General features: G+C 42.8%; 1 protein-coding gene, 1 long non-coding RNA gene and 1 other non-coding gene across 7 annotated transcripts; 1 reads left to right on the top strand and 2 right to left on the bottom strand.

The window, feature by feature from the left end:
* Positions 1-77077: 77077 nt before the first annotated feature.
* On the top strand, positions 77078-233696 carry ADAMTS18 (ADAM metallopeptidase with thrombospondin type 1 motif 18). Of its 4 annotated transcripts, XM_059043720.2 has the most exons (23): positions 77078-77238; positions 77332-77422; positions 80337-80653; positions 151105-151387; positions 154360-154553; positions 154819-154902; positions 156450-156609; positions 161278-161383; positions 164765-164902; positions 166950-167103; positions 172126-172221; positions 176248-176396; positions 182821-182993; positions 186799-186929; positions 187746-187869; positions 188606-188850; positions 206983-207124; positions 209785-209911; positions 213176-213380; positions 215747-215932; positions 221460-221672; positions 227453-227600; positions 233254-233696. In XM_059043720.2, exons 1-23 carry the CDS (start codon positions 77149-77151, stop codon positions 233367-233369), a joined length of 3672 nt encoding a protein of 1223 aa, XP_058899703.1. In that variant the 5' UTR covers positions 77078-77148; the 3' UTR covers positions 233370-233696. The 4 variants fall into 4 exon arrangements, with proteins under 4 accessions (XP_058899703.1, XP_058899702.1, XP_066876209.1 ...); XM_059043719.2 differs by having other exon boundaries at positions 77078-77422; XM_067020108.1 differs by lacking the exons at positions 154360-154553; positions 154819-154902; positions 156450-156609.
* Positions 226540-237355, bottom strand: LOC136793101 (uncharacterized). 2 transcript variants are annotated; one of them, XR_010837908.1, is made up of 7 exons: positions 237175-237355; positions 233409-233584; positions 233249-233311; positions 229643-229731; positions 229075-229237; positions 227464-227588; positions 226540-226712 (listed from the first exon to the last, which is right to left on the bottom strand). It is a non-coding gene; the product is annotated as an uncharacterized lncRNA (long non-coding RNA). The 2 variants fall into 2 exon arrangements; XR_010837909.1 differs by having other exon boundaries at positions 227464-227562.
* A 28306-nt stretch (positions 237356-265661) lies between these two features.
* On the bottom strand, positions 265662-265768 carry LOC131745661 (U6 spliceosomal RNA). The gene has a single exon (XR_009332395.1). It is a non-coding gene; the product is annotated as a U6 spliceosomal RNA (small nuclear RNA).
* Positions 265769-288358: the final 22590 nt, after the last annotated feature.

Genomic DNA, 288358 nt, shown 5'->3' with positions numbered 1-288358 from the left:
CAGGCTTAAAATGCTTATCCTCACAGCAGCATGAAACAGGCACTGCTCTTACTCCATTTTACAGATGAGGATTTTGAGACTGAGCAAAGTTAACCAACTTGTCCAGCAAGTTGGTCAAGATCAAGAGTCAGTAAGGGGCAGAATCATAATTTGATTTTAGATCCAGTTGACACCCATACTTAGCTCTTGATCTCTACCCTTCACTCCTCTTTTTGAACTCCCCCTCTTGTGTTTTCCATTCTTTGTAGAAGATCAGGCTGCACTAGTGCAAGTCAGAAGGACTGAGTTTGCTAACATGAATGTTGGTGCGACACTGTTCACTTTAATACCTATTTAATGAAGGAGAAGGGGAACGGGAACACCGCACGACTTAAAAGTATGGCGATCGCACATCACTCCACATTCTCTTGAACAAATCCGTTAACCTCTCTGAAGCCCAGGTTTCCAGATCGATCATGCTGAAATAACAGTAACACCTAATTTCCAGAGTAGTTCTAAGGATCAAAAGGATGGTCTCTTTGTGAAAGCCTTTTAGGAATTATAAGCCTATTCAGTCATAAGCTATTATTAGTATAATAAAAATTGAGGCTGTGTGATGATCAGACAAAAAATGTTAAGTAAAGCTCATCAATAGAGGAAAGTAAGCAGTAATTTTAAACAAATTATTAGGTTGTTTTCTACTTCATTTTTTGTTCTATGATCAATTGTCACATGAAAAATATGGAGGGGAAGTGTCCTTTGGCATTTCTGATGGTCACAGGCAGTGTGAGGATGGCTAAACGGGCCAAAAAAAAGTGCTGCATCTTCGCTTCCAACTCCTGGCTTCTCTCATCCCTTATCTCTCCGACTTCAATGCCTCAGGGATAAGGTTGTCTCCTCCAGCTCTGTCTTGCTGGCTTCTTCCTGCCTTGGGAAGGGCTTCTGACTCTTTGCTTTCCCGCTCCTCCTGTGTTAAAGAATTTTCGAGCTTAAGAAAGATGAGGGAAGGATAAGGGTCAGAGCTCCTGGTGTTTCTGGCACTTTTCACAAATTAAGCATTATTTGCTGAATGAATGAATAGCTCTTGTGTTTTTACTTTAAGCAGGGACTTAATTACCTCTCCCTTCCATAATTAAACAAACATATTACAGATTAAGTACATATGTGGTATGTCAAGAGCATAAAACATAGTCATTTATTTCAAGTTCAGATCTTATCTTCTAATCTATACAGAATCTATGATGAGAATGTTTCCTATACTGTCTTCAACTTGTCCTTATCCCGTCCTTTAATGGACATGGCATATGACGTGGTCAGTAGAGAAACTCTTCTCCTGGAATATTCCCCATGGTCAGTAGAGGAACTCTTCTTCTGGAATGTTCCAACTTCGCTCCCTTTTCCCTCCATGGCCAGTTGGATCATTGAGCTCCTTTGTTTCTCTTCTTACAGTCCCACTCCTAGTTGGGTTGTCCATCATTCTGTCCCACTTTGGGTAAGACTGAGTTGGGGTGGGAAGTGAGGCCTGTGGTCTTCTTCATCATATGCAGGATCCAATCAAATGCCAAGACTGACCTCCATTGACCAATCCTATGTTTACTTTTGGGGCTAGAGGAATCATTTATTTGCTTCTGTCTCAGTTCTTTGCATTCCCTGCTCTTCCACTACTCCGTGAACTTAGATTTTGTCTAATGAAAGATGCATATTGAAGCTTGAAGAAGTTTAGTAGCTAATGCCTAGTGAGTATTGGAAAACTATTTGCTGAATGAAGAAATAACAGTGTAGATAAAACTTTAGTAATAAAGGTTTAGGACATTCAGCAGTTCCCATAAAGAGGAGGCTTTTTATCCAGTGTTTCTATCCCCTAGAAGGGTCTTTCTTTATCAGCCTATTATTTCAGTCATATTTGAGTGATTTCTTATTTTGTTGAATTCAGATCATGATTGAACAAAATGAAAAAGTGATTTAAACTTTCTTAGAATGATTTACCATATCGTTCTTTTCAGAACAGATGTAATTTCTGTTAGACTTGCATAGTGTATGGTCATGGGGCATATTTAAAGATTCAAGCTCAGTTTCCTGATTCTCATCCAAAAAAGGTGACCCATCACTAGGTGGAGTTTGGCCACCATCAGAATGTTTATAGAGTCCAGAGATTGAACATCCCAGAGTGAATTGAGAAGATGGACCAAAGTGTCTTTTATACCCAGCCCTGAGATCCCTCTCACATGATTTTCCTTTGTTGTAGGAAGATAGGCCCAAGTTTTTCATCATTAAGTTTTGTTTCATATGTGTTCAAGCAGATATTTAACCACAGAACTAAATTTTTTAAAATTAAAAAAAAATTTTTAACATCTTTATTGGAGTATAATTGCTTTACAATGGTGTGTTACCACCCTCCCTATCCCACCCCTCTAGGTGGTCACAAAGCATGGAGCTGATCTCTGTGTGCTATGCGGCTGCTTCCCACTAGCTATCTATTTTACATTTGGTAGTGTATATATATCCATACCACTCTCTCACTTTGTCCCAGCTTACCCTTCCCCCTCCCTGTATCCTGAAGTCCATTCTCTAGTAGGTCTGCCTCTTTATTCCCGTCTTGCCCCCGGGTTCTTCATGACCAAATTTTTTTTTTTTTTTTTTTTAGATTCCGTATATATGTGTTAGCATACGGTATTTGTTTTTCTCTTTCTGGCTTACCTCACTCTGTATGACAGACTCTAGGTCCATCCACCTCACTACAAATAACTCAGTTTCGTTTCTTTTTATGGCTGAGTAATATGCCATTGTATATATGTGCCACATCTTCTTTATCCATTCATCTGTCAATGGACACTTAGCTTGCTTCCATGTCCTGGCTATTGTAAATAGAGCTGCAATGAACATTGTGGTACATGACTCTTTTTGAATTATGGTTTTCTTCAGGGTATATGCCCAGTAGTGGGATTGCTGGGTCGTATGGTAGTTCTATTTTTAGTTTTTTAAGGAACTTCCATACTGTTCTCCATAGTGGCTGTATCAATTTACACTCCCATCAACAGTGCAGGAGGGTTCCCTCTTCTCCACACCCTCTCCAGCATTTATTGTTTGTAGATTTTTTGATGATGGCCATTCTGGCCGGTGTGAGATGATATCTCAGTGTAGTTTAGATTTGCATTTCTCTAATGATTAATGATGTTGAGCATCCTTTCATGTGTTTGTTGGCAATCTGTATATCTTCTTTGGAGAAATGCCTATTTAGGTCTTCTGCCCATTTTTGAATTGGGTTGTTTGTTTTTTTTGATATTGAGCTGCATGAGCTGCTTGTAAATTTTGGAGATTAACCTTTGTCAGTTGTTTCATTTGCAAATATTTTCTCCCATTCTGAGGGTTGTCTTTTCGTCTTGTTTATGGTTTCCTTTGCTGTGCAGAAGCTTAAAAAATTTGTTTTTAATTGAAGTATAGTTGATTTACAATGTTGTGCTAAATTCTGCTATGCAGCTAAGTGACTCAGTTCTACACATATATACAGGATTTTGAATATAGTTCCCTGTGCTCTACAGTAGGACCTTGTTGTTTATCCATTCTACATTTAATAGTTTGCCTCGGCTAATCCCAAACTCCCACTCCATCCCTCCCCCCTCCCCCTCCCCCTGCCCCTCCCCCTTGGCAACCACAAGTCTGTCCTCTATGTCTATGAGTCTGTTTCTGTTTTGTAGATATGTTCATTTGTGCCATATTTTAGAGTCCACATATAAGTGATATCATACGGTATTTGTCTTTCTCTTTTTGACTTCCTTCACTTAGTATGATAATCTCTAGTTGCATCCATGTTGCTGCAAATGGCATTATTTCGTTCTTTTTTATGGCTGAGTAATATTCCATTGTATATATGTACTACATCTTCTTTATCCATTCATCTGTCGATGGACATTTAGGTTTCCATGTCTTGGCTCTTGTGAATAGTGCTGCTATGAACGTAGGGGTGCATGTATCTTTTTGAATTACAGTTTTGTCTGGGTATATGCTCAGGAGTGGCATTGCTGGATCCTATGGTAGTTCTATTTTTCGTTTTCTGAGGAACCTCCATACTGTTCTCCATAGTGGCTGCACCAACTTACATTCCCACCAACAGTGTAAGTGGGTTCCCTTTTCTCCACACCCTCTCCAGCATTTGTTATTTGTAGCCTTTTTAATGATGGCCGTTCTGAATGGCATGAGGTGGTACCTCATTGTAGTTTCGATTTGCATGAAATTTAAAAATTAATTTTTAGGCTTCTACCTGTTTTATTTTAACCTGAAATGCAACCCACCTCTGTGTAATTAGGAAAAATCAGATAATATCAAGGAAAGCATTTTTTTTTTTTTTACTTCTCTTATTTAGACAAACAGTTTATGGTTTAGTTAAAAAATATCATCTTCTCAGCTAAGATGTAATTGTGTCCTGAGATCTTCTGGTTAAAAAACCAGTTAAATCTTTTTATAGAGAAAGATGAGAAGATACATGGGCACCTTTAGAATAACAATGAATGAACAAAAGATTTAACAAAATGTTTCTCGAAAGCATCAAAATTGCTACCTTCTTCCCAAATTTTGAGATCTGGAAGAGTCCAGTTTTGAAAAGAAGCAGATGAACTTGACAACAGAGAAGAAGTGTATAAGAGCTACAAAAATATCTATTGAAGGTTGTTTTTTGTCCTTCAGAGTTACTTTCACAGCTGAAGCTTCAGGCAGTGTCCAGCGTGATTTCCAGGACTAACAGACAAAACTCATTGTTCCCTTTTGCAGGTTTTCCCACTCTATTTATGTATGTTTTATCATGTGTTCCAGAGATCTCCTCTGTGGCATCTCTTTCGTTTTCCTAGCTTCTGCTTCTGGCAAACAAAATAGCCAAGTGTCTCTGGTGCGCGCAGCTGCTTGGTGGTGCTTCTAGTTTCATTTGCAGCACATACTCACCCAGCTCCCTTCCTCCTGAATTAGAGCCCTACTCCTCTGTTGGGCTGTAAATCACAGATGGACTCGTTAAAGGAACACAAAGTATAACACACGACACTTCTCTCCCTCACTTCTCACTTCTCTAAGCTACCAATTTGTCTTCTCCTTTATTAGGAGGTACCGCAATGGGAAATGATCTAAGATGCTGCCGAGGTTTGGGGGAGTAGCTGCAGGAGGCTGAAAGGCCTGGCTGCCAAGAAGGGGACCAGAGACAAAAGTACAATTTTATGACTTGGCTCTGCTGAGAATTTAAAGCGGGAGGACTTTCTGAAACTCCTGCATATTTCAGCAGGTAAGAATTTGGCTTCCAGTTATGACTTAGGATCAAGGGATGCTTGGGGTCTTAGCAACCTTTGTGCCAAGGCATGGCTCTCCTTCTTTTCTTTCTTTTTTTAAAAAATTTTTATTGGAGTACAGTTGATTTATAATCCTGTGTTAGTTTCTGCTGTACAGCAAAGTGAATCAGTTATACATATACATATACATATATCCACTCTTTTTTATTCTTTTCCCACATAGGCCATTACAGAGTCTTGAGCAGAGTTCCTTGTGCTATGCAGTAGGTCCTTGTTAGTTATCTGTTATATATATAGTAGGGTGTTTATGTCAATCCCAACCTCCCAATTTATCCCTGCCCCCACCCTTCCCCCCTGGTAATCATAAGTTTGTTTTCTACATCTGTGACTCTATTTCTGTTTTGTAGATAAGTTCATTTGTACCCTTTTTTTTTTAGATTCCACATGTAAGCAATATTATGTGATATTTGTCTTTGTCTGACTTACTTCACTCAGTATGACGATCTCTAAGTCCATCCATGTTGCTGCAAATGGCATTATTTCATTATTTTTTTTATGGCTGAGCAATATTGCATTGTATATATGTACCACCTCTTCTTTATGGCTTTCTTAAGTAGTGGGTTTCCAGGTTCTGGTTAAATATGACCAATGGTGAGAGCTCACTCTTTCCCCAAACATCCTGAATGAGTATCATGCTAACTAGGCCTTGCTAATCATAAATATAGTAATAACAGCAAACAACTAACATTTACTATGTGCATTTTTAATGTGTCAGACCTATCCTAAGCTTTTTGTTTGTATTAAGTTATTTGTACACTGAGAAATGTACTAATGTCATTTCCAGTTTACAGACAAGGAAACTGAAGCTCACAGAGGTCAAGTTATTTACCCACGGTCACATAAGGTCAGATTTCTGAACGTCGTCTCTAAACTGGTTGCATGTATGACCCAAATTCCTACTCGTTCTTCCAAGTGAAGCCAAACTTCTCCTTTTCATCCTTGCACATCCCTTCTGTGTGTCTGCTCTGGGGTTACAGGGATTAAGCACATGTACCTCTTTTTTTACTTGTCTTCATCCTGAGAACATTTATAGGACACATCTATGCTCTGACCCCTTTACGTAGAGCGTCTAGTTTAACTGATATGGCTATCCTGTGAAATAGGTGCTAGTACTTTCATATTGCAGAAAAGTAACTTACAGTACTTTCTGTGGTCCCAGTCCTCTTCAGAGCTGACCAACGGCCCTTTGACTCAAGCTTGAGTTAATCTAAGGGAAGGACTATCCCTGGCACAGGAGAAAAGATCCTTTCCCATCTCTTCATTTGTTAAATATTTGATTTATTTTCTGGACAGCCTATGATAAAAAACCTTGGCTAATCATCTGAGTTGATTACTTTTTTTCATGCACTTTGGGTGTTATTCATTTGGCACTTAGTACACAGAGATATGCTTTGCCAAGAACATATGTGGAAGATATAGGCAACACCTGATTCCTTTCTCGACTATGCTTTTGTCAGATCCTGATGTGTGAAATCGTTGTAGTTCAAGGAGTACACATTAGGTTTCTAGAGGTGTCTTCGATTCGGGTGAAAAAATGAAACACCAAAATCTGTTTACCTCTGTCTCCTCTTCATCACTCTTTGAAGTTCATTTTGGATTTTGCTGCTGAATTATATTCTACCAGTTCCTCTCTCTAGCAATGAACTATCTGTACAAGTTTCAGGTCAGTGTGCAGAGGTAGTAAGTCATTTTTCCTGCTTTTCTTGGATTCCCCCAGTAGGCCAAGCGAGAGGAATTTCCCCTGAATGCATAATTTACAATCTTCTCACAGATGATGGATTTACACTTTCGTGGTGAAAATGAAGCTCTCATTCCAGCTACCAATTGTTTGGTGGTTTCACTTGTGAAAAAAGACATGTATCTTAAAAAATGTTAAGCTTATATTTAACCTAGCTTTGAGTTTCAGGAATTGTGAATTGTTTATGCTTACAGTTATAATATTGGATTAACAAACTGTTAATATTTTAAATATTTTGATAACTCCTTTACTATGGTAAAGAGAAATTGTTCAAACAGGACGAGTCTATCGGAGATTCCCTTTTCATAGGACACGGTGATTAAAAAAAAATTCCTGAGAAATGTACTTTGATCTTAAAGTTTAAAACTCTAGTATAGACATCATTTTAAATGATTTTTCCCCCATTGATGTTTCTTGTCATTAATTGACTTACGTTTATTTTTCTGTGTTCATCATGAGATCAGGAGAACAGCTCATATATTCACTAGTATATCATGGATAAACACATAGTGGATACTTTATCATTCAATATTCAAACAATATTAAGAGTAAGTGCCTTCTGAAACAAAAGTGAGCTGCAAAGTGAATTTCTGTCCGTTCCTGTTCATTTTCTTATTTATTCTCTGCGTAAAGCAGAGACTCTCTCCTAGCAAAATGCTAGGAGTACCTTCTTCCCCACCCACCGCCCAGTCCTGTAGGCAGAGCAGCTTATGAGGTTGGAAGTAGCTCACCCTACATAGTGCTGAATTATCACGTGCCAATGGGAAAAATTAGCTCTATTCCTTCCTTTTTCTTAACATCCCAAGGATAATTCTTCTACGCCAGAGTTTCTCAGCCTCAACACTGTTGACATTTGGGGCCAAATAAGTCTCTGTGGTGGGGGGGCCTGGTCTGTGTATCGTAGGATATTTAGTAGCACCCGTGGCCTCTACCCACTGAATGCCAGTAGCAACGTCCTCTCCAGCTGTGACAACAAAATGTCCTCAGACATTGCCAAGTGTTCCTTGGGGCACAAAATCACCCTTGGTCGAGAACCACTCGTCTACGCTCTTGTTTCCTTCACCATTTTGAGTTAGTCAGGGCAGCATTAAGAACCTTCTGGATTGCTGGTAAGCTGGACTTCTGTGGTTAGGGTCTGTGTGTCAGTTATTTCTCCTGGGCAGTGGCTGATGAGAGAAGGCGGTGTGGTACAGTGGAAACAGTACTGTCCTTGGAGCGGGTACCCCCATCTTTTACTTGCCAAGTCTCTAGCAGTTTTCCTAACCTTTTTGAGACTAAGTTTCTTTTTATGTAACCTGGAGATAATAATCACTGCGTTAATATGCCTGACTCATAATCCACTGTAAATATGTTATAAAATAATGCATATGAAAGGCCTTTGCAAACCCCAAAGGGTTGCATCAGTGGGTCCCTTGTCCAGCAATATAATGTTAGGTTATCAGCGCAAAAGAGGTAGTGACAGCACGTTCGTCAAGTTCAATACCGTCTCTTCTATTCTGGCAAAGCCATGTAGAAATTATTCACATGCCCAAATTACACTACAGCTTTGCTGTAGCTTCAAGACAAATGTGCACGTATGAGTGCATATAACTTGATGAATATGTAACTTGGATGACTATTTAGAAAATTGGGGGAAAAATGGTAAAACCTGAATTTAACCATTTCTAGCAACACTTCAGGGAGACCACACATGGCTTTTATATGTCCAGAAGTGGAGAAGAGAGGCTCATTTTACATCGGAATGAGCTCCCAGTGTAAATTGGTGCAGCCTCTGTGGAAAACAGTATGGAGGTTCCTCAGAAAACTAAACATGGAATTACGTTATGATCCAGCAATCCCACTCCTGGGCATATATCCAGACAAAATTATAATTCAAAAAGATCCATGCACCCCCAGTGTTCTTAGCAGCACTATTTAAAATAGCCAAGACATGGAAGCAACCTAAATGTCCATCAACAGAGGAATGGATAAAGAAGATGTGGTACATAGATGATACAGTGGAATATTACTCAGCCATAAAAAAGAATGAGATAATGCCATTTGCAGCAACATGGATGGACCTAGAGATTATCATACTAAGTGAAGCAAGTCAGACAGAGAAAGACAAATACCATATAATACCATTTGTATGTGGAATCTAAAACAGTGATACAAATGAACTTATTTACAAAATAGAAATAGACGCACAGACATAGAAAACAAACTTATGGTTACCAAAGGGGAAAGAGGAGGAGGAGGATAAGTTAGGAGTGTGGGATTAATAGATACGTACCACTATATAGAAAATAAACAACAAGGACCTACTGTATAGCACAGGGAACTATATTCAATATCTTGTAATAACCTATAATGAAAAAGGATCTGAAAAATAATATATATACATACATATATACCTGAATCACTTTGCTGTACACCTGAAACTAATACAACGTTCTATACTTCAATTTTAAAAAAGACTTTTACTCCAAAGTTAGTCTCCACTGCTGTTTTCCTAAAATAACTGCAGGGAAAATGGCTTGGATTTTGCCATCTCCAAATTATTTAAAACTGATGGAAAACTTCTTGAGAGGGAATGGTTGACATTGTGAATCCACAGTTTAAAAAAAATTCTGGGTTCAAATCTTGTCTCCTGTTAGTACTAGGAGGATATGAATATGAACAAGTCACATAAACTCTATAGCCATAAGTTTTCTCATTCATTAAATGGAGATAATAATGCATATTTTGGAGGGCTTTTGGGAGGATGAAAGGAGAAAATAGCATTAAAAAAACGGATGACTAATATAATAATAAGCTATTCCTCAGGTACCGGACTGTTGGTGTGAGAACACGATTTTGAACTCTACACAATTGTAAAGGCAAATCTGAGTGAACATTTTTTTAATCCCAGGCTTTCTTCATGTGAGTGAGAGAGCAGAGAACAGTCCACTCTAGCTGTTCATCTCTATTAACTGCAATGGTATGAAAAAATAATCACGACTCCCCCCCTTGACCGTTCCACGTCCTACGTCCATGTCCCATGTAGCACCAAAGATGAGAAGGAGCCTCCTAGATGGGAGGGCTTTGGAAGATCTTGCAGAGGAGGCTGGCTTGGTGGGGCAGGGGGGGCACAGCCCCTGAATCAGACATTTCCCATGCATCAGGTGCTTCGGGAAGCATTTCTGTGTTTTTTTTAAAAAATTAATTAATTTATTTATTTTTGGTTGCATTGGGTCTTCGTTGCTGCGCACGGGCTTTCTCTAGTTGCGGCGAGCGGGGGCTACTCTTTGTTGCGGTGCGCGGGCTTCTCACTGTGGTGGCTTCTCTTGTTGCGGAGCATGGGCTCTAGGCACGTGGGCTTCAATAGTTGTGGCACATGGGCTCGGTAGTTGTGATTTGCAGGCTCTAGAGCGCAGGCTCAGTAGTTGTGGTGCAGGGGCTTATTTGCTTCAAGGCATGTGGGATCTTCCCCAGCCAGGGCTCGAACCCATGTCCCCTGCCTTGGCAGGCGGATTCTTAACCACTGAGCCACCAAGAAAGCTCTTTTCTTGTTTTTCGCCACAAGTGGTTGTTGCATTTTCTTTGCAGAGCTCTTTGATGTAGAAAACATATGACGTGCAGGAAAAATTCATTGTGTCTATGCCTCACCTAGCCAATAGACCAGGACTCCCTTGAAGACACATATTTTCTGTGTGTGCGGGCACGCGCACCTAGTTGCTATAACGTACAGACCCTGGCGTCAGATGGCCTGGGTTCAGATGTTGACTTCACCTCTTACCAAATCTGTGTCTTGTTTTAGTTATTTCATCTTCTCCACCCTCTGTTTCCTCATCTTTACAAAGATATAATAATAGAACCTACATTATAACATTTTGGGTGAAGATTCAATGCATTAGAATATGCAGAGTATATGGCACAGAGCCCTGAATAAATGTTTGCTGTTATTATTGTTTCACGTGGCTTTGTTGTTCATGTTCCCGAAATGCCCTCCCGCCTCATATAAACCTACCAAATTCCTAATCATTCTTCCAAACCGACCTTGACTCTCACCTCCTGAGAGAGGTCATTTCCATCCCCCCCTTGTCCTTTGGCTTCTAGAACACCCCGGCTCGTTCCCCTTTACGGCTCCCTGTGTTGGATTGTGAATTTGAGGGTATTAAGCCCTCAAAAAACGCGACTGGCACAGAGTAGGGAGGTGGCCAGTAAAAGCATGGAAGAGTTGAGTGAGTGTGGAGGAAGAGCTCAGTGAATTTTGTTCAGTTGATTTCATCAAATGGGAGGAAATGGGTTGAAGCTAATGAGTGGGCAGTTACTGCAACTAACTTTGAAAGAGTTTAAGAAGTTGGCACGGAAAAGGCGTGTAATTTTTTTATGTTCATGTGCCTTTAAGAAAACTAGTCAGCTGAACCCAAAGCAACAAGGCTGCTAATTAACTCTGATTAGAGAATTTATTCTCAGTACTTTGTAGAGGGGTAGATAATTGTAATGTTTGTAGTGAACAAATTACTTATCTCTTTGAGGCATTCCCACTTGGCTAAGCGCTCTTTGATCACGGAGACATATACACACAGGCGATCATGTATTCGTTTTACATATGAAAGCCTTGGGGTTCCTTTAATCCTTATGGGACAGAAAGATTTATCAGTGAAAAACAGATCTGAACCCTCCTGACCTCACCTCGACACAGAAATCCTTAATTCGGGTATAAGGACAGGCTGGAAAGAGCAAATGCTTTTAACTAACTCAACACACTCTGGCACTCTTTGTAATTAATCAGGGCAGAAAATTTGCAGACAAGAGAGTAACATAGGCCTCTGCAAGTCATATTCCTGTCTAATCAGCAATAGCACACACTTTTTCTTCACTCCACTTGGCGTTTCAAAAGGACCATCATTTGAAAATGACAACTGCTATTGTTGGGGATGGCTGGAAACTTGGTCAGCCTTTGAAGACCTAGTGTTTATTGTTGCAGGCAAGGAATGGTAATGCACTTTGGTTTCAGTTAGTAATCCCCAATAATTCCCCCCCTAGAAAGCACTAAATCCAGGCCTCTTACTGTGACAAAGCCTGTCTCCATTAAATCTATGTATTATTTTATAACAAGAGAGTATAAAAGCATGAAAAAATGATGGCTGAGAATATAAATAAAAAACATGAACGTAAGAGTGGGAGTGTAAAAGCGAATGATTTTATTCGAGTGGGGCTTAAAGGGGGTGACTCCACATTCCCAGCACGTGTGACTGTGGTCCCCACTGTGGTGAGAAGTGGTCAGGCTCTTGCCAGGTTAGACTCCGGATGCTTTCATAGTTTTATCATGAGTTGGTACACCCATTAAAGATGACATCTTAAGAGGAGAGGGAGGTAGCATTTTTAAGTGAATTGGAGCACTTGAGAATGGTTCTGAGAAGTTATTTTTAAATGGCTTCCATTACTCAGATCAGGAAAGACAGTGAGGCATGGTAGAAAGACTCAACATGAGAGAGCCCCCGATGTTGGTTTCGAGGACATTATTTATATTTTGTACGAGCCTCAGTCTCTTAAAAAAATGAGGGCAAAAATGCCCACTCTATAGGTTTCTTTGGGGACCAGATGATATTGTGCCCATAAAGAGAAGTACTTAGTGAATGATAGTGGCTGTTATGGTTTTTTATAACCATGAGCAGCTCACTTATATTCTAGGTAAGGGGTAGTGTCTATAAGAATAGAAAAGAATACATGGGCCGGAGATGTCAAGGAAATGGGTAGTGTGAAATCAAATGTCTTCTTAAAATTTTCTGTAGAAGGTGGTGATGGTTGAAATATTTAACAACTGGTATGACATGGGCACCAATCAGAATGGATGAAGGTGACATCTCTGTGGAGTAGAAATCGGGGGGCCCACCTGTGCCAGGCTCCAAGCCTTCGGTTGCTGGATCGCATGGAGATGTTGTTTGGGGCAGCTGGGACGGCTAGAGGCTCTAGAGAGTGGGGAAAAGCCTTGGAGGAAGTGGCTGTTTACCAAAGGATTTGGTTTTCATCAGGTATAGAAGTATTCCCATACGTAAATAACCAGTGCAGACTTACCAATGCCTACCGGCTATCAGCCTTGTCTGTAGAGAAACGAATCATGAGAATACTGCTACCCAGGTGCCGTAAGGATCCTGTGACGTGTGCTCCGTTACACTGAAGTACAAGCAGAACTGCACGCGGGGCTGGTCGGGGATGGGGGCAGCTTGTGAAGGGTCGGGACCAGGTTCCCAACTTCTGCTTATAATGAGGCCAGCCTGGGACTCAGATCTGACTCAGCTGTGTTTTGCTTCACTGTCAGGCGAAGTCAGACCTCTGCTGAGTTCTGATTCCCTCACCTGTACGGGGCCCTTCCCAATCCAGAAGCTCATATGATTCGGTCTCGTGGCGGTGCCACCCTCAGGAGTGACAGTTTATCATGCACAGGCATTACTGGCATCAGCTGAAGGTCACTGAGCAGAACCCCAAATACACAGCCCACAACTATACTTACTAATACTGTTTCCTCTCCCAATCACTCTCCTTTGTACACTTCAGCATCCTTCTCTTAACTCCCCTCGCTGGGGCTCTATGTGTGTGTGTTGTGTATGTGTGTACGTGAAGGAAGGCACGCACTGTAGGGAAAGCATCCTTTTCTATCCCCAGTACGCTCAGCACTTTTTTCTTTCTAGCTCTTTCCTTTTAGCACTTTATTGTTTAACTCAAGTTAACCTCTGATGAGCAAGAAAAAGGGGAAGAGGGTCTTAGGCTGATAATCAAAATATTTTCTCTGGCTAGTGGGTTGAAAAAGGAAGACTGGGAGTGTAAAATGGCGCAACCACTTTTGAGAACTGTGTGGCAGTTTCTTGAAAAGGTGAACATTCACATACCCTACGACCCAACAGTGCTACTCCGAGATATTCACCCAGGAGAAACACGAGCACAGATTCACACAAACACCCGTATATAAATGTTCACAGAAGCTTTACTAGTTATAGCCCCCCGAATGGAATTAACTCATCAACAGACGAATGGATCAACGAAATGTGGACTGTCTATGTAATGGAATACTATTCAGAAAGGAAAAAGGGATGAAATCCCGAGACGTGCTACAACACGAGAGAAGCTCAACAACGGTATGTGAAGTGAAAGAGGTCTGATGAGAAGGGCTCCCTACTGTATAATTTCATTTAGGTGAAGTGTCCAGAACAAGTGAATTTATGTAGCGAGAAATCAGGTTGGTGATTGCCAGAACGTGGGGTTAAGAGAGTTAACTGTAAATGGAGAAGGAGGGAGGATGCTGGGGTGGTGACAATGTTGCCTGTCACGATGATAGTGATGCTTACCTGGATGAAGAACCTCATCAGACAGAGTGTTTTATGGTGTGTAAGTTATAGCTCATAAAGTTGATCTAAAACATTTGAACAGATAGTGAGGAATGAACCAAAAGTTTACTACTATAGGTTGTTAAGTGAAGCCATGTATCTGTTACCCAGAAAGTACCTGGAAAGTAGTAGGCTCTCAACTGTGTCTTTCCTTCCCTTCCTGTTCCTGCCTGCGTTCCCACCCCGGCTCCCTTTCTTTGTTCTTCCTCCTTCACCAGTGCTAATCTTTGCTAAGGGGTGAATGGCCAATAGGGTGTAAATGTGTGGTCGCTCTCCAGGGTCTCTTAGGGAGGAACTCTTGAGTTGGTCTCTCCATGGCCATTGTGAGGGATTGGTCCCTGGAGATAGAATTTTTTTGCTACATAGTAGACTTTGAAAGAGGGCTGTTATTAATTAGCCCAGTGTATTCTTGGCTGGGGAAATGTAACCATTTATTTAGTAGAAAAACAAAGATAAATCTCCAGATAGGCACTCTGCATTAATCAGACAAGTGGAATTTCAGGCTTTATTTCTCATGCTGGCTCTTTGTTGCTGTAGGAGAGGGTAGCGTTTGTGGAAAGAACATCACCTTTTAAGTCAAGCAGATCTCCGTTTGAGTCATAACACTGCTTGTTAGCTAAGTGACAGGGCGCTCTTAGCTTTAATTTCTTTCTACGAGTTGACATTTGGAAACCAGGCATGAAAGAGCGATATGGGCTAGGCTAAAAGAAGTTCACCATGAAATGGAGACGTTTCGGTCTCCCGGGTGAAACTGGAAACTCATGACTGGGGCACTAACTAGTCAGGGGACATACGGTTATACTGAAGGAATAGTATCTGAATCTGTTTGTATTTTTATTTCCTATTATATTCTAAAGTAAGTATGGTAATACAGACACAAGCAAAAGTGAATTATAGCTAGGTTAGGTAACTCTCTGGTTAGTTGCCGTGGGCTAGAACTAAAGATCCAGAATGTATGTTAAAAATTCTCAAACCTGACAGTCATAAAGTACTACTTTGTTCCTCCAAATGTGTCTTTACATATAGTATTCTGATGATCACAAAGGCTCAGTGAGGAAGGGGTCTAATGATACCACTCATCTGTGTTTTAAAGGCAAAGGAACAGGAGCCTTGGTACGTTAAGTGGTTATTCAAGATTCGTAGCTGGTTCGTAGAAAAGGCTGGCCCAGCTTCCTCGTCTTCACTGCGTGCCTTGTCGTTGAGTGACGCTGTCTGTCCCTGCATCAGTGCTGTTTTCAGCGCCATCCCTTGTTGTAGTCTCTGCCGTCCTCACCTGTGGCCCTTTGGGTAGCGTTGGACGTTTCACTTCTGAGTCGTGCGTTACACGTTAGGTCATCTTTGCTGTCAGATGCAGAAACATCTTCGTAGGGGTCACACACCAGATCTTCATGGAGGCAGCCTGGTTCAGTGAAAAGTACATGGGGCTTGGGGATAGAGAGACCTGGGTTGACCTCTCTGTCCTGATGTTCTCTATTTGGATAATTTTATGCAAGTTTCTTATCGCCACTGAGGCTTCGTTTCCGCATCCTTCAACCACATTCCCCTGAGGAATGACGTCACACATGCACAATTCCTGGCCTGTAATAACCACCCACAAATGATGACTCACCTTTTCTTCCTCCCTTCCTACGCGTTCCTAGCTGGGCTTCATCCTACAAGGAAAGTAATCATCAGGAGGAGGAGGAATGGAGCCAACAGGGAACCGAAAGGAACCTGCTCCTGCCTTCTCCTCGGGTGCTTTGAGACATCTTTGCAGTTCGCTATGGTTAATTTTCTGCAGTGTTGATAATTTTGAGGAGTTTTTTAAACCCAAGAATAGCTTTCCAAGTCTCAAAGGAGAGGCTGAGGTGGAAAATGAGACAACTAGTTTATTTTCAGTTCTCCATCGAAACAGAGCCTCTGTTCCTTCTTGCTTTGTCTGAGGAAAGATTTTGCTCTTCTCTTCACATAAAGATCAGAATTTAACCATTGATTTCTCTCCGGGGAAGACGTAGCAGAATTTCTAGAGGGTCTGGCTTGTAAGCATTCATTGTCTCATGAGCTGGAGGGAGCTTTAGAGGTTCCATGGCACAATCCTTTTACTTTACAGATGAAGAAACTGCACTTTGAGAAGGGGAAATGTCTTGTCCAAGTTCATTCAGGGAGAAGCTCGTTCCCTTTTGGTTCCCTTGAAACTTCTCCCGTAGACTTACTGACTCATTATGATGCAATAGTGAGAGTAAAAAAATCCCAGAGGTGACTCTTTACATCATTCAATAAGCCTTTTTAGCAACTTTATCAAAATGGGAACTTATCCATAAGAAACAAAACTGTTGAGAAGAAGTTTAGAGGCAGGAGTTTTACTTACTTCAAAGAGTGCTTGCTCTACACAGTTAATTTACTTAAAAAACCTTTTCTTGTTAGAGGAAGGTCCCTGGATGCACTTCCAGAGGACTACAAACCCCTGAAATTAACTACCAAACTTTCTGTGTGTTTCCTGATAAGAGGGTCAGGTAGATTCTACAGCCCCCAGATTCAGCCAAACATAACCTTCCTTCAAAGTCTGTACTACAGGGTAACAAAGGAATAATCTCTTGAGTGTCTTTGGTTTTTAATTAGAGAAACTTCTAGATGTTTTTTGTTAGATAAGCTTAAAATTGTGTGTGGTCATCAGTGGAAACTGGGAAACAGGCAGTGGAAACTCCAATAACTCATCTCCTCGCCTGAAGTTCGGTTGGGCAGCAGAGAAGAATCTAGTAGAACCTTCTGACCTTCCCCCTCCCCCGCTCGCTTTCATCCGGGCGCCTTGTCCCTAATGTTCAGCAACATATCACTTGCAAGCCCGGCAGCATGACGTTACTTCCCCTCTTACTCAGCCTTCTCTTTCCTTCCTTCTTTAGGAAGTTTTTCAACGGTAATTTTATATCACAAGTGATTTACTTACATGATGACTTAAAAAATCTTACCCTTGAATAATATGTGACTTCAGTGTGTGTGTGTATGTGTTTGTCTTACGGACCTCTCTGATGTTCAGACTTGTTCCTGTCTCCTTTCCCGGGAAAATCTTTATCCACCTTGCCCTGCTCTTTTCAACATGAGAACCAATGCAACATGATATACTTTGGGAATAGTTAAAACATAGATTCTTTTTTTTTTTTTTTTTTTTGCAGTACGCGGGCCTCTCACTGCTGTGGCCTCTCCCGTTGCGGAGCACAGGCTCCGGACGCGCAGGCTCAGCGGCCACGGCTCACGGGCCCAGCCGCTCCGCGGCACGTGGGATCTTCCCGGACCGGGGCACGAACCCGCGTCCCCTGCCTCGGCAGGCGGACTCCCAACCACCGCGCCACCTGGGAAGCCCAAATCCACAGATATTTTGGATACCTCATATTTCTATCAGCAGTGATGGGACCTGTGAAAAATAAAGACGGGCCAGACGTTTTTTTAGGCTGCCATAGGGATTTCAATTCACTTCCTGACCCGCATCATTCGCCAAGCACCCACTATGTTCAACGTGCTGGGACTACAAGGAAAAACTCCACAAGACGTGCCTTTAACCCAGTGACCACATTCTATGTATACGCGTTGCAAAACAGCCAGTTTGGATAGTTCAGGTTTCTCAAGTCTGAAAAGTAATTAACATTTCTTATTTGAAGGTTTTAAAGTGTGAGGAGCAGGGCGGCCTGTCTGCTGGTTCTGATGAAAAACCCTTGTAGGCTGGAGGTGCCAATGAGGACCCTTCCTCCTCGGGAAGCCTTGGCCTCGGAGTGTCTCCCAAGATCCGCAGAGATCGGGTCTCATAGACCTTCGCTGCGTCATCCCCGCAGCGTCACCCCAGCCCCCCAAACTGGCACGCCCATTTTCCTTCCCCAGCATCAGCCTGCCAGGAGCACCGCCTCTGTTTGCTGAGCTAGGTGTCTGGGTTCACGCAGGCTTCTGGGAAGAGGCTGGTGCTGTGTGGCTTGTCACAGGTCCTGTAGAAAGTCCAGCAGTCTTGTTCATTTTTCTTCGTTAGGTCTTTTGGCCAAAAGGCCTGGTAACCGTGGATCAACTTTACCAGGAGAGCACTTCTGTTTGCCAAAGTGTGGAAAGTCGACTTCATAGCAGCAGCCTTCACAAAGCAATGGGGCTCTTTATAACCCGTTAAGCCACTGGAGAGAGATTTTAGGGGGTCGATGGGAGAAATAGGATGTAGGAGGACGTTGAAACTTGCAAGAAGCTCTCTGACCCAGAAGGAGAGCTCTAAACGCCCCAGCCAGACACACCCCTTGGTTGCCTGGCCCCTGCCTACCTCCCATCTCACCCCTGCCTTCTCCCCTCTTTGCCCTCCAAACTTCATCCGTTCTTAACTACAGTTATCCCTGGGGAATTCATTCCAGGACCGCTCAAACCCATGAATACCCAAATCCACAGATGCTTAAGTCCCTTGTATAAAATGGCGTAATATTTTCATATAACCTACACACATCCTCCTGTATATTATAAATCATCTCTAGGTGACTTGTGACACCTAACAAATGTAAATGCTATGTAAATAGTTGTAAATACAATGTAGGTAGCTGCTAACACATGGCAAATTCAAGTTTTGCTTTTTTGGAATGTTCTGTAATTTTTCTTCCAAACCTTTTTGATCCGCAGTTCGTTGAATCTGCAGATGTGGAACTATAGATAGGAGGGTCAACTGTACGCCCATCTCGTTTGCTCTCAGTGCTAGGACTTTGCACGTGTGTTAGCTTTATCTGGACTGTTTCCCTCTTCCAATTTGGCTAACTCGTGATTCTCTTTGTATGTTTTCTGTTAGCAGGCCTTCTAGAACCTTTCAGATTAGATAAATATGCCTCCTCTGTGCTCTCGTAACCCTTTGTTCTTCCCCTTATGTAAAATGCATTCATCCCATCTAAGGTAATTGCTTATTTTTCCTTGTAAACTCAGCGGAAGAGCCTGTTCTCAGCACAGAATTCGGTACGTGCCTCTTGGATACGTATGGAAGTATGATAAGATACTAGCAAATATATTGGGATATAGACTCAGAGTTTGAACGCTTTTTTCTAGCTGTGTGGTCTCGGGTACGTTACTTAAGAAGTCTCTAAAACTGCTTCCTTGTTTTTAAAATGGTGATGGCACCACCATCCTTGTAGGACTGTTGTAAAGATTAAAAGGAAATTTTAGGACGTGATGGATATGTTAATGGCATAGACTGTGGTGACGGTTTCACGGGTATATATTTATCTCCAAACTCATCAAGCTGTACGCATTAAATACGTACAGCTTTTTTTTTTTTTTTTTGTGGTATGCGGGCCTCTCACTGTTGTGGCCTCTCCCGTTGTGGAGCACAGGTCCCGGACGCGCAGGCTCAGCAGCCATGGCTCACGGGCCCAGCCGCTCCGTGGCACGTGGGATCCTCCCGGACCGGGGCACGAACCCATGTCCCCTGCATCGGCAGGCGGATGATTCTCAACCACTGCGCCACCAGGGAAGCCCCTATACAGCTTTTTGTATGTCAATCATACCTCCATAAAGTGGTTTTAAAAAGATTAAAAGGAGATAATGGGCATAATATAATTGATAGGTATTATTCATAAATATTCAAGGTCAATTTGTATGGAATGGGCAGCAGCAGTTTTAAAGAGTGTACCTCACCTTCTACAGGGATAAAGGAAACAAGATTCTCAAATGTGGGCATTATGAAAACTCATCCTAAGTCTTAAAAAATAAGTTCTTATTTTTATAAGTATGTACTGAGCATCTTCTGAGGACCCACATATAATGTGCTTTGCTTATACTATCTTGGCACAATTACCTTGCAAGATAGGAGTTAATATCTCCATTCCATACATGAGAAAGAGTTTCAAGGAGAGTGTGTAACTTTCCCAAAGCCATGAAAACTGTAGACTAAGAATTTGGACCCGCGTTTGGCTAGCTTACTGTTTCACAATTGGGTGATGTTCACCAGCCCCCGCTCGAGGGGTCTGTGGCAGTATCTGCAGGCATTTTTGATGATCGCAGAGTGGGGGAGGAGGTGCTTCTAGTATGTGGGTGAAAGCCAGGGCTGCGGCTAAACATCCTGCAGTGTGCATGACAGCCCCCCTCCCACAAAGAATTGTCCAGCCTCTAAAGAAGACGTGGCGCATAGATACGATGGAACATTACTCAGCCATAAAAAGAAACGAAACTGAGTTATTTGTAGTGAGGTGGATGGACCTAGAGTCTGTCATACGGAGTGAAGGAAGTCAGAAAGAGAGAAAATCAAATACCGCACGCTAGCACATACATATGGAATCTAAACAAACAAACAAAAAGTTCTGAAGAACCTAGGGGCGGGACAGGAATAAAGACGCAGACGTAGAGAATGGACTTGAGGACACGGGGAGGGGGAAGGGGAAGCCGGGAGGAAGTGAGAGAGCGGCATGGACTTACATACACTACCAAATGCAAAATAGAGAGCTAGTGGGAAGCAGCCGCATAGCACAGGGAGATCAGCTCGGTGCTTCCTGACCACCTAGAGGGGTGGGATAGGGAGGGTGGGAGGGAGGGAGACGCAAGAGGGAAGAGATACGGGGATATATGTATACGTATAACTGATTGACTTTGTTATACAGCAGAAACTAACACAAAAGTGTAAAGCAATTATACTCCAATAAAGATGTTGAAAAAACAATTATCTGGCCCCAAGTTTCAGTAGTGCTGAGGTTGAGAAACTCTGGTCTGGTTTCACCACATTAAGATTTTCCTTCTTTTACCCCAGAGATAAAACGTTATTTCATTAGTATGGTTCTGATGGTATGGTGTCGTATAAGAGGGCAACACCATTTCAGAAAGTTCTCTGTGCCAATAAACTCAAATAACTCTGTGCCCTATAAAAAGGGATGGAATAAAAATGGCCCTGTAGTCATTTACACACTGAACAACCCAATTAGAACTTTGGCCTGTTGATGGTTGAAAAACTCCGCACCCAGCAGTCTTGGATATGGGAGGGATGTGGAGTGCTGGAAGGAGAGAGGATGCGGACAGAGGTTAGTCCCGCCCCCTGCTCTACTTAGTGGCTGACTGACCTTGGGAAATTGCACAGGATTCGTTTTCTACATCTGCAAAGTGGGGATATTTAATTCCTCATTCACAGAGTTGAGGGCAGGATGATGGGACTTAACGTAGTAGGGTGTTCCGCAAAGACTATGGCAGGCATATCGTAGGTGTTCCGTGGTACCGCCCAATGAATATCCTCCCTGAACATGGTTCTTCGCCCATCCCCTGCGCGTAAGTGGCAGAAACTCACTTCATACCCAATGTTGACTTTGAAGACTGAGCTCTTCTACCTCTCCTTGCACCCTTCCCAGCCCTCACCTTTGCCTGATAGGATTGGGACCTCAGGAGTTTGATGAGGTATCAAAAACCCCCAAGACAGTGGTGACAAATGATGCCTCACTTGGGTAATATTCTCTCACATTCTTTTTCCCACTTACCCCTCATACCCTCTTTTCACCAGCTGCTGAGTAGAAACTTCTCTGGTCACAGTGGCTGGGCAAAGTGGGGCACCTCTCGCGAGAAAGGATGCTGAGGACGTTTGGTCTCTCTGGTCATCGTCACACTACACCTGGTGGATCTCCTCGTTTGTGTTGTCTTCACATATTGGGTAGTCAACTGAGCAAAATACCACTTAACCTACGCCTCCGACATGTCACAAACTTTGGGAAGCACTGTATAGGCCTTATCCTATTTTATCATGGCGCCCAACAAGACATTCAATAAATGTTTGTTAAATGAATAATTTATACAATAATCTTATGAAGTCAGAGCCACACATCCGTATTATACAGCATCTCAGAGAGGCTGAGTAGCATGCTGAGGGTCACAGAGGAGCTCTGGGGAAGGACCAGTACTAGGACCCCAGCTGTCTGACTCCAAAGCCCACATTCTTCACTAGGACAGAGTATCGGTGCTTAATGTGTGAGAGATGGCACGCCGTAACCAGTGCCTGCTGGTGGTAGGAGTCCTCCCAGTGCTGGCTGTAAGTACATCCCACTTCCTCTGACTTACGAAACCATCTCCTTCATACGTTCGCTTATTTAATAGGGATTGATTGCATTTCTGCTACATCCCAGCTACTGTAAGAAAAGCAGACTAAAACCTCTGCCCACGTACGGTTTACACACCAGTGAGGTAGGAGGTGACGGTCCTTAAAGACAGACACAAATTATCGTAAAGAAATGCTGACCAGAGAGACACATGAGCTACCCAGGTAGAGAATGAAGGAGGTAGGCAGGAAAGCTTCACAGAGTAGGTGGAATTTAAACAGAGACTCTGAAGAAAAAGGGGCCACACACACACAGAGGAAAATGCCCTGTGAAGACACAGACACACCAAGAGAAGAGAACCGTGTATGATGGATCAGAGACTGGAGGTACAGAGCTGCCAGCCAAGGAGTGCCAAGGACTTCCAGCCACCACCCGAAGCTGAAAGGGAGAGTGTCGTCCTGCCGGCACCTTAGTTTTGGACTTCTGGCTCCAGAGCTGTGAGACAAGACATTTCTGTTGCTTTAACACTGAGTTGGATGTAGTTTGCTAGGTGTTAGGGCAACTCTCAGAAATAAATACAGTAACTCATTATTTGCAGTGGTTCTCACAACTGATCACGATCTATGAAAGCTAAGGACTCCTGCTGGTGAATTGACCATCTCTGAGATGGGAGGGGGCTTCCCCTGAGTCCCTGAGCTGGTGAAAGGCACCAGAGGGACCCCATATTCTTTTCCATGGTGTTTATACACATTCCACTCTTCCAGAAGGACTCCAGAGTGCTTCTTCCCGCAAGGTGACTTTGCCAGACATCTTGAAGATTGGCCATCCCTCTGTTCTAGTAGCCACATAAGCAGTGGGCAGGCCTGTCTTTGCAGCCTCAGTCCTGGCTATAGCATGAGCTGAGGGGCTGGGTTATATCTCTCGGCCCAGCAAAAGGCATTCTCAGTGCCTGAGATTATTGGGCTCATGTCTTCTTTCCCTCCAAAAGGGCCAGAAGAGGGGGAGAATTGGGGTTAATGCAGACTGCCTCCTCTCTGTGGGGAGCTTTGGATTACCCTAACGTGGACCTCAGATAATTAAGGAAAAAAATAAAGTTTCACTTGCCACAGAGTGCTTCTCTGCTTGAACAAGTGTTCCTCGTTAACTAAATAAGTTTTTTTTTTTCGCATCCTGAATGGCAACTGCTTCTTCTTATTAGCACATAGTTGCTCGTCTAAAGAATTGTTTTAAAGAATTGAAAGGGAATACGTTTCAAGAAGAGTGATGAATTACTGTTGGCAGGAAAAAAGAGTCTTCTAGGATGCTAATTGCAGGCATGGATTCAGACTGACTTGGGCACCAGCTGTGTGATCTTGGATGAGTTACTTACCTTTCTGAGAGCAATAATTGCTAATTCATAGAGTTCTTTTGAAGACTCGATGAAATAATGTGCATAAGGCTCTCCGAAGTGTCTGCCGTTCTTAAGCATTTGGTCAAGTACCCCATTGTAGATCTATGGCAGCCTAGGGAATCGTGGTGTTCGCTCAGGAACTGGGACCTGGTGGGAATGGCTTATTAGCATTCAAGATATTTCCCAGGTTGCATTGCCCAAGGATGCACGAGGTACCAGAATGCCTACTGGTGTGCCACATGGGAGCACCTGAACTCTGTTTGGGTGCCATGAGACAAGTAGGATTCGTCTGGATTTCTCTCTCCATTCCCCGCTTCTCTATGAAGCCTCCAGTCTTGTGGAGTCTGAGATATTACCCTACTTGCCAGCTAACAAGTTAGTCTGTCAAGGCTTCATGGATGTTGGCAGAAAACGTGATACCCCTGGGTCAGCGACAAAGGACTTTATGATTCCTGGCATAGCAACCAGCATGAGCTTCGTGTTTGTGTCATCTTCCCCTGCCCTGGCTCTCACGGGGCAGTGCAGAGAGGGCCACATGACACATACACGAGTTGTAGGGTATGTCACAGAAGAGGAAGCTGATTTTTGCTGCTAGATAGTAAGCAGGCTGCCCATTGCTCCCAAGGGAGATATTATCTCTATCTTCCAGATCTGTGTGCTGGGCCTCCTTTAGAAGATGGTACATAACAAAGTCAGTCGGTGCCCCTGCTGACAAGAGGTGCAGGAATGTGTAAGACTCAGGGAGAATCATCTCCCAACAGGTACTGCCTATTCCTGTTCTGTGTTAAAATGATAAAAAAAAAAAAAAAGCACTAGTAGTCGTTTAGAAACTGTCCCCATGCCACTCTGGTCTCCTCCCTTTTTCTCAGCCCCCTTCCTGCTTTTACTTCAGAGACAAGAGTGTAATGGAAAAAACACACTCCTTGGAACTTAGTGCAGCTGGGGTTACTGGTGTTCACACTCTGATCTGCTTCTCATTCACTATGGAAACTTGGGCAAGTGACTTCTAATCCCCAAGCCTCAATCTTTTCATCTGTGAAATGGGGATAAGAATGCCTACCTCACAGGGTATAGATGTCTGGCACCTAATAGGTGCTTAAAGAATACCGCCACTATTTATCACCTACACTGGCATGGAATTGCATTCTCGCCATCGGTCAGTCAAGAGAGGAGCAGACATTTTCTTGTGAGTGCCCCTGTCTCTACAAAGAGGGCTCCAGAGTGGAGGCTGGTCTGAGGATGTGTGAGATATTTTGAACAGAGTTGCACAAACAGAAGCTGGCTTTCCCCACGCTTCCCTTTGGGCTCCCTAAGGAAGAAAGCTCACATGTCATCTCGGTGAGAGGTTCATAGCTGGCCAACCTCTCCTCATCCTGAAGTAGAGCAGTTTCTTGGATTTTTATGTGGAGCTCATATCCTCTGACCTGTGTCTTCCTTTCCGTTTTCCACTTTGCCTCTATTAATCCCATGCAAAAAACACCCTCCATCCTCCCACCCTGCTTCTCCCTGGCTTACTTTCTCATCATCTACGCCTCCCTGGGGTCTGCCCCTCCGATTTTTCCCCTTCGCTGCCACCTTTACTGTGCAGGCAAGTTATAACTCACTGTCAGCACCTCTCCCACCTTCCTTCCCAGAGATGCTTTGTCTTTCTTCACTCCAAATGGGCCTTGGCCAGCCTTTGGAGGGCCGGACAGGATGGGAGGGAGGGATCCAGACATACTCCTCCATGCCTGGCTCTCAGAAAGTAGGTAGCTGAATTCCTCCACTGGCCTCATTTCTGTTTTTGCCAATTTCTATGGGTTTTGATTTCTCAGGCAGGGCAAACAGAATAAACCCTCTCTGCTCCTTGAGGGCTCCAGAGTCAAGAAGAGTTAGAGGGCTGCCGATGGCCGGGGCTCTGATTCTACCCACATCTTTAAGGAGAAGTGGACCTGTCCCATGAGTATAGCATCTGTTTCCTCAGAATCCATATTACCATCTGGCTGGTGACTGCACAAGGAGAGAATGGCACAGCTTCTCATACTGAAATCTCCTTTCTGATGTTTAGCTGGTCTGTAGCATCAGCTCCCTTTTTACGATGACTTCTGAGTACTGGTAGTCATGGAGAAGGAAAGTGTCAGTTCATTCAAACAAAACTAATCACCAGTTTATCCATCTATCCATCTATCAATTTATACACCTATCTACCTATTTATCTACCTGCCCATCCCTCCCTCCCTCCCTCCTTCCCTCTACCTATTTATCTACCTGCCCATCCCTCCCTCCCTCCCTCCTTCCCTCCAACCATCATATCTATCTGTCTATCTATCTATCTATCTCTCATCTATCTATCTACCATCTACCTACATGTCTGTCTATCTATCTATCTATTCATCTATCTGACAGTCTATTTCAGATGACCTAAATATAACTGTGGTATTGAGGATGAATGTCAGTATATTCTGTTCTTTCTTTTTTTTCTGATGAGGAGAATCTGTATGGTTCAAAGTTTTATAGACATTAATAAGTTTCCAGCTTCTAGAAAATCCTGGCATTCGCTATTTGGCCACACCTGGAATATCTGCTCTGTGGGTTTCAGATCAACACTGACAGATATTCATTGGCCATTCAGGGTTTGGGTATTAGAATATTAGGAGTCTCATTCAGAACCTTCTGTTAACTGGAAGCTTTTCTTTACCACTTAAAGAAGAAAGTTTAATTTTTTGTTTAAGGAAAAAACACAAAGCAGCTCTGAGGTCAGGGTATTTGTCCATTCTTTTGTCAATGAAAGCAGGGAACGGAGCGATGGATGCCACGTCGCTACGTGTTCTCACGAGAAGAGGTAAAACCAAGACATGCTAGGGGGTGCATGAAATCAAGTGGGAGGAGCCACTGCCCAAGGGGGTCCGGGAAAAGCAAAGGGCACGACAGCAGTCCTGAGGGGGCCATGCCTTTGTCAGAACAGTGCTAGGGAGTGGGAGCGGTGTCAGAGCGCAGGGTAGAAGGCTCGTCTTCTGAGCAGTGTCAGATTTCGTGTATTGAACTAAAGCCTCCTGCAATCCACTTTTCAGTGGCTCTGGAGTGGCCTGAGAGCCTAAGGTGAGCTCAAGTGGCCTCAGTTACACAAAGAGAAGGGGTGTGAGGGTTGGAGGTGTCTATAGGGATCTCCCCTCAGATGCTGCAAAATTGAGAAATAATTATCTACCCGTGTTCCTTGTTCTTTTTGGAATAATATAAGGAGATTTTAAGCCACAAGTGTAGAAAGAGAATGTTGACTTCTTGAGACACTTGGTTACGTAAAAACTTCCATAGGAGATGTCGAGGGGTATTTGTTTACGTTAGGCGTGTTATCTAATCCTATACAATAGCCAGGCACGGCAGTACTTGCCGAAGGAATGAATAACAGGACCAGACCGCAGGCGAAGGTCCCAGTTATTGATCTGCTCTCATCTTCAGTCCAACAGAGCTTAGTCGTCTGGGTCATTTTCTAATAGGGGATGAGGTGACCCCTTTAGTCGTCCAGGGTCCTTGGTTTGATGTCCCTCCCATTGTCTGTCCTTCTTTCCACCCCTTTTTATTGAAATCTCTCCTCAAGAAGGACACAATTGTTAGGCTCTATCTTAGTGCGGTTGTAAGTTACGGATTCTGCAGCCTCAGGTGCACTGACTCATTTATAATTGGGAACAAAAGACTTTATCCCCAAGGACTGGATGTCAGGAGACAGAATGGGATAGAAAAACTGCGGATGATCTCTGACCAACAGTCAGCTAGGAACTGAGGCCTCTTCCTGGTTCCCCCCAAATTTAGGTCTTCTCTGTCTGCCCTCAGACACTTCTTTGAGTCTAAATTTTCTCATGTACAAAGTATGTTAGTTATATCAAGGTCGGATGGTTTTAGAGAATAAAATGGCAAAAACCAAACAGATCTGTATAGAAGATACCTGGTATAGTTCTCGGCACATGATAAATGCTCAAAATGGTAGTTACTGTTAGCGATATTTTTATGATCACAATCAATATTAGGGACTAGGTTGAAATGCTAGAAATAATCATGTAGTGAGCCTTTCTAAAATACATTAAATTTTATTTTAAAGCTTTGTAAAAGACAAGTTTTCACTACACTGAAATACATTGGAGATTTCATTTAAAATATGGGTCATCGTAATGTAAGTTTGTGCTTTAAAGATTACAGAGAAACTTGGCAATAAAGCAGTTCCTTTGAGAACAGTGATAACTGAGTGAAACATCATCAGCCTGGGTGTTCAAACATAGGGAAGCAATCCTAACCAGACAGAGAAAGTCACACTATGGGAACCCGCCTTCTGAATGCGAGGATGCTGTTTTCCTCCTTGACTTTCATGTTGGAATTCAGTTCTTTTGAAGACAGATGTATCCAGTTCAGAGTGGGGTTCAAAGACCATAACATACGAAATACTCTAAGAGTCAGGGGTGTTCAGGTTTCTAATTTCTGGGTGGACATGTTGGAACTTCTCACCAACTAGAGGATGGCCGAGTACTGCAGACATTCCAGCTGAGATTCGGGCAGCCAGAAGTTCAGCTGGTATTTACATGAACCGAAAGGAAAAGTCAAGGTGAGTGGGGAATAGTTTGAGTGCTAGGGAAGGGCTTCTCTGCTCTTTTATGTGCTCTTCCCAAGTGTTTACTGACCACTGCTGGGTGGTCCCCTTGCCCTGTACTCACAGAGGAGACAGCAAGGAAGACTCACAGTCTGCCACCAAGGCACTTGCAGTTTAATAAAAGACTCATGTTCACAATGATAATACTCGCTGCACATGCTACTCAAGTTAAGTACCAAGGGTTCCAGAAGAAGCACAGTGTGTGTAGCTGCTGAAGTTTTTAGGGATTCAGAGAATGCTTCTAAAAAGGGGAGTTGTATGGACTGAATATATTTGTGTCCCCTCCAGATACATATGTTGAAGCTCTACCCCCACCCCCAGTGAGATGATATTTGGAGATGAGGACTTTAGGAGGTAATTAGATTTAGATAAGGTCATGAGGGTGGGACCCTCATGATGAGATTAGCGCCCTTCTAAGAAGAGGAAGAGACACCAGAATTTCCTCTCTCTGCCATATGAAATACAGCAAGAAGACTGGCTATCTGCAAGCCAGGAAAAGGACCCTCACCAAGAACCAAATCTGCTGGCACCTTGAGCTTGGACTTCCCAGCCTCCAGACCGTGAGGAATAAATGTGTGTTCGTTAGACCACCCAGTCTATGGTATTTTGCTGTAGCAGCCTGAACAGACCAAGACAGGGTAGCATTAGATTTAACTCTTTTAAGGATGCATACAAGCTCAACAAGCAAGAAGGAATATTTTTAGCAGAGAGAACAACACATGGACAAGCACAGCACGGACACCACATCTGACTCATTTTTCCTCATTGTGACTGGACTATATAGTGAGAAAAAAGAGGGATGAAGCAGTACCAGTTGTGAAGGGTTTTTGTGCCAAGCTGAGGAGTTTGACTTCAACTTATGGGCAGATTAGTGGGTTTCATCCAACCACGTCACATCCCTAGTTTACTACTTCTGCATCCTGCGCTTACCTCTCTCATAGTACTTGCAATAGGGTGTGCTGAGGACTAGTTATTTATTTGTCTCTTCCACTAAATAGAGAATTCCTCGAGGTTACAGATTGTGGGTTTTTTTTCCTGTTGTGGGGCAGGGTTCCAGACAATGCCTAACATGTAGTAGGAGCTCAATAAATAAGTATCCAACAGGTAAACACATAAGGACTTCAAGGAAAAATGACATCTCAGCAGGGGCCTGGGTAGAGCTGAGAGGAGAGCTTTCTAGGCAGTGAGAACAGAAGGCATGATGGCCATAAAGCTTGTAGTCATGGTGTGTTTGAAGAAGACAGAGAAGACTTATGGTCTCTCCCCATGCTCTATGGGGAGGCTGGAGAGTGGTTTAGAGATATAGGACTTGAGTGCCTGTTTGGAAATGCATTGACCTCAAATTCTTCCTCTGCTTCACGTGAGTCCCTAACAGCAGACAGTGATAGTGGCAGGTAGCCTCGTAGAGGACCCCCAGTACTCCGCACCTCCTGGTACTCACTCCCACTGAGTGTGGGCAGGACCTGTGACTTTCTTCCAACCAACACAATATGGCAAAGGTAGTGGTATGTCACTTCCAAGGTCAGGTTATGAAAGATTGTGATATGTGTCTCACATTGTCTTTCTCTGACCTGCGTCCTTGTTTTCATGCAGCAAGCTGCCATGTTGTGAGTTGACCTAGTGGTGAGGCCACATGGCAAGGTCTTGAGGATGACCTCTTGCCAACAGCCAGATAGGAACTAAGGCCATCAATCCACAATCCTCCTGAACTAAATTCTGTCAACAACCACACGAGCTTGGAAGCCAGTCCTTCTCTGGTTGAACTTTCAGATGAGATTCCAACCCTGGCTCGTGCGTTGATCGCAGCCTTATAAGTCTGAAGCAGAGGCCCCAGCTAAGCTGTGCCTGGATTCTTGATCTATACAAACTGTGAGATAATGCATGTTGTTTTAAGTCACTGAGTTGGTGGTAATTTGTTTTGTAGTAATAGATGACTAACACAGTGATGTTCCAGGGTCCACTGAGACAGAAAGGAGTGTGTGGGATGGGAGAGAAACTTCGGGGTGGCCTAGCCATTCACCAGCTGCTTCCAGGAGCATTGAGCCTGGCAAGTTTCTGGGTGTGGCTCTGTTGTGAGGTTAGCCTAGACCCACTGCAGACAGCTCTGGCTTTGTGGAACTTCGTGGAACTTGGGAAAGAAGCTTCTCCTAGAATGAGCCAATCAATCCAAATCTTTGCCCCAACTCTCACGATCTGTAACAGGAACGTCTCGTGGGATCTTCTAGCATCACAGTGAAATGGAAGCACCTACTTATATTTCAGCCAACATTAGAAAGAACAACTGCTATCAACCCAGCCTAGAGAGTTGAAGCAAGGACTTGGCAGGCCAGACAGAAGGAGAAGTTTAAGAAAAATATCATAGGGCTCATTCAGAAAATCTGTTTTTCACTGACTGTTTTCTTGGGTCAGAAGGAGTCTGAAGATAAATGTTGCAAATAGCAGAGGTCTTTTCCTCTATCGGTTCTGTTCTGTCTCTGAGGTTGAAGGAATCACTCAGGACTCAACTTGCTGTATTGTACGCACTGAACTTGAAAGAAAACCAAAAACCTAGTGCATGCCAGGTATTTCTTCTCGATTCGCCCTTAATGCACTTCTGAACTCGCCCCAAATATTGGGATTCTCTCTCCAAATCATGCTTAGTTGATATCTTAACATTTTAATCAGGGCTTATTTAGCTTTGGAGAGTTTGAATTTTGCTCCAAGTGAAGTATTTGGCTCTGAAGCTGTCTTATGGGAGTACTGCAGATGCTGGAGAGCTTTCCTCCAATAACACATACGTAATTGTTTTTATCGCTTTTATATATTGGGGTTCTAGGTAAGATTACATTTGAAAAACAAAAAGACCTCCAGTAAGAAAATGAAGAGAAAAACATTTTAAAGTGTTGCCCAAATCACGGAGTTTGAGCATTTGCAAAAGATGCTAGCCCTCTAAACCATGATAGGGTATACTTAATTTAATATTTTAAATATAATTATTAATATAATTTATTGAATGCTTATCTTATACCAGGCACCTGGGTGAATTTATTTCGGGCATCAGTGTGTCCTTTATTTCATACAAACGTATTTGAGCCCCTAACAGAGAAGAAAATGGCCTCTGACTAAGAGAAACCGAAGGCATCTTGATCCCTGCTTCTGAAGGATCTAGTGAAGGGGCAGGTGACACGGAGATCACTGTATGTAGCAGTCAGGCTCACAGCAGGCGCCAGGTGGCCAGGGGCTACCCCCGTTGACTGGAGTAATTAAAAGCACCTCCTTTCACTCTTAAAAATATCCCAGTTTGGAAGATAAATTTTATGGTCCACCCAAGCTAAGACTGATAGGCCAAAAGTCGTATGTGTGTGAAAAGCACTGCCTTTTGGTAAAATCACTCACATTTTCTGCTTTCACTTAATGTAAACAAAAGTTGATCATCAACATTTCTATATTTAACTGACTTATTGATAGACTAGGTTAAAATATAGGGGTTTTTACCCTGCCATCAATTATTGGCAATTTTCTAATTCTCTTGACAAGTATATGAAATTAGTCTTGGTTTACCCAGGTCAAGGGAAAATGCTATTTAGTTGGCTCACTTCTTCCAGCTCTGACAGTTTCCCAGTTGCCATGGATAACATTCATCCTTTGGAAAGCATGAGTATCTGCTTTTCTATATGGAGATAATGACTGTCATGGATTTCTGGGGAGGGAATCTACCACCCACACTGTACTTTCTTTTACTTGCTGCTCCTCCAGGAATAATTGTGAATCAGAGAACAGCTATATGGAAATCAGAGCTGAAATAGCCTATAAATCACACGTGTCATCGTTTCCCCAAACTGTGCTTGACTTATGATACACCCTAATGCTTCACTGCTATGGCCACACCATTCTCTTGATATGAAATCACATACGTACACCACCGGGGACCACTTAAAGACTATACAAAGGGAGAAATAAAAACAAAACAGAGTCAGAGTTGGAGATGCTGAGACACATACGGGATGCAAACACATCAGTGGAAAATCTGGGGGAAGCTGGAAATAAATGTTCACAGCATAGAGAGCAAGGGAGACAATCGTTGGGTCAACACTGGATTATCTAAGCTAATGGAGAATGGAGGGGTTTATACGAATCTTGAAATAATCAAATGCTCGTCTCTAGGTACGAAAATGCCCCCATGACTTCGTCCTCGGGCACTCTAAGCAAAGGAATCGTCAAGATTAGCTGCCAGTCAAAACTGGTAAAGGTTTCCCTTTGGCAGGAAAACGTGTTGGGGGAAAGCTAAGAGCATGGCCGGAGACAGGAAGGCTAGAGGAAGTGGGGCTGATTAAGAGTCCTCTTCCATCCTCTTCTAAGCTAGGCATTGGAGATCCGGGCCTGAACTTGGGGGACTGTCCCATACCCACGTCCACCCAGGTTAAAATCGCAGAGCTGGGATGCAGCTGCCCATATCCATCGGCATTGCCCCAAGAACACACTTCCTCTGATGAGTCGGTCTTGAGGCTTGCTATCCGTGGAACGTCCTTCATTTAAAAAAAAAAAAAAAAAAAAATCTCCAAGTCCCATGTATTCCAGAAACCTGTCTGGGATAATTTTCGAAAATACTGCAACAAAGAGAAACAGTCAGTGATGAAGTCATAAGGAAGCTAATGGGAAACCTAATTGTCCTCCTTCTGGGCTGCCATGAATTTTCTCTCCCTCCAGGGCACGTCTGGAATCAGCTAAAACCCATCAGAGCAGCTCGGGGGAATGGGCAGAGACAGAGAGAGAGAGAGCGATCTGGACGGGGCTTACCTCTGCCAGGGCAGCCGTGTCTCTTCCAGCAGCCTGTCTTCCCCAATTGTAAATGATTTCGCTGCTGATTGTTATTGGGAGCTGACTCCACGCTTGCGGGTCTTCTCCCTTCACATGTTCCGCCACTTAACTTGTTTCATTTTGCCTGGTTACTTGTCATCACTTTGGGAATTGAGCACGATGTCTTGATCGGATGGACTTGAGTTCAAGTCCTAGCTCCGTCTCTTGTAAGCTGTGATCAAGTTAGCTAATCGTTCTGAGTCTCAATTCTCTCACCAATAAAATGGAGCTAATAATATCTAGATTGTAATGTGCTTATGAGAATTGAACGGACATAAATAATCTGGCATATTGCCTGACATATAGTAGGCATGTAGTATGATGACGCGTGTGTGTGTGTGTGTGTGTGTGTGTGTGTGTGTGTGTGTATGTATTAGTCAGGGTTCTCCAGAGAAGCAGAACCAGTAGTATGTGTATATCTTCTTCCCTCCCTCCCTCCTTTCCTTCTTTCCTTCCTTCCTTCCTTCTTTCCTTCCTTCCTTCCCTCCTTCTTTTTCTTTCATCATATATCTAATCTATCTAATTCATCTATCATCTATCAATCTAATCTATCCTCTGTCTATCTTTCTACCTATCTATCAAGAGGTTTATTTTAAGGAGATAGCTCATGCAACCGGGGAAGCTGGATCAGTCAAAACCTGCAGGGTAAAAGCTGGCAGGCCGAGAACCCAGGAGGAGTTGCACTTCTGGCCCAAAGGCAGCCCTGCTGGCAGAATTCCCTCTTACCTGGGGGAAGTCAGCCTTTGTTCCATGAAGGTCTTCAGCTGACTGGATGACGCCCACTCCCATCATGGACCGTCATCTGCCTTACTCAAAGCCCATCACTTTAAATTGTTAATCTCACCTAATAAACGCCTTCACAGAAACATCCTGAATAACGCTTGACCAAATATCTGGGCACCATAGCCCAGCCCAGCCCAGCATGTACGTATTTAAAATTGGGACCTGTGTGGCTGCTTACGTGCATCCAATCATTATCTGCATCAGATAATTGTAGGCAGCCTGGACTTCCTAAAGTCTTTTGAGTAGTCACTGGCTTTCTGTGGAAAACAATTTCAGTAACTTTGGCCAGTCACTCCAGACCCCACATTTTGGACCTTTCAAAATTTATTCCGCTGTGGTTGTCCGTGCCAAATCTTGAGTTAAGCAAAACTCCTCTCTCCAGCTGAGCTGAAGCAAATCTTTTGGAGGAAAAAAAAAAAAAAAAATCCAGAAAAATGAACATGTCTAGGCAGAGATATATGCTGAAGAGAGAGTAAATCCATTCACTCTCTCCTCAGAGACATGTGATCACTCTGGCACTGTGAACTCTTCATTTTGGCTTTATTGGCATAGTGCCATGGCTTTGATGGAGAGACCACAGAGCTTTGTCAGTTCCTTGAGGTCTACAGGACTCCTCAGCGTGGGGAGTGAGCTGTCTGTTCCGTTACCAGTCTAACCAAATGAAGCATATTTTCCAATCATGGTGGTCTCTGGACCCCCTTGAAATGGGCCTTTTACATATATAAGGATGGGCTCAGTCAAAAGGACTCTTGCACCTTCAGATCAAGTCACTAACATTGCAAATCTATGGTGCAAGCCTGCGTGGCTCATGGGTCTTCTTTTTTATAAGTTCCCTCTTGGCTTTTGAGACATTAATCTGGGCTTCCTCACTTGTCTGTCTCAGATTATGGCATCTCTTGGTGTCACTAAATTATATAAGTCTTTGACCACACCCTTGAGCTGCCTCCATAAAGGAATATGTTTAAGGGAATGCTGTGCTTCCCTGGCCCTCCCCTGCTTATGGTTTTTCACTCTCTTCTTGAGGCCAGCAACCATCTTGGAAGAGCAAAGTGATATGGAATGAGATAGGGCAAGCTAGATAGACAGCTCCTTAGATATTTTAGGTTGTTTTTAGACAGTTATTCCAGATTGACCACATTTCTACGGATTCCTCTGCGTAGGAGTTTTCCTAAAGAGACCCACATCCCAAACGTTTTCCTGGGGTAGCCAGTGTTCCTACTTTTTCAGCTTTTTTCCATCTCTGTTTTCAGCATACACATGAAGGGACGGCTTTCTCTCTCATCTCCACATGGCCTCTCATATGTCTGGGCCGTTTTCCTAAATTGCCTCTGTCTTTCCTACAGGGCTACCTAAACAAACTCTTACTCTTTCCGCCAAGTTTAGGTCAGATGGATGGAAGGAGCCATGGAGATCTCAGAGGTATCCCAAAGTTTTAGTGCCGACTTTACCACCAACTTGCTGTGTGACATAGAACAATTTGCTTGCTTTCTCTGGTTTTTCTCATATGTCAAAATGAAGGTGACTTTCAGTTGATAAGCAAGTCCTTACCTGTTCAAACAATCTGTGCTTTCAGGATGCTGCTAGGTTCCTATGGGGCAGGTAGCTTCCAAGCAAAGATTCATCCCCCTTTTTTTTTTTTTTTTTTTTTACTTGTTCAGTAAGTTGATTGCTGTCTTTATCTGAAAAATCTTCATAGAAATTGTGGTTTGGTTTATTCACTCTCAGCAGCCCGTTCCTGAGCTCTAAGGAAGCTTGTCTTCTTCTGAGCTACCCAATCTTTCTTCTGGGCAAGTGACATTTGGGGACGGTTCCACCTCTTCTCTTCAACTTCTTCTTCAGGCTTCTTCTCATACACTGGATTCTCTCGCATTGCAGCATGAGCTTTCTTATCCATCTCCTCCATCATGTCTGGAGTTACTCTGTTCTTTATGTATTGAGAGAATTGTTTTTTGTAAGCATCTTCCTCTTCTTCGAGCAGGTAACGCGAGTCACCTTGACTTGGCCTTCATAAATTTTGTCCAGACCAAACCCATTAAGAAGCCCGCGTGCCAGCAGCAGCCAGTACAATATGCTTTGGCATAATTTGTCAGGCTAACCTTCACGCCATGCTTCGGGAGTTCGTGAGCATAAGCTGCACAGATTATCATATCTCCTTGTATACGGGCATAAGCGATCTGACAAATGCTAGCTCAGTTACTCGAACTATCATTCTGTATTTGAGTGTGTTGTACTTATTTTTATCTTGGATTACCAATCGTTTCCAAGCAGAGTCCTTGGTTTCGCCCTCTCATCGTCTTCTAAATTTCACTTGGTATCTCTTGAAGTAGGCCTTATTCTCGACAACTTCAACAAATCCCATCCTGTAGAACAGAGGTCCTAGCAGCCACTGAGCTGCAGAACCAGCGTGGCTCCGGAGAGGAAAAAAAGAGATTCGTCACTTTTGTATGGTCTCGGCATCCATCAACAAGCCCAGGTCATGCTGTTATACCAGCTGCGACTCAGGCAAAAGTCTAGCTCTTTCAATGACGTTTATTGCCTGATTCACTGGGATGAGAAAAAGAAACATTAAACTCTCAGAAATCCTTCTCTCTGGAATTCACATATCCTGTGAAGGCAGCTTAACAGTATGGTCAGGACCATATATACCTTGGTGACACCAGTAGACAACGTAATCTGAGAGATACAAGTGGGAAAACCAAAATCAGTGGATCAAGAGCCGAGGCAAGGCACGGAAAGTAAATGTTGAGACTCATATACATCCAATATTGGAAAAGACGGAAGGTCAATAGCTTCACCCTGGATCAGAGACATCTTTTCCCAGTGGACATTCTACACTTACTTGATTCCCCTCTGTGATGTTCAGCTCACTACATGCCAAGGCAGTCCCTGCGACTGTTGGAACACTGAGAAAGAATGATGGTCAAATTCTTCCAGAGCTGAAGCCCCCACTGTTTGAGAACAGAAACAGCTGTGATCTTAGATATTTGTATGTTCACCAGTTAGCAGTGTGTGTTCTGCATACAGTTGCCATGAGCATAATACCGAGTAAGCCACATGCTAACCACATGGCTTTGTGCAAAATATTGAACCTCTCTTAACCTCAGTTTTCTCACCTGCAAAATGGGGGTGATTATGGTACCAGACTTGCAGTATAGTTATGAGGTTTAAATGAGATGATAAATACACACTGCATAGCACAATGATTAGCGTAAACAAATCACATTTACTGAACACTTACCATGTCTTATAGCACATCAACTGCCATCCAGAGGCTTTCCATTTTCTTCTCTTCAGCAGATTAGGACAAACACCAAAACATGTAGCCACCAAATAAATGAATATCATGAAAAGGGGATTGAGTTTGGAATCCGAGTAATTCCAAGTCTCAGCTCTGCCTCTTGCACTGGCTGGTTTGCCTTGCCTTTCCTTAGTCACTCTGGGTATCAGTTTACCTGCAAACGAGAAGTTGTTACTAGGTCAACATCACCCACGTTGTAACAATCTTAAACAGCTTGATCCCTCGAACATTCCAAACAGAATAAATTGTTTGAACAACATTAAATCTAAGTAGTGAAATAATTTAAAAATCTTTCTAAGTGTTTGTGTGCGTTTTCCCCTGGGAAAATCTGATCTGTACCTTCCTATTTTCCACCCTCTCCACAATATTCATGCTCCCTGAATTTAAATCACTGTCCTAGAAGCTCTCTAAGTTTTCTTTTCCAGCCTAGAAATGTTCACACATTATGCTCATGAAGAACAACCAATGGAAGTTATTATTCAAAAAGTATTGTAGACACTTATTCATCTGTTAAAAAATTACAAGAAAACTACATCGAGGGGAACAGTGGTATAATATTTCATATGCTCTTTTGGTAGTATATTTAAAAATAAGTGAAAGTCAACATGCAGTGGAATAAAAGCATGGTGGATCACGTCTAATATTCATTATCTTACAAAACTTGTGCATGCACTGAACTATGGTAGATTCATATTATCCACCCCACAAAGAATTGAAAAATCACTACGCCCACAAATATTCCATTTGTCCATAGTCTGCCCTCACTTTTCCTTCTTCACCCATTCATCAATGGCTGCATCATTTCCTTCTTATCAGGTTCTACTTCACATCATGGCCCATCTCAGACTGGATAAAGAAAGGAGGCTTGCAAATATCTGAACAGTAGGCTCCATGAGCTGGAGGACTTCTTTCCTCCAGTCCCCTAAAGGCTGCATCTTTGCCCCACATTTCCTTGGCTTCCACCCCCCAAAGGCAGCAAAAGGAAACAACAGCTATCACTCCCACCAAACTGTGTCTTTCTGAGATGCAGCTGAATAATCAATTACCGGGTGAGTGTATCTGAATTTCCCTGGCTGCCTTCCGCATGCCTTCCAAACTTCAAAGTCTCCAGGAGCAGGTCGGCAGGGCCCTCCTCCCAGACGTTCTCACCATCCTGTCACTGATCCCGAACCTCTGAGGCAGCTCCTGCCCTCACCAGCCACACTTCTCTTCATCCATCCTTTCCACAAGGTGTCTGGAAAGAACGACCATTGTTCCCTTGACAAAAGGACCAGTTGGTAAGGAGAGACAGGGCAGACAGCAACATTTGGCAAATTCGCGGCTCAGGGCAAGGACCAGAAGCTATGAAACAGATACTTTAAACAAGTTTTCTTTTCATTTTGGTACATTAAGTGGCTATATTACAATAAAGCCAATAGATCCAAACGGTGAAGACCTTCTGTGAGAAACCAGAGCCCTGAATGCCCTCCTGTTTCCATGTACCCAGAACGCACATGGTTAGAAAGGGCAGGGCATCTGTGCTTCTGGTTGTTTGCAGAGTTTACTGTAAGAAAAGTCAGAATATCGAGCGATTGAACAGAGGTATCTTGCCAACTGCGAGAGCAAGCTGGGAAACAGTTTAAGGAACAAAAAAATTCTTGTCTGTGAAGATGTCCAGTTTTTCTGAGTGTTGGTGTGGATATTTATGTCACTTTGGGGAAAATGATGGCACAGACGGAATGCCTGATAGGAGGGTGGTTGGCGGGCAGATCAGACAGCAGGTTGTAATGGTTCAGTTGAAAAACAAATATTGTCTATGTAACCGGTCGCACACCCAGGCCAAAAGAGCCCCGTTAAGACAACATTTTCTAAGACATATGACTTAGTGGGTTTTGCGTTTTTTTGCTTGGCCAAAGCTGAGGATTCAGACAGACCTGTGTTGAGCAAATTGGGTTAACACTTCTCAGAATCAGCCAGCTCTGGAGGCGGAGCCAGACTCTAGTATTCTTATCTGTAAAATGGGAGCTACACTTGTTCCCTTCACAGAGGTCTGTGGTGGAGACAAAATGAAATAATCACCATCTACCTGATAGTGGGATTTTATTTGTTTATTCTGGGCTCCTAGGAAAAGTGGTAAAGTCCACCAAATAACAATATGTGTTTCAAAAAACCTTTGGAGAGAATCTTTAACCTGAGAAGGTATGATAGCAGCAAAAGGATTGTAACTAAGCCCGGTACATAGTTACTGAATTCCCACCATATGTGAGGCACTGGGGACTGAGATTTCTTGCTATTTCATGCACTGGAAACATAGGAAGTAGATTATTTGTTGCCTGGGTTGAAACAGTGGAGGGAAGAATGGGGAGTGATTGCTAATGGGTATGGAGTTTCTTTGGGGGTGACAAAAATACTCTAAATGGTAATGGTTGCATAATCCTCCAAATATGGTTAAATACACTGAGTTGTACACTTTCAGTGGGTGAGTCGTATGGTATGTGAAGTATATCTCAATAAGGCTGTTAAAAGCAATGTAGAGAAACTGTATAAAACTAAAAGAAAAAAGAAAACAAAAACAAGAACAAAAAACAAACATACACAAGTCTTGGGCACGAATATATCAAATTGACCTTGTCCCTATCCCCGTAGAGCTTTAAGTCTTGAGGAACAGCCATACATCTGCTAGTTGGCCAAATAAATAGAGGGTTGGATAAAGGATAACTGGGTATAAATCAACTATGTTTCAATAAAATAAATTTTTAAAAAAAGAGTAAATGGGAATAGGGCCATGTTTCTGCTCTGTCTACTGGAAATCACCCCACAGCGAGCATGTTCTTCCTTTTCATTTGAGCAGTGGTCCTCCCTGAGGTCAGAGAGTATACTTGATAGTATAGTTCCTCACAGCCAAGTTTGGCCCTGGGACTCAGTTCTGGCCAACAGGATGTGAACAGAGACCAGGTGGACACTTTTCAAGTCACATCCCTTAGAGCAAGCTCTGCTTCCTTTTCTACTCTCCCCATGGATGGGAAACCAGCTTCAACCTTGTGAACTTTGTAGATGGTAGAACATCAAGACAGAGGCCTGAGCTGCTGACTGCTGTAGATGGCCTTACTGTCTTCTTGCATCGTTTGCAATGAGAAATCTGCTTACATCCTTACCTCGGTTTTTCTGTCCATAGCATGGCCCTTTTTCTCTGACTGCTTTTAAGATTTTCTGTCTACCACTGATTTAAGCAGACTTTATTTATGAGTTTGACGATTTTAAGCAGGTTTCGATTGTGATGTGCCTTTGTCTAGTTCTCCTGTCTCTTGTGCTAGGGAAACATTGACTTTCTCAGATCTATACAGATATAGCTTTCATTAAGTTTGGGAAAAAAACACAACTGGCCATGATTGCTTCAAATATCTTCTTCCCCCATCTATCCTCTTTTTTTTTTTTTTTTACAGAATATAATCACAAATCTATTAGCCTACTTGAAATTGTCCTTCAGTTCACACTGATAATCTTTTCTTTCTCTAATTCTTTTTTTTTTTCTCTCTGAGTTTTATTTTAAAGAGTTTCTATTGCTAGAGTTCCATGATCACTAATCTTTTCTGCTATGATGTCTAATCTGGAATCAGTCTCATCCAGTGTATTTTTCATCTTATACACCATAGATGATTTTATCTCTAGAAGTTCAACGTGGGCTATAAATATAAATATATATATACATATTTATATATATATGAAGCAAGACCTTCTTGAGTACTCCCCCTGATGCCGCATGAAATATGAATTCTTACTGGGGGAAAAGACATTATTCCTGGCCCTGTGTAAGTACCAGGCAATGTTCCCTTTAATCCTTTTGGTTGGTTCTTTGCCTTATTTTGGGTCGTTTCCTTACAGGCATATAATGATTATGAGCATGCAAGAAGGACTGTCTGCTGATCTTTGGGGTTCTCGCTAAGTGCAGCTCTTTCCTCTCCAAAACTCTGCCCTGTATATGCTAGTCATGGTGGTCTGCACACTCTAGCTGCCTTGATCTCCCTGGACACTCAGCTCAGTCATCCAACTCAAAGAGTTAAAGGTTTCACCTGGGATCCCCCTTGTCAGAAACAAGCTGGGGCAATCGTAGCATTAGCTTCATTTCTCTCCCTCTTCTCAGAGATCACTCTCTTTTGTCACTTGGTGTACAATGCCTTGAAAATAATTTTTCCATGTATTTTGTCTCATTCTGTTTGTTGGTTTGTTTCAAGTGGGTGGGTAAATCTTGTTAATCCATCTTGTCTGGAACAGAAAATATGCTTTTCAGTATCTTATCCAGTCTTATCAAGGAGCCTTTGGAATAGCTAACCCCACCCCCATTTACCAGAAGAAGATGAGGTTCAGACAGGTAACATAAGTTATCTAAGCTTACACAGCTTGTAATCAGTGGGGCCCAGATTTCATCCCACATTTGTCTCTTGGAAATAGTTGTTTATACGATTTCACGTGCTCTGCGTTCCCGTCACTGAAAACGCTCTGCGGTGGTAGAAGAGGGGTTAGGCTTGAAAATAGGCCACAAAATGCTGTTTGGAACCCTGTAGGCCAGTTCCTTGCTCCTTTAGGGTGTGAAAATTAAGTCACGGTGGAAATCTGAGCACATGGTTCAGACATAGGGACTACACAAGGGACAGTCGTTTCTTCCTTTCTCATAGCAAAGAGTCTTCTAGCTCAGTGGGTCTCAAAGTTGAAAGCAAACAAACAAATGAACTCTTGACTGGGGAGGATACACAGAGTTCTGAGTTATGAAGAACGATAAAATTGAGAAAATAAAGGAAAGATTGGAAATTAATATACTTAATTCCTTGCCTGAGATTCTGGCATGTGCCCCCAGTGAGAACCATCAAGATGTAGAAATAAATTCTTCAAAGTGGAGAATTTCATACTCTGAGTGAAAGTATACAATTAGTTGTTAATTTCAGCACCCTCTTTTCTTCCACGGTTATGCTCACCTCCACTCACTGTGGTTCACCTGAGACCTGGTTGGGCATATAATGCAGACCCAGCCAACCATTAGAACCACTTTTCTCTAACTGTGGCAATTGGCTTAGTCCCATGCCCCAAGCTGAGTCATTCCAAGTTCTTCCCTGGGACTTTGTTCATCTAAGGCGGAAAGAAAAGGGGCTTTGTCTTTGGGGATACAGAATTAGAAGGCATGAATCAGAATTATCTGGGAGCCATCTCCTAAAACATGCAAAGAAAGCTTGTGTGCAGTAGGAGTGAATCTGATGAGCCACAAGAGAAAAAGAACCAAGAATTAGAGTACAGTGGGGATGGGGGCAAGACATCAGAAAAATGTAGGTCAACAGAGTTTAATCATTCGTGATCTCCACATCCCATAGCTCTGCAGCCAGTACTTGGACTTCCCAGTTGCATGATCTGATAAATCCTATCTTTTAAAATTGGTTTGAGTTGGGTTTCTGTTACTTACAACCAAGAGAGTCCTGGTGAATAAAGAGGAAGTAAATTACCCAATGTAAAGATTCTGAATTAGTAGGGGGGCTGGAATGAGAATTCTACTCATTCTATTTCAAATATATCAGGCAACAGAGAGAATCCAGGACCCTGTTTCTTTACATCACGGTGAGCAAAGCCTGCCGCATGCACAAAAACCACTGAGAACTTTTATTATTATTGACATGTGCATGTCAGAACCATAAAAGCTCAGTGTCAGGCCCATTCTAAGGGTATTATATGACCGTTCTGCAACCTATGAGGAAGATGTTGTTCTGGTCTCCCTTTGGAAGATGAGGAAATGAAGGCTTGAGGAGGTTAAGTGCCTCAAATCCAGAACTGGTTAGTGTCAGAGCCAGGATTCTCAAATGAAGGCAGCCTGACTTCCAAGCCATGCTCTTGACAGCTGTGCTGTCTTGCCCCTGAGCTTGTGTATCAAAAGCCTCCTGCTTGAGTACCAGGTGACATCAGGAAATGATCTTTGACCAGTCTCTGACAGCACAGTATGCATTTTCGCTCTACATCAGGCACTTTCCTCCAGATTTCTCCCTGAAGAATGAAAGAGCAAGAGGAAGCCGCACATCAGAGCAGAGGAGGAGGGGCACAGGATTGTTCCCCCTCTTGTCAAGCTGTCTTCTCACAGTTCTTTATCCAAATGGTTCTTCATCTGATGTTTGCTACTTTTAAGAGAGTGCTGGTCAACATTGCCGAGAGTGAATTCTGGAACACAAGGGTATATCCTTAACATACCTTTCCAAAAAGCTGCTGATCTAGTGAATCGGAAACAGATCGATGTGCTTTTCCTTCAGTGACACCAAAGCACTTATTTTACAAAATCCTCAGTTGTCCTGATCACCATATGAGAAAAGAAAAGCCCAAAGGGAAAACACTGAGGCTAGCGCCATCTTTGCAATGTTCTGTATCTGAATATATATATATATATATATATATATATATATATATATATACACACACAACGTCCATGAGTCAATAAGATACATGTCACTCGAAGTGGACCAATGCCTGTTTGGACAAGTGAGACCAGGAAATAATTTTCCTTATGGCCATTTTTCATTTGAAATTGTGGTTGCTGTTGTTGTTAAAAAGTAAGTCAGCTTTTAACCATCAGTGGGGCCAGACCTAAAGAAAATGACACAGACGCCTCTGGCATTCACCGCAATGGCTTTCGGCCTTATCAGCAGTAGGGTTTAGACAAGTCCTGCTGGGACTACCGAGGAGAGCTCGGTAGGGGCTGCATGTTTAGACAGGGTGGGGCTGGGAAGCAGTCACAGAAGGCCCACCCTGGGTCTGGGCTATGGGAACGATAAACACAGAGCGGACTCCCATGTCCTAGGGAGGAAGAGAGCGTCATCAAGCTCTTTGGAAGAGCGGAACTGCAGGGTCTCCTGTGGCTTTGCTGTCACGTCACCCCCGAGCTCATCATCACACGTGTCTTTCTCAAACACCAGATGGTCTCTGCCTCAGAGCTGGCAAGCTGAGGCTCCTCTTCTCCCAGTTGGCCAGTACCTACAGGCTAGAGTTCCCAGGAAGAAAGTGGATTTGGAACTGAGCAGAGTGGCATATTGCCCCAAACCTGCTTGGGTAGCTTTACTCAGCAGATGGTGAACAGGGAGCCATGAGTCCCCTCGTACTGGCTCTGCTGCTTAGTGTCCCTGTCAATTTGGGCAAATTCGATGACCTCTCTGAGCCCCAGGAATCGCATCTAAAAATGACTGGGTACCGCCTGAAGAAACTTTTGAGATTCTCTAATTAAAACAAGCCATGATTCTAAGAGTGAAAGGACCGTCCAAGAGACCACTCACTGTTCCTTTGCGTGTCGAACTTTCCAGAGGTTCAAAATTCCCCATGTTTGTTCTCTACCCTCGGGTTGGAAGTAAAGGGACAGAAAGTAGATGAGAGGGAAACATCAGAATCCCTCAGGACATATTCAAAGGACCCTGGGTACTAATGTTTCCTTCATATTTGTCTTTAAACCAATTCACTCTTTTTTCCACAGTAAAGGTACTCAAAAAGTAACCCTTGTATCATGTGCCATAATAAGACTTGTTAAACATTGTATTTCAGTGCCTTCTAATGAGACACTGTTGCCAGCCAAAGGTTCTAACCCCAGGCTTGTTCTTTCTTTCATGCTTGCTAATCTCTCTCTTTAATGGAGAGGTATTAAAAATCTACTAGCTCCAGGCCAAAATATTTCCCCCTGATGTAACCAGCAAGTGAGAAAGTGAGTCCCTTTTCAGTTCTTGACATTTCACTGTTATTTGGTTCGTGCACTTCTGAAAATCTTCTCCAGAACTATCAGTGGTGCCTGGTTAGCATTTTCTGCCCTCGGGAATGGGGAATGCAGGCTCTCCCAGGCCTCCCCAGAAGTCCAATTAAACAGTTTAGTCCTTGGTAGGGTGAAATCAGTCCTGGCCATGAGAGGGATTTCCTTGCAAAGGGCAGGATGCTGTACTTTTATCACTGTTTGCTTTGGTGCACATTTTATACAGGTCTTCCACAAAAATCGATTATTCTCAAACCATACCTGTCCTGGCCAATAGTTCCTGGAGAGCAACAGAACAGCAGCCTCAGTAACTAGGACCAAGATTTGGACAAGCCAGCCCTCTAAACCGTTTTGGAACGTCATCAAGCTTCTTGAGAACTGGTGACGTTTATATTCTTACATACCTACTGAAATCAGGCTCTTCCTAATCACACAAAACATCCATGAGAAAGTCCGCGTAGGCCGAAATATGACACGCAGCACTAAAACTTAAAGGCAAAGAGGTTTAATAGAAAACTCCCTGTTTTCCTGTCTAAACAGTACATTTTAATATCGGAGTGTGTTGATGAACACTTGAGAAGGAGGACACCGTTAACCGGGTGGGTATGGCAGGAAATGCTGCTGATGAGTAATGAACTTCAAGTGAACAGGGATACGGGGATCTGGGTCTTCAGGACCGTGGCTGCTTCCAGACCAGGGGCTGTCCGGCAGATCAAAGAGCTGAGGTTCCATGACGAGGCATAAGGGTCCTGGTTACGGGGGTCTGTAGTCCTCTGTGGGTCACACAGGTTTTCCATGTTCTTCATCAGGGAGGATGTCACGGTGGTGGTGGGAAGCATCACTCAGTGAAGCACCTGAGCTCGGGAGCTGTTCAGCTCATCATCTCATTTAAACCTTATCACGATCAAATGTATGTAGATCTGGTGATTCCACTTTTACATTAAAGACTGAAGCTCAAAGAAGTCAAGATGCCTGCAGGGACAGAGTAAGTTATGAGGAGGGGAGCCCAGTCCTCAGAGTCAGCCTTGCTCCGTCGTGTTTCCCGAGATCTTCAGCCCCTATTTGCCTCTATGATTGAATCTGCATTTCCCGTCCCTCCGGAAGCCCTTCATCCTCTGCCATGGGTGCTTTGGTTCTGTGGAAGCTCCAACTGGAGCATTTTCAGTACAGAAATGTTATGTTCCAAAGACACTTATATCCTTCTTACACACACACACACATACACACACACACACACACACACACACACGATCTATTTGGAGGAAAGAGGTTACTAGGGTTCCTTAATGGAACTTTGAATAAATTATATGGGACATTTTTTTACCCATAGTGGCTCACAGAAATACATGCCATTCTGAAGAAGATTTAGAGCTAAAAAAACAAAACAACAGCAACCACTAAAAAAACAAAACACAGCTATATCTTTGCTAGAGAATGCCTACTGAAGACAGAAAAAGAAAACTTACTCTAATTTGACGATTTAATGAGGGAGTTTGATGTTACATATGAAGTTCAATTGCTATACTTTGTCATGATGCCCTAGAAGAGTTAGGAGATTCTGGCTACATTTACTATTTCTGCCATTTCATAAGCTTTTATTGAGCACCTACTGTGTGCCGCACACTGTACCAGGGATACAGGTGTGAATGAGCATTAGGGAAAAAATCAAGCTGTGATGGGAGTCTTTCACAGGGAGCTTAACCTTGTCTGCAACTAGAAAGAAGACGTGATTTTTTTTTTTTTTTTCTGGTACGTGGGCCTCTCACTGTTGTGGCCTCTCCCATTGTGGAGCACAGGGTCCAGACGCACAGGTTCAGCGGCCATGGCTCATGGGCCCAGCCGCTCCGCGGCACATAGGATCTTCCCAGACTGGGGCACGAACCCGCGTCCCCTGCATCAGCAGGTGGATTCTCAACCACAGTGCCACCAGGGAAGCCCAGAAGACATGATTTTTAAGCTTGCTTCCAAGGAAGAATATATACAGGGTCAAAGGTTCCCAACTTAACAAAAATTGTATCAGTATACCTCCAAACTCATTTAGAAATAAAATTCAAGTAGGAAGAAAACCTTCTTAAATATAGCATCAGTTATGTCAACCACTTGATAATAGATGTCTAATCTGAGAGGAGATTAAGGGTGTTGCCATAAATCATTTATTCACTTGTTTTCTTTTAGTGGTAAAATATTGTAACAAAATTTGCCCTTTTAGGGCTTCCCTGGTGGCGCAGTGGTTGAGAGTCCGCCTGCCAATGCAGGGGACATGGGTTCGTGCCCCGGTCTGGGAAGATCCCACATGCTGCGGGGCGGCTGCGCCCGTGAGCCATGGCCGCTGAGCCTGCGTGTCCAGGGCCTGTGCTCTGCAACGGGAGAGGCCGCAACGGTGAGAGGCCCGCGTACCCCCCACACACACAAAAAATTGCCCTTCTAACCATTAAGTGTACAGTGGCATTGATTACATTCAGAATGTTGTGCTACCGTGACCACTATTTCTAAAACTTTTCCATCACCCCCAAACAGAAACTCTGTTATAATTAAGCAATAACTCGTTTTTTCTTCCCCTATCCCCAGAAACCTCTGAATCTATTTTCTTTCTCTATGAACTTGTCTGTTCTCGATATTTCATGTAAGTGGAATCATACAGTATCTGTCCTTTCGTGTCTGGCTTATTTCACTTAGCATAATGTTTTTAAGGTTTATCCACCTTGTAGCATGTGTCAGAACTTCACACCTTTTGATGGCTGCATAGTATTCCATTCTGTGGATCTACCACTTTTGTTTATCCGTTAATCCGTTGATAGACACGGCTTGTCTTCACCTTTTGGCTGCTGTGAATAATAATGCTGCAGTGAGCACTGGCATACAAGTATCTGTTCGAGTCTGTTTTCAACTCTTTTGAATTGTCTTTTCAATTCTTTTTGGAATTGCTGGATCTTAATTCTGTGTTTAGCTTCTTGGGAAACCACCACCATTTTCCACAGCAGCTTCAGTATTTTACAGTCCCATCAGCGATGTACGCAGGTTCCAGTTTCCCTACACCTTCACTAACGCTTATTATTTTCCATGTTTTGATTATAGCCATTGTGGTAGACACGAAGCGATATCTTTGCTTTTGATGTGTGTCTCCCTAGTGACTATGTCAAGCATCTTTCCAGGTGCTCATTGGCCGTCTGTATACCTTCTTTTGAGAAATCTCTATTCAAGTATTTTGCCCATTGTCTAATTGGGCTGTTAGTCTTTTTGTTGTTGAGTTCTAGGAGTTCTTTATATATATATATATCCTTTAGTATAGAATATATTATATATTTAATATATATTTGGATATTAAATCTTTATCCGATGTACGATCTGCACATTTCCCCCACGTTTTGCAGACTGTCTTCTCACTTTCTTAAGAATGTCCCTTGGTGCATGAAAGTTCTTAATTTTGATGACGTCCTATTTATCTATTTGTTGGTCGTGTCGCACATCCTTTTAGAGTCTGTATTAGTTTGCTAGGACTGCTGTAACAAAGCGCCTCTGGCTTTTTGTTTTGCCATAACAGAAACACCTTTGGTTTCCTTTGAGATCTCCCTCTTTGGCTTGCAGGTGGCTGCCCTCTTGCTGCCTCTTTACCTGTTTTTTTCTCTGTACACACACATCCCTGGTATCTTCGTGTGTCCAAATTTCCTCTTCTTGTAAAGACACCAGTCATATTGAATAAGGGCCCACCTGTACAACCTAATTTAGCCTCCATTACCACTTTACGGATTCGGTCTCTAAATAGGGTCACATTTTGGGGTACCACCAATCCACCCCATGAGAGAGTCATATCTAAGAATCCATTGTCAAATCCCATTCGTTGAATTTTGCTTTCAACAAATACTTATTGACTGCATAGCCTACGGCAGAGAATGTGCCAGGAACTAGATACATAAGACAGAAAGACTCCTGCCAACAAGAAGCTCGCTTTCTTGTTACAGGAGACAGAAAATAAATAAATAAATAAATGACTGACATTTTTATAAGCATTTTAATAAACATTTTTATCACGGGACTTGCAACAAGTCCTGCGATTAAAAATAAAATAAATACAAAAAAATTTAAATTAAATGCCAGAATATAATAGGATAGAGAGTGACTGGGGGAGAGAGAGGGTACTTAAACTGAAGGATCAGGGAAGCCCTCTCTGAGGAGTTGATATTTCACCTGGCACCCGAATGATTAGAAAGGACCTGTTATTGAAAGACCTAGGAGAAAATTCAATCTTAACTGCATAGAAAACCCCACTCTTACATCCAGACCACTTGCTCATAGTAGCAGAGGCAAGTTTTGCACCCATGTCTCCCAACTTCCTTTTGAAACAAATTGTATTGTGCAATTCAAGATTAATCAGTCAAGTTTGAATGACTCAGTAGTTTATCACTGGTGGGAGAAAAGGTAAAGGGTAAAAAAGGATGTGATTTCTATTTATTTATGTATCAAATTTAAAGAATCTTTGGCAGCCGCGAGAGGGTAATCAAATAACATATTAACTTGACCAGTATTTTGACAAGCTGCCCTGGAATGTAGGTTCCCAGAATTACTTAAAATCAATAAACAACATTCCTTGCTGGGGAAGGTGGCAGGCGCCCTGATCAGCTATCCTGGAAAGGAAAGCAATGCATGCATTCCAGGCTGGCCGAGGGCTGGCCACATTAGGATTTCTGGGTGGCCAAGGAGAAGCAAGAAGATGCAAACGCATGGTCTTTGGTGAACTCGCCAGATGAATATCGCAATGACAAATTGACTCTTATAGTCCCCAGTGCCTGATGGCAGAACACAGTGGGAGCTCAGTGTACAAGTCACACTGCACTCTTGCAGGATTGGGAGGAACCCAGCCCAGCTCTCAGAGTCCTTCTGGACCCCAGACCAAGCTCTCCTCCTTGAGAAAGCACCGCCCACAAAAAATCTGCCCCAACACACTGTCTTTTCTCAGAGCGCAACTCCCAGATCGTTGCATTTACCAGCACAATCTGAGCACACTACTGTCTATAAAATAGATAAACAGCAAGGACCTACTACCATATAGCACAGGGAACTCTACTCAATATACTCTAATGACCTATATGGGAAAAGAATCTCAAAAGGAACAGACATATGTATATGTGTAACTGAATCACTTTGCTGTACACCTGAAACTACCTCAGCATTGTAAATCGACTACACTCCAGTGTAAAATCAAAAAGTAAAACAAAATGAAATACAAAGAGTAAGAGAAGACCCTTCTCTAGGGAGAGAGTTTATTTCTGATTCCCTAGGAATCAGTCTTACTTGCGCTATTCTCTAACTTGAGCAGCAGAGACAATGTCTCTTTGGGGTTTTGCTGAGTCTTAATCACTATGAACTCCACCACCCCGCTTCTTGCCCCGGGCAGAGTGTTTTAATCCCAGATTCATTTCTCCAACCTTTGCGCATAGCATTGTTTTTTTTTTTTTTTGCGGTACACGGGCCTGTCACTGCTGTGGCCTCTCCCGTTGCAGAGCACAGGCCCCGGACGCGCAGGCTCAGCGGCCATGGCTCACGGGCCCGGCCGCTCGGCGGCACGTGGGATCCTCCCGGACCGGGGAACGAACCCGCGTCCCCTGCATGGGCAGGCGGACTCTCAACCACTGCACCACCAGGGAAGCCCCGCACATAGCATTTCGTACACTCAGGGCATTTTCCATATTCTGCCTCCTTTTTCTGTGGGTTTTTTTTTTTTTTTTTCCTTTATTACTCCTCCTCAATTACATGTCTCTGAATATAAGGGCCATGTCTTATTCATCTTTGCCTGTATCACCGCACCTACCATGCTTGGAACAAATGCTTTCTCCATAATTTTTTTTTTTTTTAATGGCAGACAGATTCAGTGAGTTTTGCAAGCTGTTTCACTGTTTGCCTTTACAAATTGAGAGCTGCCGTTCCGAGTTTCTGCATAGCCAACGCTCTAATTAATGCACTCGGTGGATACTATAGAAAAAACGATGTAAGGTTGCCACATCAGAAAATCTAACTGCCCTATTTCAAAAGGAGAGGAACAAAACTAGGTAGAACAATTATGTTTTTAATTTACCAACTGGGGAAATCGATACAACAAATGTCTGTCTAACTATCTACTAGCTACAAATGTTAAGACTTGATGGGACAAAGACAAAGAAAAGAGTTATTAAAACAGAGCATTAGAAAAATGAACAGTATATATAACGCAGGTGTAGTTTTAACCAACACATCTGTGTGTGAGAGGTAGCACTATAAATTATTTTAAACATAAATAGCAATATACTTTAAAAGGAGTGAGAATACTCATTTGCTTAGACCCAATTCTCTGTGTCAGGGGAATTCATATCAAGGAAAGAATTCAAATAGATAAAAGGCAATTTTTTACTAATAGAGACAAGATGTTAGACTTTCAGTATTTTAAGATCAGCATTATAATTCAGGCAGCTGACGTATCAAACTTGGCTTAACTTCTACCACTAGACTATGAAACAGCACACACTAGGGTATGTTTTGACACTAGCTGAAAAATGCAACTGTAAAGGTATGTCAGTGACTACCGAAAGCCAAAATATGCTGGTCTGAAATGAAACTTCATGGCTCTGTCTTCTCACGGCAAAGAAAAGATCAAATACATTTTTGTGGAAACTTTCCTAGATAGGAAAAACAAAAGTGGAAGCTTCCCTAGATAGGAAACAAGATAGTGATCACATGCAGCAAAGCAGGTATCTTCCCTCGGGGCTTGTGTAAACAATGCTGAGGTCTGAGAATTCATTAGCAGAATTTTCCATAACCTTTGAATTTTCTTAGAGACTAGGAAAGATGCCACTAGGTTAGAAACACCCAGTGTTCTAAGAGGGGGACTGTTGAAGTCCCTTCTAGAAACCCAGTAAATGACTTAATCTTTTGAAAGAGAAATCATCTTCTCTAAAGAGCCTAGTGCCTTTTCTTAAATTGATGAGCATTTGCAAATGTGTGTTGATATTAAAAAGCAGTTTGTTTTTGTGCCAAAATAACTCTGCATACATACGAATGGTTTTCCTACGAGGCTGGTGAGTCCGGGGCAAATGAGAACTGGTGTCAGAGAAGGATTTGATAAAGTTGCCCTGACGGTTGTGTGTGCAGGATTATGACATGGGAACTAGATGATGGGACCCCTGAACACGATCATAGATGACTGAGGAGGTTGACTGAGAACTTCTTGTCCACTTGGTGGGAGGTCTGCAGCAGCGTGACGTGGGGGTCACTCCCTGACTCTGTCCTGTTTGTCATTTTTTTACCAGTTACTTGGGTTGGAAGAATGCTTATCACATTTTCAGCTGCCACAAAGTGGGGCGGCGTTGCTAATAGCACAGATGACAGAACTGAGGCACGATGAAATCAGCAGGCGGGAACAGTATCCGAAAATGGAATGCAAAGAGGGAGAAAAGGAAATCTTGCTTTAGGGGCTAACAGTAAAATCACTAAGTCTACCATGGGAGACATGAGACCTGGTGAGAAAGCAGGGACAAGAGGTCTGAGTTTTCTTTTTCCCATGCATTTCCAAATCAAACAGCGATCTTTGACATCACGAAGACATTGACATTTAAAAAATCAGGGTGTTTATGTCATGAAGTCTGATGGTTCTACCTTCCCTTGCATCAGACTACCCCTGGAGTACTGTGTGTAGATGAGAGCCTCGCCTTTCAAGGGGTCCACGAAAAAAAATAGAGAGAAATCCGAGGAAGGTCGACAAAAGAGTGAAAGGGAACAGAAAGCCAAACGGTACTAGATTGTTATTCTGTGCCTGGCAGTGTGCTATGCTGGAAACTTAATATTTTATTTCCCCAGAGCCCTATAACATGGGCTGTGTTCATCAATTTATAGATGAGGAGACTGAGGCTTAATTTAAGGAAGTTGTTTACAGATTAAAGTGTAGCAAAGGGCCAAATTGAGATTTGAATCTAGGTCTATAAGTTGCCTAAACTTAAACTGCTTTCTCCTCCAGAGAAGCCATCCCAATTCACTGAGGACACAAGCATTGTCTACATATATTCTAAGCCTTAGCATATGGAAGAGGAAACAGACTGAATCATGTGGGTTCCCAGACACAAGAACTAAGGCATTTGGTACAATTTCGTGGAGCAACTAATTTCTGCTTAATTTAAGGAAGAAGTGTTACTGAGAATTGTCCCACCATGCAAAGATCCGTCCACATAAATCTTGAATTTCCTTTTACTGGAGCAGTTGAAGCAAAGAATAGAAGGTCATCTATCATGGATATGTGGAAAAGATTCCTCTCTCTCTGAGCTCAGAGACCTGCACCATCCTTTCCAACACAAAAAATTCTATGAGTCAATAAGCCAAGCCCACAAGAAATTCAACTATATTCAGAAAGGACCAATTTGCCAACTTCTCTGCTTTAGTACTTTTGAGCTCCTGCTGTTAAATCCCATGTAACATTCCAGATTGCTGGCATTTCGTTTCCAGCCCTACAACTCGCTGGCCCTGTGACCATAGATCAGGTCACCTAACCTTTTCAGTATTATTTTCTCCACATGCAAGTGGGGACGATAATACTGCCTTCTTCAAACAGTTGTGCAAACATCGAATAAGACATTCATTTTTTAAAAATGCTAAGCACCATTCCCAGATCATCGCAAAAGCTCAGTCAGCCTTAATGATTGATAGTAACAGCATTGGGACTGTAGTTGTGATACACAGAGTGAGTTACATTTTGTTTCCCTTTTCTATTGTTTAATTCTTCAGCGAGGATATGAAGCTGCTCAGTGAGGCAGTTTGAGGCTTAGATGGCCCAGAGTATCCGAGGGGCTGCCTTTCCTATTACACTGAACTGCACACTTTGTCTTAGAATCCAGCCAGCCCCTGGCACAGTATCAGCAGTTCTGGGGAGGGACCCAGACATTGGATTCCACTGGGTTTCAGGACATGAGTCAAGGACCAAGAACCCCTTCCATGGGCACCTTTTATCTTCTTGCTCTTTTTGTTCTTGAATGTCTTTTTGATCATTGACATTGATATGTGAAGCATGTTCATTTTAACACATTCAGCTAGTTGGGAAGTATGTAAAATACAAAATGGGAGTCCACCCTGCCATGTACTGACCCCGGACCCCCAAGTCCCAGTGCTCCCCTCCACACCTGCTCACATCCCCAAAAGGAGAGCTTGCTTGAGAACTTGAGGTGTTATCCTTCCAGATTTTTTTCTTTCCTTTTCAACGACAGAGTTCCCACTTTCCTAGTTCATTTATATGCTCACCAATCGTGAAGTGTCGCCATTTTACATATGGCCGTATTAATCAGAGCGGGCTGTTCTCCCACAGACAGTAAGTAGCCATTAGGGTTGGAACTCTGCTCTAAATCTGCTGTTTCTTGTCCCGACAAAGGCTGCCTTAAGGTTGTTTCACCCAGCCTTCTGGCTTATGGCATAAAGAATCATCAAAAAGATTATGCAAGCAAAATTGAATTCATTAGTATTTGCTTTGAAGATTTTTACATGGAAGAGACTACTAATTTATAGAACTCTGTAGAGAAATATATAACCCAAACCTTTATCATCCAAGAATGTGTCATAATTATTTTCTTTAAAATGTAAGACAGAGAATAACACTTAAATTTTTAAGAGGCGATTTAGACATTTTGATATCTTATGTTTAGAATAAAATATGATTTGAAAGACCCTCAATTTCAAGTTAGTTTACTCTTTTCCTACCACCAGCTTGTGGGAGGGGTTCAAAACACTGCAATTGGGCTTCCCTGGTGGCGCAGTGGTTGAGAGTCCGCCTGCCGATGCAGGGGACGCGGGTTCGTGCCCCGGTCCGGGAAGATCCCACATGCCGCGGAGCGGCTGGGCCCGTGAGCCGTGGCCGCTGAGCCTATGCATCCGGAGCCTGTGCTCCGCAATGGGGGAGGCCACAACAGTGAGAGGCCCGCAAACTGCAAAAAAAAAAAAAAAAAAAAAACACTGCAATTCAGGGGAAGAAAATGTTTGTCTTTTTCCATAATGCTTCCTTTTTTGAGAGTTGTTTATTTAATAATCAGAGTCAGACTCTTTTTTTTTGCCGGCTTGGCAAGTGGCTACCGGTTTCGGATCCATTCTGATTTGATTAACTGGACCGCAGAGAAGATACTGGAGCAAAACTGACTAGAAGTTTCCTTTTTTGAAACTAAACATTTGTGCTTTGCTGCATTCTTTTGCCTGTATATATGAGACCACAGTGTTATATGTTCCTACGTCCACTCTTGAATTGAGAACATTTTGGGTTTTATTTGGTGATGCCTTCTCTTCCTGATGGATAACTTTTTGAATTCTAAATTCAGTGCTCGTGGTACATGAAAATTTCAGACTCAGGATGACATGTCTGTGACAGGTCCTTGGTATAGCTGGCAGCCCTTTCATATGTCACAGGATGCCATGTGGTCAGGTTATACAGACCAGAGTTTCCCAGGCAACAAAGTCATGCCCTATGGGGATTCCTTGGGGAAGCTGAAAAAAGATGTCAGAGATGAGAGGTCTGGTGCCACCACGTCTCAAAGCCATTGTTTGCTTTCTTTTGTCTTCTTCCCCGCATTCCCCATCATTCTACCGGAGGGCATTGTGGGAGATGCATTCCATCCCTGGCACTCCAGAAGCTTCTTGGGGACACACAGAGTTTCTTTTTTTTTAATTGTATAGATTTGTGCTTTAAACTAGTAAGATATTCACACTGGATAAAATCACTTTAAAGTGAAGCATTGTAATGTGAATCAAGGTACATAAAATCATTGTAAAGTGAATCGACTTACCTAAAAATACGTAAATAGCTCAGGTGATACACAGATTTGGGGGGAAAAAAGAAAGAAAAATTTTGAGGTTGGCAGAGAACAATTAGACTCGGTTTCCAAAGCTTCTATCATTCTAGTTTTTCTTTTTCTTAGTCCTTAACGACAATGATGGATGATCTCTAACACTTTATTTTCCTTCGAATTCACAAAAGTTCCATATCTATCGATGCCTATCTGTGTAACTGTATGATCGTCCTTGACCTTTTTTTTTCAACAAGGAGAAAGAGTTATTATTTGTTGACTGGAGGGAGAGAGAGAGACCTACAAAATTGCCTCCTGGTTCATGTCAAGAGAGCTTAGTCTGGAGCCTGATAAGCCCTTTTTCTCATTCGCAGCCTCATCATTCACTAGTGAAGTGGCCCTGGGGAGTTCTTTGACCTCTCTGTGCCTCAGTTTCTTTCTCTGTACAGATTTGTTTAAAGCGATGAGCTTGTACGCAGCAACAGGCATAATCCCTTCTTACACATGTTACAGAGCAACACTTCCTTAGAGAATAGCCTCGTAACAAAGATCATCGAATCGGTCTTAAAAAACAAAACCTTGCTAGGTTGAAATCAAGCCTCAGTTTTTTGGTTTGTTTTTTTCCCCAGTTTCTTCAGAGAGGATAGAGGCTCAAAATAAATGCTCAAGGTTACTGGATGGAATGCAAAACTCAAACACTTTTTCCCCCACCCCCGACTCTATTACTACAAAGTGGATCTCGGCAAAATAGTCCTTTGAGAAAGGGGATTGATTTACTCCTGTAATCATTCCAAAGATAATATTAAGAGTCTTTTCTGTGCCGTGCTCAGGGCAACGATCACTAAGGTTTGTTGCTCGTTTGCTCATGTACGAAATGTTACATCACATAATTCTCACGATACCCATGTGAGATTTGGCCTGCTTTCTCCCTGTTTTACAGATGGGGGAACTAAGGCTTGAAAGGAATAAGTAACTTGCTCAGATGACAGAACAGCTTTACCCCAGTACAATCTGCCCTCCTCTTATCTCCTCCCCGCCTTTCCCTCCTCCTCTTCTTTCTTCTTCATGTTATTATACAAACCTTGATGGAGCCCTTGCTACACGTGAGTCACACGTATTAGAGTCCCTCCAGGATGGATCCTGAGACCTCTTGTCTTCTCATTCTAGACTCTGTGGCTTCAACCCTGAGACACACGCATGGGAGTCACTTCACGTCACTTCCCGTTTTGATTATCTCCAGCCAGGATCTTTTTCTCTGAGATCCTACTCCAGGCATGCACCAGTCAATCTCAAGGACAGGCCAAACTCAACATTTGAAAAGCTTCCTTCTTCGTGTCTCACCTCTCACCTCACCTTGTCTCAAACTAAATGCTCTTCAGAGATGACACCTCACTGAATGGTATGCCCACCCCTCTAGCTGCGAAGCCAGAAACAGCACTCGTTCCAAATGCTTTTGTCTCCCTGCCCCCAGGATCGGCTCTTACCAACGACGCCCACTTCCTTCCACGTCTCTACATCTCCACCGTCACCACCCTGGCCTCCCGACCTCATCTCTGGCCTCCACAACAGCACTGCCGTCCTAACTGTACCCCCGACCCTTGTTCCCTCCCAGTCTATCCTCCACACCTCAGCCAGAGTGGGATTTTTCCCAGTGCTGATTTCCTCATGTGGCCGCATCCCTGTCTTCAAGCTTTTCGGTGGATGCCGTGGATCTTGTAATGAAGACCAAACTTTTAACATCCTTCCAAGCCTCGTTTATGCATCCTGTCTCATCAGTCTCTGCCCTTTGATCTCTGCATGTCGGCTACCCTGATCTTTGAGTCCCTTAAATGAGCCACCTTCATCAGATGCCTTGACACGTTGCTGTTTCCTTTGCCTGAAAAGCCACCTGCATTCCAGAGTTTACCAACATAATGTCTGTATTCCCTTTATATCTCAATAAGCAGAGCTTCTTTGCTGAAGCTTTTCTTAATCTCCCATACCGGATCAGGTCTGTCGATTTCCTTCACAGCACCTTGAATAACTGATGCTTATATACTTATCTCCGCGTTTGACTAATATCAGTTCTCTTGGCTAGAAGATGAGCTTGTGAGAACAGGGACCATGTCTCTTCAATTACCATGATACCTTCCCATGCCAAGCCCAGAGCCTAGAACATAGTAGTAGCTCAATAAATATTTGAACCAATATGCTGTGAAGAGACGATTATGACGTAATTAAACTGTCTTGTGTTCTAGTTATCGGTGAAAACGCAATCTCTGTTTCTAGAGCAGGGATTCCTTCACTTTAGTGATGATCAGAACCACCTGGAGATCTTGATAAAACAGACGTGCTCGGTCCCATCCCCAGAGCTTCGGATTCAGTCGGTGTGGGTTTGTCCGAAATTTGCATTTCTGATGAGTTCCCTGGTGATGCTGCCGCTGGTCTGAGAACCAGGCTTTGAGAACCATCGTACTACCCCGCATACATTTTTAGAAAAGAGTTACTACCTCAGTGTATATTCCAAACATTTTTGAGAAATCACCCCTTCTTCATCTACTGCACTACGCACGCACAGCCTTGGATGCTCTGGGAGATGAACACGTTTGCTCCTTGCTTAGTCATTTCCAGACCTGGGAGAAGCTTCGTACTTCAACCACTGTGCCTGGCGTTGCTCAGGGATTCAATATCCAGCAGGGATTTGCTTTTTAGCAGGACTCTCCTGATTCTCAACAGGGACAAGTGCCTGCAACTGACAATAAAAAGGAGAGGGCGGTTGGGGAGGCTTAGGTTTCAAACATCTTTCAGTGAGGAATTAGTTTTAAAGAGACACACAACAATGAAGCGTACTCTGCGTCCAGACACCATCATTCACAGCAATCTTACCCTCTGCAACTGGCTGCATGCCAGCTTGGAGCCAGGTGCCTTTGTTGGATCTGAGTCAAGTGCCCTGCGGCCACCTACAGAGCACTCAGGTAGGATTCTGAAAAGCCCCTCACCTCCGTCCTCTCTGCTTGATTACTATTTCAGGTCCCACCAAAGGATTCCCAGCTGCCTGGCCAGGATCCAGCGGCTCAGACTTGCCCCTCCCATCATACGAGCTGCCCGGAGGTGGGGGGGGGGGGGGGCAGGACCCGCAGGAGAGGAATGACGATTGGACGGCCTCTTTGCTTGGAGCTCACCTCGGAGAGGTGTTGTTTATAGCCTATTATCCTGGGCTTAGTGGCTTCGGAAAGAAATAGGAGGGCCAGACAATCGAAGCAGGGATACAGGTTTTAATAGGAAGCAAAACGGCATAATAGACCCTTCCGGGGCGAGGTGGGATGGAGTGGGAGATCACCTGTACACGGAGAGGGGCAGGTATCACATGTCCTGCAAGCAGGTGAGCTCGCTGGTTCTAAGCTAGCACCACAAACAGATGCTCGAGTTCAATTCCGAGGACAGGCAGGTGACACGCTGCTTGCCCAAAGGGCATGTGTTTGAGGACATGCATGTCTAGTTGAATCGAAGACAGACTTGTGGGTGTTTTATTAGACATTTCAGAGTACCTAGCGTGGTGGTCACGAGAATGCATCTCAAAAACATTCAACTCCAGGGTAGGAAACCAACCAAGGGCCCAGCTGCTGTACACCGAATTCCCTTGCTGCCTTCACGCCAGGCCATTTCCTTGGGCTGCTTTTAACCCGTGGGTGCAGCAGTGACACTAAGCAGGTCCATTCCTCGGAAACACAAGACACCTCTGCTGGCTGGCTTTGGCTTCAGGCCTCTTCCATGGCCTTCTGGAAACTTCCTTAGATTGCACAGAAGTCTGAGGTGCTTCCACTCAACCATCCTTCCCTCTGTACTTCTCTTGGGGTCAGACCCACATCATGGGCTGATGGGCATTCAATGTTTTCTACAATCATGGCCACTTTTTAGACATCCTGTCTTCTCTCTTGACCTCAAGTGACAGTCTAGCACCTGTCAAACCACCCACCATAGCAAAAGTCATTTTCAAGCCTCTAGCCTGAAAGCCTATTATATTCATGGAGTCATTAAACACAAAAAATAAGATCACATAAATAATCTTTATAACACCCCTAGGAGGTAGGTACTATGATTCCCAATTGCTTTTTACCTGGTAGGCAACTGTGTGCGATAGTTAGGAATCAGGAAACCTGAGCCAGATCCTGTGTTGCCTTGGGAAAGTTACTTAACCTCTCTGAGCTTCTCTATCATTTGAGATAATGACGTTACAGAATTATTGTGAAGATTATAGAAGATAATATTAGATACGTGAAGAGTTAACATAGGACCCTACTCCCTTTAATGCTCAATAGGGTTCACGATTGTTATCACAAAAATAGTCACGGTAAGGAAACAGGAGCAAGTTTTCCAACCCTTAGTATAAGGTATGAAACGTAGACAGTACTTAATAGATATTTGCTAAATGAATAACCTTTAAGGTCAAGGTTTCTCAACTTTGGCACTGTTGACCTTTTGGACCGGATAACTCTTCATTGTGGGGGTTGTGTTCTGTACAGTGTAGGATGTTTAGCAACATCTTGGCCTCTGCACAGTAAATGCTAGTAGCAACCTCTAACCCAGTTGTGACAACCCCAAAAGTCTCCAGACATTGCCAAATGTCCCCTGGGTATAGGAAATGACCTCAGTTGAAAACCACCATTTAAGATAGAATTGACATAGCCCCTAGATCTCAGAGGCTCAAGTCCAATAGGGAAGCCATCCCACCTTATTTTCGTGTTTGATTTAATTCACTATGCTGTAACAGACCAAAATACTGTAACCGAGTAGGACCCTATGAGGCCTTCCCCGGAGAGACCTCACCCCCATATCCTCTGCTGTAGCTCCTCTCTGAAGTGCCTAGATAATAGTATCTGATGCACATTCCCTGAGTTGTTTTACAGATGCTAAAACCGCCAGCAAATGGAAGATTTAGCTACTTGATCACGAGCAGTAGCCCCCAGACCTACTGGCACCTAAGTTTTGATAACATTAACCCCTGTGATACCACCCTGTTACCTCACCACCAACCAATCAGAGAATTGTGCACGAGCTGGTCGCATACCCTGGGACGCCCCTCCGTCACCTGGCCTTTAAAATTACTTTAGCTGAAACCCATCAGAGTTCAGGGTTTTAGATCACAAGCCCCCCGTTCTCCTTGCTTGGCGCCCTGCAATCAACACTGCACTTTCCTTCACCACAACCTGGTGTCAGTAAGATTGGCCCTACTGCGTGCAGGCGAGCAGATCCAAGTTTGGGTCGGTGACAATACTGAGTGTTTAAAGATCAGAGAGAAGGGTCATCGACCCATTTGGAGGGGTTGGGGATAGTTTGAAAGGCGTCCCACTGAGAAATCTGAGCTCAGCCTCATGCCAATTGTGGTCTATTGGATCAACCTTTATACATGGGCCCATTTGGTCAGTCTGAACTAATGATGAGAAGATCTGGCTTGGTTTCACTCCTAGCTCCATGGTTGAGAGAATGTATTCGAGCTTTTATATTTTAAAAGTTAACAACAGGGACTTCCCTGGCGGTCCAGTGGTTAAGACTTCGCCTTCCAATGCAGGGGGCGCGGGTTCGATCCCTGGCCGGGGAGCTAGGTCCCACGTGCCTCACGGCCAAAAAAGCCAAAACATAAAACAGAAACAATATTATAACAAATTCAATAAAAAGACTTAAAAAAACGTTAAAAACAACAATAATTTTTTTTATCTTAAGCCTAAAATGATTATTTCTAGCTTCTGAGGGAAACAGCAGTCTTCAGAACCATGAGGAAATCAATCTCTTTCCAGCTTTTCTTCTTTTGTGGAGACTAGGTAAGCAGAAAGGAGATCTGAAACATCAGTGCTTTTGTTATTCTGTTCTACTGAAGAGTAAAGCAAGGCATGAACGACCTTCTAATTTTCCAGCGCCCATTAATGAGTTATTTGATATACTAAGATAGGCCTGGGCTGGGGCGGAAGCTGAATTGTCCTGCACAAAAGGTAGGGGAGAAGGAAAGGCAGGGAGACAGAAGTCTTTGGGCTTAGGGAGTTGGCACACAAGCTGGTGGGTGGCCAGGTGACTCGTAAGAAAAGACTATCTGGTATCACTTTAAACCAGCTTAGACCTCTGTGACGTTAGCCCCGCTGATGGTGGTGAGGGTTGTACAATGTTGTGGATGCACTGAACGCCACTGAAACACACACTTCCAAGCGGTTAAAATGGTAAATTGCATGTTGTGTGGACTTGTGATGCTTAATTTTCTGTGTCAACTTTTTTTTTTTTTTTAATTTATTTTAGGCTGCGTTGGGTCTTCACTGCTGCGTGTGGGCTCTTCTCTGTCTGCGGCGAGCGGGGGCTACTCTTCGCCGTGGTGCGCGGGTTTCTCGTTGCGGTGGCTTCTCTTGTTGCGGAGCGTGGGCTCTAGGCGTGCGGGCTCAGTAGTTGTGGCTCGCGGGCTCCAGAGCGCAGGCTCGGTAGTTGTGGCGCACGGGCTTAGTTGCTCCGCGGCATGTGGGATCTTCCCGGACCAGGGCTCGAACCCGTGTCCCCTGCATTGGCAGGCGGATTCTTAACCACTGAGCCACCAGCGAAGCCCTATGTGTCAGCTTGACTGGGCTAAGGATGCCCAGATAACCCATAAAACATTATTTCTGGGTGTGTCTGTGTGGGTGTTTCTGGAAGAGATTAATATTTGACTGGGTAGTCTAGGTTCAGAGATCAATACCTGTAGGCATCTTCCAGTCCACTGAGGGCCTAAATAGAACAAAAATTCCCAAAAGTGGGAGGAAGGGTAAATTCCTTCTCTGGACTTGAGCTGGGACATACCCTTTCCCTTGAGCTTGGACATCAGCACTTCCGGTTTTCTCAGGCCTTTGGACCAGGACTTAGACCACTGGCTCCCGCCTGGTTCTCAGGCCTTCAGGCTTGGACTGGAATTGTGGCACCGGCTTTCCTGGGCCTCCAGCTTGCAGATGTCAGATCATGGGGTTACAAACCGGTCGACTGGACCCGTGCCAGGGTCCTATCCCAGGCCAAGACCCCTTGTCTTGACCAGGGAGGTTCATTTTCCGCTCGGATTTGCACAGCCAATAAAGAAACCGATGCTGAGACTGGGACAGCACAAGCTTTATTCAACAGCCAAAAAGCGAGAAGCAGGAACTTAGTTTGTATACCAACTTCTCAGCCCACTTCGGGGGGAGACACCACATATATTGGAGGGTTGAAGTAAAAGGGGGGCATTGGAAAGGGTAGGAGGACTGTTCTTGACTTGTCTGAGAACCTGGCTATGGTTTGGACCCAGAACTGAAGCAATTCTCCTTTTCAGTCCTTACATGGGCTTTTCTGTTGTTGTCATGGCAATCGTCAACGTCACCTGTCATGGCGTTTGTGGGTGTGTTATCTAGCATATGCCAGTGTATCACAGTGAGCGTGTAATGAGGCTCAAGGTCGACTGGAAGTCAAATCTTCTGCCATCTTGGGCCTAGCTGGTTCTAACCAGTTCTTAGGTTTTTTTCTCTTTGCAGCTTCATCCTGAAACTTAGATAAGAGCAATTACTTTCCATGTGAGGGAGGGGCAGGGGTGTGATTCTCCGGCAACAGGCTTGGTAACAGTGGGGCTTCTCAGCCTCCATAATTGGGTGAGCCAAACCCAATCCCTCATAATAACTCTCCTGTGTATCTACATGTGTCCGATTGCTTCTGTTTCTCTGGAGACCCCTGGCCAAGATGGTATTTTTCCACAATCAAAAATAAAAAGCATTTGGGTCCCCAACGTTTAGTGACAACTGCTACACACACAAATGCCTTTCTTGAGTGGTTTTGGGCAAACAAGAGATGCTGTGTTCTGTGTCTGGGTTGATGCGGGACAGAGAAGAGGAGAGGACAGTGGAGTAGGTGAGAGCCGGGGATGTAGTGAGTTTGGGGAGAGCCAGGGGCAACACGAGAGGCAGAGTCTAGAAGTCATTCCAATTCTGGCAAAGCCACCGGGCTTCCCGTAGTATTGGGTTGGCCAAAAAGTGCGTTCGGGGTTTCCCGTAACATCTTACAGAAAAATCCGAACGCACTTTTTGGCCAACCCAATGCAAGGGAGTCGGGGATCACACCACTTGCGGTCGCATTTTAAGGGATACGGTACATCTAGTCATCATCTGGTTTAACATAAAGACGGAATTCCAAAGGTTCACAAAGACTGTAATCTACGTGCTAGCTTAGAGTTTATCAATTGCCATTTATATGAGCAAGCTCACAGGGCTGTTATAAGGGTCAAAGTTAAAACAGCTGTAAAAATCTAACACCTATACCAATTTTAACGTCGGATGCCACCTTCTCACACACTGTTTCCTCCCTTTGCACCTTTTAAGTTGTTCACTTGTCTTTACATTACATTGCATCCATTTGACAGTTATTGTCTTTGGCTTTTGTTCTCCACGTTTTTGCCCTCAATTTCCTCCTCCCTCCAGCAGGCCCCTGATTTTTGCTTCTCTTAGTGCCTTTCGCTGATCATTTGAGCATAGAAATGCCATCTTGCATCAGGCCCACGGCTTGCCAGGTGAGTATTCTGGCACCCAGGGATAATCCGGGTGAATTATGAAGGTGTTTTGCAGTGTAACTCTGAAAATTCAGGATGAATTTCAAATGCTGTCCATTCCCAGCTACGGTCTTGTCTGGCCAAGCCTTCAGGGATGGCTCCACAGACATCTGCTGCTGGATCCCAGGAGTAGAGTATCTTCCTCTGTTGAGACTCCCTGGAAACCTGAAACTCCTGCTGGCGTGATGGGGGGCGGGGGCATGTTGTACCCACTGGCCCAAGGCTTCATGCTACCCAGTAGATCAGGATGCTGAGATGAATCTGGCATCTGAAAAACAGCACACCCACTTTCAAATTCTACCCCTGACACTTACCCAAATTCAGTCAGCGAGGAATTACTTTTTTGTGCATTTGACATTCTTACTTTCATTTTCCGGATTAGGCAGCCATGCTACAGAGTACTTTAATGCTGCTTCTCTTTACGTGTTCATGTTACCAAGTCCAAGCTTGCTCTGCTCACTGCACGACAGGCCAGCAAATTGGGAGACAAGGTATTGAGGCAAGGAATAGAGACTGTTCGGAAAGCTGGCAGACCGAGAAGATGGCAGACTGGCGTCTCGAAAGAACCATCTTATCAGGGTCTGGATGCCAGTTTCTTGTATAGAACAGAGAGGGGGAGGAGGTGAGGAAGTGAAAAGGCCATAAGTCTTGCAAAATAGCTCCTGGTTTTGGCCATCCTAGGGGAGGGGATGTGTTAATTTCTTCTTTTCTGTGCCCATTCACAGGTGGGCAGGGGCAGGGTGTTTCCCTGTGGGCTGAACAAAGGCACTTTAGTTTACCATTCAGGCAGGGGGCAGGGTTCCCCAAGGGAGGCCATTATGTATGCCAATAGCTACAGACAGAACAAAAGCAATGGAAAGCAAAGGTCAAAGAAAAAGAAACAGATCCAACATGGAGTCAGATTTTGTTCTTCCCTGTTACATTCAGGGTGTTTGGCTCACCACCAAGTAAGCAATTAATTCGTGGGAGTAACTTCTATTATTTTCACTGTCGTCACTACTATTTCTTTCTCAAGCAAACTCGAGTCTCTGTCTACCACAGTGGAACTTTCTGAGACATATGTTTGCTTTGTGCTTCAGTTTTCCTAGTTCTACATTATTAACTAAACCTATGATATCCTTCATACATAAAATTAAAACTTTAATTGGAGCTCTTGGGAAAAGAATATGGCCTCGTGAGTGTAATGTTTTGTGGGGGCAACGCACAAAAGGTTTTAGGTTTGTCAGTGAGAGTACTCATGAAATTCAAAGTAGAATGAAAGGTCTTTATGAAATAGGTATTCTTTGGGCACTTAGCTTTTGCGTGGTACGCGAAACGACACTGAGGCTCCAAACTCATGCCCTTTGAGTGTGCTGCTGTGTGTCTTCAAATGGACGAGGAGGAAGAATGAAGGGAGAACCTGACATACTTGCGTCATCATCCTGGCTCTGTCTCACTAGCTCAGTAACCTTGGCCAGTGACCTTACCTATCGGTGAACCCAGTTTCCTTCTCTGTTAAAGGGGATTAGAGTAACCCCCTCGGAGTGCTGTTGGAGGATTAAATGAGGACTCCTACAGAACGTTCCCCGGCAAAACGTTTGGCCCAGTGTAACTCACAGAACATGAGCCCCCACCTCTCTTCCCCATTCTGGGGGCAATGGTGTCGACGTCCCTGCTGCTGCTACTGTTAGAGCTCAGCTGTCCTACAGCAAGAGAGCTTCCAAAGTTTTGCTAAGTGTGTTATGTTACACTCCTCTGACGGATTATGTCCCAACCATTAACAACGGTGGTGCAGGGAATTTTAATACCCGCAACATATTCCATATATAATACTAGTGAAACAAAGCCATTCACAAAAGTATATTGAATGCACTTCTCAACTATGTAAAACAGTGCTTCCAGAAGGAAGGTACCGTGATATCTGTGGTCATCTTTGAGGGGTGGATGATGACTTACACTTATTCTCTCATCATACTTTATTTTTCTGAGGTTTTCAAAAAGAGCATGTATTGGTTTTGTCATCATTAAAAAACAAATACTTATTACTGTTTTTAACTTAAGCCAGATCTGCAGACCTTCCATGCTGAGTCTACTTGTCAGCTCTATGGTGTACGGGGCAATTTATCTGCTTTTTTTTTTGGCCGAGGGGGAGGGGGGTTTGTTTTTGTCCGCATTCTCTTTCTGTGCTTTTAAACCAGAGAACGGTTTCCTAATGAGAGCAGTGTGTTCAAAGCTGCATGTCTGCGAGACATCTTTCATTTACTGTACAGTTAACTCATTGGGCAAAGCAATATTTAGGCAATTCTGAAGAAGTTTTTTTTTTTTTTTTTTTTTTTTTTGAAGGCATGAGGGAGCAAGCGGTGGGGGGTTTAATTGTGATGATTTTCCTCTGTGTCATTTAGCAGTTTTCCAGGGCTTTTCATTATGGCAGCGCTGGGCCATCTGAGGTACCTGCTTTCTAATCAGCCCTGGCTGCCTTCCAGTCAGCCTCGGCAGAAACTCACTAGGCACGGGGTTTAATTGGGGCCACCCACCATGGAAGCGCTTCCCCCCTTTGTCCGGAGAGATGGAAGCTCTTAATGTAATGCACATAAAAACGTCCAGTACTGCACAGCAGGCACCAGGGCTCTGATGTCCCAAGGCTGTTATTATGTCCCAGTTCAATGTCAGGTTTTCAGAGAGACTCCATCCAATCGCGGGGGATGCTTGAACTCTCAGAAAGAGAGCAATAGAAAATACTGGGTTGCAGTCTGGACACAACCCCTGATGTTTGGAACCTCTCTAAATAGATCCCAGACTCCTGTAAAAACTTGCAGTCACCCCCCCCCTCCCATCCCTTTTACAATGATGCCTCTGGCACGTTGGATTCCTTCAATTAATTCCTTGCAGAAGCCAGTTGAGTTCCAGTCCTTGGTTTTCAGTGATCAGCCTCTTGAAATGGTGCCTGGTAGCCTTCTGGAAACGCCAGCCTCAGGCACGGTGGGAACCAAGTCGCTACGCAGCTTCTGGAAGCAGACCGCCTGCGTAACGGGGTGCAGGCCCCACACAGCACTCCTGGTGGGCAGGTGATAGTGTAATTGGGTAGATGGGGTGTCTAGCAGCCCAGATCAGGGTGGTGGTTCAGGTGATGCAGGTTAATCAAGGGAAACAGAACTTCTTTTGTGCTTAAAATTGGAAATGTTTAATTTGGATGTGACTTTGGCATCTGCCGGCCTCCTCTTGGCTGTGCTTCCCAGGATAACACAGTTGGCATCCTAGAAATAAAGGGCGGACCTGCTTTGCCCACCCCCAACCGCAGCCGGGAGAGGGATGGAGAGAGACAGGGAGAGCGAGAGAATGAATGCTAATGAGACTGCCACTTTATCATCAAGTGCTTCCTCTAGCTCCGCACCTGATGATCACGATGAGCCCTCCTGCTCCACCCTCCATCCCTGGGAGACAGTAGTGTTCTTATCGCCATCTTGTAGGTGGGGGGACTGAGGCTTAAAGAGGGCGCGAGATTACCCAAGTTTACCCAGTGGTGTCACCAGCCTACCTGTTGGACGCTACAGCAGCCCTTCTGAAACGTTCATGTGTGTACAACCACCTGGACACCTTGGCCTCACGCAGCTTCTTGATTAGTGCAGGACGTGATTCAGGTCCGAGGCTGGGCCTGAGATGCTGCAGGGGTTGCGAAGCCGGCTGGTCTGGGGATCGTACTCTGAGTACAGAGGAAACAGGCAACAGTTGGCTGTTGACTAGCTGCATTTTACATTCACCTGGAGCCAGGGGGCTTTAAAAATACTCTTGATATGGGGGAGGGGGCTTCCCTGGTGGCGCAGTGGTTGAGAGTCGTCTGCCTGCCGATGCAGGGGACGCGGGTTCGTGCCCCGGTCCGGGAGGATCCCACACGCCGCGGAGCGGCTGGGCCCGTGAGCAGTGGCCGCTGAGCCTGCGCTGTGCAACGGGAGAGGCCACAACGGTGAGAGGCCCGCGTACCGCAAAAAAAAAAAAAACCAAAAAACTCCTGATGGACATTCAGACCCCCTAATTCAGGATCTGTGGGGTTGGGATTTGGCCAGTGTGCACCTAGGTTGAGGCCATCTGCAGAGTTGGGGAGTCCTATGGCTAAAATGATCACGGGGAGCCTCAAGGCCCTTAGGTTTACTGAGGCGGGAATAGTGAGGTTCCCTGGTTGGGACGGGCCAAGGGGGGCTGTCTCAGCAGCCTGGATTATCTTCCTTCCGGGGCAGTGAGGTTTCCATTCAACATAGTTTCACCGTGAGTGAGCCCTGTTCCTGGTACTGGAGAGAAGGATGTCGATGGCATCATCTCTGCTCTAAGCCGGCGGTGACGGTTGGGGGAGGGGTCTGGCCTCCACTGTGCTTGTCTCACTGACCAATCAGAGGCCGAGAGAATGGTAGGTTGTAGGAACACAGGGAGGGGGACTTAACCGAGCCAAACTCAGCCCAGTCCAGCCACAGTGATCAGAGGAGTCTGTCCTAGATGAGGTGCCCGTTCTCTTCGGTCTCAGGGGTGACAGATGCTGAGGGCCTGAATTAAAGCTGTCCCGGTGAGGATGAGGGACTGATCTTGAGGCATCCTGAGGTCTGATGACCAATATCTCCCGCTCCCCATCCGAAAAATACAACAAGCTAGTGAACGTAACAACAAAACCCAACCACGGGGGGAAAGCGGTGGAGCGGGGTGGGGGGGTTGGGGGGTGAATTGGGAGACTGGGATTGACATGTGTACACTCATATGGATAAAATAGGTGACTAATAAGAATCTGCTGTATAAAAAATAAAATTCAAAAAAACCACAAACAAACCTAAAAACCAGACTCACAGGTACAGAGAACAAACTAGTGACTTCCAGAGGGGGTGGGGGGCTGTAGGGTCGGGGACTGGGATGTACAAACTATTGGGTGTAAGACGGGCTGCAAGCATGCATTGTACAACACGGGGATATAGCCAGTATTTTGTAATAACTGTAAGTGGAGTGTAACCTTCAAAATTGTATAAATCATAGTAAAAAGAAATAAAAGAAGTTGATCCGTGGAAAAGAATAAATCTCCCCCTCCCGGCTTTGCCTCCCCAATTCAGGGGAGATGCCCAAACCTCCCAGCTTGGGGTTCTGGGCAGATGGCGGCAGACAGAGAGTAGCTGATGGTTCGCTCTTGGTGCCTTGTTGAATTTAGGTGCCTCTGACACAGCCAGTCAAACTGCCCCTGTAAGTGGCTAGAAATATGTGTCTAGAGCTTGGAACAGAGATTTGAGCTGGAAAAGGAGATCCGGGAGACACCAGTGCACATCAGACGGGATGTGAATATCCAGGAACGGAAGAGGTGATCTTATGAGAAAAGACAAGGGGAGGGGATGGAAGTCTGCGGAGGCCAACCTTTAAGGGACATAAACATTTTTTGATAAGTAAAAATTAAACAAGAAAGGAAAAACCAGGACAAGGTAATGGCCTGGAATCTGAGCAGGCGAGAGGTGTTTTGTTTTTTTTTTTTTTTTTTTTTTGAAGTATGCGGTCCTCACTGTTGTGGCCTCTCCCGTTGCAGAGCACAGGCTCCGGACGCGCAGGCTCAGCGGCCATGGCTCACGGGCCTGGCCGCTCTGTGGCATGTGGGATCCTCCCAGACCGGGGCACGAACCCGTGTCCCCTGCATCGGCAGGCGGATTCTCAACCACTGCGCCACCAGGGAAGCCCCAGGCGAGAGGTTTTTGAAAAGGAAGCAGTGACCATGAACTTCAAACGCTACAATTTAAAGACGATACAACTGCCAAGGGCTCAGTTTCTCTCTCAAATATTTTTAATGGTTCTCTCTGAGTGAAAGGAGCAGGGTTTACACAGTCTGATCTCTCTGTATTTTGTAATTTATTATTTTTTTATTGAAGTACAGTTGATTTTATTTCTCTGTATTTTAAAATAGCTTTTCTCATCTCATGATTACGAAATTACCCTTTGGAGTCTGGCCTTGGTGGGGACAGTTTCAGGAGACGGAGGGCAGAAGAAGTGAAGGGTGAAGGAGCAATGCATTTACCTTCACCTACACGGTGCAGCCTTTTGAAAGAGCACTCGGAGAGAGCGCGAACACACGGGAAGGAGGCTGAACACATGGGGGGAAGTGATGGACTTGGTCATTTAGAAATTGTAGTGCAGTGCTCAGCAGTGGGGAATGCTCCCACCCACTTCCCCAAGCTAAGGTAAGGAAAGGCTTAAGAGAAGATTGCAGCCCAAGCTGGGCACTGTGGATGGCTGCGTCCCGCCTGGCTTGAGTTGAAATGCAATGCAACAGGTCCTAGGCTTCTAAATCCTGCCCCCAAAGGAGTCATTAGCCCAGAGGGGCACTCTTGTCCTAATTTGCACAGCTTCCATATTTTGGCTACTTTCCTTCGACTGCTGGCTCAGAAGGGCACACCGTTTTTTTGCATTTAATTTTTACTTAATATTGGGGTACACTTGATTTACAATGTTATGTTAGTCTCAGGTATACAGCAAAGTCATTCAGTTATACATACACAGAGGAAGATAAATATCATATGATATCATACTGCACATGGAATCTAAAAAGATGATACAAATTATTTACAAACCAGAGACAGGCTCACAGACTTCGAAAACAAACTTACGGGTGCACCATTTTTGAATACACACCCAGGCACTGTGTCTAGGAGCTGCAGCCCTTAAATCTAATGGAAGATATCAGGATCCAGCCTGGAGTTTAGGTGAAAGAATATTCAGATGACATCCATCTCTAAGCAGCAGTTCACAGCCGAAGGAAGTGGAGTGGCTACAGGAATAAGGTTCAAAGAAGTTCCCCCCAAAAAGGGGAGAAGAGCTGTCAATGAACAAGCACCAGTGGTTTGGGGTTCTGCATCAGACATTTTCTGTTTTATTCAACCCACATGAAAAAAAAAAGATGTGAAATAAGGATCGTTCACCCTGTGTGACAGATGAACACATAAAGACTGCGTTCAAGGTCACATAGCAAAAATACAAGGACTACTTTGACTGAAACCCAATACAAACCAACTGAAAAGGCAAAGGAATTGGAAAGAGGTTTCTTGGCTTCAATGGCAGTGATTTCAAGGATTAAAGGAGCAGGTACAAGAATCATGGTCTCAAACTGGAGCGGGCGTATTTTCCTCTTTCTTTCCTCCTCGATGGATTTCATTTTTGCAGCTCAAGAGGATGGCTGCTGAAATATCCAGGCTTTAATCACATATCGTGACAACCACAGCTGAAACGTGGGTTTATTCTCCCAAATTGTGTAGATCAGCACCAGTAAATGATTCTAACAAGTCACACTTGAGTCCAGATCCGCCCCCCCCCACCGCCCACCGCCAACCCCGCTTTGGCCAAACATTTTTTGCCCAAAAGAAAGTGTTATTATGTTTGGGCAGGTCTAAATCATGGATTAAACCAGAAGAATGGAGATGGAAATGTTTAGAAGGCAAGTCACTCTCTCCAAAATTCAAAGATAGAATGAAATCACAAATCCTTCCTGCTCATAGCTGTATCAAGGAGCCAATCCCAAGCCCGTCCTTTATTCTTTCTATTACACTTTGCTTTCTCCACGAATAAAAAAAGAGTCAAAGGCATCTCAGAAGCTTTAAACCCTATTGGCTAGGAAGCAGTGCTGGCATTCACATGGAGGTGTAAGTACAGTGGGCCACAATTACGGGTTTGTAATATATTTAGCTACATCAGAAACACCCAGGTGTTGGTTCACAGACAGAAGTCTGGGCCTCATCCCAGACCCGCTTAATTGGAATATTCATAGGGATGCCCAGAAATGTCAGTTCTAACAACTGCCCAGGTGATTTTGATTAGCAGTAGTTGTTCCCAATCTTGGCTGTCCCGGGCTTCGGGCAGATGGGCTGGTGTTAAAGCTGTGAGTTTGGGAGTCATCAGGGCAGATGTCTAAGCCTGCGCGTGACGAGATCTGGTGGTTGAGAAGGAGAGAATACTTCATGTAGACAAGAGTCATTTCCCTTTCTCGGGCAGCCTGAGATTTTCCAGAGCTTTGGCAAAATATATGCTCCATTCTTTGCTGCACAGGGAGTGCAGAACTTGGCCTTGAGTTCGTCTGTGGGAATAGGGAGTCTAGCTGTAATGCTGCCTCTCCAGTCTGGAACAGACAAGCTACTTTTAATTGTAGGGCTTGGGAAAGGACTGAAAATAGAGCTGTGAGGCAGCACATGTGGACAGAGCAAGGGAAGCTGAGATGAATAGAGAAAGTCTTAACATAGAGACAGTCAGACAAGCGCAGGTTGCAAAGACAAGAAATTAATGCCAGTGTCCCAGGAAAGTGGCATGAAAGACTACATATAATTTGAGCTGAGAGAACAGTTGGTAGTTCCTAAATTGTGTTTGCGGATGATCTCCTGTCCCTAATGAAAACCAGTCTATGCATGTCATTTGCTTGAATTTCACTTTTTATTTTGCGTGGTGAAGGAAACACCTTTATGTTTCTGGATGGTTATCTCTAAAGAAGATGCTGCTCTGTCTTTCTTCCTCTCACCCTCCCCACTGTTTTTCAGGACGCTGTTGTAACTGTGCCTTGTTTTCTGAGACATTGGCCAGAAGGCGGCCCTTGCCTCTCAGGGCTCAAGGATGGAAATCCATTTACGTCTCTTTATTTTTCTTTTTGGCTACTGTGTTGAAATAAGTCCTGTTTACTGTTTCTAGGTTACCCTGTTCTAGGTTCAGATACTTGGCTTTGGACATCTTTCTCTCTGGACATGAACATGCCTTCTACAGGAAACCGTCAGGAACCTGTTAAATAGAACCCGACAGACCATTCAGTGCAGCTTTAAAATGCCAGAGGAGGGGCAGCATCCCTCTGTGAAAGTCAGCTATGATGGGAGAGGGGCTAAATGTTTCTTTCTTTCTGTGGAAGAGACCCTTGTATCCTCATGGAGCAGAGATCAAGGAAAAAGTGAATCAATAACAGGGATCACCATTTATTTCTTGCTCTGACCAGGAGGAGGTACGTGACTTAAAGCATATTATCTTGAAAAAGAGGTTAAACTTATGTCACTGTAAAAAGATGAGAAACCAATACCTAGAACTGTACCACTGATTTTAAAGGATGGAAAAGAGTGAAACTGTGTGATCTCTCCATTTCCATTTCCCCACCGTTCCCTCCCTGCCTCCCTCCCTCCCTCTCTCCCTCCCTCCCTTCCTTCCTCTCTTTCTCTTCCCTTCCTTCCTTCCTTCCTTCCTTCCTTCCTTCCTCCCTCCCTCCCTTCCTTCCTTCCTTCTTTCCTTCCTACAAATACTTACTGAATGTCTTCTCTGTGCCAGGCTCTGGGTTAAGTATGACAGAATACACCGTGACAGGGATTTTATTTTTCTTTTCCCCATTTGTTCATTCAATGTTTGTATCCCTCTCCCAAACTCATATATTGAAACCTAATCCACAATGTGATGGCATTTAGAAGGGAGGGCTTCGGGATGTGATTGGGTCATGAGGGCTGAGGCCTCACGAAAGGGATTAGTGCCCTTATAGGAGAGATCCCTTGCCCCTGCCACCTTGTGAGGACACAGCAAAAAGTCCATCTGTGAACCAAGAAGCAGGATCTCACCAGACACCAACCGAATCTGCTGGTGCCTTGATCTTGAACTTCCCAGCCTCCAGAACTGTAAGAAATATATTTCTGTTGTTTCTAATCCACCTAGGCTGTGGTATTCGGTTATAGCATCTCAAATGGACTGACAGATTACTATGAACTTTAGATACTCTTTATAGTGTCTTAGATTTATAGTTTTAAAATCAGCTGAGATTTAGATTTCCAAGTAATTTAGAAGCTGGTGCTCCTTTGCAGTTCACAGCTGAAAGGACCATGTGCTCCTGACTCTCTGTCACCATCTAGAGGCAATTTATACATATTGCAGGGCTAGTTCCTGGAGTATCGAGTGAGGAAAATCATCCCAGAAGTTGGGGCTTGCAGTGTTTGTGTATCAGCCCTACAGAATAAATTGGACCCAGTCATCTGCAAATGAATGGAATGGAAAGTTTTGCTCACATAGGAGTATATGAGACAGGGGTCTTGATTTCTGTAGGAAACCATGGAGGGTCAGGATCTCCTGGGTGCAAACGTTTCCGAGGGTATGGGAGAAGAGCTGTAAAATCAGTGGGGGATGGGACACTTAGATGAAGTTCAAGAGCAGGCCTCCAGTCCCTCAGCGGTGGGCCCTCAACAAATAGTTGTCCAATTGAATGAGAAGCTATGAGGCTCCAGATCAATGGAGAAAAATGCCACCGAGTAGGACTGGAGTCCACAGTATTCATCCAGGTTCTCACTAGAGGTGATTTTGTTTCCCAGGGACATCTAGTAACATCACAACATTTTATCACAATTGTGAGGGTGCTACTGGCATCTAGTGGGTAGAGACCAGGGATGCTGCTCAACATCCTACAATGCACAGGACGGCTCCCACCACAGAGAATTATCCAGCCCCCAAGGTCAATAGTGCAGAGGGTGAGAAGCACAGGTAAGAAGTGTCCTCTGAGACTCAAGCCCTGACCGTGGTGAGGAACCTCTACTCCTGGTCGCAAAAGAGCAAGACCAAAGGGGTGTGGATGACTCCATGCAAAGGTGTCTCACTGGAGAGATGCAGATCAGGGACATGGTTTCACTGGGCCAAGTGCGGGCACACCATGTACCCCTCCAGCTCCCTTTAGAAGCATAAAGCACTGGAGTTACCTGTGTCAGAGTCACCCGCAGCTGCTTGCTACAAATGCATATTTGGGCCCAACACCAAATCTACTGAATCAGAATGTCCATGGCTGGTGGCCCAGGCATCTGTATTTTAAGCCAGCATCATGGGTGATTTTGATGCACATTCAAGTGTGACATAAGATGGATAAGTAAAAGAAATTCCAGGTATCATCTGTTCTTATTTTTAAAGCCCACTTATAAAGGGCTCAGAAGAACATTCACTTGATCCTTGGGATATCCTTTTACTATATTGTGCTTACTCCTGTTTTACAGACTATAAAATGGAGGCCACAAGAACTTAAACAGATTACGTTGTGAAACCCACGTGATTTGTTTAACCTGGATTTTCTCACTGTGAGTCCTTTCCCAACAGAAGCTGTGCCACCTTCTCTGCTTTTCTAGCCCCAGCTTTAGATCTTCACTGATGCATCCAGTGAAACAGACTCTGAACACACACACACACACACACACACACACACACACACACACACACACACACACACACACACACACCTTAAATCTAAGTTTCTTACATGCTTCACCCACAGCCTACAAGGTCCTGTTGACCTGGCCATCTGCTATTTCTGTCTCTCCCTCTGGCCTGTAGGCCTTCCATCATGGCAGGTACGTTTCCTACTTCAAGACCTTCACTTACACTGTGCTCTGTCTCCTGACATGCACGACCTCACTCCTTTCTTTCTTTATAAAACTGACCCACTCTCTTCGGTCCTCTTTGAAATGTCAGCTCCTAACAGACATCTTACAGTTACACACCCCCTCTTTGACCCCCTCCAATTAAATTAGATTCTGTTGTTATTCTTTCTAATGTAGGACCCCATTCTTTTCCTGTAGAGCATTTGTGACCATTTTGGTTCTGGTAGGGTCGAGTTATCCCTTGAGGGTCTTTTCGATTAGCCTGTGAGGAGAATATATTTTGTTCGTCGCTGCAAACAGTGGGGATCAAAAGATCAAATAAATGTGGCGTGTGAATCAGGAGGCACACAGCAGAGGGGAGGCACGTTCACGGCGATGGCAGCAGTGTACGTTACGGCTCATTTCTGCAGGTTGCGGGGTCTGGGGCCAGGATTCAATCTTGAGTTGGAAGCGCGGTCACTGGAAGAGGTGAGGCCACCGCCGGCCAGCCTGGGTTTTCACACGCTGCAGCCGGTGGCAAGGCTCTTGCTTCCAGCTCTCCAGGCCGCCTGGAATTTGCGAGTTACCAGGATTACTCTTTGGGTAGCGAGGGAACTCTTGAGCCCAGGCCAGCCCAGTTTCCTCAACCTTATCAAGGGGTTAATAAGGCCCACCTTTGCGAGGAGAGGGTCCGAGGTGCGCGAGATAAAGCAGAGGAGGGCAGCTGGCCCTTTGGAGGTACTGAGGCTAAATACCTGGGCTGTCTCGCCAGGAGACTTGTAAAACAGAAGTCTGCGCCGGCAGCGAGAGAAGTCGCGCCACTCACCTGAGCTGCCGCCCTGCTCGGCTCATCCCTCCGTGCGCTTCAGTGACGTTTTCCCAGCCTGGCCCAGGGCGCTCTCCTCCCCACCCCCCCCTCGGCGGTCGCTCCCTCCCTCCCCCTTCCTCCCCTCCCCGTGCGCCCCCTCCCTCGGAGCGGGAGCGGGGAATCCCACGCCCTTGCACCAGCCCGGGGGCTCGGACGGGCCCGGGAGCCGCTGGTCGCCAATCACCGTGCGGTGGAGAGGCGGGCGCTCGGCTCCAGCGCGCTGGGGGAGCCAGCTGGCTCTGCTGGCCCCGGGAGTCTCAGACGCTCGCCCCGACACAGACAGACGCACGGACGGGAGGGCAGGCGCGAACAGAGTCCCCCGGCCGTCTGCGCTCGGAGGCGCGCGCCAGCCCTGGCCCGGGGCTCCCCGGTCCCGCCTCCGGGAGCCGCAGGCGGCGCTGTGCAGGCCGGCGCCGGCGGGAGGGAGGGCGCGCGGGCGGCCGGAGCCGGGGAGGCCCGGCGCGCCCGGCCCGCGATGTGAGCGGCGGCGGCGGCTCCCACCTGGCGCCGCACCTGGAGCGCCGCGCTCCGGGGCGGCGGGGAGGATGTGCGCCGCCCGCAGCCGCCGCGCCCGCACCTGACCATGGAGTGCGCCCTCCTGCTCGCGTGCGCCCTCCCCGCCGCCCGCTCGGGCCCGCCGTGGGGGCCGGCAGGACGGGGCCGCGTGGCCAAGGCAGGTGCCCGGCGGGGAGGCGCCGATGGCGGGTGGCCGGGGACCCCAGCCCCGCCGCGCCCCTCACGCACGGTGTCACCTTTTCTCTTGCAGGCGCTCCAGCTCTGCTGCCTTTGCTGTGCGTCGGTCGCCGCAGTCTTAGCCAGTGACAGCCGAGGCGGCGGCGGCAACGGATTAAACCACGGTTTGTATTCGTCCCCCCCAGACACCCCCCCCCCCGCAGAAGGGCCTCTCCAGGCACTTTGTCCCTTCCTTCCCCCCAAAGAGAGTAAGGGCAGACGAGGCCACCCCTCCCCCCACGTGGCAGGTGTGCGCGCGTCCTGGAAACGGTTCCTGTTTGGAGAGGGGGATGCGGCCCGGACTCTGAACTTATCGGAAGAATCAGTGCCTCAAGCTGCAAGTCACAAAAATGAGAAAACAATACTTTCCCTCGTTCACAGACGGCTGGTTTAAAAAAAAAAAAAAAAATCCGTGCTGCTGTGAGAAATTAGAAAGTGAGTGGACATTGACCAGGTAGCTGATATCAAAGGGCACCTTCCTCATCTCCTTCCTCTTCCAGGAAAGGACATGCCCCCTTCTTCCCCCATCTTTCCTCTCTCCCATCTTCCCTCCCCCCACTTCACTCCTGTCCCCCTTTTCCCTTTCCTTCCTTCCTTCTCTCTTTTCTCTTCCCTCGTATCATTGATTCCCAAAGATCACTTTCAGAGAGAGGAAAGCAGGTAGCCTCGGGCGGGGGGCGGGGGGGGGGTTTGCTTTATCTCCTTTGAAGTTCCCTAGCTTCAAACTTCCAGAACACTCTCTACTTCTGTCATTTATTAACTTCTCCCTGTGGCACCTGGAAGGAAAATCCTTGTTTCCATTGTTCCCGTCGGCTACTGGAGAACAGCTGACTCCTGATCCAAGGTTTCTACAGCAAGACCTTGATGTCTAGCTGGGGTTCTATCATTTTTTCGTCTTTCAGGGTTATCTCCTCCTCTCGGGGGACCAGGGATCATGCTGGGGAGAGGGGGGATGGCAGAGTCATGGAGAAAGGCTGTGCTGCCAGGGAGTGGGTGAGTGAGGGGACAGGGGAGAGCCAGGAATTTGCCCTTGAGAAATTCACCTTTTGTCCAACCAGAAAAGCTGGCTGCAGTTTCTAAAACAACCCCTCATTGTTTCATCGGGGCCAAATGGCTGGAGGTCCCCTCCATTCCAGCTACCACCTGTAAGGACCTCATCTTAAGGTAGCCCTTGAGCCGATTAATCAGATCGCTCGCTACGAGGGCTCTGACTACTCCTCTTCCCACCAGGGACTGAATATTACCATCAGCTTGCTTGTTCATTCTCCCCTTGGAAACAAACTAGTAGCAGGTGTCCGGGTGGGGGGCTTTGCAGGCCGATTCTGCAGACCGCTGGCTGGATAAGGCTTTTGCGTGTTCTCCCAGCTAAGAGCAGGCAGCGTTTCAGATGGCTTTGGACAAGGAGGTAAGAATCAGCTTATAGAGACTGTCTGAGCACAGGTCGGGGATGGTTTTCACAATTAGGTTTTAGTATGGGGGAGGGAGAAGGTGGTTTGTCCCTAAGAAAAAGCTGTGCTTAATCAAAAGCCACATACCAGGAAAGCAGCATAGTAGCAGTTTTTAAGAGAAGAGAAATCATGTATATCCTGCTCAGTTTTTTTTAAGGTTAAGAGGAAAAACATTTTTTTCAATTGCTTTTTAATATGCATGTCAATTAGATAGTATTTCTAGTTAAAGGAGTGAAGGAGAAAATGGGGAGGATGGCAAGAACATTGTAAGAATGAATTTCTCAAGCAATATGAGTAACAGATCATTCATACGCAGAACATAGTTGAAAATTATTGTCATATTGGGATTTGTTTTTTCAAATGTAGGACCAATTAGAATATCACTCGTTGATCCCTGCTAGCTACAGGGCTTCTGTTCATTCCTTAGCTTTTTTCTTTCTTTTCTCTTCTTTTTTTTTTTTCCTTTTTTTCCAGTTGTTGACTATTTTGGGAAAAGGGAAATTCCTCTTGCTTTTCCTCCTCCAGTAACCAAGGACCCAAGTGACTCAAAGATGCCTCTTGGTTATTCAGAATCTTTCTAAACACGGTCCAAATTAGTTTCCCGTTCTGTGCCTAGAAAGTGGAAATACAGAGCGTTTTTTAATGCACAGAGGGCATATTCCAAATCGTCTTGTGGGATGATACTTTTCAGTTTCAATGTCGTGTGATAGAAAACAGTTTGCTGGCCTCGTTTTTTTCAAGCAGCAAATTGTTGTTTAACTTCTCTTCTCTGGGACAAGCAGTAATTAGCGCTGCTCTAGGGAGCAACGGTGAAGGTATTTTTAAACACGTCTTTCCAGGTGTTCCCTGGTCTGACACGCCCCCACCAACATGTCTGAGCAAGTTTCAGCAACAGACTCTAGTGGGAAGTTCTGACAATCCCGAGGCATTTTTATGTATCCACTCTATTTCATGCTTACAATTAAATGGAATTGTCCCAGGGAAAGCTCGTTTGTAAAACGCTGAGTGATACAAGTGATGGAGTTTTATTATCACCTATAATTAATACTGGAAACATAAAACTACAGTTACTTGTTAATTGCCTGAGACTTCATCTCAAGTTACTCGGTATTGTGAGTTACATTTGAAATTTAAACTCTGTCCCCATCACCCCAATGCTCCCAATGTAGTTTAAACACAAAGGTATCGTCTTGGGAAAAAGTGTTCCTTTCTTGGCTTTGTGGTTTTTATTGTTATTAATACTGTCTCCCCCAAATCAATTTTTATATATGGATGACTCTGTGACTAATATCTAAAAAGTCCATCTCTCTCTGCAGACCATGAGAGTTGTGGCATTTTCCAGAAACATTCTTGACATTCACCAAGATGGTGCTTGACTTTTAGTTTCTGTAGGAATTGCTGTGGCAGAGCGAATTGTCAAGATCTCAAAATTCTCCTTGTCATGAGCTGCTCTGAATCATATGTAGCTGAGGTGCATGGCAATAGAACCCAGTACCTTTCGGCTGTGTGTTGCTCTTTGCCAGCCTGTTGGAAAGGGACCCTCGGGCACTGTGGGCTCTGGGTGCTGACAGCGAAACCTTTCCCATTGCAGATTACGTCTTTGTCACGCCGGTAGAAGTGGACTCGGGCGGGTCATATGTTTCACACGACATTTTGCACAACGGCAGGAAAAAGCGGTCGGCGCAGAGTGCCAGCAGCTCCCTGCATTACCGATTTTCAGCATTTGGACAGGAACTACACTTAGAACTTAAGCCCTCGGCGATCTTGAGCAGTCACTTTATTGTCCAGGTACTTGGAAAAGATGGTGCTTCAGAGACTCGGGAACCCGTGGTGCCAAGATGTTTCTATCAGGGATTTATCAGAAACGACAGCTCGTCCTCCGTCGCCGTGTCTACATGTGCCGGCTTGGTAAGCACCCCCTGCTCCCTCTTTCCTGTGTTGTGTACAACTGGAATGAACAGATGTCTGCAATCCTAAGTGCTCTTGCAGCCAAGCGCACGCATTCACACTGTCAGCTTTGATACGTATAATATTCTCAATTGAATTAATCTAATCTGCTCCCAGAAAAAAAAAATCTATCTAAAAGAACTTTAATTACCATTTAGAATGTTCTTTTGATGTTTAATGGTCTGGGCCTCTTCATTTTCCATGTTTGAGACGATCCCCCAAGGAAATTAATTTGATGGATGCCATTCGCTTTGGAAAGTCTTGAGAGACCAGGCTTTATATAAATCTAACAAGCTGCGCGCCTCTACCGTGCTTTGAAACGGGGAAAACTGTATTTAATGCAGAAGTGCACTCCCTGCCCTGGAAAGCCCAGCGTCGCCTGTGGAAGGGACGCCTCTTGTTTTCTTTCAGCGAATCTGTTCATGTTGCCCTGCTCACTCACGTAAGAGGTCCTTTTTAAGTGTGATGTGGTGTGTTCAGGGGCCGGTGGGATTAAGTGTGGCACCCAGGAAGGCAGGACACTTAAACACATTTGGGACAAGCGTTACTTCCTCTTGTGTGATCCTCAACTGTTGGGCTCGAGATCAAGAATACTGGTGTAAATGATGCTTGTCTCAGGATTCAGTCGTCTGTGAGGCAGTAAATGGTGATCTGGGTTGATTTCATCTTGTGTTGCAATTGCGAAGTGTCTGTAACTGACAGAAGAGTTTGTGTGTGTTGAGACACTCCATGGTCATGCTCTGGCATGGCCAGAAGAAGGAAAATGTGAGAAAGCCCAGCTGAGGGTATAGTTAGTAATGGACGTGATACGTCATGACTGAGCAAGAGGGAGGGGCTTAGGCGCTGGTGAATGAAGACTCCCATGTTCTTGACTAGCTGAAACTTTATCATGTAACTTTTTTGTTTTCATATTGTGACTTGACGTGTAGTTAAAATGTTTTATCAGAACCAGAGTTATGATGTTTTCTCGTATGGTCTTTAAACTTACAGAGCGAAGCAAAGACTTAACAATTCCCGGCTAAGCTGGATCTGTTAAAATGAACAATATGGCTTACTGGTGACCTACATATTCTAAGATAGTTACACACACCTAGGCAGCCCCCACACACGTGAACATGTCTTGTTTTTGTTGTTTGGTTGGTTTGGTTGTCGTAAGTCTCCTGCTCATTTGGGAGCATCCTCCTCTTTTCCCTCTCTTCTGTCTTTTCCAGTATCCTTATGTCTTCAGAAGGAGGTTAGGCCCTCCATCCCAGTGGCTTAAACTATCCCATTCCAGATAACCCAGTGGTTAAGAGTTGTCTGTCCAAGTTCATTTTTTATACCAGCCCTTTACTGGTAGGACCTTGGCAAGTTATGAATCTCTCTGTGTCTTAGTGTCTCTATCTCTACAGTGGGAATAACAAGAGGGTTTACAGCCCCGTGGGGATAAAGAGACTTCCTACATGGAAAGTGCTACAGCCGCTCTTGGAAGGAACTTAGTCTCCCCATGGTTCATGCGCTCAAGATTCCACTTTCTGTGAGTGATAGAAAATCTGACCAGTTATCCCATATTCTTAGATGTTGGGTTGTTTCTCCTAAGAAGGAGATTCACTTTTGAACAGGGAATGACCACTTAACACTTAGAGTGAGGCAAGTTGAAAAGTTCCATCTTTGGGCTGAAGGTGAAAGAAGTCATTGGCAACCACATCTGCCCGTGTATAAGGCCGATATAATTTTTTTTTCTTTGCGTGCCAATCTGATTTTTGTTTGCTTTTATATTTTTAATTCAATTTTTATTTTATATTGGACTGTAGTTGATTTACAATGTTGTGTTAGTTTCGGGTGTTCAGCAAAGTGACTGAGTTAGACATAAACATATATGCATTCTTTTTCAGATTCTTTTCCCATATAGGTTATTACTGAATATTGAGTAGAGTTCCCTGTGCTATACAGTAGGTCCTTGTTGGTTATCTATTTTATATGTAGTAACGTGTATATGTTAATCCCAAACTCCTAATTTATCCCTCCCCCCCACCTTTCGACGTTGGTAACCGTAAGTTTGTTTTCAAAGTCTGTGAGTCTGTTTCTTTTTTGTAAATAAGTTCATTTGTATCATTTTTTTTTAGATTCCACATATAAGCAAAATCATATGATATTTGTCTTTCTCTGTCTGAATTACTTCACTTAGTATGATCATCTCTAGGGCCATCCATGTTGCTGCAAATGGCATTATTTCATTCTTTTTTATAAGGCTGTTATAAATTGAAATCATGAAACTCACAATCTGTTCCTACTTTTCAACAAGCCAGCCACATATACTTAATTAACTTTAGTTCTGTAGGCCTCAGTTTCCTCTCCTGAACCACGTGAAATTATTTCTAAGACCACGGCCATCTCTAGGCATCTGACTCCAATTATTCAATTGTTTGGGCCCATGGGGTATGGGGTAGGGAGAGGATCAAGCTCACCCCCCTAGCATTACCCACCTCCCCAAGTCCCTGCTGAACAACAGCAAAATACAGACACAGCCATCCTCAATCAAAAAATAAGAAAAATAAGGAAGAGGAAAAAACCACAAATGAGAAGCTGAGACACTGCTCTGTATTAATGTCTGTAACTTCTATTGAAGTATAATGTATACACAGAAAAGTGCAAAAATGTATATACAGAAAAATGCAAAAATCGTGGAGTACAGCCTAATGAATTTTTACAAAGTTCACACTGCTGTAACCAACAACCGGATCAAACAGGACATTACCAGTGTCCCTGAAGACCCCTTCCCCACCTCCCCTTCCGGTCACTGTCCACCAGAAGTAACCACTATCCTAATGTGTAACATAGCTTAAGTTCGCCTATTTAAAAATTTTTTACCTAAGAGAGGGTCATACAATAATTCCTCTGTATGAATATTCTACATTGTTTCCATCTAATTGTTGGTGGCATTTAAATTGTTTCCAGTTTGGGGCTGTTTGGAGGAGTAACACTAAACATTCTCCTCTATGCCTTTTGGTGAGCTTATGGACACATTCTGTTGGAAACATACCAAAGACTGAAGTTGCTGGGTCATAGGTTAATATATACGTTCTCCCTAAAGCAAAATAGCGGTCAGTGTTCGTTCGTTGGTTTTGCACCTAACCCTTATACAGGCAGCGCTCACCCTAAGCAGGGACAGTGGCACCACCCAGCTCCTTCCCCAGGAACTGCACTTACCGCTGTTTCCTAGATTCTGCCCAACAGCTTTTCCGAGTGGTTGCACTAATTGACACGGCCATCATTAGCGTATAAGAGTTCCAGTTGCTCCACGTTCTCATCAACACTTGCTGTTGTCTGTCTTTTCCTTTATTGCCACGCCCATTGACGGATGTGAAGCAATATCACACAATGGGTTTAGTTTGCATTGTTCTGATGGTTAATGAAGTTGAGTATCCTTTCTTATGCCTACTGGCCACTTGTATACCCTCTTTTGTGATATCTTCTACGGACAAGAAGTATTATATAGGTTTTCCCTGTTATCTGAAGTAGAGTGTTCCTATGAAATCTTTTGTAAGCCAAAATGACAAAAGCAAAGAAGCAATTACCTTAGGACACATCTTGGCAATGCATGCACAAAATAAATTGACGTAAAGCACAAGTGCTCACAGGCGTAGTTCAGAACTACAGTGGCTTGGTGCAGAGATTCTGAGTGCAGTTCCTGGGGAAGGAGCTGGGCAGTGCCACTCTCCCTGCTTAGGGTGAGCACTGCCTGTGTAAGGGTTAGGTGCAAAACCAGCAAACACTGACCACACTGATCTCTATTTTGCTTTTTTTTTTTTTTCATAAAAATGAAAATCCTCTTCGTATTTCTTTCGGTTAGGAAAAAACAGGTGCTAATTGGGTTTTTTGTAAAAGCAAAGTGACATAAAGCAAACTTGCAAAAGTGGAGGACTCCTGTAAATGTTTTCAGCCCAAATTGTGCTTTTTCCTTTCTTTGTGAATAGAAACAAGAATTCTGAGCAAAAACACCTTTGCCAACTTAGCATCTTTGATACCATGGCTTTGCATCTCTAACAATGCATTGACCTGCATATGAAACACTCTTGAGTAGCAGTAGTGAACCCTGGGAAAGCACTTGAGGCTCCACATTGAGGAATCACTTCTCTAGGCCCATTGAGAGATGGGGATGGAGGGAAATAATCACTCCAGGAGGAAGACTTTTTCCTTCTAGCTCCCCAGAACCCATGAACACTGCTCACCTTCTTTGGTCAAACAAGGGGTTCCTAAAGTGAATTAGCAAGTGCTGTAATGCGTTCAGAATAGTGGATGATTCAAGGGTTCAGGAGATGGGCAGGTCTCTTACACGCTTATCAAAGTTCACAAGCCAGAAGAGATAAACGACTCTTCTTCCACGAATACAGAAACTGACATGAGGTGAAGGAGCCAGAGATGAATATTCTTCCACCTGAAGTGTCTACATTGGTGTTTCACCAAGAGGGGGGCTGGCAACTGGCATCAGAATGACTTTCAAGGTTCTAGCAATTTCCTAGTGTGCATCAGTGTGTATTAAAAAAGTGATAAGTCCCCTTTAGATAATGGAGTACTGACAGGAAAGCTAACCATTGTCTTGACTGCTAGGGAAACCCCAAGAGCGAGTGAGAAAGGGTGGAGGGGTTCTAATAGTGAAATATATTTGCATACATACATATTCCAGTTAGGATTTCTCCGGCAGGGAATTTAATAATTCAGAATTAAACTATACTCAAAATAGTCTCTTAAAACGTACCCCCCCCACGATGGGTCTCATTTTATTCAGGAGTTAAGTAGGCAGCTATTTACTTGGAATAATCCATCAAGCAGGAGTTGCAAACTTCCATGAGTGAATCCTGCCTACTGTTATGTCTGGAGGGCATGTTTTTTTAAAATTTTAATTGGAGTATAGTTGCTTTACAATGTTTTGTTAGCTTCTACTGCACAGCAAAATGAATCAGCCATACTTATACATATATCCCGTCCCTTTTGGATTTCCCTCCAATTTAGGACACCACAGTGCATTAAGTAGAGTTCCCTGTGCTATACAGTATGTTCCCCTCAGTTGTCTATTTTACACATAGTATCAATAGTGTATATGTGTCAATCCCAATCTCCCAATTCCTCCCACCCCTCCCCTTTCCCCCTTGGTATCCGTACGTTTGTTCTCTACGTCTGTGTCTCTATTTCTGCTTGGCAAATAAGGTCATCTATAAGATTTTTCTAGATTCCACATATATGCACTAATATACATTTGTTTTTCTCTTTCTGATTTACTTCACTCTGTATGACAGTCTCTAGATCCATCCACGTCTCTACGCATGACCCAATTTCGTTCCTTTTATATGGCTGAGTAATATTCCATTGTATATATTGCACCATATCTTCTTTATCCATTCCTCTGTTGATGGACATTTAGGTTGCCTCCATGCCCTGGTTATTGTAAATAGTGCTGGTATGAACATTTGGGTTGCATGTGTCTTTTTGAATTATGGTTTCCTCTGGGTATATGCCCAGTAGTCGGATTGCTGGGTCGTATGGTAGCTCTGTTTTTAGTTTTTTAAGGAACCTCCATACTATTTTCCATAGTGGTTGTATTAATTTACATTCCCATCAACAGTGCAGGAGGGTTCCCTTTCCTCCACACCCTCTGCAGCATTTATTGTTTGTAGGTTTTTTGATGGTGACCATTCTGACCGGTGTGAGGTGATGCCTCATGGTAGTTTTGATGTGCATTTCTCTAATGATTAGTGACGTTGAGCATCTTTTCATGTGCTTGTTGGCCATCTGTATGTCTTCTTTGGAGAAATGTTGTTTAGATCTTCTGCCCATTTTTGGATTGGTTTGTTTGTTTTTTTGATATTGAGCTGCATGAGCTGCTTGTATATTTTGGAGATTAATCCTTTGTCAGTTGCTTTGTTTGCAAATATTTTCTCCCATTCTGAGGGTTGTCTTTTTGTCTTGTTTGTGGTATCCTTTGCTGTGCAAAAGCTTTTAAGTTTTTTAAATTTTGAATGCCTTTTAACAGGAACAAGCTCTCTCCAGCTCACCACTGCCCCCTATGCCTGGCTGCCTTACACCCCGTGAAGGTTATCTAGGTTTGCAGAACTTTGTCCCAGAATCTCAGGGTTGCAGGTGAGCCCAATCTAATCACTCTCTGCCATGCACGTTCTTTTGACCATACCCAGCGTCTCCTTGACCACCATGTTGATGAAACTGTCATTACATCCAGGAAGCCTATGCCATTGTGAGGAGACCCTTCATCTTGATGTTGAACTACATACAACCTGCCTTCTTATAACTTTCACCTGTATTTCTTAATTTTGTTTTCTGGGATGCTAGGACAAACCTGTGTCTTTCTTCCTACATACTAGGAGATCTCAAAGACCCTTTTGCCCCCAATTTTTCTACCTCAGCATTCCTTTTTCAGGAAGGCGGTAATTTTCAGAGTGTGGTCAGCTGGGTTAGCTTAGCTTGAGGTGTTGAAAATGTCAGTGTCTTTACATACAACTGAGGGTCAGGGAGGCTGGGCCAGGAGTATGTATTTGTAATTCTCCAGTGATTCTAATACATATTAACATTAGAGAACCATTGGATTAAGACATTGGACATATAGGCAAGTTTTTTTCTTAATTGCTGTTGGTTTGACAGACTGACCCCATTTCTGCAACTTAGTAGAAACGTCATATTTGGAGAACTGACCGGAAAGACACATTGAATGACTCTGTCATTCACCTATTGATGGGCTTCCGTTATGTCAGGCACTGTTCAGAGCACAGGGTGGAAAAAGCTGCAAGCAAGGTGGATGCTGTATTCTGCATCACTGGATTTCATTCTAAGGAAGAAATGGAGTGGTGATATTAAACCCAGAAATGCTATTTTATTTTGAACCAGCTGTGATTCAGCAGAGCCGTGGAACAAAGGGTTCATGGAGTATGGTTTTAGATCAGGATGTTAACAACTCAGAAATGTCCTATGTTAAAGACATTTGCTTCACTCTGTTTAAAAAGTTTCACTAACTTACATGACTGTGGAAACTTTTTTTCAAGGAACCTGTCTTCATAGTCTGCTAGCAACAAGAAAATCACCAAAGCACTAATTCCCCAAAGAGGTACTATAATATTACGTATTGATTTCTAACTAAGAGGTATCCAGCCATAAAAGAGTTTTATGACCCTGTAAGTGGTACCATGGTCATATATTCCGATAAAATTTGGGAAACTTTTATTAAGCAAATGTCTTTGCTCTAATACATTTCTCACCTTTTAATGTGCTAATGCGCCTTGTGGAGCTCCAAGAGGTGGAATTTTGATACTAATTTGACTACTTCCCCATCCCCTCTTTTAAGCCATGCTTCCATCCACAGCTTGCCCAGCACTCCATGGTTCACCATGAAAGAACAATTCTTAGGTCTGAGATTATTTGTACTTTATTGGTACCAGATGAATCCAGTTACCGCGTACATCTTCCAGTTGGGAAAATGCACCTCTTGCTTAAATTCTGGACACTCGGCTCCAGTGTGAAGATCAAGGCAAGAGGCATGCAAAAACGCCACCCATATAGCATTTCTGCCCAGATCTGTGATACGTGGGTACTTTCCCTCTGATTAATCACCTCAGCGGAGGGCCCAGCTGGCGGGAGTGGTAGAGAGCTGTGCTGTTCCTTTGGCATCTTCTGTCCAGTCTCTGATTAAGATCCAGCCTCAGCATCACATCAGGGGCTCAGAGTGGAGTATGTACCACGGAATCCCTCCAGTCTTGACTGCTGATGCCCTGTCCAATTTTGTCACTTGGTTTTCCTTCCTTTCCTTTTGCTTTGTCTGCAACAATTAAACCATAAGTGGTGTTTCTCTTCCATGGCTGGCTGCCCTAATGTCTCCATTGTCTCTTTCTTAGTGGTGGCCTTTTGGGACTATGACGACAGGGACCCATTCTCCGGAGAGCCTAGGTCCCTGAAAGGAGCTTTGGAAGCAGTTGGTTTCAATAGGCAGTAGGGGAACACTTTGATCTCCTTTTTTTCAGAAGTATTTTATGACTCAGAACGCTCAGCCATTGAGTTGTCTGTTGCTGGTCGCAGGCTGCCCGGTAGTCTTTAGAAAGATTTCCATTCATAAAAGGGCTGAAGTTAAATGACCTTAGTCCAGACAGGCAGAAAGAAAGCAGGCGCTTCTGCTTTGTGGGGCCTCGTTAACCAGCAGAGGTTTGCTGTGTGACACATACCCCCTTGGAACTTTTTGGTCACTTGAGAGGATCACGTGAAGTTAAGGATTAGACTGGGTGCTATTTACAAGTTTTTGGACACAGGCTGACCCAAATCGGAGATGTTCTCTTAAGTTATGCCTTGTTTCATCAAGGCTAAAAAGATTTTTCTTTTATCCTCTTTCCTGTATGCTCCTTTCAGACATGATGTGTGAAGATGATTATTTGCTCATAACAACACTTTTAGCAAAATGCCAGCCAGTCTTTTTTTTTTTAATTGCCAAGGTGTTCTGATGATGGGATTTATGATGTACACTAAAGTGGAAATGCCTTTGAACTTAGCTTTCAGTCTCCAGTCCTAAGTTTTGTTTTTAATCATTAAAGACTTTTAAAAACAATTACAAAGAAAAATCTAAAATATCAAGATTCATCATTTTGGCAACTGTGTATAAAGAATCTTGTGAGTTTTATAGATATTTTGACTGTGTGGTGTTTCCTGAGTACCAACGTCTCTCTAGAAAAATTCAGTTCCCTGTGAAGACTAGGAAGGGTGTTGTATATTGAACTAGTTCTTTGTGTTATTTTGATATTTAAAACAAAAGTAAAGTTCTTGCATCCTAATAAGGCATATCTAGGTTTCATTGGACAAAAAACAAACCAAAAAACCCACCAAGGTTCTTGCGAGAGAGCGGGACCCCCGGGCTGATTTGAAGGGTGCGCTCATGGGAGGATGAAAGGCTGATCCCCCCCTCCCCATGCTGTCCGCCTCTTAGAGGATGGCCACGGAAGCTTCAGTCTCCCCAAGGGCCAGAATTGTGAGTCTCGGGCTCTGCACCTCAGTTTTCTCATCTGTAAAGAGATGAGAAATGGGCAGTGGTAACTCCCTCTCTCAGGATTGTGACGAGCTATGAATGAACTCTATCCTCGATTATTCTTTTCATTGTTGTTTGTTTTTTTAGTGAGTTATAGTTGGTATACAATATTATAAAGTTACAGATGTTCAGTATAGTGATTCACGATTTTTAAGGGTCACACTCCACTTATAATTGTTACAAAATATTGGCTACACTCCCCATGTTGTACAATATATCCTTGTAGCTTATTTTATATGTAATAGTTTGTACCTCTTACTGTCCTACCCTTATATTGCACCTCCTCCTTTTCTGTCCCCACTGGTAGCCACTAGTTTGTTCTCTATATCTGTGAGCCTGCTTTTTTTGTTATATTCACTAGTTCATTGTATTTTTTAGATTTCACATATAAGTGAGATCATACAGTATTTGTCTTTCTCTGTCTGACTTATTTCACTTAGCATAATACCCTCCAAGTCTATCCTTGTTGCTGCAGATGGCACAATTTCATTCTTTTTCAGTAGTATTCCATTGTGTGTGTGTGTGTGTGTGTGTGTGTGTGTGTGTGTGTGTGTGTAGATGCACACACACACATCTTCTTTATCCATTCATCTGTTGATGTACATTTAGGTTGCTTCCATATCTTGGCAACTGTAAATCATGCTGCTGTGAGTACTGGGGTTGCATGTATCTTTTTGCATGACCATTGCTGCTTTCAGATATAGACCCAGGAGTGGAATTGCTGTGTCATATGGTAGCTCGTTGATTATTCTTGACTGTGGTCTCTGAGAGGGTCTAGGAAGGAAACGGTCATTGAAGCTCCTGCCCTGCAGCCTTTTCACGCTAGTCAGAAGAGGAAGTGAGCGCTTGGATGTTGGCAGTCATCCTGGTGAGAGTCCTGGGGGTTTTGTGGGGGAGGGGTAACCACTACTTGATCACCTATGAAGACATAAAATGAGAGGAAGGTAAAGAATCCAAGAGGAAGGAGCAAAGAAACCGATGAAGATGCGGATCAAGGCACCTAAGATAAAGCAGGGCAGTGTAAGGGCTTTGAGCTCAGACTCTGAAACCCCAGCTGTGGCCTTTACTGTGTGACCCAGGTCAAATTATTTACCCTCTCTGGGCTTAATTTCTTCACTGGCCAGATGAGGATAATGGTAGTTCCTCACTCAGGTTTATGGATGCTTAATTGAAACAAAAACGGTCTGTGTACAGTGCTAAAAAAACAGTGCCTGGCACATAGTAATGACATTGACAGTGTGATAATATCTCAAGTAGTAATTGGTTATTATTGTAGCAGAATTGGCTAATGCCAATCCACCTTACCACCCACAGGCAGGAACGTTTTAGTCTAGATATTAATAACAGTTTATGTTGATTGAGCATGTATCGAATTATTAAAACTGGTGCCTTGGAGAGGAAGATTCAGCTAAGACACAGGTGGAAGCCTTAATGATATTTAATCACCAGTCCGCATATTGCTAGTCAAGGTCTAAAGTAGCAATTTTTTTTTCCCATGCACTTGAAAGAGACTTGGGCTCTTTGGAGGGGACAAAAACTACATATATTTAGGCCCCGCCTCCGAACGTTCAGTAGGTACTAGGTAGAGCCTGTGTGTCCACTTGAATAAAGGAAAGAAGAGCTTCACAGATGGTTCCGGGGGCACTGGGGACTCTGAATCGTTGTCCTAAAGAAGTCCACAAAGAACCTTCTCCGGGGAGATAGAAGACTAGTGGAACATGCTTTGGGAGAATTATTTTTGCTTTTGGAATGCATCACACCTTGTAAGTGTGGTCATCGATGCTCTGACTAGCGTTAGGCAGTGTGTTTAGTAAGGGCGGGCAGGTAGGCGTGGCTGATGTGAATCCAAATGTACAGATGGTTCTTGTTTCTATAGTATAGGACTTCTCAGTGGCAAGTATTAGAACAACTCCACCTTGAACTTGGTTCAGCATAAGAAAATATATTTTTTTGGCTCTGGGATAAACTTTCTTCTCTCTCTCTCTGTCTCTCTCCCTCCCCCTCCCTCTCCTCCAGCCCCCGTTCCTCCTCTTTCCTTCTTCCCCTCCCCCACCTCGTACTAGATGACTAGCTTTCAGCAAGGCTGGACCCAAGCTACCCAACGACATAATCACTGCCCTCTTTCTGTCCGTCTTTCAGCTCTTTTCGCTCTTCCATCTTGCCCTTCTGCATGCAGGACCACCCGAAATCCAGACATGACTCAAACGTTTCCCTGGGTGCCTGGTATCTCGCGTGACTTACCGAGCGGTAACTCCGCACTTGTAACCTATATCATGCGTGAGAACAAGTGGCTGGGGCTCTGGGCTGCATTTGCTCTCTCACCTGTCAGTAAGCCTCAGAGGGCCACAGTCAAAGCGTCTGTGTGTCCAAACAAGACTAAGTCGCGTTTTGGTTTCTGTATTGGCACGTGAATGAATGAATGAACGCACGGGAGGAGATCTGGGATCACGCACTGCAAGCCAAGAGCGCCACAGTTACCTATCAGTTTGAAGCTCTTTTTGAAACCAGAGTTGATTCTTTCTGTTGTGTGTGTGCCCTTAGAATGTACATAAATTGTATTAGCCAGTACTGTTAATGAAGCTTTTTTTTTTTTTTGGTGGAGAAGAAGTGCTTAAAAATAATGTGTATCTTGGAGTTCCTTATCACGACGTAAGCATCTATCTTATTCTTTTAACTGCTGTATATTGAATCATTCCCTTCCGGTTAATATATTTGTTTCCAGTTTTTTTTTTTTTTTTTTGCTGTTGCTGAAAGAGCATGCATATATATGGGTCTTCTTTGTGTGTGGGGGGGGTTATTTTTTTAACATCTTTATTGGAGTATAATTGCTTTACAATGTTGTATTAGTTTCTGCTGTATAACAGAGTGAATCAGCTCTATGTATACATATATCCCCATATCCTCTCCCTCTTGCGTCTCCCTCCCACCCTCTCTATCCCACCCCTCTAGGTGGTCACAAAGCATTGAGCTCATCTCCCTGTATATGGGTCTTCTTAGTTGCATGCAATTCTATATTTTATGAGAGAGAGAGAGACAGAAAGACCTACTTTGTGAAAAGCTGAGATGCCAAGCACATATGGGGTATGAGCTATGGCCAGAGATTGACTTGCTGATATTAACATTATCCACCCAATATCACTCTCACCTTGGTTGTATAACATGAAAAGTTACTGAGAACTCACTTCATTGTTTGTTTTTCATGAGCCTAAGACAGTGGCTTTAGAAAACCAGTTCTCTCCAGTGGAGCATGTGTGCTGGTAAAATTGCATGGGTTCCCACCATCAACAATAAACAATTTAAGGGAAAATGGTACTGATTAATTCCTGAAGTCCAAGTATAAACAGGCCTAATGTTAACAGTACACATGAAGGCTCTCATGACCCAAAATATTTGCCTGGGTTTCCTACACATCTCTGTCCACAAACCCAGGAGTTCCTCCTCAAGTTATTCCCATGGACGCGCGTTCCCACGGTTTTTCTATCCAGTTACAGGGCCCCGTACACTCAAATACCATAATACACGTCTGGTGCGAGTGTTCTGTCTGGACTGCATGCTCACCTCTCCTGAAGGGATGCCTTTGATGTATGGAAGGATTTCATGTTCAGCCGAATTCTTTTGATTGCTTATTCATGCCACTGAGCTTTGAAATATCTTATCTGCCCTTATTACCACCACAAGTCAAGGGGGCATGCTTTCTAATATAAATTATAAAGTGCATATCACTAATTTACTAGAAGCCAGCTATGTGCACCCCCTTCTTTAGAACCGGCACTTGAAAGGGATTGAGATAAGCTAGTCAAAGGAGATTATCTCTCTCATTATTTACTGAGTTCTCCCACCGCAGAGTGCTGTTTGAGTGTCTGTGGGTTCATTCTGTGACTTGACAATTCCTCAACTCCCTTTCATATTTTACTTTGTCACTTCGAGGAGGCGAGTGAAGAGTTACCCCAAATGAATTTCTCTGTCGATAAATAATGAACACAACTTTTATTTCTACCTTGATTGTCGGGTTGAGGTCTGTTGTAGGCAGCAGAGACGTGGCTGAAAGAAAATATTACTGAAATGCGTTCTCACTCTTTAAATATGCTAATGTATTTTCCTAAGGCTTAGTCTTATCTCAGGGTTTTCCAGTCATTGTTTTCCTGTAAAAGGCACTGAAGTAAGATGAATTCCAGTCCCTTTAAAAGACTCCTTTTGTGCATAAAGCAAATGCTAATTTCTGTTTAATATTATATATTTAGCACTGTCATTTATGATCAGATAATATCTAGATCAGTGAGTCTCAGCATATAGAGCTTTAAAAAAAATGTAGATGCCCAGAGCCTACCCCAGGCCAATGAAAGCAGAATAGCTGAGGATGAGGCCCAGGTATCTGTGTTTTTAAAAGACTCCCCAGTTGATTCTAATGTGCAGTCAAGTTTGAGGACCCCTGCTCTAGATAAATGTCCCCAGGGGCTTTAGAAATGCTGTCACCTTAGAAATGCCTTGTGCAGTAATTTAAGAAGGCAGGATGGTATGTTAAAATGCATGGGATTTTAGAAGTTCATCTCTTTCACTTAAGAGTTACGTGATCTTGGTGAACTTATTCTTTTTAAAGACATTTTTAATTAACTTATTTATTTTTGGCTGCGTCGGCTCTTTGTTGCTGCTCATGGGCTTTTCTCTAGTTGCAGCGAGTGCGGACTACTCTTCGTTGTGGTGCACCGGCTTCTCGTTGTGGTGGCTTCTCTTGTTGTGGAGCACAGGCTCTCAGTGTGTGGGCTTCAGTAGTTGTGGCATGTGGGCTCAGTAGTTGTGGTGCACGGGCTTAGCTGCTCCGCGGCATGTGGGATCTTCCTGGATCAGGGCTTGAACCCATGTGGCCTCTCCCGTTGCGGAGCATAGGCTCCGGACGCGCAGGCTCAGCGGCCATGGCTCACGGGCCCAGCCGCTCCGCAGCATGTGGTATCTTCCCAGACCGGGGCACGAACCTGTGTCCCCTGCATCGGCAGGCGGACTCCCAACCCCTGCGCCACCAGGGGAGCCCCTGGCAGGCGGATTCTTAACCGCTTCACCGCCAGGGAAGTCCAGACATTTTATTTTGAAATAGTTTTAGACTCACAAACAATTGCAAAGATAATATAGAGAGTTCCCATGTATCCTTCACCCAGCTTTGGGACATAATCAAATTATCTGAGAATCTACTTTCCCTGACTGTAAAGCAGAGAAGAAAAACAAAAATTTTTAAAAAGTGAAACCGTACACCTAAGGTTGGGACTTGAACCCAGCCAAAACCGACACTGGGACTTGAACCCACTGTCTTTTAAATAAGATCACACACCTGGTCTCGGGACTTATTGAAGCTCCCATTCTTTCTCTAATTGCAGAAAGAATTCAGTGAGACAAAGTCATAGGTAAGAAGTGGATTTATTTAGAGAGATACACATTCCATAGACAGAATGTTGTCCCTCTCAAAAGGCGAGAACGGCCCTGGGAGAAACACACTCCACAGAGTGTGAGCCATCTGAGAAGGCGAGAGTCCCAGAAATATGGATTGATTAGTTTTTATGGGCTGGGTAATTTCTTAGGCTAATGAGTGGGAGGATTATTCCAACTATCTTGAAGAAGAGGTGGAGATTTCCAGGAATTGGGCCACGCCCACTTTTGGCCTTTTATGGTCAGCCTCGGAACTGTCATGGCGCCTGTGGGTGTGTCCTTTAGCATATGCTAATGTATTACAGTGAGCACATAACGAGGCTCAATTGGAAGTCGAAACTTCTGCCATCTTGAACCTAGTTGGTTCTAACTAGTTGGTTCTAACCAGTTTATGTTGTATCCTCAAGGGCCATGTCATGCTTTTAGAGGTTGTGCCCCGCCCCCTTCCTTCCTGTTTCAAAAGGGTTACCATGAGAATTAAATGAGATAATGATAACATATACAAATTGTGGGAGTAGAATTCTAAATTGGCCCCCAAGCTTCCCAGCCCCTGGTATATGCACACCTTCTCCCAGTGATTCGATCAACTGCTAATTTAGGTGCTGCTGGGAAGGGATTTTGCAGATGTAATGAAGGCTTCAAATCACTTGACCTTAAGACAGGAAGATTGTCCAGGTAGGTTTGACCTATTCTATGATCACACAGAATCGGGAAAGGCAGAGAGTTTCATAGTTAGGGGGATTTGACATGTGCAAAATTCTCCATTGCTGGCTTTGGAAGTGGAGGGGGCCAGGTGGCAAGGAATGCAGGTGGCCTCTAGCTAATGGCCAGCAAGGAAACGGGGCCTTGGTCCTATAATTAGAAGGGACCGAGCTGTGCCAACCATCTGAATGAACTTGAAAGTGGATTCTTTCCCAGAGCAAGGAATGCAGCCTGGCTCGGGCAGAAACCCCGAGCAGAGAACCCAGTCACACTGTGCCCAGACTTCGGACTTGCAGAACTGCGGGCTAATAAATAGGGGTTCCTTTTAAGCTGCTAAACTATGTGGTCATTTGTTCTACAGCAGTAAACAACAAATGCAGAGTGCCTACTCTGCAGCTGGCTCAGGCACACGGCCCCTTCCCTTTGCAGAATCACGGTCATCTGAGATCGTCCACCAGCTCCTCATGCTTCCTCGTGGGGCAAGTGGGACAGTAGGTCCAAGGAGAGGCAGCAAGCTTCCTTCGATTGCACTGTTTACGGCTGCGTAGGAAACTGTGTTATTTAGCCCACGGTTTCTCAGGGCACCGTGGACACCATTGAGGCGGGGGAAGGGCAGTTTGCTGTGCATGGTAGGACTCTTAGCAGCACCCCAGGCCTCTACCCACTGGATGCCAGTAACACCCTCCCTGGCTGTGTCCAACAGTGTTTCCAGACATGGCCAGGTGCTCCCTGGGGACATCATCGTCCCCAGCTGAGAACAGCTGATACAACACAATCAGAGACTGGCCTCTTTAATACAATGCATTTACGTAAGTTTCCTTTTTTCAGTGTATAGTTGTTGATCTCAATGCCATGAAGAATAATGATTTTAGGTACTTCACCTGCTTTTGAGGAATTCAGCCCAGGAGAGCGACAGGAATGGTATATGGGGGCTGGCAGGTGGATTGGGTGACAGCAGGAAAACCGTCTGGAAGTATATTGAAAGATGTGTATTTGCTTTTGAATTTCACAGTATGCCAATCCAGCCTGCTGAAAATAACTGGATCTCTGAAGGCACAGGGATATATTTATGAGAAAACTGACTCTTGTATTCTTATGCGGGAGGGAGTCTGACCATGTGGATGTAGGTTAGAAATGTGGAGTCCTTTTCTGGATTTGCAGCTGAGCTTAGAGAAAAGTTAAATATCCTGTGTGTTCTCTTGATCTATAGGACTGGGGTCAGTGGGCAGTTCTGGGAATGAAGGGAGAATGTCCTCTATGTTTTGTGATTGTGTGTTCAACCCTAGGAGCCTTGTAAAGGTATTTTAGATTTTTGTATCTACTGCATGGAGTTGGGCAATTTATTATACATTAACTTCTTAGTACTTGGAGAGGCGAGGTCCTTGGGGGTGTTTGGAGAGATACGGAGCTCTGTTTTAATTGGAATGCTAGGTAAGAAACCTAATTCCCTCATGGTCATAGACTCACCAGCTGACCTGATCATTGAATCTATTTCTGTCATCCTCTCTTTGAATAGACCCTTCATCTAAGAGTGAGTAGTACATTGGTCCTGTGTAATTTGCAACATCCTTTAAATTACTCCACCTCTTTATAAATATACCAGGGAAGCAAAGTGAAGGTCCCTTTGGGGCTTGTATTCTTAGTTCTCAGTAATGAATTGCTGACATTTCTTCTTCTTTTCCTTCTATTCCTTCCTCTTTCCCACCCATCTATACTCATCCTTCTAACCCAAAGCGTTTATTCCCAGCTTACTAGGTGCCTCCGTCCTATCATAGACTATGGAAATACAAAAATGATAATATGGTTCTTAAATTTTAGGATATTCCGATGTGAGAGTAGGGAGTATTGTTGACTACCAACACATAAGGACAGTGTAACAAAATTAACATAATTGCTAAGGTGTGTTTAAGGAACCACGAGCGCACAAATAAAGTGCTGAGACTAATTTTTAATTCGATGGGCAGGCAATTTAAATGATCCCATTAGCCCATGAGGATGTATAAATACCAGGTGATCTTATGCACACGTCGGTGCAGACTCCATTGCTCACAGGTCAATTCAATACCCAATTCCAGCCACTTCTCAACCACTGTGACCGAAGCCACTCTAATCCGGATTCCCACCGCAGCTTCCAATCTGATGATTCTCTGACGTTGTGTCCCTATGAGGTATTTTTCTCAAGGAGCAAGATGATTTCACCTTCCTCTTCTCCACCAGCTAATGGGCTTTCCATTACCCATAGTATATAATCCAGATTTCTTACCATGGTCTACAAGGCCCTGTGTGATCTGCCTCCTTTGGCCTGAAGCCCTATATCTTCTCCCATCGTGAGCTCCACCCCAGCCCTTCTGATATCTGGGGAAAGAGCGAAGTGCAGCCACAGGAGTGGGGGCCTTTGCACGTCCCCAGAGCCCCCCACTCCTGTGATTGCATTTTGCCCTTCCCCCAGATATTCGCCTGGTTTCTTCTGACACTTCTTGGCACTTCGGTCCTCTGTGCAAATGTCATCGTTGCAGAAAGTTCCTCCCTGACACCCCGTTAGTCTCTATCCCCTGATCTTGCTTTATTTTTATTCCTACTCTTTACACATACTCCCTGACTGACTTGTTTCTTATCTTGCATATGCTGCCTTCTGCTCTTAAATATCTGCTCCGTGAAGACTGGAGCTTTGTCTCTGCCGTTCCACAGCTGTGCCTCCAGTGGCTAGAATAGTCCCTGGCCAACTCGCTAAACATTTGTTATGTGAATGTATGTAATGAACATGTTGGTAATTTAGAAACAGATACATCACTCCTGTGTTGGGCATACATCAGGAATTGGATATTTCTTATGCGTGCATGCGTGCATTGGAGAAACTCATCAATTGTGTATCTTTTATATGCAGGATAGATCATGGAGATTGAGAGAGCAGTGACCACCTATAATTTTCTCTCTGCCCAGCATATGTTTCCCTAGTCTTCTGGTAAAAACGTTGAAGTTTTCCTTGGGCACCTACCTGCCTTACCTGTGCCTTGGAATTGGGTAGAGGTGACCAGTCAGAACGTCAGCTATCCTTGACTACAGTGATTGGTTCAGGGGTGCACATGTAACAGGATCAGAGCCAATGAAATCAATTCTGGGACACCTGGGGGAAGCAGAGAGGATGGAAAGTAAGTCCAGACTTGCAACCATCTTGTCCCCTGATAGTAAAAGCATCACAGCCTTGATGTCCAGTTATGCCTGAAATTAAAGTGGGCTGGCCTTTTCATCTGTATGAACCATAAACCCTCACCCCCTTTTTTGGGTTAATCTAGTTTAACTTTTTTTCCCTTTGAGATGAAAGTCCTAACTGTGGTAGGAATGAGCAAGTTCTGGACACTTTCTACGAAGAGCTCCTAGACCCCCAGAGAAAATATGCTTAAGGCGGGCATTCAGCATGGAGTAGCCGACAGGTGGATGCCATGGGCAGCTTGCCTGCGCGTTTCGTAATCGGCATTTCTTGGGTGCGATGCCCACCACGCCGAGTCTGACCGCCTCTGGAATTGTCAGTACTTGTTCCTCTTACAGTGCATCTTGGATACATCCTCTGGCTGGCTGACTCACTACTTTCTCTGTCACTTGTCTCTTTACCCCCCACACCTCTCTGTGTCCGCCAACCGTGACTGCGCCAGGGTTTCCAACAGCCAGTACAAGTGAGCACGTTGTATGCCTGTCATTGAGCAGTTGGAGGGAGACGGAGCCTCCACGGTTGGCACTTCACGCTCTGAAACCCCTTTTCATTGATTTCTTGGGACGATGATATGTGGACCGTTGTTGTCAAGCAGGAATGCTTATTGATGCATTACGTGGTTCAGCGTTCATACGCCGTGCACTTGTGTCTTTGAAGACGTTTATTTTAATCAATCTACTTTTAGTCTGCAGTGGATATTTTTTTTTTTGAAATGATGACAGCAGACGTGGTTTTGTTCAGCCCGTGATTTCTTCTCTTTCTTTTTTATGATGCGTGGAATTCCATCTCCTCTTTGCTCTGGCACAGTGCTGTTCGATAGAATGTAATACGAGCCAACATGTGTAATTTCAAATTTTCTAGTGGTCATGTTAAAAAGAAAGTAAAAAAAAAAAAAAATGGGTGAGATTTGTGTTGATATTCTATTTGATTTAATCCAGTATATCAAAAATGTTACTTCAAAATATAATCAATACCAAAATTATTAATGAGATATTTTACATACAAGCCCTTAAAATCCAACGTGCATTTTACAATTACTGCACATTCATTTCAGGGCAGCTACATTTCAAGGGCCTGGTAACAGCTTCTGTATTGGACCGGATAGGTCTATTCATCTCCTATCTTGAAGTTTCCTAACATGTACAGCGAAAGCAAACAGGCGGGAAAGATCCCCTTTTCATTGACTCGTTGGCTAAAATTCCAAACAATACTTGTAGAACAGCTCCGGTTTTCATTTTTAGATACTCTCTGGTGTGGACAGGTTGATAACTTTGACTCAGAGACGCCTCACCATTACGTAGTTACATAGAGAACTGTGCAATCGGATGGCGACAAGCAGATTTAAAGTACAGATGCTGAACTAAGCATTTCTCTTGAAGAGAAGTGAAAGGTACTATGTTTTGTAAATTTTCAGAATATACACATGTGTTTTCTTCTAATGATACTTGGTCCAAACCTGCTAGTTTAATTAACGTTTGCTCTTTTTTGAATGGAAACCTCTTTATTTCCTCTCATCTTTCTAGTTTGTTTTCATTATAACTTTCTTAGCTATACTAGTTAACATATTTAGAAGCCAAAGTAAAATTGGCTTTAAAAGATTCATGGTCAGGACATTAAAAATTAAGGTTACGGTTCTTATTAGGTTCCCCCTCTTACGGAGGGTTCGGTGGCACAAGTCATCCAGATCAGTGACGATTCAAAAATCCATTGTATCTGATTTAGAATCATATTTAATGTATCATAAAATGTAGTTACCCCGTAGCATTTCTGCTCCAGTGGATATCTGAGCCCATTTCTGTGGCTGGCGGCGTGACTCCCTGAAGCCAGTGGCTCCCACAGAGAGGCGGTAGCCGTCAGCCGAGGGAAGGGTTTCTGCAGGCCCTGGTCCAGCAGTGGCTTCTCCAGCTGCAGAATTCAAGCTGCCTGACCCTGGTACTGCGGGTCTAGCCCTTGCCGAGTCCTGCCTGCCTTAGGCCAGAAAAGTAATTAATATATACTACGTTAATACATTTAATATATATAATATATTTAATTTACAGTATATTTAATACATAGAATATATTTAATATGTATTATAACGTTGTGTGTATGTATGTTTATATATGTATATGTGTATGTATATATATGGAATTGACTCTTAGATTATTATATATATGTAAGGAATTGACTCACGCATGATAAAAAGGGCTCGGAAGTCAAGATTTGGCAGTTAGGCAGCTGAGACCTCAGGGAGCCCATGGGGTGAATTCCGGTCTGAGTCTGAAAGCAGGAAACTGATGTCCCAGCTCAAAGACAGGCAGGCAAAAAGAGAGCAAGCCCTCCCTTGCTCAGCCTGCGAGAATTGACTGAGGCCTGCCCACATCGGGGAGGACCTTCTGCTTTCCTCAGTCTCCTGTAACTCACACCTTCATGTCCTCTAGAAACACCCTGGCACACCCACCCAGAATCACATTTCACCAGCTGTCTGGGACCCCATGGCCGAGACAAGTTGACACAGAAAATTTCACCGTCACGGGGTCGTTTCACTGTCCTTTGGCAAAGTTGACTTTACACCCCTTCTTCTCATAACATACACCAGCTGAGCTTTTACACTTAGTATTGTGATGATTTCAATAACGTCCGTCTCCTGGGCGAGATGGCAAGTGTCCCTGAGAGTGTGAACTGTGCCTTAAAAATCTTCTTTCTCGTCATTGTATCTCAAGGATCTGTTACAGTGGCCGGCACTCAATATATATTCAAGTATAAACATATACAAACGTTTTCCTGCATTCATAATAGAGTAATATAGTCAAATAATATTTTAAGTATTAAAAATATATCCAGGGGCTTCCCTGGTGGCATAGTGGTTAAGAATCCACCTGCCAATGCAGGGGACATGGGTTTGAGCCCTGGTCCAGGAAGATCCCACATGCCGCGGAGCAGCTAAGCCCGCGTGCCACAACTACCGAGCCGGCACTCTGGAGCCTGCTAGCCACAACTGCTGAGGCCACGCGCCACATCTACTGAAGGCTGCACGCCTAGAGCCCGTGCTCCGCAGCAAGAGAAGTCACCTCAGTGAGAAGCCCGCGCACCGCAACGAAGAGTAGCCCCCACTCGCCACAACTAGAGAAAGCCCGTGCGCAGCAACGAAGACTCAACGCAGCCAGTAAATAAATAAAATTAATTAATTAATATTAAAAATAGATATATATCCAAATGACTTCACTCACTTATCAAATATGTATTGAGTGCCAACCAGGTCCACCCAGGAGGTGTTCAGGAAGCAGTATAGCTTTGTGATCCTGAAAGGGGACGTGAGTATTAGACTGATTGCAGCGTGAATCTGAGTACATCCACATGTGAACTGAGCAACCTTAGCTCCACTGTGCTTCTCATTTTCCTAATGAACAACCTGTGGATAAGGTCACCTACCTCTTACGCTTGTGTTGTCTTACCTGCTTCATGTAGAACACATGTCAGGATGCCTTGGAGAGGGCAAGCATCTATCTCTTACTCGTTGAATGTGTAATTTTTGAGTGCCCCCTGTGTGCCAGGATGCATTCTAGGTACTGGAGATAGAGCAGTGACTAGAGAGAAGAAGTCCCTGCCTTCATGGGACAGTAAACAAACAAGTGAACACATCGTACGTCAGAAGGTCAAAGTGCTACCGAGTGGGTAAGGCAGATGGGGAATGCTGGCAGGATGGAAGGCTGGAGAAGGAAGCGTTTGTTCTTCCCTATCGGGTGGTCAGGAAAGGTCTCACCGATGAACTGAAAATTGCACGGAGACCCAAGGATGTGAAGGAGCCAGTGGTGACCGTGCTGGAGGAGAGAACCCCATGAGGAGAGGCGGTGAGTGCACGTGCCTTGGGGTGGATGGGAATAGGTGGTGTGTTTCAGGAGCCCCCGATACCGAGTGGACATCTTCCATCACCATAAATCATTGTTGCTGCCACACTCTTCTCTCCTGCACATCACCTAAAATGGGTAGGCAGTGGATATTTATGCCTCAGTGACACTTTGCAGGAAAATAGGGGTTTCAGCTGGAATAAGTGGGCCAGTTTGAAGTGATGTGAGGGTCTTCCAAAAGTTCTAGATGAACAGGGAGCATCTGAAAGGCCAGAATATTCTCTTGCTGGCCATACTCTGAGCTATGAGGGCAGTAAGGAAGGTTTTGGAAAGATTGACTATGCTGAACACATCCTGTTGCCATATTAGCTGGGAGGGAGATGATGTTCTCAGCTTCCTGTACTCAATCCTGGGTTTGGTTCTAGCTAATTCCTGAAGATGAACCTCCAGTGTTTGAGTTGCTCTTCCAACTTGCGAATGTGCAGTTTTTATTCTTCACTCTCTCAATAGGGGTTAAAATAAGGGGAAAGGTCATTGGCCACCTGCTGAGATGGTCTGGGAGCCCAGAGACTTGGTTCTAGTCTCAGGACTCTTATTACCTACCCTGTGACCTTGTGCAAATCATTTCCCTTCTCTGAGCCTGGGTTTCCTCATCTCAACCTGGAGAGATGGGATTAGAGAAGCATTTCTCAAACTTCAGTTTACTTGCATAGGCATTGTTTGCTGTACTTGTTAGAAATTGAAATTCCTAGGCCCTACTTCAGATCTATTAGAATCTCTGAGACTGGGGTCCTTGGCATCTGCACTTTCAATAATTCGCACGCTCACCACATTTTGAGAGTCGGTGAAATGAAAAAACGATAGCCTGAGTAGTTAATAATATATATCATGTTTGAATGTTGCTAAGAGTAAATCTTAAAAGATCTCATCACAAAAGAAAAAATGTAACTGTGTGTGGTGATGGAGGTTAACTAGATTTATTGTGGTGATCGTTTTGCAATATATACCTACATCATTATGTCATATACCTGAAACTAATATAATGTTATATGTCACATTTCAGTTTAGAAAAAGGTTGCCTGGCTCACACATTTGGGAAAAAAATTCTAATTCCTTGGAGGAAATATCTTTTTCACACTTGGGGTTGGGATCAGTTAGTGGGTCATGAATCGATTTAGTTATTATGAGGAACGTTAGTAAGAAAGGAAATATTACAGAGTAGCATAAAAATAGGGTAGAGTAGACAATTCCAGATTAAATGGCGTCTAGGAAGGGTAGTTTATGACATTTTGCAATGTGGGTATGTATGTGTACATTCACTGAGTCAGGTTATAAAATGTGCGGAGTGTGTATGCTAATTTTTTAGACATGGCTTTTAGTCAAAATGGTTTAAAAGACACTGTTATAGAGCATCCATATTTAATGGCTGTGACGTGGTCTGTGACATTGTCCCTCAAGAAAGTGGTATTGTGTGAGCCACTTAGATCCAACCCAGACAAACACTGAGAATCGTGCCATGGTAACATTTACAGGAACTGTGGAGCCATTGAACAAATGTCTTTTCTAGCACTGATAGGTCTTAAAGATTACGTACAGCTCTATACACTTATGCCATTTTTTCCCCCTTTACTCCCAAAGTGCAAGTGAGATTTCCATTAAGTCGTTGAACAGAAGTGGAGCATTCTTCCTCTCCTGGTAGCAAATGCTTGCCTTTCATAGCCCAGCTTTTAGCTGAGCTCAGATGCAAGACAAGGCTTGTTTGACCAAGTAAGACCCGTCGGAGTGCTTTGCCGTAAATGCCATAAACGTGTTGATTTAAGGGTTTCAGTGTATACTGTAGGTCATCAAGCCCCAAACAGAGCACACAGTTTTTGATCTGAGGATTCAGTTCTCCATTGTAAATCTGTCAGCCTTGGCTGTTGAGTCAGCTACTGAGGGCAGAATGTCTGTGGGGCTGTTTATCCTGTCATATCAGCTTAGGTGAACAGTTTTTTTTGTTACTGTCTGTGGAGTAAGCCAGTCCCCGTTAAATGTTCCTTGTGACTCCAGCATAGCTCTTATCTCCACTTTCTGCTGTTGCCTGTGTGTCAGTAGGACGGGGCTTCAGGCGATGTAGCTTTAATCTCGAGTTTTTCCCTAAATGTTCCCATTCAATTTACAAGGTGACTGTGAAATCCTGCATACCACTTCTCTCCTTTAGAGAACGTTTCTATTTCTGCTTTACAAAAAAAAATCGAAATAGCGTAACTTAGAAAGACGCACGAGTTAATGAATATGTAGATCACTTACATTTTGTGAGTGGCTGCTCATATAACTGACAACTAGATGGCATGCAGAGGATCACCAGCACCCCCGAAGCCCTTCTTATGTGTCCCTTCGTTACGTAGTTGCCTCACTGTTCAACAACCATCGTTATCATGACTCCTGTGACAGAAGATTCCTTTTGCGTGTTTTTGAACTTTGTTTAAACACAGTCTACGGAATGTTCTTATTTGACTCGGTTACTTTGTTCAGCCGCGTGTTGCGATAGCCACCTATCTTGTTGTACACAGCTGTAGTTTATTCACTTGCATTGCCCAAAGTATGCCATTACGTTAATCGCCACACTTTTCTGTGGTTGATGGACATTTAGGTTGTTTCTGCCTTTGGGCTATACAAATAAGTCCGCTGTCAGTATTTTTTTGCAGGTCCTATTGTTCAGAGATGTAGTCATTTCTGCTGGGTATCTGGAAATGGAATCTCTGGGTCATAAAGCGTGTGCAAATTCAGTTTCACTAGAAGCTGTCCATTTTTGTAGTGGGTTTACCAATTGACATTCCCATAAGCTGTATATGAGTTTCACTTGTTCCTCATCTTCGCCGGCACTTGGTGTTTGTTTGTTTTTTCCCCTTTTTCTCATTTTAACAAAACTGGAATGTGTGGAGTATATCATACTGTGATTTTGCATTTCCCTGATGACTGAAGAGTTTAATGGACCTGTGGATAACTTCTTTCATCCAGTGTCTCGGTTGGGATCTTTTTTTTTTTTGCCTTTTTTCAATTGGTTTATCTGGAGATGAGATCTCTTTGGGATAAATGTATTTTCTCCCACCCTCTGGCGCATCTTTTTACCCCATTAATGGTTTCTTTTGACAAATAACATTCTGAATTTTAATGTCTCCCAATTGATCAGTCTTTGGCATCCTCTATTAAAACCCTTTCCTACATCCAAGATCATAAAGATGTTTTCCAATGTAAAATTCTAGAAGCTTTATTTATTTAGTTACCTTCACACTTAGTCTATACTTGGATTTATTTTTGTGAATGGAATGAGGGGTGGGACAAGATACCTTTTCCCCCCATTGGATATCCAGCTGATATAGCACCATTCATTTCAAAGATGATTCTTTTAAGAGTACTGCACTGCATTGGTATCTTTCTTGTGAATCACATGATAGTATATGTGTTTTTCTGTTCCTGATTTCTCTATTTTATTCTATTTTTTAAGTCTTTCTTCAATACCACACTTTATTAGTTACTGTAGCTTTCTAGCCTGTCTTGATATCTAGTAGTGTAAGTCCTACATCTTTGTACTTCAAGATTGGCTTGGCTATGTTGGATTATCTGCATTTTTGTATGCAGTTTAGGATCAGTTTGCCAATTCCCATTAGAATGCTGCTGGGATATTTACTTGGATTACGTTGAGTTTATAGGATAATCTTTACAGTATTATTTTTCAATGCATAAATATGGTATACCTCATTTGTTTAACTCTTTAAGTTCTTTCAGTAATGGTTTGGAATTTTCATTATAGAGGTCTTGTGTTGTTAGATTATTTTTCTTGACCAATGTTTTCAGTGCTGCTTGAAATGAAATATCTGTACTTATTTCATTTTCTAAGCTTTTGCTACTGATAAGTAGAGTGAAATTGATTTTTGCATATAGAGTTTTATCTAGAAATCCTTCACGTCTCAATTTTAGAAATTTACTTATAAATTTTTTGATTTCTCTATATAAAACCTTGTCTTTGAGTGACAGTGTCTCCCAACCTTTTTGAATTTACTATTATTATTATCATCATTATTATTATTTTATTATCATTTTGCCTCTTGCAAAGTCAAGGACCTTATGTATGATGAAGAATAGAAGTGATAATATTAAACATCTTTGTTTCAGTCCTGATATTGGGGGGCAATATTTTTACTCTTTCACCATTTAGCATGATGTTAGCTGTAGATTTCTTTGTTGATTTACTTCATCAGATTGATAATGTTCCCTCTATTTGTAGTTTGCTAATAAATTTTATTTAAAACATTTTTTAGCATCTGTTGAGATCATGTGATTCTTCTACCCTTTTCAGTAAATATTGATATATTGATATTTTTTAAATGTTAAGCCAACCTTGCCTTCCTGGAATAAACTTTACTTGGCCATGATGTACTGTCACTTTCAATCATTGCTGAATGTGATCTGAAAACATTTGTTTAGGTTTTCCCATGGATGTTTGTGAGAAAAATTAGCTTGTAATATTATTTTCTTATTACATCCTTGTCAGGTTTGGGTAATGAAGTTAGGCTGGTTTCATAAAATGAATTGAAAAAAACATTTTTCCTACTGCTTTCCTTGGGTTTAATTTGCTGTTCCTTTCTCTTTTTTTAGTGTGGAGTCTTGGATCATTGCTTTTCAACCTTTTTCCTTTTCTAATATATGCCTTTAAAACTAAACATTTCCACATAAGCATTACTTTAGCTATATATAACAAATTTTAATATGTTAAATCTTTATTGTCATTTAATTAAAATATTTTATAATTTCTCTTTGGATATCTTTTTCAACTCAAGGATTATTTTGAAGTTAATTGATTAATTTGCAGATATTTGGAGGCATTCCAGTGCTTTTTGTTTTTGATTTCTAGTTTAGTTTCACAGTGATTTTAGAATATCCATCCACTCTGAAATGTATTGAGTCTTGCATTATGGTCTGGGATATGGCCATTTTTAGGTTCAAGATAAATGTTCCATATGCACTTGGAAGGAATGTGAATCTACTCATTGGTTGTACAGCGTTTTATGCACCAATTTTGTCAAGTATATTAACTGTGCAAGTCAGATCATTTTTGCCATTACTGATTTTTCTGGCTGCTTGACCTTTCAGCTTTTGAGAGATGTATATTAAAGTCTCTCATTATGATTGTGAAGGTATCTATTTTTTTTGTTAGTTTCAAAAAAGAAATTAGCTTTATCTATTTTGAATTTCTGGTATGAGCTAATACAGATTTAAAATTTTTATCTCTTCCTGGTCAGTTAAACCCTTTTAAGATATGAAATGTCTCTTTTTATCTATAGTAATGCTTCTTGCCTTAAAGTCTACTTTGATTAGTATAGCAACAGTTTTATTTTGTTTGATGTTTTTGTGGTATAACTTTGTTCAGTACATTCAGTTTCTACTTTTTTGCCCTTAGTTTTAAGGTGAGATATTAACCGATTAATTAATTTTTAAACATTAATTTATTTATTTTTGGCTGAGTTGGGTCTTTGTTGCTGCACGCGGGCTTTCTCTAGTTGTGGTGAGCAGCGGCTACTCTTCGTTGCGGTGCGCGGGCTTCTCATTGCAGTGGCTTCTCTTGTTGCAGAGCACGGGTTCTAGGCACGCGGGCTCCAGTAGTTGAGGAACGCAGGCTAAGTAGTTGTGGTGCACGGGCTTAGTTGCTCCGTGGCATGTGGGATCTTCCCGGACCAGGGATCGAACCCGTGTCCCTTGCATTGGCAGGTGGATTCTCAACCACTGTGCCACCAGGGAAGCCCCTGATTAATTAATTTTTAATTGAAGTATAATTGACTTACAATGTTATCAGTTTCATATATATAATATAGTGATTTGATTTTTTTTTTTTGCTGTACACGGGCCTCTCAGTGTTGTGGCCTCTCCTGTTGCGGAGCACAGGCTGTGGACATGCAGGCATAGCGGCCATGGTTCACGGGCCTAGCTGCTCTGTGGCATGTTGGATCTTCCCGGACTGGGGCACAAACCCCGTGTCCCCTGCATTGGCAGGCAGACTCTCAACCACTGCGCCACCAGGGAAGCCCTGATATGATATTTTTATACATTACAAAATGATCACCATGATAAGTGTAGTTACCATATGTCACCATACTGTTAATATATTATTGGCTATATTCTCTATGCTGTACATTTCATCCTGCATGATATTTATTTTATAACTAGGAGTTTGTATCTCTTAATCTAAGATGAGTCATTTATAAACAGCACATAGTGAACTTTTAAAAATCCATTCTGACATTCTTTGCATTTTAAATGGAGTATTTTGTTCATATATTCTTAATATAATTACCTGTATATTTGGTATTAAATTTACTAGCTATTTGTTTTCATATTGTCCCACATTCTCTGCTTGTTTTTTTCTCCTTTCCTGCCTTATTTTGGATTAATCATTATTTTTATCTCTACTGTTCTATTTTCCCTCTTTCACCTTATTATATGTGAATTACTTTTTAATACTTATAATGATTATCCTAAAGATTTTGACATCTATTTTTGTCTTGTTAGAGCCTAACATAAATGAATACCTTTACTACTTCTGTTATAGTAAACTTAGAACACTTGAAATCCATCTGCCCTCAGCTAGGTTATTATTGTCAAGTATTTTAATTTTATATATACTTGTGTGTGTGTGTGTGCATTTGTGTTGTAAGTGTGTGTATTCATTCATCTATGTCGTGCTGAAGAAATCTCAACATTTATTTTAGTATACATCTGATGGTGACAAATAATTCTCTCAGTGTTCATTTGACTGGAAATGTCTTTGATTTTTCTTTGTCTCCAGTGGGTTTAGAATTCTAGGTTGGCCTTTATTTTCCTTCAGCTCTTTAGAGTTGTTAATCCATTATCTCCTGGCTTCCATTGTTTCTGTCAAGTCAACTACTGTCATTCTTACTGTTGCTTTTTTTAAGGTAATATATCTTAAATTTGTTTTTTTATTCTGCTTTTAAAATATTTTTTTTACACCTTTGGTTTGCAGCAGTATTACTATGATGTGCCTAGATATATTTTTCTTTTTTATTTCAACTTCTTGGCCCTTATAATGCTTCTTGGATATGTGGCTTGAAGTCATTTTCAGTTCTGGAAAGTTCTTGATCATTATCTTTTCACATGTTTCATCTTATGTTGTCTCATCTCCTCTTCTGAGAGTCCAATTGCATATGTATTACACATAGATTTTCATAAAATATACCAATAATGTGTATATTAAATATTTTCTACTTACCTGTTTTCCAAAATGTTAATCCTCCCTTCAGCTGTATCTGAATCTTTTAAAAATCCATCTGAGTTCTTAATTTGAATTATAACTTCTAAAATTTGATTTTTAAAATAAATTTTGGTTTTCTAGTGAAATTTTCTCACTTGCTACTTATTTATTTATTTTTTGAACATGTTCACCACCACAGTTACTTTAATGTCTGTGGCTAATAACACCAATATTTGTATCACTTGTGGATCTTTTTCTAGGTTCTGGGGTTTCCCCCCCATCCTGCTTCTTTTTATGCCTTATGAGTTTAGTTAAACGGTGAATGTTATGTATGAAAAAATGTAGAGATGCTAGTTCAGCCTTTAGCTTCTTGAAACAGTTAGGTGAGGGTATATCAGTTTAATTCAAACAACAGTTTTGAGGCTGAACTGCAGTCTTTCTAAAGTCAACTCTACTTGCAGTATTCCCCTGTACCTAGCATGTTCACCTCCAGGTGTCTCAACTGAAGACTGGGAGATGTTTACCAGTTTTCTTCTTCCATGATGATTAATGAGCTTAATCTTCTTTTTATCTCTGCATGAAACTACCAAGGCCTTAGCTTAGCTCCCTCAAACTTTGAGTTGTCACTTTCTGTTTGGCTTCTCTGAATCATTACCATTTATGAGTTAGCAAATTCCGCAAAGAGAAAAGCATTACAGACTATTGCATTCACTTCTCTGTGCTCTTCTCTACGGAATGTTGGCACTTCAAGTCCTAGATGTTTTGATAGACCCAAACACAAGTTTCAGTCCTCCTAGTTTCTTGACGCAGCAGAAAATTAGGCTGAGGTTTCTGTTTCTTACCATCTGCTTTAAATTCGTCTTTTTAGCCTCTTCATTGAATGTCTTGAGGGGAAAATAATGTAGAATGCACAGATCACTTAACAGCCTTTTCCTTCCCTCTGGATTCTTTACCCTTTTGGTCCTGGGTATCTTTATAGTTATTTAAAATCCTAAAATAGGTTTTGAGGGGAGGTAGACATCTATAAAGCTTATCTAGTTGTTCTGAATGGAAAGGATGGTGTACTACAAGATAATCTCAATTTATGTCTTTATTAGTTACTGTTGAATTATTGAGGATACTGTAGAAAAGAGAGAAAAGTAAAATATGAGAATGATGAGAACAGCCAACGTTAACTCCTATTGTATACCTATTTTGTGGCTGGCTTTATGGGGAACTGAGAGACAAAGAAACCACACAGGTATTGAAAAGAGGAGTAATTATTTTGCATGTAATGCTACTTTTTAAATGAAGAGTTATACTTAAGGGAGTGGAATATTTCATTTCCTTATCAGCATTCCCTCTGTATATAGCTAGTAATTTTTAAAGTGTTTTTCTTGGTCCAGGGTCTGAGATTTTAAGCACTATACTGTACTATATTTCAATTTATAATAATGGTTTTTCCTTATTTTTAATATGTTCTAAGTGCTTTACTTAATTATTCATTTAAGTCTTATAATAACTGTGTTACAGAGATTTCATTATTATCGTCATTTTACAGGAGAAGAAGTGAAGTATTAGGTGTTAGGAACTGAATATTTGTGTCTCCCTCCATTCCCAAATTCAGATGGTGAAGCCCTAATTCCCTAAGTGATTGTGTTTGGAGACAGGAAGTAATAAAGGTTAAATGAAGTCATAAGAGTGGAGCCCTAATCTGATAGAAACGGTGCCGTTATACAAAGAGGAAGAGACACCAGAGCTCTTTTTCTACCATGCGAGGACAAAGCAAAAAGCTGATTGTCTGCAAGCCAGGAAGAGAGCTCTCACCAGGACCTGAACTGGCTGACACCTTGATCTCAGACTTCCAGCCTCCAAAACTGTGAAAACGTTAATTTCTGTTGCTGAAGCAACCCAGTCTGTTATTTTGTTATGGCAGCCTTAGCTGACTAATGTAAGAGGTTAATCACTTAAAGCCTCTCATGTGTTGAGGCAGAGGAATACTTTTTGTAGGAGTAACACTGTTTTCTTGTTAATAACACACTGGATGAATTAATTTCCTAAGCAGTATACTTGAACATTAAGTGGAGTTGAAACCTGATTATAGCCTGTCTGCTCCTTGAGAGCATTAAAATGTATCTGTTCTGTCGATGATTGAAATCAGGGCTGCATTGGACGATGGATTGGACATTGCAAGATGTTCTCCCACATGGATTGGAGAGGTGCTCAAGATATTGAAAAGAATTCCATTGTTTCAGTTTGATTTTCATTCAGGATTGAAAAGTTTTGGATGCATTTTTCCAAGAGCTGCTTGTCTGGACATGAATTTCGGTCCACTTAGCTGTCAACACAGCACTGGGGTGCCCAGATTTTCTCTCCCACTCCCAGCACAGGGGTGGCCAAATGCTGCTTCAAGACAGAGTCTTAAACTAAGTCTCTCTTTTGCATTCCCCTTGTCTGGATTTCGATGTCACTTTTAGTCAGAGCTGATCTGCCCAAAATCAGTTGGAATTTTTTCCTCACCAGTGGCTCAGACAATTAACAGCAGTGCTAAAAAACGTATTTCTGGAGGCTCTGGCCTTGCCTTTCATTAAGATTTTGTTCAAACATCCTTTTCATCAAGAAATCTCTGATGCTCCCACACTGAGTTAAGGGCTCAAGCTTTGTGCTTTGGGGGCTCACCTTGGTCATCATGCTGCATGGCAATTACCCGCTTACTTAGCCGTCTCCCTGACAGGTAACTCTTTCAGGAAAAAGACCAGATCAAAATCTTTGCAGTCTTAGAACCTGGCATAGAATCAGTCACATTAGATGCAAAGGATCACAGAGTGAACTGGGTAAGAAATACATAGAAAAGTAGACGGACAGAATGACCTGAATTGAGCTTTGGGAGTTTATAGCCTTTCATTATACAAACAGAACAAACAGAAAATCCCGGCATTATTAACTACCCCATCTCCATGTATCTGAGAGTCAAATCATGATGACTATTGTTTCCCAAATTGAATTTTTTTCTAGAGTGAGTGAGTCTTTATTTATTTTTAGTTTTACTTTTTTAACATCTTTATTGGAATATAATAGCTTTACACTGGTGTGTTAGTTTCTGCTTTATAACGAAGTGAATCAGTTATACATATACATATGTCCCCGTATCTCTTCCCTCTTGCATCTCCCTCCCTCCCAACCCAAATTGAATTTTAAACGATAGCTAGCCTTGGAGTTTACTGTAAATTTTCTATGGTTTTGTTTCTTCTCTTCTCATAATTATGTTGCTGTTATTGGTTCAGTTATTAACTTAGAAGCCCTGGATCCATATAATATAGTCAGATAGAATTGAGGTTCACCCTCAAAATCCATTTTCTCTCAAACCTAATTTTTTTGTGGCCCTGAGACGTTCTCCTCCCAATTTCTGTTCTTGTCCCTCTGAGAAGCACCTCCTTCTCCCTGGTCACAGGCATCCATTGTCTGTCTCATGGAGCTTTATGATGGTTGTAGTAGGAATGCAGAACTCAGTTCAAGCTCTTGATTCATTCCTTCATAGCCCTTTGCTCTTCTACTTCCTTCTCCTCGTCCTGCAAGGAGACAGTCTTCTTAGAGGCCAAGACTTTCAAGTCACAAGAACCAGCATCTGAAGAATCTTCAGAGGTTGTACCCTGAAGAAACCTTGCTCCAAATCTAACTCCAGTTCTCCTTCAGACCTCTCTTCCAAGTCACGCTCTTAGGAAAGCCCTCTTTCCAAACTAGGTTCGTTCACGTGCCTTTGTTTTACTTCTTTACACCTCCCTGTCTCTTCCTTCCAAAATTGTGATCTCCATTTATAATTAGTATATTCTTCATTGTGCGAGTCTTTGGTTATTGTTTCCCTCTTCTACCAGACCTCAAGGACTGTGAGGCAGGACTGTGTTTTGCTCATATTATCTGGCGGATACAAGTACCCCACATATATATTTTGAATGCAACAATTACTCCGTGTGTACCGTAATAGACAATAAACTGGCTGAGACGTGAAGATCATTTAGACATTGTTTAGAGGACCTGCTCAGATGGCAAAAGGCTGTATTCCAGGCAATGGGATCCAGATATCCAGAAGCAAAAGGACTTCTAGCCATATTTGTCCCCAAGACCTCCTAACCCCATTTCCCACCCTCATATATCATATGCAGTGTGGTGTAGTGGGTTGAAAGCGTAGACAGTCTTCAGTTCAAATCTCATCTCTGCTACTTAGGATTGTGACATTGGAAAAATGGCTTGAATCTTCATTTCTTTATATCCCGCCTCCAAATATGGATAAAATATTCCTTCTGTCTAGATATCATTATGTGGATTAAATGATGTGAGTCAAAGAAAGCATACTCAATAAATGCTTGCTTTATTATTCCCAGTAATATCAAATGTTCACCCAGGGATAAAGTCTCTCCAGACTTGTGTTTACTGTTCACCTCTTAATGGTATCAACACCTCTTTTTTTTTTTTTTTTTCCTGTAAGACAACTGAATTTATAATTAAGAAAAGTTCATTACAAGAACACTCCAGGCTCACTGGTGAATTCTATCAAAAATTTAAGGAAGAAGTAATATGAACATCATATACCCTCATTTTTTTTTTTTTTTTTAGCAACCTCAGAAGTTAGTTAGTTTATTTATTTTTTTAACATCTTTATTGGAGTATAACTGTTTTACAATAGTGTGTTAGTTTCTCCTTTGCAACAAAGTGAATCAGTTATACATATACATATGTTCCCATATCTCTTCCCTCTCGTGTCACCCTCCCTCCCACCCTCCCTATCCCACCCCTCTAGGTGGTCACAAAGCACAGAGGTGATCTCCTTGTGCTTTGCGGCAGCTTCCCACTAGCTATCTAATTTACATTTGGTAGTGTATGTATGTCCATGCCACTCTCTCACTTCGTCACATCAACACCTCTTAATGATAAGTTCCTCTACTTTCCTCTCTTTATCTATGTGATTTTGGCCAAGGTGCTTAGCCTCTTGGCTCATCGTTTCTCTTAGCTATAAAGTTGACATTACTCTTATCAATCTCACAGTTGTACTGAGCGTGAAATTGAGTTAATACATGTAGAGAGGTTTAAACAGTGCTTGGCACATAGTAAGCAGTTAAGATATTAGCTTCCTTTGTTATAACTTATAGTAATTATTAATAACATATCACCATGTGACTATTGTCCAGTGATTGCTTTATGTGTATTTGATAGAGATTGTGTTTTTATGGCATTGTGGGGCATTTTTCCATGAGGAAGCCAGATGCAGAGGTAAAGAATTCAGGGCATTCAACCATGGCTGGAGCTCTTGGTCTTGAGCCAGGCGTTTCTTAAAACTGCAGAGAGTTAGGATAATTTTGTAAGAATTAGAACTGGAAAGTTAAAGGTTTTTTTTGAGGGGGGCAGCAGTGCTAACCCAGCCTTCCTTTCTTTGTTTCATAAAAATGTATTTTCTATCTAGTCTTTAGACTAATGATCCATGTTGATCAAATGTAGATTCATATATCAAGGGGATGAGAAGACCCCCAAACATTCTTCTACTTAAGGTTGATTTTTAAAGTTGTTTACATTCTGCTTAAATCTGGGACTTCAAATTTACTCTCAGAGTTTAAAGCCCATCAGGAACCCCAGCCAGCACTCAAAAGTGGGCTCCGTTCTCTGCTTCCCATGTTCGAACGCCCCAGGTTGCACTCAGGGGGTTGTGGGAGCCTGGAAGAGCCCCCTCTGTGCTAGAATATCTCTTTAGAAAGGTGCTCTCAGGACTCTGAGGGTAATGAACCCTGCTGTCCCCTGCAGCTACCTTCAGGAAGAGGACAAGAGTGATCAGAGGTGGAGGGGCAGATATCTCCCAATAGAATAGCCCTCTCTTTGGGTGGGAAACAAGTGTTGGGTCATATTTTGTGCTGTAACAGGAAACTTAGGAAATTGAATATTTCATTAAATAACTAAAGTTCTTTTCTATCTGTGTTTTTCCAACTGTTCTAGAAGGATACAGAGCTTGTGAATTCTAGTGTCTGATGGGGACAATATAGCACAGTGATTAAGGGTCTGGAACCAGACCAGGTGCAAACCCCAGTTCCACCATTTGGTGGCAAATGACTTAAATGCTCTGTGCCTCAGTTTCCACAACCCTAAAGCAGAGTCAGGGACTTCCCCGGCAGTCCGGTTGTTAAGGCTCCACGCTCCCAGTGCAGTGGGCACAGGTTCGATCCCTAGTCAGGGAACTAGGATCCTGCGTGCTGCACGGTGCGGCTAGGAAAAAAAACAAAAACAATCTAAAGCAGAGTCAGTAATATCACCTACTTCAAAGGACTGATGAATTCATTTAAGTAAAACTGTGGTAATGGCACCTAGAACATAGTAAACATATTAGCTCTGATTATCTTGCATTATTCTGCCTTGACTGTCTTAATTTGGTCTCTTTTAAAGCAGAACCTGAGACAAGGATTTGGGTGCAGGTAGTTTATGTGGTGGGTGATCCCAGGAACCAGAAGTGAGAGAGAAGGGAGAAGGCAGTAGGGAAGGAAAAAAGATAGTATTAGGGTGCTTTCTAGAGGATTCCTCTGGGGGTACAGTGAGCTCCATTCAGCCAAGGTATCTTGAGAAGCACAGGAATGCCTCCAGGAATTCTCCCTGAAGGGTGACGTTCATTGAGTCCCATCCTCCATTACTTGAGGGTTACCCTGAGGGCCTTAACTCACTCTCTCCTCAATGCTGGGCTGGAGGATGAGTGGAATTTGGCATTGAAGAAAGCTGCGGGGCAGACATGCAAAGATACACAGTGGTGCTTTGAGGTGGGATGAGGCCAGCTGGATGTAAACCTGAGCTCACTCTGAACTGTCCATTGCAGTGGGGCTGAAATCAGAGGGGGCTCGAGAGGATGTGATGTGAGGCACTAGAGGGGTCTTCTATGAGATCCTGAATCAGAGGGCGAGTTTTTCCATTGTGCGGTGTCAGAAATTCCATTTTCAATTTTATTAGCTTACTTGAGAGATCTGACTGCAGGCATTGATTCACTGTAACCAGTGCTGCTGTACACTTCTTAGAACCAGAAAATCTTTTTGTTTATCGTAAAGAGAGATATACCTGGCCAGGTATTTGTATAAGCCACTGTTTTCTTAGAAGTAGGCCGATATAAATTTTTAGATTGTAGATAGCAAAGTTATCTGTAATTATATATGTGACAGAATTACTTAGGATAATTACAGTTGTTGTAGTAATTATTATTATTATTAGTAGTAGTAGTAATTAAGTCATGGTTGAATGCTGAATAGTAACTATTGACATGTATTAGGTATTGCGTGCTTGGTATCACCCAGGCACTATGCTCTGTATCTGGCAGTATTTTTTAAAATTAATTAATTAATTAATTTTATTTATTTTTGACTGCATTGGGTCTTCGTTGCTGCACGCGGGCTTTTCTCTAGTTGAAGCGAGCGGGGGCTGTTCTTCATTGTGGTGTGCGGGCTTATTGCTGTGTCTTCTCGTTGCAGAGCAATGGCTCTAGATGCACGGGCTTCAGTAGTTGTGGCACGTGGGCTCAGTAGTTGTGGCTCGCAGGCTCTAGAGCGCAGGCTCAGTAGTTGTGGCGCACGGGCTGAGTTGCTCCATGGCATGTGGGATCTTCGCGGACCAGGGCTCGAACCCGTGTCTCTCCTGCATTGGCAGGTGGATTCTTAACCACTGCGCCACCAGGGAAGACCTATCTGGCAGTATTAACCTACTTGCAGCCCAGGACAGCTCTATGAAACGTATAGTGTCATCTTTCCCATTGGGTGATTGAAGCAACTGAAGGTCAGAGAAATTAAGTAACTTTCCAGGGTCCTAACACCTTACTTAGAAGAAACAACGTACCACTTTATCTTTTTATAGAGGGAAAAAAATGAAAACTTTAGAACTCCTTTAGCTTCCCTGAAGCCTCCATGAGCGAAAAGCTTGACTTAACCGATCTGAGTGAAAAAAAGGAGTGTCCGGTTTGGGGCTTTTCTGGATTCAGGTGCTAAACGAGGTCATCAGGACTTGGTCTCTCTCCCTCTCTCTGGTCCGTGTCCCTCTGCGTTGTCTTCTTAATCGGGTCTCTCTGCGTGGTGGTGAGCTTGGCCAGCACAGTCCCGGTCTCATTTCCTACGAGTTTAATGATCTCCGACTAGAGACAACCTCTTCCCCATGAGATCCAGCTCCGTGCACAGGGCTGACTGTCCTCAGCTAGCATCAAGATGGGCTCATCTCTGGACCCAGGTGAAGTGGCAGCTCCCAGAGCAAGTGGTGGGTCCACCTGGCCCCTGAACCACATGGAATGGCAGGGGGGTTGGAAGGCATTTGCCCTCAAAGAGGTGTGGTTCTGGTCCAGAAGAAGGGACACCAGGCAGGTCAGAACGCTGACGGCCACTACTCGGGCTCATGTCACGTCTATCTTTACGTCCGTGCATAAATATACGCGATCATTTCGTGTACGCATCTCCCAGTGGCTTTCATCCTATGCCTGTTTTTTCTTCGTCAGACCCAAACTTCTAGATACATATTTTCAATCCTGCCCCTCTTCAGTCTTGCATTTCTGCTTAACCCTCTATCTGTTCTCTACCTGGAGCAGTTCCCAACCATGGGTGATGTTGCCCCCGCCAGGGGGCGGTGGACAGTGTCTAGAGACACTTTGGGTTGTTCCACCTGGGGAAGGGGGTGCCCCTAGGATCTAGTGGGCTGAGGCCAGAGTGTGGCTCAGCGTCTTACAGTGCACAGGACAGCCCCCCACAAGTCTGCCCTGGTCCAAAATATCAATAAGGCAGAGGCTGAGAACCCAAGATCTAGATCAGTGTCTTAACGCTATTGTGACCACGACTATGTATAAAATCAGTAACCAACCAGCACCTACTGAATAGCACAGGGAACTATGTTCAGTGTCCTGTGATGAACCATAGTGGAAAAGAATATGAAGAGGAATATGTACATTATTATATATAATACATGTATATCAATATATAAGTGAATCATTTTGCTGTACCCAGCCTTGTAAATCAACTATACTTCAATTTAAAAAAAAAGAAACCGGGGCTTCCCTGGTGGCGCAGTGGTTGAGAATCTGCCTGCTAATGCAGGGGACGTGGGTTCGAGCCCTGGCCTGGGAGGATCCCACATGCCGCGGAGCAACTGGGCCCGCGAGCCACAACTACTGAGCCTACGCGTCTGGAGCCTGTGCTCCTCGACAAGAGAGGCCGCGACGGTGAGAGGCCCGCGCACCGCGATGAAGAGTGGCCCCCGCTTGCCACAACTAGAGAAAGCCCTCGCACAGAAACGAAGACCCAACACAGCAAAAATTAATTAATTAATTAATAAACTCCTACCCCCAACGTCTTCTTTAAAAAAGAAACTACCGAGACAAAACTATAATTTGGAAAGTTACATATGCACCCCAGTGTTGATAGCGGCACTGTTTACAATAGCCGAGATATAGAAGCAACCTACATCTCCATGATGAATGGATAAAGAAGATGTGGTATATGTATACAACAGAATATTAGCCTTTAAAAAAGAATGAAATAATGCCATATGAAGCAACATAGATGGACCTAGAGATGATCCTACTAAGCAAAATAAGTCAGAAAGAGAAATACCATATGATATCACTTATATGTGGACTCTAAAATACGATAAAAATCAACATATCTACAAAACAAAAACATACTCACAGATATAGAGAACAGACTTGGGGTTGCCAAGCGGGGAGGTGGGGTGGGGGAGGGATGGAGTGGGAGTTCGGCATTAGCAGAGGCAAACTGTTATATGTAGAATGGATAAACAACAAGGTCCTACTGTAGAGCACAGGGAACTATGTTCAATATCCTGTGACAAACCATAATGGAAAAGAACGTGAAAAAGAATATACATATGGATAATTGAGTCACTTTGTTGTACAGAAGAAATGAACACAACATTGTATATCAACTATACTTCAATAAAATTTTTTTTTAAATACTTGTGACCAAAGCTATTATATCCTCTTTGTTGCTAAAGCTGGCACATTCCTCTTAGCCCTTAGATTATCCAGCCTTTCCAAAAGGTTTGGCAGTTTTGGCCATGGCTTTCTGGAAACCCTCTGTTGCCTTGGACTATGTGACTTCGGACTCAGTATGTGCCAATCTACGTTGCTTTTTAAGATACACTTTCCCAAATCTAATACTATTATTTCCACCAGTAAAGAAGAAAAAAAATAGCTTTCAAATCTGTTTGGGACACGGGAAACATGTTTTAGACATAGTTTTAAGGCATTGATTAGATCTTGGTTTCTCAGCCTCTGCGTGATTGATATTTTGAGCCAGGTTAGACGTTGTCGTGGAGGGTAGGGAGCTGGCCTGTGCATCACAGGCCGTTTAGCTGTATCCCTGGCCTCATCCCCCTAGATACTAGTAACACCCCCTCCCACTGGGTTTCCTGGTCTTCATTTGACTGCTTCTTCCTAGTTTCTTACCCTTATCATTGTTTATATCAGGTGTCCCCAATTCAAATCCTGGGCCCAGGCAGGATAAGTAAATATATAAAGCAATATCAGTGCACCGATGCGTGGAGGAGGGCACAGGGGACCTGTGGCAAAGAGGGGCTGGGCCTCAGCTAAAGAGGGAGCTACTTGTCGCCTCCTGCTTCTCAGGAATGTGGCCCAGTGTTGCCAACTTCCTTGAGTTTCCCAGACAAGCCGTGCATCTGGATAGTGTGTGAAATCTTCCCGTGTTTAATGCAGGCAGCTTATTCTGTGTTATCAGTGTGTAGCCACCCTCTGCCTTCAATATCAGAATTTCCTGGGGATTGAAAAAAAATAAGCTCTGTTGCGACTTCCCTGGTGGTTCAGTGGTGAGGACTCCACATTTCCACTGTGGGGGACACGGGTTCAGTCCGTGGTTGGGGAACTAAGATCCCGCATGCCATGCAGCACGGCCAAAAATAATGATAATCTCTATTTTCTTCTCATGCTTTGTATAGTGGCAAACTTACCCAGTTTCTTGGAGTCAATTTATATATACATATATATGTATTTTCTTCTATTTTGATGCAGACCATTTTTTAAAGTCTTTATTGAATTTGTTACAATATTGCTTCTGTTTTACGTTTTGGTTTTTTGGTCGCGAGGGCTGTGGGATCTTAGCTCCCTGACCAGGGATCGAACCCTCACCCCCTGCGTTGGAAGGTGAAATCTTAACCACTGGACCGCCAGCGAAGTCCTTCTTGGAGTCAATTAACATCAATAAACGACTCCAAATTCTACAAGGTCTGTATGTCTAGCCAAGATGATTCCGTTCAGCTTGTCAAACAAAAGGGCGCTCTTCGGAATGGAGTTAATTGTGCATTTCTGTGAATGTATTAGCTGCTGGGTGATGGTGCTGATGAAAATGATGACAGAGGAGAAGAGGTCATATGATGTATTAATATTCTAGCCACAGCATTTGGTAAGTCTGACATCCTCTTATATTTGTACTTAGGAATATTGGGAAATGAAGACTCTGCCCTCCTTCATATATATATATATGAAGTTACATATATATACTTTACTTATATAGGAATAGATAAAAGTTCCTCCTTTCCACATGGTTGATTTTTCTTCTTTCCCATGTCCAAAACAGATTTGAAAATGACTTTTTCATCTTTACTGGTGGAAATAGTAGTCGTATACTTGGTATAACGTGAGTACCGTAAACAGCAACGCAGATTGGCACAGGCTTAGTGGACAAAGCTAGGGTATCCTTTAATATGAAACTCTCTGAACGCAATCAAGTTTTTGGAATTCACCTGGTCTGTGACTTTGGTTTACAAAATGAACCAATCCCCGTTTCTGACACGCTTTCTCGGAATCCAGACTTGCCCTGTGCGCTGGATTTTAGCACTTGCTCTTTGCAGGTTTTCTCTTGACCTGTTGCCTTACCTTCAAGATTAGTTTCTCCATTACGATTTTTACCTTTGAGTAGTTCCTGCAGTTTGGGTCGAAAATGATTTTTCAACCTTGTGATTCAGATAATAACTTCCTTCAAAACTTACGCTAATCGTGTGAAACTGGTCCATAACCCACACGGCGTCTGGAAATAGTTATTTTTAAATGACTTTATGCTGAAATATAGTCATGGTTTTGTAGAGGGGCGGTGATCTGTTTCTAATTTGCAGCAGTTTGAAACCATATTGATACTTTTTTTTTTTTTTTCTGCTGATATTTCAAATTTCCCTTTACGGCAAACACAGTAAGTCGATTAACCTCTTGGCTTCCCTTGCCGTCAAGTGGCAAAGCTTTATTTACCCAATGGGGATGTCTAGAGATTAAAAATTCTTTGATTCTGTGTAAAACTCGGATGGAGCGTGTTGGAGAGTTCTAAATTGTTGTGGTTTAGTGCTCGAGCTTGCTAGTCCAACGGCTAGTGAAAGGCCTGGCTTCCCCTATCAGCTGGGTGGCCCTGGGCAAGTCAGTAAACGTTTTCTGAGGCTCGGTTTTCTCATCTACAAAATATTAATGGTATTTTTTCCCACCCGGGAGTGCTGTTAGAAGAACTAAATGAGATTAAGCACCTTGGCACCCTGCCCGGCTTGTAGTGATTAGTGCTTCATACACATTAGAAAGAACTACTACTGGGCCTGCTACCTGCAGTTACAGTGGTAGGAATAATAATTCTTTCCATCACATTTCTCTAGAGTGGATCTAAACATACCTAAAGGCTTTCCCAATTCTGATTTCTCCAGCGTCCTGTTTGTTCACTCCATCCTTGCATTAATTTTGTCATCAACTCCTACTCGCTGTCGGGGCCTTTAGGAGATGCTAGAGAGGGAGTGATTGCCTTTTTAAAAGGTAGGTTCCTGCCCTTGTGGACTGCATAGCTTATAACCTCGTCAGAGTACATATGTCCCTTCAGGAATCCTAGAGACATGCACTTGCACCTTTGGTAAGTCCTTCAGAAGAAAGGTGCCTGATGCAGTGAAGGAATGCTTGACTCGGAGGGCTTAAGAGGAGGCATCTGCCTATGACTTTCTGCTCATTGAGAGCCCAGAGCCACCCAAGTGGGAGGGCCATGGGTTTGTAACTTACGTGCACGTGGTCGTGTTATCTTGGCTGCCCACCCAAGTGGGAGGAGGACTGAGTTGTTTCACCTGTGGAGCTTATAAAAGCACAGATGCTAAAGGACCATCCCAGATATGATGAATCCCAGTTTATCATGGTGTGGCCTGTGCAGTGATATTTATCCCCAGCTCTCCCGATGATTCCAAGAGGCATATTAGAGCATCAGCTTTCTAAAGGCAGTGACTACATTTTTGTGTGTTTGGACCCTTCAGCCAGAGAGCTCTATTGTATTACCATTCCCAAAATACAAGATTGGTTTTCAATGAAAAGAGAAGAATAAGAAATACATATGCATTATTTTAAGTGTGTATGTGTGTATATCTGTGTGTACCTATTCTTTGTCACCCATTGGTGATAAAATGTCCTAATTTTTATTTTGTGAAATGATGTTGCTATATAAGATGGTAGTTTGGAGAATAAAGGTAGAAATTACATGTAAATATTAATCAGCTCCAGTTTCTATGTCCAGTCCAAGAATTCCAAAAGTCTAAGAGCTCCTTGCTTTCCATGCTATGTATTTTCTTGAAAATTTCCTTATAAATCATACTTGGGGTGGAAACATGTTTTCAGCAGCAGAATTTTGGTTTATTTTTTAATGAGGTGTAATTGATGTATAGCAGGTTAGTTTCGGGTGTACGACATAATGCTTTGATATTAGTAGCTATTGTAAAACGTTCATTCTGTAAGTCTAGTTAACATCTATCCCCACACATAGTTAACACGTGTTTTTCTTGTGATGAAGACTTCAAAGATTTACTCTCTTATCAACTTTCAAATGCAGTATAGCGTTATTGACTATAGTGGCCATGCTGTATGTTACATCCCCATGATTGATCTATTTTATAACTAGAATTTGTACCTTTTGCCCCCTTCATCCATTTCGCACCCCCCCGCTGCCCCCGGCAACCATCAATCTGTCCTCTGTATTTATGAGCTTGGTGGTTTTTGTTTTTTCTTCCAGATTCCACATATAAGTGAGATTATATATTTGTCTTCCTCTGTCTTGTTTCACTTAGCATAATGTCCTCAAGGTCCATCCATGTTGTTGCAAATGGCAGGATCTCATTCTTTTTTATGGCTGAGTAGTATTCGTGTGTGTGTGTGTGTGTGTGTGTGTGTGTGTGTGTGTGTGTGTGTGTGTGTGTGTGCATTTCTTACATTTTCTTTATTCATCTATCAGTGAACATTTAGGTTGCTTCTGTATCTTGGCTATTGTAAATAATGCTGTAATGAACACAGGGGTGCGTGTATCTTTCCAAATTAGTCTTTTTATTTTCTTCGGGTAAATACTCAGAAGTGGAAATGCTGGATCATCTGGCAGTTCTATTTTTAATTTTTTGAGGAGCCTCCATACTGTTCTCCATAGTGGCTGCACCAATTTATATTCCCACCAACAGTGCACAAGGGTTCCCTTTTCTCCACATCCTCGCCAAAATTTGTTATTTTTCATCTTGATAATAGGGGGATGTTATTTTATTCTTATTCATAAGGTAAATCAAATGTAGTTTATCTTAATCTCCAGCAGATCATTTTTCCTCCCCCTTTCTGTTTATTAAGGTATTTTAAAATATTGATCAGTTCTTTTGTCACAAATTTCTAATGCCTCTGTTACATTTGCTTTCTCCTAAAACTTTCTTCTTGAAATAACACTAATGACTAACATTTTTGTCTGTACCAGGTATTGAACAAATATCAAATTCTCAATATCAGCCCCCAGATAAAGCTATTATTTTCTCATTTTTTAGATGAGACCACTTAAGCTCAGAGAGATTAAACAACCTCTTAGCTAGTGAAAAATGTCACTTAGCTAGTGACCAGGACTTAAAACTAGGTTTAAATAACTCCTTGCCTATTCTGTGACGGTGGGCTGTCTCCACATGCAAAGCAATGAATAGTCTGTAAACAAACACTTAAATTCATAGGGCCCTATATGTGAAGTGAAAAATCTCTCCACCCAAATGACTGCTAACGTTGTATTTTTAATGTACAGTGATATCGAGTTTAATGGATACTGAGGGATAAATCTTTATACAAAGCTTTATACAAAGCTGATGGACTTGAAAAAAACAACATCATCGTCAATCTTGTGAAACCCTGTTACCTTGAATCAGATATCTTGGTAACAGTAATCCCGCTGGGCTACGTGCAGGGTTCATAGCCAGGACCAAATGGAGTGCTGCACACCTGGCCTAAATGAATCCGACTAGACGGATATGTCTCCATGTGTGGCCTACATTTGCCAGAGATACTTGAAGAAAGAATGGATCTGGAGTGAGAGTCATATGAGAGGCCACTGGACCATAACAGGCTGGGCTCATGGAGGGTTTAGTTCGGCTGTTTTATATGGCAGCTTAGGGTTTAGAGAACCGTCCACTGGGCTATGCGTGATCTCAGTACGAGCTGCCTGGCCCCTGCTGGCTCACCCCTACCCCATTCCTCGTTTTGAATGGACTGCACTTCTCCAGGCAGCCTTTCATGTTGAGACCCCTGCTTAAATTAAGCCCGTGGAGACGGTGCCGAACCAGGTGACTGTCTTGAAAGTGTGCACATTGGGTTCTAAGCACAGCTTGGCTGCTCTCCGACCTCACAAGCCACACCCTCTTCTGGACATCCGTTTTCACCTCCATGGTGGCCAGATGGTGACCAGGAGCCCCTTCAGTTTTAAAGTTAAATAGTATCCTTAAAAATACAGCTGACTTTTGGTGAAGTTGTGATCAGCACGTTACTCCTTTTCTGGTACCCACTGATTTCTTACTGTGGGTCCTTTTCCTTCTTTAATGACTGCCTTTCCCTGCTCGTTAGGTATATTCAGCTCTCTCTACTGTCTGAAAATTCCCTTTGCAAGCCCACTCATCAATCAGTATAGAAAAAGATTGGCTAGTTGCCATTTATACCTCCTGATTTAATGCCTAATTAAACGTAATCATAAATGAAATACACCATTCCTATTACATCTTCTAGTACTTCATGGTATTTTGCACAAGGATCTGCCATCTAGGATGTAAATTCCATAAAGACGGCGGCACTCGTTCATTGAACAAATATTTCTCATGCCAGGAGCTGGCTAGGCCCTGGGAATACAGCAGTGAGTCAGTAGAAGTGCCTGCCCTACCGGAGCCTAAGCTCAGTGGGAGGAAATGGACCCTACGCAAACACACTTACAACTATCAGAAGGTAAAATGTTGGGAAGGAAAGTAAAGGCAGAGGATGGGCATGGGTAGGGGTGGGGTGGGAAGTTCATACGGGGTGGTCAGGGAAGGTCTTGCTGAAATTGACGTGAGCGGGAAGGAAACAGAGGGTGCAAGCCAAGTTGGGGAGAGTGTTTTTGGCAAAATAAACAGGACTAACAAAGGCCCTACACAGGAACATTATACTTGGTGTATTTCAGGATCAGCCATCAGGCCGGTATAGCAGGTGCTCCGTTAGTGAAGGACAAGCATTAGGAAATAAAGTCAAAGAAAAATGGGTGAGCTCAGATCATGAAAATCATGAAATTAACATGACCCCCCCCCAGGTAGGCCATGATGACCACTTTGACTTTTGCTCTGAGCTGGACAGGAACCACCCAAGAGTTTTGAGCAGAGAAGGGAAGTGATGGCCCTTGACCTGGATTACCTCCTTTCCCATAACATTACCCGTTGTGCCCAGCATGTAGTACGTGCTCAGCAATTTGATTAAATGATTCTCATTAGTTTTGTTCAATTTCCTGTACCATGACTGGGTATCCTCCATGTGGAAGGGACTGCTTTTCTGGTACTGAAGTTTCCATGAACATAGGGAGTCGATGGAATTTTTTTCCTAGTTAATAGCAGCGTGAATTACATTTTTCAAAGCCAAGGCACATCGTCCAATTCACCAAGCCGCCTTCTCCCCACTTGGCTGCCCCCTGCTCGAAGAAAACAATACCTTTTCTCTCCGTTCAACTTGAAACCAAGTACAGTTGTCATAGTTTGTGTTACTGTTTTCAGATGTTATAATTCGCATTAATTCTAACCCCAGCAGACGATAGGTTGTTCATAAGGCTCTTTGCAGGTATTAAAAGGGAAACTGGTAGAATCTTCTTGCTGACTCCTCCTCTTCCCCCTTCCCCTGGTTTTGGGTATCGATACTTTATCAGGAACACCCAAAGAATGACTTGTTATTTGATGTGCCTAGGTCCCAGCTTGTTTGCAGCAAGCCTTTTCTAGTTTTCTCCAAGATGGAGGAAACATAGAGGGTTGGTTTCTAATCCTGCCACTTTTCTAAATGCACGTATGCAGTGGCATTTAATGTATGCATATAGATAGATAGAGATTCCTGTCTTTAGAAGTAGCTTGACATCTTTTAGATTAAAAAGGAAAGCAAAATATAAGTGTGTGGGATCATGGACCATCTACTGGATAAAGTTGATGTAAGGATGGTGGCGTAGTACATCCAGTACAACTTTCTGCGCTGTCCAAGGTGGTAGCCACTACTGCGTATGGTAAGTGAGCAATTAAAATGCGGCTGGTGTGACTGAGGAACTGCACTTCTGTTTCATGTTAATGAATTAAATAGCTACATGTGGCCGGTGGCTCCTGTATTGAACAGAATAGATGTGATGGGTTGTAGGAGTTGTCTACAGGAAATCAGCAGGGCGGGGTGACTCTTTAAAAATTGAGACCAAAGGCTCTTTTTACCTTTGATCTACCCAGTTGCCTGCAAAAGAGATCCGAGTGCCTTCCTTAACTACCCATTCCCAATTATTAAACCCTTGTAAGTCTACATTCCTTTTTTTTTTTTTTTTTTTTATCTTGCCTGCTTTTTTCCGTCTTTACCACCATGACTTAATTCCCGTTGCCATTTTCTCTTGCAAAACCCCAGGCAGTAGCGTCTGCTGGATTTCTTAATCTCAGTTCTTAACTTCGTTTTGATCCATCCTCCACATTGCAAGCGCATTAACTCTCCTCAGGATTAAATCCCCAATTAATCTTCATTTTTTGAAGGATAAAACTCACAGTCCTTAGCTTTAATGAGCTGAACGGCTTTTCCTCTTCGCAAGTTGTAAAATTCTGGCTATTTCTGTGTCAGCTGAATGTCAGTTTTCCTTATGTTGTTAGTTTTATTTGGAATCACACGTGGGTACGCATTATCTTTTTTTGTATTTGGGGACTTTAAAAAGTCTGCCACTTTCCACTTCCAAAACCATAAGCCTGCCAGTGCACAGGACCATTCTGTGCTTGATGTATCCAGTAGCTGCAGGAGACGGAGCCCCTCTCTCTCCCTTTCACCTTTGCTCCCTCACCTGGCTATCCTCCTCTGCCCCCTACCGCCACCTTGTTCACCTGGCCTCACTCAAGATGAAAGACTAAGCTTAGATAGCCCTTCTTCTAAGAAGCCTTTCTAAGAATTTGTGGGGTGCCCCTCCAGTGGTCTCCCAAACTCCTTGGGAGGATGGGGGTGAGGCGGAAGGAGACTGTCTTGGGATGTCTGTTTAGCGGCTGGTCTCCCTGGTCAGTATCAGAGCGCCTGAGGCAGGGACCGGAAAACTGTTCCGTTCCTTATCCCCAGGGCCTAGGTTAGCATCTAGCCCATGGTAAATACTCAATATTTGTTGAAGGAATTCATCTGACAGTCACATGCTGTCATGTGGGGAGTTTTCCAGACCCCAGCCTCCCCTGCCCCACACCCCATAAAAGAAACAAAAGAAAACCCAACTCCTCGTGTAGACTGGAATCCTATATACATTTTGTGGAGCTAGCTAATACAAGGTTTGGAATACTTCCGTTTTTATTTATTATTGAATCACATCCCGGGTTCTCCGGGAATGACTACTTACTTAGTTGACTGCCCACAGCGTCATTAATGGCTGCTGCAAAAGCATCGTTTGGACATTATTCATCCAATCAACGAATACTTACACATAATCTGCCATGTGCCAGACACTTTCTTTCACTGAAGTGTAGTTGCTGCACAATATTATATGTTACAGGTATGTAATATAGTGATTCGTAATTTTTAAAGTTTATACTCCATTTATAGTTATTGTAAACTATTGGCTATATTCCCTGTGTTCTACAGTATATCCTTGTAGCTTATTTTTTACCTAATTGCTTGTAGCCCTTACACCCCTACCCCTGTCTTGACCCTCCCTCTCCCCACTGGTAACCACTAGTTTTTCCTCTATATCTTTGAGTCTGCTTCTTTGTTATATTCACTAGTTTGTTGTGTTTCTTAGATTCGCCATGTAAGCGATATCATACAGTATTTGTCTTTCTCTGACTTAGCATAAGGTCCTCCAAGTCTATCCATGTTGCTGCAAATGGCAAAATTTCATTCTTCTTTATGGCCGTGTAGCAGTCCATGGAATATACGTACCACATCTTCTTGATCCATTCATCTGTTGACGGATGCTCAGGTTGCTTTCATACATCAGACACTAGTCTTGATGCTGGTAAGCTTAAGGATGAAAAACGGGCCAAGAACATACAAGGTCCCTCCTCTCTGCTACCCCACGTGCTAGAAGGAAAGATAAGCAGCCAGTCTATCGGGAAACACGATACTTTTAGGCAGTGAAGTAGCAACTGAAATAAGCCAGCCAGGCACTCACTGTGTGTCAGTCACTATTCCCATATTATATTAGAATATTAACATATTATTAATGCTAATGTGAATATTAATTACCTATAATTATTATTAATGATTAATATCTTTGCTCAGAGCAAGTCTATATCCTTCATTTGTCCTCAGGAAACTGAGGCACAAGGAGTCAAGCAGCTCAGCCTAGGTCACAGGTCTTACAAGTAGTGGAGCCAGAACTGAGACCCAGACCTTTGGTTCTGGTCTGTGGCGCAACCGCGATGCTGCCTGCAATGAGGACATACGACAGGTGTTTTTGATTAGATGGTCAGGCAGGACTTTCTGAGAAGGCGAATCCAGAGTTTCAGAGAGCAGGGCTTACAGTGTTCCGAGTGGGGAAAGCCCGGAAGAGGTCTGGCAAGTTGAGAGAACAGCAGAAGGACCCGGCTGCTTTAATACTTCATGAGAGGGGAGCGTGGGAGATTGGTGGGGGCGGGCAGGTGTAGTGGTGAGAGAGAAAGTCAGAAAGAATATAAGAGCAGGGCTTCCCTGGTGGCGCAGTGGTTGAGAATCCACCTGCCAGTGCGAGGGACACGGGTTCGAGCCCTGGTCCGGGAGGATCCCACATGCCGCGGAGCAACTAAGCCCGTGCGCCACAACGACTGAGCCTGCATGCTAGAGCCTGCGAGCCACAACTACTGAAGCCTGCGCGCCACAACTACTGAGCCTGCCCTCTTGAGCCTGTGAGCCACAACTACTGAGCCTGCCCTCTTGAGCCTGTGAGCCACAACTACTGAAGCCTATGTGCCACAACTACTGAAGCCTATGTGCCACAACTACTGAAGCCCACACGTCTAGAGCCCATGCTCCACAACAAGAGAAGCCACCTCAATAAGAAGCCTGGGCACCACGATGAAGAGTAGCCCCCGCTCAGCGCAACTAGAGAAAGCCGGCGTGCAGCAACGAAGCCTCAAGGCGGCCAAAAATAAAACAGATAAGATAGATAAATTTTTTGTAAAAAGAATATAAGAGCAGGCACCATCTTTCTCACTCAAGCTCTGTAGATGAGTCCACAGCACCCACATGAAGGCAGCAGCCATCAGGTAAATAAAGAAACTGCTGGAGAGCAAAGTTATAATTCTACTCATAGTCTTGGTTGTTGATGGATCAATGTAAAGATGTTAGCTGGAGTCTCAGTTCACGTTATCTTAGCTATGGTTGGAGAATCAAAACTCTTTTTGGCAGAAGTTGAAGAGCTCAGCATCCTGCTACTGATTTTCTCAGTGTGGTCGTGGTAAACCACTGATATGCAGTCTGTAATCTCTGATTAAAGGAGAGATGTGACAGCAGGAGTAGTTCACTTTAAAATGCTTTACGTTAAAATAGAAGAGTGGGTTGTGGAGTAAATTGCAGTGTGTCAGGCATGAGCCGGATAGAGCCGTCTTCGTGTGTACCCTCTTAAACAGTGCATTTTGAGACAGCTTCCAAGAACCTAGTTACCTGGTTTGTTTGTTTTTTTAATCTTATTGAAGTCTAGTTGATATACAATGTTGTGTTCATTTTTGCTGTACAGCGACGTGATTCATTTATGCATATATATGTCTTTTTCATATTCTTTTCCACTGGTTTATTACAGGATGTTGAATATAGTTTCCCATGCTATACAGTAGGACCTTGCTGTTTATCCACTCTATATATAATAGTTTGCGTCTCCTAATCTAGCCATCCGTTTTTATCAGTAATCTGGAAGCCTGTACATACTTGGTTTGTGGAAATGCAACTTATCTTAGTTCAAGAGTGGCCTGAGCTGTCTGACATTCTGAATAACTTTGTAAACTGATCCATGGCCCATGACAGACTGATATATAACTACTAGCGTTAGATGGAAGTGACCCAACGTGTGGTAAGAAAACCTCTTCCTGTCTTCCTGCTACTCCGTGCTTGTAACAGGAAGGGAACTTGCATGGAGGTTGGATAAGCCAAGGGAATCTGTGAGAGTGTGAGGAAAAACTTGGAAATCATGGCGCGCGCTCAGGTAATCCCTCAGTTATATGTTAATGGGTTAACAGCACATGCGTTTGCCTTACATCCTATGTCATTTATGTCTTTCTGAAGCTGAATGTGGATGGAGGGTATTCGCTTAATTGAAGGCAAACAGTCCTTTGCTCTTTTTGCCCCCAGAGTCCCTCCTCCATCCCCAGCATCTGTTTAGAGTCGTAATTTGGAGGCTACGGAAGGCAAGTTTGGTTCACCGAGCAGAAATGTTTACCCAGTTGCAGGCTTCTGTAGTTTGTTTCCTGCATGAAGGTACCAAGCATTTGCAAACTCACAGACCTCACAGGGTAAATAAACTAGGCTTCTGTTCCAGCCTTCTAAGAAAGCTGTGTTTATCTACCTGCCTCATGAATGTCTGTCACGAAGCAGCGTGCTTTCCAGGCGTTTCCTAATGTCATCCCAAGCAATGCTAAAAAATAGCATTCTGTTATTGTCATTTTACAGATGAGGAAGCTCAGACTAAGGTAGGTCATGCAATGTTGCACGGATTTTGTGTGTTGGGTGAGAACTTGAATCTAAGTCCAGACTCAGACTCCCAGCTCTTTTTCTTTTTTTGCTCAGTAGAGAGTCTTTGTAATCAGGTATTTTCCTCAGTTATTAGGTTTATGTGTGACAAGTTTCAGGAGTTAGCCTTGTCCTAGGTGACCTGGCAGGGTGTGAAAGAAGGATAAAGAACTGCCTTGGAAAATAAGACGTGACTCTTACACAAGCCATGCGTCAAATGTAGGTTGAATTAGGGCAGAGGTCACAAAGGCAGACGTCCGCAAGAACCAGACGAGTAGTGCTGTGAAGGACATGGGACAGTGGGGAGTGGTGGGGACTGGGATAAACTGGAAAGTATCCTATATCCTTGCGGGGCAGCCACTCCTTAGCAGTTGCCCAACAGTTGTACATACACATTAGAATTTCTGACTTCCTTGAATAATTGGATGAAATGAGAATATTGGGTTCAAATTCCTACATGGGAGAAAACGTTAACACAGAGTTGAACAACAAAACCTACTGAGGAGGAGTTATGTCAACAGGATGGTGAAGTAGAAGTTTCCAGTGCTTGTTCCCTCATAGGACATCCATCCATGCATGGAAATAGCTTCACAAAAGTGAACCGAAATGAATTAAAGACTTAAAAATAAGACCAGAAACTGTAAAACTACTAGAAGAGAATACAGGTAAAATGCTTCTTGACGTTGGTCTGGGCCATGAATTTTTGTATATAACCCCAAAAGCACAGGCAAAAAAGGCAAAAACAGATACATGAAATTGCATCAAACTAAAAAGCGTCCGTACGGCCAAGGAAACAATGGAAAAAGTGAAGAGACAATTTACAGAATGAAAGAAAATATCTGTACGACGTACATCTGATAATTGGTTAATATCCAAAATATGTTAGGAACTCAGCTCAGTAGCAAGAAAACAAATATCCTGATGAAAAAATGGGCAAAGGACCCGAAGAGACATTTCTTAGAAGAAGACATACAAATGGCCAACAGGGCTCTGAAAAAAATGCTCAACATCACCAACCAAGAAAATGCAACTCAAAACAACAATGAGGGGCTTCCCTGGTGGCGCAGTGGTTGAGAATCCGCCTGACGATGCAGGGGATACGGGTTCGTGCCCCGGTCTGGGAAGATCCCACGTGCCGCGGAGCGGCTGGGCCCGTGAGCCATGGCCGCTGAGCCTGCGCATCCGGAGCCTTTGCCCCACAAAGGGAGAGGCCACAACAGTGAGAGGCCCGCATACCACAAAAAAAAACCACAAAAAAAAAAAAAAAAAAAAAAAAAAAAAAAAAAACAACAATGAGGTATCACCTCACACCTGTTAGGATGGATATTATCAAAAAGACAAGAGATAACAAGTGTTGGCGAGGACGCGGAGAAAAAGTACACTGTTGATGGGAATGTACAGTCACTAAGGAAAACAATATGGAATTTTTTCAAAAAACAAAGTGGAGCTACCATATGACCCAGTAATTCCACTTCTGGGTATATATCTGAAGGACATGGAACAAGGATGTCAAAGAGATGTCTACACTCCCATGTTTATTGCAGAAGTATTCACAATAGCCAAGATGTGGGATCAACTGAAGTGCCCATCAATGGATGAGTGGATAAAGAACACACACACACACACACGTACGCATGCAATGGAATATTACTCAGCCATAAAAAGGAAGGAAATCCTGTCATTTGCAACCACATAGATAAACCTGGAGGACATTATGCTAAATGAAATAAGCCAGACACAGAAGGACAAACACCGTATGATGTCACTTATATGTGGAATCTAAACAAGTCACACTCATAGAATTGGAGAATAGAAGGGTGGTTGCCAAGGACAGGAGGGGAAATGCAAAGATCTTGATCAGAGGGTACTCAGGCAAGATGAATAAGTTCTGGGGACGTAATGTACTGCATGGTGACTATAGTTAATAATACTGGATTGTAAACTCAACATTTGCTAAGAGAATAAATCTTAAGTGTTCTCAGCACATACACAAAATATATGGGAACTCTGTGACATGATGGGTATGTTAGCTAGCTTGATTTTGGTAATCATCTCACAGTGTATTTGTATATCAAAACATCGTGTTGTACATCTTAAAGATAACAATTTTTATTTGTCAATTATACCTCAGTAAAGCCGGGGGAAAATAATCCTACTGAGGGCCAGGTTGGGCCTGGAGACATCAGATTGAAGTCTCTGTTCTAGAAGATTGGTTTTCAAATCCTAGGCATTCAGACTCTAGAAGGACTGAGTTGGGTACACGTGTCTGTCTTCATCTTTAAGCTGGGTGTTCAGCTGGGTTGAAGATGGGACCTCAGGGCTCTAACAGGGCTCTGCTGTTAGGCGACACAATCCACGAATAACGTTCCTTGCTATGTGTGTACCACGCTGTCAGGCGAGTTCGCTATCCTGTGCGGGAATTGTATTTGGCGTCACAGTAAGTTACCTGCGTGTCATACCAACTGGTAAAAAGAATAGAACGTCAGATGTGGAAGGGCCCTTAAATCATCAAGTCCAATCTCTTCGCTAAGTATACGAGAAACTAAACTACCTACTCTTCATCAGTTGTGAGACGTTGGGTACCTCCTTTGTTCTCCCTTGATCCCATATCTTTTTCTGTAAAATCAGGGGGACGAAATACACAATTGCCAACACCCCATAATCCTGTGATGATTTTCCTTGGTTTTACTTTAAGGCAGGGGGTGAGGAGGGAAAGGAGAAGATAAATAACTGAGGAAAATTGGGACCAGGCGTTTCCAATATGGCGTCTCTGGCTCTCACACCGAACCCCTGGGAAAACTTGGGAAGTCCAGTCAATCATCCAGCCTCTGTGTGGCTGCCCAATGGGGCGCCACCACGTGGCGGACGTCATCACATCACTAACAGCTGGTTACTGGCATGGCTTCCAGCTCCAGCTGTCTTTTGAACAAATGAATGCTGTCAGTTCCAAGGGAGGTGGGGAAAGGTGGGGTGGAGAGTTTGACATAAACCATCAGCGCTACGGCAGCAAGTGAAAACATGTGTCTTCCTGCTGCTGTGCCTCAGCAGACAGCCGCCTTGAGAATGGAGGATCATCACTTATTCCAAAAACGGTTGCTCCACTATCTTGCAAATACAGCAGACGCTATTTATACAGCTCCAGCTGAATCATAAGACCCATGTCAAGTCTTCATTGTAGGAGAATCACTATTTTCAGCAAACATGTATTAAGCACCAACTACGTAAATACTCTCCTCTCCAAACTCAGAAACCAAAGAAATTTGGATAGTGAGAATTTAAATAGCAACTGATACCAATAATGTATTAATTATTTTCAGGTAGTGAGCAGTTAGAATTTTGATAGCCAGGGATACTAACCTTATATGAAGTATGCATCTTAATTGACACTGAGAGTTTAGGTTGCAATACTTGAATACCTCTAGCTAATAATATTTAGGCTCTTTTAAAAAAAGAAACCTGAAGCCAAAGATGGTGCATAGTAAGAATTGACAAACTCAATGTCAGTTAATATATGCTCATTATGTAATTTTCTTCTCTAAATTTTTGGCATATTTCCCAGTAATGCCAGGCAGAATACGAAGTATCTAATCAGTTTATCTTTCACCGTTAACAGGAGGTAGAGAGTCCCCACAACTTGGGTCCAACCAGTTTTCTATTCCATAGGTCGATTCTTAGGGCTTTTTCCTTCAAAACCTTCAGTTGTCCCTCACTGTACAAGAGTTAGAATATTATCCTCAAGAGGTGGTGTGCCCTGACTTTGCCCTCCCACAGAATTTTGTGTATTCCCTCATTGATTGCAGGATGGTGGAGAAGCCTACTCCAGAGGCAGGCAAGTCAGATGAATCAGGAAAAAGGTACAGTATGTCTGATTGGTTGGTTATATGTTTGTCTCCTGTTGTAGAAGCATCCTTAAGTGCAGGCTTCGGTGTCTTTTTGCCTCCCTTCGTACCAAGCATGTTTCCTTGTTCCTAGCTCATTAATTAATTCCACAGATATTTACAGAGCATCTACCACGTGCCAAATGCCGACCATATGAAAATGAGCAAGAGAGAGACAAGCCCTAGGCTGTAGGGAACTAACAGGAGCAACAGACAGTAAACACATAAGCAAACAGCTACACGGTGGACCGTCAAGTAGGGATAAGGGCTGTACAGGAAAATAAAGCTGATTGAGATGGAGAGTGACAAGGTCTGCTTTATTTTTATCGGATGGTTCAGAGAGGTCACCTTTGGGCAGAAGTCTAAATGAAGTGAAGTATTTGGGAAAAGAACGTTCTAGGCACACAAAACAGCAGTCACCAAGGCCCTTGCAGGGGTTGGCTGTCCTGTTAATGGAACAGCAATGGAGCCAACGTACCTGGAGTTCAGTAAAAGAGGGTAGAAGATGGATAGAAAGGCTACCGGGGACTGGACTTCAAGGTGGTTTGACATCCACATTTCTTGTTCTGGCACTCGTCTTGTGATAATACAGCATGAATGTGGCCTGTTCAGTATAAGTGGTGCTTTTAGAAAAGTAATTTCGGAGCAGAAGAGGGTGGGAACTGCCAACAGAGAGATGAGATGGGAGGTCACTGCGTTATTCTCCACCTGGGGTGATACAGGACTGAGCTGGAGTTGAGAACACAGAAGGACAGAGTTTGGAGCTCAGAGGTCCCCCACACATCGATGTCAGCATCGTGAGCCGCGTAATGCTGCGTTCTGTAGGACACTGTTTGAAGAAGATGGGATGGTGAGGTTGGGAGCCCAAATGTAGGCTCTGAAATTGACATTGAAAAACGCAACTTGGATATTAGGTCTGAACATCTCCTCCCAGACATGTAGCACACCCCGCCCCCCGTCTTCCAGAGGATGCTGGCATGACATGTGAAGGCGGAGGACTGTAATTAGCAGACACAGCACCAAAGCCTCCAACGATCTGGGGGAAAGGCTGGCTGCATGGTCCCGTGTGAAGTTTGTGGCACATCTGGTTTCTATTAAATCCCGACATGCTAGCTGTCTCTACTTGGTCACTCACAATTAACCAACCGCCGATACAGCAGTCACGTGTTTTCCAAATGACATCCTTGCCTAAGCTCTCTTTGAAATGATCTGATTCTTAAGAGAGAACTGGAGCAGAGGATCATGTGACACAAAGCTGTCAGATGGCTCCTACATTAGTCTTTCCTAGGTGAGAAAATCTTCATGACTGCACTGCTTGTCAGGGTCCTGTAGCTTTGACATCTGTCTGTCTTGTTGATTGTCAAGGTATAGCTAGCTGTCTGAGGGGCTGGGAAGATATGCTTCCTCTTCCGTATTACTCTGTGTAGATCTCTCCGAAAGACGTATGAGTTGCCTGTGACGTCCAGGGTGTGACAGCTGTTGCAAAGCAGAAGAGCCCAACACTGCCCTGAAGGTCCTGGCAGTGCGCTAGAAGAGAGCAAACCAGAGCATTGCAGGGTGTAATTAGAACTAGGTCAGGCCTGTCCAGTAAGGCCACATTTGAAGGTTGAGCCAGTTTTCTCCAGATCCGTGGAGACGCTTTCTCAGCGAACACCGTTCAGCACCCTCTCTTTGGGGTGAAAATGGAGAGGAGAAGCCAAAAGGATGAGTCTCTGATTTTAGTGCCACTTGCCTCCAGCTTGCAGCCTCCATTTCTGGAAGGTCTGAGTTTGTGGCTATCTCTCTGTGTCCTTCAGGTCCCTCTGAAATGGAAGTGAAAAGTCATTGACAGGAAGTTAGGACCTAGGTTAAGCGTGCCTGGAAGTGTTTTGCTCTTAAGAGTCAGTTGTTTGTGCTGCTACCCTACTCTCTGCAGAAAGTTATATTCTCTCTGGAATCTTTCTTTTCCTTTTTTATGCGGTACGCGGGCCTCTCACTGCTGTGGCCTCTCCCGTTGCGGAGCACAGGCTCCGGACGCGCAGGCTCAGCGGCCACGGCTCACGGGCCCAGCCGCTCCGCGGCACGTGGGATCTTCCCGGACCGGGGCACGAACCCGCGTCCACTGCATCGGCAGGCGGACTCTCAACCACTGCGCCACCAGGGAAGCCCCATGTTTTCCTTTTTTATTTAGCTTTATTGAGGTATAATTGACAAATAGAAATGTAAGCATCAACTGAAAAAAATTGCACAACCTAAAAGTTGAGAATTATGTTTTATTTGGTGGACAAAACTGAGGACTTAAGCCCAGGACACAGCATCTCAGATCGCTCTGAGAGATGGTCCCAAAGAGGTCAGGGAGGAGCCAGGATATATAGGAGTTTTTGCAGCAAAGATCAGGGAGTCAGAACATCAAAAGATGACTGTTCATTAAGAAAACCAGACATCTCAAGTTAATGAATTTAGCGCTTGTCTATGTATGGGAAGATACAAGAGTCTGGGCTCGCTGAAATCTTTCCTTTGCTGTGCACCTCAGCTTTCTGGGGCCAGCATCCTGTGCTTTTTCATCAAGTCTCCTCAGGGGGTATCACTGGGGGTGGCTACAGTGGCTGACTGCTTGATGGCGGGGGTCCTGTTTCCATCCTGAGTTTCCTCAGGGCTCACCGTGGGGCCTGCTGTCATGTGATGGCTGGATGGCTGCAGCATCCATCCTGCCACTGATATGGCAGGCAACATTTTTCATTCACATAAGATATTTAAAACATGCAATGTCATGACTTGTACATACACTCAAAGGATTCCCCTCATTGAATTAGTACATCCATCACTTCACATATTTACGTGTGTGTGTGTGTGTGTGTGTGTGTGTGTGTGTGTGTGTGTGTGTGTGTACATCTAAGTTCTGCCCTCCTAGCAAATTTCAATGACAGTGTTTCTGGAACTTTTCTTGACTCCTAGTAGGATGTGTGTTTAACAGTGAGGGAAGGCTGTGGAGTCAGACAGCCCTGGAATACCGAGAGGTAAATAGAAGTATCCGTCAAATAGAACTGCTCTAGGGGTCAGATGAGATTTTGCAGGTAGAACGCATGGCGCAGAGTCTGTTACGTAGGAAATCATGAACTGTTCCTCCAGACGGAGCAAGTAAAGGAAGGTGAAGAGAGAGAGAGGAGGAGAGAGACTCCCCAACACCTATGGATCATAACTGAACCACTTGGATTAATTTATAAATGTTGAACCATAGATTGTGACTGCTTATACAAACTGAGTGCATTTTTGAGCATGTGTGCATTTTTTTTGAAATTAATACTAAAATGTATACAGTTAGGCCAGGGTAAATATGTCAACCATTTTTTAAAACATCTTTATTGGAGTATAATTGCTTTACAATGGTGTGTTAGTTTCTGCTTTACAACAAAGTGAATCAGTTACACATATACATATGTTCCCATATCTCCTCCCTCTTGCGTCTCCCTCCCACCCTCCCTATCCCACCCCTCTAGGTGGTCACAAAGCACCGAACTGATCTCCCTGTGCTATGTGGCTGCTTCCCCCTAGCTATCTGTTTTACGTTTGGTAGTGTATATATGTCCATGCCACTCTCTCACTTTGTCCCAGCTTACCCTTCCCCCCTCCCCGTATCCTCAAGTCCATGTTCCAGTAGGTCTGTGTTTTATTCCCGTCCTACCCCTAGTCTCTTCATGACATTTTTTTCTTAGAATCCATATATATGTGTTAGCATACGGTATTTGTTTTTCTCCTTCTGACTGACTTCACTCTGTATGACAGACTCTACGTCCATCCACCTCACTACAAATAACTCAATTTCCTTTCTTTTTACGACTGAGTAATATTCCATCGTATATATGTGCCACATCTTCTTTATCCGTTCATCTGTTGATGGACACTTAGGTTGCTTCCATGTCCTGGCTATTGTAAATAGAGCTGCTATGACAACCGTTTTGATATTAATAAATTGTTTTTAAAAAATCAGAGACTAGGTACAGGGATGAGTTGGACAGAACTGGCAAACACCTCTCATCCCAGTGTTGAGTTGTGAACCGCTGTACTCTGGTCTCATGAGATTTGGACTGTCAAAGCCATGAAGTGTTTATTTCACTAGATTGTTAATTCGCCAGATAAAAAAAGTTTCATCAGCATGTTATGAATATCTCTTTAGAGCTGCTTGAATGGCATAATCTTTACCAGTAAAGATGGTTATGGTTGAAGTGCTTTGAAGAAAGGGGCTGAGTGATTCGTCTTTGAGTCAGTAGCATACCCCATTGCATACGGTTAAAGCCGTCTTAGTTAATATTATTTGGGAGCCAGATTTGGTTACTGTAAGTGGAAGTACAGGATAATTCATTTTGAACCTACTGGAGTAGTTGAAGAAGTAGCCAATCCCTGGCTAGGAAAGAAAAAAGTCAGGCATTTCTAAGAGCTCCTGCAGCAAGATTTTTGGACCTTTTTTCAAATCCATTATTATCAGTGTGATTCAGAAAGCCACAGGGACTGAGCGTACATGGAGACTCTACCTGCCCGGCTGAGGTCAGGAGTCACGTGGGTAAATCATCTTTGCCCAGTGATGCAGCTGCGTGTACCACAGGCCTAGTGCTCAGTGAGCATCTCTTGAACGGCTTGGAGTGATCTGCTCAGGTGTTCACTGGGAGGAGGTGGGCCTTTACGTGTCCCATCTGAGCAGATGGCCAGCTTGTAACTTGAGAACGCTAGTCCACAGTTATGGTGCATTCTACCCTATACTCCAGAAAGTCTGCTTTGCTTTTTTTTTTTTTCTCTCTTCTCCCAGCAGCAACCATCCATCTAGTCTTTAAGGGTGATCAAAAAAAAATCCTTTTCTCCATGACGTTGTCTCTTTTCAAGGAGGGCAAGTGGGTAAGAGGTTGGGTTTTCAGAAGGGACTAAGGATAGACTTAAATTTAACTAAAGAGCATTGTGGATGAGAAGTTGATGGGCGCAAAAAGGATCATGTAGAGGAGCAGTCCGTGATTTCATTTCCCGTCTCTCTTTCCCATCCCCATCAAAACCAACCACCAAATCAAAACTAAAACCTAGAATTCCAGCAATTCTCCAAGGTAGAAAAATTCATGATTTCACCTGTGTCTTTAAATACCTTCAGTTATGTTTGCAAGAATTTCATTAATATGTCTCTGTTCAGGTCTTAAAGCCTTGTTCAGTCCTTTCACTGTTTTTCCCAATAACAGAACACTGATGCCACTTCCCAGAATTTCAGGTCCAATTGAGGGGGAAAATGTTAATACACACTGTTAGAAAAAGGCCTGGCTTCTCTGCTCTGTTCCCTCAAATAATCAAATACAATAATTATAACAACAGTAAACACATTTTGAGTGTTTTCTTGCCAAGAGCTCTTCTTAGCACTTTAAAAGTATTAACTCACTTAATTCTCTAAAAACCCGGGTAAGGGAAGTGCTATTATTATTGTCATTTTGCAAATCAGGGACTTGGAAAATGAGAGGTTTGTTCTTGAGAGGTATGTAAGCTTCCTCAGGAGATAAGAGAAAAGCTGAAAGGGGCACTTAACCATCACAGGATTGAAAATTCGTTGTGGCTCTTATTAGCTTCATACCCCCTCGTCTCTCACCAGGCTGTGAGGAATTTGGGGATATTGATGGTATCTGATTAAATTTTTATGGACTGGGCTTTACCGTTTTTTGAAGAAAGAGGACCGTGTATATGACTCTGGAAAACATAAATTCCCTTCTAAGTCGTATTTGTAGTGTGAGTCCCATTGATGGTCATACTAACATCAATGAATGGATGAGAAATGCTAGATTTTTGTTGACATACATATTTTTGGTTTTTTTCCTCCCAGCACGTGAGATTTTTTTTTTCCCCTTTGACGGTAATAGGGAATCGTGAACATGCATTCTTTTTTCAAAGTGTGTGTCCACGTGTAAGGGCCTGTTGTCTGTTAATCCAGCTCTGCATGTGTAGATGCATATGGCAAAAAAATTCTATTTCAGTTTCTTAGAATTATGTACTTTATAGAGAACTGAGGATGTTTTCAGGGTCCACATGCTCTTGGCAAAATTTTATCACATTTGTCTCTTCTCTGATCATGGGACTGGAAATGGTTCCACATGTTTTTCACCTGGAACCTGTTTTTTTGTTGTTGTTGTTGTTGTTTTTTAATATACTCCCAAGTCCCTAATTTTCTTTTTAACAGTCATTATGTCTCTATTTTTTATGTTAGCATTTACTGAGCAATGCACGGCTAAGCACAGTACCTGATAAATATTCATTTATTTAACCAATGAGAAACCCCCAAGTTAGGGATACTTTTATTCCCATTTCACAGATGGGAAAAAGAAGGGGAATAAAAGCAAACAGAAGTTCAGAATGCTTCAGCCCAGCTACCAAGCAGCAGAGCTTAAATTTTACCTCTCATCTCTTTCATTTTTATATCGAGTGCGTCCCTTAATGCATTGTCCTTGTACCATTCCATTTTACCTTAATAATATTTGTTACTTCTTCACAAAATCCTAAAATATTGTATTGCGGATGGTTTTCCTCAATTAAAGTCTTTCTCAGACTTTTCCTTACTTCCTGGTCTTTCATTTCTCCGATGCTTTCTTTGTCTCCTTCCCGAACCCCTGGACGGTGGAATTTTGTTTCGTACTGATGACATTTCTTAAGCTTTTTGCTTATTCTGAACTGAGATTTCTCCTTTGGAGTGTCCTCATGTATGTTGGCCAACAAATCAGTTATTATTTAGTACTATTATTTAGACACAAGAGTGGGGGTTTTTTTGTTTGGTTTTGTTTTGTTTTTAAATACTATGATGTCTTCACCTCTCCCGCCCCACTGGGAGTTAAAGTAGTTGTTTATTTTTTTCCTGCCAGTTTTATGGAGATATAATTGACATACAGAACTGCATAAGTTTAAAGTGTAAACCATAATGGTTCGACTTAATACGTCATGAAATGATTACCACAGTTAAGTGGAGTGAACATCTATCATCTCATACAGATACAAAATTAAAGAAATAGAGAAAGATTTTTCCTTTGTGATGAGAACTCCAGATTTACTCTCAAAAATTCTCATAGGTAACATACAGCAGTGTTAACTATATCTATATGTTGTACATGACATCCCTGGTACCTGTTTATCTTGTAACTGGAAGTCTGTGCCTTTTGACTCTGCCTTCATCCAGATCTTCCTCCCCCCAACCCCTTGCCTCTGGTAACCACTCATCGGATCTCTTCCTTTATGAATTTGTTTTTGAAGTAAAATTGACCCGCAACACTATGTTAATTCCTGGTGCACAACAGCGATTCAGTGTTTCTCTACATTTCAAAATGATCAGCACAGTGAGACTAGTCATCAGCCCTCACCATACAAAGATATTACATAATTATTGACTGTATATTCTCCAGACTGTACTTTTCATACCCACAACTCATTTATTTAGTAACTGGAAGTGTGTGCCTCTGAATAGCCCTCACATATTTCTCTCCCCCTCTGCTTGGCAACGACCTGTCCTCTGTATTTGTGACTCTGTTTCTGTTTTAGTATGTTTGTTCTTTTGTTTTTCAGATTTCATATATAAGTGAGACCATACGGTGTTTCTCTTTCTCTGTCTGTCTGACTTACCTCACTTAGCACAATACCCTCTAGGTCCATCCATGTTGTCGTAAAAGAAAGTGACGTCTTCAGCGAAGTCACGGTATTTTTAGGATATACGTTAAAAAATTTTTAAGTGAAAAATAATTTGATTATTGATAACCGCAAATATATGTCTTTGCCATTACTTCTCCAGCCATCCTCATGGGGGCTACTTTGTTGTTCTGTCAGTTAGTCTTTAGTAAAAATAGAAATAGATTGGGGCTTCCCTGGTGGCGCAGTGGTTGGGAGTCCGCCTGCCGATGCGGGGGACACGGGTTCGTGCCCCGGTCCGGGAGGATCCCACATGCCGCGGAGCGGCTGGGCCCGTGAGCCGTGGCCGCTGAGCCTGCGCGTCCGGAGCCTGTGCTCCGCTACGGGAGAGGCCACAACAGTGAGGCCCGCATACTTCAAAAAAAAAAAAAAAAAAAAAAAAAAAAAAAAAAGAAATAGATAAATGATACTGCCTATGGAATTCTTTTTAAATTATTATTTTATTTGAAGTTCTGCTTCATTTTTAACAAACCTCATTAACCCATTAAGTCTTTAGTTTTGGATTATTTACTGTGTGTTAAGTGTTGGGATACGAGTTGCCTAACACAGAGACCCTGCCTTCAGGGAGCTTGTCTTGTCCTAATTTTCATTGATCTTTAAGGCTGTTCACTCCGAACTTTTTTTAAAAAAAAATTGTGCCTTCATACCAGCACTTTATTCATCAACTGTTTCTAGAATCTGCTGTCTCCTTTTTCTGTTAAATCTAAAGCCTTTGATAGAGTTCAGATATGACCTATAGGGAGGGAGTTTTAAATGGAAATTGAGGGAAATTTCTTGGAGTCTGATTGGTACCTGACATGAGTCCTTTGAGAAAAATGTAGGCCATTGAAATCTAAAATAGGAAACAGCTGCTAACAAATAAAACATATTGTCTTACAGTATCTCCTTTTTAAAAGTATAAAATGGAAAAAAATCTGATCTGAATATATTATTGACTCTTGGTCATTATCCATTGAATTTTTAAACTTAGCAGCTGAACTACAGGACTGAATTTCTAGGTCTTCAAAATTGGAAGAGATTGAACCATATTGATGGAAAAGATTGAACATGTGGAAACAGTATTCAGTCCAGAAGGGGAGCTGGGAGCGGCTCTCAGCTTATTGCACCCACATCTCCATGGACCTGGGGCCTTTCCTGTCCTTCTAGCCTAGGGGACGCCTAAGGGTGTCCGCACGCTGCAGCCTCTGCGGAGCGGACCTCTAGGGCTCCACCAGCCTCCTCTGCCTGGCCAGCCTCTCCTGTCCTCAGTTCTGAGCTTTCCACCTTATAGTTCTTTCTAGGTTCCACCTGTGTGAACCAGGAAAGGGCTTCTGGTCTCTGTGAAAATACCTGTCCTCAGAAAACCTTCCAAAAACAAACTTATGGTTACCGAAGGGGGAAGGGGGTGGGGGAGGGATAAATTAGAAGTTTGGGATTAGCAGATACAAACTCTCTGTATAAAATAGATAAACAGCAAGGTCCTACTATATAGCCCAGGGAACTATATTTAATATGCTATAATAAACCATAATAGAAAACATGATAATATGTGCATATATATGAATTTGTGTGTGTATGTATATATATATAATGGAATCACTTTGCTGTATACCTGAAACACTGTGAATCAACTATATTTCAATTTTAAAAACTTTTTTCCTAAAAACCTTCCCAAATCAGTGTCCCCTCTTCCCTCACTCTTTCTGATATTTTCTCTCGCAGAACCCTGCTTGTTTTCCTCCGTACTTGACACAAAGGAATGTTCCGCACCCAGCTGTGACCATCACTTGTTTCATCCCTGCTTCTCCCATTTACTTGGAAGCCCATGGGACCCCAGATCCATCTTGTCTTCCAAGCCACATTTTGTCAGAATGTCACAGGTGTTCAGTCACTCAAAATGCTTCATACATTCTACAGTTAAACAGATGGCCCCTTTTAGAGGTCCTGGGTTTATATTTTTAAACTGTAGACTGTATTTTTGGTTAGACTCCACTGTTTCCTATCAAACTAAACCCCCCCAAAGCATATTTTTCTTCCTTAATATCCAGCCCTGTAAAATGCTGGTTTTGCTGTAAAGAATTGTTCTGAAGTTTTGTCCTTGTTGCCCTAAACTGCAATATAGAGGGCTGTTTGGGCCCCGTGTGTTGTCCCAATATAAGATGCCCTTTTTTTTTTTTTTTATTGCTTTCTTAATGCAGAAGTTCTCCCTCTGCCTTTGAGTTGCCTACAGTTCTCCAGAAATAACGAGAAAAGAGAAAAGCTTCTAAACCGGTTGGTCCAGTTAAGGCAGTTGAGTGGCTTAAGCCTTTGATATGAGTTTCACCAAGTTAGGAAGTTAGCAAGGCTGCAGAGCTTTCATGGATAATTCCCTATTCTCCCCCCACCCCCTTAACTGTTCGCTCTGTCTGCTGGGGATTGTAAATGGGGCCTTTTGTCTTCCCACAGCTTGGCGAGGTGAGGGCACTGGCAGGCCGGCCTTAGATGTGAGGGCCCTGCTCAGGAAAGGGCGCCCTGAATCCCACCTGGGCTCCCAGCGCTCACAGGGTGGCTGTGAAGTTTAAGGTATTACAGGGAGGGCTCCTGCCTTCACACTGTTACCCCAAAACTGGATTCGCCTCTTGGTGGGTGTCCAGCCAACAGACACAAGCAAGCGAAGGGGGTGTTACTACTTGCAGCGCGTGAGGAGAGCGCTGGGGGGTCCCTCCCAAAGCAGCATCTCCCCGAACAGCACAGTTGGGGAAGTTTGACGCTCAGGGCACGTGTGTATTCATGAAGGGGCTTGAGCAGAGAAGAACTCGGCTCAGAATTGGGGGCCAAGGTCGACAGAGTGCAAGCTTTAGTTGATTGAAGTCAGGACGGTCAAGGTCATCATCCCGTCCTCCACCTAAGCTGGGGTCTTAGTCCCTGCAGAACTCAGAGACAACAATTATGTCTATCCCTTGAGGAGGAACTAGGACTCCGCTTGATCACTGCACCGTTATTTGACTGCCTTTCCTCTGTTCCTGCATTCCTGTGTTCCCTTCAGTTCCTTGGCTACTGAGACCTGTTCAAGGTCAAGCGTGGCGGCCAGGCTTAGATCACAAAATGGCTTAGGCCAAAATGGCTTCTCTTATGTCAAGAAAGCCATGCCTGGTTCTCTTTCTCCAGGGACCCCATAACCGATCTGCGTACAAAATCTGTAATATAGAAAGAGTTCAAGGTTTTTGTGAATTTGAACATGTCGCTTCCCAGTTCTGGTTTCCCTGCCTGGAAAGGGAGGAGAGTGCTGGCATGCCCGCCCTCAGCACCCCCTACGCTCTGAGATGCTTCAGGTCGCCACTTCCACACGTGTATGTAGGATAATAGCCAGTTAGTTGTTGGTTGGTGACGCGTGGCGTACACCAGTAATGCCAGTGTACAACTGGACCTTTAAACTGGACATCAGAGGTGGTGGGAAGTTTGCATTTCCTTTGTTTCCTTCACTGAGGTAGGACACACAGCAAATCAACTGTGGCCTGAAATACGGGAAGTGGAGAGGGTAGTTTACAACAGTATCCCGAGTCCTGTCTCTCTGGGAAGATGGTATTGAATCCAAGACAAAGCAAAGAGCATCAGAAGGGCAAGCGAGTGAGTCTGTGGAGGAAGAAGATGGCAGGGAAAGGAAAAGCGTGTGCGACCTCGGGTAAGAGTTTGTAGGCAAGGAATAAAGACGTAGACGTAGACAGTGGACTTGAGGACACGGGGAGGGGGAAGGGTAAGCTGGGAGGAAGTGAGAGAGTGGCATGGACATACATACGCTACCAAGTGTAAAACAGAGAGCTAGTGGGAAGCAGCCGCATAGCACAGGGAGATCAGCTCGGTGCTTTGTGACCACCTAGAGGGGTGGGAGGGAGACGCAAGAGGGAGGAGATATGGGGATATATGCATATGGGAGGAGATATGGGGGTATATACATATGTATAGCTGATTCACTTTGTTAAACAGCAGAAACTAAAGCACCATTGTAAAGCAATTATACTCCAATAAAGATGTTAAGGAAAAAAAAATGTGCAGGCAAGGAAAGGAATTTTCTCTTTACCCTTTTAGGTTCTTGGCTGAGACCACGCCCCCAACTGTAATAAAGGAGAGATTAACAGGAGAAAACAAATAGACATTTAATAACAAGTATACCTCCTGTGTGCATGGGAGATGCCCAGGAAAGCTGAATAACTCCCCCAAAAGGCCCAAGCCATCCCCTGCCCCCTTAAATACCATCTCCAACTAAAGACAGTAGAAAGGTTGGGGTAGGGGGTGGCAATTATGGGAGCCTATCAGGCAAAGCCTAGTAAACAAGGGTATGGCTGTTACGAAGATTTAAGGCGGAAACTTCTCAGTTGATAAGAATTTCTCGAGTTTTAGTCAACCTCTCCTTCCTGGTAAAGGAAGAAGCCCCCGACACATGGGCTTTTCCCTTATAAAAGTAAATCCTCTGGGGCTTCCCTGGCGGCGCAGTGGTTAAGAATCCGTCTGCCAATGCAGGGGACACGGGTTCGAGCCCTGATCCCGGAAGATCCCATACGCCGCGGGGCAGCTAAGCCCATGCGCCACAACTACTGAGTCTGAGCGTCTGGAGCCCGTGCTCCGCAACAAGAGAAGCCAGCACAATGAGAAGCCCGTGCACCGCAACGAAGAGGAGCTCCTGCTCGCCACAACCACAGGAAGCCCAAGCACAGCAACGAAGGCCCAATGCAGCCAAGAGAAAAAGTCAAAGACGTGTCCTATTCAGGATGGTATGAAGGAGAGAGGACAGACACAGCTGCCAGGCTCCAAAGGAAGCAGACGATGGAGAGATTCCGGGGCCGGGAAAAGGGATTCGGATTTGAGACGAATACCAGGGCGCGTGAAGTGAGTTGATTCATGCTGGCCGAGGACACTGGCCACTGTCAGGAGACCATATCGGAGAAGATGGGGCATTTGGAAGGTTCAATAGAAAGTGTCCAAGTGAAGGATGAAAGTGTCTGCCAGCCTGGCACTGGGCTGGTGGGGGGGTGGGGGACGGGCTGCTCTGAGATACAGCCTAAGGTACGGTGGGTGGACAGGATTTCTGGGATCGTGAGATTTTACTTCTTTAAATTTTTGTTGCAAGTTGATTCTCCCGTCATCTCTATGACAGCAGGAGTGTGAACTGCTTCATGACTTTGTGCCTCTTTATGCGAGTGCCTAGAACAGGGCTGTGAATTAGATGCTCAGTGTGTTTGCTGAACGAAGAAAAGCATCGTGCTGGTGACGCAGACCGTAAGACAGTCTTTGGTGTTTTGGTTTGGTTTGGTTTGGTTTGGGGCATGGGGGGCGGGGTTGGCCACGCCACGAGGCATGCAGGGTCTTAGTTCCCGGACCAGGGATCGAACCCGCGACCCCTGCAGTGGAAGCGCGACGTCTTAACTACTGGACCGCCAGGGAAGTCCTCATAAGACAGTCTTTAAGAAGGCAGCAGACTTCTCAAGTGGAAGGAAAATCAGAACCACGTGACACAATCTGGGACTCCTTTTAGGAGTGAGAAACTGAATCATGACAGAGGCTTAAAATAAGGTCTGGGGACAGCCCACACCCGCCTCTGTGTTCCCTTGGTAACCTGCCCTCACCCTGACATCCCCTTACGTCCTTGACTATTGATGTGTCTGGCTCCAGCAGACCGCATGCTGTGTGTGCGTACTTCCTGCACAGGTATGTGCTTGCAGCTACCTGCGTGCCTGGCACCTCGCTGGCGCTCAGTGAATGTGGGTTGGTTCACTCACTCATTTTGGTCAGTCATCCAAACTGCAGCGATTGAGAGTGTTTAAAGGGCTTCTGCAACGGTTATTTTATCTCCCCTTGCAAGGTGGTCAGGGCAGGAAGAATTCTCCCCATTTTGCACATGAAGCAGGTGGGACCTGAAGCACTGGGTCACAAACTCTGTACTTTGGTGTAATCCTTGGAGCAGTGAAAAAAATGTTTGATACATGAGTCACAAGAGATTCAGGTTTTGATGGCATGGGATTCTGTCTGGGAGTGAGTGACTCTGTGTGTGTGTGTGTGTGTGTGTGTGTGTGTGTGTGTGTGTGTGTGTGTGTGTGTGTTTAGATCTGCAGGCGTTTCCTACGTTCAGCAAAGTTTAAGAATTGCTAGCCTGTGTCAGTGCTTTGCAAACGTTAACGGGCAGATAAATCACGCGGGATCTACATAAAATGTAGATTGTGAGTCCGCAGGTCTGGGGAGAGACCTAAGAGTCTGCATTTCTAACCAGACCCCCCGGCTGAGGCTGGAGCCGCTGGTCCACAGATTGCACTTTCCATAGCAGCGCCTGAAGATCAGGGAAATTCTGAGCCGAGTGCTGAGAAGAGAGAGCACGAAGCGTGCAGGGAAAAAGGCAGGGGTGTACTGTGGCCGAAGTATCAGGTGCAAAGATAGACGTATTGTGCCATGAACTTGCAAGTGGCGTTGTGATTGGATGGGCTCGCCCCAGTTCCCTCTTTCTTCTCAATATAGCAGATATGTCTCTTCGTGATGGTGCAACCCATTGGATTCCCCAGACCTCTACTTGGAGATAAGTGATAATCAGTCACTTTGCAATCCTTGCTACTACTTTTGTCGAGCGCTTATGAAATCAAGACGGAATGTCTTTGTTTTTACTGTCTACACTATAAGCTCTTTCAGCGTGGGGCTGTTTTTCAGTTCATCACTCTGTCCTGTGTTTACCACAGTGTCTGCCATGCCCTAGATGTGGAGACTCCCAGGATGTCACATGGCTTAGCCCTTGCGTCCCAAACACCAAGACTGGCAGCCTAGAATAGTAATTAACAGTACTGCCCCAGTATGTGGAAAATTCTGGGTGCCAGTACTAGCTTTCCTACTTACTATCTTAGCCTAAGTTTTCTCATCTGTAAAATGGGGGTAATAACACTTGTCACTGCTCATGGTGCAGATAAAAACAACATGATACACGCCAAGCGTTTAGCACAGTGCCTGCACATGGGAAGAAGCTGATAAACAGTTGCTGAAGATCAACACATCAAAAAAGGGATGCTGGGGCTTCCCTGGTGGCGCAGTGGTTGAGAGTCCGCCTGCCGATGCAGGGGACGCGGGTTCGTGCCCCGGTCCGGGAGGATCCCGCGTGCCGCGGAGCGGCTGGGACCATGAGCCGTGGCCGCTGAGCCTGCGCGTCCGGAGCCTGTGCTCCGCAACGGGAGAGGCCACAACAGTGAGAGGCCCACGTACCGCAAAAAAAAAAAAAAAAAAAAAAGGGGATGCATGGTATCCTTAATATTTTCTTTGTGTTTGGCTTTTTAGTCAGGTCTCATAAGGACACGAAAAAATGAATTCCTCATCTCGCCATTACCTCAGCTCCTGGCCCAGGAACATAACTACAGCTCCCCTGCAGGCCACCATCCTCACGTGCTATACAAAAGGACGGCCGAGGAGAAGGTCCAGCGTTGCCACGGCTACCTGAGCTCCAGCGGCAACTCCGCTGGTCACCCCCCAAGCCGCACTCCCCACACATCTTGGAGTCCAGAAAGAAAACATCACCATGGAAGGTTGCAAAGGCAGCATTTTTGTGGACGACGCAAGAAATGTATGTAAGGAAACTTTTTCTTGTTCTGTTCCTCTCTGGGCCCTCGACAGGTTTTCCCAAGTGCCATTGGGTGTGCTGACTTTGCAGGTTAAAATTGGGCTACGCTACGCCCCCACTGACATTAATCTTGGAGATGAACCAGAAATCACCCCTGTCAGACAAAAACTGGGTGATCATTTTTTCTAAGTTAAACTGGAAAGATTTATTTTCCTCTTTTAACATCTTTTACTTTTTTCTTTTAGAAGATGTTGGGGATAGGAGTTCATTAAGTTTTCTTTATTTATCTTGGCTGTGTTGGGTCTTCATTTCTTCATTTCTGAAAGCGAGGGCTTTCTCTAGTTGCGGCGAGCGGGGCCCACTCTTCATCGCGGTGCGCGGGCCTCTCACTGTCGCGGCCTCTCTTGTTGCGGAGCACAGGCTCCAGACGCACAGACTCAGTAGTTGTGGCTCACGGACCTAGTTGCTCCACGGCATGTGGGATCTTCCCGGACCAGGACTCGAACTTGTGTCCCCTGCATCAGCAGGCAGATTCTCAACCACTGCGCCACCAGGGAAGCCCCACCATCTTTTACTTTTTTGTCGAAGGTCCCAATATTATTTTAGTTTCTGTACCCGTGAGAAAAGGACCTAGTCTTCCAAATGATGAAAGAAATCAGAGGTGAATTCCCAGATGTGGTTGGGTGTTCCTTTTGAGGATTTGAGGGAAAGACTTCCCAGTTAACAAGAATACTGGCACCTGATTGGAGGTGGCGATGAAACATACGGACACTTGGACTTGGTTTGTGACCCGGGCCCAACCGTCTGCATTTTTCAGACCAGCAGTGTCCAACAGAAATATGACAACTGCCCCGAATGTGATTTTACATTTTTTTTTTTTTTTTTTGTGGTATGCGGGCCTCTCACTGTTGTGGCCTCTCCCGTTGCGGGGCACAGGCTCCGGATGCGCAGGCTCAGCGGCCATGGCTCACGGGCCCAGCCGCTCCGCGGCATGTGGGATCTTCCCGGACCGGGGCACGAACCCGTATCCCCTGCATCGGCAGGCGGACTCTCAACCACTGCGCCACCAGGGAAGCCCCTGATTTTACATTTTTTAAATGCCACATTAAAAGATATTTAAATGGATAAATTAATATTAATAATATATTTAACACAATATATAAAAAATATCTCAACATGTCATCAATATAACCAATGAAAACAAATTAAAATGAAGTATTATATTCTTTTTTCATATTAAGTTTTGTAAATCTGTGTATTTCACACTTCGAGAACCATTCCAAATCAGACAACAAATTCTCACCAGAAATACTTAATCTGTATCTAGATTTCATAAAATTTAAAGTTCAAGTTTAAAAGTAGACTTATGTAGTCAAACTGTTCCAAATATGCTTAAGGTTTTCAATAGCTGAAGCAAATATGACTTTTTAAGTGTAAAATAAAATGAATAAAGATTAACTGAAATGAAAAATTTGGTTCCTTCAGTGGCACCAGCCCCATTTCAAAGTCTCAGGCGCCATGAGCGGCACAGGACTAGCTAGTTGGCCAGGGCAGCCAGGTGATATCCACGGAGAAGAGGAAGTGGTATCCCTTCCGTGCTGATCACGAGCAAAATGCAAGACAGTTTCTACCACTTTAATTGGTTTTGGGGGTTTGGGTGTAACTGAAATATCCTTTTTAAAGAACATCTATTTGGCATGAATTTATAATAGTAGTGGTATTAATTAATGATAGTAATGACGTTTATAGTGGCAATGATATGTATTTGATCTGAGACGTAAAAGCTAATCTTTAGAGCAACCTTATGGTTGGATATTATACTCTTTTCCTCGATGAGGAAACTGAAACTCAGAGTCATTTATCAAAATGGCCTACTTGAGGTTTTAAATCGAACTCTCAATGATTTGATTTTTTAATTTCTCTCTGTGGAACACTGACTTCACTATAATGACTATACCAGTTGTTAAAGTATTAAAATATATCCATATTAGTAGTACATGCTGTCCTGAGCTTTTCAAATGCGTTTCCCTTCCCAGCAACCCTTGCATCTGTCACAGTCCATTAACTAAAGGGGTCGTGCTTAATCCAACGGGTACTTCCGGGTCTCTGCTCAGAGACTGTGGCCAATACCCATGCCTGTACCTTATCTATTACAAAGTATTGATTTTATTTATTTATTTATTTATTTGCGGTATGCGGGCCTCTCACTGTTGTGGCCTCTCCCGCTGCGGAGCACAGGCTCCGGACGCGCAGGCTCAGCGGCCACGGCTCACGGGCCCAGCGGCTCCGCGGCATGTGGGATCCTCCCGGACCGGGGCACGAACCCATGTCGCCTGCATCGGCAGGCGGACTCGCAACCACTGTGCCACCAGGGAAGCCCAAAGTATTGATTTTAAGTATCACTTCTGACTATGCTGTCTCCCCAGCAACTAAATTAATATTCAGGTCAAAGAGCCCTTATTGACCACTTACTTTGTGCTACATTAAAGTTTGTGTTGATGAAACAAGAACATGGGCAGTGTTCTACAGGATACATATTTCTAAATTTTATTTAGAAAATAATATACAAAGTGTGATAATGAATTCAGAAGCAAAGGATGATGTCTTGTTTCTGCAGTTTCTTAGCAATAAAATGAGCGTTTCATTCCCACAATACTGATTTTTCTTGACCTGCTCTTCCAACTAGAATTGTAGCTTGTTTTCTTTGACTCTTTAGAAGAACATTTTTGAGTTACTGAATCCATTTGTCTGTCCGTCCATCCATCCATCCATCTATCCAAACTTCTTTTGAAAGAATCTCTCTTGACCATAAATTAGGTCCATAGCCCCAGGACAGGTACCAGTGGCATCATTTATTAGGAGATGAGTGAAGTGTTGGTTACATGGTCTCTCTCCTCCCCTTGTTTAGATTTCTGTCTGTCTCCCCTGGATGATCTCTGCTGATAGCCCTCCAAATGCTCTTCTGTTCCTTGTAGATGCCCCTAAGCCTCCCACAGAGGATACCTATCTCATGTTTGATGAATACGGGAGTGCAGGGCGGCCCAGAAGATCAGCTGGAAAGTCTCAAAAAGGCCTAAACGTGGAAACCCTTGTGGTAGCAGATAAGAAAATGGTGGAAAAGCATGGCAAGGCCAATGTCACCACGTACATTCTCACTGTCATGAACATGGTAAGGGAGAGTGTCAGGACCCCTACCCCCTGCCTCTCCAAGATAGCTAAATATCATGGAATTCCCCGCATGCATTGAATAGCAGGTGTAGCCACATGATTTCATTGAAAAAAATTAAATTTGGAGGAAACTGGCTTCATACATACATGTATTTAGTACAACCAAAACATACATGCTCATATTATGTCTGATGTCCCCTGGCGGTTTTGGAAATTTTCAAATTTTGTTTCTTTTACTTTTGTTCGATTTCAATTTGTTCCACCAGGTTTCCAGCCTCTTTAAAGATGGGACCATTGGAAGTGATATAAATATTGTTGTAGTCAGCCTCATTCTTCTGGAACAAGAACCTGTAAGTGCCAGACTTCATTTCCTTCATCATTCATCCTGCCATTCAGGATACACTTACTGAACACATACTGTGTGCCAGCCCACGCCATTGTCATTAGAAATTCAAGTTTGAAAATTTCAAATTACCCTCAAGGAAGGTACAGTCTAATAGGGTTGTACATTTAAATACTAAAACATCACAAAATAATTATTTATATATAAACATACCAAATATATATGCAATATATATTTTTCGATATACAGTGATATCCAGTATGATTAAATGTGCATATATAATATGAATACAAAAGTAAAATATAGATATTATGTTATATAAATATTATGGAAGCTTCACAAGGAAAGTGCATTTGGTAAGAGATTTAAAAGTTAGCTGGATTTTTCAAGTTGGAGATGCTGGGTAGGTACAAAGGGCATTTTGAAAATATACTGAAAAGAAGTCATCTGAGAATTCTGGTGGTAAACCTACTGTCTCCCAAAACCAACCACCTTAGGTACTACAGAAACTAAACAAGGAATATTTAACTGCCCTTGACTTTCTTACAGTGAGATGCAAGACAGAACATATAATAAAGTGTTAAGTTGCATGGCACCTACTGCTTTGTAGTGTTTTGATGTTGAAACTGTATTTTCTGAGGTGGGGATTACCAGCACAACTATTTTGAAGTCCCCTGAGGCTTTTCCTCTCCATCTGTAACTCCAGTAATGAATGGACAAAGCAGAGAGTCAGAGACCAGACAAAAGTGAACCTAATTGCCCAGGTCTGTAGCGCTACAGAGGTTAACAACGTATCAAAGTATCCTTAGAATTTTGGAAAGGCAGAGAAGGTGTGTGTTGTTCGGGAGACCCTTCTGTCTAACTTACCACTCACACTTTGCCCAAGGACTCAAAGTCAGCAACATCCTAGTTCACTGATAATTAAAGATTTTGCCTAAAAACCCTCAATTCGACCCAGGTCAGTAGTTCTGAGAAAACATTGTGATAAAAATTATTTGAAGACTAGGTCCTTTCTTACCCTTTAGAATATTGTGGCTCTTTGTTTCTTCATCCATTCAGTGAGCTTTCATTTTTATCGATTGATGGATTGTAACCTATGATGTGCCGAGCCCTTGGCTGGAAATTTTGACGTAGGGGTATATAAGCTATGGTCAGTACCGTCCTCATGCTTTGTTGAAGAAGCCATGGAACTTTATCCCCATTAATTAATAACTATGTTCTAATAGTAATAACAGTTCTATAAAGATGGTACCAGCATGAGATGAACAAAGGTGTTTCTCACTGATGCCAGTTTATTTGTTGTAGAAACACAGTTGGTCATAAAGCACACTACTGAAACTCTGTAGTAACTGTCAACACTGTGAGCATTTATCCAAAATATTTTTAGTATTTTTTTTTTAACACCAATATGTCCAGCCTTAGCTCAGATGTTTTCCTCTGCTGACCCTTCCCCCAGAAACAGGATGCTTCTGTGTTTGCCTGTACAAATGGAACGATGCAACGTTCTCATCTCTGTGACAAAATCACACTTTAATTTGTGTGGCTTTCCCACAGGGAGGATTATTGATCAACCATCATGCAGACCAATCTCTGAATAGTTTTTGTCAGTGGCAGTCTGCCCTCATTGGAAAGAATGGCAAGAGACATGACCACGCCATCTTACTCACGGGATTTGATATCTGTTCCTGGAAGAACGAACCATGTGATACTCTAGGTATGATGTGAGCAAATGCTTCATGCACACCCATGTTAGCTGAAAACACAGTCTGGAAACTTTCTGTTGGGTGGGTGGCCCTTAGGATTCTTAATAAGGAGACTTAATCTGCAAATTGTGGAGTATCTTCATTGTACCCTCTGCTGAATATTGTTCTTTTTAGCTGAACTCAGTGTGGAATGGGGACCCCTTTACTTTATTCCTGTTGTGTTTTTCTGTGTTAAACCTTTTGATGATCCTTCAGGCCTGAGATAAATTGACATTTAACTACACAAGTTGTAGGTTATTCCACAAGCATCTTGACTGCAGAACCGGATAGCTGAAAAGAATTTGACTGGTCTCCGTGGCATTCAGCTATGCCCCTAGATAGCACGCTTCTTTTAGAAAGTTACTTGAACTTTGAAGGACTCAGCTCTTCCATATTTGTACAAGACAGTGAATAAGCACTCTACCTTTCACATCTATATTATGTTTTCTAGTAGAGTCTGTTGCACACAGTAGGAATTCGACAATTTTAAAAAATGCATTGATGCTCATCTAGATCGGGGTGGGCAAATGTTTTCTGCAAAGGGCAAGACAGTAAATATGTTAGGCTTTGCGTGTGTCATACAAGCTCTGTTGAAAGTACTCACTTCAGCTGTATTAGTGAAAAAGACAGTATGTAAACAAGTGAGCGTGGCTGTGTTCCAGTAGAACTTCCTTTACTAAAACAGGCAGTAGAAGCCATATTTTTCAGACACAACTGATAGTCCAGATTGATAGTAAAAATGTGGGGAGACTGAGAAAAGTTTACATGATTTACTCCCATTTTTTCCTCAAAATATATTTTTCCTTGAAGTGCTTTATAATCCTTCATAATATATTAAAGATAAAAGTAGATGGGGGGCTTCCTTGGTGGCGCAGTGGTTGCGAGTCCTCCTGCCGATGCAGGGGACATGGGTTTGTGCCCCGGTCCGGGAAGATCCCACATGCCACAGAGCAACTAAGCCCATGCTCCACAAGTACTGAGCCTGCACTCTAGAACCTGCGAGCCACAACTGAGCCAGCGAGCCACAACTACTGAAGCCCGAGTGCCTAGAGCCCATGCTCCGCAACAAGAGAAGCCTCCTCAATGAGAAGCCTGCACGCCACAACTAGAGAAAGCCCACGCACGGCAACGAAGACCCAACACAGCCAAAAATAAATAAATAAAATAAATTTGTTTTAAAAAAAAGTGGATTGGACTTTTAGAATTTTTTATTTTTTGTATTTTTCAAATTCTCTGTAATTGGTAAAGTAGCAGGATACAAAATTAATGCACAGAAATCTCTGGCATTCCTATACACTAATGATGAAAACTCTGAAAGTGAAATTAAGAAAACACTCCCATTTACCATTGCAACAAAAAGAATAAAATATCTAGGAATAAACCTACCTGAGGAGACAAAAGACCTGTATGCAGAAAATTATAAGACACTGATGAAAGAAATTAAAGATGATACAAATAGATGGAGAGATATACCATGTTCTTGGATTGGAAGAATCAACATTTTGAAAATGACTCTACTACCCAAAGCAATCTACAGATTTAATGCAATCCCTATCAAACTACCACTGGCATTTTTCACAGAACTAGAACAAAAAAATTCACAGTTTGTGTGGAAACACAAAAGACCCCGAATAGCCAAAGCGACCTTGAGAAAGAAAAATGGAGCTGGAGGAATTAGGCTCCCTGGCTTCAGACTATACTACAAAGCTACAGTAATCAAGACAGTATGGTACTGGCACAAAAACAGAAATATGGATCAATGGAAAAGGATAGAAAGCCCATAGATAAACCCATGCACATATGGTCACCTTATCTTTGATAAAGGAGGCAAGAATATACAGTGGAGAAAAAGCCTCTTCAATAACTGGTGCTGGGAAAACTGGACAGGTACATGTAAATGTATGAAATTAGAACACTCCCTAACACCATACACAAAAATAAACTAAAAATGGATTAAAGACCTAGATATAAGGCCAGATACTATCAAACTCTTAGAGGAAAACATAGGCAGAACACTCTATGACATAAATCACAGCAAGATCCTTTTTGACCCACCTCCTAGAGAAATGGAAATAAAAACAAAAATAAACAAATGGGACCTAATGAAACTTAAAAGCTTTTGCACCACAAAGGAAACCATAAACAAGACCAAAAGACAACTCTCAGAATGGGAGAAAATATTTGCAAATGAAGCAACTGACAAAGGATTAATCTCCAAAATTTACAAGCAGCTCATGCAGCTCAATATCAAAAAAACAAACAACCCAATCCCAAAATGGGCAGAAGACCTAAATAGATATTTCTCCAAAGAAGATATACAGATTGCCAACGAACACATGAAAGAATGCTCAACATCATTAATCATTAGAGAAATGCAAATCAAAACTACAATGAGATATCACCTCACACCGGTCAGAATGGCCATCATCAAAACATCTAGAAGCAATAAATGCTGGAGAGGGTGTGGAGAAAAGGGAAGACTCTTGCACTGTTGGTGGGAATGTAAATTGATACAGCCACTATGGAGAACAGTATGGAAGTTCCTTAAAAAACTAAAAATAGAACTTCTGTACGACCCAGCAATCCCACTCGTGGGCATATACCCTGAGAATAGCATAATTCAAAAAGAGTCATGTACCAACCAAAATGTTCATTGCAGCTCTATTTACAATAGCCAGGACATGGAAGCAGCCTAAGTGTCCATCGACGATGAATGGATAAAGAAGATGTGGCGTATATATACAATGGAATATTACTCAGCCATATAAAGAAACGAAATTGAGTTATTTGTAGTGAGGTGGATGGATCTAGAGTCTGTCATACGGAGTGAAGTAAGTCAGAAAGAGAAAAAGAAATACCGTATGCTAACACATATATATGGAATCTAAGGGAAAAAAGTCGTGAAGAACCTAGGGCCAAGACGAGAATAAAGACACAGACCTACTAGAGCATGGACTTGAGGATATGGGGAGGGGGAAGGGTAAGCTGTGACAAAGTGAGACAGTAACATGGACATATATACACTACCAAACGTAAAATAGATAGCTAGTGGGAAGCAGCCGCATAGCACAGGGAGATCAGCTCGGTGCTTTGTGACCACCTAGAGGGGTGGGATAGGGAGGGTGGGAGGGAGGGATATGCAAGAGGGAAGAGATATGGGAACATATGTATATGTATAACTGATTCACTTTGTTATAAAGCAGAAACTAACACACCATTGTAAAGCGACTTTACTCCAATAAAGATGTTTAAAAAAATTCTCTAATGCCTGTATTATGTCCTATAAAATAAGTTTATTTTAATAGTTCACCATTAATCACAGTCTTCAAAACACGATGCATGACTGAGAATCAACCGTTTGGGGTATTGTTCCATAGGTTGGGTTTTTATGATGGGGGTGGTATACATTCAGTCATATTCTGACCTTGGAATTTACAAAGTGACATTTGATAGCCTAGTGCATTGTTGCTGTTTTGAAGAGGGATTTTGAGAAGAGGTACTTTCACCAGTCAGTCATAGACCAAAATATACGGAAAGGCTTAGAGAAACAAGTACAGTTATGTTACAACATAACCCTAACAACTGGTCTATAAGTCACTTATTTAAAGCAGCATGTCCTAATGCAAAGAACATAGGTGTTGACTTCGAATATGTCTGCACTTAAATCCTGAGTCTCGACTTTATGACTGTGAGATCTTGCACAAGTTAATTCACCTTTCTGAGCCTCAGTTTCTAATATATAATTTTACACATGTAGATGTATACGAGGCATATAGGACAGTGTATGGTATTTAACTGCTATTTATTTAGCATTGATGATGATGGTGGTGCCACCCATGATGTGTGCCTATACATTAGGTTTACCAGATGACCTCACTTACATCATGGCAGCAAGGTGGATGCAGTCAATTCACAAGCATATATTTCATTCTCTTGGGTACATATCCTTGTTCTACTAGTTATGAAGACCCACACTTGGGAAGAAAGGCATTCAGCCCTGTAATGTAGTTCAAGATAAACTCGAGAACAGGCTGAAGTGATTTTATAACTGCTCTTGGAAGGAGGTAGTTTTGGGGAACAGGAACATTTGTCACATTATAATGAATAGGAGAAAAATAAAGTTAATCTGCTAACACTCTTTAGGCCTTTCCATGTTATCTGCTTTAGAAAAAAATGAGGGTGAGTCTCTTAGAAAATATACTTTGTCTTCTCTTAGAAAATACACCTTGAGCTTAGATGCTAATACTACCGTTAAGTGACTATTTTACATTGGTTTAGCTATCATTTTGGCAATCGTTCTGACCCAGATAATGAGCATAGATCAGGCATGTAAATATCCTCCGACTTGCTATCCATCCTGTATATAAAATGGGAATTATGATACTCATACTGCCTTCATACAGTTGTTAGGAGGTTCAGTTGATGACAATATCTTTTAAAAGCAAGAAAGTATTAAGTCCTACTCTTCTCTGTTTAGAGAGGACAGAGAGGCGTATACCTTTAGTGTTTTTCTACCAAAAAAAGAAAATACATTAATCCTTTGAATTAAAACTGTGCAGAACATTTTGAGGGCATTGGAAATGATCAGGTATCTGTGTGTGTTCCTTTTGAATTTGAGTTTGAAACTGCTCTTTTAACAGGGTTTGCCCCCATCAGTGGGATGTGCAGTAAGTACCGAAGTTGTACCATCAATGAGGACACGGGACTTGGCCTGGCCTTCACCATCGCTCATGAGTCAGGGCACAAGTAAGTGACCCCTTGATAATACCACTGTATATGAAAACCGGTTGGGTGGTTCATTGACATTTCTCTAATGATTATTATTGATCTGTGTAGAATAAATAGGATAAATCTTGTATAAAGCTTAGAATAGTACTTGATTCTAAGAAGGGCTCAATCAAAGGCCAGTCATTGTTGAGGCTTTTGTTAAAGAACATTTGATAGCTACTCAGTGTTACATTATGTGCATAAATGGACTGCGAGTTATCTTATGGATCCTCTGGTCATTTAGGCATGTGTTTATTTTATTCCAAGTTTTGCGGCAGTAAAGATACTTTTAGTTCCTTATACTACAGAAATAATCATGGGGACATGTCAATTCCTAGAATGTAATGACATGTTAATTGTTCAAAAACTTTTGTGTATGCTGTATGTGTATGCTGGATATTCTTTTCCTCGGTGTCATTGCATGTCCTTAATATTCTTTTAATTTAATTCTTTTGTGAGAATAGGGTTAGAAAGGAGGAATAAGAAACCTAAGAGTAATGAGATGAATGTATTTTATGAAGCAATATAACCTGGTACACATACAGTTTTACAGAGAATTTTCAAACATTATTTAAGCAGTAGTATCTATATTGGAATAAGCATACTGCTTCACAAAATGACTGTTGCAGATGGTGTATGAGTTTAGGAGTGTATGTATGTGTGTCTTGTATTCAGCATTTATGTTCAATGCTCGTTTTCAGAGCATCAGTTAATTTCTGACTTAAAAATAAAAGCAAACGCGATCAACTTCGCAAGTATAATTTATATTTTGGTATTAGTTTGTCTTGTGAGCTATTTATTATCCTCAGAAAATTTGAATCTTGACCATTACTGTTTCCAACAGTCGCCCAGCATTTTATATCTATGCACAACTGCTTTCATAGCGAGATATGAATGAACCAATTTTATTGGAACAGTGGTGCAAAAATGCCCATTAGGCACAAGGTCCCTTTGATAAGCGCAGGAAATAAAATATCTAAATTTGTTTCACCAGCATGAGGTCACATGAACCATTCTCTCGCTTTTAAAAAAGTATTGGCCTTTAGGGACTTCCCTAGTGGCACAGTGGTTGGGAATCCACCTGCCAGTGCAGGAGACACGGGTTCGATCCCTGGTCCGGGAAGATCCCACATGCCGCGGAGCAGCTAAGCCTGTGCGTCCCAACTACTGAGCCTGCGCTCTAGAGTCCACGAGCCACAACTACTGAGCCCGAGTGCCACAACTACTGAAACCCATGCACCTAGAGCCCGTGCTCCGCAACAAGAGAAGCCACCGCAATGAAAAGCCTGCGCACCACAACAAAGAGTAGCCCCCACTCGCCACAACTAGAGAAAGCCTGCGCACAGTAACGAAGACCCAATGCGGTCAAAAATAAATTAATTAAAAATAAATAAATTTTTTTTAAAAAACGTATTGGCCTTTAAAAAAATGTAATCATCCTTGGTCATAATTTAAAGTTACCAAAATCAAAATCCAACATGTTAGTAAGGAAAACCAAAGACATTCTCCAGGTGGGGTGAGGAGAGTCAGAGATAGGAGGCAGAACAGATACAATGGAAAATACGTACTCAAATTCTAAATAACGTGGCCTAACAGAGTTAAATATTGAAACAGACAGTTCATGAGATTTTGACAAGACTTTTGACATGTGCTAAAGAAAACACATGTTATATTCTAAAAGGGTGTTAAATCAAAGTAAAATAGAAAATTAAGAAATTTCAAGTTCAAAATTCAATTCAAACTTGGTTTTCTTATGTCCGTGAAACTACAGTGAAATGCTGATTTAATGACCTTCTCCTCTTGGAGTAATGGCTTTGATCTCTCCCCACCTTATCCCCATTTCTGTGATTCTTACTCTTTCCTGTGGTGCTTTACATGTAAATTTCCTTCTGCTTTTGACTTTCACAAATATATTTAGGAAGAGTGTCTCCCAAACAAACCCCCTTCGTTTCCTGGTTAGGTACAACAATGAACTGAATTGGGCAAAGTGGAGGATGGGAAAATCCTTTCCCCAAGTGTGTTTTGAGGTTAATTAATACCTATGTGTGACTCCATCACCTCTAAAGCCCTGGGGTACTCACTGATAGGACCTCAGTATACCGCCATCCTGCCATTCCTTGCCTGATAAATTGGGAGGAATGAGGGGAAAACAGCTACTTTGCAGACATGGGTCACAATAGGATCCTATCTATGGTTATAATACAGTTGTTTATTTGGAATAGGCTCCCTTCGAAGGATGGCTATATTGATAAGTTATTATATCAGAGTAGCATGCTTGTTTCCACAGAAATCCTACCTGCCTCTTAAAAATACTTTAAGAGACACATTCTACTCCTCTAAATAATTACGCTAAGAACAATCTAAATCAATGATAAATTGGTATCCCTCCGTTCTCTACCTCCAGAGAAAAGTCAGAAAAAGCTTTTTTGGGTACTGAATTTTTTGGAGATGACCAAAGAAGCTTATTTCCCCATCCCCTTCCAGTTTAATATGGCCTGAAGTAAGCTCTGTCTTTGTGGTATTTGTATTCTATGTGCATATAAACTTTAATGTCACATTTATGCTACCAGTTAGGAGATTTGGGAGTCATTGAGTCATTGAGGTGTAATGTATATGATTTCTAGGCAGACCACCTAAAATTATTTTTACTCTGTTATCGCTAGAACCTTCTTTGGTGAAATAGGCCAAATTAAAGTCTTCTCAAAAAATGCATTCAAAAGAAGTCCATCATGCGCCTTCAGTAGATGGATTGAACCTTTAATTTTCAAAGATGTTTATGACTGTAGGTAGGGGAATTGAATTATGTAGTCTGTGATTTCAGCCATAAAGTGATCATTAGAAGTTTATATGTCACACTCTCCTATTTTAGTATATGTGCTGCGGAAGCGAGCACTGCCACACTATCCTTATGCATGAAGAGTCAGTAAACAAATATAATCAGCTTCTGTCTGTGCTTACCTCCTACTCATTCTGAAATTTCTTACCACAGTTCCATATGGGTGGCAAGAAAAAAAATTTTTGCTGTTTGGAATAAAAGAATTTGACTGTCTCATCATTTTAGTTGAACTTGGAAATCTTGAGCAAAATTCTCTTGCCCTTAAAATCTGTAGCGCGTATACCATTCTTTGATTTTGTGGTCAAGCTATAATATTTTAAAAGCCCTTAGCATTCTTTAGAATTTTCTGCGTGAATTTTACAACACTAGATAGTACCTCGTTTTGTCTTTCCCTTTTCTTACAATTTCAATGACTCTGTCCCTCACTTGGGTTCCCTGATTCTCAATACATCTTTTTCTTCCTCTGCTTATCGTTTGGGAACTGGGCTCCCAGAAGGCTTTCTGTTTTCTTCTTTCTGTTGTAGTTTCGGCATGGTTCACGATGGGGAAGGCAACCCCTGCAGGAAAGCAGAAGGCAACATCATGTCTCCCACGCTGACCGGCAACAATGGGGTGTTCTCGTGGTCCTCGTGCAGCCGGCAGTATCTGAAGAAATTCCTCAGGTAAGACGGGCCAGAGCCAGGGGCGTTCCCAGGTTTGGAGTAGTGACCAGGAACGGCGCTCAGCAGACATGAAAACAAATACTTGGTGGATTGAGGACGATGATACCGTCGTGGTTATTGTTGAAGAAATCCAGCGAAGGTCTCATATTGTGCTAAATGCTCCTCATACATTGCCCCATTCAGTCCTCAGATCGATCCCATTATTATCCTCATTCTAGAGTTGAGGACATTGAGTCTTAGGGAGGTTACTTGTGCTTAAGCGTCTATAGCTGGCAAGTTGTCAACGTAAGACTCACACTTAGGTCTGTTGTGACTCCATGGTCTGTGCTTAGAACTCTCTCTCCTCTGTGATGTCCAGAGGTTGCTGGATATATTGCCTTTTTACTGTAACTAATTATTTTAATCTAATCAATCAACTCAGTCGTTAAGAGTATTAAAAGTGCTTAAATGGTGGGCTTGTGTTACAGTGAATGGAGCCTTGTGTTGATTGGCTCTTTTGTTTGAAATGGCCACGAGCTAGCTCCGTGTCCAAGAGACGTCCAAAGGGCCTGACGAATGCTATGTAAAACCCTTTCAATAACTCAAAACGCCTAGATTTCATTAGTAAAATGGGAGTTAGGAAGGTAGCACTATTTGATTCATAGTAAATGATGAACACAAACTTGAAACTCTTTGACATTTCCTTTGATTTTCTTAAATATTACATATATTTGACCATTTTACAACACTAGGGCTGTGGTTAAACATACATGTATTGTATCGTTTTATATGTATGTAGATATAGCTTGTTAATCTGTGTTGACTCGCAAGAACTCAGGTTCTTATCGCATCTCCCTTTGACCAGATATTAGGGAAACTGACCAAGTTTCTTTGAGAATTATTATTCCCCTGATACTTTTTGTTTTGAACCTGTGCCAGCGCATATTATTTGCAGATGTTTACAGAATTAGCCGTACACGCAGGCAAGGCTGATTCAGTGGAAGGGTGTCCAACCGAATTATGCCCCAAAGGATAGTAAAAAATTGACAAGCCTCTCGCTATGTGACTTTCTCACATAGAAGATTTTCTAATTCATTTTAAATTTATGATCTGGGGCCTGAAGTTATCTCTTCTGTCTCATGTGAGGATGGAATCAATAAATATTATAAATCAAGGTCAATTTAGTAGAGATTGAACTTCCATCATTTTTATGGTATAGTTAAATGCTTTTTTGTGTATAATAATAATAACAGCAACAGAAGCTAACTTTGAATGCTTCCTACGCTGTGGCGAGCATGTTACGTTGTCTCGCTTGATGTGTTAACAACTCTTATGGAAGTCAAATCATGTCAGTAATGAGATGTATAAGAGTTGATCTTGATTGCATGGTTGACTAGGACCCCCATCTGTCTGACTCCAAAATCACACATAACCACCATACTGTTGTACCTCTCAGTGACATCCTAGTTTAATTATTTAAGTAGGTGGAGATAAGGTGCTTTCTATGAAAATCCATCCCATTAAGACTGATTTTTTTTTTTTTCTCAACACATCCTTTCTCCTGATTCCCTGATTTGTTTCAAAACCTTTTTCGTTTTTTGCTCCTAAAGATTATTTGAGGTAAAATACATCTTTGACCACTGCCCCATTGTCTGTGCAAAACACAGCATGACTTTCAACTCTATGAAAACAAGTAACTGTCTCTCACTAGTTTACTTTGTAACTTTCATACTCACCACAGAGTAGGCAGTCAGAAAAATTTGTTGAATATTGTTGAATGAGACTATTGGGGAAAGTTTCCAAATATACTGACTTCTCCCATCTCCTGGTAGGTCAAGCCTCACAAGTTGGATGGCTCTAATTTCCAGTACCATGTACAAACCCTTTGCAGTTCTGTAAATTTCACCTTCTTAGACGGGACAGGACTCGCTCTTTTAACTTTAAGCATGTACCTGTTTCTTTGCCATGTTACATTTTTCTTCACGTGAATGCATTCAGAGGTACGCTGTTTTGTGTGGCCAGATCACAGATAGACAGGGAAGCTAATAAGGATGTGTTATCACTGCAGTACACCTCAGGCTGGGTGTCTGGTGGATGAGCCCAAGCAAACAGGACAGTATAAATATCCGGACCAACTACCAGGACAGATTTATGATGCTGACACACAGTGCAAGTGGCAGTTTGGAGCAAAAGCCAAGTTATGCAGCCTTGGTTTTGTGAAGGTATGTTTGCTTGTGATTTCAAACTTACATTAAGATTCTATCGTGTGTCTGTGTATCTACCAGAAGGATAAACATTTGGTTTGCTAAGGCCAAGGGTTAGGGTCTGGGTTATCTCTAAAATGTCAGCTGTTTGGCGTGATAATTAAGTGGCAGTTTTACTGTCAGTGAATTATCCAGGCTTATCCCCTATAGACTGTGCCTGGTTTAAATACCATCTGACTGCTGTCCTTGGAAGAAAATTCCTCCTCTGTAGACAAAGATTTTATCACAAGTAGTAAATCTAGATACAATAGCTTTCACCTACTGCTTGTAACTGTTTTTGTTATCATTGTTTCATATTCCCTTTTAATGTGATTCATATAAGATCATCACCACCTCAGAAGACACACATATGCCTTTTACAGTAATATAAACACGATCATTGGCAGCTAACTTGTTTTTGTATGTGTCCTGAGTAATCTTAACACTCTTTGTGTATGTATGTTGAGTAATCTTTTGGTTTTTGAGTATCAAGGTGTATCTTGAGTAATCGTAACACAATTTTTGTGTCATCTTTCATTCAAGAAAGACTTACATGTTTTGTAAATAAGTTGATTTGTGTCATTTCTTTTAGATTCCACATATAAGTGATATCATATGATATTTGTCTTTCTCTGTCTGACTGACTTCACTGAGTAGGATAGTCTCCAGGTCCATTCATGTGCCACAAATGGCATGATTTCCTTCTTTATTATGGCTGAATAATATTCCATTATGTATATATACCACATCTTCTTTATCCATCTTTGCTCTACACCTGAAAGTAACACAACATTGTTAATCAACTATACTCCAATATGAAATTAAAAATTAAAAAAAAAAAGACAGACCTTTCTGTGAGAAAGATATATGGGAAAACGCAAAAGTCCAGGATGTAGAAATGGGAGAAGCATGGTTCCAACTGGTTGACAGCTACGTCACTGGCCATCTCAACATCCCTAAAAAGTAGAATCATTTTTAAGTTGGTTAATTCCTAGTATCCAAAGAGAAACATGGAAGTTCTAGGTATCTGGATACATGGACATTTTGGAGATTTATAGCTCCTCTTCCCCTCTCTATTCCTATTCCTTCTCCTCCTCCTTTCTTCTCCCTCTTCCTTTTTCTCCGCCCCCATCACCACTACCACCACCACCACCACCACCAGCAGCGACACTGCTGCCATCGCTATCACCAACACTCCTGTCCTCCGTCACCACCATCCACCATCACCCTGCAGCACTTGCTAAATGAGCCTCTGCTCCACATAAGGCATTCCACTTAGAGACTTATTTGACTTTTCCTCAATCTTCACAAAAACCTTTTGAAGTGAGAATTATCACCCACTTTTTAAGTGGAGCTCAGAGAATGTATTCCATTTGCCCAGAGCCACAAAAAAAAAAAGCTGCCTTGGTGGAAGCTAAACAAATTGCATCACCCACATTGATGTTAAGCTTCCTCCTCTTCATTAGTTAACACCAGTGTTTCCTAAACTTCAGCATTAACGTTCAGTCCTTAACAATTACCTTTATTAGCTGCGCCATATCTCGTTATTATTTTTCACTTGTTGCTTTTCTATGAATCGACTCACTTTAATAAAATAAAAGTCCAGTCCTAAGAAATAATAACCACCACATCGCCGGTTTGATATGGGGTTGCATATTTTTCTAGTGCAATTTAAATGCGTAACCATTAGAAAAGTTTATGCATACACCACCCACATTTTTTGGTGTATCATCCATGGTATGTGGATCTTAATTTGGCAAATGCTAGTGAGCTGGAGAAGGCTGAACACGGGACAGATTTCCGGGGGGGACAGCTGGGGAATTTTGTTTTGGACATGTTAAGTTTGAGATGCTTGATAGAGTTTGATATGCAAGGACCATTAACATTTTGAGTATGTCACGCTTCCCCTGAAGGGGCATCCAGTCTTTAGAATACAGCAGGAGAAGTTGGCTAACCAGGGACAGGACAGAACAACATACAGCATTGAGACTGTTTCCTTAAAGAGTCACATCCAGGCAACATGAGACCTTTGGAGTCTCCGTGGTTATTTTCCTTTCCCTTAAATTATGACTTAAGTCTAGGGAATTATATAGATAAGGAAAAGTTAGATGAATAGGCTGGGGGAAAAAAAGAGGGAAGAATAAGCAAAAAAGTGCAAACTCTCATTTCTGTTTACTTTGAAAGGAAGCCTTCTCAGAGGGCTCTCGGGTCGTCAGAGCATGTCGTTGGCTGTAATTACGTTTGACTTCTGTACTTCACCGCAAAAGAAATAACATGTTCATACAGCCTGTCGTATTTCACTCTGGAATCCCTGTGTTTTTGTGTTTTGCTTTATTTTCCTGGTCTTCTCCAGCGGCCCCCTTTGCTTAGCCCTGTGGCTTGGCGTTGGCTGTGGCATGGGGGGGTCTCCTTTGCTTTGGTCCACCCTGGGGTCATTTTGGTGGCTGCCACATAGGCTCTGGGAGTGGGTTATGGCTTTCCCCGGCTGTAAGAGGGAAAACAATTTAATTCTGAAAGCCTTTCGAACTGCGGCTTTGTTTCAATGGTTACCTCCCTTTCCTCCATTTTGATGTAGATTGTCCTTTTCCCAACTTAACTTGTCCCCCCTATGACTCAATATGGGAGCACACGGAGATGATGAACCGCATTCATTTTGTTGGAAGGCTGCCTTAGGCTTTCTACTAATGTCAGTAGCAGGTCCGTTTCCATGGGAAATGTTTCCATATTGTGTCTTCTGAGGTGTATTGAGCTTTGGAAATAGTATGTGTGGTGTCTATCTGGGGCTGCTGCTGGTGGTGGTGTTTCCAAGCAGTGTCCTGGAGGTCCTTCCCTTCTCTTTTTGGGAGAAGAATTTTACGGTCCCTAAGACCAGGCTCACTGCCTGTATCTCTCGTTTCCCTGTGTTTTCTTTTCTCAGTCCTGTGGAACACTTTTTTGTGTGAAGTATTTCTAAGTATGTTCTTGCCATATTTTCTAACCATGAAATGTCTGTTAACTGGAATGCTTGGAGAATCAGGTGCTTGCCTGCCTGGTTCATTGAATTTTCAGGAGTACAACAAGTGACCGCAACAGTCATCTTGTATCCTCCCTCATCGTTACTATTTGCCCAAAAATAGATGTGTTCACTTTCTACCTTAGTCAATAGAATGTGGTGAACAAAATGGAATGACTTTGGCGATTCATGATTTTGACATTCCATTAATGCTGTCATTCTGAAAAGCAACTCCACCTTTTGAGCTGGAAGGAATCTGGTTCAGTCCCCTTCCTTTATTTTTTTCTTTTTTAAATTATTTTTTTATTTTTAGCTGCGTTGGGTCTTCATTGCTGCGCGCGGGCTTTCTCTAGTTGCGGCGAGCGGGGGATACTCTTCGTTGCGGTGCGCGGGCTTCTCATTGCGGTGGCTTCTCTTGTTGCAGAGCATGGGCCCTAGGTGCATGGGCTCAGTAGTTGTGGCATGGGGGCTCAGTAGTTGTGGCTCACGGGTTCTAGAGCGCAGGCTCAGTAGTTGTGGCGCACAGGCTTAGTTGCTCCACGGTATGTGGCATCTTCCTAGACCAGGGTTCGAACCCATGTCCCCTGCATTGGCAGGTGGATTCTCAACCACCGTGCCACCAAGGAAGTCCCCCCCCGCTCCCCTTTATAGATAGGCAGCCAAGGCCTGGAGAAGTTGAGAGCTTTCTAGCATCCATTGATGGCACGTCCAGGTCCAGAGCAATGGTCAAGGATCCGGACCCTGAAATCAGGCCAGTTTGAGTCCTGCTTTTGCCACTTACCACCTGGGGGACTTTACAGCTTGAAACTATCAGTATCAGCTCAGTTTCCTCATCTCAGTGCGTTTATAAGAGGAATTAGTGTTCACCACTAAATGGTATTAACGACAGTATTTATTTCCTATGCCTGCTGTAATAAATTCCACAAATGTAGTGCCTTAAAACAACTCAAATTTATTTTCTTGCCGTTCTGGTGGTAGACATCTGAAATGCATCTCACTGGGCTAAAACCAAGCGTTGGCGAGGTCGTGTTCCTTCTGGAAGCTCTAGAAGAGAGGCCATTCTCTTGCCTTCTCCAGCTTCCCAAAGTGGCTGGCATCCTTGGGTCATGGCCTCTTCCTCCATCTTCAGAATCAGCAACACCTCCCTGAGTCCTCCCCAGGCTGCCATCTCTCTGGTTCTCTTCTGTCTTCTTCTTCCCTGTTTAAGGACCCTTGTGATTACCTTGGGCCCATCTGGAAAGTCTAAGCACTTCCCCATCTCATGGTCAAGGGATTAGCAACATTAATTTTATCTGCAACTTTAATTCTCCTTTGCTGTATAACCTAGTATAGTCACAGGTTCCAGGAGTTAGGACATGGTTGTTTTGGGGGCCGTCGTTCTTCCTACTACAATCCAGCATGAGAGTTAAATTATTTCATAGGCCTAGTGTCAGAATTAAGCTGTCCAAATGCTTGAAAATTATTATAAAGGTGAGGAAGCAATGATGATGACCATTTACACCATTCATCCTTGAGAACGACCCCGTTGACGCATGTGCTGCTTTTATCACTTATTCACAGGTGAGGAGACTGCAGTTTAAAGGCCTTCTATAACACGTCCATAGGTCCTGCAACCTGGAAATGCAGGACAAGGATTTGAATCAGACATGCATTATTCCAGTCTTGGTCTCTTCTACTTAAACCATGATGATGATGGTGATGGTGATGGTGGTGATGATGGTTAGAAACCAGACCTCTCAGTTAAAAGGCAGATAGTCTCCAAATTAACGATTGTTACCTCCCAGTCATTACTAAACACACATGAATATATGGGTAGTGTAGAAATTTCCTGCTTACATATTTGCTGGGACATATTACTGGTTACCTTGCTACTACTGACTTCACTTGACTCTACTTTCTGGATAATGTCCCATTTCGGCCACCTGAAAATAGAATGTTTTATACAACAGCTTTGGATATTTTTGTTTTTATTGTATCATCACCCTCGCCATCTCTTTCTTTCCTTTCAGGACATTTGCAAGTCACTTTGGTGCCACCGAGTGGGCCACAGGTGTGAGACCAAGTTCATGCCTGCCGCGGAAGGGACCGTTTGTGGCTTGAGTATGGTAAACTGCATACTTGTTAGTTTTTAGTTCTAGAGACTGAATAAAGTGTAGAACCCAAACTGTTTGTACTGTTACCTCAGACTGGAACGCTTTGGCGTCATCTCTTTTCTGACTTTGCTTTCAATTAACCAGCATTCTTTAGCAGCTACTCGAAAACTCAATGCGAATATAACCGAGTTGGCTCCATCTTTTAAGAAGGTTTCTTTCCTTTTGCCTTTGTTTTCCATTTTTAGATGGAGGCTTGGGTTCAAATGTTTCTAGTTCAATGAGCTGGAGGGTTTCATTGTTTACTGTTTGCTTTTTAAAGTTGATGCAGTGTAGACAAGCCTTGGGAAGCAGATATTTCCTTTAGTAGCAAAGGAAGGACTGTGCCTCCATACAAAGCCTCTGTGATGCACCTCACAGGACCAGTCATTGAGCTTCTGACATGCCTGATAGCAGCATCCTGTCCCTTATAGCAACATCTCTTGAGGGGCAAGCTGCATCTCCATCTAGGTTGTACAGAAAGTCTTTTCGCTTGCAATATCTTCAACCCTAAGAACCATTTCTATTACGGAAGATTATGGGAGATTTCTGTGTTTTGAAGAAAGGACTCTCATATATGAGTTTCAATTTTTCTTCCCCTTTCCCAGTAGAGTCTGGAGGGGAAGATACACTTGAGGTCCCAGTAAAATGATCCAGATTTGGGGCGTAACTTTGAAGGACCGTGACCGAGAAGCTGTGAACAATGAGAGAGTCGGAGATATTGCAGGTTTTTCGGTCTCTGCCATTGGCTCTCTTGAGACAGCCAAGCCTGTAGAAAAGAATTGGCCCCTTCAATTGAATTCAGTTCCATCATAATTTCTTGACCACTAGATATCGGTGAAATATCTAAAGAGGTAAATAAAACTCCATTTTATCTCTTCAAACATTTATAGTCCAGTGGGGGAACCTGCACAGAAGCCAATAACTTTGGTTCTTTTTAAACACATCTTCTTGAAGCGCGTAGCTGCTATCGAAGCCCAAGTGAATAAGAAATGAATCCTGCTTGGAAATAGGGGTGCACTTAGAATAAACCACGATGAATGGGTGCTCCAAGGTGGCTGTTGGAATTTGAATTTGAAGTCCTTCAGTTGGGGAATTTGAAGTTTTTCAGTTGGGTGAAAGAGAGACTTTTTCGAAGAGACCAGCAATAAAGGCAAAGACACAGACACACGAAATAAATGAATATCCAAAAGATGCTTTCTGATATTTGTTAAGGCATTTCTTCAGTACCTCTAAAAATATTTTATTTTTTTAACTCTTTTTATTTTAAAGAAAATAAACATTTAAAAAATTGAAGCGTCATATGCGATTTTTAATCAGATGTCCTGGTCTTAGGAAATCTCAGTAAGGATTCTTAGTGAAAATGTGCAGAAGGGTGTTTTAGCTGTGGTGATACAAAGCAATGAATTAATTGAATATGTGAGTACTGCTCACATCATTTTTATTTTTGGAGTGTCAAAGTTTAGAGCTTGCAACTTAAGGATTAGTGGGCGTTCTTTCATTAAGAAAGCAACAGCATTAAGCATGAGAGGGATGTACGAGAAAAGATTTATATAGTCAGTGAGGAAAATAAGTGATAAATGGCATAGATCTAAGGTCTGTTATGTAAATACATCCAGGATCTAGTTCGACAGGGGCTAAACTGCTTCTGGATTAGATTTCAGTTAATATAGCATGAGATTAATCAAGCCAGAAATTAGAAAATAGATGTCCTTAGGCCCCTGCCCCCGTCTCACTATTTTGAAACACCAGACTATGGTTATATAATAAACTGCGGGAAAGCCCTTACCTGTAAGGTCACCCCCAGTTGAGAGCATTCTGGTAACTTCCACCCACCTTCACTCCAGTATAATTACACTGCACTCATAGATATGGTTCTTGGAGTCTTCCTTCCCTAGGGGATGCAACTAGCTATTCATTAGACTGTAAACTCCATGAGGCCAGGGCCATGTCTTGTAGAGTAGCAGTCAACCCCATGTTTTGTTTCTTTCTTTCATTGTAACTGAAACCCACCTGAATCCTCCCTGCCCCCTTCTCGCTGGGCCTTCAGTGGTATTTGTGCCACGAATACTGCGTAAACACGTGAGGATATGAAAGTCTCATACTTCTATCTAGGTTATGTGTACGAGGAAAGAAAGGTTTGTGCTTGCCGTCTATTATAAAAGGTATTTGCCCAAGTCATGGCCATTTAATTTGAAATTAGAAGCAGTGATAGAAGTATATATGAAGAGATCCATATAACTATATATGTATATATCTTATGTATTATGTTTTCTATGTAATAAACATGCAGATCATGCACATATGTGTGTATATTCCTATGTATTCCTGATTTCTCTACTGATGAAAAACGCCAGAGGAGACAAATCTCTGAGCAGCTTAACTTGATGCTAGGATGAATACTGAAATAAAAGAAATGCAAATTAATTGAAGGATTGGAACAGATCTCAGAGACATATTTCTAAAAAATTTTTAAAAATCGAGTTAAGATGCATTGGTCAGTCATTTGCCTCTAAGGTGAGTAGTAAATATGTCCTTAGGCTACTGAGTTTAAATCCCGTCTGAGCTGGTTGTGTAGCTAGTTGGTTAGTTTGAGCAAGTTAGTATTTCTTTGCTAAATTTCTCTCACTCAGGAAATAGTTATTAACTGCGACGTGCTTTGTGAAGGTTATGTTAGATACCGCATATGAAGCGTTCCCCCACCTTCCCCCCAGCACCATCGTGCACCCAGAGAAGCAACTTAATAAACTGTAGCTGCTGTTGTTGCTATTATTGGCTCTTGTTATTTTGTCCCAGCCACTGAGCTCAGTGCCTGAGAGACGCAGCCCTTCTTCGTGGGGAAGATTCAGGTTCGTGCTTATGGTTGACAAAATCCTCAAATGACCCATTGCTTCCCCCGTCAAAGTTCTCAACAACCTTATATGATTTCATGCAAACTCTGAAGTAGCAATTAATCCAGGGGAAAGAAAAATGGAAAACAGAAGAATTCTTCAGCACATGGCAAGAAACTGAAGGAAGGAAGCCATCTCTTGACCTAGTCAAAGCGCACTAGCAACCAAGCCTCACAACAAACCTCCACGAAGCCAAGTGTATCACGGGGGAAAAGTGGAGATTTGAACGCGAAACCAACTCCCCGTAATTCTGTAACCGATCCCCACTCCTCGGCAGGACCTGGCACCATCCAAACCCCAACCCTTTGGATCTAATTGCAGAGGCTTTTAGGCAAGTGTGCAATTATGCTCTAAGTCATGCAGAACTTGCTCGTAATACAAGCGCCGCGGGGAGAAAAAAGAAAGCACTCCCAGCGGTGAGTGCCACCCCAGAGGACAGAGGTGACCCACAGAACTGGACTGGATGACAAAGAAGAACTCAAATGGAAAGGTCAGCACAGAAAACAGCTCTCGGACTGAGCAAATCACCAGCACGTGAGAGACCCAGAGCTGACTCAGAAAAGACACGCAGCTCAAAGTCATTGGAGGGTCTGACACAGGGACCTTTCATACAGACAGAAGGGCAAAGGTGTTATCTAAAAACACAATTTGTGTAGCCTGAAAGCTACCCGGTTTCAACAGAAATGCTCTGTAGGGATGATTTGAAATAAAAACGTACGCATACTTACATCTGTCTTTCGGATGTGATAATCGTGATAAATTCTGTGTTCATATCTGAAAAACGGATTCTCCTGGCAGCAAAATGAGCCCAAGGGTTCTCTGAGCCCCATTGTTTCCAAATGTCAAAGGAGGCTCGCCTTCGTGTCTGCGCTGCCTCCGTAGGCGGTAGGGTAGATCCTTATCTGGACATGTCACCTGGACAGCTCACAAAGCCTGTCATACTCAGCCTTTTGGTGACAAATGCCCCTTCTCCCTAGATGTCAGCCTTTCAAAATGCGCGTGGCGAAGGCTGGGTACCAGTGCTTAAGCACAGCCAGCGAAAGGGATGCTATCAGGGCATCTCCGCGTGCTTTCCCAGGTGGTCTCTGAAAGTCACACATTCTTTTCACAGTGGTGTCGGCAAGGCCAGTGTGTCAAGTTTGGGGAGCACGGGCCTCGGCCCGTCCACGGCCAGTGGTCCGCCTGGTCGAAGTGGTCAGAATGTTCCCGAACGTGTGGTGGAGGCGTGAAGTATCAGGAGAGACACTGCAATAACCCCAAGTAAGGCTCTGACACAAAGTCAGTATTTGTGAGGCGTGAACCTTCAGCCTGTTACGTATTGCGTATTTGTCTGTCTTGTTTATACCTGTTTGTAAGTGTAGTTTTCTTCCATCTGCTTAACAGCAATCAACGAAAGAGGGTTTTACTGCTTGTATATAAAGGCCGTATGCACTGGGGGAGGTATGATGGGTAGAAACCTCAAAACAGCAAAGGGGTTATTCTCTGTGTGACTCTGCTGTCACGGACTCCAGTAATGGTGTGAATTACTTTCTGCATCTAAATTAGAGCTGCATGCCTGGGATATTGTAGAACAGAGAAGCTTGGCTGGTATACTCTGTGTGTGTGTATGTGTGTGTGTGTGTGTGTGTGTAGCAAACTGATGAACTGGAGAAAGTGTGCTGATTTTTGCGTTACAGGAATGTACATCGACATGTGTTGACAGATCAGCCTGACTTTTCGAGAGAAACCAGAAATCCGAAAAAGTGTCGTGTGAAATTTCCCAATTTTAAAAATATTGACAAATTCAGTTTTCTTTAGAGCAATAAAATGCCGAGAGGACTAATCGAAACACCCCTGGGTTGAGATTGGCTTGCGGGCACCATGTGATCCGGTGGTCCTGGGAGTCTGAGCTGCCCTCTGTGCTCTGTTAATTGAAGGTGGTTTTAGGTTACTTTTATCTGCTCTAATTCGCATGTGAAACAAGTGTGAGATGTGCATTTCCTGACTGGAGTGGTGATGTCAAAAGAGCTCAGAGCTTGGAGATGGAAAGATATGACTCCACATCCTGGGTCTGTCGCTTATTAACTGTGTGGCTTTGGGAAGATCGCTTGAACTTGGAGGTTGGGTTTATGTATGAAATGGAGATGAGAGCGCCCACCTCACATGGTTTGGGGGGATTAGAGATTGTGTCTGTAGAATTCCCAGCACACTGGGAAGCATCCAATGGGCATTTGGCAAAAGGTTCTAGGGTCCATATGCGTTTTTCATCATCCTCATCCTAAACTCGCCAGGAACACGGGTAACAGAGGGTCAGTCCTCAGAAGCAGCGGGCAGAGCCCTTCCTGCTGAAGCTGGACTTTGGAGAAGGCTATGGGGGTGAGAAGAAACTGATGGGACCCTGAAAAACGAGTGGATTTAATTTTACCACTTGATTCGGTTGGTGGCACAGCATGGAGGTTGAGAACAGAGACTGTCAAGCCCAGGAACCTAAGTGGGCCTCCTGGTCTACCCGTTCCTCGCTAGGCGGCCCCGTAAGGCTAACTCTCCCTGCTCTGGGTCCCTCATTTGTAAAAAAGGGGGTAATGATGGGACCTATCTCAACTGAGCTGGTACTTGTAAAGGGCTTTTCAAAATTGCCTGGCACGTGGCAAGCATTGCATAAATGTTTGGTGGATTGCAAATTTAAATAAATAATGAAATTAGAGCAAAAGGAAATTTTTGAAAAGACAAATTGTACTTCGTCTGAGCAGGATCAAGAGGCCAGTTTGTTCCAAAATGCAAGGGAGGGTTAGGAGATGCTTTGACCACGGTTTGTTAGGTGCTTGCAATATCTCAGGCTGATCTAGGATCGCTCAGCTTTGGCACCCTTAACATTTTAGGCTGAAAATTTTTTGTTTTGGGGGTTTGTCCTGTATGTGGCAGGGTGTTTAGTAGCAATCCTGACCTCTACCCGCTCGATGCCGGTGGGATGAGTCCCCCTCCCCCCAACCTCCAAGTTATGGCAACGAAAATATCTCCAGACTTGGCCAAGCATCCTGTAGGGGGCAAAGTCATTCCCAGTTGAGATGCTGTGCTCTAATCAGACCCAATAACTAGGTCTAATGGTAGGGAGGCTTGTGATACATTTGCAGTTTATACCAGATTATTAAAAACACCCTCCTCATACTCTGAATGTAGCCCGTGTCTTGGATAGAATTGTTAAAATCACTGTATTACTTTTCATTTTTGCAGCATATTTCATGGATCTGGTTTTCATACATCGCAACATTGTACAATCTCGCTACTTTCCCAAGAAAGAAAGAGATTACCTAATTTAAGAGCTCTGCTGGTGAAGTGCATGAATGACACCCCTGAGATTTAAATTAAAATCTCTCTCATGTCTGTGGGGTTGAGAACACTCATTATAATAGGGCATTGTTCATGGAAAGAGCATAACTGTAACTTTAGAGATGCCTATAAAAGAATTAATCGGGCTTCCCTGGTGGCGCAGTGGTTGAGAATCCGCCTGCCGATGCAGGAGACACGGGTTCGTGCCCTGGTCCGGGAAGATCCCACATGCCGCGGAGCAACTGAGCCCGTGAGCCATGGCCGCTGGGCCTGCGCGTCTGGAGCCTGTGCTCCGCAATGGGAGAGGCCACAACAGTGAGAGGCCCGCGTACCGCAAAAAAAAAAAATAAAAAAGAATTAATCACTCGAGTAGTTCCACTTGGTGCAGTTTTATCATTTTAAACAAGATTAAGGCTAATCAGGATTCTGTTTAATTATGCACGAAGTCACAGATAAAACAAGTAAATGATCGGCTGCTTCAAGACAATTGAATCAGTTCTCCATTCTTATTTCACATTGTTGTCGTAAAGCTGTTTTTTTCTCCCTCTTTCAAGTTACTTATTTCTCGCTTGCTTCAGTTTAAACATTTGGTCTGTTCAGATCAGCCTAACCATTTCATTTTTTCACATGAAAAGCAGTGAGCATTTCATTGCACAGTAATGATGGTTTTCTCAGAACATAGTTTGTTCATAAAAAAATGAATTATGTCTGGTTGGGTCATGGATTTATCCAACTTTTCAGCTTCAAAAGAATTGAAGGGTTATCTGGTTCTGGAATGGCCAGTACCTGGCACATATGGCCCTTCTTCTTCTTCGTCCCATGTCTGTGACAGACCTTTTTAATTGATCAAAGCCCCCTATTTTCTGCTGGTCCGCACTGTGCCTCAGAGGCCTTCTCAAAAGACTTCTCCAGGCGTTTGCTCCCAGTCAGCTTAGAACAGATACGTGAGTTGAAACCTGTTGTTTCATCTAGTTATTTTGCAAGTGGGTAGCCAGGGGAGACAGAGGGTCCCATTCGGAGGGGCAGCTCTTGCTCGGGTCACCAAGCTGGACGTGGGAGAGTCAGAACAAGATCCCACTGTCTTAATCCTTACAGTGAACATTTTTTCTGGGTCCCTGGAAGAGAGCCTCGTGAAATGCCTATACGCTCTGTTCAAGAAAATTAATAGTGAAAATTCAAATAGTAAAATTCAAATAGTGATAAGTAAACTTGCTAAGGCATTCTAGAACTCTCCTAAAACATGAGTCGATTTGAGAAAGAATATCATACCACTGGAGTCACAGCGTCAGGATAATCATTGAATCATATCTCTGGCCCATTTTTCAACCAGTAAATTCCGGACTCAGCTGCTTATGAGAATCACCAAGTGTCCTTTAAAAAACACTGATTTCTTGATATTCCTCATCATGTATTTTTATTGAGAAAGCCTGTAGAGGGCCCAGGAATATTATTTATGTATATGTGTCCGTGTGTGTATGTAAATCATATATATGTAAATATATGTATGTATAAATATATATGTGTGTATATGTATGTGTTATATATATATATATATATATATATATATATATATGTTGTTTTTTTTAAAAAAAAAACAGAGCTTCCCAACTGATATTAATGATCAGCCAGTCAGCCAACAATAGCCATTTGTAGTCAGGACTTGGTAAATTATGCAGAAGCAAATATGGGTATACTTAATAGCAGCTTAATACAAAGAAAAATGAGGTGTCTAGATATTTGTTTTGTTTTGTTTTTAATTATAAAGAACTCATTGTACCAAGGGACATCATGGTAGAATTTTCTGTTAATTTATCCTAATACTCATGTTCAAAGCTGCAGAAAAAAAATGTATCTGTAATTGAGGATTTGATGGCAAAGTCCAAATTTTGACCAGTCATTGAAAGTAGAAAGCACTTTAAAATAGTTACAATTTATTTGTGCTACCTAGGCTGTAGACTCTGCCCTAAATTCTTTGCCAACATTCTCTCAGGTAATCATCACAGCTGTCCTCATTTTACAGATTAGGTGGTTAACTAACATTGCCTAAAGTTAAGCTGGGAAAGAGCAGAGACTGTTTCAGTTCAGGTGTGCTTCACTGTCCAAGGGCAGCTCCCTAACCCCTGGACATCACGTGTCTCCCTCTTGGTCTTCTCATGCCCCACCCCTCTAGCCTAACTCAGTTAAATGCATGCATGGCAGAGCAGGACCAGCGTCCAGGAGAGCCCGAAGGTATGAGGCTGAGCTCTGTTCTGTCTCTTTCTAGACATGTGACCTTCACTGAGCACATTTTGGAAGCTGTATTAGCCGTTTTTCACTTCATCTATAAAAGGAGGGGAAGGCTATATCAGTTTTGAGGTCTTTCCCATGTTACGGTTTCTGAGTTGAAGAAGTCACACGTGGTCATCTTTCACTTCATTGAATTTGAGTAGTCTCAATGAAGCTTATTTGTAAACTCTCCGACAAGAAAGGCTCACACTGAGAAAATTTTAATGATGACTTATAAAGATGACCAGGAATAGAGGAAGGCTCTCATATGGCACTTTAAGGTTTTTCTCAGTGCTTTTCAGATAATGATTTAAGAGGTCTTCAGGGATTTAATGTAGCACAATGACTGCTGAATGTTTTAGTAGTTGTTCCAGAATGTTTTTTTGTTTGTTTGTTTGTTTTTTTGCGGTACGCGGGCCTCTCACTGCTGTGGCCTCTCCCGTTGCGGAGCACAGGCTCCGGACGCCCAGGCCCAGCGGCCATGGCCCACAGGCCCAGCCGCTCTGCGGCATGTGGGATCTTCCCGGACCGGGGCACGAACCCGCATCCCCTGCATCGGCAGGCGGACGCTCAACCACTGCGCCACCAGGGAAGCCCCAGAATGTTTTGAAATAGCTTAAAAACCTCATTCTGGCGATGTGACCCTTCCCATTTCTGTTGAATCCATTTTAGCATAGGAGAATTTGATAAAATATGCTGAAGCAAATCCAGGGGTGTTTTATAGCGTCCTTGTGCTTCCTAAAGAGACAAGGAATTTTAATCACAGAAATTTATTACCTTGGAGCCTTCTTTCATGTTACGTGTTTGCCTTGAGCTTTTGTACGAGGTGATCCGTAGTTGGGATTTAGCCTTAGGAGAAAACTACAGAAAAAGTGGGAATGGAAAGCAGCAGTTGCTTTGTGCCCGGAGTAAGATGTCACTGGTAACTCTCACTGTGGTTGATGCTGCTTTTTATTTTGCCTTCTGGTTTTTGCAGTCTCTGCCTAGCAAGATCTTAGAGAGCTTGCCATTAGATCATAATTATTTATGTTCTAATGGGATTCCCTACTCTGGAAATCCATTTCCCCTTGTGCTTGGCAGGAAAGGAGCAGGCCACCTGCAACGTTAAAAAGTGATCATGCAGATGAAAACAAGGACATGTTTTTCCCCCAGAGTTTAGAATCAATTAGAATAAAGCACACGTGAGTCTGACAGTCAGTGACTGACAAAGCTGGATTGGAAAATACGGCATGTAATATCCTCAGTGTCCCGACTGACCTTCTGCGTCAGGGGTCCCCAGCCCCCGGGCTGTGGACTGGTACCGGTCCACGGACTGTTAGGAATCGGGCCGCACGGCAAGAGGTGAGTGGCGGGTGAGGGAGCAAAGCTTCATCCACCGCTCCCCACTGCTCGCATTGCCTCCTGAACCAACCCCTGCCGTCTGCCCCCCACCCCGGTTCCTGGAAAAATTGTCTTCCACGAAACTGGTGCCTGGTGCCAGAAAGGTTGCGGACCGCTGTCATCACAGACCGCTGACTTGCCATCACAGCAGGGGCATGGCAAGTTGTAGCAAGATTACGGGAGTGGTCAGAGATGGGAGACAAGCTGGAGAGGAGTTGGGTCTGCGTTGGAAGAGCTTTGATGCCAACAAATGGGGCGTGTGTGTTTGCATGTGTAGCACACAAGCACACACCTACATTAACAAGAACATTTAGGTGTGTTTACAGATTCCCCTAACGCATGAGGTGATAGGATGAGTGTCAAGAATATGCCTTCATCAGTCTTTATGGAAATCGCCAGAATGTAAAAATTGGCTCAGAGGTGGCAAGTAAGTTTGGTCTAACATGGCAGTTGATGAGCAGTGGTCGTGGCTACCCAAGGGCTATGTTGAGAAAAGAAAGCAAAGAAAAAGGAAAAAAAAAAAAAAATCCTTGATTGATTAGTTATGTCTGCTATGGGTATAAGAAGGGTTGGGACATAAGGGTAGTAGGCTACATATTTCCATTTTTGTAATGGACTGTATGCACTGCATACACTGTGACCATGATCATCTTGATTGTCCCTCCTTATATTATTGCCTGTGACTAATAGCCTTTTGATTGCTAGTATTGAAGATCTTTAATTTTCTTTTTAGGCCTCAGTATGGTGGCAAGTTCTGTCATGGCTCTAGCCGTGTATATCAGCTGTGCAATATTAACCCTTGTAATGAAAATAGCTTGGATTTTCGAGCCCAGCAGTGTGCAGAATATAACAGCAAACCTTTCCGTGGATGGTTCTACCAATGGAAACCCTATACAAAAGTGGAAGGTAATTTGGTATCTACGAACCTCAAACAAATATGTCTCTGTGAACAGTAACGTGAACGAACAACACAGAAGAAACTGCTGCCTGTGTAAAAAAGTTTCCATGTTTACTTTTCATTCCCCAGACCCGTCCTGGCCCAGTTTTTCATTCACTTCTTTAGGCTTTGTTTATTTTTCCACACTTTTTTTTTTTTCACAAGACACCCCTTTCCTCCCACATGTATAAGTCGAAGAGTTCATGTGTTTGGAATGTACTTATGTTTCTAAACTTACCTTTGACATTTCAGCAATTAAGTCTCCCAGGGTTGTTAATTGAAATTGGTATGAATTGTCCAGACCAAAAACTCATGAAACCATATATGCCCCATAGAGACACCATACTCGGTAACTGAGGTGGTAGATGATTACAAGCATGGAAAAGCCTATTTGCAGAGCGTACACACACACACACGTGCACACACACACACACACATGCACACATGCATCATGAATAAAAAATGTCTCTATATTAAGTTTTTAGTACTTATTATACCTTAAAGTAATGGCTTGTATTTGACCTTTTATGTTGATTTGCTTTGATTTTGGCTCAGGATCAAAATTTATTTTAGTTACCATATGTACAAAGTACAAGTACCGAATTTAACGTACTTTGTGTTACCTGTGCAGAATAAGCTGTCACCATTCTGGTTGTTTCCTTTTCATTTTTTCCATTCACTTGCTTTATCAGAACTCATCCACTCTTCCCTTGGAACAGGGATAAACGTGAATCCCAATTGTACATACGCAGAATGGGAAGAGACCAAATTTGGTGATAATTCATGGGAAATACGATGGAGGGGCTGCTTCTGTGCGAAAGCTCAGAATGAACCTATATAATCAGTGACCAAAAAGAAGCTAATGTAATCAGCGACATCGTTATAACAAGTAACATCTCCAACTCAAAGGGGATGGTACTACAGCTTTGCTCAGCACCAGCCCAGCTGTTGCAGGAGTGTGAATCTAGTTCTGGGTCCAAAAGCTGCTTGTCTAAAAGCACAAATTGGGACCGACATTAACATTCTGAAATCTGTGTCTTAGGAGAAAGCAGTGAGGGACTCACAGATGTTGACTGTAGGAGAGAGACTCGTTACCTTGAAAAACTCAAAGGGAGATTGAACAGAGGGAGATTTCAATTTATTGGTAATTGCTTCTGAAAACAGACTTAATTCACGTGCTCAGAAATTCCTATGGTTCCTATGGCCGTGTCCTCAGAGAGACAGACCTTCCTGTCATTTTCTGAATCCTTTGCCCTGCTTTCTTCTTCATTGCTCTTGGTGCGAGAATTGATACTGTATTGGCTTTTATTCATTATCTTTCTCCCCTCAAGAATTTTTAGGTTCCCCAGGGTTGAAGCCTTTGTCCGTTTTGAGTATGCTTGTATCTCCCTCATCTAAGAACAGCACTTGGAACATATTTATAACTTTTGGAACAAATGAATAAATAAATATCAACTGTCCTTAATGGAAGCGTGTCCCATCCTGAGCAGTAAGTGCTCTATCACTAGAGACATTCTATCAGGAACTAAGAAATTACCTAGGAAGGGTACCATGCAGCCAGGTTCCCATGGACATTTAGAATAGCTGCAGTTGCTCTCAGTTTTGACACTTGAAGACTTATTTTCTCTTGGCTGTATTCGCCCCTAATTCCATGTTTCTCATCTATGGTTCTTTCTTGTCCTTCCTTTGCTTTGTCTTCTTGGATAATCCTTGGTCTTTCCCACATCTTCCTTTAAATATAGTGTGCCCAGGATCTGTTGTTAGCATCCTTTAGATAAGTTGTGGGTTGAATACATAAAGAGAAAGTGAAGCAGATAAACTGTGTGACTTATAAAATGGTTTTCGATTTCAAATTTCTTTCACTAATATTATTGCAGTTTTTACCAGGTAGGGAGCCTGGCATTTCATTCATTCACTCAGCAGATGTTGACTGAGTACTTACTGCCTGGGAGACACTCTGCTGGATACAGAGGCGAGTACATTGAATAAAACAGAGACCCCAGGAACTTCCCTGGCGGTCCAGTGGTTAAGACTCTGCGCTTCCACTGCAAGGGGCATGGGTTCTATCCCTGGTCAGGGAACTAAGATCCCACATGCCGCTTGGCCAAAAAATAAAAATAAAGAATAAAAAACAGACACCCCAGCCTGAGGGTCTCACGTCCTAGAGTGGGAGACAGAAAGGTTAAGGCCTTCTCATCCTTCCCTCTTCTCCTTTTGATACTTATTTAAAATCGAAAAGACTGACCATGATTTGAAGGTCTGTGCCATTCATGCAGTTTGGGAAAAATCAGGGGAAGAATTGATTCATAAACGTAGATACTCTTTGTCTTCCAGTGATGAGTTTCCTTCTTCTTGTTTCTTTTTTTAATTGAAGTATAGTTGATTTACAATGTTGTGTTAGTTTCAGGTGTACAAGAAAGTGATTCAATTGTGTGTGTGTGTGTGTGTGTATTCTTTTTCAGATTCTTTTCTATTACAAGATATTGAGTATAGTTCCCTGTGCTATGGAGTAGGACCTTGCTATTTATCTGTTGATATATAGTAGTGTGTATCTGTTAATCCCAAACTCCTAATTTATTCCCCGCCCCAGCTTCTGTGTTTCTTTCTAACAGACTAGTTCCTAAACTTTCCCAGGAACCTGTACTGGAAAAACTGAACTTTCTAGAACTTGTTAATTCCTGGGAATGAGGGAGAAAAAAGAGGGTAACATGTCTTCCAGTTCCCTAATCTCATATGCACAGGGTAGGAGGCGTGAGATAAAACTTCTATTAGAAAGAATTCCTAGGTGAGAAAAAAAATGGAATCCATGCACATGGCTGCATATTGGGACCATAATAATTTCACTGCTTTCATATTTTTGACTTTGTCTTTTATTGAGAGGTTTTATGAAGCACAGCCATTTGCAAACTGTTGACACGTTTGTTGTAAAACTGTTATCAGGGATATCACACAGGCGCACATCAGGTCTCATGGGAGAAACGTCATCTGGAATTCCTGGCCAAAGAAGAGCTCTTTCTATTGGAGAAATAGGCACAATAACTCCTTTCTGAAAACAAGTGCTCTATAGAGATAATACTTTGTTTTTACCTGTGATTCCAGAAACTTCTCAGGGACTTAACGATCAATAAAAATTACATTTTTTTAGCCTTAATGTTTAGTTTGTTTACTTCCTCCTCCTTTTCATGATACGATTCTTTTCTATATGTTTTATAAATATTATTGACCATATGCCTTTTCTCCAAAGTGCCTAGAATTTTCCCTCTTAGCACACTGAATATGTAAAATAATCCGTGTCCTAAATCACAGTCAGCAGACTATGACCTGTGGGCCAAATCTGGCCCGTTTTTTAAAAAATAACGTTTTATTTGGACACAGCAATAGTCCTTCATTTACATATTGTTAATGTCTGACCTCAGGGCCTATAAAGCCTTAAATATCTGCTATCCAAGGAGGGTAGTGACACAACCGACCAATCACATGTATTATGGCTCTTACTCAGGATTAGAAAAATAAAATTCTCATGTATCAATCTTCAGGCAGACTTTATATGGGTTACTAAAAAGAATTCATATTTTTAAAAGCCGCACACATCTGCCTTCGGGCGCATGTGTGTGCCTACGTGCACACACACACACACCGAGAAAACTGTGTGTAACATCTTCCATCTTGATCGTAATAGCTTTCTAATTAAATTTAACTCATCTTTTTGGTACTCGTGTCATTTTCCTATGATTTCCTCTTGACCATGACCTCTTTTGATCTCTTTGCTTCTAGAGGAAGATCGATGTAAGCTGTACTGCAAGGCTGAGAACTTTGAATTCTTTTTTGCCATGTCCAGCAAGGTGAAAGACGGAACTCCTTGCTCCCCACACAAAAACGATGTTTGCATTGACGGGACTTGTGAAGTAAGAGAACATTTCTGCTTTGGGGTGTATGGTCATGCTGTGTTGCCTCCTTTCAAATGCATAGCGTGAGAAGTGTTCCAAGAGATTCTTGTGTCTGGATAAAAGCAGGTGGTGTAGGGGAAGAGGGTAACATTTTCAAGTTGGATGTGAGTTTTATCTCCACATTCCCTCTTAATTTCTCTGTGACCCCCGTCCAGGGTTTTGAGTTTCCTTTTCACTCTTTCCACATAGGGAGATGATGACGTATCCTACTTTACACACCAGTTGTAAAAATGCAATTAGAATGTAAATAATAGTAGTAGTAGACTTTACTTTCGTGTTCACTAAGTATTTTCACTGTGTGATTAGAACCTCATAAGTGTGTTTGGAAATAGCACTTCTGTTTATTTCAGATTAGTTTTTCTTTTTCTTCCGGTATCCACTTTCTCTTTTGTCTTAATTTGTTTGCGAGCTCTGTGATCTTGTAAGGGCTGTGTGTGTGTTCGTGGTGGGGAAGGGGGTGGTGTCCCAGCATTTTTATGTTTCACTGGTAGAGCTGGCCTGAATAAATTCCCCTCCCATCAGTAGCAATGGTGATGTTTCATTCCAGTTTTACAGATGTCTGTTAGTTATTCAACTTACCTAATCTTACATCCAGTCATGACAGAGGACGGATTTGAATGCCAGTCAAACATGAGACTCTGCTTTTAACCATAAAGCTGCCCTCCCTTCCTAATGTTCAGTAAATATGGAAAACCATGTACCTCTTGGTTATTCTAAGCTACTGGCTTCTCTCATCTTTGATTTTTCTTTTTTTTCTTTTTTTTTTTGTTACAGCCAGTGGGATGCGATCATGAACTTGGCTCTAAAGCAGTTTCAGATGCCTGTGGTGTTTGCAAAGGTGACAATTCAACTTGCCAGTTTTATAAAGGCCTGTACCTCAACCAGCACAAAGCAAATGGTAAGCGACGCTGCAAATTCAGTGCTGTCATTGGTGGGACACACCCTTTGCTGCTGAGCAAACTTAAGTCATGCTAAGTACGCTTGAGCCTTTTACTAACTCACCTGACACACAGTAGATGATGGCTTTTGGTGCTTATGCAAGAGCAAGGGAGGATTGGCGGGTTTTTCGTTTGAGTAGTTTCATCAATACATACGTCCCAGAGGGGTGTTCAACAAATGCTTTTCTGCTTAGCAATTTCAATATTCTGACCAGGCTGCCATATGCCCCACGTGCGTTTGTTAAACAAAGAATGTATTATGGAACTTAGATGGTCCGCACTTACAATGTTAGATGAATATTTGAAGCAGTTCTCTCACTGTCTTGAGTAGAATTGAACTTTGAGCCCTGTCTTCTTCTGCACATCACTGTTGAGAATAGGTGGCTCCAAGTTTTTTTCCAGGTAGATTAAAAATAAAAAGCATCCTTGAGTTGCATGGCCTTTGTGGTTCTGGAAAAGGGAAGAGTGTTTTCTGTCCACACACATGTGCTTGGGAGAAGTTCATCCATTTTCTCTCTCTGGTGTTCCTACCACTTGGAAAATGAAATAGCTGAGTGTTTTCACTTCATAAGAGCAGAAATGAATGTCAGCTGATGATCAAACACCCCACTCTGTAAAAATGGCCACTACCTGTCTCTGAGCCCATCTCCAGTGCACGATGTGGATGTCAGAAATATTCTGTTCTTTTCCACTTAGAGTATTATCCGGTTGTCACCATCCCACCGGGCGCCCGCAGCATCGAGGTCCAGGAGCTTCAGATATCCTCCAGTTACCTCGCCGTCCGAAGCCTCAGTCACAAGTATTACCTCACGGGGGGCTGGAGCATAGACTGGCCAGGGGAGTTTGCCTTCGCAGGGACCGTGTTTGAGTACCAGCGCACCTTCAACCACCCGGAACGCCTGTCCGCGCTGGGACCCACCAATGAGACCCTGGTCTTTGAAGTAAGCCCCTTCTCTTTATTCAGTTCTCAGTGCCTCTTGCGGAATTTATAGTGGTGACCCCGATTTGAGCTAGCTTAAAAAAAATCCTAGTTCAAATTTGTTTCCTAATAGGCTGAATCTCAAAGTGCAAAGGGGAAAAGACAGCAACCGCATCTGGGGGAAGAGGGCAGGGATCCAGTGGGTCCCGGGGAGAATGTGTTGATTTTCACATGCAGATGCCAACCTTTCACGGGTACACTTGGCTGTTCTGAGTGCTGAGGAATATACAAGGAATCGTCTTTACATGATAGCACTTTGTCTGTGTCTGCTGTTGGGCTCATCCATTGTGGCTGTTCATCACACAGATCCACTGGCCTAGGAGGCAGAGTGGTGTAACAGAAAGCACACTTGCTTGATGTCAAGAAAGTTTTAGTCACAGCAAACCAGGTGGTTTTGTAAGCTATATCATTTCTTTAGAGGTGAGCAAAGAAGAAAAATAATAAGTGGGTAATGATGAGGATAATAAAAACAGCCACCATGTCTGCAAATGACTCTGTAACGCAATTATCATGGGTACATTTTCTTTGCTCCTCGTCATGTCTCTGGGTTTGCTTTTTCCAGTTTGTGAAATGGGGCTGATCATGCGCTTTCAGAGGCACGTGATTTGCTTGAGGTTGTGTACAAGTCGTGGCCACCATGTACTGAGGACTCATGTGACCAGGCACTCCTGTTAGTCACGCGGAGTTTCAGTTTCTCACTTGCAAAATTGGTATAGAAAACCTACCTCACTGACTTGCCAGAAAAGTAAGCAATGAAGTGTGTAGAAATGTTAGAAGATTTGCCTAACTCACACAGCTAGGAAAAAAGCAGAGTTGAATTGGAGTCCAGATCTTTTCCATCTACAAGTATGATATCTGCTCTCAGTCCAGTCATACTGCTATGCTCTTCTGGAATCAAGGAAACATAAGCTTAATTCAACTATTATTATTATTGTTATTATTTAAGGTGCTAGTCTTAAACATTTACTAAGGAAGATGAATTTTAAAAGATAGTTTAAAAGTATGACTACATATAACTTTTTTCCGCCTTGAAGGGACCTATTTTATTTTATTTTAATTTTTGCTATGAAATACTTTTTTTTTTTTTTTTGGCTGTGTTCGGTCTTCATTGCTGCATGTGGGCTTTCTCTATTTGCAGCGAGCAGGGGCTACTCTTCATTGTGGTGTGCGGGCTTCTCATTGTGGTGGCTTCTCTTGTTGTGGAGCATGGGCTCTAGGTGTACGGGCTTCAGTAGTTGCAGCATGCGGGCTCAGTAGTTGTAGCACGCAGTCCCTAGAGCTCACGGGCTTCCGTCGTTGCATTGCGCGGGCTCTAGGGCGCACGGGCTTCAGTAGTTGTAGTGCGTGGGCTCAGTAGTTGTGGCTTGTGGGCTCTAGAGCTCAGGCTCAGTAGTTGTGGCACACGGGCTTAGTTGCTCCACCACATGTGGGATCTTCCCCGACCAGGGACAGAACCCGTGTCCCCTGCATTGGCAGGTGGATTCTTAACCACTGCGTTTTTTATTTTTTTAATTTTTTTATATTAGAGTATATTTGATTAGCAATGTTGTGTTAGTTTCAGATGTACAGCAAAATGATTCGGTTATACATATACATGTATCTATTCTTTTTCAAATTCTTTTCCCATTTAGGTTAATACAGAGTATTGAGCAGACTTCCCTGTGCTATATAGTAGGTCTTTGTTGGTTATCTATTTTAAATATAACAGTGTGTACATGTCAATCCCAAACTACCAATCTATCTCTTCCCCCCACCCTTCTCCCTGGCAACCATAAGTTCATTCTCTAAGACTATGAGTCTATTTCTGTTTTGTAAATAAGTTCATTTGCATCTTTTTTTTAGATTCTCCATATAAGTGATATCATATGATATTTGTTTTTGTCTGTCTGACTTACTCCTCTTAGTATGACAATCTCTAGGTCCATCCATGTTGCTGCAAATGGCATTATTTCATTCTTTTTAATGGCTGAGTAATCTTCCATTGTATACAGACTAAACATAACTTTGGATTCTAAGTCAGATGTCGTACCCATTGTATGGTTAAGAGTACAGACTTGTAATTAGCTATGTAACTTGGACAAGTATCTTCACGTCGGTGTCACTTAATGTCCACATTTGTAAAAATGGGCAAACAATACCAGCTGTCAGTGCTAGCATAAGAAGAATTTAAGATAACTTCAGTGCTTACAGAGTGCTTGGCACATAACATTTCTAACTGTTACCATACTTCTGCCTTCTGAGCATATAACAGATATATTTTTTAAAAACCTAAACCTCAGACCATGATGAGCAAACTGGCAACCACAGGCCAAATCCAGCTCTCAGATCTTCATAATTTTTAAAAAATGGATCAGAGGTTTAATATCAGGTGATTCCTTATAAAAATATAGATTTTGCCATCTTTTATGAAAAAGGAACTTCTGGACCCAGTAGATATTTGAGTTTGCAACCCTGGCCCTAGGTCTTGATCGTGAGTTAATTTCCCATTATCTTGTGAACTTGAGATACTAGGTCCTGTCATCTCTGTGTGATAGAAGGTCCCGCAAAGATTTCACAACTGAGAGCAGCTGTCTTTAGGAAATATTCTTCCAACCTTCTCAGGTCTTTTTTTTTAATATTGGAGTATAGTTGCTTTACAATGTTGTGTTAGTTTCAGGTGTACAGCAAAGTGATTCAATTATACATATACATGTATCTATTCTTTTTCAGATTGTTTACCCATATAGGTTATTACAGAGTATTGAGTAGAGTTCCTTGTGCTATACAGTAGGTCCTTGTTGGTTATCTACTTTATATATAGTAGTGTGTGTGTGTGTGTGTGTTAATCCCAAGCTCCTAATTTTTTTGTGTGTGTGTTTACATATTTTTTTTACTTCTTTATTGGAGTACAATTTCTTTACAATGGTGTGTTAGTTTCTGCTGTATAACAAAGTGAATCAGCTATACATATACATATATATACATATATCCCCATATCTCCTCCCTCTTTCGTCTCCCTATCCCACCCCTCAGCACTGCCAAGCTCCTAATTTGTCCCTCCCTGCCACATTTCCCCTTTGGTAGCTGTAAGTTTGTTTTCTAAATCTGCATGATTGTTTTATAAATAAGTTCATTTGTATAACTTTTTAAAAATTAGATTCCCCATATGAGTGATATCATATGATATTTGTCTTTCTCTGTCTGACTTACTTCGCTTAGTATGGTAGTCTCTAGGTCCATCCATGTTGCTGCAAATAGCATTATTTCATTCGTTTTTATGGCTGAATAGTATTCCATTGTATCTATGTATCATATCTTCTTTATCCATTCCTCTGTTGATGGACATTTAGGTTGCCCCCATGTCTTGGCTGTTGTAAATAGTGCTGCAGTGAGTATTGGGGGACCATGTATCTTTTCGAACCATGGTTTTCTCTGGATAAATGCTCAGGAGTGGGATTGCTGGGTCATATGGTAGTTCTATTTTTAGTTTTTTAAGGAACCTCCATACTGTTCTCCATAGTGGCTGCACCAATTTACATTCCCACCAACAGTGTAGGAGGGTTCCCTGTTCTCCACACCCTCTCCAGCATTTATTGTTTGTAGACTTTTCGATGATGGCCATTCTGACCAGTGCGAGCTGATACCTCGTTGTAGTTTTGATTTGCATTTCTCCCATAATTCGTGATGTTGAGCATCTTTTCGGCCATCTGTATGTCTTCTCTGGGGAAATGTCTATTTAGATCATCTGCCCATTTTTGGATTGGGTTGTTTCTTTTATTTCAGAAGATGAGATTAGGAACCCCAAATCAAATTGGACTATTGTTAGGGTAGTTTGGAGCTCAACAATGAATCAAGGCCCTAAAATCACCCTGTAATTAAACCTAAGGCATAGGAATTGAACTTTCTGGTTAAAGATTTTGAGACTTTTTATTCAGTCCTAATTTTTTAGATGGGTTGTTTATTTCTTTTCTGTCAAGCATTTGAGCAGCAAACATCTTTTCCATTTCTTTAGAAAAGGTACATTTTCTTTAGAGAGGTATATTTAGCTTGCAAGGGATTCGTTTTAGAGCAACATGGTTTCATTAGTTTTGCCACGAGGCCTTTGATCCATCTCTAAGCATATGTATACAAACCAAGTTCTGTGGCTAGAAAATTCCCAAATTGGAAGGTGGGTGTCTCTCAGGGCTTCTGCCCCGGGCAACCAGAACTAAGTCCAAATGATTCCTCGTGAGAAATATGTGTTTTACTACTTGATGACAAGCAGCCATTTTTTGTTGTTGCTGTTTCTCTGTCCAGTTTTCTTCATAATCACAAAGCCATTCCGGTAGGTTTTCACAGTTCTGTTTGTAATTTAAGGTTTGCTGTTAAACATACGTTATCTGCAGGAAAACCACAACAAAGACTGAGACAAGAAGTGATGGAAAGTGCAAAGCAGAATCACAGAGTTCCTTCTGACTTTGATCTTTAGAACCTGAATGTCCCCTGTCATTGTCTGTGTTGATCAAATTGACCAGATAATGGCCACGTTGTCACCGAACGCTATGCCAGCCTAAAGCTCAGAATTTTTATTTGGGCTTTGCTTAATTGAAGCGTAACTGCTTATCTCACTCACCTCCATTATTTAGTGCTGATTAAAGCTAAGTCTTTGGACTGTTCACCAGGTCCAAACATTTTCCTGATGATTAGGAGCTATTTTTGAGAAATGGAAGGGTGGCCTCAATTGGTGACGGAGTTCTGCAAAATCAGTCAGATTCGTCATCAATTTTCTTGCGAATACAGGGAATTCCCAGGCGGTCCAGTGGTAAGGACTCCTCTTTCTCTCTTCCGAGGGTCTGGGTTCAGTCCCTGGTTAGGGAACTAAGATCCCACAAGCCGTGGGGCACGGCCAGAAAACAAACTAAGAAACAAACAAAAACAGCTGGATTGTCCTTACAAATACAGACAGCTCCTTCGGGGAAACAAACAAACAAACAATCAGAATGTAAGGATAAATTACTGGATAGATCTAGTAAAATTATAAAAACATAAAGTCTTCCCCAGATTCAACTGGATATGTACGGTTTTATAAAATAATTTTCCCTACTATATAAATAGGGTAAAAACTATAATAAGATCTCTATAAATACAAAATTGTAGTTTCACCACAATGCAGTAAGGTCACATTTGCTTAGCTATTGTTTTTACAAAGTCTTACTTTATGTATACATTCTACTTACAGATTCCATGAAAACTTCAATTGATGTCCTAAGAATGTGACATGTCTGAAAATATTCCAGTGGGAAACATGTATGATTAATTGGTCATGCCTTGCTTGTAGTTTTTAAAGGAGTTATGGCTTTATTCAAAACTTGCAACTATTTTAGGAGATTTTTAAGGCTCCAATCCAGTAACCTCGTATTATGTCTATTTTATCTTTTCAAAGAATTTGGGCTAATGACTTTAATATTTAAATTGTACTTTATTGCTCTCAGGAGAACATCATCAAATTTCAGGTCGGTTTTTATCGCATGCTCATGCCTTTCCAAAATTGAGAGAACACAGTGACTTTAAAAACTGAAAATCACAATAAGCGATAAATTACATTTTCCAAAACTAGGCTATATATCAACATCCAAGTAATCCATGGCCGCCTTCTTTAAAGGAAGTTAAATAAAGTTCATATGCCTCTCCATGAAACTATGAATTGAACCAAAATGAATACTTTGGAAGCCAAAAATATGTTCAGTCCAATACGAAATGTTGAATGTGTTTCACAATCCTGTGGGATGATGAAAGTGGGAACATACCAAAATGGAAAGTGCTGTTCTATCCACAGAAAGGATAAGTCTGTGAAGGAGAGCACTTTCTCTCTTGGCCACTTAAAATGACTGCATGTTCACTGAGCTCGTATTATAGTGTAAAATTCAGCAGAAGGCTGTGTTTGCCTGCATACATGAGGATGGCGGTGTAAGGATAATGTCCCTTTTTTATATCTCATTCATTTATTTTAATCAGATCCTCCCAATATCTTAGCTAAGTCTTATCTTCAACTACTTTGGCATGCGTTGAGTTAGGTAGCTACCTTCAAAGCAGTATTCCTCTGTTTATTTTCCCTTGACGTCTGATAAAAGAAAACTAAACTTTGGTTGAGTGCCCAGTTGTGCCCAGCCCTGTGTAGACATTGGAGATGCACCAGTGGTTAAGACGTAAATCATGTCACCAAATCATCATAGTCTCAGGTCTTTAAGAAATGTAAAGAGCTAGTTTTGGTAGGTTGATCCCATTCTTTCTGGAAGCAGCGTGGGTTTGAACAGGGAACATCGCTATAAATAGTTGGTGATACAGGTCACTCAGATACTACTCTGTCACTTTGCATGAGTCAAACTATCTGAGGCCCAGTCTTCTCATTCGGGAAATGATTTCCCCAGACTAAACTAATATCTTCTACTCTGTCCTGTAACACCGTCTTGAAGCACTTCTAAGCACCTGAAACCCTATATTGCCGAAAGATGACTTAACTCCTCTTCGTAGATTCCACAATTGACATGGTATCTGGAACATCGTGGTCACTCAAAAACAAAAATTTACTGAATGAATGACATCCAATGATAAAATTCATTCATTCATTTAAAGAGTAGAAGCACTTCCCTGGTGGCACAGTGGATAAGACTCCACGTTCACAGTGCAGGGGGCCCAGGTTTGATCCCTGGTCAGGGAACTAGATCCCACATGCATGCCGCAACTAAGAGTCTGCATGCCACAACTAAGGAGGCCACGAGCCGCAACTAAGGAGCCCACGTGCTGCAACTAAGGAGCCTGCCTGCCGCAACTAAGGAGCCCACGTGCTACAACTAAGACCTGGTGCAACCAGATAAATATTTAAGATAAAATAAATGAATAGTAGAATCTTCTTTCCAAGTTGAAAAATCATACATGGAGACAATAAATCAAGTGCAAGGAGACTTTCTCTGACCAAAGTCAAGAGTGACAGGGCTCAGAGGCCAGCCTCTCCTCCCCATTTCTGCCCTTCTGTCCCAAACCACAGTCGTAATCTGAAGTTCTCTGAAAGGCTTAGAGTTCTGCGGTACACATTTTAAAAACCACTGGATTTCATCATGTCTTAGGACTAGTTCTAGAATTGTACAGTTGAAAGTTAAGTACAGTGAAGGGCATTTAAATATTGCAATTTGATCTCCTCAATTGCATTTGAGGAATCTATCTGCTTTCTAAAAGGCTTGCCTTTCCCAAAGTGAATAATTTACACATAAGAACTTGCTGACCAGTTAGCTCACAGTCGACTTACCTTAATCTGGGAGAACAGCAACTTGCCCTCCCAGGGTGGTGGGTTTAACAGATCTTTTCACTTATTTCTGGGTGTTTTCTAGTGCAAGGCAGAGGTGATGCAGTCCTGGGACAGGTTGACTGCTGTCAGTTAACCTCAAGGAATAAGTGCATGGCCTGACACAAAAGTGGCTTCTGCTTTTGGTTATTTTTAATGTCAAAACTTTACAGAATGTCTTCATAAGGGAGCTCAGTTTAAATGGAAAACACATTTTCACTTTTATCACCAAGTCATGTGCCTGCCCAATTTTCAAATACAATCTCTGTTACAAACCATTCTTCTCGGAACCCGGATTCTACATGGTCCAACATCAGCAACAGGTGGATGTCAATTTAGACTGAGCTGGCCTCTTAATTTCCTCAGTGGCCAAGAGGAAATTCCGAAGGGTAATCAAGGATTTCTATGATTGTCTGAGGTCTTAAATTTTTAGGCATTAGTTAAGTCCATCAATCAACTTTTTATTTTGAAGTACAGACATACATATACATGTAAATGACTTGGAGAAATGGAGCTAATGTTCATGACCCTGTATCATATTTCTGCATTGCCCAGGGGAAAGTGACTCACACACGTGCACACCCCAGCACAAAAAGGAATCAATAGTGATTTGGCAGCCATATACTTTCTGAGATCACTACAGACACAGTTATTATAAACTAGATAATTTCCACATCTTTCTTTATTTCAGCTTATCCCCTACAACATGAGTCTGGCATAGAGTCTAAGGAATTTCTCATTGAACTAGTGCACTCATTAGTCATCTGAAAGATTTAAAAGTCAGCTTATATTTCAGTAGTCTTCAGGATACTATGCATAGACCTACCGTGTTTATTTTACTGGGTTTGGGAACACAAGAAAAACTAAATCTTCTGCACATCACATAGCCAAATTGTGTGTGTGTGTGTGTGTGTCTGTGTGTGTGTGTGTGTGTCTTGTACAAGGAATTAAATTTTGAAGTGGTAGAAATGTGAAAACTGCAGTTCAGAGTTGAAATTTACACATGCCTTCGTTGAAAAATAATCATTTAATCTGAAGTAGACGTCTATATGCTGGGCGTTTTGAGTATGGCTGAAAATTTAATGTTTTTCCGTTTGGGGATTGAGCTCTAGGTAACGTAAGGTCACTGGTTTTGTCCTTTGTATAAGTGCAGTGCAAAAGGCCCGTTTAAGGTCTAATTTTAGGGAGCCTTGGCAATGAAAATGAAAAACACAAAAATTCTCTTTCTTGTCATGATTAGTGAAGGTGTCCACTTAGAGATGATACATTCTTTAGAAGTGAGTGAAAATCAGCTTTTTTGCTAGCTGATGGACCCTCTCACACTCTCTCTCTCTCTCTCCCACCCCCTTCTCCCCACCTCCCCACCTCCCCCTTCCCCCTCTCGTGTCCCTCCCGCCACCTTTTCTTCTTCCTCTCCTTTATTCTCTTTCTCTGTCTCTGTTTCTCTCTATCTGTCTCTCACACATAACAGTGAATGAGTCATATTCTCCATCAAACTGTCATGCAGTTGGAGGGTAGGTGAGGAAATTCATCATGAGTGTTTCATTTATAAAGTAACTTCATCTCCGTCTGATAAACAGTGAGTCAGGACGACATGATAACACAGGTTGCTAGTCTAGGACTGAAATATGATCCCGTGTGTTTTTACAGCATTCCTTTTTTTTTTTTTTTTTTTTTTTTAAAGTCTCAAAAATGAAAGCTCTCCTTTATGTTAAGGATTTTTTTCTCTCTCTCTGTTACGAGGCAAAAGGGGGTGTTTAACTCTTTGAAAATGCTTTCCCAATTAATCGTGTACCAAGAGAGAATCCTGCAGCTGACAAATACAGCAGCCTTTGTAATGACAGTAAGTGAGAAATAGGTTAACCACAGGCCAGTTTCAAGGCAGAAAAAGACATCTAAGGAAAATTACTTTAATAAACAACTTCCTCCGCTCTTTGGCAAAAGGAGATGATGGGGTGGCGGGGGACCAGGTGGACAGGCGCATTGATCACTGAGTTGACCGTGTGCGACCATCACTGACAGAGACTTAGCTTCTCATCCAGCTCCTTCCTTGTGACCCTGCTGTCTGCATCCCCCGCCCCCCCCGCAAGGGGAAGGGGCTGAAATGAGTAAAGATACGCCTCACGATAAAATCAGTGTAAGGGGAAGGAGATTATCCAAGGAGCAGGGATGGAGTGAAGACACAAAACACAAAAGAGGCAAAGAAGTAATGGAGAATAAATTCAGAACAGATGATAGGAAACGCCAGACTCCAGAGGACGATTCAGATGTGCTTTCATGATGCCACATCATTTGTCTAGAGATTGCCATTTGCCATTTGAAGTGCAGGCCTCCAGTTAATTCATGGCAAATACTTCTGTGGCAGGTCGGAGAACACTATTTCTCTTCACTGAACTCTGAGGAATGTTGATGAGTTGAATTAGAACTGTAGTCGGGGTTCAATGTGTCAGCCCACACCTTTGAAGCTGCCTCACAGATGTACTTCCAAGGCCCCGATCGGGGTCTTTGTGGTGCTGTGTCTTGTCAAGTCCGACTCACTCACACCTAATAGCAGTGGTGATACCTGGTCGTATTTTTCAGGCTTTGAAGCAAACGAGAAGGCAAAGACAAAACTGGCTGATTTTTCATATCACGAGGCTTCCAAAAAATCACAGGATTATACAAAAACAGGAATTCACACTACAAAACTATCCCTTCCCTGACTTAGCCAACACGTGATGTAGGGCGAAATTCATCATTTATCGGAAGGGGTCAATCTATAAAGTAGGTTGTATTTCAGCGGTTAAAACAATGGTGAAATCCAACAGTTCTATAAATGCAGGGGAAAATGGATTGAGGAGATTAAAAATCATGTATCCTTAAGTCAGATATTAGCGTGTTCAAGAAACAACATTTTCAGGTTGGAACCCGACAGCACAATGTAAACGTTATGGCATGCTCTTGGATCTCAGTGACAACATCTTTGCACCAGTTCATCCAGTTTTTAGAACTTTAAATGAGAATCCTAGATGTGACATTTCAGAGCTGGAGATGCAGTGTCCCGAGAGTTAAGATGTCAAGTTTGGGAGTCGGACAGTATCAGAGACTTGAGTTCCCCGTGTTGCTACTTACCAGCTACGTGGCCTTGTGTATTGGTGCATTCATCTACGGTACTAAGATATTAAGAGCACTGTGCCTTCCTCATAGTATTATCAGCTTTATTTTTAAAAAAATATTTATTTATTTGGTTGCCTCAGGTCTTCGTTGCAGCAGGCAGGCTCCTTTGTTGTGGCTTGCCGGCTCCTTAGTTGCGGCATGCGTGTGGGATCTAGTTCCTGGACCGGGGATCAAACCCGGGCCCCCTGCTTTGGCAGCGCAGAGTCTTATCCACCGTGCCACCGGGGACGACCCGAGCGTTCTTATCAGCTTTAAATGAGATAATGCTCGTACGGTGCTCTGCCTGGCGTAACACACTAAGTATTGCTGCTGCTATTTTTTAAAGCGATCAAGTACATTACGGAAGACAAGAAATAAGCTTCCAAGCATGCACTAAGTAAAAAGTCGGTCGTCAGAACCTATGCATAACTCTTTAGTTTCCATGGGAGAGTTAGGACAACTTCCTTAAAAGGAAAAATGGGCCTTAAGTAATGAAACAAAAATGAAGCTGATTGAAGGCATTTATAGTTTGCACATGAAAAATGAACAGTGGGAGTCACAGAAAGCAAGCTGTTTACCCAAGACTCCTCAGTGTGTCCTTTGTTTAAACTTCGTGGGCCCCAAGCGGAACCTGCACCCCCCTTCCTTCAGAGGGCAGTTGGTAGAGTCCAGCCCCGTCTGCGGTTTTCCAACTTTAAGAAGCTGTAAATTTTATAGCTCCGCACCCTGCGGTCAGAGCTGCTGAGTGCTGTGTCTGAAGTCAGGTGGTTGGTGTGTTAAAGGTAGACACTGAACAGTTCTACTGAGGACCTGGAAGCATTTAAGGAGGTTGCTTGCCAACTGTAAGTTAGAGACCCAGTGCCAGTTGGCTGGAAAATCCTCTGGACTAAGTCCAGTTAAGTAGACTGAATTGCTGGCAGTCCTTCCAAACGTGTGCGTTTCACAGCTGGGCTATACAGTCCAACGTGCAGCACGGGGCGTTATTGTCATGTTGTGCTATGATGGAGGGTGGGGGAGGGCTGTGGCGTCCGTGTGACCTGGAGGGCCTTTGTGTTCTCCACTAGTGCTGAAAAAAGCATTGACTGCGCTTGACAGGGTCACTGAAAATATTTCTAAATAGATGTGAGTGACGGGAATTAGCATTTTCAAATGACGTATTGTTTCAGATGTGTTCGTTCTGCGGCGCCCGCAGAGGCAGTCAGAATCTTAGCTATGCGGTTATCACACGTCGTCCCACGGTCCTGCCTCCGAGCTTCGGGCGGGTCGCACTGTCTGTGGTCAAGGGGACGGTCATGGTCGCACTGAGGTACTTAGGTATAGCCAAGCCTGCCAAGTTAGTGGGTGGCATCTCCACTAAGAGCAGTGGGCAAAGTCATTGTTAGACCGCAGGACCATTTAGAATTTGGAACATTTTTAATTGTGTCTTAAAACTGATGCAGGTGAGAAAACCTCAGCCTTAAGGTTGGGCCGAGGTGGCTTCCTGGATGTGGAACCTGCAAAGTCACAGGGGACCTTGGACCCAGAAGTGCCTTACGTTTGGTTTACTGTTCTGTCGTCACCAGCTTGAAATCCTCAATCATTTTTTTAAGCGAGGGGCCTTGCATTTCCGCTTTCCTCTGGGCCCCCGCAAATTATGTAGCCCTTCCTGAGGGTGGGATTGACTTTTTTTTTTTTTTAGACAAAGTCCAGTCTTTCTTCAGAATTGGGGTAAAGAAGGGACTTAGAGATTCTTTCAGCCAGACGATCAGTCTATTTCCAAAGGATTGGCTATTGCAAGCATCAAACAGTAAAAGATAAGACAGCTGCTGTGCATTCCATTCTTGGTTACTTTGTTCCTCATACAGGATTAGAAAAAGGGCAGAGAGGGCTTCCCTGGTGGCGCAGTGGTTGAGAGTCCGCCTGCCGATGCAGGGGACACGGGTTCGTGCCCCGGTCCGGAAGATCCCACATGCCGCAGAGCAGCTGGGCTCGTGAGCCGTGGCCGCTGAGCCTGTGCGTCCGGAGCCTGCGCTCCGCAACGGGAGAGGCCACAACAGTGAGAGGCCCGCGTACCAAAAAAAAAAAAAAAAAAAAAGGGCAGAGAATGCCTCAATTATCATAGAGAAGCAAATAATGTAATTGGCAAATACTCATCTATTTGTTTAAATATTTTTTTGCGGTACGCGGGCCTCTCACTGCTGTGGCCTCTCCCGCTGCGGAGCACAGGCTCCGGACGCGCAGGCCCAGCGGCCATGGCTCACGGGCCCAGCCGCTCCGCGGCATGTGGGATCCTCCCGGACTGGGGCACGAACCCGTGTCCCCTGCATCGGCAGGCGGACTCTCAACCACGGCGCCACCAGGGAAGCCCAATTACTTTCTTTAAGAAGGCCTTATGAGCTGATGTTAAAGTCAATTCTAAAGTCAGCTTTCTGCTGGTTTATACAAATATTGTCCTTCAGCCTACGTGATTACACATAGAACTCTCCTGTGACCTTACAGATACACAGACATTATGGTGAAGCCGTGAGTCATTTGATTTCTTTAAAGTTGAGAGTCTTATTCATTTGTGCATTCAATGAATGCATTAATATGTCCAACAAACAAAATATAAACAATATGTCCTGTAGGCCATTGGCTATAGAGCTATACTAGTAATCTGACAATAACCAGCTACGACATATGTTATGAGTTAGTCATTTAAAGTTGCGTAATTTTGTGCACATTTACAGTAACTGGTGGGAGTTATTCCTCTTCTTGACGTGACTGCATAAGTAAGCTTCTTCTGTTACCTTGATAGTATGAAATGGAGTAGTTGCCTTCTTGCTATTAACTACTTTTAGCTCAGACGTTTTACTTTTCAGAGGATCTTTACATATTGTTGCTTCATCTAAGGGAAGGAAGGTGGGAAGCTCAATATAAAAGTTTGTCCTTTTGCGGGGAATAGAGATCCTCAAGGAAAACAAATTCTTTTGTGGCTTCTTGGCGGGAATCATCACCAAAATACTTCATGAATTAAGTAACAGCTACACAGTTTCCTTAGGTAGTCACGGGATCCCCTTCCTCCAAGTTCACAGTAACATTTGATTGCCCTTGGCAGGTTATATGGCACTTTGTTTTAAGCTCTTAAGTAACCATATTATTTTTAAGCGTGGATGTGTCCATCTCCTCCGCTAGAGAATATGGCTTCTCCTCACCCCTAGAGAGCCACGATCATGGAAATCCAAAGAGATGATGGCGGCTTAGACCAAGGAAGCAGCAGTAGCAATAGATAAAGTGAGACGTGGTCAGATTTGAGTAATATTGGAAGTAAAGAGAACGCCATTTCTTGGTCGATTAGGTGTGGGGTGTGAGGAGAAGAGAGGACATCAACTTTCTATTTAAGCCTGAGCAATTAGAAGGATTGGCTTGCCATTTTGTGAGGCTGTGAGGAACAGCCTTTCAGAGAACAGGGAGGAAAATCCCAGGTTCATTGTTAGACTTTGTTGTACCTTTTAACCATGCAAGTAGAGATGCTCAATAGACAGTTAACTATGTGAATGTGGTCAGAGGATGGGTTTCATTTACAGCTGTGCTGTCCCATATGGTAGCCACTACTCACATGTGGTTCTTTAAGTTTAGATTTAGATTAAATTCAACATAACGTTTTATTGTTCAATCACAATGTATACTAGTGCTCAAGAGCCACATGGCTCGTGGCTTTTTTCCACATGGCTTGTGGCTGCCGTATGGAACAACACAGGTTTATAGTAGAATACTTGTCATCATTGCACAAAGTTCTATTGGAAAGCGCTGGTGTAGAGTTACGAATTTGGGAGTGGTCAACCTGTAGATTGCACTTACACTACAGGACTGGATGAGATCACCTAGAGGGGTGAGTATAGAAAAACAGGAGGTCGAGGGGTTGGAAGTCAACTTGACCTTGAATCATTAGGAAATAAAGATTCAGCCAAAGAAACTAGGAATGAGGGTGGGTCTGTCAGTGAGGGAGGAAAAGAACTGAAATGATGGGTTTCCAATAGCGAAAAGAGGAGGAAGTGATCGGCTATGTCCAGTGCTTGTGATTGGTTGAGTAAGACAAAGCCGTTGATGGTTGGAAATGACAAGGTGCCCTTGAAAGAGAGGTTTCAGTGATGTGGTGGGGAGGGATGCCTGAGAAAGAGGGGCCACGGGAGAATGACGAATACGCGGCGATCCAAAGTCAAGGCAGCTCTTAGAGGGATTTTTGCTATAAAAGGGAAACCGTGAATGTGAGCTGGAAGTGTCTGTAGAGATGAGATCGTTTTTTTCCTCTTGAGGTGAGGGATATAATAGCATGTTCATGTGCATATCGAATGATCCAATAGACAGGGACGTTTCAGTAAGGTTCAAGAGAGAGGGGACGACACTAGCAGTGATGCCCTTAAGTAAGGGAGGGAAGATGGGATCCAGGGCAGTAGATTGGACAGCCTGGCTGAGCATCCTGAGAGGAACCAGGACAGGACATCCTGGGTGACAGAAGCAGCGGAGAAACGTGTGGGTCCAGACGCAGAAACACATTTGATGGGAGAGGTTGCCTGCGTTCTCTTCTTGACGGTAGCGTCAATAATAGTTTATGGATTGCTTTACTGGAAGCCTAGGGAAACTTGACATCGTGGTTGTTTTTGTTTGTTTAATAGTGACGACACTTTGACCTTCACAGTCCTTTTTTATTCCTCCCTCTCTTAAATGCATCCTGCTGTTCACAGCAACGTTTTAAAATTTTTACAGTGAAACCACATGCCATGTATGGCCTAGGTGCTAGAATCTGTCTAAAAGGTAAAAGTAGAATATATTTCAAATGCTCATTGAGGGCTTCCCTGGTGGCGCAGTGGTTGCGAGTCCGCCTGCCGATGCAGGGGACACGGGTTCGTGCCCCGGTCCGGGAGGATCCCACGTGCCGCGGAGCGGCTGGGCCCGTGAGCCGTGGCCGCTGAGCCTGTGCGTCCGGAGCCTGTGCTCCGCAGCGGGAGAGGCCACAACAGAGAGAGGCCCGCGTACCGCAAAAAAAAAAAAAAATGCTCGTCGAAAATGTGCTAAACCACTCCTCAGTCACCAGAACATAAGTCCTTGATATTCAAAAGGCAAGAACTAAAGTTATTTTTTATTTTCTTTCCATTTCTATTGGAGATCCCTTTCCCCTGCGGCAGTGGATGTCAGGATCTAGTCTGAATGTGGGGTGGGGTGGTACTAGGAAGTGGAGCTAAGTGAGTGGATTTCTGTCTCTATCACGCTTGCCCTTGAACTTGTCTATCTCCTGTGCATGTGTGATGCAACTCCATTGTATTGTAACATCATCCTGATCTTGAGCCTCAGCTCACTATAACGCTGATACATTTCACCTGTATTTTACTGCCGTGCTGGCCCACGTGGTGTGCTGCATTACTACTGCATAAAGAAAATAGCAACAAAAGTGTTACATTTGAGATATCACTTTAACTCAAGGAGGAATTGAGTTGAAATATCCATGAGCACCAGTGTTCCCTTCTGAATGTGAAATTCCTCTCAAAATTCTAGCTTGATTGTGAATAAAGCTCTAAAGTGTCTCTGTTTACATAATATCACATGAAGACATTAACAAAAACACTGCAAAAAATCTCAGATAAGGAAAGCATTCTATTTATTCAAAATATATGAAATGTTATAACATAACTGAACACGTGATTCCAAGAACAGTTGGTATCACTTAGCTGCAAAAGTAAGAAAAGCAAAGACTAGAAAGATCCTCAGAATTCAAAGACTCCTGAGACCTTGATTTTGAGAAGGTTTTCACTGGTGACTGATGGGAATTCGGCATTTGTTGATTTTAGTGGTACTACCTGTTGTGTTTTGTTTGCTTTTTGTTTTGGGTGGGGGTGAGGGAAACAGAGACCCATCTATTAACAATTTGGTTGTTTCTGGGAGCCACCAGGATTTGTTTTGTTGGATGATTACACCGTGGAATCTTCAGAGCAAGCCAGAATACTTCTGGAGACATTTAAGCTAATAGCACAGTGGAAGCCATTTTGTAGTATCCTAAGGAGCGGTCTGGTGTAAGGAGGTCCTTGAACTGCTGCCACCCACCCAACTTTAATTGAGGTGGGATCCCACCAGACAGAGACAGAGCCAGGAGTTCCTATTTTTAACTGGAAACCTGCTTTGCTTCTTGGCTGTGAATGCCCGGTTCTGGTGGTAACCCACGTTTTTCACAAGACACGGATTGGGAGACAAACAGCTGTTTGTATTCATGCTTTGAGTTTGAAAGAAAAAAACAAAGAGAAGTAGTTAAGAAAAGAGAGGATCAGGAAGGGAGGCAAATAATGTGTTTGCCTACACCAAAGACAAGGTGATTTCCAGACATAGAAAACACACTTATGGTTACCAAAGGGGAAAGGGGTGGGGGGGAAGGGATAAATCAGGAGCTTGGGATGAACTGATACACACGACTCTATGTAAAATAGATGAACAACAAGGCCCTACTGTAGAGCACAGGGAACTCTATTCAATATCTTGTAATAACCTATAATGGAAAAGAATTTGAAAAAGAATATATATACATACACACATATGCACACACATACACATATATATGCACGCACACATATAACAGGGACACTTTGCTACACCTGAAAGTAACACAACACTGTAAATCAACTACACCCCAAGAAAAAAAAATTAAAAGGTGATATCTTACAGTCTTTAGGCACATTTTGTTGGAGGGCCTAAATTCTATTTTAATCTCATTCACCGGTCGGTCACCTGTGTGATCTTGTACAAGTTCATTCTTCTCAGTTTTTTTTTTCTTTTTTCGATGAAAAAATAGACACCTACATTATAGAGTCGTTAGAGGACTCTTGAAATAATGCATAGAAAAAGCCTGGCAGAGTGTCTGACCCCTGGAAAGTGCCAGTAAATGACTGCTCTTATTTTAGTAGTCAGACCTGATGGTATCAGATTTATCCCAAGTCCTTGCCCTTTTGAGGTCGAATCCATTCCAGTATATATATATTACCAACCACTACATCTCATCATATTTCTTTTTGTCTTATCTGCTCATCCTGGTACACAGTTAACAGACACCTACCCTTTGAGCAAATTCTCTTTGGAAATCCTATTGGGAATCTGCCTGGATTCTGAGGTTGATGACAGGGATTGTAAGTGGGGTATTCTAAGGTTTTCTGAGTGCTTCCCTTGTGTCTAGCATCTACTAGCATCCAGGAGAGGGATTATAAGTTGTGGGCCAGGATAAATCATAAAAATCCATATACGCTGGTTCAATTTCAGCCGTTATCTGAGCAGCACCAGTACGTGTTAGTATCATGCTAGGCTTTCAAGTTTAAAGTGAAGGTTGAGACCTCACAGTATAACCTCTCCTTCAACATAAGGTAAAAATCTATTTTCTTGCCTTATTCATTGGCTATGCCTAGAACTGAGGGTTGTGGGCTTACTAGCAAATGTCCTGTTTCCCTGCTGTCTTTCTAAATCACAGTTCTGACGCTCTAGAGGTCCACATTTTAAAGTGTCATGGGCAAACTCTAAATCAACATAAAACATACTTGGGAACAATGACGTGAACCAGCTTTGAGGTCAAAATGGCATGCAAATATCTCTAAAATGTTCAGTGAGATTTCTGGAATTCCAGGGTCTGACCTGTATCTTGATCTCTGATTTGTATCTTACACTGTCCAGATTCTGATGCAAGGCCCAAATCCGGGGATATCTTGGAAGTATGCGCTTCCCCAGGTCGTGAATGGAACTCAGCCAGCCTCAGAAAGACACAGCCACACCTGGAGCACAGTGCAATCACCTTGCTCCTTTTCCTGTGGTGGAGGTAGTTGATTTCCTCACCGTCTTCCACGTCTCTCCTTAAACAGGGTCTCTCACTGGTTTGCAGGGCAGAAATAGAGACATAGATGTAGAGCGCAAACATGGACACCCAGTGGGGGATTGGCGGGGGGGGGTGGGGGGTGGGGGGAACTGGGAGATTGGGATTGACATATATACACTAATCTGTATAAAATCGAGAACTAATAAGAACCTGCTGTATAAAAAAATTAAATTCAAAAAACCGTATGACAGCAACAGAAAAAAAAAAAATGAAATTATGTTCTTCTGCTTCAAAGTCATCCATGGCTCCTCTTTGCACGTGGATGAAACCCATTCTCCTCGTCATGGCCCACTGGACCCCACATGGTCTGGCCCCCGCCTGCCGCCTTAGTTTCCTTTTGTAGAACCCCCCGCCCCCCGCCACCTGCCCTGTTTAAAAAAAAAATACAAAAAAACACCAGGTTCTTTCACTCCAGACGTCTTTCCATTGTATGGTTTAAATAAGCAACAAAAGAACTATCTTTATGGGAACTGTCAGTGTAAGAAAAAAAAAAAAAAAAAAGCAAATATTATTTGTACTCTTCGGGGATTTTCCTATGTAGAAAGGAACCAACTCACACAAATCTCGAGTCAGCCACAACCAGGACTCAAAAGTTACGCATCTGAAACTTACAAGGGGGGGAAATATAAAATATGTGTCCATTTCTTATAAACGTAAGGATCGAGTCACTGGTGGATTTTTCAGCTCACAGCTCCGTGTCTTTCTGTCCTGACTTTTCTGTTGTTGTCAGCCTCCCAGTGGGACTTAGAGAAGGTAGGGGCAAAGCAGTGAAAACACACGCAAGGCAGACTTAAGACAGCGATCTGACACGTGCAAGCAGGGGCGTTCCAGCCCCGCAGGGAAATGGATTAAATCCGAGAAATAGCCCTTGTAAGGAAGGAACAACAACAGCCATCCTCTCAGTGCGTAGAAGGGAGGCATTTTATTTAGGTCCCCGAATATCCCATATTGGTTGGTAAGTCAGTCTTTGTCACACCTGCCCTTTGGGAGGAAGAATGAGTCCATAAATAAGTCCATGAAACCAAAGCATGAAGGTTGGTCCCTCATTCCCTCATGCTCAGAGCACCTGGTGACAGTGGGTCTCTCTACTGCGTCTATCCCACTGAACAAGATGGGGCATCTTGGGACCAGACAGAGCAGAAATACAGGAAGGGAAGAAATTCTGTCTTCAGCTGCCCAGGCTAGTTTATAAAACACAAGGAAATACTCCTTTTAAAAAATATATATTAAATAATTAAAAGGGAATATATTTTCTATTAATACACGTTTTAAAAGCAGTATGCTAGAAAGAAGAAAATAATCTCCCATAATCTTTCAATCAGCGATAGCCAATGTGAATACTTTGGTCTATATCATATTCTTTTTCTTAAGCAAACATAAAAACACGTGTTTCACATACTCAGACACATGCCACACGTGTATCATTTTATGGTTTTTTTTTTTTTTTTTAAACAGAACAGAAGCCATAATCTTTATGCTCTTTTTCACGTAGTCTTTGGGAATGAACAGTTGTTCATGTATCAAATGCTCTTGGAGATCCTTCGCAGTAACTTCCTGGTATTCCAGAGAGAGCACAGGTTCCTTGGCAGAGAGAGAGATTCAATCCATTTTCCATTTACAGGGAATAAATACAGCCCAGGGGAGGATGCTGGACAAGTGCATTATGGGATTCTCCTTTGCCTTGAGTTAGCAACACCTTCGTGTGACTCACAGACCACAGCGTGTCTGAAGTCTAAGAGAAGACAAGTCCAAGTGAATACGTTCACCAGAAGCAAACTCTTAACTTTAGGGAGTCCCAATATTTTGATCAGTTCCTCCTGAAAGTAAACCCCCTTCAACCTAATCATTCTAGCGGGAGTGACTTTTCACTGTTGCTCAGATTCCATTTTAAGGAAGAGTCCATGTGAATAAAGACAATTGAAAGAGGAGGCAGCGTTCCTATGTGGGGAGCTGACAAATACAGTTAATCACACACAAAATAAAGTGTATCTTGATGAGGGGTCCTGAAATGAATATTGAAAACAAGGCAGTGCGGTGAACAGACAGAAACAAAAAACCAGAGTCCTTGCGGACAAGTATGAACACATATTCAGTGAGTTCAACTTTTTGTTTATATACACACATACTCTCAGGCCAGTGTAGAAGATGCTTCATGAGAAAGCAAAAAGAGTTTCCACGCATAATTCCCCCAAGATTTTTCTTTGCAGAACATTTTCCATTAGATACGTGCAGTGTGAGTTAAAGCTTGTGGGATACTTCCCTCAAACAGATATTGCCCTATTTTCAAAATTGTTTTCAGTTTCAAAATATTGCCCTGCCTTTATTACTATATCGTTCTAGAGTCCATGGCAGTCTTGAAAACTAAGACGCTACACGTTAAAAAGTATTAAAATATGAAAACTATTATCTTAGTGGGGGCGTGGCATGAGGGTGGAATTCACATGAGTTGTAGATTTTATCAGAAGGAAGTGTTTTCTTACAATATTTAGGTTCTGTATCTTCAGTAAAATATCAGAACCCTGGTAAACCCGAAGCTAAACTTGGAAACTAAGTGGAATTGGTTATCTGCAATTTTCACTTTGTCACTTCTGATGTCTTATTAGGTTACATAAATGTCAAGGCCATTTGCTTACGGGATCAAAACACTCAAGTCAATTCCTCATTCTGCAATGCAAGAGCCAAGCCAGCAACTGAACCCAAAATGTGCAATGCCTTCTCCTGCCCTGCCTAGTAAGTCTTCTGGAAATGTCTTTCTGGTTGCGTCTGTACTTGTGTGCCTTTATTGTTGACAGGAAACGGCTGAAGCCACTGTCGATGCCTCTGATCAAAAGTGATTCACAGATATAGACAGAATACCCCCCACCCAGCCCCCCCCAAGAAAGGCAATATAAGAAAGGAGACGAGAGTTGCAGTTAAAATATATAATTCGAAAAAACACAAATCTGCTTCAGACCCTCAGACTCTGGCTATGCCAGCATAACCTTGGGGTAAAAAAAAAAAGGCATAAAGGCATCTTTTCTCAACCTTTTCATAGAGACCCCTCTTCTCTGAACTAAAACAGATATTTAAATAACACAGAATCCTATGTTAGTTAAATTTCTATGTGGTTGTATGCTTAACTTTTATAGAGTCATCCAAGAATTTAAAAATCATATTACTCGGCAACCCATGAAAGCCCAAATGCAAATTACACAGTAGCAAGACACAGAGTAAAAAGAAAGGGTGTAGAGCCCAAGTGGTAACCCCATTTTTGATGAAGAGACATGGTGGGGAGCTCAGCGGGTTTGCTTTCGGATTGATTTTAGCTACACTGCTATTTGAACGCTAATTTTAACTAATGTTCCCAGCCAAATGGAGTCTCTTCTTGTTTGATTTATCTTCTGCCAAATGTATTTATATGGAGTGGACAGGGCTCCTTCTACGGCACTGCTGCGTTCCCTGCTGTTTCCGATCATCTTAATATGTAGTGTTTGCTTTGTGGTGATGCGATTATATTGCACAGTCTTTTTATATACATACCTACTTTTGTCTTTGTAAATAGTGTTATTTGTCATAATCGCTTGGGGCTTCAGCTCCCCACCAATCCCCTAGGCCCAATTGACAACGCAGTTTTTCCCTTAGAGTTTGGAACCAGCTGTATCCTGAACACAAAAAGGAGAAAGACACGTGGGGGGCTTCCATGGAATTTTCTCTCTTGCTAAGAAATGTCTGGCTCTAAAAATATCCCGTGGTTCTAAGACGTGATAACCAGACAGTGTTATTGATCCTTGTGGCGTAATCTCTCCCTTAGATGGGGGGGGAGGGGGTGTGTGCGCGTGTGTGCGCGCGCACGTGCGTGTACGTTTAGGTACGTGTAGGGATTGTCACTACAGTGGAATGGCAAGCTAATATTTTCTTATTTTAAGCCTCCTTTCCATCCTTGTTTATCTCCACCAAGAAAAGAAAGGAACCCCATTCGTATGTACATGCATGAAAAGGGAGAGAGAGCGTTGGTCATGCTTAACTCCCAGAACTTTCCTGATGGCTCCACGTAGAAATGATATTCTGTGCAGTAACAAGTTTGCTGGCTCTTTAAAAGCAGAACAGCCCCTGCAGTGACTCTACAGAGTTGGAGTGAAATGGGCAGGATCTTTTTGCTTCTTTTCCCTTTTAAGCCACCCTATTTTTTATTTTTTTTATTTTGGGGGGGGGGTGGTGGGGCCTCGCAGTGAGAGGCATGCAGGATCTTAGTTCCCTGACCGGGGATCAAACCTGCGAACTCCTAACCACTGGACTTCCAGGGAATTCCCTGCAACCCTATTATTTATCTCGGTATTTTCTGTTGAATAATGGGACCTTTTAGGGACTATTCTTCCACAGAGATATACCAGAAATAAGGGCTTAGAGTATTAGAGTTCTAAGGACATAGCAGTCCATCTGATCTAACTCCATTTTTTTCCCATGTAATAACCATGTTATATGCCCTACGGTACGCCAGGTCCTCAGCTGAGAACTGGAAGATGGAGATGAATAGCTTGTAGTTCCCTCCGTCAGTGAACCCACCATCGAATGGAAGGGATGTGTGAACAGATAATTGAGATGCAGTGAGATATGTGCTATAAAAATGATAAATATAAAAAAGCAGTAAGGGGACTTCCCTGGTGGTCCAGCGGTTAGGGCTGTGCTCAAGGCACAAGACACGGCCAAAAAAAAAAAAAAAAAGGCAATAAGGGAGAAAATGGAAAGTGGAGGAATCAGGTCTGTGAGGTCGGGGTTGATTAAAACGAATAATTTCATGATAATATATATCTTTTCTTTGCATCTTACTGTAAGATAAAATGATTGTATAAATATAAGAAATTCTTTGATGTGGTATCACCTCTCTTTAACTAAGATAACATGGAGTATGCAATGTTTTCGAATACTTAAAACCCTAGAACTCGTGTACTAAATTCTCTGGACGAACGGAAAGGTCTTTAACCGCACACCTCAGGCTTGTGGAGTCGGGGGCGGGCAGGGGAAACCGGAGCAAAAAATCATAGGACTAGGAAGACGCAGAAATGCAGAGGTGTAACAAAAACATATTTGGTCTCAGTGATGTTTTTTTTATGCCTTCAAATGATACTTAGAATATTTGTAAGCCAAGAGCAGTTTTAGACATTGATGCTTTGAAACGTATCATGATCCCGTCTGGTGGATCTTTTTAATGCTAGGCCTTCAAATCAGAGAATTTCAATTAATCACAGGCAGTTGTTAACAAGGATTCATGGTTTCAGTTGATCATGCGTCAGTGTACACCAAGTCTCAGACACCTGTGGGAAAAAAAAAAAAGTGACCCGGCAATCTTTAAATAAAGAACTCGAGATTATATCTCTAACCCATCAGTAAAGTTTAAGGCGAACCAGAAAAAGTAGTTGGGGGAACCACCTACTTCGAAATATTCTCTGTAAGACCCTCTGTGAATGTGCCCCTCTCTCTTTCGGACGCTCGCACGCACACACACCCCCCCTCTCTCCCCCTCACTGACCCCTTGTTTCCTTAGTCTCATTATTGTACTTTTATTAACTTCTTTGTAGCAATTATCAGAAAGTACCTTCTTTATTTGTTCACAGAGCCACCGCTGCCATAGGCTTCTTAATGGGAAAAGCATTGCTTCATTCATTTTTTCCAACCCTAATGCCTAGGAGATCCCGTGGCCCAGGGTTTAAGATCCCAGTTGGCTGAATGAACGAATCGCTCACATTTCCAAATGGCACGTGTTTCTTTGCCTGCAGAGGACGGGAACGTGTTTTTTCCCCAGAATTATGTGGCGATTAAATGTGATTCCCTACAAATGGACCACATTTCGCATAGGCTTGAAAATCTATAAAAGCAGAATGAGTATGAATTGGCCATAGTGGTTCTACAGCTGACCTTAGGCTCTCATCAGGTGGTTAATCTTTCACAGTAACTGCTTTGGAATCGATAATCCGTAGCCTTAGCTTGACCAGCAGTAACTTTGTCTCTCACCGAAAGCTGGAAGCCAGGCGAATGGAGCGTGTGCAGCAGGACATGTGCGGGGGGCCAGCAGAGCCGGCAGGTCCGGTGTGTCCAGAAGAAGCCCTTCCGAAAGGAGGAGGCGGTATTGCATTCTCTCTGCCCAGTGAGCACGCCCACTCAGGTTCAAGTCTGCAACAGCCACGCCTGCCCTCCAGAGTGGAGCCCTGGGCCCTGGTCTCAGGTAAGTGGGAAAGGCTTGGAGTCACTGCTCTTGTTCCCCATGGAAAAGGAAGGTGACAAAAATATGGGTGGTATCTTTTTTTCCCCTAAGAGTGTCTCAGCTGTTGATACCTCTGTGGGAATCACACTGAGTTAATGTGAAATGGGGCATTTTAATTAGCATCTGTAGTGATGCTTACGCGGCCGGAAGTGTGAGACCCCCTGTGCAACAGCTTAGAATACTTCAAAGGCTAATCTCCTAAAAAATTAGAATATGGAGTCCATTTAGGCTAGACTAGTAAGTGTTGACGGATTGGCAGATGAAACCGGCTACGGAAGTCTCCAAAGCAAATGGAAAATAGCAAGAACTAGGCATAGAAGGGGTATTTAACTCCTGCTTCGATGGCGAGAGGTACGGTTATTAGACTACAGAGAGGAGTTGGGCATGAAGTTGGCTCTTGCCTCGAACTCCCAATGAAAGGCACAAACTCATGAACTTGGAAGAGCCCTAGAACTACCTGACATTCACAGCTCAGAGGGCCTCAGCTGGAGGCAGTTTGTCCCCCAGGGGAATTTGGCCGTGGAGACATTTTGATCGTCGCAGCTCTGGAGGATGGTGCTACTGGCATCTGGTTGGTAGAGGGCAACATCCTACAACGCACAGGGCATTGTGAAACATGCCTAGCCCCCCGAAATTATCTGGTCCAAAATGTGCCAAGAACCCTGGTACACAGCATCCTTGCAGGTGAGAGCCCAGCCTGTGCCAAACCATGGGTGGCAAGCCAGTTTTAGGGATTAATGCAGAGAAAACGCAGAGGCTTCATCACCTGAACTGTGAAGCCAGGTAGGAGCCCCTGACCACATTTCTACCGAGCTTCCTCATAGGGTGCGTTACATCCCGGAGAGTACTGATTTCGGATGAAGTTTAGCCTCGCACCCTCACACCCCCTTTTGTTTGACAACTAAAACCACATATGTCCTTTTGAGAACTTAGTACGAAAGGGGTCCTTCAGAACTGTGATAGCAACCGTTCTTCCATTAGAGACCATGGCTCTGGAAACCACTTGGGAAGCAATTTAAACATTTGACCATGCTGGAAAAAAAATCGCAATAAATAAGAATTCTATTGAATAAGAATTTAACTACTTGGATGTTATGAACATGAATGAGAGATGTTTAGGGGTGCAGAGCCCTGGTCTGATATCAGACGAATTTGCCCGTCTCCACAACTTGGCAGACTGTCGATTCATCTTGGTTGAGGTACCTAAGCTCTGTGACTCTCAGACACCTCCTCTGTACAGTGGGACAATAGCAATTATCTCATGGGCTGGTTAGAGGGCCATGTGATATAGGTCCTGGTGTACACTAAGGTATTTCATCATGCACAGAAGGCATTAAATAAATGTTCTCTGCTGTGGTTTGCAGAGAGATGATTATTATGATATCACCATCATCCTGTCTCCGTCTCCCTTAGAAATATGAAGAATGAGAATTCCCATTGGTCCTCTGAGCAGGCTTGGAAGGGCGCCCCAGATGTTCGCAAACTCACAAAGAGCCAAGACAAATGGGACCACATCTCGTGGGGCCCTTCTGAGAGGCGAACAAGAAGACTGTAAAGGCCAGGGAGGGGACACGTCCCTTGAGGGCACACCCCAGCCTGGGGCCAAAGTCTTCTAAGTGATCTTGGCAGCTTTTGAGCTACAAATCTGAAAGCCAGGAGATCATTTGCCGCCTGACATACTTCACAGTTCCTGTGAAGGTCAAGACGGTAAGAGTAGAAGAGTATGAGCCCACTGTGTACAGTTACTCCCAAATATTTGATGCGTGTCGACTTAATTTTTCCCCCAGCACAATGCCCCGCCTAGAAACAGCAGATGTTAGGGGCAAGAATTGGACACTCCCACCCCATTTTCATAAATGTCACGGTCTGTTGCCATCCCTACTGTACATATTATACTTTGCTATTATTCTCCTTGTCCGAAGCACTGACAGTCCTCTTTCACCAATGCCCAGATTGACTCCACCTTGTGCCAGAGAGAGATACAGTTACATCAATGAATAGGCCCCTGTACCATTTTCCAAATTGTCATCATGTGTGCTATGCACAGAATCCCTCTCTTCTCCGTTAAGAATAAAAGTTGTCTTCAGACCTGGGGCAACACAGCAACCCCTGGGCATTCCGAATGTTGAAAGGGAACACTAATGTGTACTTAGAGGCTCTGGATGGAGGAAAGATTTATTCTGCTGGCTGCAAGGGATCTTACTGGGCATTTGGCTCTAGTGCTTAAAAACTGCTTTGTAAACCCTTCATGAACGCATACACCTGGAATTCACCTGGAAGACAGTCTTTTGAGACTAGTATGTACATGCCTTTCTTTCAATCTCAAGTGTTCTAAGACCTGCGGACGAGGGGTGAGGAAACGTGAAGTCCTGTGTAAAAGTTCTGCCACGGTAGAGGACGTCCCTGAGAGCTTGTGTGCCAGCAGCCCGAGACCGGAATCGCAGGAGGGCTGCGTCCTAGGACGGTGTCCCAAGAACAGTCGGCTGCAGTGGGTCGTCTCTTCGTGGAGTGAGGTACGAGTTTAGCTGTAGTGCTGGGTTTTATTGGGAACGCTCAGCTCACCCCCCCCAGCATCCAAACACTCAGTGCTCCTTTCTGTTCCACACATGTGTACCAAGTGGCTACTTATCATTCATCCTTCCCTGCTGATTTCTTCCTCGCATATTAATAAAGCACCCATCACACTGACTGGGCAGTGCCTGGGCCGTGGAGGTACCAAACCGCATAAAATATGTGTAGAAAAATACAGGTGGGACTTTCCTGGTGGCGCAGTGGTTGGGAATCCGCCTGCCGATGCGCAGGGGACGCGGGTCCGAGCCCCGGTCCGGGAAGATCCCACGTGCCGCGGAGCAACTAAGCCCGTGCGCCACAACTACGGAGCCTGCGAGCCACAACTAGAGAAAGCCCCCACACAGCAACGAAGACCCAACGCAGCCAAAAATAAATTCATTAAATAAATAAATGAAAAATACAGGTAAGGTAAGCGGAGTGCTGTGGGAGAGGTCTGTGATTCCACGGGAGAGCCTGAGGTCCACCCAACCCGCGCGTCAGGAGGAAACCTTGGCAGAAGAGACTTTCCAGGGAGTGTGAGGGATCCTTTCCAGGGATGAGCAGGAATCAGGCAAAGACGGGGCCAGGGCTGTGCAGACAGAGGGTGCACCCTATGCAAGGGAGAGACTGGAGAATATAACGCAGTCAGGGCGGGACTGGGCAGGGGGTCGGGTGGCAGCTGGAGGTTTCATCAGGCACAGATCGTGAGGGCCGGGGGTGGCGGACTACAAATATATCCTATAAAGGTTGGGGAGCTGTTTAAAATTTTAACTAAAGCAGTGGGACAATCAGGTTTTCATTTCAGACAGAGGGGAACCCAAAGCCAGAGGCAGGAAAGGCGCGTGCCTGGATATTGCAGTGATGAAAACGAAAGATGAAAGTTTTCCAGGAATGGCAGGCAGCCGGGTCTTGGAGAGTTCCTCAAGAGGCTTGCTGGTACCTTCAGGCATATGTTGGGGAGGGGAGAGAGAAAATTTCACGATGCCTCCCAGACTTCTAGCTTTCTTCCTCGCTCATTTTCTTTAAGAGACATTATAACCTAATGGCTAAAGGCATGGGCTTGAATCAGACTTAGCCCATTAAAAAGCAGCCTTCAGCGATTACTACAGGTGTGACCTTGGCCTAAGCCTCCCTTTCCTCCTTGGCACATTGGAGCCAACATTTGCACCTCCCTCCCTCAAAGAGCCGCTGTAAGTATAAGCTCAGTGCTATCCTTCAGCATTTATTTATTTTATCTTTATTGAAGTACAGTTGATGTACAGTGTTGTGCTAATTTCTGCTGTACAGCAAAGTGACTCAGTTATACACATATATACATTCTTTTCTATATTCTTTTCCATTATGGTTTATCCCTGGAGACTGGATACAGTTCCCTGTACTATCCAGCAGGACCTTGTAGTTTATCCATTCTAACTGTAATAATTTGCATCTACTAACCCCAAACTCCCAATCCATCCCTCTCCCTCCACCCCTCCGTTTTGGCAACCACAAGTCTGTTCTCTATGTCTGTGTGTCTGTTTCTGTTTCATAGGTATGTTCATTTGTGTCATATCTTAGATTCCACACATAAGTGATATATGGTATTTGCCTTTCTCTTTCTGACTAACTTCACTTAGTATGATCATCTCTAGATCCATCCATGTTGCTGCAAATGGCATAATTTCATTCTTTTTTATGGCTGAGTAGTATTCCTTTGTACATATGTACCACATCTTCTTTATCCATTCATCTGTCCATAGACATTTAGGTTGCTTCCATGTCTTGGCTATTGTGAATAGTACTGCTATGAACATAGGGGTGCATGTATCATTTTGAATTAAAGTTTTTTGTCTGGTTATATGCTGGATCATGTGGCAATTCTATTTTTAGTTTTCTGAGGAACCTCCATATGGTTCTCCACAGTGCCTGCACCAACTTACATTCCCACCAGCAGTGCAGGAGGGTTCCCTTTTCTCCACACCCTCTCCAGCGTTTGTGATTTGTAGACTTTTTAATAATGGCCATCTGACCACTGTGAGGTGGTTACCTCACTGTAGTTTTGATTTGCATTTCCCTAATAAGTAGCGATGTTGAGCATCTCTTCATGTGCCTATTGGCCATTTGTACATTTGGAGAAATGTTTATTTAGGTCTTCTGCCCATTTTTCAATTGGGTTGTTTGTTTTTTCTGTTGTTAAGTTGTATGAGCTAAAAAAGTTTTCTCCCGTTGTACAGGTTGTCTTTTCAGTTTTTTTATGGTTTCCTTTGATGTGAAAAACCTATAAGTTTGATTGGGTCCCATTTGTTTATTTTTATTTCTATTGCCTTGGGAAGCTGACCTAAGAAAACACTGCTATGATTTATGTCAGAGAACGCTTTGTCTATGCTCTCTTCTAGGAGTTTTACAGTGTCATGTTTTATGTTTAAGTCTGTAAGGCATTTTTTATTTCTTATTTTATTTGGGTTCTCTTTTTCTTCTTGGTGAGTCTGGTCAGAGGTTTGTCAATTTTGTTTACCCTTTCAAAGAACCAGCTCTTGATTTTATTGATTTTTTTTCTATTGTTTTTTAATCTCTCTTTTATTTCCTCTGATCTGTATTGTTTCCTTCCTTCTGCTGCCTTTAGGTTTGTTTACTCTCCTTTTTCTAATTTACTCTCCTTTTTCTAATTATTTCAGGTAGTAGGTTAGGTTGTTTGAGATTTTTCTTGTTGTTTTGAGGAAGGCGTGTATTTCTAGGAACTTCCCTGTAAGAACTGATTTTGCTGCATCCCATAGATTTTGTATGGTTGTGCTTTCATTTCATTTGTTTCAAGGTATTTTTTAGTTTCTTTTTTGATTTCCTTGTTGACCCATTGGTTTTTCTAATAGCACATCGTTTAGTCTCCATGTAATCGGGTTTTTTCTCATTTCTCTTCCTATGGTTGATTTCTAGTTTCATGCCATTGCGGTCAGAGAAGATGCTTGAAATAATTTCTGTGCTCTTAAATGTGTTGAGGTTAGTTTTGTGCCCTAGTATGTGGTCAATCCTAGAGAATGTTCCAGGTGCACTTGAAAAGAATGTGTATTGTTTTTTGGTTTTTTTTTTTGGATGTAATGTCCTGAAAATATCAATTAAGTGTAACTGTTCTATTGTATCATTTAGGATCTCTGTTGTCTTATTGATTTTCTGTCTAGAAGATATGTCCATTGATGTGAGTGGGGTGTTAAAGGGAGAGAATGACAGGAATACAATACTAGTTGGAGACTTTATGTCTGTTAGTATTTATGTATTTTGGTGCTCCTATATTAGGTGCATATATGTTAAGGAGTGTAAAATCCTCTTCTTGTATTGATCCTCTTATCATTATATAGTGTCCTTCTTTAAAACAGAGGCCATAAAGAAAAAGTCTATTTTGTCTGATACAAGTATTGTGACTCCTGCTTTCTTGTCATTTGTTTGTATGAATTATCTTCTTCCATCCCCTAATTTTCAATCTATTTGTGTCCTTTGCCCTAAGGTGGGTCTCTTGTATTTTAATTCAGTCTGCCACTCTATGTCTTTGACATATAGGCTCAAACACATTCTAAAAAAAAAAAAAAAAAAAAAATCTACATTTTCTTACTCTTTCCCCACATTTTACGATTTTAATGTCCTTTTTTACATCTTCATGTTTATCCTTTTGCTGTTCCTTGTGTTTATCATTGCTTTCACAGATAGGTTTTTTTTTCCTCCTAATCTGTATATTGAATTATTTAAGTGATTTACTTTCCATTTGTGATTTCCTCCTTCCTATATCTTCCTTTCTATTTAGAAAAGACCTTTTAGGATAGTTTTAGTACTGCTGTATTCTTATTTTGTTGTTGTTGTTACTGCACGTGGGCCTCTCACTGTTGTGGCCTCTCCCTTTGTGGAGCACAGGCTCCGGATGCGCAGGCTCCGTGGTCATGGCTCACTGGCCCAGCTGCTCCGCGGCATGTGGGATCTTCCCGGACCAGGTCATGAACCCTCATCCCCTGCATCGGCAGGGGGACCCTCAACCACGGCGCCACCAGGGAAGCCCAGTACTGCTGTGTTCTTTTAGTTTTTGCTTGTCTGAGAAATTCTTTCTCTCCCCTTCTATTCGAAATGATAATCTTGCTGGGTAGAGTAACCTAGGTTGCAGACTTTCCCCTCCAGGACTTTGCTGCTGGAGAGTGCACTCGGAGAGAAAGAAGCTCCTATGGCGGTCCTGCCCCTCTCCTAGCACACCCCCCCAACAATAGTGCCTTGCCTCTCTAATGGGCCCAGGCTTCTTTCTGTACTCCCTCAGTTGGGGCATACCATGCCCTAGCCCCCTCAGGGTGTCTCCAAGCAACCAACCCCAGTCTTCTCCCTGGGTCTGACCTCCAAATCCCAAGCCTCAGCACCCAGCCCCTGCCCGCCTCAGCAGAGGAGCATCTCAGGCTACAGGGGGTGCCAGGCAGGGGTGCCAACCCTCCCTGCAGGTCTCTCTCCTCTTTGCCCTCTACAAACTGGTTTCTGTGCTCCTCCAAGGCTCCAAAGCTTCCCCTCTGTCCTGGTTGATCTCCCTGCCAGTGAGGGGACTTCCCAGGGCGCAGAAAGCTTTCCCCTTGTACAGTTTCCTTCCAGGGGCACAGGTCCCATCCCAATTCCTTTCTCTCTTTTATTCCCTTTTTTTCTTTTGTCCTACCCAGTTATGTGGAGATTTTCTGACCCTTTTGAAAGCGTGAGGTCTTCTGCCAGGGTTCAGTTGATGTTCTGTGAGAATCATTCCACGTGCAGGTGTATTTTTAATGTATTTGTGGCAGAAGGTGAACTCCACATCCTGCTCCTCCACCATCTCCATCCTATCCCTACCCTTCATTATTTATGGTGGTTACACTGATGCCAATTCTTACTGATTTGTTCAGTTCATCAAGGCTTCGTACAGTATTCCATAATACTATTTAAAACAAAAACAGGTTTTCTCCTACTTTTCATCAGCCTCCATCCTTCTCTGTTTTTCCTGCCATTACCACAGCTGCAGGTTGTATCTCAGCCCAGAGAGAGGCAGGGTAAAAATGAAGGGAAGTTACTTTTTATCTGATGGTTCTTCCCCTGCGCTGCCTCTAACCCCAGTCTCCCTGCCCTGCTTCCTTGGCACACCGAGCCCTGACTCTGCAGAGAGGCCTCAGGTATTCCTGGACACCCAGTCACTACACAGAGATCCTGATCACATCCTCTGCCAATCTTGTCTTTCTCTCGGACTTTGTCTCACTCCCTCCATGTGGCATCTCGTGGTCCTGCTGGGCAGGGCCTCATTTTGTTTTATGGTACTGATGAATTCTATGACCTTGGGAAAGTGACTCCGATTCTCTGGCCTCTATAGCGTGAGGGACGGGGTGCAGGGTTTTCGGGATCCTGGTGTGGTCGACCTGCTGCCGTCCCATCCCTCTGATTACACGTGGATGGGGCATCCTTAGGTCAGACGCATCTGCTCAGCAGACTTAACGGTGGAGCCTACACACTGACGCCTCTTTTCTTGGCCCCTAGTGTTCCGCTAGCTGTGGTTTGGGGGTAAGGAAGAGGGAAATGAAATGCAGCGAGAAGGCCTTCCAGGGCAAGCTGATAACCCTCCCTGAGCGACGGTGCCGCAATATTAAGAAACCAAACCTGGACTTGGAAGAAACCTGCAACCGAGGGGTGTGTCCAGCCCGTCCAGTGTACAGTGTGGCAGCTCAGTGGTATTCGTCGCCATGGCAACAGGTGAGCGCACACAGATTGAGGGGGTTTTCATTTAGGAGAGATTCAAAAAAAGGAGGCAGTTTACAACTGCTGCTGTTACAGACCTGTCCAAACAACTGGAGCTCCTTGGCCAGCTCCACTGCCCATGCGGCCCTGGGCAGATTCCATCATCTGTGAGCCTCCATTTTCACACCTAGAAAATTGAGATGATGATATCTTGCAGAGCAGGGTTTTTTTTTTTTTTCTTTTTCAATGAGTAGACAATATAAAGTACTTAGTCCCAGGGCTGTCACGTAGTGCTGGTCTTCTGTATTTTAGAAATGCTGCTCAGAGGCTTGACTCCCTTGGTTTTTATGTCATGTTTCTGAATAATATAATAGCTAACATTTGTCCAACCCTTTCTGTGCTACGGACTGTACACGCATCCTCCATTCCCTCCCTTCCTCCTGGAAACCGTCTTATCAGTGGGTATTACTGTCCCTATTTTGAGGCAGGTAAAGCTCAGTGACTTAGGCAATTCAGCCAAAGACACCCAGCTTTTTAACTCAGATGTTAGAGACACCCTTTTCCTCGAAAGACTTGGAAGCAACTTTAGACACATTGCTTTGGGCTAGGATTGGTATGTGATGCTAAGTCTTAGAGAATAATATGCCCTCAGGAATCCAAAGCTGTGTTTTGGTCCGTGCGTTGTCACAACCAATGGGAGTTACATAGCTCTTCAGAGACCCCACTGGCTTGAGGGGTGCTACCCACGTGATCACGCAACACAGGAGCCAGGTAGGTTTGGGTATGTATTTGGAAGGCTCTGGGAACTAAAACATGGAGGAGAGGTCAGGAAATTAGCATGACTGCATATCTCTAATTGGCCAGGCTCGTACTAGGTGCTATGCCTATTGCTATGCATTCCTTTTTAAAATTTTTATCATTATTTTATTCTTTTAACAGATTTGGAAATTGATTCATGTAAAATCATTTAGATCAGGGATCAGCAATAATTGCCAGTGGGCAAATCATCTCCCCCAGCTGCTGCCTGAATAAACTTTTATTAGCACACAGCCATGCTCATGTGTTTGTGGTGTTCATGGCTGCTTTAGTGCTACCAAGGCAAAGTTGAGCAACTGCACCAAAAATCGTATGGCCCATGAAGCCTAAAATACTTACGACTGTGAGAGGAGAGTCCCCCAGATGACACAGTAGGAGTCCACCTCCTCTCATGGGCACACCAAAATGACAACTATTTACAGAACGACAATTGACGACAAAGACCAGAACGTACCAGAAAAGCTCTTCTACAACTAAAGATATAAAGGAGGAGCCACCGTGAGATGGGTAGGAGAGGCAGAGTCACAGTATATATACCCCAAGGTGGGTGATTCACAAATGGGAGAAGAGTTACAGTTGCAGAGCTTGTCTCCAGGGAGCGAGGGACCTACACCAGGAAGGTGAGCCTTCAGAACGTTTGGCCTTGGAGGCCAGCGGAGCTTACTTTCAGGAGTTCCGGAGCACTGTGGGAAATAGAGACACCACTCTTAAAGGGTGCACACAGGATCTCATGTGCTCCGAGACCTAGGGCATAAGCAATACGTAGAAAGGAGCCTGGGTCAGACCTACCTGCTGATCTTGGAGAGTCTCCTGGAGAAGAAGGAAGCAACTGGAACAGACCCTGGCATCAGGCACTTGGGCAGCTCATTCTACCACATGGACACTAGTTCTACCACATGGACACTAGCACTGGCAAGCGCCATTTTGTAACCTCCCTCTAGCTGATCAGCCTAGGGATCCAGCCCTGCCTACCAGCCTAAAGGCACCAGTACTGGGACGCCTCAGGCCAAGCAGTTGAACTGGGTGCAGGTACTGCCCCACCCGCCAGCCAAGAGGCTGCCTTAAGACTCCCTGGGCCCAAGCCCAGCCTACCAGTGAGCCTGCTCTAGCCTCAGAACCAGCCTCACCCACCAGCGGGTGGACAGCAGCCTCAGGACAACTGCAGCCATGGCAGGACCCAGCCCACCCACCAGCAGGCCAACACCAGCTCTGAGATACCTTGGCTACCAGCTGCCCTGGGATCCAGCCCAACTCATCAGTAGGCCAGCACAAGCTGTGAGACGTGCCAGACCCACAGCAGCTGTGTCAGAAAATGGCTTTACCCACCAATATTTAGACACAACCTCTGGGACCACTGGACTCTGCAGCCAGACCCCAGGACCTGACTTTGCCTGCCACTGGGCTGGCACTAGCCCCAGGACCTGGCTGAATTCACCAGTAGGTGGGCGTCAGCCCTGGGATCTCCTGGACCCTGACCCTGCTCACCAGCAAGCCAGCACTAACCCCAGGGTTCTGCAGCAGCCACCTCGTGACACAGCGTCACCAACCAGCGGTCAGCAGCCTCTGCACAAGGCAGGGCAATAAAAGGAATCCAAATTGGAAAACAAGTAAAACTGTCACTGTTTGTAGATGACATTATACTATACATAGAAAATCCTAAAGATACACCACCAAAAAAACTACCACAGCTCATCAATGGATTTGGTAAAGCTGTAGGATACAAAATTAATATACAGAAATATGTTATAGTTCCATACAGTGATAACAACCTGTCAGAGAAACTAAACAATCCCATTTACGACTACGTCAAAAAGAATAAAATACCTAGGAATAAACCTACCCAAGGAGGTAAAAGACCTGTACTCATAAAACTATAAGACACTGATCAAAGAAATTGAAGAGGTCATAAACAGATGGAAAGATACGGACTGGAAGAATTAATATAATTAATATTGTTTAAATGATCATACTACCCAAGGCAATCTACATATTCAGTTCAATCCCAATCAAAATACCAATAGCATTTTTCACGAACTGGAACAAATAATCTTAAAATTTGTTTGGAAACACAAAAGACCCTAAATAGCCAAAACAATCTTGAGAAAGAAGAACAGAACTGGAAGTATCATGCTCCCTGACTTCAGACTATACTAAAAAACTATGGTAATCTAAACAGTATGATACTGGCACAAAAACAGACACATGGATTAATGGGACTGAATAGAGAGCCCAGAATTAAACCCATGCACTTAAGGTCAATTAATCTACAAAGAAGGAGGCAAGAATATACAGTGGAGAAAACAGTCTCTTCAATTAGTGGTACTGGGAAAACTGTACCACTGCATGTAAAAGAATGAAATTAGTACATTTTCTCATACCATATACAAAAATAAACTCAAAATGGATTAGAGACCTAAATAAAACTCCTAGAAGAAAACATAGGCAGAACATTCTTTTACATAAATTGTAGCAATGTGTTTTCGGATCTGCCTCCTCAGGCAAAGGAAACTAAAGCAAAAATAAACACGTGGGATCTAATTAAACTTAAAAACTTTTCACATCAAAGGAAACCATAGACAAAATGAAATGACAACCTACAGACTGGGAGAAAATATTTGCAAATAATGTAATAAGGGAATAATATCCAAAACATATAAACAACTCATACAAATCAATATCAAAAAACAAAACAACCCAATCAAAAGTGGGCAGAAGAACTGAATAAACACTTTTCCAAAGAGGACATGCAGCTGGCCAAAGAGTACATGAAAAGATGCTCAACATCACTGATCGTCAGAGAAATGCAAGTCAAAACCACAGTGAGGGGCTTCCCTGGTGGCACAGTGGTTAAGAATCCGCCTGCCAATGCAGGGGACACGGGTTCGAGCCCTGGTCCGGGAAGATCCCACATGCCACAGAGCAACTGAGCCCGTGCGCCACAACTACTGAGCCCGCGTGCCTAGAGCCCGTGCTCCACGACAAGAGAAGCCAACGCGATGAGAAGCCCACACTGAAGAGTAGCCCCCGCTCGCCCCGCAACTAGAGAAAGCACGGTCACACACAGCAACAAAGACCCAATGCAGCCGAAAATAAATAAAGTTACATTTTTTAAAAAAACACAGTGAGATGTTACCTCACACCTCTTAGTAGGGCTATCATCAAAAAGAACACAAATAGGGCTTCCCTGGCGGCGCAGTGGTTGAGAGTCCGCCTGCCGATGCAGGGGACACGGGTTCGTGCCCCGGTCCGGGAAGATCCCACATGCCGCGGAGCAGCTGGGCCCGTGAGCCATGGCCGCTGAGCCTGCGTGTCCGGACCCTGTGCTCCGCAACAGGAGAGGCCACAACAGTGAGACGCCCGTGTACCGCAAAAAAAAAAAAAGAATACAAATAACAAATATTGGCGAGGATGTGGAGAAAAGGGAACCCCTATACACTGTTGGTGGTAACGTAAATTGGTGCAGACACTGTGAAAAACAGTATGGACATTCCTCAAAAAACTAAAAATAGAACTACCATATGACCCAACAGTTCAACTCCTGGGTATGTATCCAAAGAAAATGAAAACACTAATTCAAAAAGATACATGCACCCTAATTTTCATAACAGCATTACTTACAATAACCAAGATATGAAAGCAAACTAAGTACCTATCAACAGATGAGTGGATAAAGAAGATGTGGTACATGTATATAATGGACTACTACTCAGCCATAAAAAAGAAGGAAATAATGCCATTTGCAGCAACATCAATGGACCAGGAAGGTATTATGCTTAGTGAAATAAGTCAGATAGAGAAGGACAAATACTGTTTGTTATCACTTATATGTGGAATGTAAAAAATATAGAGAACAAACCAGTAACAGAGTGAGAGGGGCATTAAAAGGTACAAGCTACTGTATATATAATAAATAAGCTACAATGACATATTTTACAGCACAGGGGATATAACCAATATTTTATAATAACTATAAATGGAATATAATCTATAAAAATTTTGAATCACTCTGTTGTACACCTGAGACTAATATAATATTATAAATCAAATAAAAATATTTACTGTCTTGAGCTTTACAAAAAAAGTTTGCCAACTTCTGGTTTAAATGATTTGATAATAAAAATACAGCTATATTTGAATTTGGGGCTAATTCCAAAACTCATACTCTTTTTTACCTCAATGTATTTTTTCCTCTCAAATGCCAATCCATATAGTGATGCTTGTCCAAGATGAAGTCCTCACCTGTCCACAATAAAAAAAGAAAAATAATAAGGATAATGTAGTGAATTTTTTAAAAGCAAAATACATATAAAAATCTATTTAAAGGGCTATCTTTTCCCCTGATAATATTTTCTTGTTTTCCAGGCACACATATCTTTATATGTGTGCCTGGAAAAAAATAACTTGACAGTCCTTATTAGTCTTTTTTTTCTTTTTAACTTTAGTTGAACAGTGAAATAATTGACTTCTAGGAAGCACCATAGCCACTATGCTAACTCAGAATTCGGCAGGGCACAGAGGGCACAATTCCAAAGCTGTCTCGGAGAGTTATTTCTTTTGCCGTCCAAGTTTTGAACTATCCCCTCCACTATCGTTTCTGCAGAGATTGCCTGGAATTTTTAAATACTGTGATGAATTGCCTAGATGTGTCTCTCTTTGTTTCTGCGTTCTTACAGCAGCTTCTGTATTTCTGGAAGCTCTCTTCTTTATGAGTCACTCAACTGGGAGACACAGACTCTTGGGGGAGATACATAGCATTTGCTTAAGAGCCTTCCAATCAGCTCACATGGCTCCCACGTGTTAGAAGAGACTCCGTGGACCAGGAGCACGTTATGCCTGGCTGTGGACAATCCCTATTTTATGGACCAGGCATCTTGGCAAGGACATGAAGCATGGGGGTTCCTTTTATTTGATGTCACTGACATCAGACAGGACACCATCCCGATTGCTCCTGACTCCTTCCTCTTTGCCCTTTTCTGCAGTGCACGGTGACCTGTGGAGGAGGGGTCCAGACCCGATCAGTGCACTGCGTCCAGCAGGGCCGGCCTTCCTCAAGTTGTCTCCTCCGCCAGAAACCTCCAGTGCTCCGAGCCTGCAATACAAACTTCTGTCCAGCTCCTGAAAAGAGAGGTAAAGGACCCCACGTGCCAGTCAGTTTCACTGCTCTTTGGAATATTTTTCAAAAGCCTACCATAGGGCTTCCCTGGTGGCGCAGTGGTTGAGAATCCGCCTGCTGATGCAGGAGACACGGGTTCGTGCCCCGGTCTGGGAAGATCCCACGTGCCGCGGAGCGGCTGGGCCCGTGAGCCATGGCCGCTGACCCTGTGCGTCCGGAGCCTGCGCTCCGCAATGGGAGAGGCCACAACAGTGAGAGGCCCGCGTACCACAAAAAAAAAAAAAAAAAAAAAAAAAGCCTACCATATTTCACTGTGCAGCTTATGCACTGCACAGCTCTAGGGGGTGCCATTCACATCAAAGTCTATGTGAAGAGCACTCCTGAGGGGTGTACAAGACACAAATCCAGGAAAGTTCCTGCTCAAAATGATCTTGTTGGCATGGGTATGCAAGGAACATTTTATTCTACAATGAATGGCTTTTTAGCCATTCATTTTTACTCTGAAAGGATGAAATGGTAATGCTGCAAGGCCCTTTCCTTAAACTAAATTTACATTGAAAAAAGTAACCACCTGTGCCAGAGCCATAAAAAAGAATGAAATAATGCCCATTTGTAGCAATCTGGATGGACCCAGAGCTCATCATAGTAAGTAGTCAGTCAGACAGAGGAAGAGAAGTATCATATGATATCACTTATATGTGGAATCTAAAAAAAAAAAAAAAAAAGATACAAATGAACTTATTGACAAAACAGAAACAGTCTCACAGACTTCGAAAACAAACTTACGGTTACCAAAGGGGAAACGTGGGGAGGGAGGGATAAATTAGGAGCTTGGGATTAACATATACACACGACTATATGTGAAATAGATAACCAACAAGGACCTACTGTAGAGCACAGGGACCTCTACTCAATACTCTGTAATATCCTCTATGGGAAAAGAGTCTGAAAAAGACTAGATATATGTATAACTGAATCACTTTGCTGTACACCTGAAACTAACACAACATAGTAAATCAACTCTACTGCAATATCAAATAAAACTTACATTTAAAAAAAGAAAGAAAAAAGAAGTTGAACAAAGTAACCACCATGTGCCAGAGATGATACTGAGCCACGGGAAAGCGAGAGTGAACAAGAATTGCCCTGGAGGAGCTTACATTTTAATTGAGGCGACAGATAAATTAGTTGCATTGAATATGCATTATCCTAGCACTACACCTTGAATGGTTTTTTTTTTTTTTTGATTCAAGTTAGGTCAAATGAAGTACAGTGAGTGCTGATGGAAAAATGGGAAATTCACTTGTCTGAGTGAGCCGTATTGTTCTTCACTAGTCCATCTTATTTTAAAGTCATCTGACAAACACCAGGAAATATTTCTTCAGCCTAATCAGATTTCCTTGTGCCCAAGAATCATTTTCCATCGTGTACCTGCCGAGTTTTCTCTTTCTCCAATCCCAGCTTTTTGAAAACGGTCCAATCTCTTACCCCAGGTTTTCCAATTTGTGGGGAATCAGGTTCAGGCCTGTTTCTCACTTCCTCTTCAGTGTCCATACCACTTCCCATCTCTAAATTGATGTTGTTGTTTATCTCCTCCTTATAGCCTTAGCTCCAGGCGTCCATTTTCTCTCCTCTGCTCTTTCTTTCTTATCTGAGGTTTGCACAAGGTAAGAAAACCAATAATATAGCAGTTGTTCAGAGCCAGATCACCTCTAAGGCAATGCCAGAATTCTACAAACCTGCGGCCTTTCTCAGCAGAAAGCTTATAGGGGAAGAAGCAAGTGGTCATATACTCCCAGACTGACGACTCCTTTCCTCACCATCGGTGATTTTTCACTTTCACCCTTCAGTCAGTTGGCCACAGACAAACCCCCACATACAAAGGCTCAATCTGGAAAGGCCACAAGTAAAGGGTATGCCCCCTCAGTACTTTCAGAAAGGCCAAAGGCCAATCCTGAAAATACTCGAGAGTACGTATTTCCTGGGCAGGACTGTGAGGTGGGGAGAGTCAAGAGGCATGCTAGTTAAATAAGGTAATTCGGTTCTTAATACTTACCTATTTAGTGCTTACTGGGAGCCAGGAACTGTTCTGATGTCTGATTGTAGATAGAGCAGGGAACAAAGTGGGCAGTTTCACCTTCATACCTGGAAACAGACAACAAACCAACCAATTAACGTACAATGTTATATGACGAAGTAGCAGAGAATAAAACTGAAGAAGGGTGTATGACAAGAGAATAATTGGGGTTGAAGAGGTGGTGAGAAAACCAGTTTAGATAGAATAGTCAGGCAAGGCCACTTAGATGATACAATATTTAAACAGAGACCTAAAGATGACCTAAAGGAGGGTGAGCTATGTTTGCATCTAGAAGGAGAGTGTTCCTGGCAGAGGGCACAGCAAATGCAAAGGCCCTGAGGCAGGAATATGTAAATCTGATCAAGGCAGGACAGCAAGACACCTGGAGTAGGATGAATACACTGAAGGGGGGTTAAGCCATGAGCTAAAAGTGGTCCTGGAGGCCCTGTAGGTTATTATAAGGACCTCAGATAAAACTGAGTGAGACGGAAGGCAACAGAATTTAGAGCAGGGGTGCGGGAGGATCTGACTCGGAGGATCACTGGCACTTGTACTGAGAAGAGGGCAGGGGACCTAGAACAGAACGAGGACTTGTCTGCTCTTTGCAGAAGGCAGCTCCAACAGCCCAGCGAGGGGGTGAGTTTCCACTGGGGCAGTCGCAGGAGTGGGAGTGGCTGGATGCTGAGTGTATTTTGAAGATGAAGCCAAAAATATTTGTCACTTGGTTGCATGTAAGATGTGACACTCACTCTAGGGTCGTCCTTAATAGTGTAAATAAAATACCTGACTCATAATAGAGGCTCGAATAACGAGCTACTAGTAATGATCATGATAACTATAACCCAATGCAGCACTTACACTGATTGCATAGTGAGACCCCTCACGTCTGCTTTGGGACTTACGTTTAGCTTATAGCACAAGCTGCAGATACCTGTCAAAATTCCATTCTTATCTCGAGAGGGGTAAGTGAGGATAAACAGTGCAGTTAGGACCATGCTTTTAGTGGTCTGTTTTTTTTTTAAATTAATTTATGTATTTTGGGCTGTGTTGGGTCTTCGTTTCTGCGCTAGGGCTTTCTCTAGTTGTGGCAAGCGGGGGCCACTCTTCATCGCGGTGCGCTGGCCTCTCACTATCGCGGCCTCTCTTGTTGCAGAGCACAGGCTCAGTAGTTGTGGCCCACGGGCCTAGTTGCTCCGCAGCATGTGGGATCTTCCCAGACCAGGACTCGAACCCGTGTCCCCTGCATTAGCAGGCAGCTTCTCAACCACTGCGCCACCAGGGAAGCCCCTAGTGGTCTGTTTTTATCCTCCAGTATTTCTACTGCATCAAGAAGATAATCTCTACGATCTAAATAGAAACTGATCCAGACATACATTCTGATTGATTGAGGTACGTGCTAATGGGGTATAAGACACTGTACAAGTATATATTAAAAAATAATTGAGGGGCTTCCCTGGTGGCACAGTGGTTGAGAGTCCGCCTGCCGATGCAGGGGACACGGGTTCGTGCCCCGGTCCGGGAAGATCCCACATGCCGTGGAGCGGGTGGGCCCGTGAGCCATGGCCGCTGAGCCTGCGCGTGTGGAGCCTGTGCTCCGCAACGGGAGAGGCCACGACAGTGAGAGGCCCGCATACCGCGAAAAAAAAAAATAATAATAATAATTGAACTTGAAGATGTATAAATAGATACATAGGCAAAGTCTTCATCTCATGTCTAGCTTCTATCTCTGACAGTGCATCCTAAACCATTCTCCAGGTGCCCTACCTCCACTCCTGTAGAGGTCCCCATTTCAGTAAACATGATCCCATTCTCCTAGATGCTCAGGTCAAAATCCTTGATTCTTCTTTTTCTCTCATACCCTTTACCAACCTTTCAGTAAATCCTTTAGACTCTACCTCCAAAATATATCCAGGACTTATTGGAAAGAAAATAACAACTCCATTTCATCTTTACACCCAAGTTGACACTTCGTATAGTTTCAGTTGGTTGTTTCAGCCATGAGAGATACGGCAGATTTATTTTTTCAACAAATACTTTCTGAGTAGCTACTCAGAAGACACTAGATGTTGGGAGCAAAGCAGTGAAAATACGTAGATAAAGTCTCTGCTCGAGGATCTTGCACTCTAGAGAGGACCCAGGTAGTTAGTAAACAGAATATGATGAATGCCAGTAAATCCAGTGTAGAAAAATAAAGCAAGGGAGGGGATAGGGAGTCCTTCCTGGGAGGCCAAGGGGCTTGCTATTTTTATAGGGTGGTCAGAGAAGGCCTTACGGATCGGTGATCTCTCAGCAAAGACTGAAGGGAAATGAAGGGGAAGTGTCTCAGGTGTCTTAGGGGAACCAGATCCTCGGGCCTCGTCAGTCCCTGTAAGGACCATACATACCTTTCACTCTGGGTGGGTGGGATCCAGTGGCAGAGTTAGGGGCAGAGACATGACCTGAATGGATTTCTGTTTTGAAAGGATCACTGGAGCTACTATGCGACAGGGGTGAAGTGCGGGTGTAAAAGGGAGTTTGAGGCAGAGGAACCAAGTCTTAAGGGAGGAAAGAAGGAACTGTAGGCAGTTCTGAATCGCAGGAAGACGGGATACGAATTGGGAGCAGCAGGAGAAACAGAAGAGCAGCAACCTTTCATGACATGTCTAAAGGCACACGGGAGCCACGGAAGGGTGAATTCCGAAGGGACACGATTGGGTGCCTGTGGGCGGAGTGTGGTTTGGGGTGAGTTGAGGGTGACTTCAGGCTTTCATGGAGAAAAAAATTCCAGCTATGAAGGAGAGTATAGGATAGACCCTAAATATCTCTGCAGTCAAAAATCCTTGAGAATCCAGTAGAATGACCGAACCCTAACCCCTAAACTGTGCATTTGTGTTTACATAAAGAAAAATTTACATACAACTGCACGTGCTTTCTGTATCTCCTGAGGCCCTTTTGGGTAAAACCCTTTGATGCCTGATGTTCTGCTTCCAATAGATAATCACATCTGTTATCTTAACGAACTAAAGAAGTTTGAAAAGATTGGTGCTGACTTAGATTCACTTATTTGCAAACTGGCCATGAGATTTTCTTTAGACACACACAGAATGTCGCAGCTGGGCCTTAAATCCAGGTTTCCTGACTCCCAATATATTAGGTTCATCACTCCCCAAAGTAACATGCCTGGATTAGCAGCAGCAATCCTGGGGTGCTTGTTAGAAATTAAAAAAATCTCAGTCTTCACCCCAGACCTTCGGAAGCAGAACTAGTGGTTTAACAACACCCTCAGTGCGCCGTTCTAGGGTACGTCCCTTGGAGGCAAAATGGTCGTGCCCGGGTTATTTGGGAGGATCTGACATTAATCTCAGGCTGGATATGACTTTTTTCAAACACCCACTTTCCCCCCACCTGTTTACATTTTGTTAATGGTTACAGTCCCTTTAGGTGTCTTAATCCTGCTTTCCCCACCCTCCCGCCAAAGTCCTAACGTATAATGTAAGAACCACTCAGGGGCACAAGGCAAGTCGACCCCAAGTCTTTGTTCTCTAGGCCCTGACCTTAAGAAAAAGGCTAAGAACCTATCCTAACGTGCTGAATGTGTTCTCTCACCTTAGAGGATCCATCCTGTGTAGATTTCTTCGGCTGGTGTCATCTTGTGCCTCAGCATGGTGTCTGCAACCACAAATTTTATGGCAAACAGTGCTGCAAGTCATGCACAAGGAAGAGCTGATCTTGACACCCTTCCAGCCCGGAAGGGCCAGGGTCTTACCTCCCAACCTCCAGAGAGACCAGCCACATTTCCATCAACAGCTGAACGCTGCAAACCACGTGTGGGCTGACCGCAGCGTTGGAGGGGCCCGCTCCCAAGTACAGACAGGCTCCTTTTTCGGTTCCCCGATGCACATGGTACTCAGAAGCACTTGAAAATGGGAAGCGATGACAAATCTGATTTACAAAGTCATAAAACAAAAATAGAACAGCTTTGATTTGCACTGTTACACACAAGAAGAATTGTGACAAAGTGAGATTCTTGTTAATTTCGGGACAGACACCCCCACCCCACCCCCACCCCCACCCCACCCCCCCCCCCCGTGAACCTCAGAGGATAAACATGACCAAGACGTCCGTTTTGCAAAGGCCCTTTAAGACTTCGAGTCAAAGACTGAGACTTGGAGCAGTCAAATGGGGACGGAACACATTGCGTAACTTCCTTGGAGCTCACAGTTTGACGGAACTGCGGACACGCCAAACCAGAAGTTATACAAACGCCAAATGGTGCTCGTGATTGAGCTTGCTGCTGGACTAGCAAGCTTCACGTCCTGTTTATTTGCTCTGTGTGTGTGTGTGTGTGTGTGTGTGTGTGTGTGGTGTTGCTGTTGTTTTTTTATTATTTTGTCTAAAGTATATTCTACTTATAGAGAGTCTCCAAGACTAAAATTCACAACTTGAAAAGGAATATTCTGAAAACAGGGCAACATGAACTAGTTAAGATCGCCACTTAATTGAAATTCACACTCTGAAAAAAAAGAAAAAAAAAAAAAAAAAAGCAAAACACTGTTGCCCTACACACTCTATCAACCTCATAATTTTTGGTGCTAGTGAAACAAGTACTCAGGAGCCTCAAGTCTGCTCTTTGGGAATCGCAATTGGTGAGATGTTCATTTCTGGTAAAAACCTAAGAGGAGCTAAACAGCAGAACAGCCCTGTTTTGAAGGAGAGGAAAACATCGTTTATAATGCTCCCTACACGTTATGAGAGATGCTTGGGAAATTAAAGGCCGCTTGTGGTTTTTTTCCTACCAACTGACATGTTTAAATTTGCCCTAGGATTTAGTTAACAAGAAAAAAGTCACAGTAGCAATAGAAAAAATCCATCTGTCTTCTTGCTATGTGAATATTAATAAATCATAATATGCCAAGACCCTTCAACGAATAAGAGTGTTTTATAATCTTTCAGATCATATTTTCAGTGTTCAGAAGCCAGCTGTTGGTACGCACTAATGAGCTTAAAATTATGCTCAACTGGAAAAATACCACACTGTTTTGCCAAAACCAAAGTAACTTACAAGACTGTGTCCTTCTGTAATTTTTGAGATGTGGTTATTAAGGGCATATTTATATAATTCTACTCTATTCCTCAATGTCTTTGATGAATGTAACCCAATTTTACTGCTTTAAAAAGCCTCAATTCAAACAGGGATTTGCCAGCTCAGCACAACCAACTAGACAGTGGTTTGTTAAATTTAGAGCATCCTTTGTTCCATTCTAATTAGAATCATGCATTCTCAGATCTCAGAGAAATAATGATTAGAATATTCTCTCAATCTCCTTGGCTTGGCCGAGAATAATGGCCATTTTATCATAAAAAAAAATATATATATAGTGCCACATCACCACCCCCTTGCCCTCTGAAAAACTGCAAGTTGTTTCTTTATATAACTATCATTTTATTATTTTATGGAAAATTAATTTATTAATAGCCTATTCTTATGTGTTCTCACTTGCTTCGCTAAGTGATATTAATTCTGAGGAAAAATGTTGAATAAATAAACATGGGTTATAGAGAAAAGTCAAAATATATGTGTAATATTTAATTATTTTATAAGTTTTATAATAAAGTGTTCTGTTTCTTTGTCTTTGAAACTTGTTAAGTTCTTGAATAAATTAGTGAGAAGCCAGCGATTACCAAGGTGATATAAGTGTATAAATGTTGATTAAGAATCTCAGAGTAATTTCTCAAAAAGTTGAGAAAAGGTTGGGGGTAAGATATTAATCATTTTTCTTGTTTGTGTATGAGAAAATTACAAACCATCAAATGCTGGGATGAAATACATGACATTTACCATCTTATGGAGATACTGAATTATTTTTTGCTACTCTTAATAGTCATGTAATCATTTATTTATGGAAATCATCCAAGTTAGATAAACCATAAATGTAGTTGCATCTCTTTTTTTTTTTCTACTTGAAAATCTTTTTGCAGAAAGAAAGAGAGGGAAGGGAAAGGAGCGGGGAAAGAAAAAAAAACTAAGTAATAAATTAAAAAGCAAATTGCTCTCAGGTTTTTGAAATTTTGAATGTTCAGACCAGAGAAAAATAAAACTATCTGGGAAAAGTAAGTCCAAATGACCTGAATAAACAGTATTTTTTCCTACATGTGTGATATATATATATATATATATATATACACACACACACACACACACACATATACATATATACATATATATGTATAATACTTATGCATGCTATTTTAAAAATATATTTAAGAGGATTTTTCAGTGAATTATTGCTATTTGGCAGACATAACAAAAATTATGGTTAACAATGAAAAATGGAATAGATGGCAGATAAGTTACCTTTCTACTACTTTTTGTTAATAAAATATTATATTAATAAAAGCAACCATATGTTATCTTATTTAATCTTCACAACAGCCTAGTTAGGAAGATACTACTATCTTCCCTTTGCAGATGGGGATTCTGAGATTCACAGAGATCACATGTTTGGTCCAAGGGCACATGGTCATTGAGTGATGGGTGAGGACTCAAATCCAGGTCTGTCAGACTTAAAAGGTTATTATTTTGTCACTGTGCTGCATCACCCCGGGAAGGATTTTTAAAAAGAGAGAGACAGGGCTTCCCTGGTGGCGCAGTGGTTGAGAATCCGCCCGCCGATGCAGGGGGCACGGGTTCGTGCCCCGGTGCGGGAGGATCCCACGTGCCGCGGAGCAGCTGGGCCCGTGAGCCATGGCCGCTGAGCCTGCGCATCCGGAGCCTGTGCTCCGCAGCGGGAGAGGCCACGACAGTGAGAGGCCCGCGTACCGCAAAAAAAAAAAAAAAAAAAAAAAAAAGAGAGAGAGAGAAAGAAAAAGAGAAGTCCATCTAGGCCTTAGAATTCTGTTAAGGCCCCTGAGACACACGTGAAGAGGGTTTGACAGTAAATGATTTAACAATGAATTATGGGGAGAGCTGGGATGGCTTAAGGTGGGGAATTGGAGATGGGAGGCAATACATTCCCACTTAGCCTGTCTTTTCAATAAAGGCTGCTTAAAGACTTGTTGGGACTTCCCTGGCGGTTCCAGTGGTTAAGACTCCGCGCTTCTACTGCAGGGGGCGCAGGTTCAAACCCTGGTCGGGGAACTAAGATCCCACGTGCCGTGCAGAGCAGCCTGAAAAAGATACCTAAAGACTTGATGCATAAGTCTTCATTCTTTAGTAACTGTTTCCCTCTAGGATGGTAGTGTTTCCTGGGCAACAGGACCTCAGTGTCAGGAGCCTGCAATGCCGAGTCCACTAGGATGGAGAGAAAGTGAGGAACAGCGCTCTTGGCATGGATTCTATATGCCAACTGTGGGGAAGGATGCTGTCACAGCAGTATGCATCAAGCAAGAGATAGTTTATGGAATTAACTGCATAGAACCCATTACTGCAAAATGTGATATATTGATAGAAAAGGCCACTTACTTATGTCCTATATGGGTTTATTTGGGAAACTAAAAATTTGTATGCAGATTCCATGTATCGTCTGCCTTACCTTATCTTTCCCATAAGATCTTAAGTCCTCAACTCCTCTGTGGTCGCCTCTGATGCTGAGGCTCTGAACACCTCATCAGTCACCCCTGTATCTGGGTGATTTTTACCTTCGTCCTCCGGAAGATACCACAGGAGGAAGTGATTCTTGAACTGCTGTCATTCATTTACTATAATCTTGAGTTTCCCTGTAAGCACAAAACACCTCTACTAAATGTGTTATTTAAATTTATCTATTTAATTAAAAGTGATGTGATCTAAAGAAAATACTGTTTAAAAAGTAAACTTTTTATAACTCCTGTAAATAGAAAATTTATATTATTTCCCATAAATGAAGACAAATAAAAGCCCACTGAATAGTATTAACATTTAAATTTATTTTAATTAAAAATAAAATGTAGTCACTATAACTGGCTCACAGAATTCATATCTAAGAAAAATTTCTCACTGAGAATAAGTGACTGTTCCTGGTTCCTCAGGAATATTCAATTTAGCATCATTAAGCTTAAGGTAAAGTTCTCTGTCAATAAGATTATTTTGGTCTTGAATCCCAACTCATATTTGTACATAGAAAAGGCAAACTATTTCCATTTAACTGTGCCTATGCTGATAGAATTAGACATTGAGAACCATACTTGACTTTTGTTCAACAAATCTTTGTGCACAAAGAAGACATTAGGAGAAATATCCAGAATGTATTTTTCTAAATGTATCCAGTTATTTGTTAGTTTCTGCAAAACAATGGCAAACTCCCTTCCCCTTGCACACAACCCAGCATCCTCTTTGAACACTATGAAGCGATACTTGCAAAGCATTTCTAAGTGTTTTCCTAAACTCTGTTTCATAAGGGACACAGCTGAGTTCATAACCAGGTCATTCAATAACAAACAGTAATTTATACAATTGTTGGTCGGTAAAACGGACAAAGGATGTTCATGGATCGTTCCCAGCATGCTAACTGGGATGAGAAAGAGGCACCAAGGTCTAGGAAAAGGAAATCCTATAGGCCATTTCTCCCCAACCCCCGAGGTTCCTTATTCCCCTCTTGTCTTCTTCCTTCCATCGCCTTGGCATCCTGATTTCGGCTGCCTCTGCCTCATACAGGTTAGGACATTACCTGGCGTTGCACCAGAACGTCCATACGCCACGTTGGAAAGCACTCCTCTAAATGAACCCTCGGTACGCCTGAATCCTCCATCCCCATGGCTAACAGACTCAACTAAACCTGGTGTGCAGTACAAAGAGTAGCCCTTTCTCTGTGTTAACAATCAGAGCCCTGGAGAAAATGGCCTTTCAAGGTGAACCAGGGCCGGGAGCTGTTCCTGCCAGAGACAAGGCCCAGACCTGTTTCTCTCTCTGACTTCTCCTCTCTCTTCTTTCATGTGGCCGGAACACAGGAAGGATGGGGCAGCCCCCCCACTTGGCAGAAGGTCTAGGTAGTCTACCATTCTTGCAGATTTCCATTTCATATACCAAGGGGCATAGTATCTCCCATTTCTTGGAAGGAGGGTCTTCTCTCCCCTGCCCCATCCCCTTTGAAAGCCAAGTTGTATCTAGAATAAGTCTCAGGACAATAATTTCTAAATCATGAGCTACATTACCATCACCTAAGGATATTTTACATAGAACTTCCCAGGCCTCATTCCAGAAATTTAATTAAGTAACCTGGGGGTAAGATCTGGGCATTTACATTTTAAAAGGCATTCAGGTTGGACTTCCCTGGTGGCGCAGTGGTTAAGAATCTGCCTGTCAATGCAGGGGACACGGGTTCGAGCCCTGGTCCGGGAAGATCCCTCACAGTGCAGAGCAACTAAGCCTGTGCGCCACAACCACTGAGCCTGCGCTCTGGAGCCCGCGAGCCACAACTACTGAAGCCTGCACGCCTAGAGCCCGTGCTCTGCAACAAGAGAAGCCACCCGCAGTGAGAAGCCCACGCACCACAATGAAGAGTAGCCCCCGCTCGCCGCAACTAGAGAAAGCCTGCGTGCAGCAATGAAGACCCAATGCAGCCATAAATTAACTAATTAATTTTTTTAAAAGGCATTCAGGTTTCTTTGAGGAACAGCTAGGTTTGGAACCACTGGTCTAGGGCAAATAAAGAAGTGCCTTGGGTCTGTCTGCCTTATGCAGGCAAGTGAGTCCCCTAGGTGCGACGCCCTGCAGTGCAGCTCTGCGGTGGTCTGGGCCAAACTCAGCTGAGAATGAAGAGCCTTCGGCCTATTCTCATTCTTTGCATGTATGTTTCACCTGGAAAACTCTTGTGATGGTAAATCGTGTGTCAAGAAAAGGATTTGCAGGTGGGGACCACCTGCTCACCTGTTTCTCTCTTCTCATTCCCAAACATGTCAGTAGCCTGCAGAGGGGTTTGGAGGGCAGTGGAACAGTATTGAGGGAAATTAGCCATTTCTCTCAGTCAAGCATCCACATGCAAGAGCTAATGTACTGTCGTTTATTTTCTTAAAAATGGTGGGGGAGGGAGGGCCTACCATAGAGAAGCCAGTGAAATCCCCATCGGAAAGTGTCTTTTGGCAAATCACTCCCAGCGCTCGTGTGTGTGTGTGTGTGTGTGTGTGTGTGTGTGTGTGTGTGTGTGTGTGTGTGTGTAGAAACACACAGTGCATGAAAACGGTTGTACTCCTGAGATCCAGAGTCAAGGCAGAATGAAAGCTTCCGTCCTATTTCTTGCCCGCTCATTAGGTGCCAAGAGGTGAATCAGTCATTTTTAGGAATTAGGCCAACTGTCACTCCCTTACAAACTGCAAAAAATGCATTGGCTGGCGACTGAGTGAAAATGGTAACCTCAGCTTTTGTCCAACAGAAGACAAAAGAAACATCTTTCATAATATAGGGACGAGCTGCTAGGAGGATGCTTTGGGGCCATGCTAAAGAATAAACAGTTTAATTCCATGGTTTGTGCGTTTCTGGGCCTCTTATTTTTCTTGTTTAATGGCTAATTTTATTAATTTATGGGTTTTTATTTTTAAGATTGGTTCCAGATATTTAAAATGTCTATTTATATATATATATATAAAATGTCTATTTATATATATAATAATATTATATATATTATATTATATATATTATTTATATTTATATATATATATAATTTATATATATATAATGTCTATTTATATATCTGCATCATTTTAAAGCAATAAAAGTAATTGTTATTGTATACAGCGAATTTCTGCCTTTGTTATGATGCCCACATTATCCAGAGCTTTTTTGTTTTTGTTTTGTTTTGCGGTACGCAGGCCTCTCACTGCTGTGGCCTCTCCCACTGTGGAGCGCAGGCTCTGGACGCGCAGGCTCAGCGGCCATGGCTCACGGGCCCAGCCGCTCCGCGGCATGTGGGATCTTCCCGGACCGGGGCACCAACCCGCGTCCCCTGCATCGGCAGGCGGACTCTCAACCACTGCGCCACCAGGGAAGCCCTATCCAGAGCTTTTATTACATACAGATAGGTCGGCAGACTTCACATTTTCATGGAAGTTAGTATTTGTTTTCACACTAAAATCTCTCTGACATAAAATCACATGTACTCTCTCGTAGTTCGCTCTACCTAAACTAACATTTTTTCCTGCATTTTTGCTATCTAAAAATATTCATCTTTCAACAAGCATTTACTGAGCGTTTACTACAATGCGAGACCCAAGCATAGAAACAGATCTTGTTCCTGACCCAAAGGAACAGATTCTTAAAAATATGAGACGCTCATCCACACAGAAATCAGGCAATGGTCCAAGATCATATAGTCCTAAGATTTTCAAAAAATTTCTCACTTTTACATTCACCCTACTCAGCATTTGAAAATGCTTGTTTTCAGCCTCTATTCTTGTCAATATCACATAATGCAAATCAGGATCATGTAGACGTAGAAGGCAGAGTCCCCTTCTAAAATAATAAAATCACCCAATTACAATTAAGCAGAGTGGCCCACTTGCAAATTAATGTACAAAAATTATGAACTGGAAGAGAATTTAGTTATCATCTCATCCTCTCTCCCTCACAAATGTAGAAACTGAGACCCAAATATTTGAGGGCATTTCCTAAAATTACCCAGTGAGTTAATGTTAAGTCCAAGAGTAAAATCAGATACAATAATTTTTATACAAGTATTCTTTTCACTGTATTATAAAATATTTGATTTTTCACTTATAAGTAAATGCTTTTATTGACAATTACTCTGGAGACTTCAGAGAATTTTTAATGAGTAGTGAGTTTCAAACAGAAACCTAGAAAGAAAAACTGCTGAATTCATATGATATCTATGGTATTAAGTTCCCCTTCCTCAAAAGAAATACTCTGGGACCATAAGAATCATAAAGATGTTGTCATACTTCCTCTCTGCAGGGCAAAGGGGACTTCATGGAAGAACACATTTTTAAAAATATCTGACCCATTTCCTTTCCAAAAGGCTGGTATCTTCAGAGAACTGAACCACTGCTTTGCTTTGAGCCATGAATTAGTAAGGATGTTGAAGGTGACAAAACTTTGTAAATTTACTAAAATACATTGGATTGGACACTTTAAATGGGCGATTTTATGGCATGTAGATTATACCTCTTTATTGAGATATAAAATTCTGGTTAAATAAGAATATGGTTGAAATGAGGACTGTCTTTGCTCAAGCCTATGATCACATACGAACTTTGCTGTGTAGCACTAATTCTTCCTGTACTGTTCACACCCCATTCACTTGGTTCAAGAGTGCCCCAAACCAATTTTGTTTACAGAAGGGGCAACTTCATTCATCTATTTGCTATTTCACTCAACCAGACAAGGGTAACTTTCAGCCACTGTCCTTGGTACTGAAGATATGATTAGAATGTAAGGTCCATGAGGGTAGGGGATTTTTCTATCTTGTTTAGTACGGTATTGTCATTACCTACCATTTCTTGAATGGATGATACACAGGAGAACAAGACAGACATAGTCTCTGCCTCTTCACACTTGTAATCTAGGTGTTAGGGATTCAGAAAATTAAATAGCGTTTTTACTATAGAATTGAAATCATCTATGAAAAAGAACTCTGCGGGGCCAGAAAAAAGAGCACTAAATCATATTGTTTCTAACGTTCTTTTTTTGTGATTATTTCACTTGATGACTGAGATGAAAAGCTCAATGTTAGCACTTGTTTTAAACATTTTCTAAATGGATTCCCTTATACTCTTTCAAAAAGGAGAAACAGTCACAGTATCAGTATTTAGGACACAGATAGTAAGCATGTTTTGACCCAAATGTTATCATGAATCAATTCTGTTGAAAATGGCCACATATGCTAAGTTAAAAGAGTAGTTTGATTTATTGTATTTGATCTGTTAATAAACATAGAACAATTGAAGCAATCATAGTTAAACCCTCCTGTCCCCGCTTGGATTGTATGAGGAAATCAGGCAGCTTGGAAGTCAACCCTTCACTTTTTTTTTTTAACATCTTTATTGGAGTATAACTGTTTTACAATGGTGTGTTAGTTTCTGCTTTATAACAAAGTGAATCGGTTATACATATACACATGTTCCCATATCTCTTCGGGATGTCACTGAAGGATAAGGACCTGTCAGGAGCTAGCCTGTTTCTGCTGGACAAGAGTAAGGTGGGAAGCATTTTTAAAGTTCTGAAATCTGGTTGTAGAAAACACTTGGGAGGATAGGGGCTACCCTTGGCATTATGCCTTACTCATTCAATCTACTCTTTAAGAGTTTGGCGGGAGCAGCTACATCTGGCATTTCTAGCCACCTCCATCCCCCCAAAATTATGATAAGGTTGGAGTTGGAGAGGGTGGAAGGAAGAAAAAACGAATTTGATCTTACTCCCTTCTTCCTATCCCACACATTAAAAGAGAAAAAGAGGTATACCTGAGGGAAGGTGTTTTGGACCCAGTATTCTATAATATCATGTGCATTCTGTGAAACAGATTTTTTTAATGCTTTAAGAGTGATTTGTTGAAATGTAAACGTTTCACTGATTTGCATAAAATTTTCCTAGGACCTACTTGGAAAACCAAAAATAACAATGTAATAAGATACTGGAGTGGGAACAGCAGGGAGAGGCAATGATGATGTGATGATGATAATAATAATAACTAACATTAATGCACATCTGCTATGTGCAAGGAATGTACTTGGTATTTTCCATACATTAATCTCAATTTCTGTAGTTATCTGAATCTTAAAACAACAATGTAAAATAATTATGATTAACTCCCCTAGTTTTTCATAAGAAATAAGGCTCACAGACATTTTATACGGTGGCATTAGATTCATGGAGACACTATTATGTTGATTAAGAGCAAGAAATTTGCATCTACACAAACCTCAAATTCATATCCTGAATTCCCTCTGAGAACCCATCTCGTTAGTGGCAATATCACTTCATTTCTTTGATCGTTAATTTCATCATCTAGGAACAGACACTGAATCATTTATTCAACAAAAGTTAGCACCACTTGTGCTGGATACTACAAGGTTGAGGAAAAATAGACAGAGTTCTGCCCTCTTTGGGTTTATATTCATGCGTGAGTACAGCTATTAACCAAGGCATCGGGACTTCCCTGGTGGCGCACTTGTTAAGAATCCGCCTGCCAATGCAGGAGACATGGGTTCAAGCCCTGGTCTGGGAAGATCCCACATGGTGCAGAGCAACTAAGCCCGTGTGCCACAACTAACGAGCCTGCACTCTAGAGCCCATGAGCTACAACTACTGAAGCTCATGTGCTCTAGGGGCCCACCTGCCGCAACTACTGAGCCTGAGTGCTGCAACTACTGAAGCCCGTGAGCCTAGAGCCCATGCTCTGCAACAAGAGAAGCCACTGCAATGAGAAACCCACACGCCACAACGAAGAGCAGCTCCTGCTCGCCGTATCTAGAGAAAAAGCCCACACTCAGCAATGAAGATGCAACGCAGCCAAAAAAAATTTTTTTTAATAAATTAATTCACCAAGGCATCTCACAGACAAACATAAAATTACAACCATGAGAAGCACTAAGCAGAACAAGCATATAGTTGTAGCAGAAACTACATGGCATTCTAGCCATATGTGCTTGGAACCCTTAATCAAGCGCTTGCACACCAGTCTGTGGTGTGATTTTACTCCCAAAGCCAGCACCTGCATTTATTTTTCTTAAGATCACGCTCTCACTGCCAGCACCCACTTTGCCTGCAAGCACAGAAAACCACTGAAATTTATTCCCTGACTCAACCCTGCACAAACCCTCAACCCATATGACATTCATTCATTGGTGACTAACCTAGTCAGGAGTAACTACAGTAACTAGAATTGTTTGAACGCTTAGTTCACTAAATGGGAGATCCTGACCCCATCGTAATACTCAACAAATGGTACCTATAAAAATGACAATCAAGAAAAAGAAGACAGAATCGTGAAGAAGGCAACAGATGCTCTTGCCATAGCAAAGGCGATTTAAAGGATAAAAGAAGAGTTTTGTGATTTTTGAAGCTTTCCAGGAAATAACTTGAGAAGCAGGTTTATTCATGGCCAAGATTTCTTGAGGCCCTGGATCATCTGACCCTCAGCTGACAGCGTCCTGGCACAGGTGCATGGCTGAGGATCTCAAAAGTCTGAGAGTTGGCAGCCTGGGAATGGCCAGCTGCCCAACTCCTCCTTTTCCCAGAGTGGGAGGAAGTTGGTTCCTGTGTGATTATTAATTAAATCCTGACTGGGTGGGCACTTTTAATGTCTTTCCCAAGGGGAGCCTTGCTAGCAAGATCTCATAACTGAACTGCAGCCAGCCTCAGTCAAGGAGCAGGAAACCACCTTTGGCTGGGGCCAGAGCACTTGTTCTCCATCCAAATTTACTCACCCAGGTAGAGGTCTGAGTTGGAGGTCAGCCTGCAATTCTCAATGGACCGATTGTTTCTACCCATCTCCCCTCTGCAAGGTCCGGAAGACATGAAATAGGATTGGGGGGAAGATTAATGTGTTTCTGTACCATATTGTCTATCTGGAAGGCACACTCTGGGTATTGTTCCCAGCACAAAGCGTCTTTCAGAGTTACCCTGTAAAAAAACTGCTTTTCAGAAGATTATGTTCGGGAGTTAGGTGTCTCGGTATCCCCAGTACAAAGTGGCAGGGAGATTTAGCAGTGATCTAGATAATCTTATCAACTCAGATAATTCAGATGTTGGTTTTACTGCCTTCAAATGCAGTAGCTAGATAATATCACCAGCTAGTTCAATTCCTTTCCAAAGCCTTTACTGCTGCACAGAGAAAAGTGGGCTGATAATTACCAAACCCCAATCATGTGTCAGATATTGTCCTATGCTCTGTTTCTGCATCCTCTCCTTTAATTCTCACATCAAATCCCTTATTATCATTTCCTCCCTTTTAAGGATGAGCAAACTGAGGTTCGATAAAGGTAAATAATTCTCTTAAGGTCACAGAGCAAAACATGATATTGCTGATATTGTCTGTCTCAGGTAGTAAAATCTTTCCACTTAGGAAAGAGAGGAGCCAATTTTTTAAAAAAAACAAGCCAATAATAAGATTTGTTTAAAAATTGCCCTGTGACTTCCACTTACAGGATGATGGTTTAAGTCTTCTAGAGACCAAGTCTCAATCAAAAAAAAATTTGGATAAAATAGGAACAGCACTTGCCTAACGATCTTGAGAGTAAACATAAACAGGCACATTGTTGAAGGGAGACCAGTGTGGAGAAGCAAATAGCAAAGAAGTTTCTTTTCTTTTCCTTTCTTTCCTTTCCTTTCCATGAGGAAGCTCAGATATTAGCCTTAATTTTTAAAAAGGCTATAAATCACCTATTTCAAATATTTCAAAAATGAAAGAAAATCATACCTGAAGAACTAAACAAAAGTGTAAGAGTGATGGTAAAGTATGAGAACAATGGTCCAGATAGAGAATATCAATAAAGAGGTTGAAATTATTAAAAAAACAAACTAACTAACAAAAAGAAACAAAAATTCTGGAGTTTAAAAAGTCCACTAACTGAAACAAAAAATAATTTACTAGAGGGGCTAAGAAACAAGTTTGACAAGGCAAAAGGAAGAAGCACCAAACCTGAACACGAACCAGTTGAGATTATTATGGTTTTGTGATACAATTTGAAATCAGAAACTGATGACTACAGCTTTGTTCTTTTTTGTCAAGATTGGTTTGGCTCTTTTGGGTGTTTTGCGGTTCCATATGAATATTAGGACTTTTTTTCTATTTCTGTGGGGAAAAAAATGCCATTGGAGTTTGGATAGGGATTGCAATGAATCTATAGATCACTTTGGGTAGCATAGACATTTTTTAACAATATTAATTCTTCAAATCCATGAACATGGGATATCTTTCTATTTATGTCTTCAATTTCTTTGATCAATTTCCTACAGTTTTCAGTACATAGATATTTTAACTCCTTGGTTAAATTTATTCCAAAGTATTTTATTGCTTTTGATGCTATTGTGAATATAGAATTGTTTTTTTAATTTCTTTTTCTGGTAGTTTGTTGACAGTAGAGAAGCACAACTAACTTAACCTGGTGAGGAGAGATCAAGGTGGTAAAGTAGGGGGACGCTGAGCTCACTTCCCCACACAAACGCATCAAAAATACACCTACACATGGAGTAATTGTCACTGAAAACAAACAGGACTGACAAGGCCAATACTAGAAACTGGTTTTACCTGACTTGCAGTCCCAACAAGCTTTCTAAGAGCTCTGCTGCCTCTCAAAAATAATAAATTCAGCCCAATTCTCAAAAACAAGTAATGGAACCTGATATTCTAGTGACTGAGGATCCTGAAGCCCTGAGTTTCATTACTTAAAGAAAGAGATCTTAAGATTTACTGTCTCTCTTCCCTGAATTGATTAAGCAGATCTTACTAAGTGCATTAATTACTAAGTGCATTGCTATGGTGCGCTGTAAAGAAGACCACATGGGAAGCCAGAAAAGCTGGGGTTTAGGTTTTACTCTGCATTAATTCTCTGCATGAACTTCATGTATTCTCATACCCTTCTTGAACCCAGGATATCATTCGATCTTGTGATTCTCAACCCTGAATGTACATTACAGCAATGTGGAGAGAATGTAAAAAAGATTATGCCCATGCCTCACCTCCAGAGATTCTGATTCCACTGATTAGGGTAGAGCTGAAAGTCCCCCAGGTTATTTTTATATTCAGCAGGACTTGGAACCATTGATCCAATTCCAACAACATTGTAGATGAGACATTTAAGGGCTCTTCCAAGCCCTTGAATCTTCCATAATTTTATGATGGTTTCCAGTCTCACTGAAAATCTAAGAATGACTTCAGCCTATTGTGTAAGTGGCCCCAAAGTGCAATTGCTGAAGAAATTTATTCATCTGCCCTGCGTGGGCTCAAAAAGCAAAGATTGAAAACATCTGTGCTGAGTTATTAGTTGCCTCAGTGACATGGGACACAATGAGGATGGGGGAAGATGGTCCTCAGGGAACTTGTTGGAAAACTCAAATCAAACCTTTTTAGATGTATGTCACTGTTGCTATGATGCTAGCAGCAAACATCCTGCCTACACTCTATTGGTGGGTTTGGTACGACAGGCAGTAGAGTTCTCTGGCTCCACAATTACCTACTTTCCTTCTCACCCAAGAACATCTGAAAACTCACACTGATATTGGCGTAACTCTTGACAACAGAACTACTCAAACCACTTTTGGTTGGTGAAGGTCACAGAGGAACGAGACAGGGGAATAAATGAGCCCTGCTCTACTGAGAAAAAAAAAAATACAGCTTAAATTCAAGATTGAATCTGAAAAGTTAGTGTTCTCTCTCTGTCCTCTTTCCAATTCCCTAGATTACCTACTCCTAAAAGGAAGTCAGTTTTACTGTTGAATTTTTAAAAATAGATCTTTATTGGAGTATAATTGCTTCTCAATACCATATTAGTTTCTGTTGCGCAACAAAGTGCGAATCACCATATGCATACACATGTCCCCATATCCCCTTCTTCTTGAGCCTCCCTTCCATCCTCCATATCCTACCTCTCTAAGTCATTGCAAAGCACCGAGCCAATCTCCCTGTGCTATGCTGCTGTTTCCCACCAGCCAAGTATCTTACATTTGGTAGTGTATATATGTTGATGCTACTTTCACTTGGTCCCAGCTTCGCCCTCCCACCCCATGTCATCAAGTCCATTCTCTATGTCTACCTCTTTATTCCCGCCCTGCAACTAGGTTCATCAGTACCACTTTTTTTTTTTTTTTTTTTTAGATTCCATATATATGTGTTAGCATATGGTATTTGTTTTTCTCTTTCTGACTTACTTCACTCTGTAAGACGGACTCTAGGTCCATCCACCTCGCTACAAATAACTCAATTTCGTTTCCTTTTATGGCTGAGTAATATTCCATTGTATATATGTGCCACATCTTCTTTATCCATTCATCTGTCGATGGACACTTAGGTTGCTTCCATGTCCTGCCTATTGTAAATAGTGTGGCACATGTCTCTTTATGAATTATGGCTTTCTCAGGGTATATGTCCAGTAGTGGGATTGCTGGGTCAAATGGTAGTTCTATTTTTAGTTTTTTAAGGAAACTCCATACTCTTTTGCATAGTGGCTGTATCAATTTATATTCCCACCAACAGTGTAGGAGGGTTCCCCTTTCACCACACCCTTTCCAGCATTTATTGTTTCTAGTTTTTTTTATAATGGCCATTCTGACCGGCGTGAGGTGATACCTCATTGTAGTTTTGATTTGCATTTCTCTAATAATTGGTGATGTTGAGCACCTTTTCATGTGCCTCTTGGCCATCTGCATGTCTTCCTCAGTGAAATGTCTATTTAGGTCTTCAGCCCATTTTTTAACTGGATTGTTTGTTTTTTTGATATTGAGCTCCATAAGCTGTTTGTATATTTTGGAGATTAATCCTTTGTCTGTTGTTTCATTTGCAAATATTTTCTCACATTCTGAGGGTTGTTTTTTTGTCTTGTTTATGGTTTCCTTAGCTATGCAAAAGCTTTAAAATTTAATTAAGTCCCATTTGTTTATTTTTGGTTTATTTCTGTTACTCTAGGAGGTGGGTCAAAAAAGATCTGTGGTTTATGTCAGAGTGTTTTTCCTGTATTTTCCTCTAATAGTTTTATAATGTCTGACCTTACATTTAGGTCTTTAATCCATTTTGAGCTTATTTTTATGTATGGTGTTAGGGAGTGTTCTAATTTCATTCTTTTACATGTAGCTGTCCCATTTTCCCAGCACCACTTATTGAAGAGGCTGTCTTTTCTCCATTGTAAGTTTTGCCTCCTTCGTCATAAAGTAGGTGCCCATATGTGCATGGGTTTATCTCTGGGCATTCTATCCTGTACCATTGATCTATATTTCTGTTTTTGTGCCGGTACCATACTGTCTTGATTACTGTAGCCTTGTAGTATTTTCTGAAATCAGGGAGCCTGATTCCTCCAGCTCTGTTTTTCTTTCTCAAGATTGCTTTGGCTATTTGGGGCCTTTTGTGTTTCCATACAAATTGTGCAATTTTTTGTTCTAGTTCTGTGAAAAATGCCATTGGCAATTTGATAGGGATTGCACTGAATCTGCAGATGGCTTTGGGTAGTATAGTCATTTTCACAGTATTGATTCTTCCAATCCAAGAAGATGGCATATTTCTCCATCTGTTTATGTCATCTTTGATTTCTTTCATCAGTGTTTAATAGTTTTCTGAGTACAAGTCTTTCACCTCCTTAGGCAGGTTTACTCCTAGGTATTTTATTCTTTTTGTTGCAATGGTAAATAGAAGTGTTTCCTTAATTTCTCTTTCTGATTTTTCATTGTTGGTGCATAGGAATGCCAGAGATTTCTGTGCATTAATTTTGTATCCTGCAACCTTACCAAATTCATTAATTAGTTCTAGTAGTTTGCTGGTGGCATCTTTAGGATTTTCTATGTATAGTATAATGTCATCAGCCAACAGTGACAGTTTTACTTTTTCTTTTCCAATTTGCATTCCTTTTATTTCTTTTTCTTTTCTGATTTCTGTGGCTAGGACTTCCAAAACTATGTTGAATAAGAGTGGTGTGAGTGGACACCCTTGTGTTGTTCCTGATCTTAGTGGAAATGCTTTCAGTTTTTCACCATTGAGTATGACACTTGCCGTGGGTTTGTCATATATGGCCTTTATTATGTTGAGGTAGGTTCCCTGTATGCCCATTTTCTGGAAAGTTTCTATCATAAATGGGTGCTGAATTTTGTGAAAAGCTTTTACTGCATCTATTGAGATGATCATAAGCTTTTTATTCCTTAACTTGTTAATGTGGTGCATCACATTGATTGATTTGTGTATCCTGAAGAATCCTTCCATCCCTGGGATAAATCCCACTTGATCATGGTGTATGATCCTTTTAATGTGCTGTTGGATTCTGTTTGCTAGTATTCTGTTCAGGAATTTTGCATCTATGTTCAGCAGTGATATTGATCTATACTTTTTTGTGTGTGATATCTTTTTCTGGTTTTGGTATCAGGGTGATGGTGGCTTCATAGAATTAATTTGGGAGTATTTCTCCCTCTGCAACTTTTTGGAGGATTTTGAGAAGGATCAGAGTTAGCTCTTCTTTAAATGTTTGACAGAATTCGCCTGTGAAGCCATCTGGTCCTGGACTTTTGTTTGTTGGAAGAATTTTAGTTACGATTTCAATTTCATTACTTGTGACAGGTTTGTTTATATTTTCTAATTCTTCCTGGTTCAGTCTTGAAAAATTATACCTTTCCAAGAATTTGTCCATTTCTTTGTGGTTGTCCATTTTATTGGCATATAGTTGTTTGTAGTAGTCTCTTATAATCCTCTGTATTTCTGTAGTGTCCATTGTGATTTCTCCTTTTTCATTTCTAATTTTATTGATTTGTATCCTCTCCCTTTGAGGTCTCTCATGAGGTTTCAGGAAAGATGTTAGGCAGGTCTCAGTAATCTGAATGCTGGGCTGGGGAATCTGCTTCCAAGATGGCTCACTTACATGGTTCTGGGCAGGGGACCTCACCTGGGAGCCCAGCAGGCTTCCTGGGCTTGAGTGAGCAGAGCAAACACCCTCCTCTCCTCTCTTCTCCTGCTCCTCTGTTCTGGGGTCAGGGGGTCCCCTCCCACCTGCCTCTCCTGATCTCCCCGGCCTCAAGGGCGCCGATCTTGTCTGGCCTCCACCTCTCCTCCCCGCTTTCTCCCCCTACGTCCTACCGGTTCACTCTGGGGTTCCTCCTGTCTCCTTGGAGGTTAGAGTCCCCCACCAGCGGCCGACAGGCACCCTAGTGGTGGGGATATGCTAACTCCACATCTTCCAACACCGCCATCTTGAATCGGCCTCTATTGTTAAATACTGACCTTCAGTACTTAGCCTCTGCCATTGTATTTATTTTTCTTTCTCCAGAGAAAAACCACCCCACTCTGGGAGTTAGGATTCTATATCAAGAACAGAGAATATTGGAGCTCAGACAGAGGTGAATGGGGCCTCCTCTAAGCTTTCTCTTTCTTGTTTTTTTTTTTTTTTTTAAGAGTTCTTTTCTTCCTTTACCTGGCACCAAATGCCTGAGTTTTCTCTTAATATTTTGGAGTTAATATCTGCTTTAATGAGTTAATATCTCATTCAATGTAATTCACTCTGTTTCTTTTCTTTAAGGTGACTTACGGGGATGAAATTAGAGAATTTGGATTATGAAACGGATAAAAGAATAAAAACCAAATCTTCTCAAGAGATTTAATTCTCTTTTAATCAAGGTTAGTTAACCCTCTTTTCTAGTTAAAATGTGTGTGAAAGATATGTGTTAAAATCAGGCCTCAATTTTTCCAGTTTGCAAAGGGAGAAAGTTGGACAACATAACTTTAAAGGCTTTTTCCTGCTGTAACAGTTGATTTCCATTTTGTCTCAACTTTTCCCTACAGAAAGTTGTTTCCTATTAAAATTATACTTAGGTTTAGGGTTTAAGTAAAAAAATAACACTTGGTGCCTTTTACTTTGCCTTAGGTATTTTTGTACTGTAATTCATTTGTATTAATTTTGGCCCCTGAAAGTATGTTAGAGATGATAAGATGAAGAAAATGATACTGATTCATTGACATGTTCCATAAATACCTTTTATTTGCCAAAACTTAACTCAATATTAGAAACACTAGATAAGATATGGCCCTTTCTTTTACATACCTCTTGGCCTCATCTTTTATATATCTCTTAGTGGAGAGATAAAACTGTACTTTACAATAAAACGCATCTCTTTATAAGAGATAACGTAACAGTATGTACAAAGTGTTTTGGGAAAACAAAATAAAAATTTTAGTTCTGTTTAACGGATTCAAAGAAGATTTCACAAATAGGATGGGATTTGAGATGCTTCTAGAAGGATGGCTAGAAGAGTAATAGGTAGAGAAGAGGCAAGGGAAATCAAGGCAAAAGGAACAGCATGCTCAGTTATGAGTGTGGCAGCCAGCCTCCAAGAAAGCCCCCAGTGATCTCCGTCACCTGGTATTCATGCCCTTCTGTAGTTCCTTCTCGTACTGAAGGAAAAAAAAAAAAAAAGCCAACCTGTGTAACCTATAAAATATTGCCAAAATGATTGTGTATGTTTCCAAGACTAGGCCATACAGAATATTTTCTTGTCTGTCTTGGTCCCTCTTGGAGTTCACACTTTGAGGGAAGTCCATCACCATGTTGTAATGATGCTCAAGCAGCACCATGGAGGTGACCCCATGAAGAAGACCTGAGGCCTCCTGACAACAACCAGAACCATGTTAAGTGAGCCATCTTGGAAACAGATTCCCCAGCCCAGCATTCAGATTACTGAGACCTGCCTAACATCTTTCCTGAAACCTCCCGAGAGACCTGAAACCAGAACCACACAGCTGACCACTTCTAAATTCCTGTGAGATAATACATGTTTATTAGTGAAAACCACTAAATTTGGGGGTAATTTGTTACCCTGTAATACAGGTGGCATCCAAGTTTATGTCATGCTCTGAGATAAGAGGGGGACTGGTAAGGGATGGGGTCCAGAAGGAAAGGGGATGATCGGATTGGAAAGATTTTGTAGTCAGGGTGGACCATAGAGAGCTGTAAGAGAGGACTGTTGTTGACTTTAGCAAAAAATTGTTGCAACTGGATTTGAGAGTTAGAAGGTAAATGCCTAGACACCAGAGCATGATCTGAAGAAAGGTGTTGGCAGATATGATATTAGCCTTGAATTACAGTGATTTTTTTTTTCCTACTGGATTGTCTGTGTCTACCTTTATGAGAGGCTGACTTTCAGAGGAGTTGCAAGAGAATTTATGGATTCCCTCTTCAAGACTCTTATCTACAGCCTACTTAACTGATAACCTTCCTGCATCAGCTTGATTATCTCCAGGGATTGGAAGCTCACTACCAGCTGAGCCAGCCACCAACATGTTGATTTGAAGAGCTCTATGACTCCCTATAATTCTAATGGACCACTGGAGTGAGTGTTAGGCTTGTCTCTCCCACTAAACAACCGGTCACCTTGGGACTAGAATTTTTAAGATCAGGGAAGACTTGGATGGGGTTCAAGACTCTAGGGCCTGCCACTAGTCTGCTCATTCTCTTGAGATGAGCTCAAAGAGATCAGTAATAAAGTAATGACTCTGAGCTCTAACCCCAGAGGTACTCATTAACTCTAGGTTGGGGTCTGGGAAGTAGAGTGATTGAAACTATACCATTACTACCATTTCTAGACCTGGCTTTACCAAACCGAGCAAAGGTATCATCTGAGGCAAAGCTGAACCCAACTCGCTCTCTCTAGTTGATATCTTACTCTGCAGCTATTTTAAAGCACTGGATTGAAAGAAGAGGTTTTGCGTTGATTTGTAGTTTTCTGAATACTCCAGAGAGTTCACACTGCAATAGATCATGTGCCATCTCGCTCTCATGGCCCTCCTGTGGCCATGGAAAAAGGTGGTGGGAAGGCTGCAGTCCTAGGATGTCTGTGATGAAGATGAGGTCATGGTTAATCAAGACTTGGCTCAGACCAAGCCCTGGTAGAGGAAGCATGAGAAGCATTCCAGCTTGTATAAATCCCTTGCCTTTCCAGGCCAGGGTTACAACACTTGGCGACCATGAGAGGCCTGTTAAGTGATTTGGATGTCCATACAGTTGCTTAATCAGTAGGTTCAATCATGTGGAGTTCTAATAACTTTTAATCATTCAGTATATTATACAATCCCTGTAGGTCCTGCCAAGACACAGTTTCAAGAGAGAGGAAATAAAGTAATGGAAGCGAGATTGTGAATGAGCAGGTCACCTTTTCTCTTGTTTTACATAGGAGCTTAAACTCAAGTGTCATATTTATGTTGGTATTGTGTTAATGATGGTCATCCAGTTGATTTATGAAACTTTATTTCAGGATATGTAATAGGAGGCCCCTTAAATTTCAGAAGTGTAGTGTAGTAAAAAAAAAAAAAGAAAGAAAAATGAGCTTTAAAGTCAGAATGACCCACTTGCAAATTAGGGCTTTGTTGGGACATCTAGATTCAATATGGCAGGGAGTACAGTCAGCTGAGAGCTCTCAGCTGCTCTACCCTCATTACTCACATCAGCCTTTGAGCACAGTGGGGATACTGGAGGATGACCATTTCTGCTCAACGTGGGACATCCCTAACGAGCAGTCATTGCTCTGGAGCTCCCTGTTGAATTGGCCCACACTTTGTCAAGGCCCTTGCCCCAGCCCCCAGCCCTACACACACACACACACACACACACACACGCACAACGAGCCACTAGAACTACGAATTCCATCTCAGTGTCTCCTTCCCAAAGGATCCAACTAACAGAGTAAGTTACTTAAACTCTCTGAGATTCTATTTTTTCCTCTTTCAAATTACATTGTTACCATATACATCATCAGAATTTGGAAGAGGTTAAATGAGGTACAATATGCAAAGTATCTTGGCTCATAACAGACCAAGATTTTTTTTTCCTTCTCCCAGCTCCCTGGAAAGACCTTTTCCACCACTGGTGTGTAAAAATGAGATAGCTTCTTCACTTCCATTCACCAGCTATGATATGCCTAGAAGAGCATTACCCACCCTAAAGGGGATGGGATGCTGGAAACATACGATTGTAGAAGAAGCACAGGTCTGTGAACATCTTGCAGGTGGGGACTTCGGGTTTCCTCAGCGCTATGACAAATGTAAATACAGGGTGTGAGAGGGGAGCACAGAGAAGGAAAATCTATCCTGAAACATCAGGAAAAACTACCTGGGGAGAAAACACTCCATTTGAGTCTGGAAGAAAGAGTACACAGTCACCAAACAAAAGAGGAAGGTTGTTGCCAGAAGAGGGGCCAGCCTTTGCCAAGTCTCCAAGACACCAGAGGACAAGGTCAAGACAAAGTCAAGATGTTCCACAGATATTAGAGAACAAACTGGGGAAGAAGGAAGAGGGTCCCGGCAGAGCTGCCCCATGAGAGCTTCAGGGCAGGGATTATGTACCCCACTGCCCAGAAAAGGAAGCTGAGTAGGGCCAGGAGGGGTTAAATGCCTGGTCCACGATCGCAGGGTAGTGAAGTCACTGAGCCACCAAGAGACAGCCTAGGTCTTCGATGCTCCTCCACCTGCAGTTGTATGACTATCCCCCCACTGGAAGTTCCTGGGGGGATCCAGACAAGCCCCAACTAGGTCTTAATTAGCTGATCACCTATGGAGCAAGGAGAGGGGCACAAAATCAACACTTCAGGCCTTTTCTGGGGAGAGGATTTCTGTGCTCAGTAGTTCAGGGAATTTGAGCTCCTTGAAAGCACAGTTTTGGAGAAACAGAAGCCAGTGTGCACATTCACAGGATTCAGTCCCCCCCCCCCACCCGAATCAATTATGCTTAAGTGATGTCAAGAGCCTGACAGAGCCACAAAAGAAGGAACAATCTTTAACCTCAAAATTGAAGCTGATCCTTGTGCCTTAACCTAAGCCTTTGTGTCTGGCCCTCCTTGCAAGCCCAGGTCTGGTTCTCATTGCTTTTGTGGATTTAAGTAAAATCCTTCACATAACTTAATTTAGGGTTTGCATTAGTATTTCTTTTGCTATAATATAAAAAAAGAAAAAAAAAAAAAAACCACAACACCCAAATCCCTACAATCCGGGCCACTGATCTAGTGGACACAGGCTATCCTAATAGACAGAGTATTTTCCCCAAGAATGTTAAGAGGACACCGTACACGCAATGGCACGGAGCGGGTGAAGTACAGCCCTTTTTAAAAGAGCCAGAGGAATGACCTATATAGGAAAAGAATCTAAAAAAGAGTGGATATATGTATATGTATAACTGATTCACTTTGCTGTATACCTGAAACTAACGCAACACTGTAAATCAACTATACTCCAATAAAATTTTCAAATTAAAAAGAAAACTTTTTTTCAAATTAAAGAGCCAGAGGGTCTTGAACTGTTCCCATCCCCTGCGATTGCTTATTGGTGCAGGGAGGCTAATGCAAACCATACAGATCAGATGGCTACTAGAGGAGGCTGCAGGAACAAACCGGGACTGCTGGACCAAAAAGCTGCCTACAGATGCCGTTTCTCTAGAAGAAACCGCATCTCACATTGGGCAAGAACACAGAGACCAATCTAGCTCAGCTCCCTCCACCTTCCACATGGAGGAATGCAGGATTTGACTGGACAGGTGACTTGCTCCAAATCAAGGTCAAGTTCATGGCACAGGCAGAAATGGAATCCGAACGTTCTGGTTTCCAGACCATCACTCTGATTTGGCTCAGCTACTCAGAAGGCAATGAAAGGGCTCTGGGTCCAAGCTCTTCTTTCCATTTGGGTGAGAAAACTGGGACACAATTTGAAAGAAAAGGCTGCCCGGGGAAGAGTGAAAAAAAATTTTTTTAAATAAAAACCAAACAGTTTTGGCAGCACTAGAAAGTTGTGAAATGCTTTTTTAGATTTTTCATATTCTCATCGTCTTTGTGCACACAGATGGGTGTGTATTTTACCCATGCAGCTCTGTGTAAATATAGGCTTGTCAGCTGTCCATGCCACATGGTTTGGGATTGACAGGTGTGACCTGTATCAACAAGGAGAGCATCCTGACTTATACCTGACGCTGCAACTACAGAAAGAAACATCAAACGTAGGTGATGTTGGCAGACGGAAAAGATCGTCAAAGTTGAAAAGGCTCTTAGGAGATTACCCGGTTCAGTACGTCCCAAAGAATAATCCACGGGAAAGTAATTTGCTTTTATAAAGGGAAAAAGGTCCGGTGATCAAATGGCTTTGGGAAACTTCAAGTTTAAACCCAATCAAACAGGTTTCTTTATTATCGGACTCCTTCACTGCAAGGTCTTTACTATGGTAATGTGTACTGACGATTTCTAGGAGAGGAATCTAAGATACAAACTCCCCCAAACTGATATGCCCGCGGAACCCCTTTTCATTCTGAGGACAATCTCATGAGACTAATGTTTCTCGGAAAATAACCTTTCAATGGTGACCTTTTCCAATATCCTAATTTTACAGATAAGAAGAAGAGTCTGAGAGAAAAAGTGACTTTGAATAGGTCACATTAGTCACTAGTGGCAGAGTCAGGACTCAAACCTAGACCTTTGGACAATAACCAAAAGACCAAATCGCAACTAATCAATAAGAGTTAAGTGTTTTACCTATATTATCTTACATGGTCTTGAACAAGATCTTAAGGGATAGATACTCATATTCCCAGTGTTACAGATAAGGACATTGAAACGTAATATCTTGGCCATTTGACCTCAGGCAACTAGTAGCACACAGAAAGCGAGTGAATGGCTGAATGACACAGGATAAGACACTTTTTAGGGGCTTCCCTGGTGGTGCAGTGGTTGGGAATCTGCCTGCCAATGCAGGGGACACGGGTTCGATCCCTGGTCTGGGAGGATCCCACATGCTGCGGAGCAACTAAGCCCGTGAGCCACAACTGCTGAGCCTGCGCGTCTGGAGCCTGTGCTCCGCAACGGGAGAGGCCGCGACAGTGAGAGGCCCGCGCACCGCGATGAAGAGTGGCCCCTCCTCTCCGCAACTGGAGAAAGCCCTCGCACAGAAACGAAGACCCAACACAGCCCTAAATAAATAAATAAATAAATTTATAAAAAAAAAAAAAGACACTTTTTACTACAGGTATAAATGACTACCCCCAGATATTTCCCCAAAAAGAGGAAGCCATGGGGACAAAGGGAGAAATAATAAAGGAGTTACGGTTTTCCTGTGACCACGGCAGAGATCCCGCTCTCAAACTTGAGCTGAGGTCCGCAACCCGGATTAGCCCAGCCTTCCCACGCTTGCATCGTCTCTTGCAAGTTGCTCGAGTCTTCTCTACCACCACAGAAACCTCATCTCCTGGGATTTCAGATTGTCTCCCATCCTTGCACTTAATTCTGTGCTCCTGTGTCACAGCAGAAAAAAACCTTACAACGTAAAGCTAGAATTCCTGAGATTGGTGGACCCTGGCTCTGGACCAGGGTCACATGCTCTGAGACCCTGGGCCAATCATCTGAGGGACAAGAGAATCACTGGTATAATCATCAGCATCTAAGTGCCTACTCTTGACTTTACCTATCATGATCAGCTTTAAGCTTCACAGAAAACCACTGGGACAGCTGTTATAATTGCCCACATTTTCTAAACAAGGAAATGTGGCACAGAGAAGCTAAACTAGCTCCTCAGTTTATGATTTCGGTAGAGAGCAGAGCTCGAGTTTGAACACAGGTAGTCTGGGTCCACTGCTTATTAACCACCGGGCAAAATAAGCACTTTTGACTTGCATGTACCGTACGTCGTGTGTAACGTGAATGAATCCTGCTGTCACAAGCCTGGGAGGTAGGTATTTTCATCCCCATTACAAACATGAGGAGACGGAGAATCAAAGAGATTTTTCAATCTCAACATCCTGCTTGCAGCGAATGACTGGTAGACACAGAATCACGGCTCAGAGCTGTGTGTCTGTAAGACCCAAGATTTTGCATCCGTAATGCTCATGTTCACCATTTCCTCGCTTACACGTGAAGGTAATAATAATAGCCCTCCTCTCGATGACGGTAGCAAAGATCCTGGCATGGGAAAGCTCACGTGAACTGTATGCCCGAGGATGGCTGCCTGTTCTCATCTTTGTCTCTACAAACCAGCAACGAGGAGCCTCTCTGGCAGGCTGCCATTTGCTGACTCTGGGTTCATGTGTTGGCTGGATGTTAGATTCACACACCTAATTTTTTTAGGGCCTTTTAAAACATATGAGGTAATTTGTCTTGGTTGGTTAAAAAAAAAAAAAAAAAAAAGATTTAGTGATGAATTCACCCAGCAGCATAATTAACCCCAGGCCTGTCTGTCCCTGAGGGAATCCTCCCTATCTTAGCAAAACATAGGCAACCCAGGGCCCAGGGGCACTTCGCTTCTAGCTAACCTAACACAAAATGCTTTGAGTCAACAGGTTTTTATTCCTGCCACCTCTAAGAGCCTCCACTTCTCCCCCAAAGCAAAACAAAGGAATAGTTTTTGCCAGCATTAAGGCTGACCAAACAACATAAAGGCCAACTGTTAACTATGAAGAACGGCTGGATTCTTGGTCTGTATTTCGAAAGATGCTCCTTCGGGTTGAAAGGAACAACGGGGGGATGTTTAGGAAGCGGAAGACACTTGTTAACGCCTGCCATGGCTTCTAGCACGTGCGTGTCTCTACTTGATTTTCAAAAGGCTTTCTCAGCATGTAGGCTACGTGGTTGCCAGCCCACCTCAAAATGACAGAAGGATTTGCTCAAAAGAGAGCGTTTGCGTCTCAGTTTCAAATCACGCTTTGTTCCTGCCCACAGAGCAACCGCAAATGTGAGGAAATGCTTGCAATCCATCCGCAGGGGTTGAGAGCATTTGGCTATCGTACGACCTTCGGTGGTCTGTTTCGTCCCGCTCTCGGCTTTGCCAGAAAGTTCCTTGCTCTTCGGTTCTTCCTCTCACTGGCTGTTCGGCAGTAAAATGTTTTCTCCCTACCAATTGAAGATAAATGGGGCGTGGGGGGAATCCCGTGGAGAGCCAACTGTCGGCAGGTGTGTGTCGGTTTAGATGGCTTCTGCCCTCACGTGCTGAAGTCCATGTGCTTTTCTAAGGGTCCTCAGACTCACTGGTTTGTGTCCACGAGGAAACCCAATGGAGTTTTTGCAGCCAGCTAAGAAAACAGCATTTCTCCTCTACTCCTAGTGAAGTTACATGACCAAAACGAGCAGGACTCACAGAAACCATCGAACTAGGAGACACAGCAAGTCCTAGTAATTAAGGTTCCAACCAAATCGATAGGAATGAAATAATTCTGAGGCTGCTTCATGCAGGGTCTCTGAAATGACACTTCAGATGTACAAAAGCAAGACTTATGGTCTAACTCTCCTTACGTAAATGTTATCTTGCTGAGCTCCTACCTTGATCATACAGGGCCCTTCATGATCTTAATGCTTCTCCAAACAGGATCGATATTTATGGATCACTCCATAGGCACCCCAGTGCATTGTGGGACACTGCTGAGAGGTGAGGATGCTTTTCTCCCGCTGTGTCTTTTCCTGCAATTACTCCCCTGACTCTGATACCCAACCCTGTGAACTTCTCCAAACAGTCCAGCCATGCTCTCCAGCCTCCCCCTGCTATGCTGTGCTCTCTTCTGTTCTGCTTAATAAAATCTTATCGTTAAAGACTGAGCTCAAACTTCACGTTTCTGGATTCACCTTTAATCGACTCTACTTTGGGTTTTCTCAGCATGATACTGGTCGGTTGACAAACACGATCACAGTATTTTGCAATGCCTCCCAACAAAAACAGGATTCTAGTTACTCATTCTTTAGCCTTAAATTTGCTTTGAACAACACGATGTGGTGGAAGTGACACTACGTTAATTCTACAACCCAGTTCCCAAGATGCCTTGAAATGTCCTCATTTACTCTTTGGAAATGCTGGCCTGAGCCCACAATATTAAAAAATTCAGTCGTTCCTACTGGAGAATATAAAGGCATGTGGAGAAGATGCCAAGTGCCCCCAGAGAACGCAAGAACGCTAACACCAAATGCCACCAACCCACCCAGGCTGAGCTAACAGGTGACAGCAGCCCCATGACGGATCCCAGACAAGCCAAGAGAAGAACCACCCAGCTGAGCCCAGCCCAAACGGCAGAACCATTAGCAAACAAATAGTCATGGTTTCAAGACACAATATTTTGAGGTGGTCTGTTGGATAGCAGTAGATACCAGATGAAATAAGACATTTTTCTAGGTGTTTTAGAAAGGTTCGCATACACATAGGAAGTCACAGAAACCTTTGTTTGGGGGAAGGTGGGTTATTTCCATAGGCAATTTCTCTCTTTATCCGACTCGCTCCTATTTGCTATTCAGGTCTCTAATTAGACAGCCTTTCTGTGGGGATTCTTCTCCAACTCCCCTGAGATGGGATCAGGTGCTTCTCTGCCAGGCTCCCTAGCACTCTGTTTTTTCTCCTATTACAGTACATTTCACACGCTTATGGTTGTAATACCTGTTTTCCCATCCGACCGAAAGCTCAACAAAGCAAGCACAGAGCCTGCCTCAGCCATTTTTGTGCTCCCGGCTTTGGTTTAGCACATGCCATGCGTGGGAAGAATTTTCTGCTTGTGTCTCTCATCAGTCCATCACGTGTTTACTGATGCCCTCACCAGGTCACCTATTCCACTGCAGGACAGTGGTACGTGTGCCAGTGTTTTCCTTTAAATGAGATACACTCTGCCTCTATTTCTATTTTCTGTTTATAGGCTTACATCTGATCACTGAGCGCTCCCAAAACATCCCCTGCGTGTTTGCATATTTGAATACAGGTGCTATGCTCCCTTTAAACATCTCCTCTTCAGCCTACAGACTAAGAAATAGCTGAGGGCCCTGGAGAGGTACAGCCCAGAGTAGGATCTGACCATCCAGTCTCTCTTCTCTTGACAATTTTCCTCTTGCCAAAACGTTACAACAAGAACTTGATACCACCAGGAGTGGTCTGACCAAGGCAGAGTAGAGGAAAATTACCACATCTATTGTTTAGAACGTCATTCTTTTATGAATGCCACGTTAGGCTCATATCGGTTTACTGGATGAATGCATTGTGAAAATCGTAACAGCCTTGCCATGCTCAGTAGGCAGGCGAGAAAGACATTTGGGTCAGTGTTCATTCACATCTCACCTGAACTTGAGACTAAGCAGTTGATTTTACTGATTAACATTTTAGGACACAAGCAGAGCAATTTTCATTTAGGCTTGCCTTAACATTTGTATAGCAGCTGGGCTTTTCAGATGCTACTGTGATCACAGAAAAGTGCGTATTAGGCAACGTTCCTGTGAATGCACGTGGAGCAGAAGCCCGTATTACATTCCACTGAACTAGCACTTGCCTTTGGTAGAAAAGTCGCTATTTAGCACTTGACAAAAGTCTTTGTTTAATTCAACTGCATTTTATCTGGAAAAGGGAAAACAATCACAAGTGACACTAAATTTCTTTCAGGGAATTGAATATTTCTTGTTGTCCCCGTGTTGCAGGGGAAACTGTAGAAAGAGGCTGTAGAAAGAACAGAGTGTTTGCAGTCAGGTAAATTTGGGATTGAACCTCTTTTCCACCACTAGGTAGTTTATGACAGTGCAGAAGTAACTAAGAAACAGCACTGAGAATCAGCTGCCCAAAGTTTTAAGGGGGGATACAGTTACTTCTCTCACAAAATTAAACTGTATATACGTCTAAAATCTCATTGGATACATACATTCACTGCACAGAAGCACGCGGAGAGTCCTAGCTCCTTATTTGCTGCTGTTTCCTACTGGATACAACTTCTGTCCATCTGGTGCCCTAGGTTGACCTGGGAGTCTAATAAATCCTGCCACTGAAACAGGTATTTAATGTAGAACACTTCCCGTGACTGCCAAAGTGTAAGAGTAGGTAAAGAAGAGATGACAGTTCCTCTGAACCTTGAGATTTGGTAGCTCACTGGTCCTGTGTCAGCTTGGAAATTGAGAGAGAGAGAGTGTGTGTGTGTGTGTGTGTGTGTGTGTGTGTGTGTGTGTGAGAGAGAGAGAGAGAGAGACAGAGAGACAGAGACAGAGACAGAGAGAGACAGAGAGACAGAGAGTCACACCTATGCAGACAGCCACAGGACCCTCTCTGTGAATAGGTGTAGGGTGGAGACTTGGGGAGGTCTGTTCCCTACAAGGAGGTGCTCTGAACCAGCCCCCTCTCTGACCAGCAGTGAGGACGTAGCGCCCTCTAGTGTTCCTTGAACACATTCCACGGTGCTGTGAGGCAGCAGCCGCTGCTTGGCGCATCTCTAGGTAGATGCTGCCATCTCCTGGTTAAAGTCACACTTTGCAACCTTCAAATGTTCAAAGTTCTAAGCTGGAAGCTACAGGGGCTGGGCGTTTTTCACCTGAAGCCCCAAAGTCGGCTTGTGGAAGGCATGAAAACACGAAGGAAAAGCGAGCTGTCTGTCAGCAGAGCCCATAATTACCGCAAAACATGCTCTGAGTCCACCTTCCCCTACATATAGCTCTGCCATTGCACTTTGCAAACTGGCTTGTGCTCCTAGCTTTCCTTCTGGTCTTTGAAGACCCTGGATGAGAGGCATGATTCTGAAGCATCAATGTTATATGAAGACTTTGTTGTTGTTGTTGTTTGGGGTGGGAATTAAGCGATTCTACACGTTTAAAAGTAAATTTGAAAAGTTCTTCATACACTGAAACATGTGGTACAAAATACTGATAGCCTAAACATAGCAGTTATTTTTCACTTAATAACTCCCTTTCTAACCCTGCCCCTCAACACAACACACTCCAAACAGGCCTGTTATGTTCACCTCCCCAGAATCGCACACATCTGTGACTGCACACTCGTCAGCTACTGCCTAAGCTGTTTGATTACCTCTGGTGATGGAGCTCTCACTACCCAAAGTGGATGCTGATTCTACTGTTGGACATTATTTGTTAGCAGGTCCTCATCTGTCTGGCTCCTTTTCCGTGTGACCCATGTTGAGAAGTACAAAGAGGATTTCACTCTCCATGTTCATCAGAATTAATTTTCTTAGGTTCTTCATCCTCAGCTCTCATGGTACAGGTTTCAAAATCTTTATCCTACTTCTTTGGATATGCTTTATTTTGTTAATATCTCTCTCAAACTGAGTTTATCAGAGTTTTACAAAATGCCTTAATCAGCAGGACCATGATCTTCTTGTTCTGTACACCAGAGTTGTATCAGTGCATTTAAAGAAGCATACATGTGGTTAGAAAAGGTTAATAAATATTTTTATACAATGTTATCCAGCTCTCTTTCATAGAAACTTCTGCTAAATTTTCTATATACTGACCCTGGTCTTTCAGCCAGAATGTAAAGTATTCACATTTATGCCATGACAAGATTGGTTCCGGCTTCTGTTTTCAGAATTTCCATCTACTCATCTTCCTCTTTGATTATGAGAGTTTAAGGCTACAGTTTCTGTTTACCATCCCTGAAGTATGGGAACTGCTGATTTTCAGGCATGTCTACACTGGTCATAACTGTGTAGAACCCACTCATTCTATTTTAAATATTTCTTTAAGTAAACTTTTTTTTTTTTACTTAAATGTACTTAAAAAGAATCTTTTTATTACTATCATACTTGAAAACCTAGCACCATTTGTCTTTAGAGGGAAAGTACAAAAATAAATTGAGGAAAAACGAAACAAATATTAAGTTCTAGAAAAACATAGTTGCTTGTCAAAGGCTTTATTGAAAGAGGAGGGGGCATTAGACATTTTAGAGATGTATTTTAGGCATGTGAAACCAAAGTAAGAGGGTTTTATTTTTTGGTTTTGTTTTTTTTTTTTTTTGCAGTACGCGGGCCTCTCACTGCTGTGGCCTCTCCTGTTGCAGAGCACAGGCTCTGGACGCGCTGGCTCACTGGCCATGGCCCACGGGCCCAGCCGCTCCGCGGCATGAGGGATCCTCCCGGACCGGGGCACAAACCCGTGTCCCCTGCATCAGCAGGTGGACTCTCAACCACTGTGCCACCAGGGAAGCCCAGAGGGTTTTTTTTTTAATTTTTTATTGGAGTACAATTGATTTAAAATGTTGTGTTAGTTTCAGGTGTACAGCAAAGTGAATCAGTCATATATATACCTACATCCACTCTTTTTTAGATTCATTTCCCACATTAGTCATTACAGAGTATTGAGTAGAGTTCCCTCTGCTATACAGTAGGTCCTTATTAGTTATCTATTTTATATATAGTAACGTGTATATGTCAATCCCAATCTCCCAGTTTATCCCTCATGCCCCTTCCCCCCTGGTAACCATAAGTTTGTTTTCTACATCTCTAACTCTATTTCTGTTCTGTAGTTAAGTTCATTTGTACCCTTTTTTGAGATTCCACATATAAGTGATATCATATGATATTGTCTTTCTCTGACTTACTTCACTCAGTATGATAATCTCTAGGTCCATCCATGTTGCTGCAGATGGCATTATTTAGTTCTTTTATACGGCTGAGTAATATTCCATTGTATATACATACCACATCTTCTAAAAATAAAAATATGAAACACTTCACAAATTTGCATGTCATCCTTGTGCAGGGGACATGCTAATCTTCTCTGTATCGTTCCAATTTTAGTATACGTGCTGCTGAAACAAGCACCAAAGTAAGTTTTTAATGTATTTAAGTATCCTGAACAATTCTGAGCAATGTATAACACCCCACTATGTGATTCAATGTTATTAAATGGGTCACCTGGACCATATGGATGACAGGTGATATGAGTCCCACACTTTGGTGAAACACTGACCTCAGCCATGGATAAAGAGTGTTGCATTCTGACCTATAAGGGAAAAGAATCTGAATTGCTGTGCTGTATACCTGAAACTTACATGATATTGTAAATCAACTATACTTCAATTAAAAATTTAAAAATAAATAAATAAAGGAACTACCCAAAACGTCAAAAGAAAAAAAAAAGGAATATTACATTCTGACAGACATACTTAGCATTCAAAGCTTCAATTCAGGGTGAATAAACAGAACTGCTTATCATTCCCATTAATATATAGACTGCATATCATGAAATAGTGATCCCCTTAATAAGGAAGGGAGGTAAATTGACACTACCTTATTTCATCCTTACAGTAACTTTATTTAAACCTCCATCTCAAAAAAAAGAACACCTCTATCTCAATCTCTACTTACAGGTGAGGTAATTGGAAATTAGGAAAATATTTTTTCCTAGGACACGTTTTTAGTTGTGAGGATCTCAGGCTTGGACCTAAAACTTTCTGCCTTCAAAGGGTGCCATTTTTATTATTATTGTTGTTGCTGTTATTATCATTATTATTAAGTCTACAACAAGAATAGACATGAAAACGTATAAGACTTCAGAAGCTCTTCCTTGTGGTACTTCACTAGTTCTCAAACTTGGTGGGCAGGTAATTTATGAATGCTGCTATAGATCTCCCCCTTTTTTCTACACTGGAGGAAAAAGTGGCCAAAAATGAAGTGACTGATGAAAGGTTGTAAGAGCAAATATGAACTAAAAATAAGAGGCTCAGTTCTTCCTGTTGAAAATAAGGGAAGAGGCTTCACCTGCCTCTTCTTTCAGCATCTACTTTAGAAAACTTGTTGGCTCTATCTCTGTTTCTTTGAAATGCATATAAATCTTACTAAAAGATAAATAAGCCTCTTACCACCTTTATGACCCAGGAGTGTCTTTCTCAAGGACCTAGGAACCATCTCTTTGAAATGTCATCATTAAGGAAGACAGCACCTCTATCTCGAATTTTCTGTGAGAGGGTCAGAGCCTGATTTGGCAGGTGCCTTGTTCCAAAATGACCTACCGTCATTTGATTTTTCCTTTGGACAAATCATACTAGCTGACACATATGGTCACTCCAATTACCAAATGAATTTAGGATAACCTATGTGGGACAAATGGTGCTGTCAAGGCTGCTGTTTGAGGATGAGTCACTGTTTATCCGCTTTCGGTCTGTTCTTTAGTGGAGTACCTGCGACGTGCATCACACTCTAGTGTACTGCTTATTCAGTAATAAAGCTGTCTTCTTCCTCTTCTACTTTTTGCAGAGAGGTTTTGTGGGTTGGCAGAAGATCTTGTTTTAGTAATCCTTCCCCAGCATGGTCACACAATGAACCAGGACTGAGTGAGTTAGAAAAGGAAACACCTGATTCCTGGCTGGATACTCTTTCCATTGGCCCTGCTTCCTCCTAACAGTGAAGGGGAGCAAAACACACCACCTCAAAATATGCCTCTTTGGCATACTGATTATTTTCAGCTGGTTATTTTTAAGAAAGAGCAGACATAGTGAAACTGAGCAGGACCCAGTGGGGCTCCTGGGCACAGAAGCATTTCTGTGTCCCTCATTTCTTGTTTGTACAGAATGGGGCTTTGGCTTCCATGTCCTTCCGTGAGTTCCAAGGGGCAGGTTCAAACAGTTGCTAATCACGGAAGGGAGGGGATACAGAAACAAGGGAGGAGCAGTCAAGAAACAATAGTGCAGCCTTGAGACAGGATTCTGGTCCTGCCTCAAGGGATACACATAACAATATCTTTGAGCTCTTCTACAGAACTAATACCCCCAACGAATGGACGATGTTAACTAGCTGATGAAGCATTCTTCATTCCAAAGAAGGTCACAGTTTGAGAACCACAGAAGCTCATCAGGAGACCACCTGAGGCCAGATTAAAGGAGTGCAGGCCCTGAACACACCCTGATCCTTATCAACAACCCCATCCTTGAACCATTGCTATAAAACTCATCACCAAATCCTCCCGGGTTGAGACACACAGTTTTTGAGGGCACAAGCCCACTGTGTCCCCCTTTGCCTGGCAAAGCAATAAAGCTATTCTTTTCTACTTTACCCAAAACTCTCTCTCCGAGATTTGATATGGCACGAGTGCAAAGAAGCCGAGTTTGGGCATCCATAGAGGATGCTCTGAAAGCTTGTCCTTTCATAAGAGACATTGACATTTATAAGGGACATCTCTATTTGTAAAAGTTAGAGACCCCTCTCTGTACCAAGAAGAGAAGGCTGACTAAAGCTCCAGAAACTCTTATCAGTGGAGAAGGCAATAACTTAAATCTGCACAACTTCACCTTTGTTTACTGTGCTTTTCCCGGTCCCCTCCAATAACTGGCCTCCCGCTCCCCCAACATCTTTTGTCTTTAGCTGGAGATGGTATTTAAGGCCGTGACTTGGGCCATTTAGAGGAGTTACTCAGTTTATCTCCCATGTAGACAGGAGGTATACATGTTATTAAACTTCTCCTTGTTTTTCTCCTGTTAATCTGTCTTTTATTACAGGGGGTGTCTCAGCCAAGAACCTCCAAGGGTAGAGGAAAAATGATCCTTCCTGTCCCACAGATGCGTACTGTTGTATGTTTGCTACTGTTAACTGTATAAGTCTTCTCCCTCAAGTCAGTCTGTAAGTTCCTTGAGAGCAAAACTTGTGACTAAAACACTTTCTGTTATTTTCCCAATGACTAATAATGTGCCAGGGATGTGGCAGAGACTCAACAAATGCAAGATGAATCACTGAACTTGAAAGAATTAACTCAAATGGATCGTGATCTTTACTCACTACCAGATTGTAAAAACAACAAGCTCAAAAGAAGTTGCTTATGCTAAGCTCCACATCACCAAACTAAGACTTAATTACAGTTTTGGGTCTCCCAGAAATGGACTCTTAAACCAGTCAATCAGGAATCGCCTGAAAAGCACTGGTTAGGTAACGTCCTGAGAGACCCCTACTACCCCCCAGAGGAAACTGACCTTGGGATAACCAGCTTTTTTGTCTAGTGTAACTTCCTTGTTCCCATTCCCTTCTGCCTATAAAAGTCTTTCATTTCATACAGCTCCCATGAGCTCCTTTCTATCTGCTAGATTGGATGCTACCTGACTCAAGAATCATTAAATAAAGCCAACAAGATTTTTTAATGTATTCAGTTGAATTTTTTTTTCAACAGTTTAGTGGCATTGATGGGATCTGGAGACTTCTGACAGCTTTAAGGATAAGAAGAAATGTAGGCTTTGGTACCTGTGAACCTTTTGAGCTCTTTTTTATTTTGCTGTCTCCAAGGGCCGTGGGTAAGTTCCTCTCAGAACTAAGCTCTGCTGTCTGTGTGTTGAGCTCCTGATTGAACTGGTAATGCAGTCCACGGTTAACAAGTCAGTCTAGACTGACAGGTGGCTCTAACACAGCATGAGTCCTTAGCCACTGGTTAGTGTGTGATCTTAGTCCAGGGCTTCAGCTGGCAGACAGTTCCAGCCAGAACCTGAGTCCCCAGCCTTTGGCTGTCTGACAGCCCCCATTTGTTGGGTCCTGCTCGTTCAGTCCATAGTTCCACTTTGGCAGCTATTGGTAGTGAGCACCTAAGGCCTTCTCTTGGCCAGTCCACAGTACCATCTCCTGGGCTACTGCTGGTGTACACAGTTCTGTTTCCTTGTTAACTGTTGATTTCTATTGATGGGTACATGAGGTAAAGCAATAATAAATCTATCGTTAGTGGGAATCTCGGAAGCCAAAGCCACAAAATCGGTGGGCATGGATGGAGCACATAAAAGCTATTAGAGCACTTGCCACCAAACTCTAAGGCTCCTGTGCTAGAAAAAGTCGGTCATGGAATAGGTTGGATTGACAGTAGGTTGCTGGCAAACCTCATGAACATTTCCATGCCATGAGGCACAGTGTAAAACACCACACAATCACCAACTCGGTGGCACATTTCTCTTGGGTACTAATTTGTCTTAGGAGAGACTCAAGTCTTAGCTAAAGAAACAGGGTCCTCAAGTTGCAAAGAATTGAGCATGCCAGTGTCTGGCACAACTGCTTCTTTTATGTCTAAGAACTGTGGTCCTGGAAGCTGTAGATATTTATAAAAATGGCAACATCTTACTAAGACAACCCAGGATTATAATCACCGTTATAGGGAATGTTCTCACTAGACAAGATCTTTCATCTAAAAAGGACATTTGAAAGGAATGGCTGCCAAGTCAAACCAACAGTATGGAACACCTACTTTAACTGGTATGCAAGCTCCGAAAGCCTTCAATACTCCAAAGTAGCTTCATTGAAAGAGTCACTGCAAAAGGCTAATAAAAAACTAAAGACACAAGACCTACCTACAACAAAAGACTCAGACTTACATGACTCCTGCTACACTCCTCTATCCTCCTTGACCTGAATATTCAGAGTCTATGACCTCTATCTGAATCGCTTTTCCACTTTGAAGAAACTACAAGACCATAGACAAAAGTCCAAGTCAGGGGCCTAACTAAGTGGCCAAATTAGTGGCCTAACAGACAAGCCCATATCTACCCACCCATATGAGCTGCTCAGAGTTTATGGGACTCCAAGGCTGGATTCCCTGGTAAACTGTTACCAGAGGGGAAAATAAAATTAAAATTAATGGAAAACCTTGCCAAATTCTGGAAGATATCAGAGCTATAGTCTACTTTAAACCCCACTCAATCTGGAGCCTGCAGATGTGATCCTGGGAAAGCTTGCAGAAGAGCCTGATAGGAACTTTTTAAAAAGTCTTCTCTCCTAAGCTAAATGTATGCAAAGGAAAAATAAACAAACAAACAACAACAACAGATATTCCAAAGACAAAGCTCTAAATCTATAACATGGCAATCTTTTGATTTCCATCTTGGTTGAAGATCCTCTCGCTGATATAAAGAAGCAACTTAAAGATAAGTAGTTAGAATGGGAAGGACTGGGAGCTTTTGAACTCATCGAGGTTGCAACCCAATTCTGTGAGGAATTAAAAACAGCTCTCCTGGTCTTACAAACTGAGTCTTTACAATAACAGAAATGCAGTTCTGAAAGCAATTCAATGCCCACCTATCCTGTTACCAATCCGCAGTCCTCCCCCATTCATCTCAAAGGCTTGTAGATATTGTAAAAATTCTGGTCTTAGGGGGGAAACGTCCTTCTTGGAGGAACTTGCATTCTTTCTCTGTGCCTTTGAGTTGTAAATGTTCTACCAGGTTTCTCCAAGCACTCTTATCTAGGCCATCTCTTTGAAATGCAAACTTCAGGAAGGTAATTCTTATCAGAAGGGTAAAAAAGGGGGGGAAAGGCTATTTGGAAATTAAGCAAGTGAAAAATCTTAAGTTTCTGTTCCACATTTGTCAGTAAAAGGCTTTAGCCATCTGAGCAGATAACTCGTTCCCCCTGCCGGAAACAATTTAGAACCAACTTATTTTTGTTATAAACGAGTGGTTTTTGCATTATTGTACCTGTCTCATGGCTAAAATTTTAAAACAAAAGCTATAACATATCTGTTTTCATTTGTCTGTGTGTTTATGTATGTATGTTATAAAATCTGTGATTTTTTTTTTGTACCTCTGGATGGTATTACTAAAATTAATTTGTAAAGAGCTCCATTTAATTGGCTGAAAGACAAACAAGCATTTATAAAAAAATCAAGTATACCCTCAGAAATATAGAAACTAACCCAATTGTTTTAGAAGTTCACAGGATCTAGGATAATCTTCAGTCAATAAAATCGAGTTTGTTGACTGAATTAAAACATGCATGTCTTTAGAATTATCAGCATCAAATATATAATACTTTTATTCTACCTAGGTTTACTAAAAGTCAAATAAGTGGAACTGAAATGGAACAAGACCCTGTGAGGCCCTCCCTGGTACAAATCTTTTCTATGTGCCCTGTTTCTAATTTGCAGGGAAAAGGCTTCAGCCTCCTTGTCCTTCCCCCAGTTCCAAAGGGCAGATTCTGACAGTTGCTAATCAGGGATGTGAGGGAGTGCAGAAACAAGGGAAGAGCAGTCAAGAAACAATAGTGCAGCCTTGGGGTAGGGTCCTGGTTCCTCCTCAAGGAATATACATAACAATATTTTTGATCTTCTGCAGGAACTAAGGCCCCCCCACTCTGGTGGAGGATGGTAACTTTAGGCTGAGCCCCAAATTCCTGAAGCACCACCCTGTTACCAACCAATCATAAGCAAGTCACACACCCTGCAGCCCTCACCCCAAATTTTGCCTATAAAAACTTCTCCCCCAAAACTAGAGAGTTCGGGTTTTTTGAGCACAAGCCACCCGTTGCTGGGCACTGCAACAGACATTTCTCTGCTCCAAACTCTGACGTTTCAGTTGTTTGGCCTCACTGTGCATCGGACACACAAGCTTGCATGTGGTAACAGAACTGAGCAGACCCTGCAGGGCTCCACACATACAAAAGCCCCTCTACATCCCCTGCCTCTTATTCGTAGAAAACCTGAAGATATCCCAGGCCTCTCAGAGTCGCAAAAGAGCAGACTTGAGCAGTTTATGATTAGGACAATAGAGTCACAGACTCAGTGTCGGATGCACATTCCTGAGTTGTTTTACAGATACTATAACAACTACCAGAGGAAAACAGCTAACTGCAGGACGACCAGACCACAGCCATGACATAAGCTGCTCCATCATGAGCAGTACTGAATCTATGGCTAGCACAATTCCAAGAACTGGCCTCGAAAGAATGGGATTAACATCAATGCTCAGAATAATCTATATCTTCGTGAGCAACAAGATAATTGTAGCTTGCTCTGCCCATATATGTAAGCAGGCAACTAAAATTATCAGCAAAGAGATGCTACACAGTCATATCTACATCTTCCACTCTGAGAATATGCTGCCCTATGTCATCAAGAAAACGTTACAGAAGATGTAACTTTGTCCCTAATCCCACAGAAATGGAATGATGCTGGACAGTGGGAAACTGAAAGCAGCTCTTCTGCCCCTTTCCTGTTTGCCAATTTCTGTTTCCCTCTACCCTTAAAAGAACCTAATTATAGGAATGTGATTGCTAGACTGTTTAACCTAACTCCTGACTTATGCTCTCCTGAAAGCACACCGTGCCTTGCCTGACCTATTCATTCTTTTCCTAAATAAAAGGAAGTAAGAATGAAGAATTAAGTAGTTGAATGTCTAGAATGTCTAGCTCTCTACCCACAACAGCCCCCTTAATAATCCTGCAGGCAGATCACACAGGCAAGATAACATGTGAAGAGTCAGCCAGCAATAGAGAATGATGCAGAATCCAACCTCCTGCCTTGACAATTCACTGAGAATTCCTTCCCCTTTAAAAATTGTCATGGCAGAGCAGGATCTTCAGAGTTGGTCCCAGGACATGGGTCCACATTCTCCTCAGATTGCCGATTAAAGCAGCTTTTTTTAAAATTAAACTTGCTTCTCAATTACTGGCTTTTGAGCAGTGAGCAGCCAAACCTGGGTTTGGTAACGTAAGTTTATGTTACCTCTGTTACAAGCTTTGTCAGCAAGAAAGATAGCTTAAGATGATGGTTAGCTGTTTAACGTCTCATAAAAATTCAATGACTAATATAAACATAATTGTTAAGAACAAGTGAATCAAGGAGATGTAAGATAAAAGTTTATAAATTAACAGTTCAACAATAATTTTGCTTCACAGTATGTCTACTTAAAAATAGTTTCCAAAAAATGTTGGTAACTTGAAACCTTAAGGTTACACTGAGATAAATGATGGACATTCATTGAATATCTAGACCATTTCCAAATAAGATAAAATACGGAAGCATTAATTACTGAGCATAAGTTTATCCCCTTTGGGCCTCCTTTTACAGAAAAACTAAAGATATTTGGGATTATTAGGAAAGACAGTGAAAAATTGTTTTGTGCCACACTGAAAAATTTACTCTGAGGAATGATAGATTCCTAGAAATCATGAAATATTTTTATAAATATTCCAATCTGCAGAATGCTAGTGTAACAGTCCACAGTAGCTTCCTTCCTAGTTTTAACTAGGAATTAAGGATCCTAAAAAATTCTAATTAATATCTGTCCTTAAAACTACTTAGAAATAATAAAGGTAAAATGAAACAACTGTGTATGAAAAGTAGATAAGGAAAGTAAAATGGCTGACTCTTCCAGAATGAGCAAGAGGGAAAAAAACCTTAAAGGAATCAGGAGAGCTTCGCAGAGGCAGTGACACCTCAGCTGAGGTCTGAACAACTATAGAAGACAATGAGGTAAGAAATGGGGAGAAAAAAGTCCACTCAGAGGCAAAAATACACACAGAGGATGGAGAGTGTTGAGAGCTAACAAGGTAAATCCATGCTGTAAGGTTTAGAATGCAAAGGGGAAGAGGAAATGGGGAGACATGAGCATGGAGAACTAAGCAGAGGCCCTTGTGAACCACTGGAAACCAGGTAAAACCACATTTAAAAACTCCTTCTCAGAATCAAAGAGTATTCTGAACTTTGGCATTCATCAGTCATTCTTGACAGCAACCAAAGATTGTTGCCTGTGATTATTATAACCATGGTGCAACTTCTCTCTGAAGTTAAAAAATAATAATAATAGGGTTGGGCTTCCCTGGTGGCGCAGTGATTAAGAATCCACCTGCCAGTGCAGGGGACAAGGGTTCGAGCCCTGGTCCGGGAAGAGCACACATGCCGTGGAACGGCTAAACCCCTGCACCACAACTACTGAGCCTGTGCTCGAGAGCTTGCGAGCCACAACTACTGAAGCCCGTGTGCCACAACTACTGAGCCCGTGTGCCACAACTACTGAAGCCCGCGTGTCTAGAGCCCGTGCTCCACAACAAGAGAAGCCACCGCAATGAGAAGCCCGCACACCGCAAAGAAGGGTAGCCCCCGCTCACAACTAGAGAAAGCCCGCACGCAACAACGAAGACCCAATGCAGCCAAAAATAAATACATATTTTTAAATAAATAAATAAAATTAAAATAATAGGGTTTATGTGAAAAATAAGTTTCCCCCTATCTACACAAACTTGTTGCCAGAATACTAACAAAAATAAATTTTTTCTGAGGAGGTAAGGTTTTAACGTCAAACCAGGCAGGCGGTCAGGCAAATGCTGCCACGGTAAAAGGCAACAGTTGTTTGGAAACGCTGCAAACCTTCTGCTTAGAGCAGGGATGGCAGATGCTGACACCATGCAGGTGAAATGCCGTCTCTCAGGTGCCCCGAGAGGCCGTGCAAGATGCCACGGGCAAGGGCTGCACTGGGCTGACTTTGGCAAGAGTCATCCAAACCTAAGTTGAAAAGATGCAAGGGAGGATATTCCTTTCTTCTCTGCTCATTCTTGTCTTTTCTACGTGACACCTGGAAGCCCTGTAGCCATCAGCAACACAGCAAGGGAGGCTGCGTGGAAAAGCAAAGACAGAGGAGAGACACGGGAAGCACCAAAGTCCTCGAAGACGTCAGTGAGGGCGTCACCGCCCAGCCTGAAGCCGGCCACCCCTCTGACATTCGTTACGGCAGAAAACAACCTTCTCACTGCATTGGGCGTTACTGCAGTGAGGATATTGTCTTACCTACAGCCCAAATCATCCCAGCTGACAAAGGAAACCCACGATGACCTCAGTGAATGGACTTGCAGAGAAGCAGCCCAGGGGGCCGTGGGCCAGTACCTGTCCAGGCCACTGAGAAATTATCTGATTACATGTGTCATATGTGCTTCTAACTTCTGCAAGTCAGAGATGGAGACAGAGGCAGATACACACACACACACACACACACACACACACACACACATGCACAGAGCTACCACGATGTTTTGAGTGAGAATAAATATATGATCAACATAGGTGAAACCCAGCTAGTAAAACAGAATTCCTCTTCTCTAATTTAATTTTTAAAAATATTTATAAATAAGTAAATATGTATGAAGTGTGTATTAAATTCTACTTAATTTTAAAGGGTATACCTTACCCATGTCCTTAGTGTTTCAACGTGAGGTTTTATGGAATAGGAGGAAACGTCACAAACCATTCACACCTTACTACAGTATGGAGAAAATCCCATCCCTTTACACTGTACACCACAGCGCGTCCCAGCTCTCGTTCTTTGGAAGGATCACATAATCATCTCTGTGCTGCTGTAACTGCATCCCTTCTCTGTGGGGTACAGAGTAGCAGATGAAGCCGGACCAAGCCTATCTGTGTGAATTAGCAAGTAGCTTCTCTGTTTTCAGAGAAATCTGAGAGAAGACCTATTTATTTCACAATCCTCCTTTCCTCCTTCTAGATCCTAAATGTTACATATATATGTAATGACTTAGGGAAATGGAATAGCTGTAGATATTATACTGGAAAAGAGTATAATCTTTAAAGTACAGAGTTTTCTTTCAAGTAGTTTTTTTTTTTTTTTTTTTTTTTTTTTTGTGATATGCGGGCCTCTCACTGTTGTGGCCTCTCCCGTTGCGAAGCACAGGCTCCGGACGCGCAGGCTCAGCGGCCATGGCTCACGGGCCCACCCGCTCCGCGGCATGTGGGATCTTCCCGGACCAGGGCACGAACCCGCGTCCCCCGCATCGGCAGGCGGATTCTCAACCACTGCGCCACCAGGGAAGCCCTGTTTTTGTTTTGATTGACAGGAAGAATAAGAACATGAGGATGGAGTAAGGTAAAGGTTTTTTGCTGAGAATCTGATGAAAATCAGAAAAGAGCACAGCTCTCATTTCCACCATCCATTCCCTGAACGTGCCAACAGCAAACTGTCCAATTATTTTGGAGGCAATAATGTCAGGTAGATGATACAAGTCCAAGAAGAGAAAGAATATAACATGGTTTTTGTTCTATAAAATTAACTGTCATGCTATCACTACAAATAGTCACTCTGGGTCACCCACCCCGATGGGGAAGATATTTTTTGCAAAGAACTTTCTTTTCTACGGATTTTAGGAATTATGTAGTACAACCATCCTTTAATTTTCCTGTATACACTACAATGTATTCTCTAAATGGTTAGTTACCTTACACCAAACAAAAGGAATTACAGGAGTGAAAAGAAAACCTGCTGTCGCTAAGCCTGGCTCCTAAAAAGAATCTCATCCAACAGTGATGACTCATGCTGTACTTTCAGATATGACTGCTCTTTGATGGAAATGTTAATTTTTACTTCTATAATAGTGGCATTGTTAATAATTTTAGTACTGACAAGATACTTAAATCTCAAGTGATGACAGATCACACTCAGGTTGAGCTTACCAGATGGCTCCGCAAGAGTTTGAAATTCCAAAAAAAAGGAAAAATAATAGTGACTAATCCTTGCATAGTGTTTTAAATTTACAAACCATTTTCTCAAGCAATTTACTCAACAAGGAAACTTAATTAAAGAAGACAGTGCAGGGGTTTCCCTGGTGGTGCAGTGGTTGAGAGTCCGCCTGCCGATGCAGGGGACACGGGTTCGTGCCCCGGTCCAGGAGGATCCCACGTGCCGTGGAGCGGCTGGGCCCATGAGCCATGGCCACTGCGCCTGGGAGTCCGGAACCTGTGCTCCGCACCGGGAGAGACCACAACAGTGAGAGGCCCGCGTACCGCAAAAAAAAAAAAAAAAAAAAAAAAAGAAGAAGAAGACAATGCAGCCCAGAAAGGCAGATGGTCAAGTAGTAATTCAAATGCTATGTTCAGAACTCAAGTACTGGAGATTCCCTGATGGTGCAGTGGTTAGGACTCAGTGCTTTCAGTGCTCTGGGCCCAGGGTGCAATCCCTGGTCAGGGAACTAAGATGCCACACGGTGTGGCCAAAAAAAAAAAAACAAAACTCAAGTACTGGCCACTTCCCAGTGCAAAATCCTGGTTCTCATGGCATGGACATTGGAATGTCACCTAAAATAAATGTTTCCATTGTATAACTTCTCAAAGACAAACCATAAGATTAAATTACATTCAACTTCAGAAACAAGCTGAGCGACTTATTGTTTCTTCTCTCTGAATTGTGCTTTCATGTATGATTTCTAATTGCTTGGGTAGGAAATTGTAGGATTTGAAGAACCCAGAGGAAAATGGGATTCTTGGTGACTTAAGTAAAACAAACCTTAGTTACTGCCCCCTCTATGGGCTCCCAGGGCAGGGGGCTGAGTTAGTAAAACAGCTGTTCTCTTCATGCCTTGATGCCATTGCTTTGCTTATGTATTTATTTGCTGCTTAAATCTGTAGCAAATAAATACATATGCAATACATGCTATTATCTGCTGAACCTGTGGCCCCTAAAACGAGGATTCTGATCACCCTGTTATATGTGAAAGTTCTTTGTATACAAAACCTGCCTTTTTAAAAAAATGGTGATACAACACGGCCAGGTTGAATTCGTACCTTGAAAATCTCAATCATTTGGTGCTGGGGTGTCCCAAAGAATTATATTTACCTCAGATGATTGTGGTTTTCATTGGGTTATTTGTGCTGGCTTTGGTAGGCAAGAAACTGAGCAGGACCCTGTGGGGCTCCTAGGCATAAAAGTCTTTCTGTGTCCCCCATGTCTTATTTTCAGGGAATGGGCTTCAGCCTCCATGACCTTCCCTGAATTTCAAAGGGCAGGTTCAAACAGTTGGTAATCAGGGAAACGAGGGGATGAGGAGACAAGGGGAGGAGCAGACAAGAAACAACAGTGCAGCCTTGGGGCAGGGTCCTGGTTCCTCCTCAAGGGATATAAATATCTCTGAGCTGTTTTGCAGATACTGAAATGCCCACCAGCTGGGAGGAGTTAACTGTATGCTGCCCACAAGCATGTAGACCGCAGACCAATTGGAACCAGAAGGTTGATGATGCTGACTCCCACTTACCTCACCACTGACCAATCAGAAGAATGTCCACGAGCTGACCACGCCCTCCTCCTTGAACCATTACTACAAAACTCCTCACTACCACCTCCAGGTTGGGACACACAGTTTTGAGGGCATTAGCCCACGTGGCCCCCTTTGCCTGGCAAAGCAATAAAGCTATTCTTTTCTACTTACCCAAAAACTCTGTTTCCAAGATTCAATTCAGCATCGGGGTACAGAGCTGAATTTCAGCTACAGGAGGGGGCGAGAAATGATGTATGTTTATTGTATCTTTACTTGAACGACAGTAGCATACTAGATACACATTTCAGAATTTTTAAATGTTTGATGAAATTTGTAATCCAAAAGAATTTAGGATACTAAAGTACTGGGTGAGCCAAAAGGTTCATTTAGTTGTCTTTAACTTCATTTGCAACAATTTTGTTAGATTGTATGTGATAGCTGTCATATCAGCATGCATTTTTAAAAAGAAATCAAAATTGGTTAATTTTTGTGTAGACTTTTTTTTTTTTTTTTTTTTTTGCGGTACTTGGGTCTCTCACTGCTGTGGCCTCTCCCGTTGTGGAGCACAGGCTCAGCAGCCACGGCTCACGGGCCCAGGTGCCCTGCAGCATGTGGGATCTTCCCAGACCGGGGCACGAACCCATGTCCCCTGCATCGGCAGGCGGACTCTCAACCACTGCGCCACCAGGGAAGCCCTGTGTAGACATTTTAATATTGAAGATGGAAGGGAAAAAAAGCAACATTTTCAGCATATTAAGCTTTATTATTGGAAGAAAGGTAAAAAAGCAACTGAAATGCACATAAAGATTTGTGCAGTGTATGGAGAAGATATTGTGACGGATCAAATGTGTCAAAAGTGGTTTGCAAAGTTTCGTGCTAGAGATTTCTCACTGGACGATGCTCCACAGTCAGGTAGACCAGCTGAAGTTGACAGAGATCAAATCAAAACAATAATTGAGAACAATCAACATTATCCCACGTGGGAGACGGCCGACCTACTCAAAATATCCAAATCAAGCGCTGAAAATCATTTGCACCAGCTTGGTTATGTTAATCGCTTTGATGTTTGAGTTCCACATAAGTTAAGCGAAAAAAACTTCTTGACCATATTTCCACATGAGATTCTCTACTGAAATGTAAAGAAAACATTCTGTTTTTAAAACAAATTGTGGCGGGCGATGAAAAGTGCATACTATACAACAACGTGGAACGGAAGAGATCGTGGGGCAAGTGAAATGAACCACCGCCAACCACACCAAAGGCAGGTGTTCATCCAAATAAGATGATGTTGTGTATATGGTGGGACTGGAAGAGAGTCCTTTATTATGAGCTCCTTCCAGAAAACCAAATGATTAATTCCAACAAGTACTGCTCCCAACTAGACCAACTGAATTCAGAACTCAATGATAAGCGTCCAGAATTAGTCAACAGAAAATGCATGATCTTCCATCAGGATAACGAAAGACCACATGTTTCTTCGGTGACCAGGCAAAAACTATTACAGTTTGGCTGCGAAGTTGTGCTTCATCTGTCTTATTCACCAGACTTTGCACCTTCGGATTTCCATTTACTTCGGTCTTTACAAAATTCTCTTAATGGAAAAAACTTCAATTCTCTGGAAGACTGTAAAAGGCACCTGGAAAAGTTGTTTGCTCAAAAAGATAAAAAGTTTTGGGAAGGGCTTCCTGGTGGCGCAGTGGTTGAGAGTCCGCCTGCCGATGCAGGGGACGCGGGTTCGTGCCCCGGTCCAGGAAGATCCCATGTGCCGCGGAGCGGCTGGGCCCGTGAGCCATGGCCGCTGAGCCTGCGCGTCCGGAGCCTGTGCTCCTCAACGGGAGAGGCCACAACAGGGAGAGGCCCGCGTACCGCTAAAAAAAAAAAAAAAAAAATAGTTTTGGGAAGATGGAATTATGATTTTGCCTGAAAAATGGCAGAAGGTAGTGGAACAAAAGGGTGAATACGTTATTCAATAAAGTTCTTGGTGAAAATGAAAAATGTGTCTTTTATTTTTACTTAAAAAACCCAAGGCACTTTTTGGCCCACCCAATAGATCTTGCAGAGACTTAATGATTGATATTTGCAATGAACAAATAGCTGCCAGATATGAAGTAAATAGACCCTCTCTCCATATGTATGTATATACATACACACATATATATACAAACATACACATAAACACACATATATAGTGTGTAAATCAAAATTTTTGAAAATTTACTTCTTACAGTTAGGATGTAGTAATTTCATTGTAAAACCCTACATTTTTAAGAACTATATCTAGATAAAGGATGCAAGTGTCAAAGGAAACCAAAATTGTAGGCTTCTCATTGAAATATACAGCTCTGTTCAAAAGCAATTCAGAGATTTTTTTTTTTTTGAAGGTGTATTTCTTTTTTTAATGTATATAAATTTATTTATTTATTTTTGGCTGTGTTGGGTCTTCGTTTCTGTGCGGGGACCTTCTCTAGTTGTGGCAAGTGGGGGCCACTCCTCATCGCGCGGTGCGCGGGCCTCTCACTGTCACGGCCTCTCTCGTTGCGGAGCACAGGCTCCAGACACGCAGGCTCAGTAGTTGTGGCTCACGGGCCCAGCCGCTCCGCGGCATGTGGGATCCTCCCAGACCAGGGCTCGAACCCGTGTCCCCTGCATTGGCAGGCAGACTCTCAACCACTGCGCCACCAGGGAAGCCCCAGAGATTATTTTTATCTGTCTCTGTAGGGTATTTTTAAATATTTTTAAATGCATGGGAGTAATGAGCATTAAGAATTACATCTTTGACAATGAAAACTACACTGAGAGGTTTTAGAGCCTTTGCAAACTGCCACTCAAGCGTATTATTTATGAACTCCTTGCTCTTTAAAACTGAGAACAAAGCACTTAACTACAATTGTACACCTTCAGAAAGACTAAGAACACGGTCTGCCACCTATTGTAAATTCCAGAGTGTATTTCACCCAAATTTATAGTTCCGTTGCGTGGAAATTTTCCTCTTCTTCAAAAGACAGTTCGACGGTGAATCTTCTATTTCGTTCACTGAAAAGGGGCAATGCATACCAATTCTGCTCCTAAGAAAATAAGCTGAATAGGCCCCATTGTAAAAATAACTGCGAGCCCAGTAGTTAAGAACATGATACACACAGGCAGACCCTATCGAGCAGGACGTGCACTCCTTGGTTTGCTCGCTGCATGCGGCGATCAGAGCCCAGGAGCCACGCGCCTGGAGAAGCCTGCACGCCAGCGAGCGGGCGCGCCCTGGGGGTCACACACTGTGCTCGGGGCTTCACAGAGATCCCTCAGTCCCCACGGAGGCCGCGCCGCGCCCCAGTCCTGCTAGCCTCGTGCGCACCTGAATCGGGGAGCAGGGGGCGTCCGCAGTGAACTCGCAGGTGCAGGTGGGAAGGCGAGGACTGGAGCCCAGGCAGCCCGAGCAGAGCTTGGGTAGCTCCCTGTGGGTACGCTGCACTCTCCCTAACAGGAGTCGGAGCCAGGTGCTGGGCTCCGCCTGACCGGTGGCGCGGCTCCAAAAACCAACCCAACGCGCCCCGCCCCCCGCGACGGCAACAGGGCGCTCCTTTGGGGGGCCAACACTCAAAGGAACACGGGGACTCAATTTTCACACTCCAGAGCGTCTCCGAGAAGGAATTAGAATCGAACTGCTCCCCCTGTTCCTTAGATCTCAGTACTGTCATCTCTTTCTTCCTATCCCTGCTGCCGGGGTCAGGCCCCTGGTGCCTCCTCCTAAACGATTCGACCCGATTCCAGCACCATCCTTCCGCCTTCCGTCTCCTGCTCCGTTAAATTTTTCAAACAGCGGTTCCGCTCGTGACTGCGCCGCCGCTCGCGAGACCGTTCGGCGGGGGCCCGTGACGAGATGACAAAACACAGACAGCCTGATCTCCTGCGCTCCGCTTCCGGGCCGCGCTCTCAACGAGCCCTTCCTGCTCCCACCAAGAAGGAGCCGCCAGTGCAGCCACTTCCACCTCATCCCCCCGCCGCAACCTCACCTCCAGGGCTCGCGACACTCACTCACTAGGGTCCCGCCGTGCTGAGGGGCCTGTGGTGGACGCTTGGATCAATGCACATACAAACCCTACTTGGCTACGCGGCAGCCAAACGAACCATGCACGCATGTCACTAAAATAAAAGGACTCAGAGGATGAGGAGAGCTTTGGAGATTTGGTCTCATTCAGGGAGGAATTGGGTATTTAGTCACCCCATCAATGGGGTGTGTTCTCCACTTTGGTTGTCTATACTTCCTAAAGAAGATGGAAATGAGTAGGAACTTAAAATATCATGAGATGCGGTAACCCGGATGTGTGTCAAGAAGGTTAAAATTCAGAGCTGCACCAAAACTGTCCCCAGTTATGTGGAGCATTTCCTTTGCTACAGTAGCTGGGGAAAGGCATGGAGGGTAGGTCAATATTGTGGGTAAAGTTGTCACAGGATTTATTTTGTCAATCCATTGATGCTTAACAGAATCATCTCAAAGATTAAACATGACTTGAGTTCTAAATCTGCTTCCACCACTTAACTAAGTTAGTCTAGGTCATTTCAAAGTCATTATCATTTCCCTCAGCATGTCAGCCCTATCACAATGCTTGTACTTTTCCACTGGATGGTCTGAGATCATTTGTTTTCAGGATTAAAGTAGGTATAAAGTAGTTAATATATTATTCAATAATTTGTGTTTGTTCCATAATTTATATTGAGTAACAGAATACCAAGTAGTAAAGAAATGGAATTAAAATATTGAACTATTTTTCATCTGTACTGTGAACACCTTATATGATTTAAAAGGCCCTAAATGATCCAGACTACATCTTCCCTGACTTCAGTTCTGTCTCCTCCTCAGCACACTGGCTCCCTGTTCCCTTTGTCAAAAATGCTAAGTTTTGTCCATTTTCAGACTTCTGCTCATGTTATTTCCTTTCCCTAGAGTGGTACCACCCAATTTTCACCGGGTGAACTGGTCATATCTATCACTGAGTCTGGGTTCAAATACTAATTCATTGACCGACTTTCATAACCTTTATTTCTGAATAGGAGCCCACCTAAATGATTCTCTAGCATAGCACTCATCAGATATAATTGTATTATAATCCAGAATTTAATTTTTTACTTGTCCACTTGTTTATTGATTCCCTCCCAGATTAAATTTTGAGTTCCCAGGGGTCATGTTGTTTTTTTTAATTTGCCAACTTATAACCAAACGTAATACAGTGCCTGGGACATGGAGGGCATTCAGAAATATTTCTGAATAAATGAAGGAACATCTCAATCAAACCCAATCTTTGACTACTAATCCTTTACAAAATTTCACCCTACATTTCTCGATTTTCTTGAGTTAACATTTTAAAGTCAGTTTTACAGAGTTTTTGTGTCATCATTCACCCAAATGATCAGCCTGTCTAAAGCACACTTTAGGAAATGAAGTCAAGCCATGCCCAGGATGGGACTCATCATGGTCACCTGCAGCGGACGTGCAGGGCAATAACACACCATCATCGAGTCTAGCGTGGTAGAGAACCGCCACATGGAAATAAAGCAATTTCCTGAAACTGAAATGCAAAGAGCACTAAAAATCTCTTTTAAAGAAAAGAGTGAAAATGCCAGCTAAACATCTATTCCAATAGATGCTTGCACTGCAGAAGGCTGGAGAAATTTCTTTTTTTAATTAAACCATATGGGAAAGGCTGAAAAGAACTGCATTTGGTCTGGAAGTTGCACAGCTATACAGCAAAGAGTGATGGGACTAGGCTAAGTGGCCTCATTTTTCGGTCCTCTCATTGTCACTGTTTACCTCTCCACTCTCCTCTATCACACACCCAGCACAGGAACTCTTCTTTACATTGTCTTCAGAGGCCTACATTTGTGATGCTCATTTGCCTGCATACACGAGCACAGTCGTTGTTGCACACCTACAGTGGAAACCACCGGACGATGGTTATTCCTTTTTCTTCCCCCCATACAATGTAAACTTCTAGGAGAAGCTGATTAGATATCGTCAGATGCCTTAATAACTAAGTCTAAAAATTCTTCTGGTTATATAAATGTTAGTCCAAAAGTTTTATCTTTAGAAATATATATTTGTATATAAAATTCTTATAAATATAGGAAAGAAATCCAGGCATTTTGGCATCACTAATATTCTTTAAAAACAAGTTCTGGAAAAATAAATGAATACATACATACACACACACATGTACATACACACTTACATAAATTCCTGGTCTGATAAACTTTGTTTCAACCTAAGAATTCTACTCTTTATTTTCTTCAACCAGAGAAAAATCAGAAATCAAACTAATGATAACAGCTGCTTACATTTATGACCTGTCTTCTAGGTTGAGAGAGTAAGTATCTGCTATTTAGAGCTCATGAATCTTAACAAAAAATAATGGTGTGGGGACTTCCCTGGTGGCGCCGTGGTTAAGAATCCGCCTGCCAATGCAGGGGACACGGGTTGGATCCCTGGTCCAGGAAGATGCCACATGCCAAAGAGCTACTAAGCCCGTGCACCACAATTACTGAGCCGGCGTGCCGCAACTACTGAGCCTGCGGGCCTAGAGCCGGTGCTCTGCAACAAAGAAAAGCCACCGCAATGAGAAGCCCGTGCACTACAATGAACAGTAGCCCCTGCTTGTCACAGCTGGAGAAAGCCCGCGTGCAGCAGCGAAGACCCAACACAGCCAAAAATAAATAAATAAATTTATTTTTAAAATAACTTATAAAAAAAAATAATGGTGTGTAAATACCCAGGAAAGCATTTCATTTGAATCTTATATAAATATATAATACCTGAAATAAATCTGGACATAAGTGCAATTATAATAAGGAAACCCTAACTGAGAGAATTGTGGGAATTCAAAAACTTATTTTGAATTTTATAAATATTGGTTCCTATTTATGTCACACGTGTGTTTAAAAGTAATATTAATGTATTTGTATTATTAATAGACTCTTTTCTTTGTTCCTGTGATGATCCAGGGAACATAAAATCTGATCTCCCCAAAACTGAGTATATTAACAGATGAACTATGCAATCTTAATGTTACAAATTCAAGAAGTAAATATGCAGCTTGCGTTCAATTTTTACATAACCGGGCCTAGACAGAGGTACCCATCATGCTGACAGTCTGACATTCCTTAATCCGGCACATAGAATAATATGAGTAAATACAATTTCAGACAACCCTACCAGCCACAGGCAGAATGTGATTTATGGGATATGAATCACTCTCCCACAGTGACTAATGTGAGAAGCCAAAGGAAGCCAAATTCCACTCCAGGGTCTCAACTAAAAGCTGGCTCACAGGTTTATCTCTAATTATTGACCTGATGCTTTGTGTGATGCCTATCCAAGTGGTCTACAGGGGAAATTTTAGGGCTTTTCTCCTGGATGTTTAAAACTTGTATTTTCCCAATAAAGAAAAGAATAATCCCCAATTTTTCCCATTGGTGCTTATACATATAATTTTTAAGTGTAGTGACTTGATATTCTCCAAAGAAAGTGCACTGACACTCATCCTAGCATTACACTCTGGAAAAAGCACTGAATCTAAAGTCAGTAAACTAGAATTCCTATTTTACCCCTAACCAAGTTTTCTGGCCACAGACAAGCCACTTCTCTGAATCTCAGCTTTCTTTCTCTCTAAAATGTAGAGCTAAAGTAGGGCTTCCCTGGTGGCGCAGTGGTTGAGAATCCGCCTGCCGATGCAGGAGACACGGGTTCGTGCCCTGGTCCGGGAAGATCCCACATGCCGTGGAGCAACTAAGCCCGTGAGCCATGGCCGCTGAGCCTGTGCGTCCGGAGCCTGTGCTCCGCAACGGAAGAGGCCACAACAGTGAGAGGCCCGCATACCGCCAAAAAAAAAAAAAAAAAGAACACTAAAATGTAGAGCTAAAGTATGTCCATATGAAAAAAAAACAAACGTATATCACTTGAACAGATTGAGATAACCTAAAGGTTTCAATTATGTACCCTAAACAACCCTTAAAATAACTAATATACTGACATTGGAGATAACACAGAATAAAGAAATACACAATCCAGAAGAAGTTACAAAAAGAAGGAAAAAATAATACTAGATGAGACTAATTTATTAAAAAAAGAATAAAGAATAAGATGGTGAATTTCAATTCAAGCATAAAAATAATCTCATTAAACGTAAATAGTCTAAACATGCTACTGAAGGCAGAGACTATCAGATTGGACAAAAAAGCGAGACCCAACTTTAGGGTGCCTACAAGAAATTCACACTAAATACTGAGAAACAAATAATTTAAAATGAAAAGTATGGAAAAAGATATCAAAGTAGATTTTAGAGAAAAGAATATACCAATGACAAAGAGGGTCATTTTATAAAGATAAAGAGTTACAATGAAAAATTCACCCAAAGCACACAACCCTAAACCTTCATCCTACTAATAACAGAGCTTGAAAATGCATGAATATAAAAGTAATAGAACCGCAAAGGAATTCGCAAACCCACCACTGCAGTCAAATATTTAAACCACGGGTTCACTCCATTTCACCTGACTCCACTCATCGAGGTCATTTTAAGACTTGCAGGTCCTTCAAGCAGCAAGTAGCCTCAACAATAAAATGTTTGCCCAAGTTCTTTCCCAGGAACTTGGCGTCCGCTGCATCTAGTGGAAGCTGAGCTAATTGAGACTGGATAGGACCTCTGACCCTTCAACTGAGAATCTGCCTGCCGATGCAGGGGACATGGGTTCGTGCCCCGGTCCGGGAGGATCCCACGTGCCGAGGAGCGGCTGGGCCCGTGAGCCATGGCCGCTGAGCCTGCGCGTCCGGAGCCTGTGCTCCGCAACGGGAGAGGCCACAACAGTGAGAGGCCCGCGTACCGCCAAAAAAAAAAAAAAAAAAAAAAAAGCAAGTGATGGTGGCAGACGCCCTTTCTACAGTAAATTCTGCATAAACAGTTTCTGCTTATTATTCTCATTTGGGTGGTCTTCACTGATTCCCACAGAGGAGTGAGAATGTTCCTGCTCGACTGGCACTTGATAAGGAGATTTCAGTGTGACTATTCCATAACAAGAAACACAGATTCGGCTATTGTTATTTTCAGTGGCTGATTCTTCTCTGTAACTTGAGCTTATGCAACAATTTGTCCTGTTTTCCAACACATACTTTGTACTCATAAACCAACTTTATAAATATGTATACCGAGGCAACTGATTCCCCTGATGTAATTTAACACAATGTGATTCATTTTGTTAAGTAATTTCTCATAACACGTGCTTGTATGTTTATTTCTGCTCTTCCATGTGGGTTCCAACTTATCAATGTCAGCATGTTATAAACTGAACTGAAATCACCTAAGGATTGACTTTATTTTTAGCTTGTGCCATGTTCACAAGGAAAACTGGGAGATTTGCCAATGATCCTGTGTTATCTTTGTTCAGATGCCTTATAATACACAAATCAAGGCTCAAATATTAAAAAACAATTTTTTTAAGATGAGTGCTAATGTTTTAAGGGGAGATGTAATTCCCAGGGAAGAGAGAGAGAGAGAGAGAGAGAGAGAGAGAGAGAGAGGGAGGGAGGGAGGGAGGGAGGGAGGGAGGGAGGGAGGGAGGGAGGGAGACGGAACATCTGGAAGCAGAGATGAAGTCATGCAT

The sequence above is a fragment of the Kogia breviceps genome, chromosome 18 (genome assembly GCF_026419965.1).
Source record: "Kogia breviceps isolate mKogBre1 chromosome 18, mKogBre1 haplotype 1, whole genome shotgun sequence".
NCBI classification, from domain to species: Eukaryota; Metazoa; Chordata; class Mammalia; order Artiodactyla; family Physeteridae; genus Kogia; species Kogia breviceps.
Note: the sequence above shows the minus strand (reverse complement) of the source record. Positions and strands in the feature narration are given on the sequence as shown.

Excerpts from the sequence above, each read along its gene's own strand:
- ADAMTS18 (XM_059043719.2), top strand. The coding sequence starts at position 77,149 with ATGGAGTGCGCCCTCCTGCTCGCGTGCGCCCTCCCCGCCGCCCGCTCG. Across the intron at positions 156,610-161,277 it reads CGAACCATGTGATACTCTAG|GGTTTGCCCCCATCAGTGGG; the intron begins GTATGATGTGAG and ends CTCTTTTAACAG. Across the intron at positions 182,994-186,798 it reads ACCCTATACAAAAGTGGAAG|AGGAAGATCGATGTAAGCTG; the intron begins GTAATTTGGTAT and ends CTTTGCTTCTAG.